The sequence below is a fragment of the Scatophagus argus genome, chromosome 1, assembly GCF_020382885.2.
Source record: "Scatophagus argus isolate fScaArg1 chromosome 1, fScaArg1.pri, whole genome shotgun sequence".
NCBI lineage: Eukaryota > Metazoa > Chordata > Actinopteri > Scatophagidae > Scatophagus > Scatophagus argus.
Genome location: NC_058493.1, coordinates 2,908,446 through 3,196,154, shown reverse-complemented (window position 1 = coordinate 3,196,154; position 287,709 = coordinate 2,908,446). Strand labels below are relative to the sequence as shown.

General features: G+C 40.4%; 16 protein-coding genes and 1 long non-coding RNA gene across 34 annotated transcripts in view; 14 read left to right on the top strand and 3 right to left on the bottom strand.

The window, feature by feature from the left end:
- Positions 1-52,573: 52,573 nt before the first annotated feature.
- Positions 52,574-62,390, bottom strand: ccne1 (cyclin E1). Its single transcript, XM_046394592.1, is given in 13 exon segments — positions 52,574-53,530; positions 53,532-53,699; positions 53,989-54,146; positions 54,269-54,380; positions 55,944-56,078; positions 56,278-56,373; positions 56,532-56,678; positions 58,541-58,676; positions 59,084-59,250; positions 60,784-60,849; positions 61,208-61,295; positions 61,519-61,569; positions 62,136-62,390. Coding segments are annotated over 12 exon segments (1,341 nt in total). The 5' UTR covers positions 61,533-61,569; positions 62,136-62,390; the 3' UTR covers positions 52,574-53,476.
- Positions 61,650-67,649, top strand: zgc:162297 (uncharacterized protein LOC555865 homolog). 2 transcript variants are annotated; one of them, XM_046394807.1, is made up of 6 exons: positions 61,650-61,700; positions 63,508-63,590; positions 63,697-63,877; positions 64,181-64,331; positions 65,191-65,318; positions 67,459-67,649. In XM_046394807.1, the coding sequence occupies exons 2-6, from the start codon at positions 63,525-63,527 to the stop codon at positions 67,647-67,649; spliced, it is 717 nt and encodes a 238-aa protein (XP_046250763.1). In that variant the 5' UTR covers positions 61,650-61,700; positions 63,508-63,524. The 2 variants fall into 2 exon arrangements, with proteins under 2 accessions (XP_046250763.1, XP_046250674.1); XM_046394718.1 differs by lacking the exon at positions 61,650-61,700 and adding an exon at positions 62,567-63,099.
- Positions 67,650-67,744: 95 nt separating this feature from the next.
- si:ch211-260e23.9 (uncharacterized protein LOC555795 homolog) lies at positions 67,745-71,951 on the bottom strand. Of its 2 annotated transcripts, XM_046394997.1 has the most exons (5): positions 71,794-71,951; positions 70,457-70,602; positions 70,176-70,329; positions 69,532-69,714; positions 67,745-68,479 (listed from the first exon to the last, which is right to left on the bottom strand). In XM_046394997.1, exons 2-5 carry the CDS (start codon positions 70,578-70,580, stop codon positions 68,467-68,469), a joined length of 474 nt encoding a protein of 157 aa, XP_046250953.1. In that variant the 5' UTR covers positions 70,581-70,602; positions 71,794-71,951; the 3' UTR covers positions 67,745-68,466. The 2 variants fall into 2 exon arrangements, with proteins under 2 accessions (XP_046250953.1, XP_046250887.1); XM_046394931.1 differs by having other exon boundaries at positions 67,745-69,714.
- An 835-nt stretch (positions 71,952-72,786) lies between these two features.
- LOC124062368 (protein C19orf12 homolog) lies at positions 72,787-74,731 on the top strand. Of its 2 annotated transcripts, none has more exons than XM_046395128.1 (3): positions 72,787-72,918; positions 73,369-73,543; positions 74,162-74,731. In XM_046395128.1, the coding sequence occupies exons 2-3, from the start codon at positions 73,384-73,386 to the stop codon at positions 74,425-74,427; spliced, it is 426 nt and encodes a 141-aa protein (XP_046251084.1). In that variant the 5' UTR covers positions 72,787-72,918; positions 73,369-73,383; the 3' UTR covers positions 74,428-74,731. The 2 variants fall into 2 exon arrangements, with proteins under 2 accessions (XP_046251084.1, XP_046251158.1); XM_046395202.1 differs by having other exon boundaries at positions 72,828-72,918; positions 73,377-73,543.
- Positions 74,732-77,399: 2,668 nt separating this feature from the next.
- LOC124062011 (protein C19orf12 homolog) lies at positions 77,400-78,864 on the top strand. The gene is made up of 3 exons (XM_046394461.1): positions 77,400-77,516; positions 77,686-77,846; positions 78,389-78,864. The coding sequence occupies exons 2-3, from the start codon at positions 77,693-77,695 to the stop codon at positions 78,628-78,630; spliced, it is 396 nt and encodes a 131-aa protein (XP_046250417.1). The 5' UTR covers positions 77,400-77,516; positions 77,686-77,692; the 3' UTR covers positions 78,631-78,864.
- Positions 78,865-80,099: 1,235 nt separating this feature from the next.
- Positions 80,100-103,196, bottom strand: LOC124061894 (AP-2 complex subunit alpha-2). 2 transcript variants are annotated; one of them, XM_046394258.1, is made up of 23 exons: positions 102,795-103,196; positions 100,403-100,471; positions 97,714-97,856; positions 97,366-97,559; positions 96,447-96,576; positions 96,015-96,116; positions 95,777-95,885; positions 94,005-94,155; positions 93,348-93,516; positions 91,047-91,184; positions 90,779-90,961; positions 89,788-89,885; positions 88,066-88,297; positions 87,139-87,303; positions 86,633-86,722; positions 85,341-85,483; positions 84,344-84,426; positions 84,067-84,156; positions 83,627-83,750; positions 83,290-83,406; positions 82,472-82,541; positions 81,472-81,606; positions 80,100-81,380 (listed from the first exon to the last, which is right to left on the bottom strand). In XM_046394258.1, exons 1-23 carry the CDS (start codon positions 102,859-102,861, stop codon positions 81,303-81,305), a joined length of 2,880 nt encoding a protein of 959 aa, XP_046250214.1. In that variant the 5' UTR covers positions 102,862-103,196; the 3' UTR covers positions 80,100-81,302. The 2 variants fall into 2 exon arrangements, with proteins under 2 accessions (XP_046250214.1, XP_046250292.1); XM_046394336.1 differs by lacking the exon at positions 86,633-86,722 and having other exon boundaries at positions 102,795-103,195.
- Positions 103,197-109,130: 5,934 nt separating this feature from the next.
- On the top strand, positions 109,131-116,188 carry LOC124061827 (tryptophan 5-hydroxylase 1-like). The gene is made up of 11 exons (XM_046394131.1): positions 109,131-109,329; positions 111,707-111,853; positions 111,940-112,123; positions 112,291-112,391; positions 112,559-112,626; positions 112,828-113,024; positions 113,380-113,515; positions 113,820-113,946; positions 114,568-114,663; positions 114,997-115,130; positions 115,846-116,188. The coding sequence occupies exons 1-11, from the start codon at positions 109,234-109,236 to the stop codon at positions 116,006-116,008; spliced, it is 1,449 nt and encodes a 482-aa protein (XP_046250087.1). The 5' UTR covers positions 109,131-109,233; the 3' UTR covers positions 116,009-116,188.
- An 8,367-nt stretch (positions 116,189-124,555) lies between these two features.
- LOC124061754 (CD81 antigen-like) lies at positions 124,556-146,019 on the top strand. The gene is made up of 8 exons (XM_046394010.1): positions 124,556-124,770; positions 133,077-133,191; positions 140,379-140,476; positions 140,590-140,664; positions 141,472-141,591; positions 142,006-142,104; positions 143,965-144,048; positions 144,913-146,019. Exons 1-8 carry the CDS (start codon positions 124,705-124,707, stop codon positions 144,973-144,975), a joined length of 720 nt encoding a protein of 239 aa, XP_046249966.1. The 5' UTR covers positions 124,556-124,704; the 3' UTR covers positions 144,976-146,019.
- A 9,937-nt stretch (positions 146,020-155,956) lies between these two features.
- LOC124061655 (plakophilin-3-like) lies at positions 155,957-183,518 on the top strand. 2 transcript variants are annotated; one of them, XM_046393803.1, is made up of 14 exons: positions 155,957-156,071; positions 156,348-156,698; positions 164,233-164,321; positions 166,230-166,852; positions 167,244-167,367; positions 167,480-167,684; positions 167,795-167,954; positions 168,535-168,643; positions 171,077-171,241; positions 175,675-175,854; positions 175,987-176,140; positions 176,262-176,457; positions 177,154-177,241; positions 182,268-183,518. In XM_046393803.1, exons 2-14 carry the CDS (start codon positions 156,494-156,496, stop codon positions 182,307-182,309), a joined length of 2,340 nt encoding a protein of 779 aa, XP_046249759.1. In that variant the 5' UTR covers positions 155,957-156,071; positions 156,348-156,493; the 3' UTR covers positions 182,310-183,518. The 2 variants fall into 2 exon arrangements, with proteins under 2 accessions (XP_046249759.1, XP_046249844.1); XM_046393888.1 differs by lacking the exon at positions 155,957-156,071 and having other exon boundaries at positions 156,320-156,698.
- Positions 183,519-186,993: 3,475 nt separating this feature from the next.
- vps35 (VPS35 retromer complex component) lies at positions 186,994-206,210 on the top strand. Of its 2 annotated transcripts, XM_046393664.1 has the most exons (18): positions 186,994-187,140; positions 188,256-188,354; positions 189,398-189,494; positions 189,916-190,039; positions 191,458-191,640; positions 192,178-192,397; positions 193,607-193,690; positions 194,288-194,397; positions 195,860-195,956; positions 199,333-199,481; positions 200,244-200,451; positions 201,408-201,563; positions 201,679-201,801; positions 201,885-202,064; positions 203,391-203,630; positions 204,237-204,380; positions 204,689-204,879; positions 205,389-206,210. In XM_046393664.1, the coding sequence occupies exons 1-17, from the start codon at positions 187,138-187,140 to the stop codon at positions 204,866-204,868; spliced, it is 2,397 nt and encodes a 798-aa protein (XP_046249620.1). In that variant the 5' UTR covers positions 186,994-187,137; the 3' UTR covers positions 204,869-204,879; positions 205,389-206,210. The 2 variants fall into 2 exon arrangements, with proteins under 2 accessions (XP_046249620.1, XP_046249528.1); XM_046393572.1 differs by having other exon boundaries at positions 204,689-206,210.
- Positions 206,211-207,526: 1,316 nt separating this feature from the next.
- Positions 207,527-210,590, top strand: si:dkey-22i16.9. The gene is made up of 2 exons (XM_046393447.1): positions 207,527-208,665; positions 208,765-210,590. The coding sequence occupies exons 1-2, from the start codon at positions 207,937-207,939 to the stop codon at positions 208,948-208,950; spliced, it is 915 nt and encodes a 304-aa protein (XP_046249403.1). The 5' UTR covers positions 207,527-207,936; the 3' UTR covers positions 208,951-210,590.
- Positions 210,591-212,225: 1,635 nt separating this feature from the next.
- On the top strand, positions 212,226-214,725 carry LOC124061479. Its single transcript, XR_006843763.1, has 2 exons — positions 212,226-212,666; positions 212,755-214,725. It is a non-coding gene; the product is annotated as an uncharacterized LOC124061479 (long non-coding RNA).
- Positions 214,726-220,248: 5,523 nt separating this feature from the next.
- Positions 220,249-226,965, top strand: c1h16orf87 (chromosome 1 C16orf87 homolog). Of its 5 annotated transcripts, none has more exons than XM_046393159.1 (5): positions 220,249-220,358; positions 220,451-220,576; positions 223,091-223,190; positions 223,680-223,756; positions 224,491-224,645. In XM_046393159.1, the coding sequence occupies exons 1-5, from the start codon at positions 220,272-220,274 to the stop codon at positions 224,503-224,505; spliced, it is 405 nt and encodes a 134-aa protein (XP_046249115.1). In that variant the 5' UTR covers positions 220,249-220,271; the 3' UTR covers positions 224,506-224,645. The 5 variants fall into 5 exon arrangements, with proteins under 5 accessions (XP_046249115.1, XP_046249195.1, XP_046248875.1 ...); XM_046393239.1 differs by having other exon boundaries at positions 223,680-223,808; positions 224,491-224,625; XM_046392919.1 differs by lacking the exon at positions 223,680-223,756 and adding an exon at positions 225,654-226,961 and having other exon boundaries at positions 220,255-220,358; positions 224,491-224,670.
- Positions 226,966-231,354: 4,389 nt separating this feature from the next.
- On the top strand, positions 231,355-241,207 carry gpt2 (glutamic pyruvate transaminase (alanine aminotransferase) 2). The gene is made up of 11 exons (XM_046392802.1): positions 231,355-231,838; positions 232,749-232,838; positions 233,136-233,244; positions 233,993-234,126; positions 234,468-234,711; positions 234,907-234,986; positions 237,009-237,145; positions 238,301-238,475; positions 238,927-239,082; positions 239,273-239,385; positions 240,295-241,207. The coding sequence occupies exons 1-11, from the start codon at positions 231,545-231,547 to the stop codon at positions 240,449-240,451; spliced, it is 1,689 nt and encodes a 562-aa protein (XP_046248758.1). The 5' UTR covers positions 231,355-231,544; the 3' UTR covers positions 240,452-241,207.
- A 4,400-nt stretch (positions 241,208-245,607) lies between these two features.
- On the top strand, positions 245,608-254,619 carry mtfmt (mitochondrial methionyl-tRNA formyltransferase). Its single transcript, XM_046392674.1, has 9 exons — positions 245,608-245,997; positions 246,537-246,734; positions 248,152-248,274; positions 248,355-248,457; positions 248,546-248,621; positions 248,702-248,793; positions 248,882-248,960; positions 251,724-251,797; positions 254,271-254,619. The coding sequence occupies exons 1-9, from the start codon at positions 245,786-245,788 to the stop codon at positions 254,424-254,426; spliced, it is 1,113 nt and encodes a 370-aa protein (XP_046248630.1). The 5' UTR covers positions 245,608-245,785; the 3' UTR covers positions 254,427-254,619.
- Positions 254,620-257,526: 2,907 nt separating this feature from the next.
- On the top strand, positions 257,527-280,788 carry celf1 (cugbp, Elav-like family member 1). 7 transcript variants are annotated; one of them, XM_046392227.1, is made up of 15 exons: positions 257,528-257,742; positions 261,564-261,689; positions 266,456-266,643; positions 266,794-266,876; positions 268,467-268,515; positions 268,691-268,825; positions 269,546-269,625; positions 269,869-270,030; positions 270,152-270,221; positions 270,486-270,608; positions 270,818-270,931; positions 271,179-271,364; positions 272,708-272,851; positions 275,646-275,818; positions 279,955-280,788. In XM_046392227.1, exons 2-14 carry the CDS (start codon positions 261,586-261,588, stop codon positions 275,771-275,773), a joined length of 1,566 nt encoding a protein of 521 aa, XP_046248183.1. In that variant the 5' UTR covers positions 257,528-257,742; positions 261,564-261,585; the 3' UTR covers positions 275,774-275,818; positions 279,955-280,788. The 7 variants fall into 7 exon arrangements, with proteins under 7 accessions (XP_046248260.1, XP_046248183.1, XP_046248101.1 ...); XM_046392304.1 differs by having other exon boundaries at positions 257,527-257,742; positions 268,694-268,825; positions 275,646-280,788; XM_046392145.1 differs by having other exon boundaries at positions 261,567-261,689; positions 275,646-280,788.
- A 5,302-nt stretch (positions 280,789-286,090) lies between these two features.
- Positions 286,091-287,709, top strand: part of LOC124060633 (toll interacting protein) — a 9,076-nt gene continuing 7,457 nt past the window's right edge. The window contains exons 1-2 of one of the 2 annotated variants that reach the window (XM_046391860.1): positions 286,103-286,231; positions 287,346-287,396. In XM_046391860.1, coding sequence (XP_046247816.1) covers positions 286,199-286,231; positions 287,346-287,396 — 84 coding nt within the window. In that variant the 5' untranslated portion in view covers positions 286,103-286,198. Of the gene's footprint in view, positions 286,232-287,345; positions 287,397-287,709 lie in introns of both variants that reach the window. The other variant, XM_046391943.1, reaches the window with a different exon arrangement.

The following is a 287,709-nucleotide window of genomic DNA, read 5'->3' as shown; positions in this document are numbered from 1 at the left end:
GTATGGCAAAAATACCCAGATGTCATACTGATTTGTAAAAAAATTTCCATTTTCCAATTTCCAATTGCATTAGACCAGTCTACCTCGAGGATCCTTTAGAAAATGGGTAAGTGAAAGCATAGCTGCTTAGCATGCTAACTTCTGTAGATATCTGTGCAACGCTTTACATAAAAGTCTTTGACATGATGTCAAAACCGTTATCTCTTCTCATTCTGTAGGTAGTTTTTAAATAAAGTTTTAAAGTTTTCATTTTTTTCAAGTTTTAAATAAACTTGAAGGAATAGGCTTCAGTCAACTACCCAATGGTGATCATTATATTGATTATAAAAAGTATATTTTGTGTAATGGATACTCACTTCAGCTGAGTACTTGTTGAATTACATCAGAATTCTGTACAAAATTACATTTCTGACATTTATATATAAAACATATATGAATTTATACTAAAATATATATAGTAAAAACAATATATGCTAAAATATCCATTACCCACTTCTTATATACTCTATCTCATTTGAGGTAAGTTTGTCTCCACCTCTTTTGGAAAGTTGGTTTGGCAAGGAGAATTTATCTACAAGAGGGGCTTTTTTAACATGAAAATGAAATTGGACGTTGTTTTGCAGTTGAGTAAAATCTTTCAAGATGTGACCATTAACACCTGCTCATTTAACACATGTAAATGAGTTTTTGCTTTTCGTACAAAAATTCACTCTCTTTTCTCATTCTTTCATATGATGTCAAAGGCACCAGCATTGTAAAATGTTAGATTTGCATTTTCTTTAAGATGATGAGCCAAACCTACAACATGCCCAAGTCATACAAGAGGTGATGGCGATTGAAAGTAAAGATTTAGATAAGAACACTGTGTTCGGGAGAAGAAGCAGAACCTTGTTTTTTTGTTTTGTTTTCCAGTCTCATGTCCAAAATGAAACACCAAATATGAGAAAAACCTTCAATTTTCAAATTCAACTGGACCTTGTAAGTCCATTGCACAACTCCCAAAAACCAGCAAAGGTGCTGTTTTCAGGTGCACTCATATGTAGCGCTCCCCTGGTAAGAATTAGTGATGTGTCGTTTGGGAACGATTCGTTCAATATGAACTAATCTTTTATATGACTCAGGAGTAATAAGTCCTCTCAGTGAGTGATTTGTTCATTTTCATGCAGTACCTTCTCTCACCACATGGCAGGCAGCTGCATAAGCTCAATCAGCAGGACAGGAAACAGAAATGATTAGGTCACGACTCACTCAACTGTGCGTCCGTCCTCTGGTCCTCGTTCTGTTGTCACGTGACATCCAGGCCGCTCAGGCTGTGTGGCGACCAGCAAGCACTACAGCTCATTCACGGATGGTTCTTTCGTTCATTTGTCACGTGACAGGCACCTCGGGCTGCACGGTTTCGTTCTTGTTCACGTTCATCGTTCACAGCTCAGGCTGTGTGGTGAGCAGTACGTTCGTTCTCGGATCGGTCTCGTTCAATTGTCATGTGACAGGTGCCTAGTCACTGTCGCGCTGTTAAACAACAATGGCAGGGAGGATGCAGGACACAAGTCACTTTCAGTAAAAAGAGTCGAACTTGCCACTATTAGTAAGAATGTTCTCCTGAGAATGTTGGTGTGTAACTGTAACTGCTTCTGAATGATGAAAGGTATAAGAGCAGAAGAGGAAATCTGAAGGGGTAAAGCCACTCAAAAATCAAGGTTCGCTACAGTAGTGAGTCATATGATCAGCCTGTAAAAGAAACGCAGTGGACACAGCCTGTAAAAGGACTGACCATGGCATGAAAACTGCCAAAGACAGAGAGAGAGAGAATTGAGACATTAGCTCTTGTTTAATTAAATTGGACTTAGGGAAACTTCAGAGGCTGCGATGAAAGCCTCACAAGTTCACACAGAGGAAACTTCCTAAACCTGGTGGAACTGATAAGTGTTCAACAACTCAAAATGGAAAACTATGTGAAAGTAGAAGACCTCCGTGGTCAGGGTTACAATGGGGCAAGGGGCTCTTACCCAAAAGGAAAATGACAAAGCCCTGTAATCTCTGTGCCAGGCCCAATGATTTCATTTTTTGAAGGTAGCTGAAAACCTTTACACCTTTACCACCAACTGTCCAATACCAGCCAATCATCCATTACCTATTACTGCTGGCTCTGCAGGGCCGTGGGGCAGGGGGGGCTGGAACCTATTCCAGCTGGGTGAGAGGTGGGTTACATTAAATACTCTCCATCAGCAAAATCTGGACTTGGAAGCCGTTTACAATATTGTTGATGGTGCCCTGAGAAAAAAGAAGCAACTACGGACTGAAGAAGAATCTAAAGCAATGTTCTAAAATCCCACCACACAAGCTGAGACACTTAGGTGACCAATGTTATCGCTGGTGAGGAAAGACTCTGAAAAGTGCTGGCAAATTATATAAGCATAACGTCCAACAGTTGACCACCAGCCACAGTCCTTTATGGACTATTACAGAGGAAAACAGTACTTTACCTTTCAGGATACACAAATTCAGGAGCTCTAGACATGATCTTAAGGCAAAGTGGAGGCAGAAAATGCTGTCATTACTGTGCTGTTTGACTGAGCCATCAAAGTAGAAGGACAACTCAGATGTCTAAGCACAGAATGCTGCTCATATCTTCAGTGAGTTTTATCGATTTGAAGAGGAGGAGGACAGACCAAACAACTCACTCTCCGTATATATGCCCAAATAAGAGTGGAATGAAATGCTGGGAATTTTCAAAGGTCATGTAGCTTATTTCCAACACTCTTTAAGTGCCAAAAAAACATGCCATTATCCCATAGGTTAAATGTTTCCACACCCTGTGTGGATCATTCACTGTCTAAACTTAAGTTGGTAAAAACACACTCCAGAACCTATGTTATCTCTTCTTGCCACTTGCCACTCATTATAAAAGAGGAGGCCATCAAAATCTTCCAAGACTGAAAGATTGTAGTTTAAATATCCACGTGCAGACAAAACCACAGAGAAAATGGCATTAAAAGCAGGTCAGCAAGATCAGGGTGAGATGTTCATGTCATGCATAATTTTTTCACATTTCTGTTTACAACACACATCATATAATCACCATACCTGACTTTCATCCTCATACACACAAGCATGAGCATGTGTGAATGCATTTGTGTGTTTGGTAATCCAGATTTCTTGGAGTGCTAACATCATGAGGATGTATGATAATACTGTTTTTTAAGTTGAGCCACTGCCCCTCCAAATGTCTGTACGTGTCCCTGATAGGCACAGTTGGACATTATAAAACATGCAGCAGGAGTCGACCTCTAATAATGTTAAATGATGTAACCAATGGGAAAATATATTATTGGATTCACTATAAGTAGTGACCATAAGAAAAGTCTATAAGCATATAAAACATAAGTTTTAAAATCCAGAAGTGATGCTCTGGAGTCACCTACAAACTTTATAGCCGGTAAATCAAAAATAGTCCTTCTGTATAACTCAAGACCATCTCAGCAACGGGACAGATATACACTGACAAACATGAAAAACAAAGAGCACTTTGTCTGAATGACAAAAAGCAATCACTTTAACAAAGAGATGAAGCCAGTAATGTTGTGTATTCCATGTCTGAAAATGGCTTTAGAGTGGAGTTGCATGAACACATACGGAGCCCTTGTACTCGTCGCTGCCGTGTGACTCCATGCTGAACTTGAGTGGATGCAATGGTTGGTAAACAGTACTCATATTCACAGGTTTATTCTGTGTTGGCTGGCTGAGCATGTGTGATGCAGATTTTCCTTGCATGGTATGCACGAGGATAAGTTACAGGGCTCTGTGCGCTCAAAGAACTGGAATTATAACTCATAGCTAGTGTGTCCTCTTCTTACGTCCCTGCGTTTATTGTAATTAGTAATTGCTTGTGACACTTTCAGGGGAATCAAAGTATATATTTAAGAAAGATGGCAGAGTCAAAGCTCCTCAGGCACTGTTAAGGAAATAACATAATCCTTTATTTAATCAGGCCCAGACACTTACACACATACACACACACAAAAAAATGCACTAGCATTTATCCTTCAAGGAGTATAGGCAGGCTGATTTAATGACAGCAAAATATTGAAATAAAAAGGTGACATTGAGTGTCTTGAGATTCTGTTGTACTTCAGATCTATTAGATAAGAATTCAAATGTTGTTCTCTTGTATTTTCATGTCTTTGTTCCTGGCTGCATAATTAATTTACTGAAGGATCAAAGCAGAATACAAACAATTCTCTGTGATCTTAAACAAGCATGTTTTTAACAAAAGCCTTCTCAAAACTAAAAGTCAACGATGTCTTTACTGTGAACAGGCAGGCCGCAAGATACAAACTCACTGTTTTTGTGTCGTGGAGGGGTTTGTGTGTGTGTGTGTGTGTGTGTGTGTGTGTGTGTGTTTGGGGGGGGTTGGTTGCCTTGGAAACACTTCAGTCCAGATAATTATTACTGTAACTGTCTCTGCACACCCCACCTATAATAGAAATGGATCATAAATTATAATCACTGAGTGGCAGCCTTCTGTTAGGGCTGCCTACTCGCTGCTGCCACCCACTGGGAAGCAGAGGAAATGCAGGACACGACATGAAGCTGTGTGGAGCTGCCGTTAACTCCTGTATCTCATTCCACTGCCCTCGTCTTAACTGACACAGAAAAAAAATCCTACTTTTTCCCTCTATTTTTAGTAAATCATTTTCACTGTGAATGTCAAACCCAGATGACAATAACAATCATTTAGAAACATTAATGGCAGAATGGAAATATGGCATCATGCTGAATCTGTTTAAATATTTACAAAGGCCTATTCCCATGGCCCATTCCTAAGTAATCAAAAAACAATTAAATATTCTTCCCGGTTGAAAGTCGCTTTTTTGTTTGTTTGTTTTTAAAACAAAATAATTCAGTGCCTTATAAAGAAGTAGTCTGGGGTTGAACAGAAATTGCAAAGTGAGCGCCCTACTTTTTCTCTCCCCCTTTGTGAGAACTGGGAAGGAACAACCAAAAAATGAAAAAAAGGGGAAAAATTAATAAACAAACCCAAAAAAAAAAAAAATTAAAGTAGCATTAAGAATATAAACTAGCAGCCAAAGGAAATAAGATAATTGCCTGGGTGTGTATTTATCATGTCCTTTGTTTGCAGTCGTATTCCACAAAAATTATGAGTTTCTGACCTTTGAGTTTGATAGCTGTAACATACAGGCTTGTGTGGCAAAAGACACTGGCACTTTTTTTCACTCCCTTTTCTCTATCCCCCCTCTGCATTTGTAACTTGAAACCATTCTTCACATTCATTAGTTGTTAAACAGCTGATTTAAAATCAGTTTTTTCCTCTGAAGTGTTTTCTGATAGGAGACAGGTCTGCAGCAGAGGTCTTCACCACACCGCCAATTACTGGCAAGACGTAACCGCCTTAAATCAGCTTCCATCTATAAACATAACTTCATCCTCAGCGGTCAGGTTACTGTAAAAACAGCAGGTTTAAAAGCCAAACCTCAACAGAAATTCAGGTTTCATAGCTGGTGTCAACTCTGCTCACGTCTTCCGTTTTAAAATGAGATGCCACAGCATTTTACTTCCTGCAGCCACACATGGTGAGCAACAAAGTTTCAGGCTGTTCAAATGACCTCAGCATTATGATTGTAACTCTGCAGAAAGCTTGGCAATAAAACCTTTTAATCATCAATTGTTGTTTCTGCTGAAATCCCAGTCCATTTCTTATCAAAGGACAGACCGTGTCACACACACTCAAACACACACACACACACACACACACACACACACACAATCATACACACCGAATCTCTTTCAAAATATAGAAAGAGGAAACATCTTCTATCCAGTCACTGAACAACTTTAAATTATACCATCTCACAACTTCATTTCAAAAGAGAAGATGTGGCTGTTTCAGGAGGAAGGACCTTTGAAAAGTTGATGGCACCTCATGTTAGCAGTTTACGGCCAGGGGTTTTGCTCACTGCACAACGCAAATCACAGGTGGGTTTCCTCATTAGACGCTATTGACAGGCCACATAAAACAGAATCTGTCGCTCCTCCAAAAGGCTCGGCAGCCAGCATCGCACGGGCCCCTTTTGGTCTCCCCTCTTCCACTCCCTCCCCTCCACCTCGTCTCGTCTCTCTTCTTTTCTCCACCATGCATATTTCAGATCAGGGATGGATGTCAGGCGGTGCGTGGGAATTATTAATCTCAGGTTCTGTACTTGTGGTGAGCTGTTTAAGGATTCATACTAACAAAGGGCAGTGGAGTCACGCAACAGGGCTGACAAGGCCTGTCTTTCTATCTCCATACATCCACCTGTCTACTGCCTCTCCGTCTCCAGAAGCACACACACACACACACTCACATGCACCCTTTTTTTTTTGTCTTTTCCTCTCTCACTCCTTGCCTCTGTCTCTCTCTCCAGCTGACCTTTGGAGCCGCTTAGGTTCACAAAACACCTCCAAACAGCTCCTCTCTAATGGCCCTCTACTCAAACAATCGGTAGAACGACCTGACGAAGATGATTGATCTCTGACAAGCGGCTCGATGCATTCCTATGAGTCATTAGATCAGCCAGGATGGGGAGAGAGAGAGAGAGAAACAGAGAGACAGAAAGAGAGAGAGAGACCTATTGGAGAATTGGTACAGCTGTGTGTACAACCAGACCAGGCATTTATCTAATGTCAAGACGTGCAGACAACCTTTAGTCTGAGTTTGATGTCGGAGGAGCTTTGGAATGACAACAGCATTCACATCCACACTGGCATGCACAAGCTCAGGCCTGTGCACACACATACACAATTGTTTCTCACAAAATTAAAGCCACTCATATAATGTACAAATGAAATGGATCTGTAAGAAGAGGAAAGACATAACACACTCACACATACACATGAGCAGCCGGCACTAAAACAGTATCAGCAGAGCAGCTCTGTGCCGTGGAAAAGAAAAATGTCTTCTTTAAAGATCCTCTTGTTGTGTTGTCGCACTGGGAGATAAGGACGGATTAGGCTGAGAGACGCTCTGAGCTGAGACACGCAAACATGCTGTTGAACATGGAAGAGAAGCACCAGAAACTCTCTCATCAACACACATACACACACACACACGCACGCACACACAGGGCTGTACTGTACAGATGCATTCTCTTAGATGGGTGAGCACCAAAAGGTAAAATTAAGTCTCAAATAATTCTATGGATGTGAAATACAGGATTGTGTGCTTGGAGTTTTATTTGGAGGCTTCGTCTGCTCAGAATCAATCAGTTAAAGCATGCGTAACCAACAAGGATTTGAAGAGCTGACTTTAGGTTAGTCTGGCAAATTGATCTTCGCATAGATCCATAGGTTTGGAACTGCGTAAAGATCTACAATGAAGTCTTCATTGAAATTTTAAATAATCATGAAGGCAGGAAATCGAGACCCATGGGCAAAAATATCTAAAATTATCCTTCAAAGCAGATTCAATAAAACTTGGACAAAAAGGTCAATAGTCAATAGACAGCAAAGGTCAATAGACATTAATAAAAATTCATTAGAAACATCAGCTGCACTGCCCTCTTCTTCATCTGTGCTTGCCTGTTCCCATTTGACAGCATATAAACAGTTCATCACTTTTAAGAACATTTTCACATGTCATCGAACACCTTTCTCATTTGATGAGATTTGGACATGGTCAGAGGAACCATCGTTACATGGTCAGAGAAACTTCCGTTACGGAAGGCGATCTTAAAACATTATGCAAGTTAACTTACAGACATACATCAGTGTTTACTTTGGGTTTAACATGGGTCATAAACACTGCCCTCCTGGGTTAAAGTCCTGCATTTGTCACCCTTCATCATCTGACATTCACATCTAAAATGATGTAGCAAAAAATGTGCTGCGATAACACCTGAAATCTTTTCCTTCATGGCAGGGGAGCTCAATGGTGTTTAACAGTGAAGTAATATTTGCATCAGGAGCAATGGATGTAGCTTCAGGAAAATGATCTAGATACAATAGTCCTGTTCCTGTAAAATCCAGTGATAGCAACCAACTAAAAGGGAGAAGCTGCAAATGTTTTGTCCACTGCTCTTTGATAATAAACATTAGCATCAGAGCTGACCAAATCTGTGTATTTGCCAACCCAGACGTCAGAATAGACTCAGTCACCTGCACTACCAAATCACTTTTCACACCCTCACATTTTTACTTGTGGTGGATTGCTTGAACTGTGCATACTGACTGCCTTAAGGGAGAACAGCACTGCAACACTGGCAGGCTGAGGAGGACGAAACCAAGTAAAGATCACATGTCGATCCACTTTATTTTAGAAGATACAAATTCATTAAAGTATGCCCAGACTGAGCCCAGGAATGATCCTTGGGGAGACCTTTACATTGAACATGAGGTTTTAGAGAATGGTTCAATATTGATGTTGCCAGTGCTGGACCATAGTCCCCTTAGTGGTAGCTGTGGCCCTGGCTACAGCAAATCATACAGTAGAAGCCAGTCGTACATAAATTAATGTTCCTCATGTAGTAATTGATCATTTGGATGTCATGTTTTCTCTTTATTTGTATCATATTTCACAGCCAACTCTAGACTTCAAAGTTCACAGTTCATATGTGGTTCCGCTCCTGACGTCATTAAACAGAGAGCTAAATCACAACAATGGAAACCATTTCTGCTGAGAAACATGTGTGAGCTAAGGAGAAACATGCATATGGACATGGATAAAACGTGTACACACGCTTCAGTCTGCCCTAAATGTTGTGTAAAAGGGTCATCAAAGGCAGAAATACGTGGAGAGGAAAGGAAAATAAATGATAGAAGTATGTTAAAGAGCAAAGATGATAATTCCCTCCATCTTGCCATTAGCAACAAGTTAATCTGGAGGGACATGGTGTATTGTGGTTCTTGGTCTTGATCCAGCCACTTTCCCCCTCATCTTTTCCACAGATGACCGCTAAACACACTTTCTTAGACCGGTCACAGACGTGACAAAAAGGGACAGCTGAAAACACCAGGAATGGAGTGAAAATCTGAAATATGTCTGATCCAGGCCGGGTGAATGATTAGTGGCGAGGTTCTCAGGGATAATGATATGATGGTGATGATAATGTGTGCATGTGTTTGTGATTCCTAACAATTCCCTACTCACCCCACCCACACACACACACACACACACACACACACACCCACACACACACACACACACACACCACACACACACACCCACACACTATATCCAGAGAAAACACACCCCACAACTGCCAAGTCAGCTCAAAGACAACACCATTCTTTCCTTATACTCTACAAACATGAATAGACACACCAAAACAGTCGCATGCAATACACACACCTCATGCTTGGTCGCCATTGGAATAAAGCAAAGGAGCTTAGGGTCGAAGGTCAGTTAATCATGTTGAGGCTCATTTTCTGGTGGTTTGTGTTTCAGCTTGATCTGTGATACGTGGCCCATCCAAACCACTATGGCTATAGCCAGAATATATGATCATGCCAGACAACTTCCTGCTATCATCGCTGTCATCAGGATCTATAATCGACAGCACATGTGGTGGGAAAACATATTAACGAAAGTTGCCAGCGGACAAAAACAGCTGGGACAGGGATGAATGAGCAACAAATAAGAAGCTGGACTGAAATAAATACAGCGGAGCACGTGATTGATCCAAATAGACTGTAAACGAGACAAGAAAAGACTGGACATGGATGGATGGATGGATGGATGGATGGATGGATGGATGGATGGATGGATAGATAGATAGATAGATAGATAGATAGATAGATAGATAGATAGATAGATAGATAGATAGATAGATAGATAGATAGATGCAGAGAGGATATCTCAAGGAGAGCAGGCTGAAAACAGCAGAAGACAGAGGGGAAGGAAGGATAAATGAGGGTGAATAGAAGGAGTGAATAATGGAGAGAATGGGAGAAAAATTAGGTGGAAAAAATAGAAGGGGAGGCCAGATTGAGAGGAGGAGTAATGGGAGAAAAGAGAGAAAAGGAAAATGGGAGAAAAGCAGATCTTTTGTTTCTCTTTGTATCAGATTAGGATGTAATTCACACTTCCTTGATGGCGCATGTCTCTTGAGCAAGACCCAGACAAAAGTAAATGGAACTTACGTGATGGCACAGCAAAATTAATCTGGGAGAAATTATTGGGTACTAGAAACCTGGTGAAGGACTGACTACTTGCAGGCCAAGCTGCTGAACTGCTGACGTTAACAAGGGAAGCACTTGTTAGTCAATATCAAGGACTGTAGCACGTTTGCCACAACATGTGAAAATAGTTGTGTGTACTTCTTTCTATTTTCTATCTTTAAAAAGCTAGCTAAATTGCTAATTGGCAATTGATGAAGTGTCAAAAAATGGCAATATGGCTATCTCAATCTTGACATAATTCCTGACTCAACTTAAAAGGAACAACACACAGTTTGTATCTGATGCCACTTACTGACAAATATTCCAAATTTGTAGCACTGCAAAAGTAGCTAATTTGGGGGCTTTTTAATAGAGGTTGTAGTTAAGCATTTCTTTGTGATGGTTTAGGTTAAAGTTAGGGGCTTATTTCAATAAGTGTGTGTGTGTGTGTGTGTGTTTGTACGAGGTGAGGTAAGGGGTTGTTAAGAGGTGAAAAGGGATGGCCCGCACAGCCTTTAACACACAAACCCCTACACACACACACACACACACACACACACACACACACACACACACACACAGACTACTTCCACCACAACCGCAATTCAGTCCAGTGCCAAGGCAGCACAGATGCAAACTCCCCCCTGACCGGGTGGCTGCCAAGCCGCCGCTTCCGAAGCCTCTCCACCAGCTGGAGACTCTCTGATGAGGCCAACACATCCATTTCCCTGGTAACCGACGAGCCCAGTCACACACATAGGCATACACACACTTGCATATAAACATGTATATGCACCCCTGTGAATATGTACTGTATATGCCACACAGGCGTGGTGTCCCGTCGATGCCTTCCCCCCTCCGTGCAAAATCCTCCTATCCCTCCTCCTTGCCCTGTTTGCTGCCAGGCCTATTATCACACGGGATGCATTGCAGGGCCACAACACAACAGCTACACACATTTACACCCAGTTACACAGACATATGCAGCAAACAGCTCACTATTCTGATTAACCAGGCCCAAGATGTCACCTTCGCTTTTGTATGACAGCACTGAGATGCACCTAAGAAAATCTCACTAAATATGAGACATAAATAAAACATTCAAGATGCATATAAAAAATGTTGCCTAAAATATGTAAAATCGAGATCAGGGACCTGAGTGAAGATGTCCAAATGCAAATCCAAAAATCGAAGATAAAGCTCTTGCATCTTGTTCCAGTACATCACACGTGTTTACATGTCTTTCAGTCAATGTTTTTCTTGAGAATACACCATTCTTGAATGCCATTCATTCCGGTTTCCAATAACACTGGCCAAATACGTCACCCATACAACTTGTTGGATGTCATTACTTCAACACCATGCACCGTCTGGCATTCGCTAACTGTACATCACCCGACTCTCACAAGCAAAATAAATATTTCTTTCTCTCAGTGTCCTGTCGTCAGTCTGAATATGTTTCAGTGTTGGCCTCATCACATCTGCCTATCATGTCCAAACCGCCATGCGCAGCATTATTCAAATATAACAATTATTATGAGTAGTGTAAGGAGTAGCCGACTTCCCCAAATTAACTTAACTATTTCTATGATGACAATAAGCATGCACTTGTTTCATTTTTCAACTTCAGGTGGGCCTGTCTTGTTTTAACAGAATTCAGAGTTTGGCTTTCTGCGTCTCTTGGAGCAAACATTTTGCCATCCTTTCCATCAGTAACAAGACTTTTAAGAAAAACACACAAATCATGCTGCAAACTCAGGGGGTATCTTGTCCCAGATATTAATGTTTCCTTTTTTTTTAATAATTTTAGTTTTGGTTCCAAACTAATGAATTGTTCTTTTGTCAAAATACACAGATCCATAGTAGTGGTGCAAGCATTTTGAATCAGAATTGTAAAAGAATAGCAAGTGCAGATGCACATTTACAGATGTCGACTCTTACTGCATAGAAAAACAATAGCTTTTTGTGGGGCGCGGTGGAATGTGGGTACACCAAAACGTCTTTCTATATAAATAGTCTAGTCTGACTATAAATCTTGCACTTTGACTGTAATCAACAGCCAGTTTGGGTCAGTTTGAGTCTCATCCATCCATGGAGTAATCTGACAGCAGACGAGAAGACAAAAATGCAGACAAAAAATAAACATGCTTTTAATTGAGGACAGAGGGACAATGGAAAGAGAAAAGAGGCAGAAAGGAAAGGGGAATGGTATTTATCAACACAAGGGGAGGAGGCTGCTAATCGCTTCAAAGAGTCAAGGTCAGAGAAACTGCACCTGTTTGTGTCAGGCTGACAACAAATGGCAAGGAATAGCATAGCATCGAATGGCATGGCATACAATGGCACAGAATGAGACCAGAGAAAGGGGAAGGAAAGGAGGAACGTGGCTGCTGGAATGGGATCAGTGGCTGAGCTTTAACCTTAGGGCTCTCCATGTTGGAAAAGGAGAGGGCCCTTAGCCTCCTCTGTTGCGTTTACACACAAAGAGCCAAAAGGGGTCTGAGGCTTCCACCACCTCCCTCACCCTCCCTCGCATACAGCGACTCCACTCGCAGACTGAGAGACAAGGAAGGTTCGGCGATGTTCATGTCGACAGAGCCCTGCGAAATCCTTTTGATGTCCCTCTTCTTTTTGAGGGGACCGCAGAAAGGCTGGAGGACTTTTGGATGTGGTGCCAAGAACAACAAGCGAGGAGGCAGCTGTGTGCAAGAGGAGACGGATCGGCCCAGGAATCAAAGATGGCTGGCGAAGAAAGGAAAACAGCGTATCAAAGGAGGGGTCCCACGTAATTGGAGTCAGTCAGTGTCTTTAAATAAATTGACTTGGGCGGAGGCCATCAAAAGAACATACACACAGGCAAAACGTCTGCCATGAGCAAAAGTGTTTATCAAAAACTTTCACTTGAGTCATGAAATTCATTATCTTTACAGTTGGACTTTGAAAGCTGCTTTGCATGAACAGTCGAGGGCGGTATGTGTAATGTGAAAGGTCCCACTCATAGCAAATGACTCCACATAGAATTGTCATCCAGCATCCAGGAGTTTATGAAAGTGTTAAGTTTTTGGTTCACTCTTACAGCTGTCACTAGCATCAGACCCAGTAAAGAGAACCCAACTGCCAGGATAAATATTGGCACTGTGCCTTTCTGGAAATCACAAATATGTTTAAATGTTGCACTTGATATGTTTAAACCAAAGCTTTCAATTTTCAACATTATGTTGTGATAACACTGTGTTTAAGGCTTTGATAGGTTTAGGAGAGATTTTTATAGAGTTAGCAAAATATAGTGTTTTGGCTTTAAATACCTGAATTTGTTTCCATAATCACAGATGGAAAATGCCCCCATGTCTTATTAAAAATATCTCTCTTTTTTTGCCATCATCTCGCTAAAAATACTGCCACAAAGATGGCTGCAAAATGTTGGTAGAAGGGGTCGCAAACAGTGGTCTCTCACCTGGCAGCCGTCTCACATCGGTTTCTCCTTTTTAAAGCTCATAAAGCTCCATCTTGCTCCAGTAAATCTCAAGTATGGCGTATATCATATACGTTTTTAATCAACATTTTTACAACACTGGCCAAATACATCATCCTTACAACTTGTTGGATGCCATTACTAACGCAATGCCACGCCAACGCCATATAGCCAGTAACTTTGGCTGGTGTACGTAATCTGGCATTTCATAAGCAAAATAATAACAACGATTATGAGTGGCATAATGAGGATTAAATAAATATATATAACACATAATTACTGACACAAAGATGGCTGCAAAATATTGCTTGGAGTCTCAAACAGTGGCCTCTTACTCGCCATGTGGCCTGGGTTTTTGTTTTGTTTTGTTTTTTTCATCTAGAGTTTGAGTGATTCAGTGTTATAGATTGTGGATTTTAAAGACGTTTTTAAAGAAGAATTTAATTATTTTGAATGACACTGTATTTTGGCATCATGTTTACTGCTGAAACAATTTGCTAACTGACTGATTACCTGAGTCAAAATGAGTTTGATGATATCACTTTGGTAAATTAATGGGTTTTTGGTATTATTTACTGATAGTATATACTATTTCCCAGTGAAATAGTAAAATAGTGAAATGGTAAATGAATATTGATAGATTAATCAGCAGTGAAAATAATCATTAGCTCCAGCTCTAATTATAGATGAGTCATATCATCCTTTGCTTATGTTTTATGAATTACAATGTACTCACAGTGTGCTTATGTTTTGCTTCTAGTGAAATATAATGCCTTAAGAACAATACTTCAAGCACAGTGTGTAAACTCAGTACCTCCCCTTCCTCTTTATCCTGATCGGCACAGTTAAGTGATCATGAAGTGAACTTTATGCTACAAATACACAGTTTTTTTATGTTCCACACTCCATTACAGCTGGGGGGAAACAGCCTCTTAAGAGATATCCAGACATTTCCCGAGGCTTTGTGCCCCTAGGGCCTCCCCTCTCTTTGCCCGTAGCAGGAAGAAATCAGCAGCTAAAGCAACAGCATCTCCTTTCCCTGCGGCTACTCTAACCATACACATGTACTGCTAATGCCTGGAAATCACATTTTCCCATCACTTTAAAAGCATGCCCTTTTCCACCAGTTTAAGACAAGTAAAGTGATAAAAAGGATAATGCAGGAGAAAGATGTTTTGCTGAGACATTTTTAAAGGAAGTGTCTTAGAGAAAAGAAATGCAGTTGTTACTCTTTAGAAAACCACAGAGAAATGATCACAAGAATGATGGGGTGGTTTTACATTTATATCAAATATGTTTCAAAATAAATAGATATTGAATTTAATATAAACATTTACATAAATAAACATATGTACATGAAATGAATGTGTTGCAGGAGAAGACATACCCCATTTAAGTTAATAGCTTAATTGTTGACTGATAATAATAAAATCAGCCCGGAATAATTTTAGCATTTTAAAAAATCATTCAAAAAAGTTAGAGATTTGAACTGTTTTTAACCCAATATAATAGCTGGAGTCAACTCTTATGAATTATTACTATGATCTTTTGAACCTTATCACCAAATAAAACCCTTATTACAGGATATGGATTTACTACTGTATATGATCTTTCAACTCATCACACAGTCTTTCACTTCTTCACCCAGAGGCCTTTGGGTTTTTCCGAGATGTGGCAGCAGCACCTCCAAATTGGCTGGCCGCTCCTTTTAACGTGACTAGCAGTTTTCTAGGGGAAAAGGGGGCCCATAGGGGCCCTATTGGACGGTTCTGCAAAAGACACACACAATTCTTTTCTTTTCTTTTTTTTTTTTTTGTTACTCAGTACTATTTTTGAAATTGTGGATGACAATCAAGAAGCGCAGAATAATTTAAAAATAATGTAAATATTTGAATATATGGCTGTTTACAACCAGTGAACCTCCTCACAGGTCCTAAGATGCAGCTGTGACTCATTGTAGGTGATTTTTTTTACCACCATCACCTTAAAGTGATTATTCCTGCAATATCTGTCCAGGGCAGGTAGATCTGGTAATACTAAGGCCATTAAAGCTACTTCAGTAATGTGAGGGAATGACCATCAGTGTTGTTCTATTTAAAGGACTTTTGTTTTTAACAAAAAAAAACAAAAACAATGTTATTTTTCTTAGCACAACTTGAAAATATCCCACTTGCTTCCAAATCACTTTTACATTTTTGTTGCTGTCAAGAAAGTTTTTTGCTACCAAGAAAATAAAATACCAAGAAATAAAAAATATTATAGACCACTGCAGCAGCAGAGTTAAAAAGTTAAGGTTGTTATGAATCTAACTCCATGTTCAGTCAATTATAAAGACAAACTGAGAATCAAAAATTTTGATATAAGAATTAATTGCATGAAATCACTTTACCAAATATTGTTGCTGAGAAAACGTAAGAAAAATATGTCCATCACAGAGTGCATAAATTCAACTCCAAAGAAATTTTACTGTTATGTGCAGCATAAATAACAAAACAAAATTTAAGATCCAAATAAAATGGACCAAAATGGACTTTGGATTAAATCATTGCAGAGCAACCTGGTGGATAAACACGAGTGTGGTTCACTGAAATTAGGCTACAGTTCTGCATAGTAGCGTCACACTATTGTCTCTTGCTCTTATTAGACTTATTAGACAGCGAGCAAAGTTGCCACACAGGTTAAGTGGCATGTTACAAAGGCATTTTTCAGTCGCAGTGGTATGGTAAAGGAGCTGAGGGGTTGAAGGTGTGGATGTGTGAAAGATGATTCTGAGTATGCAATATTTTTGAGACGGGAGACAAAGAGGTGTGGAAAGGGGAAAACAGGTGATTTTTCAGGCGGTGGGGGGGAGATGAAGAAAGGCTTGTTGAAGAGGGCATAACAGGGGAAAGGATGAAAGTAAGAAGGAGACAGGAGAGGAGAGGGGACAAGACATCCGCCCTACAGCCGCGTGTTATGATCAGCTGTCAACTGCACACCTCCTCGTCTCGTTTCCACTGATCTAAACTGCCTTCTGTTTTACTTACTTGTTGTCTGCTTGACGTTTTCTCTCACCTCCTCTGCTCTCTCTTTCTGTTCTCTGCTCTTGTTACACTGCATTCCATCCTCATATCGGCTTGTCTGAGATCAGTTCGTTCACATTGTGAATTGCTTCACAAGCGGCGTAGAGTTGCAGTGACAGAGTAATGTTGTTTGATGGTGCCTCATTTAGAAAGATTTTTTTTTGTGATTCAGTCACCAGATACTGAAAATTGGTGGTGTTACGCTCAGTGTTTACAGTTTGTGTGTCTGGCACAACACAAATGTGATCAATTCTATTTTTGCTCCGATGCAAAATACGGAAAGCTGTCACAATCCCAACATGTTGTGGTGTTAAGACATTTACTTTCAGCAGTTTCTCCACTCGCTCATCACATAAGTAACTCCTGACTGATTTACAAGTGAAGAGAATTGGGCAATAAAAAAAAAAACTGCTTTAGCACTTTTTGTGCTTACAAAGCCAGATGAAGAATGGAACGGAGAGAGTATACAAAAGTGATAATGAGTCCCCTTTTCAGTGATGAGAAACTCATTTGAAACTGCCCAGATTTCTCCTACAAAGAGACACGACACCAAGGCTGCATGTTCACGCTGTCTCCTCAGAATGTGCTTTCACAGCCTCAAAATCGTTCCCACAGAGAAAAACAGTGACTTTCTCCTCTTTCTCTCTCTCTCTCTGGGTAATTCTCACTGCTGTGTCTGTCCACCAGCGTACGTCTCCAACTGAATTGTCTTCAATCGTCTCCTGGACGCCTTCATGGAGGATCTCTCAGAATTACAAACAAACACAAATACAGATGTGTGTCTGTTCGTGCAACAGTCAGCAGAGTCAGGGTGTCGGTTTTGATGGATTTTCATAAAGAAATCATATTTGAAATGAAATCTGTCGAGGGCTGCTCGTGGTAAACACTGTCATGTCAGGGAGACAGCTAAGCCCTACAAGGCTTTTCCGCCTAAAGGCTCCACTTAAAGCAAATTATCATTTACCTTTCGACGCGTGCCAGATCATTAGGCAGGGACATTAAAACCAGCCACCACAGCACCAGAGGGGGCTCGAGTGAACCGCTGCCCAGTACATAGCTGTATGGGAGTATGCGTTTGTGTGTGTGTGTGTGTGTGTTTGTGGGACTACGTAAAAGCGTGTGTGGGCACATGCAGAAGTGCTTGTGTGAGTATTTTCAAGAAAGTGTGTGTGTGGACAGGTATTCCTGTAGTTGTGGGGACAAAAATCTGTTTACACAGTCACATTGTGAAGACCTGTCTTACTTATGGGGACAAAATACAAGTCCCCACAACATAAATCATTAAATATTATGGTGAAGACTTGCTTTAAGGTTAGGCTGAGGTTAGGGTTTGGTTAAGGTCAGGGTTAGGATTAGGCAAGTAATGTTTATTGTTATGGTTAGGGGGTGGTTAAGTCTCCAGGAAGTAGATGTAAATCTATGTAATGTCCCCAAAGGTGATGGAAACAGGACTGTGTGTGTGTGAGTGTGTGTGTGTGTGTGTGTGTGTGTGTGTTTGTGTGTGCTCAGTGACATCAAAGGGGCCAGCAGCCCTGGGTTTTGCCATGCGCCCAGAATCATTTGACACAAGCAGATGCATCATTAAAACACTGCCACACTCGCTGGCCAGGGGAGAGACCGGGCAAGTCTCTCATAGTCGCACACATTAGCATTTTTTTTTTTTTGCCCCCATTCTTTCAAAAGGCTCCCAAATTCCACAAAGATACGAAAATGCAGAAAGGTTGGCGCATCCAAGGCGGGCCTTTTCTTTTCCATTTTCATATTTTCCCAATGACTTTCCAGAAGAGCCGTGTGAGTTTCGACAAGCGTGTGTGATTTTGGAGGGGAGTGACGTGTCAGTAGGGAATCGGCTGGGCATGTCAAACGTGTGTGTGTGTGTGTGTGTGTGTGTGTGTGTGTGTGTATGTTGACACATATTCCATAAATCATTAAATATTAGGGTGAAGACTTGCTTGGTTGAGGTTAGGGTTAGGATTAGGCAAGTAATGCTTATTGTTATCATTAGGTGGTAGTTAAGCTTCCAGGAAATGGATGCAACACTATGTAATGTCCCCAAAAGTGATGTAAACAACACTGTGTGTGTGTGTGTGTGTGAGAGAGAGAGAGAGAGAGAGAGAGAGAGAGAGAGAGAGAGAGAGAGAGAGAGAGAGAGAGACAGAGACAGTGCCTGCCCTAGCCATGGCAACCCAGCCCTTCTCATTAAATCAGCTAGAGCAGCTCGTGTCTGGGGTCGACGCTGGCCACATAATGCACACACACACTCGCAGACAAACACACAGGCTTGCACACACAGAGAGACAGCGGGGCCGACACTGGGCCAACGGCAGGCCTGTGATGTGCGGCCAGAGGATAGATGTGGACAGACCTCACCTTCTTCTGCTCTGCTGCTGCTGCTGCTGGGGAACACACAACAGATGGCTGAAGCACAACCGCCTTTCTCCTTACCCTGTCTCACTTTCTTCTCTTCCCCTTCCCCCCTGCTCTCAAATTCATCCTTCCTCCCCAATCCATCCATTCTTCCACTCTCACGCGCCTTTCCCTATCACTCCTGCCTCACACAAGGAGTAGCCTCACTCTCATGGCAACACGAGAGTGACACAAAGTCTGACTTCAACCTAAAAAAGGCAAAAGTGTTCAGACACATTCAAACTAAACATTAGGATTAACAAGCAATGTTAACAAACAGTGTGGCTTTTTTTTTTTTTTTTTACGGGAGTATATTGTTAAAGTTTCAGAAACAAATTGCTGGATTTTCTGTTACTGACTGTCAGGGCTCTCATTATACCTCACACTGTATAAAAACCAAACTCAAGTCAAAGTCACAAAACTTGCCCTCTGCCACTGCATTAGTGTATGTTAACCAACCAGCTGTACATCTGGCTCTATGAAACATAACACCAGAGACTGTGGCAGATTTTTTTAAATGAAGGATATGGTGTAGATTAAATAATAATAAAAGGTGATACAAATGTCTTATGCCACTGAGGAGATTCTGGTTGAATTAAAAAAACAAGAATATCTGTCAAAAATACACACAAACGAAAACTGTTTCAAGAAGTGACACACGACATCTTAGAGTCAACATTTTGCTGTTCCAGTCTCTGCAATTTCCAGAGAGGAAGAGGATGTTTGGTCTTGGGTCTCATGTCTGCTGTCTAAGGAACTATAAATACACACCTAGACACTTCCAGGTGAAAGGATGGGGCAATGCAAACACACAAACACAGCTAGCCAGACAGAAAGAGTATAGGAGAGTGAGTGAGGGAGGGAGGGGTAAAGCAGCCAAATAAAAATCTATTGAGCTTAACAATGGTGTTATAAAAACGTACAGAGGTAGTGTTTAACAATGTGGTAGGAAGAGACGGGGGTAAATACCTCTGGGAACGATGGGGCTTGGCTCAGCTTCAAAGCCCTGGCAAGCACACAGCATTGTCTTTAAATTCACACCATTGTCTCCTTTAAATGCACGCACACACACACACACACATACACACAGCACTTCTATACATCTAAAATGATGATGTAGAGGGATATTTTGGGGGCTAAAACCCCTTTTGTTTTGCAACTGTGAGTCAGAGATGCTGCTGAAAAGCAGGGGGATAAGAATATGAAGAGCATGGTTGATATAATACATATGTAAGATACTGGAGAAAGAATTGTGGAATTAGTGCAGAACTACTGTTCTGTGTTAAGGGAGCAGTTCTACACATTCCCTCTCTTGCTGAGAGAGAAAAAAAAAATATTAGTAAGAGTTGAGTGAGAAATTGGCTGAAACAAGTCTAAGGTGATGTTCTTTTTACAAGTACAAGCACCATGCGAGTGAAATATGTCAGTATCCCTATTCATGACAAAGGCCCGTCAGGGTAGCTGACTGAAGCTTATTCATTCAAGTTTATAAAAAACTTGTAAACACTTTCCTTAACAACTTCTGATCAGCTCTTTTTTTCTGATCAACTCAATTTTAGACTGAAATCAACAACTTCCCCTTAGTCCAGTTCAGGTTTAAGTCTTACCCATTCCAAATAGAGATACAGTTAATAGAGAGATGAAGTCCTTCCCCTTCCAGTATCCCCCATAGGACCTTATTTTGGCAAAAATATGTATGGTAGTTAATGGCAAGTGATGCAGTTTTTTTTAATCCCTTTTAAATTGCTTTATGAATTACACATATGATGTTTGTCGATTTGAAAGTTCATTTTGCAAGTCAAGAAAAACACAGTTTGTCATAAAAACAGTAATAGTATCATTTAGTGTTGCTCAGTGTACAACATCTGTCATTCCTCAAAATATGCATCATTCACACCAATATGGCCATTAGCCTGTCACAGAAAAACTGTTAAAAGCAAGCATGCAGGATTGAAGGTTTCAGCGAGTGTGAAGACACCGTTGTTGGGTGTATTGTCTGTCCAGGTGGGTAGTTTCACAGTCTGATACGTCAACACTTTCAACAAACTGTAGCTTCCTTGAGCTGCAAAACTATTTTTTAACTTGATAAATATTGTGTGATTCATGGGGGAATTGAGATAAGATTAACAAATGTTTTTCTGTTAACATTAACTAATACTAAATTTTTGTTTTCTGAAATAGGTCCTGTGGTGGTCCACCTGAAGGGGAGGAACTTCAACTTTCTGTGGTGTACTCGAACATGATATCTGCCTATTGAAAATGAAGCTAAAGCCAGTGGACAGTTAGCTTAACTCAGCAGAGGGAAACATTAAGCTTGACTTTGTCAAAAATAAGCTAGGCTAACTGTTTCCCCTGCTTCTAGTCTTTATGCTGAGCTACGGTAAGTATCTATCTATCTATCTATCTATCTATCTATCTCCAGGTGCTTCATATTTAACAGTTATGTCAGTGTTATCAGTTTTCTCGTCTGTCTGGTGAGGGCATGAGCATATATCCCAAAATGTCAAATCATTTCTTCAAAAAAAAGAAAAAAAATCACCCTCCACTGGAGTTTACAGTATGACATTATTCAGGTCCACTTTTGAGGAAAAAAAAAAAACCTCCACAGATGTCCTGCTTAGCACCTGAAAAATCACATCCAGCTCGTACAGTAAGTAGTTACTAATGAAAGAGGATTACATTCTAACATCTGCAGCACCCTCACGTCTGTGATCAGCTGACTTAACCACCAACTTTGCAGAGATGAGCTTCCAGCTTAAATAGAATTGATAAGTGCACAAATATCCCCTGTACAAAAAGACATTTGGCAGTAAATAAGATACATGAATATTTTCTGTCAGCCATTCTGCAAACCATACAGAAAATGCTCACAATATACTTACCAAGACTGACGAGGTGTTGCCACGAATCCTTCAATAGTATCAGCAATAAAGTGCAGATTTATGGCAAATGTTTTCATCGTTTCGCCTCTATCAGTGCCCCTGCTTCAAAATTAATTATTGATTAATCACTTTGCTTTTAAAGCAAAAATGCAGAGCAGCAATATCAAACTATCACAAAAAAATGATTATGCCCCCAAATCGCATTTATCTGGCCCATTCATTACTATTGTATTGACAAGGACCAAGTTGCTAATCGCCAAACCAAAAGAAATAGGAGCTGTCAGCATTTCTGTTGATCGTGCTAAACCTGATATATACAACAGGATGTAAGTTAATGGATTGATCAGAGCGGGAGGCAGCGACGGTGAGGCTAACTATGCAGAGGAAGGTGCATATGCATAATCATCAGTTTGTTTTAGTCTTAAGCCTACAGTGAAACAGCACTGAGACATGATGACACAGATACTGTGTATGTGTGGGCATGTGCATGTGTGCCTACAAAGCAAAACTGCAGCTCAATTGCCAGTGCAGGCGGCCAGCAGTAAAAGGTCAAGGCAAAGTTTAGATGGCATGTACCAGGGGCCTTAAGATATTCATAGCCAGCATTTTAGCCCGGAACATAATGAGATGGAACTGGTAAATATTTGCTGATGGCCTGAAAAATTCCAACCATGCTGGGAACCTATTTTGAATACAAAAGATGTCGGGGGAGGATGATAAGTGAGGATGTGGGTTGGGAGGGGGGCACCTGATAGCTAATTAGTACATTTGCCCAAATAATTAGAATGAGCGCTCATGGCTGATATCACACAGGAGAGTGGTGTGTGTAGCATTCTGAATGGGGGAATCTGCATTTCATAGGCTGCTGGCCTCTTATAATCCCGCCCCTGGGGGCTTTTAATGGACATATTTACCTTTGCTGCATATTGGTTATCTGTGATTAAGATTGACAGGTTGGTGCACCAATGAGAGCACACTTAAACTAACACCAAGGCTTCTCCAGCAAAAGAAATCCGCAACCTGAATCTGCACCAGAGTTCCTTCAGTTGCTAGAAGGGGAACCAGGCTGTTCAGTGGAAGTGAATTGTGTGAGGGGGGGATAAAGCTCCATTTGATTCTCCACCCCACCTCTCTCCAAGGCTGAAAGAGAGAGGTCCTTATGTCTTTTAACAGCGTCTGGACACACACACATTACGCTATGCAAATAGATACTCTGTCTCATTATCCTGTCCTTTAAGGAAAAGCCGAACATGGCTGTTTGTGGTGCCCCTATTATTATTACCCCATCACTTATAATTCAAATATGGACAGTTGGGAAATAGAGGAAGACAGAGACGTGAGGATGGAGGAAAGTGAAAAGAGGATTTAAGAGAATAAAAAGAATCAGAGGCACTTCATTTGCCAGCTGCACAGGATAAATGTGCAGGGGTTTGTGCTGGTGGTATTAACGGGTCCATATCAAGGCCTGACAGCTTTGGAGTGTATGCAGACATATGTTAGAAGAACACATTATAAAAAGGCTGCGGAAGAGCTATTCTCTTGCACTGTCTATAGGGGGGTTCGAGGTCAGAGGTCAGGGTAGTGATTCAGTTTCTGGCTCAAAGACAGAATAGATGCTAGGTTTGAGCTAGTATTGGGAATAGTTTTTAATGGGTGAGCACTAAGACTGTCAATAACAACAAATCTCACATTGCACATTTCACATTGAAGTAGGAGTTTACCTCTGAATTATCTATCTACTGCTGTTTATAACACTGTGGACTTCACTCATCGATTTGACTCTACACTTACTGCGTGGAAAAAGAGTGTGACACTGGAGTACAGGAAAGGAACAAAAAAGAATTTCCCCTCAGGGATAAATAAAGGAATTCTGAAAGGAACACTCTTGTTTGTTGCAGCCCTTAGGTTGTGACTAATTTACTCTGAAGTTCTGCCGTTGGTAGGCACCTGAACTTCAGTATTTTATGAAAAATGGAAAGAAAGGCTGTCTAAACACTCTCCAAAGCTGATACTCACATTCCTATATTTTATGAAAATAAAATGTAAATACATATATAAGAAGAAAAGAATGTGATCTTGACACTCTTGCATTTGACTGACCTATGTGACTTTCCAAAAGTTACTGCATACTCGGCAGATTAATCGGTTTACCAGCAGAACTCAGCTCCCATAGTGACCAAATGCTGCACAGCACAGCCTCCACCAGTCAATGTCTCAACTGGAATTAGAAACTTTAAAAATAATATTAATATTATATATATATGATATATTAATAATAATATTAGTATATCAGCCTTTGAAAATCCACTGTTGAGCAACCTCTACTTCATACAAAGGCTGTGGCATGTTCTCTGGCCTCCTGACCCCTTGGGCTCTTGAGCCTGTGCCTGCTTAACTGCTCCACTAATCCAGAGGTCTGCCCGACTGGCGTGTGCATCAGTAAATCTTAAAAACAATTAAAAACAATCTTAAATACAATGTGAGAAGTAAGGGGATTTCATAATTCATGCTGCTGCTGCAATCTCTGGACAAAACGTACCAGAAGACTAAAGTTGTTCTGAGTGCAAAAAGCAGTCCTACTACTTAGAAGCTAACTGATCTATATACTGTGTATTACTGGGTGTTTGGCAGTTATTTTGTTCATCCATTTACATGGAAAATCCTGAAGCGTGAAGCAGAGGAAGACAGATAATATAAATGGTGGGTCATTGGAGGAGAGTAACAGAGAAAACTAGAGATGTGAGGTGAGAAGATGAGAAGGAGAGAAGTCAGGAAGTGGTGGTGCATTTAGAGGACTAAGTGGGAGTGCTCTATGAAAGGGTTCTTATTGGATTACTGTAACAGTACAGTTAAGTTTTTTTTAAAAAAAAATCTTCTGTAAATCTAGCTTTCAAAATTGCCACTTTGTACAAGTCATCAAGCACAATGTCTTCCACCTCCTCTCATCTGGCCAAGACAGGAGCAAAAGAAGAAGAAGAGGAGAAGGAGGAGAAGGGTATGGGGTGGGGGGGGTGTCTACATAACTGAAATAGAAATCTGAATTGGAAGCAAGGATACAGATCAAAATGTAATCCTGCTTATGGCTCGGTCAAGCTGAGGAGAGAGAGAGAGAGGGGGGGTGGAAGAGAGATTATGTGATACTGTGATACCTTACGCTATCTTTACAATTAGTTTCCTACAGGTGCAGCACACTCCAAAATCACATTGAGCAACTTCTCTAACAGGGTCAAGGAAAAGATGATTTAAGCCTCTACTATATTTACGTGCACGGCTACAACAGCGTACTGCAATTTGTCTCTGTCTCGCTGTGTTTTAGCAACATCTGGCGCCCAGAGATTTAGGTTAGACAGGTAATTAGTGGCACATATTTGTCCTAAAGACAGGTGTATTTTCATTTAAGAAACACTCCATCACTTCTGCGGACGGGAGCCTGTTTGTTCCACTCCATCTGAAGGATGTGCACAAGCGCTGCAGCAATACAACAGGCACACAGGTCTTCAGCTTTATTTTTTTTTTAGATGTTTTTAGATTTTGAATGAGTGTGATGATGGCAGAAACACTTCAAAAGTAATATCCCCCTGGGTCATTTGTGACATGCCACCCATGCCCTGCCAGAGGCCTACTTTCATTACACAATTCTTGCATGATTGCAAGGTTTGGCACAGACTATGCCGAAATGTTTTCCTGCTTAAGTATGAAGCAGCACTCTATGTTAACAACTTTACACAGGATTAAATATCTAATATCAACGTCCCATCAAAAATCTTCCCTAAAACATTTCCTTTCTCTCTCCTTGCATCACCCTTCGCTCTTTTTCCCAGGCAGCCACACTCATCTCCATGTTAGGTTGAGGGATGTAAAATAATATATTATATTTTAATGCACCTAAATATGTTTTTATAATATCGCTAAAAATTGGTTGTACTAAAAACGGACTTTCTGGCATATCTATTCTCTCCCTTCTCCTCTCCAGGCATTTTCCTGTCTTTGTGATTATTGCAGCTCAGCAGTCTGCTCCGCTCTCGTCGTCAGTCCATTCTCTTCAGGATTCTCAGCTCTTTAACTTTCTTCTTCCCTTCTCCAGATGAAGCTGTATGGTCTTTTAAAATGGAAATGCACTTCATCATGGTCACTTGGCTCATGGTTCTAATAAATCAAGGGCCGTCCACCATTGCTGCTCCTCTCTGGAAAACAAACTGCCCCTGGATGGATCTCCTCAGCTGTTCCTAATGGAGGTCACATTCACAGAGACACATTTATCCACACGCCTGTAGAAAAAAAAAAAAAAAAAAAAAGCATGCACAAATACACTCAGATGATGCCTGGCTGAAAGCAATCTGAGCATAAAGTAGAGGAAGAGTAATTTTAATTATCCCACCATGAGAAAATCATTTTACATGTGGTACATTGCACTGAAAAACACTCTATTACTTTAATGTTAATGTGGAAAAAATGGTTTGATTAAGTAGCACTAATTGAAGCCTCTATTATTAATGGTATATATACTGTACAGTACAACTAGTGGCACATTATCATTGCGCTCTGCGTATTCTATACGACAGTCATGAAGTATACCTGCATGTGAGCATGCAAGTGCAGATACTCCACGTATGCCCCACGCAAACATGTATGAAACACACATGTGCACTGCTCTCATGCAGCTACTTTTTGTTACAGTTGCTTTTTGTGGTTGCCAGTGAGTTCTTTATGTGATTCTTTCAAAGCCTTGAATGCCTTAAATGGATTTTCTTGTGAAACCAGCGAAACATGCCTGTTACAGTTTTTATAAAGCCCAAGATGACAATGAATGATGCTTTTTTTTGTTTGTTTGTTTGTTTTGCTGAAAAAAATTACTTAAACTGTTCATTTGTTGGTTATTGGCCAGGTTGTTGCTGATTAATTTTCTGTCAAATGACAAGTGAACATGGTTTTACCTCTAACTTTAACACATTCCACACTTGAATATTTTTATTTATGTTTTCCATTAAGAATAAACTGTGGCCATCATCTACCCTGTCTCATAACAAAAGAATGGTTAAAATGCTATGGTATAGAGATAACGCTCAACTTGAAGATTTCATTTGTGAGGCAGCACGGTGTTACAGTAACCTATAACCAATTAAACGATCTTTTTTCATAAAATTAATTAGAAAGTGCTCCATCACATTCCTCACCTAGATGCTGATATAGGTCATTATGAGGCATTAAAGGTCATTACAGTAATCTTTATGATATCATGTGTTACAAGTCAGGTTGCTCATGTATCCCATATCTTGTACATACACACACAACTTGCTGATTTAATGCCACTGTCTTCATTATAGAGACATTTTTCTTCTAGTGAAGTCAAACTGCTAAATGTGCTGGCCTGCACAAACCAATACCCTCTGCAGTCACTTTATCCATAGAAATATATTTCTCCACATTTAATTGTAAGTGGGGGGAAAAGAAAACAACGAGATCAATTGTGATTCAACTCATTCCTCTGAATGGAATTATCTGCACACAAAAAGAAATTCAAAATGTCTCTGCTGTACAGGCTCAATCAAAATATTCTGATCCTAGTTACAGAAACTGAATATGTATGAACAGCTCAAATATGCTGAATTTATTTTGAATATTTAATGAGATATAAAATATAAGACTATTTCAGCAACTAATAAAATCAGTCTTGTATGAATGTGCCATAGATTGAAAATGAATGGTGAGAGGGGGGGGAGAGAAGAGCGAAAAGGGGAGGGAGGGTGGAGAGGAGAGGGAGAAAAACAAAGGGTGTCAGAGCTTCATCAACATGCTATAACTGAGTGGCACGGCCATATTTTCCAGCATCAAGCTCAGTCAAAATACCAATGTGCAAATCTGAGCACCTCCTCCCCTCCATCTCTCCATCTCTCCATATTCTTCCACCCCTCCTCCACCTCTCCCTCTCTCTCTCTGTCTCTCTCTCTCTCTCTCTCCCTCTATCTCTCTGTGTGTCCAATCACACGGCAGTCCTTCTCAATAAAACAAATTAACTGATTAGACATTTTAATCTCAGTTGTCTTTGACCTTGTAGAATATATTACTGATGTCTACATCGCTGAGAGCAGATAATGCGGCAGGCAGCTGCTTTTCTTAAAGACAAAACTGCCCTTTTTAAAGAGGAGCCAGACACACAAGCTAACAGGTTGGGGGCAGAAATCACCCTCCTCCTCATCGCCACCCTCCCTCATGCAGTACACACTCCCTACCTCCCTACACACACACACACACAAATACACTCACACTCTTCTCCCCTCCCCTCCCTGCAGGCAGCCAGCGGGGAAGGGGTTAAGGCGGAATGCATTAACAAAAGAAAATTATAGCGTAAACAGTTCATAAAATCTCACAGCCCCTGATGTCGGGGCTAGATCATTAAATTTCTGCAACAATTAGACCTTTTCTCACGGCGGCAAATTGGAGCCGTTGCCATGGCAAATCCGAGCCCTTAAGTCATATATCTTTGATTGCGGAAAGGTCAGGCGCAGACAGCCTAATAACTCAGGGAGCTGTTTGACAGATTTCATCCAAGCATGATCACATAACAGAGCCAAACTATGTCGGCAGTTGTTAAAAGCAAAGGAGGGGTCAGCGGGAAGGTTGGGGTTATGGAATGTTTCTGCTCGGCTGGGCCCAGCCTGATAATGTTCCTGACTGACTTTAAATCCACTGGAATAAAAAAAAAAAAAAAAAGACAGAAAGAAAAAAAAAAGCTCATTTCTTTAACTGTGGATCTGTGGGAGTTGGGTTTTTTTCACTTGACCAAACCTGGATTAGGCTGTAAAGGGGGTGATGTTAGGGATGGGTGATTTAATGCCTATATGATGTGAGAAATGTCTTTTAAAAATAGAATAAAATGGAATTAAGCAGAGAAGAGCAGGAGGAAACAGAAAACCCTGCTGAGCAGAAGTGACTGACAGTGTTTTGAGACACCAGTGATGAACCATGATTTATTTCCAGTTCAAACACATATGTTTAGGGAATTGAGATAGATGTGAGCTCTTGGTATGGCGTGGGATCGAGCAGCAGGATGCAGTTGAAATCCCTGTCATCGACTAGTTTAACGACCCTGAAACACATAACTTTGAATAACAATCAGTTTCTCCTGACTCCGTTAAGACTACATGTCTGATACTGTTGGGTTGTTTAGACACCCCCCACCCCTCTCTCTTTCTGCCATCCCTCCTCTTTCCTTCTGTCTCTGTAGGCAGTGCTGGCATTTCAGCTGTCTATCCCAAAAGGCCCCAGCTGAGAAACAAGTGCTAATACCACCCCCTGCTGGAGGATTGAGGCTAGTATCCTATGCTCTGCCCCAGGCAACGAAGACATAGGAGCTTAGTTGGTGAACAAATGAATATGAACACCTTAAAATACAACAGAATCTCAAACAATGCAAAGTCTCTGAACTTCAACTCTTACACAAAAAACTGAGCATTATAAGCTTGACAAAACTTTAATTGCTGTGTTAGATTGCTTTCAGACTGCTGTTATTTTGTTCACTCTTTTTACTGGATATGTGCTGTACAACACCAGAAAAGCAAGGGAAGTGGACCTACCATAGCTGAATTCACCCATTATGTAGCCCTGAGGCAAAAATAAATTGTTTGCCCCCACTGATGCCCCATTTCTCACGCTCTCAGTGTATTGTATATGTGCCCCATCCCCACTGAATACAAGTGCAAACTGCAGACTCCACAGGGCCACATTATATTTTACATAGAGACTGTCACAGGTTTTAATATGTCAACTTTTTGTTCATTTACCACCTTTTTCTAAGAATTTCAATGCCAGAGCAATGTCAACAGAAATATTTTATTTTCAAAAGCTATAAAACAAGTGTTTAATTCTGAGCCCATTACAAGACAAGGTCTGAGGATGAGATAATGATGTCACACTATTTTTATACTATTTTTTTTTATTTTTGTGGTGCATATCACTGCTTTAGTCCTTAGACATGTATCAAGTAAACATTTTCTGGCAAACAACGCTGTATACTGTTACAGCAATAGAGCAAAACAAACAAAAATGAAATGTTTGCATGAATGGGCAATAATTCCTACAGAAACACTCCAAAATCTTATGGAAAGTCATCCCAGAAAAGATGTTATGGCCGCAAAGCTGTCTATGCTATGTATGTAGCTATGTACTTAGAATGCAATGCCATTAAAGTTCCTGTCAATGTAGTGGTCAGGTGTCCCAATACCATAATTTTGTCCATATAGTGTATATAGTACTAGTGCAGTTTTGGTTCAGTTCCAGTTATTTCACTGCCAGAATTTTTTGAAAGAACAGGATGATCCATACAAATAGCAAGAGCTCAGTGATTTAATGGCAGAATGGGACTGTTTACTGAATCATAAGGCAGAAGAATCTACTGTCACAGCAGTGAATGCACAGCAACTGGGAAGGACCTAAATGCAGGCAGTCCAGACAGAGAGGAAGAGTTCATGACAAAATAAAGGCGGAATTTTACGACAGAAAGGGGGAAAAAACAGAAAGGCAGTTTTAACAGGTAAAGTTATGCAGACAGGCAGGTACACTTCACAGGTGAAAGGGTTTCGCGTAACAGAGACTCAAAAGCAATGGCACCAGGCATTCGGGCAACTGCCTGCAGAAAAGGAGCTGGTGAATATGCTAACAGGTGAAAGATGGAAATAGAGAATGAGTGTTTCAATCAATGAGTGTACAATCAAGGACCTCGAGGTCTTGGGCCCGGTCTCTTGGTTGTCCTCTTGGTTTTCCTCCTGGTCATTTTCCTGGTTGTCCTCCAGAACTGTTCTTCCCATGGGACCAGCCTCCTGGTCATCCCCCTGAACAGACTCAAGCTTCTCAATTTCAGATATATGCATTTGTCTTTGTTGTACTTGTTTGAATTTGATCTGTTGTTTTCCTGTTACCTGATCTGGATATTGATGTGCTGCCTGTTTGTCACCTGCCTACCTTTCAGATCTGGAGCAATGATTCAGTCATTCAGTCATTAGAGAGTTGAGCCGCCTACTTTTTAACAGCACATGACAGGGCTACAGTCCAGTACCTGTCACCTAGTCTGCAAATAAACACATTCAAAGTAAAGCTTTGATCTTATTCTTTAATTTCAGATCTAATGCTTTGGAGGTTGGCGCCAGTGCACCAAAAAAAAAAGGTGTTACTGTCCAAACGCTTACAGATTACACTGTATACACCAAATTAACATCAGAACTAGTGCCATTCACAAGCTTGTTCAGAATAGGCTTATCACTTGCACTCCAGTATTGCTGCTCACAGCATTCTAGGTATAATCAACCTGTAGAAATTGAAATTCAAGTTTTTCATGATTTATGTTTTTCATCCAGACATAACTGAATGTGTATCATTACTACTGATATAATTCATGAATTCATCCTGAAGCTACCAGCTATCCCAAGTTGCAGCTGGTTGCCAGGGCGTTATAAAGGATAGACTGGCATTATTCACTAGATTAAGTTAAGCACTGCCAAGGGTTATCAAGATGTTACTATTAAAATTCTAATTAACTGACACCTTGTTAGGTATAACCAGTTTTGCAGGGTGTGCAAATGTGTAACAATTTTCCAAAGCCAATTGATACTCCCTTCGTTAAGTACTTGTTAAACATACTTTCCCCCTAACACTTCCAAGCAGAATCATTGTTGGCTCTGTTGTTGCAAAGACAACCGCTTTCAATTTTCCTCAGAGTCTAGCAACTACCAATAACACAGGACACACTGCATTTGTTTCTAAATTTCTGTGAAGAAACGATCAACATCACTTTAGAAATAAGAGAGAGAAGAAAGAAGCATGTTCACTGAAGAGGTAAAGTGAAATTGTCAGAATTTCATATGGAGTAATAACAGAGCTTGAGCATTGCTTGATGCAAACAAGTAACAAGCTAAAGCAGGGATGGCGCTGGGGTGGAGAGGAAGTATAAGAAAACATTAGGCGAAGAGTGAGTTTATTCATTCATTCAGTCTGTAATGGAGACATGAATGCAGATACCTGCCTTTAGTTTCCTGGGAGATTTTGTACCTGGTGGAAGACAGAATAGAAGAGAAACCCTAAGGCTTATGGGGAGTCAGTCTAATCACAGATGGTGTTGTTATTCTATAGCCATTACATTTTGCAATCAGCATTTACTTCATGATTATAAGTTAAAGTTGTGCAGCAGTTTGTTGCTAGTACAGGGACAAACAGAACAAGCATAAGGATCCATATCTGTCAGCACAAGGCCTCCCCTCTTCTTTCCCTCAGTGGAGACTGGAAGAGAAAAGACCACTGGGATTTGTAGGACAAAGGGGTGGGGAGATGCTGGAGGCTAATGGTGGGGGGGGGGGCTCAGCCATGACACAGATGTCTCTCTGGCAATGGAGTCTTTAATATCCTCTCCTTGAGTCCCACCATGAGTAAAAGATCTCCTAGAGCGCCTCATAGCTTCTCCATGGAATTCTGGTCCCACAGTGGATACCCGGGCCTCCACCCCCGGCACAGACAGCACTGCTGTGTCTACACACGGTCTGCTGGGTTCTCATGCTACAATGTATGTGTAGAATTCATGGCTCTTTAGATTAACTACAGAGCATTTCACTGAGTATTCTTACATTTACCCTACATACTATTTCAAGTCTGATGGCTTAACAAATCTAATACACCAGGGTCAGCCTGTGGCATAAACTAAGCAATCACCTCCTATCCTTGTGTCCCCACTCAAAAAGCTTGCTGTTGTTGCCTTCTGGTTGCTTTTCTCAATCCAAATCCAATCCCCAAAAGAATAAGACTGGTCCAGTAAACAGTTTTAAATGGCATCTGATACTGACATGACTACCAAGGCAACCGTGTGCTTTAGAAACTGGCTGTCCCTGTATGAGTTTTAAACTCTTAAGCCCTACAGTACATAGAAAACAAATGACATTAATAACGAGTGTTCAGCTAGTAACTGTTGCTTTAGCATTGTTCTGTAGCCAGTGTAGTAATATCCTTTATACAGTCGTGTTTGACAAAGAGGTGAACCCCACCCCAACCCTGCTTGTGAATTGTGAGCCTTTAGAGGATGCTTCCACAATTGCAAAGCTATCCTTTATAGAACCTTTAAGTATACTGGTTGGACATCAGAACATCCATCCATCCATTTTCTATACCGCTTATCCATCAGGGGGAGCTGGAGCCTATCCCAGCTGACTACGGGCGAGAGGCGGGGTTCACCCTGGACTGGTCGCCAGTCAATCACAGGGCCAACACACAAAGACAGACAACCACACACTCTCACATTCACACCCAGAGGCAATTTAGAGTAGCCAACTAACCTAATGTGCATGTTCTTGGTATTGTGGGAGGAAGTACCCGGAGAAAACCCACACAGGCACATGCAAACTCCACATAGAAGGGCCCAGACCGGGATTCGAACCTGGAACCCTCTTGCTATGAGGCGACAGTGCTAACCACCGCACCACCGTGCCGCCCGACATCAGAACATGATCATGTGAATCAGTTTGGCTTTGACAAATATTGTTTTTCAAGATAATAAGACATGATGTGTCTTTCATCTAGTTTCAAGAAATGGAATGCTTTTTGTTTTAGTTATACTGTTTGTACTGAACTGTTAAATGTAAGCCTTTCCACAGTAGAAACTGATATGACATGTGGAATGATTTTGTTGTGTCACTGATATTATATAATCAGATAGTACATTTTCACTTATCACTTATTTTGGCACTTTTCTGTCAAGTTTGTGACAAGCTTGTGAAAATAAACAACACTAAGTTTTGAATTAAGAACCAGGGCCCCAAGAATGCTTTAACCATTAGTATGCACAGTTTCTCAGTCATATAAAAAGTTTGAAAGAGTGTTTGTCTATTGGTTGAACTGATTCATCACAAACATTTAAGGGCATCACAACCAGATTGCACTCCTCCGGTTACTCAAACAAGTTATATTTAAGATTTCAGATGACCCACTCAACCGCAAGGGCTTTGATAGTGATGGATGCAAGCAAGATACTAAGAGGGAGGTAAACTGGACTGAGAGGGGAGTACCCTTCAGGTGGTGCTCCAGCCTCCAATGCATCACTCAGTAATAATACTCAACTAGCTTGCTGAACAAAATCAGAGAGTCAGTTAGGGATTTAAGACACATGGTCAGTGTTTTACAGTAGGGAGAAAGGTTAGCTTAAAGTGGAAGAGTGAGCAAATGCAAGTGCATGTTGCTCCCATGTACTCTGAAACAGCAAGAATCACCGACAAGCAGATCATCACATACTTCAACGAGAGAGGAATGTGTCAGTGTGCATTTGTGTGTGTGTGTCTGAGAGGGAGAGAGAGAGAGAGGTAAAGAAAGAGAGGGAGTGTGGAATTTTCCTTGAGTGTGGGGAGGACTACTGTATAGAAGAATAGAATGGGATAATGTGAGAGTATGAGAAGGAGCAGAGAACCTGTGTGGCTGTGTGCATATTGCTCCTCCACAGGCAGCCAGGCAGCTCTCCTCGATGAATGTTGCCTGAGGTTTGCCGGGCCTCCTGCTGCTCCCCAGCACTCCAGGCGTCGGTGAGCAGGGAGGTAATTCGCTGACACTGTGTCGCTTGTGATAATTGGGGAATGTCAGTGCGCTCTCTCACCTGTCTCTGCGCAGGTGCTGGGATGTCATCGCCCACCGGAGAAGAACAGCTCCTCTTCCTCATCTTCCTCCTCCTCTTTTATTTCTCACCAACCAAACAGCTGCTGTTTATGTGATTGAGAGAGGAACAGGGTAGAAAAAAAGCTCATTTGAAACCGGGTTTAGTAATTCATTATCTCTACCATCCTCTATCTGTGACTGGTGGGAATTGCAACAACAAAATTTAAGGTTGATTTATAGTTGTGTGTAAAAGGGAGACATCATAACTAGACACCATAGCTAGTTTGCTTTTCAAATATGTAACTACACTTGGAGGCTACGTCAGCCACAGAGCTACTTTGTGGGGACAGCAAAAACTGCGACAGGCTGCAAATGTTGTCTCCCCCAGGTTTCTGATGCCAATAGAGAATTGTGAGAGTGAAGAAAACATTAGCAAATTAAAGGAAGGCACAGTGGTCTTCTCCTTTTCAGCAACACTCATCTAGCATCTGCAATGTGCTCTGCAGAACTTCTCCCTGACAGAACTGCTGCTCTCTGTTACAATCAATGAAAGAAATTAAACAGGGCCACTGCACATAATGGTCTCGTATTCTCCAGGGGTGGGTACTAGCTAGGAGCTACACTATATATACTAAACAGTGGGACACACCTCTTTATTACTGAATTCAGGTGTGGTGTGGGGCTGTTTTTTCAGGGGTTAAGGGGCCTCTTACTTCCAGTGAAGGGAAATCGTAATGCTTCAGCATACCAAGACATTTTGGGCAATGTTATGCTTCCAACTTTGTGGCAACAGTTTGGGGAAGGACCTTTTCTATTCCAGCATGACTGTGTCCCAGTGCACAAAACAACGTCCATAAAGACATGGCTGGAGTTTGGTGTGGAAGAACTTGACTGGCCCACACAGAGTCCTGACCTCAATCCCATCAAACACCTTTGGGATGAATTGGAATGGAGATTGTGAGCCAGGCCTTTTGATCCAACATCAGTGTCTGACCTCACAAATGCTCTACTGCATGAATGGGCAGAAATTCCCACAGAAATACTCCAAAATCTTGTGGAAAGCCTTCCCAGAAGAGTGGAAGCTGTTAGAACTGCTTTGCTGTCTATGTATTTAGAGTGCAATGTCATTAAAGTCCCTCTTGGTGTAACGGTCAGGTGTCCCAATACTTTTGTTGATATAGCGTATTTTTTCAGGAGTAGTAGTGGTGGTGGTGGTTATTTCAAAATGATAACTTTGCAAAACAAGTAAGGTGACAGAAAAATAACAAATTTTTCAAAATAATACCACTGGGAAACAATCACTACAGATGTCAAATAAGTCTGGTTTATTTAGATTTATTTCTGGCTTTTGCAGCTTCAGCCAACATTTCTGTCTGTTATGATAACACTGCATTCACCAAAGTAACCCACTTCATCACCACTTCAGTCAGACAATCAAGCAAATTGTAATTAAGCCAACAGTTTAGCCAAATCACTAAATAATCCACTATATTTGGAAATAAAACTCAAATCGAGCACACCCAAACATGGAAAAAGAACAGCAAGTACTATAGGTCTAAGCTGAAAGCAAGCAATATAATCATGTAATAATCATGTTAATCCTAATGTAAGCAATCATAACCAAATTGTACTTTGAACCACACATAAAACAGCAAAAAAAATTAGGGTCATGTTATTGGCCAAGAGGTAGCTAGCATCAGTGCAGGAGCAAGAGAGAAAGAAGGTGATTCCACAATAGAGAAAGTCTAGATGTGAGTGAGAGCACATGCATGTCTTGATATAAATAAAGCAGCTGTAGGGAAGGCCTGTTAACTGGACCTTTCCAGGGGCCTAGTCATTTTTATGTGCAGGCCTGTTGTTACCTGTGAGTATGAGTAACACCTGCTATGTCATGGCTTGATGAGACGTTTTTGCACAAACACTCACACCAGTCCAGAGCTACAGGGTTAATTTGATCTGTCAGGGAAAAGACAAAAGTTGGGAGAAAAAAAAAACAAATGTCAGGTTAGGCAAGAAATGAAACAGGAGGTGAGGGGGCCACTCGCAAAACGAGGCAGAAGGAGCAATCGCCAAACCACTTGGGAGTAATGGTCTGTGAGGCTAATATTTCCTCTGTCTCAGCTGAACCCTGAAGGAGAGAGAGGGGAGGGGGGATCTCACTTGTTGTTGGTGTGATGTTGGGGGGAGGGAAAGGCAGGTGTGGGTCACCTGTAATGGCAGAGTGCTACACTGTGGCCATTCCACACTCATTACACCATTTACAATTACTGCTACCTATCACACCCCACCCCCCACAAACTCCCCAAGAGGCCAGTCTCAACCATTAGCACCATGACTCAAATGAAGTGGATAATTGTGTCTCTCTGTGGCATATCATGAGACAAGAGAGGAGGAGGGAGACGAGAGAGGGACCAAATGAGTGAGAGGGGGAGAAAGAAATGTTGAGACAAAGAGCTGAACAAAATCAAAAGAAATAAAAGGGAGACGTGTTGTTATTACGGCCCCGTAGACTTTGGCAGCCGGTAGCTTTTATACAGCACTGTATAATATAATGTATGCGCACTACTCTGATATAAGTCAGACTGTCATGACTACTGTCGTCCTATGAAACACGGCAACAATTACAGCTGTAAATGAATGACAATGATCTTGAAATGAAAATGCTGGTTTTATAATAACACAACTTTTCCTTGCTTTACCAATGCCATTGACATGTAGTTCACTGCCGATAGCCTAGTGTTGTGTTTTTTTCCTACGGCGGGAGCAAAGATATGGAAGTTCATAGCATGAAGCCTGGGTTTCGTTCTGGGACCCTGAAGCCCCTTCTGTTGACCTTGTTCATCTTGTTCAGCACCAAATGATGATGATGCTTCGTCACGCCTTTGTGCGTCTCATCCAGATGTGCATGGTGCCCTTTAGCGTCTTTGGCCAATGCCTAAAAGAACACCACTATGGTGTAGACACAAAACTAGGTTTAGTAAGGAATACATAGATGATGTGTTTAAAAAAAACACACACACAGCACTCAGGAGAATTCAGGCCCCCAATCTGACAAGCATGCTAACACTAAATAGAAACTGGCCTGGCGTCGGAAGGTGAGAAAGCAGGTAGAATTTCAGCCTTTCTCATACAACTCAGTGCAGCAGAGGCTGTCTGAAAGTAAGCCCCTTTTCCTCATTTGTATGGCTTTTTATGACATGTTTTGCATCACACCTTTGAGTGTTGCCCTTAACATTTTTGCTTTCAGTTCCTTAGAACTCATTAGCAAAGCTAAGATCAGTTTTGAATAATTTCATATGACTGATGTGACATTGTTTAGAAATCAGCCGTCTTTGGTCCAAAACCCATTCGCTCTCAAGTAAAACAGTTGTTTGACTGTATTTGTATTCTTCGCATCAAACAAGCTATTAGCTCCTTAAATTCAAACAAAGATTAGAAAATGCTGCAAAGAAAAGGAAAACGAAAGAGTTGCTATCACATTTGCTGAACGCGTCATTGCAAAACCACAACAGACACTGAAGATCCACTGGATCCAATGGGCTGGCAGAAGGTCCCTCAAGTGCCACAGAGGAAAGGTGGCACACTTACCATTGACCTGAAGCGTCTTGTCTCTGAAGATCTCCATGTCTCTTCAGGGTCTTAGTGTTAAGGACTGATGTGGATCACAAGAGCCGCTTCTAGGTCTTGATGGGCTAATGACAGTTTCCAGCTCCAAAGGGGATGCCTACCACTGTGCATTCAAAATGGAACACTTCTTATATTTTGCACATAGGGTAGGAAAGAAGAATTCATGAATAGAAAGTGAACAAAAATAGAGATTCATCTCATGGCGTCTCTTGAATACTAAATATAAGATGAAGGCCAATGATTTTAGAGCAAGCCCAGACAGACTTGTCAAACTTTGTGCCATTACTATCCTTTGTCTTAGCACAGTTGTCATGTACAGCCTGTACCCATATGAAATATTAATTTTGCATAATAACTTTCAAAGGGGAATAAAGCACATAGTTAATTATTAATAGCATGTGTATTCAAGGCATCTCTCTTTTTTCAGTCACACCAAAATATTCCCTGACAGTTGCCACTCGAAGGAAGAGAATCCCCATAATGCTGTGCTAAAGCAGAAACGACAATCACTAAACACTGATGCAAGTTCCACGAAACATCTAACCTACATTTCACAGGTATCAGTGGGAGATTCACCAGCGCTCTGCATGTTCTTGTCTATTTCCTAAGCTGAGGAAGAAGTCCCACCTTGTCTTCACATTTTTATAGACTGCTACACTGGCACTGGCATTTTGGCACAAGACTAGAAGATACATATGAAATGAGCATGGTCGTGGAACTAACAACACCTCTTGACAGCTTCTAGCTTTACATGGGTCAATTCACATAATGTCCTTAAGTACGGTGCAAGAGTTCTTTACTTAAAGCAAAGCAAAGCAAGTTTAAAAGTCTTTTGGGGCAGTGGAACATACACTTAAAGATAAAAGTATTGGAGCTAAGTTACGTCCAGCTAAGGGAAATCTTAATGCTTCAGCATACCAAGACACTTTGGACAATGCTATGCATCCAGGTTTGTGGCAACAGTTTGGGGCAGACCCTTTTCTGTTCCAGCATAACTGTGCCCCAGTGCACAAAGCAAAGTCCATAAAGACATGGCTGGAGTTTGGTGTGGAAGAACTTGACTGGCCCACACAGAGTCCTGACCTCAACCCCATCAAACACCTTTCAGATGAACTGGAATGGAGACTGCAATCCAGGCCTTTTGATCCAACATCAGTGTCTGACCTCACAAATGCTCTACTGCATGAATGGGCAGAAATTCCCACAGAAACACTCCAAAATCTTGTCGAAAAGCTTCCCAGAAGAGTGGAAGCTGTTAGAGCTGCTTTGCTGTCTATATATTTAGAGTGCATTGTCATTAAAGTCCCTCTTGGTGTAGTGGTCAGGTGTCCTAATACTTATGTCAATGTAAGTCACTCCCAAAGTGATCCCTCTATCTGTTTTGGTCTCCATCAACTCATGTAGCTCTGTAGTAGCTAAGTCCTTTGTATACTATACTATGCTCAGTTGCTAACTTATCTCTCTCCTGTTTGATGCTGGGCAGGTAGTGTACAGTGGGTTTATTGGAGCTTTTTCACTGCTTAAGAGAACACTAAGGGTGAACCAAAACGAAAGATATGCAGGTCGTAAAGGAAAAACAATGACATGAAAGATTGGAAAACTAGAAGCAACTCCATCATCTTTTGATCCATTTTTACTATGAAAGTACGCTGTTAATGGCAGCAGTTTAAGCACCTGTCTCTTAAAACAAAAACTGCTTTTGAGATTTTGTGATTTAATATACAATAAAAGACAGACTGCACAGAGTTAAGATATTTTTTTGGTTACAGTGTGTGTGTGTGTGTGTGTGTGTGTGTGTGTGTGTGTGTATAGACTCCAAGGCCAAGGTCAGTTAATTTGCGGTGGCTACGTCATAAAGCCATCAGGCGTCAGTAGGGGAGGAAATCAAGCAAGGCACTCTTATGAGGGGAAATGCTATCTGCTAGACAATGGATATCTCATTTACTGCATTTTTGTCCCATTTCAACACACTTTGTCCAGAGCCTGTTAATATGCACGTTATCCAACTGCGCTGAGGGGGCGTATGGAACCGACAGTGGGGGTGGTGGTGGTGGGTTCAGGGAGGGCGGCTGAGGCGAGACGGACCATTTCAGTGTCAATTTACAGCAATTTCTGCCGTCAAAAACGAGAGGGAAAAAGTGAGAGTACTTCCCATTTTCTTTCCAGATCTTTTAGTTTAATTCAATTGGACCTCTCAATACCTTATTTATGACACACAGGAAGCATTCACCCTATTGCATTATGGGGAGGGGGGTGAGATAAAGACGCTGATTCTTTAAAGCTCTTCAGCACAAAGGGGAATAAAAGCAGATAAAATGAGGAGTGTGTTTTTCATTGTGTTCTGTTCTGTAAGGGAGGAGAGGATTAAGTCGCTTCACAATGCTGTCTGTCTGTGTTCAGGAGACGAAACACAAGCTAACACATTTAACTAAAGCTAGACTAGGGCTATATTTGACTTAATTCCAAGGTCTCAAAGTAACATCACGCCAAACTTACACCTAAAAGTTATGAGGCCCTTTCATCAGTGGACTTTTTAACTCTTTAGCTGAGTACATACAAGAATATTAAATCAAAGCCTCCTCCCCATTTGTTCTTTCCTTTTAGGTTATGTAAAGGTCATGCTTTGGTAAACAAGAAACAAATCCAAGTGATTTCAGGATTCTGATTAGAGTGAATCCCTTAAAACGTAGAGCGGAATCACTCTAAGACAAAATAAACGACTCAAACCTGCCACACATGAATGATGGGTCAGATATGACCAAACAGTTCCATGTCCAGTGATAGCCAGTCGGCGTGCCTCTTCTTTTCCAGGCATCTCAACCAACGTGTCACTAATGTGTTGGACTGAGTGGGGCATCACATATCATCTCTCTCATGTTATATGTGATTAGATGAGACTTCACTCACATTTGAACATATTTGCTGTTAATTATTCAATTTTTCTGAGATTCATTATGATTGCTCATGCCGGTCTTCCAGGATCACAACCTCTGCGCGCTCCATACACAGGCCTTCCACTTAGCAAAGCACAGAGGGAGGTTGCCAGATAAAACATAATAAGATGACACATTCCCTTACTGACTAGCACCGCCATGATGGCTCCAGGCGCTACCTTTGTATACATCACAGCGATGACTAAAATCAAGCATTGTAACACAACACCCCTGATTTCATGCAATGTGGTGGATTATGGATATGAATTGAATGCTCAGTTCTTTTTTTTTTGTGTTCCAATTTCCAAATTAGGATTTTCTTCCTTCATAATGACACAAAGCACTCTCTTAGTCAAATCAATGGCAGCTATTTATATGAGCAATCCCTCACCCAGCACTGAACTGCCAGAAAAGAGGGATGGCTTTTAAAGTAATGCCGCAAAACAAAAGGATTCACTAAATGAATGAAAAATGTCTCCTCTGTATTTCTGAGTGTCCATCTCTGAGCGCAGATCGCTCTGCTGGCCTGGAAGAGGAAACAGAACAGCTGTTAAAGACAGCTCGTTTGGAAAATAACCCATACCGCCATGTTCACTGCCATTTAAGCTTAGAATAAAATGTTCAAATAACCACCCCTCCCCTTCCAGTAGCAGCAGCAGCAGCAGCTCATTCCTCTCTGTCTTGCATTTCAACAGAACGGGGCATGAATGCCTGACAAGTAGGCTATCATCCAAGAGATCATTAAGCACAAGGGTTGAAGTGCCATCTTCAGTGCCATGGCAACAGGGTTGAGAGATGAGATAAAAACAATGCAAGGCAGGAGGCAGGAGGCGGGGCGGGTGCTCAACGATCGCCCTGATCGATGGATCTCTCTTTCTCTCCCCCTTTAGAGGCCAGGCACAGGAAGGGAAGGCTGGAACGGGGAGGACAGCGAAAGAGAGTGGGGGGGGGGAGAAAGGCCAAGCAGCTTTAGGGCTTCATAGGTGCACTAACAGTGGGAACTGCCTCTCTTCAAAGCGCGGATCGTTTTCCTCACAAGGGTCTAATTGAGGATGTCAAACAGTGCATTTGCACGGGAATGATTATTTTTACTTTGTAGCAAGGCTGAGCCAGAGGCCTCGCATCTTTACCAAAGAACAGCCGTGTGGATGTGTGAGCGCTGCTGAATGAAGTCACAGATTCCGTATCAAACCAATTTGGCTGATTATTTTACAGCTGGTTCTAAAAATGGTTCATGACCTCACAAAGCTGGGCGGTCTCTGAGCTGCGAGCCAAACAGATGAGCCACATTGTACTATAGGTTTGTGAAGCATAAGCACTTCTCGTGAGTATGTGTGTGCGTGCGTGCATGAACACAGTATCTATTTACCTCTTCTCTTTCTAAGTAACATGCGTTCCGAGTATGATAGAGGTGAGCTGAGAGGAGCGAGTGTATTATCTTTCGCAGCTGTCAGCACTGTTTTGTACCGACGCTCCACGGGGCTCCCACTAAATGCCATCAGGTTACGACTGTGGATGTTTGCTTTTTTAATTATAGCAGGAATGCTTTTTGAAGCGTGCGATAAGCGCTCCACGACTCCCTCTCACTCTGGGGTTGCATGCACACACAGCAACACCAGCGTGCGCCCACAGATACACTTTCAGACATGCAAAACGTACACAAACCCAGTTTGGGTAGTTGTCTCTCTCACAACATGTGCTAATCAGTCTGTTGAGAGCAATCTGTCAGGAAATCTTTAGCTTTAAACAACCCACTGTGAATAGGGATGAGGCCCTTTCCATGGGGCAGGGCACTGCAGGGACTTAGCAATAGCTGTCTTTACGCATCCCAGAGTGTCAATAAGGATTATGAGAGCGAGCTTTTATCTCTTCAAACACACAGACCAGTCACTCATTTAAATGGATGAACAATTCAGGTCTGCTCAATAAATAAAAAAAGAATATACTTCCATAAATACATTCAAATCCCAGCACCATTCAAATTCCAGCACCATATGCTTAATTTAAGATCTAATCTCCCTTTTTCTATTTCCGCCAATTCACAGAAGGCAAATCTTTGTACACATAGTTGTTTAAGACCTCAAAGGATAAACACAGACTACCTATTGTTGTTGGCAATGCACCTTTATCCTCAACTTAAGACCCACAGTTCCTTTGAGAGTGCTCCTGGCAGATGCCGTATGCAAAGCAGGTGCACTGAGGGAAACATGGCTGACAAAAGAGACATTATTGCATTTCACAACCTCCCAAAAAGATGCGTGGAATATTAAAGGTGACACAACTGTATTTACACATCATTTCAATAGACCTAAAATAACCTCATTTCTATCTTGCTCTATCAAATAAAAGGAGGTAATAAAATCTGCCAAGAGAAGAACAAATAAAAGCAAATTTTGACATTTTGCTTTTTGACACCTTCCATTTATAGGTCAGAGGAAACACCAGTCGACCTCTCATTGTTTTTAAATGCCATTTTGTAAGGCTGGGAAGCAGGAATTAATTAATGCGTGGGTAGCTGCCACTGTCAAGAGGCAGCACATTAAAATCAATGATTAATAAATTCAAAACACACAACAAACTCAGCTGGGAGATGAAAATAGTATTGTGTGCACCATAGGAAGCAGCCCCAGTGCGGGTCCTCCCACTGAACGAGGCGTCCACTCAGATGGCTAATGGAAAGTAGCTGGTGCCAGCTGTGTGCCTGTGAATAAAATCACTTTAATTAAAGGAATTACAATGGAAAAGGAACCGGGGATGTGTGGAGTAGTATCGACAGGAAACGGCCTCTCATGTGTGACACACACACGTACACACGCACACACACTCACACACAAACACACATTATGAAATCCCATAAAGACTTAAAAGAACAGAGTGCCATTGTGCTCGCATTATTAAATAGGCCTAATCCACACATGCTCCATTGTACTATACAGCTCTAAGATCTATTCCAAATATGTCCGCCTCAGTCTAGATTATAAGGGAATATACAGATACTTTAATCAAGCTGACATGAGGACGGAGCACATTGCCAAGGATTTGTAAAAGTTCTCACAGCCAATCAACGAGCATCAATATAGAAATAAATATAGTTTGATGTGAGCGCTTTCGTCCTGCCTCCATGACGCTGAACAAACCTGACATTTACAGTTACCTTACTGAATCTCCAAGTAATGTGTTTCTGACACTCTTTCTGCCGTAAAGACACATTATTATGTTTCCGTAGGCTGTCTAATGGGATGTTACCTTAAACTAATTTCACTGCCATGGCAAACTGCTGTCTCTAGTTTGACAGCTGCTTGTACTTATTAAGCAACCTTTTATTACGAGCCAAAATAGCCCCACTTCCTACCTTACTTTGCTTATCTTTAGTTCACAACCTTCATTGTCAGAATTTAAAATACTTGCTAGTTCCAGCAGTCTTTCTAGTGGGCAGATTGTTCAGCCAAACTCAATTCTAAAAGCAGGTGTTCTTTAGTAGAACCAGATTTTTCACAGTAAAAACTTTAGCTACACCATCACTAAGACTATTCGCTGGTTCACTTTGATCTACAGGTTCAGTGAGCACACATGTAATTTACCCGCTAACATCATTAGCTAACCTAATGAAGTGCTTGCCACAGATGTACAGGTACTGATTGGTCATTTCCTCTCTGTGGATGCCCTGAAGTCACAGGGCTGAACAGCTTTTAAGCGTTGTGCCACTAGTTTTTAACTTGACACCAGCACTTTTACATCACTTGTTTCCAAGAGGGCGCGGTCATGACACATGCCTGTTCTTCAACAGTTCCACTTAGGACGATATGAACAAAATCTCCAAAGAGTGTTTTTTTGGGTGTTAATTTTTCCAAAAGTAGGGTCAGCTTCTATTAAAAACATATATTCAATTACATAATTTATTTAGAAATAACTTATCAGGAGGGACAACTGTTTGACTGTTGGTTAACCTTCTCTTGTAAACAAGTGCACTCATCGATCGTAAGTTGTATCGTGGTATCCCTAATCACACTGGAGTATGGGAGCTGATTAGATTTATACACATTGTCGTATAAATTTACATGTTAATGAGGAAAGACTAATAACCAGGAAGTTAGCCAGGAAGCTAGTAAGTGGTTTTGGATGTTGCTGACACTGTGTTCAATGCAAACAAACACTAGAGGTTGGTTCTGTGAGCATGTAAGTGAACACAGCAGCGCTTCGAGCTAACGTCAGCATGCCAACACGTTCACAGTAACGATGCTGTCAGGCTGAAGTATTGCGGGTGTAATGTTTAACATGTTCACAACCTTTGGTTCAATGTTTTAGCACAATAACGTTTGCAAAATAGCACTAAACACAAAGTGTTACCCGAAGGTAACAGGATGGAGAACATCATTAATTTTTTAATTTAGGCATTTGGTCATGGAGAATTTGACAAATTGAAATTTGGACCTGATGGAACCAGATGAAGCTTTCAGGCATCACTAAAGTTATTATAATTCATGTATAATACATATGAACATGTGTGTCAGCTGTGGAGCTTATGCAATAGTTGAGATATTTTAGTCTGGACAAAAGTGGCGGACTAACCGCCATTGTTATAAGCTGCTAGCACGGCTAATGACATACTCGACTCCTAGGCTAGTATTATCGCTGCTCCAGGAGAGGTGCACTTGCTGTGTGAGTCAGTCCAAAAATATAAATAATAAGCAAGGAGTAAAACACGGTATTATTTCTGTTCTACGCACAAAAAGTGAGGAGGAGTTCCTACCATTAATTACATCCTGTTATGATGTGCTTTCTTTCGTGTACATCCAGTAGGTCTGTGTAGATTCTCAGTCATCCAGGTCATCTTGCATAGAAGAGCTTAAGTTGGGGCAACTGGACTTCAGTTAAAAAGTGAAGACGTTTCGCCTCTTACCTGAAAGGCTTCTTAAATTCTGGTTAACTGGTCAGGAGTCCCAGGTATTAAACACAGATAGCAGACTGGCCAATAACATCAAGTTCACATGGGAGGATGTCAAAGATAGCAGGCTGCCATTTTTTGACTGTGCAGAACATATTGAGGAGGACAGGAGTCTTAATGTTGAGGTGTACCAGACACCAACACACCCAGACACCACATGCTCTTTGACCCTCACCACCCTCTGGAACACAAACTGGAAGTCATCAGAACTCTCCACCACCTGGCAGACCATGTTCCCATTGGCATAAAGAAGGAGCACACACACATCAAGACTGGTTCATCAAGCTTAGGACCTGCGGGTACCCAAACTGGGCCTTCATCAAATCTTCAAAAGGACAGAGAAATAACAGAATTGCTACCATCACTAAGGAGACAGATAAGAAGGGCAAAAACTGTCCCATATGTGGCCTGAGTGTCTGAAAGACCACTTAGGATCTTCTCCAGACATAACATTCCAGTACGTTTCAAACCCATCAACACCTGGACACATGAGACTAACGAGTCACCTGACGGCTGTGTGCGACAACGACCAATTCAACCCCCTTGCAGTCACATGTTGGCTGGGTGGGTCTGCCACCTAGGTTTAATACCTGGGACTCCTGACCAGCTAATCAGAACTGAAGAAACCTTTTGGATGAGAGGTGAAACGTCTTCACCAAGTCCAGCTGCCCCAACTTAAGCTCTTCTATACATCCAGTAGGGTGACACAAGCAACTCTGCTAGACTGATAGCAGATTAAAATTAAGATTAAATATCCATATTTAGACATTCAGTTTCAGAGTTTTTTGTTTTGTTTTGTTTTTTTGATTAGTTGGTATGATTGATACATGATATACACCAGCTCACGTCAGGACAGACTGGGACTGAGGCCTTGTTCAGGCTGCCAGCTCATGCTACCCTGGTGAAAAGCCACGCCACTAGTATACATTGTTGTTGATGCCTACATTGTTACCAGAGCAACCCATACAAATAGGTTGGTGATGTGTGGACACACAAATACGATCTGACTTGCAAATAACAGTACAGACGGTTTGTCTTAAAGATCTGATTTACAGGCATAGTCTGTAAGATTTAGGGGCAGAAATTGAAAACTGACAGAAATGAGAAGGCCTTCTGTGTTTCAGCTGCCACCATAGGGAAGGGCGAAACAAAGAGTGTCCAGATGGTGGCGAACTGAGCTGGTGCATAACGTGTGTCTTGGTTGGTCTGGTAACAAGTGTAAAGCTCTGCAAAGCTCAGTTCACATTTGGCATTAGAAGACCATCTTTTGCTGGCATTGGTTGACACACTGTGTGTATGCTGCTCTTATTTGTAAGAGGTCAGTATGTTGAGCTGTTGGATTCTGATGAGTTTACATACCGCATGTTAATGTGTGTGAAAAATTCCATTAGGAATGGATCATGTAAATGGCCAGACAAACCTAAAACTTTTCCTCGACTCAATCAACAACAACAACAACAATAATATATGAAAATGCACTGTTTCTGTAGGGATGCTCTCTCATTCAAAAAAGCCTGTCGATCAGCAGTGAAGCCTTATTGTCTGTTCCATTTATAAGTAACAGAAATTTGCCTTTTTACTAAAATACTACTAAAAAACTGTACATTACTACAAAACAAGTCAAAACTCAGTAAACATATCTTGTCATCTGCTGTAAGTCTACATAGTGTTTCCCTTCACTTTCAACAACAAGGGATTGCAGAAACCAAAGACAACCTTTTTTCGTTTTTTAAGGGTCAAAAACTCAGGAGCAATTTCAGTTCGGTTAATTTATATAGTGACAATTCACAACAAAGGTTATGAAATGTAAAGCTGAGTGATTCACACATTCTTCAGGGATGAGCGTGTGTTGGGCCTGCCAAACCAAAAGCATAATTAGTACACAGAAGTTGTTAGCTCTTTGACAAATGTGAAGAAAACCAATCAAAATGGTTGATTTGTGATGCATATTTAAATTCTACACAGTAATTATCCTTTTATGCATTTGTACAGTTGTGTAAAAAAGTCCTTTGTGAGATTGAAATCCATTTTCATTAACTCCGACAGGAAGGTGTTTGGTTAATGGTATGTTAGTCCTGCAGTTAATCAAAGTGGCCACAAGAGGGAGGCAGAACCACATTTAAAACAGGTCCATACATGAACAGTTCCTGAACACACACGTTTCTCACAGTCAAAAGGCACTTCAGGACTTTCTGTATGAACCTGAACAATCATTGACCCTATAGAAAATTAGTCAACTGTAATTCATAAATGATTTGCATACAATATGTTCTGCTACCACACAACATGAGATAAACTTATCCCTTTGACTTTTATAAGAGTCAGTATAGTCATAGCCCTTGTTATAGTCAATAACTCACTCCAGTGGGAATTAGCTCAAGTCAATAAAATATGTAAGAGTAAGAGAAGAGAAACTAAGTCAGCTGGTGACATCAAAGTGTCTGCTCATATACACTGCAGCAACTTGTTTACATGGGCTGGTGGCAAGGCCCTGAGGGAGGTCTGGCCTGGTTCTAACTGTGCTCACAGCTCGAGCAAACGTGTTGTTTGGCATTGACAGTGTCAACATACAGAGAAGAAAGTAACCTCCGTAGACAAACAAGTCCAGATCCACGCTGGTGGTTTAGAAGAAGCTCGCTGTGGTTGCTGGTCTAGTTTCTGTGTGGCTGCACACAGTCGTCAGTGGTCAGCTGCAGAGCATGAAGGTGACTCAGAAAAGCAAGGCTTGCTATGAGAAGCCTGTTTTGAATTAGCCTAACAAACTGAACCATGATTGATCTGTTTCATTAAGCTAACTGAAAGCCAATGTTGTTTATTTCATAACATTGAAACACAGGCATGAGACACCAAGCAGTGATCTCAGAAATCAACAGAGAAGAAAACTGACATGCAAAGGGACTGACTGACTGTTTTGGTTTCTTCAGGACTGATATTGATTATTAGTAATCTAGCAGACTGATAACTAATATTTACAAACAATAAACATACAATGCAGATTAAATTTAGCATAACCATTAATGGAACGTACAGTTTATTTAAGTATCATAATTACTGATTCAGATTATTTGGTGCTGACACATTACGTGTACTCTGACTGTAACACCGGTTCAGGCTGAGTCTGCCTCTCTTTGGTTTACATGGATTCAATGATCCTGGATAACTTGTATCGCAAAGCTGGTTATTAACTCATCATCAAGCTATGAGCAGTTTCAAGGGAGAGAGTTTTTAATGACAAGAGAGCCATGGATGAAGTGCTAAATATGAAATGAGATGAACAGTTCAAAGTGATATTCAACAAAGGTAAAGTATACAATTTAATCACATAGCTGGAGACTAAGGAGTTGTTAAAACACTGTAGTTTCCAAATATTAAAAATAAAGTTTAGTTTAGACTATAAATAAGTGTGGAAATTAGTAGACAATGTGTCTTTAGAATACTTTTGGTTTCATCACGATGTGAACACAAGAAAAGACTGTTTCTGCTGTCAAAGCAGAAACCAGACAAGTGATGAGGTCTGTCTGACCAAAATGTCATATATGAGGAATACTGAATTTCTGTTTTTCCAAGCTTTCTAAAAGCAGAGGGGAACGGCAAAATTATTCTTCTGACCTGTAAAAGTATCTATTGCTCATTATTACTTGTGACATTAAAAGAAATTCCTTATTTTTGTCCCTGTTGGGATCCTGTAGGAGTAATGACTCTTGATTCCAGTAATCTGATTGGTCAGGAGGCACGCTGCCAACATGTTTTAACCTGATCCTCTGAGGTTAACCTGCTCCAGAGCAGGTTGGAAACATACTGTAGATCAACATGTGAAGCAGAAAGGTGAGACAGGAAAACATCATGTTGTATAACAGCATAAGGCACCAAGCATGTTTTCTTCTCCTCCTCCCTTGGAAATTTGACTTTTGTGAGTCTGCAGGATGAAAAGTTGGAGTCAAAAGATTTATGGTCTGACCACCAAGCTGTCACAACTGAGGGATTTCTGGAGCATTCCGGGGTTAACGGTCAGCCCCGACGTGGGTAGATCTGAGACTGAGAATTCCTTCCAGTTGGTTAGTTGTAGATTTTGGGTATGGGAAAGTTGGGATTTGTGCTTTTGTGAAGTTGTCAACTTTATTCTTCTTCTTGCAATAAAAGCTGGATGTGATGGAGTTTGGAGGTGGACTGGGTTCAGTGGGAGTCCTGTAGAAAATGTTATTGATTTCTGGGATGCAATTCTGCCTGTTAAGGAGACTGGTAAGGTCATCTAGTGGTTAACATGATCTTCTACTGACAGTATGGCAGAAATACTGACGCCTGGATTAAGTGATGCATGCACATATATGATAGGAGATAACAGGATTGCATACTATGGATTATCTAAATTAATGTTTCTTGGTTTTGTTTAGTTTTTTAGAAAATTCTTAGTAATGTTATAGTAAGTTTTATAGAATTTTTTTTTTTTTCATTTGTTTGTTTGGTTGTTTATTACAAAGATATAGGAGGGTTTCTCAGAAATAATGACAATAATTTCCTGTTTCAGCAGTAGGTTCAAAGGTTGTTAAAAGAGCTTTCTGGATCAGGCTCCTGAACTACAAAGTCCCTGTACTATAAAGTAAGTTCAGCATACCCAGGATATCTTTCTGTTATCTGGCTCCACTTGCTTACATGTATTCCAATGGTATATTCTTCTTTCAGCTCCAACCCTGGCAGTGTCAAATGAACTCAGAAACATCCATGCATTTTCTATACCGCTTATCCGTCAGGGTCGCGGGGGAGCTGGAGCCTATCCCAGCTGACCACAGGGCCAACACACAAAAACAAACAACCACACACTCACACCTAGGGGCAATTTAGAGTAGCCAATTAACCTAATGTGCATGTTTTTGGTATTGTGGGAGGAAGCCGGAGAACCCGGAGAAAACCCACGCAGGCACAGGGAGAACATGCAAACTCCACATAGAAGGGCCCAGACCAGGATTCGAACCTGGAACCCTCTTGCTATGAGGCGACAGTGCTAACCACTGCACCACCGTGCCGCCCTCAAGTAGATATATGTGCCGAATTTGAAGAAATTTCCTACATGCATTCCTGAGATATTCAGAAGAAAGAGACAGACAGACAAAAACAAAAACATAATAATTCTGGCCATGGCTGTGCAGTGCGGAGGCAAACAAGTACAAGGCCTAAGTGCTTCAGTCAGTCTCTGTCATAGGATTATATTGGTATACCAAGGCAAAAGGTCTTCTTTTCTCCTCATGACCTGTACACCGAGCTTCAGAATCATCTATAAATGTTAATGCCTTTTTTTTTTCCAGAGAATTGACTGTAGGTATTGCTTTCAAGAGTTTAGATTTGGAGCCGGAGTTGGTAAGGTGTGTAGCATAAGTTACCATGGCAATGTGCCTCGCTAAGAAGTGAACCTTTGCTGTAACCATGAAAATGCAGGATTAAACCTGAGGCTAACCTGGCTAATCATGAATCCTGCTTCGTGGTACAGAACTCAGGTTCGCCTTTTGTTTTGTTTTTGGAAATGTTATCTGTTGTGTTGTCTGTTAGTCTTGTCTTTTTTTGTAGTTATACTCCTCTAGATCACCACTGAACCTCACAGGGTTCATATTCAGTATTTCTACAGCTTCATGGTATTCCTTCCTGTACATACAGATGTTTACATGCTCTTTAAGACATGAAAAGACATGAAAATGAACACTTGAGAAGTTAGTTGCACTTCTGTTACAATTGGCTTCCTAAAAATTTGCTCCAAGCAGCAAAAAGTTGTTGTGACTTGCAGGCTTTATGCAGCCACATATAAATTTAAATGTTAGTCCTACACATGTAATCAAGCTCCATCTATCACGGGGCTGCCCTTCTTCTAGCTCATGTTCAAGGAGATTGTGTGAAGCTTTTCCTGATTACACACCCATCGTACTATCACACATTTAAACAATTAAAAAAATAAAATAAATAAAAATGTTTAGCCGCTGTCTCTGCAGTTCCTTGATTGAGCTGAAACCAAATCTTAACACAAAGTTTCCGGATGGGAACGCATTTCAATTCAAGGAGCAGAATTTATGCCATTCATAAAATGTTGATGCACTTAAGGTTTAATTTTGAATGGTTCTATTCATACTGATTTTACCTGGACTAGTTTTGACAGAATGACTTGACAGCTCTGTCCTGTCCTTAAAATACACAGTGCATGCATTTACTGCATTCAGTCTTAGCTGTTTTAACTGTTTCAAATAACTGATCTACTCACTTACTTCAGCTTATTTGCATGTTTCTTTTCCTCAGTGAGGATAGCATGCATTCAAACAGAAAGCATCACACTGACATCTAGTGGAATAAAGCCAGTGTAAATCTGAGTTCCACCAGGAGAAGACATATTAACACTAATGAGATTTTATGAAAACAACTGTCAGAACAGTTTTGCGTGCTGCAATTTCAAACAGGATCATTGCTGCAAACTCATAACACAACCACAACCAGTGGACCCATGTTTAATGGAAAACATGTAGCAGCATTTTATTTTAAAAAGTCAAATAGAAATTTTACATTTTGGTGGTGAAAAAAAAAACCAAAAAACAAACCGCTTGTTGGGATTAAAATAAACGTTAAATACAATCAACATCTTAGCTTCTGAAGCCTGGCTGGTTCACTTGTCCATTTAAGTAGCCAAGCTACTGGTCCCTAAGCAAAACATGGCCATGTTTTGTCTGATAAAATGGCGAAGGTGGAACCAAAAAAAAAAAAAACAAGAGTAACTCACTACTTCATATACACACACATGCACTCGTCCCCTCTATCATGCAAAGCCCACTTTTATAGCAGCACTTAGAGCCAAACGTGACTCTAGGAATAGTTTTTGGGCAAATGAGGCCACTGATTAAAAACAGCAATCACCCCACACACATACGCGCACAAAATTAAGTAGAGACTCCATAAAATGTCTATTCAATTTGGCCTCTGCATACAAAATAAAAAAAAAAAGCAACCACTAAATGTAGATGTGGTTGGTACTTAATGCACGCATTTGGGTGCAATGCTGCACAAAAATCTCCTTGAGCTGTCCCAAACAGTCCTTTGGGTTTTCATCCAAAATGGGGGGTTGGGACAAGGACCATCCAAAGTATCTGCTCACTGTGTGTCAGTGTATCCCTATCCTTAGCCGTCAGTGCGTGCACCCAATGCAGATAAAGCATCTGGTTCCAAGAACTCATCATGACATCAAAAGAAGAAAACACCATTTCCAACGTATCCCCCACTGTCCAAATCCAATAATATATATGTGTACTGCTACTGCAGAGTCACTGTTCAACACTTCAGCGCTTTCAGCTTTTCTTCCACTTGCAGCTACAATGTCAAGGAAAAAAATTAAAAAAAAAAAAAAAAGATTAGGATGTCATCGTGTCAGTTTCAGTGTCTGTTCCACTACTTCGGAAGAGGCCGTTGTGGGGATGGAGTACGCATTCTTGGTCTGATTTTCAGCACTGCTGCATCCACTCGGACCAACTCTTCCGTTTTCTCACTGCTCAGGGGTGGAGTCAGGACACCTGAAGGGACAGGGCAGTTGCCATGACGTTCCAACTCCACGTCCCGGTATGAGTAGGCCTTGTCCTGTACACGGCAGAAATACAGATTAACTATGGTGTCATTAGACGGTAGCGGAAAGACGGTGGGTTTCTCTGTGCTTTCTGAGTCTGAAACATGAAAACGATATACTCCTCAGCTGGCTTAAATGTCTCCATGCGTTTTTAAGCTCACTTTCCAAGTTAGATCGCTGCAAATTTTAGACGGTTGTTTTCAGGGGCAGCTGATAGAATCGGGTCCCTTTCTTTTCTGTCTGTTTTAAACCCAATCACACAGAGAAAAAAAAAAAACATCTCATTTGAGTACTTGGACTCACCAGCCATGTCATGTAGGAGGCATGGGTCTGAATGTTGTGCATGTCATCTGCAGGGATTCCTGTGAATGATTTCATTGGTGACCCACCAACCTCCCGCAGTGCCATTGCAAATGGTACCATCCACCTCACACACTCTTCTACCTCCACCCTCTTCAGAGCTGCATGGAGAGGAGGATCAACAAGGTCATAAGTCAGAGGCACACAGGCAGGGTAACACCAGCAGTATGTAACTTTAGCTCAAAAAGAGTAACTCTCCACGTTAAGGCAGCTTTAGTTTTACCTGACACATTTTCCACCAGCTCCAGGGATGAGAAGTGGAACAGGGCTGAAGCAGCAAGGATGCCATTGGAAAACTCAAGGCATCGCACATCTAGCATACACAGGTCCAACAACTAGAAAGAACAGGGGGAAGTAGCTGTAAAAACACAGCTCAATACAAACAATGCACAGGAGGCTCTCACCAAAAAAGCATGACTTACACTCAGACACTAGTAACACTGCTTAACACAGGTTGTGGGAGACGTTGAACAAAGCAACTTCTCAGTATATGGCGAGCTTGTTCCCTTCCTACGCTGCTCTCTGTTGGACTGTCGCAGTACATAAACCATTAGATGGTTCCCTTATTAGTGTCATTAGACATTAGAAGTATTGACATTAGGATCAAATGCTGACTTTCTCTGAATTAAGCTCTCATAAAGGTGAGGCTGCACCTTACCTTCAAGCTCAACTTTGTCCTTAAAAAAAAAAAAAAAGCTGGCAAACCAGACATAAGAACTTCATGAACACATTCAAAAAATCTTTTTCACTGTCATAAGTAAGGCAGAGTATTAAGTCATCCCTTTATTTTGAAATTTTATTTCAGGCTTGTTGCTTCTTCTGTTGTTAATGGTGCAGAAGTGACTGCTTCAAAGTCCCTGCAGCACAGTAACTCGACTCTCTCTGCATTACATGATGCTGCACTGTCTCATCACTGTTGTATTTATTGTGCAGCTGTAACCTCGGTACAGACTCTTTTCAATAATTAGTTTGGGAGCCTCACTGGTTAATCTAACTAGCCTAGCTAGATGTACAGTATACAATACTATCAATACTATGATAGCAGTATAGTACTGCAATTATGTCCATGTGCTTTTGCACAAGTGGTTGCACAGCAGCTTTGAAGGGTGGAGGCATGGCCAAAACTCTCTATAAAATGCTATTTCCACTCCTTTCATTACAGCGGCAGGTTTGCCTTCATCGTTGTGAATACAGTACAAAGACAAGTGTTGTCATTTGAGGAACCAGAAGGCTGGAGAGAGGAGGTGTAACAAGAGGGATAAAATCAATGTTGCAGTCTCTTGACAGCACGCATTTGATTATCCCCACTTGATATATGGATGATGACAGAGAAATTAATCTCATTCCATGATTGGTCGAACTCTTCTTTTTTGGCTCACTTTCCCAGCTTTTGTTTTTTTAGTTAAGAGTAACAAATTGTACCAGTACTTCCATGTCAAAATGTGTTCCTGCCATGAAAAACGTGTATAGACAGGCAGGTCTGGGATACTGTTTTCTGATGCAGCTTTACTTTGCAATTTATAGAAACTAGAACTACATTTTTACATATAAATATAACCCTGTTATTTTTATTTTTTAAATCAATAAATCAAAACTTGATTCTGATTTAATGGAAAACATTTAAACTGCAGTGCATGTGCTGCATTCACTTTTGTACAACACAGCTGATGTTAGAACTAAAGTAATAATAAAGTACAGAGAACAATGAAATATGACAAGAGACAATGAAACTTAAATTGCTAAAATCACTCACTGAATGGGATATGGAAAAAGAGCACTAGTGTTGGTGAAAAACAAAAGTAGATTCCCTAAACAAACTGTTGTTGTTTATTAATGAAGTACCTAACTGAAAAATCATTTTTCTAGTCAGGAAGACTGAAAAAAACCTCACAACATACCTCTGCGATCTGTGTGAATGTAGCCTGGGGATATCTGGGGATGAGCAGCTCGTCCATCTCTTTCAGGTACGCCACCTGCATGTAAACATTGAGCCAGGAGATGGGAGTCTGTGGGCTGAGACTCCATTTGAGCTCCTGTGGTACAAAAAGAGAAAAGAGATAAATTCAACATGTTCCACAGTTCCACAGTTATGGACAGACATGCTCTAAGATCATGTGATAAGAGAAAAAGAAAAGAATCCATGCTGTCCACCACCATCTACACTGTCAAAAAAATTCAATCGATAGATTTTACAAGAGTACATATTAGTGGAGTCGTGTCTGTGCGTTTTACCTTCATGATAATGATTTCCATACTGAGAATTTCATCTTCAGTGCAGGCTTCGTCTGTAACGTAGGCAAACTGGTGGACCTTGGGAGGATACATCTCCTGGGAGATGCAACATCACAGAAAGCAATTTAATAACGAATCACACCAGCAAACTTATTAGAAAATGCTGTAGAGGTCAGGGGTTACACAACTAAAAAGAACTACAGCCTCCTTAAAACTTGAGGGATTTTCACCCCGTACAGTCCAACCCTTCATACCTCTACTTTAGCAGCGATGAAGAGACAGGTGATGCCTATGAGCTGCAGCGTTGATTTGAACACATTCCTCTGGGTGGCCATGAAGCGATCAAAGTAGTCCTGAGCGAGGTGGTATGTCTCCCTGTGCAGTTTGTACACTTCACTCACCTAAAACAAGAAACAAAAATTGAAGTTAACCAAAGTAACTGCACTGACGTAGCTTTCCATGACCAAACCACCAGTAGTAGGTTTGCTTATGTGAGGAAAATATGGACATTAAATGATGTCAGGAGGCTAACAATAATTATGGAACAACATGCATTTGTCTTGTGGAAAACCTCTGTTGTTATTAACTGGAACAGAACCATCTGTATCTTTTTTGATTAGTGTCATTCCTAATTTAATAACATTTTATTTTAAAAAAAGAAAATGGCAGAGAATGAGACTGGTTTTTCGGTAAACTTCCACACTGCATCTCACGATGCAATCTAGAGCAAAGATTGAAGGGTGTTGAGGGGTAGGGTAGGGTGTTGAATTAGGTACCTTGTCTTATAAATATCACCAACTGCTTTAAACTAGGCTTTCATGTTTTGCTGTTGTTGTTTTTTTTTTTTAACTAACTTATATTGTGTTTATTTCTTGGTTCAAATTGTGGATTTTAAGTCAAATTGGTTCAGTTCAGCTGTAAGGTTAAACCAGGTGGTGCTGCTGGTTCACCTTCAATGTGTGAATGACAGTCATCAGTCTGTTGGCGCTGACAAGACAGGACTTGTGGGAAGTGCTGGACAGTCAAAGGGATGTCAATTTTGGCTAACTTAGCTTTTGAAAGCATGGAACTCATTAACTGGCAACAAAAAACACAAATGAAGTGAAATATGCTACACTGAGCCAATGAGTTTTGGAGCAGCGCAACAGCTTCTTGTCAAGGTTGTCGGATGTTTGCCACACAAAGTGGCTGTGGGTGAGCAGCACACTGAACTGCATCTCCCAGTCAGCACCGATGAAGTGTCAAGTAGTAGTTTTTCATTTGCGTTGGTGGTCACCACTAGCTTTTCTGCGCTGGCCAGCTTTCCTTTTAGTCTATCCTTTTTCTCTGGCGTGCATCACAGTTTGCACCTGCGTGATCTTTGACTGCCAGCCATCCTCAAACATGGCAGCCAAGTTCTTAAGGTGGTGCAGCATAGGGCTCATACTATTATTAAACTGGAGAACAACATAACAGAATTTACATTTGACTTCATGCCTTTCTGAAGACCCCACTGAGCTTTGATTCAAAGCACTTCGTTTTTTACCCCAAACTGCTAGCTAGTAAAGCCATTATCTAAGTGTGTGTGTGTAATTTAGGATATAAAATTCACTCATGCTAATTTATGGGGCTCAATAGTAAATTTGCTCTATCAGAAACATCTTTCAATGTAGAACTATGGTACAAATTCTTAGTAAGCTAGTAAAGCTGTAGTCAACCCAAGAAAATTTTGGTCAACTAAATTCTACCTACTCTTCGACCTATTTTACTTATCTTATTTTATTTTGTGTTACCTTGTTTTATTTTTATTTTATTCTTCTATTATACGTTACTTGTTACGTTCTATGTATGCACCAATCACCAAGACAAATTCCTAGTAATGTGAAACCTCTTCACTTACAATGGCAATAAAGGCTTTCTGATTCTGATTCTATTGAGTGCAAATTGTAAAATATCTAGTTGGAGTTTCACCCCACATCCTCTAACACTACCCAGCTAAATTCCTGTTTTCAAGGATAATTGAGATGTTAGCTTGCACTTCAACTCCTTAACGTCTTCAACAGCTGCCACCTTCTCACAAGTGCCTAACCGTTACTGAGCATGTGCAACAGAGATGAGAAGGAAGAAAGACTGCTCACTCCTTAACTACTTCCATCATCAGCTCCAGAGGAAAAACAACAGTGTTAAATTCTTTATTACCATTTAAACAATAGGACAAGTGAGTCACTAGATTTACTATCCCAAGGTGGCATTTTATTTCTGAGCCCTGCCTCATACTACAGACCTCCATGAGCCAGTCCAGGAGAATTGCCCTCATCTTGGGCTGCAGATGAGGATGGTTCTCCATCATGTGGATGTCCCTGGTGTATGTCTTATCCTTCTCCAACATGTTGTTCCACACCACATCCTTACTGGCCCAGCTGGTAACAAAACAGAAACACTATGGTAACTCAAGTGCCCCCTTGCTGTGCAACACAAACAAAGCTGTAACGATTGTATTTAAACTACAATCTTCCTTGAAGACATACAGAAACCAGACGATAAACCAAAAATGCTGAACGAACACTTCCTTCTAGTTCCTATGGGGGCTTCACAGGGCTCTATTTTAGCTCTAGTTTAGAAGGTAGTGATTAAAGGGGAAGGAGAAAAACTGCAGAATCAACACTTTAAAAGATGATGTGTAAGTTAAATCTAGGCCTTGTTGCCTTGCTTTAACTTGTATGTCTTTAATTTGAAACCCACCAGTGTGTGCTTTGACAGAGCATAGACATCTGCAGGATAGAGAGCCTAATCTGAGATAATCAACCACACAAACAACTCTACTTACCACAATGTGGGAAGAGGGGCACAACGCACAGGGGTTGTAAATATGTTGTTAAAGTTATAGTGTGGGAAGCCTGCATTTATCAGGGCAACAGGTTGGTCCTCTTCTTGATCAGGTGTGGGTATCCACCTGTGTGGACTTGTGCAAGTAGGATCAGGACTCCAGCTCAGCTACAAAGGAAAGAGGGAGAATAAAGAGAGAGAGGTGGTGAGTCAGGTGACTCAGTGACTGGGCCACAGACACAGAATAACAGAAACAAGGGCCTGTTCAGACCTGGATTTAATATTGACCCTGAGTGATCCGATAGCTAGTGGACAGCTCCAAGTCTGTCAGTTCACACCAAGCATTAACATGTGTCATCACATGCACCTCGAGTGACCACTTGTGATCAGATGTCACTTCCATGTTTTATATGCAATTAAACATCTACACCACTGCTGCAAATCAACACTATGTTTCAAAACACAAAGAAACAAACAACTTAATGTGTAACATTTGTCAAATTTATAGAAAGGCACAAATTAGTAATTTTTTGTAGAAAGTATTTCAGGAAAGTTGTAACGTTTCTCCTCACTCAACAACTCACAAAACCTAGTGTTTTGTGAAGGGGAGACTGGGAAGTTCCCCATAGGCATTGGTTACGGTTTACTGTATTTGTAACACATTTAAGTCAATAAAATGTCTTCTTGGATTCACTTAGTGTAAATGGTTAAATCAGTTGAAACCGTGTGTTCAAACAGGTGCTCAATGTTGGCAGGTTAAGACGTTCCTAAGACAAGAAACAACTTAATTAACTTAATATTTTATCATTGCTTTATTGCAAAGTTTATTGAGTTTCTTTTTTGCTCAAGAACTTTCAAAATTTAGAATTTTTTTAAGGGGGTCAGTGGATATTATGGTTACCTTGTCTGGTAAGAGAACCTGAAAATTAGTCAGTGTGTAATCTATTATGTCTGTTTTTGCCTCGCGGAGATGTCAGCTCTGTAGGCCCACAACCACTGACTGTATATTAAGATGAACGATATGAGACAAAGTGAAGACATAGCATCTTGATGTCCCCCTGGTGGCTGGATTCAGTACAGCTCATAAACCCCTCACCCACCATGTTAGCAAAGTGGACATAAAACAAACTAAAAACTCAAGGTACATGTCAATTAAATTTTTCCCAGAGATGGTTTCTGTCACTTTAGGTGGTTCTTGTCAAGCTGATGTATGTTCAACTGCTCACTCTTCTGATGAGTTTGGTTTTAATTAGTTATTTGATGCTATAAAAAGGAGTGGGTGTGAAATGTAATGATTAACATCTGAGCGCAGCTTGCGATTGGGTCAGACATTTGTATGGACAGGAACTCGGTCATTCAGCTCCATCACCTGATCACTACTGCACAGTAATGAACATGAGCTGGGAGTGTTAGTATCTGGGATATTTTGGATTTTGTACTGCAGGGGGAAAGTGCAGATGCTTTGTTCATCTTTACAAATGTCAGGGCCCAGGACACATACACATCCACTGCTAAAAGGGTGTTGTTATATGTGCCCCAAACCACAACCGAATGTGGTTTGTGATTGGATCTTGAATGCATCCCAAAAGCTTCGAACTGTCCACTTGACTCAGGACCACCAGGTTTGAACAGAGCCAGGGAGGGTGCGGGTTTAGACTCGGTTTAGACACATATTTTAACACCAAGTGAGATCAAGCCTACCTCACATTCACGTTGCTTCTTCTTCGTCATCTCTGCTACCTCTTCGTCATCCAGATCTTGTAGGTACTGAATATCAAAGAAAGCAAATGGTTATTTTGTAGACGAATCAGTTCACAAACAGCACACAGTTGGTTCCGACATTTGAATTTCCATTGTTGATGTGAGTTTGCGAGAGCTAGAAACCGAATCTTGCCCTGGCTTGTTTTGCTTTACAGGAATAAAAACAGCATTAATGAAGTCAACAACAGTCAATATCATCTGCGTTCATCAAGTAATACTTAAGTGAGGCACATCACACTGTTAACTGCCAGCAATAATGAAAAGACTATGACATCAGTTTTGATTATTCCATTAGCATTGTTTAACTACATCTGCAGCCTAACTAATGTTGCAGGCTAGTCTGCAAACCTTTCAGACCACTTACAATGGCAACATCTGCCTTCCTCTTTCTCGATCGTACTGTAGTTTCCTTGGGCGCCTCGGGAGCAACAGACCTCGTTTGTGCCTCTTCCCTGTAACAACATCCAACAAAAACGTGGTTCGAAGCCTCCAGAGTCAACACAAACCATTTTAACATACTTGCATAAAAATGTTAATACGGTCAAAATAAAGTGCTATAGCAGCAAGCTAACTACCCGGATGGCTAAAGCTCCATCAACTCAACTTTTCTTTCTGTCGTCACACACTTTGATTGACGAGCTTAAAAGTGCCCTGGATGAAATAAATAAAACTCACCGGTTTTCCCGCATTATACTCAGAGGGATGTGTGTCAGTTTCGGAGTAAACCTGTGAATGAGAAGTGTTTTAAAGCTTTATTTTGGGGGTTAAGAAAACACATTCATACACTCCCAACCCCCACTCTAAACTCCCTCCTTCTGACAAAGCCCAACTCAGTCTGGCGCGGTGAAATGGAAACGGTACGCAATGTTAAAAGTCGTCCAGAAGTACCAAATAATGCAAGCACATTCATGTAGTTAGTCGGCGACAAACACCAGATACTATATTAGCTGGTTACCGTTGTTGTTTTAAGTATTTTTAAGGGAATCTGCCTATTTTTCCTCGCTAACTTTGGACAGCTGGCTTGCCACATAATGGCCGAACGACAAGCAGTCCCAGGACGCCTATTTTCTTAATTCACCTTTTAAGAGTACGAGCAACAGTACCAAGCAGTCATCTAACACAGTCAACATTTAATTTTGAGCATTTCTAAAAAAAAAAACTTTGAATCATTATTAGTTATCCAACTTGTTCCGGTTTAGGCAGCATTTAACTTAGCTTCAAAAGTTGCAGCTGCTGCTAGCTTAAGTTAAGATACTCGATGCAGTGATTTACGTTTCGCTTCATCCACTCACCTCAAGATTATGGCCTTGAAGTTCACTCTTATCCACGTCTAAAAAGAATAAATGAATATTGTGGAGCTATGTAAGCGCCTGTTGATCACACTCGGAGGTGCTCTGTGTGTCTGCGTGTTTCCAGGCCGGGTTGGTTCCTCTGAGCTGGCGCCTTGTAGGAAACAGATGACTTGAAGCATCAACGTCAGGGAGGAGCAGATTTAACTTGGCGCTAAATCCCAAGTTTCACCGCCTCTTTATTGACTAATTTTAACTCCATTCACCATCGTTTCACATCTGAAGCTTGTGTAGAGCACACGTGTCTAATATAATCGGTATATATTGTGCTAAAGAAATGGAAAAAATAAGTTTATAAACGGGAGGCGTGACGGCTGTCGGTGACAGCTGCAGGGGCGGCGCTTCCGAAGAGGAAGTGCTCAGGCACCGCGTGGCTAGTCTGTCAGATGTAAACAAAGCCCTAGTCCTCTCAGATTAAGCCTAAAATAAAACCTATCGCGACACAAGTATTGGGAAGTAATCGAATCTTTTCGGTCTACCAACTCTATATATTGTTATCACTCACTGTCACCTCGGGCGCGTCCATTATTTAGCAAAAAAATGAAGTGAGTTAGCCTGCGGATGCTTCGGCCGGCGTTGCGCGCATTTCCCGCATAGCTGCCAAAACCCACTCCTGACTACAACCCCGCGATCCTTTCTCATAAGCAAACTCGCTGCACTGTTAACTATGTGTTTATTAAACTACCAGCTTAATAACGACTTTCAAGATCACCGTTTCAGATTTGGTTCGATTAAACAAAATTGACCTTTGGCCAGTCACGTGACCCCGATGCTTGGAGAGATAAAAAAAACAAGATACTTTCCTGTACGTGGTTTCGCTATAGAAACTGGAACATGAAGTTTTTGGACCTTTTCGGGCGCCTAAAATCCGTGGTTATTGGAATGATTCATGTCAAAGCCTTACCAGGTAAACTGACTGCATTGACCTTTGTCCTCCAGTGTTCAAATGTAAAGCTTAACGTAAGTAAAACTCCATACAATAGAAATACTCCATTACAGCTGTCCTGCATTGAAAATCTTGTATATAGAAAAAGTAAAAGTGTAGTATTTTAAAACATTTTTTAGCCTAGTTAAAATATCAAAAGTAAAAACACTCAATACAAATTGCCCAGGTGAATGTTATACACTTATATGTTGAATATTTGATTATTTTATTAGTTTTGTAGATGTGTGCAGTTATAGTTGGTAAGTAATTTACTGCAGTGCATTCTGTTTTATGAAGCTGATTGGAAAGTAGGCCGTACTACACTGCAAATCTTGGAGTAATAACTTGTGATATCGCGCTGTACGTAACCAAGTTCTCTGTCTCTCTCAGGCACCCCCTTGGGTTGTATGAAAATGTCCCAAATCACTGAGGAAGCATGCAGGGAGGCAGCTATCTACCGTGATGCAGGGATTGTAAGTTACTTCACATTCTGTAAAGTCCTTACAGATTAGTAGTCTCTCCAAAAAACAAAAAAAAACAAAAGAGTCAGTAACCACAACTTGTAATGTCCTCTCTCAGGATGGTGTGATCATTGAAAACATGCACGATATCCCTTATTCCTTCTCCGTGGGCCCTGAGGTGGTCGCCTGTATGACTGCGGTATGCAGTGCTGTGAGAAGCATCTGTCCATCCCTGCCGCTAGGAGTGCAAATCCTGTCTTCTGCTAACCAGCAGGCACTGGCTGTAGCACTGGCTTCAGGTTGAGTTCTCACATCAGTTACATTGTTGCTCTAATGTATATGAGGAAACAAGGACAGAACAGAAGTCTGCAATCATGTGTTGTCATGGCCGACATGTCAATGGATACCTGATTTCACTGTCTGGTCATCCTTTCTAATGTTATGTATGTTTATCAGTGAGCTGCCAGGTGTTAAGTCTTAAACAAGAAGCTGCTTAATCTGTGAACAAAGGTGTATGTATCAGGCTTATCCATAATGTTTTACATACCCATGTTTGGCGCAGAGGCTACCGTTAGTGGCTCAGTTTTACTGTATGGTCACAGATCTGGATTTCATCAGAGCTGAGGGTTTTGTCTTTTCTCACGTGGCTGATGAGGGCCTCCTGAATGCCTGTGCTGGGGACTTACTGAGATACCGCAAACAGATTGGAGCTGAGCATGTGCAGATCTTCACCGACATCAAAAAGAAGCACAGGTGAGATGACCATTTGTACAGTACTGGGTCACCTGACCATTTACGCCTACAGGGACGTTGGGAGCGTTGCAAATAAGAACAATAAAGCTGGCGTTCATTTTGTTTTCAGTCACTTTCTGTGCATTGTCACTTTCTAGACTTGTCAGTGTGGTAGTGAATTCCCCTTATTACGCAGTGTGTTTTCTCTCATATGCAGCTGAATTTTATTTCTGCTTCCACTCGGTTGTGTTTCCACAGTCAACTTCTTAATATTTTACTTCCCTCTTCTCAGCACCTCACATGTCAGTTGCCAAAGGAAATGAATTATAATTTAATTAATATTAAGGATTTCATACTAATTAAATTCACCTAATAAAAAAAATTAATTCATACAGGATGAATTAAATTTTTTTATCAAGTGACTTTTTCCACAGAGGAATCAACAATGTGGCCGATGTAAGTTAAATGTAAGTTAAATCCTTACATGTGCATACTGTGACTAATCATATGATCACTTGAGAGCTGGAATGAAGAGTTATTCCTGCACATCACCGTACGTTAGAGAGAGATGCTTGTTAAATAGCCTGTTTCTCCTTTTGGTGAAAAAGCAGGCTCTCAGAGTGTTTTTGGTCTCGGTGATTAAGGCCCACTCCAGTATTTTCTAGTGCAATAAGCTCGCTCCCACTTTGTTTTTTCAATAAAGTACTTAAAAAGTTTGTTGTAAATCAAGATGTAGGCACTATGCTGTTCTTGGTCCCACTTTTAGGTGAATTCTAATGTTAATTTCAGTTTGAATTCTATTAACCCTGGTCTCAGCCAGTTTCAGTCCAGGGCTAGTCTCCGTTTTATCCCCTACTGGTTGCATGCTTGTCTTCCTCAGCTCCCATGCCCTGACAGCAGACATGAGCATTGAAGAAACAGCGCGTGCCGCAGAGTTCTTCCTCTCTGATGGAGTCATCATCACAGGAGCAGCCACCGGAGTGCAGGCTGATCCGCAGGAGCTCAGAGGTCCTGCCGCAAACACTTCACGCATCATGCACATTGATTGATTGATTGATTCACCATTGATCTATTCACCTGTAGCATTTTAAAAACCCCAAAGTTTTCAATCAATAATGGAATAAATGGAGGAGTACCACTGCTTTTTTCTATGTACCGGTAGTTAAATTTAAATGACTAACTTGTCTCTCCACCAGAGGGCACTCTCACCTGTGGTGATACATTTAGGGATTTTATGGCACAGTGTTCAGTGTCCCCAGTAGGTCAGGACAGTGCACAGTGAGACCAGCGATCAACAGTCACCCAATATGGCACCCATATGAAGCCTGCCTGTAGGTCTGTGGCTCAGTTTAGGAGTGCTGCATATGCACACTCACTCTCACTCACACCATATACAGTAAAGTGTTACATTAAGTAATGTGAATGCTGTACTCCACTGGGTGGGAAGGGTTTGTTTTTCAGTTTGTAAAAGGAAGAAGCCTCACCACCCAATCAAAGAATTGTTGACTCACTGATAATGATCAAGTACAAGTTGATCAACAAAATGATCAAGTTGATGAACACTGAGCAGTGTGCACTTTACTCACTCCATATCCCCTCTGCAGTTGAAGGGATTGGCTCGTTTCCAGGGGACTGTACTGGACAGTCATTCTCAGGCATTATTTTATGATACACACGTGCGAGCACACACAGTAAGAGTGGCAGTTGTGGGAGTACCTACTTTTACCCAAATGCCATAACAAAGTACAGTTTAAATGGACTTTACTTGTGCTGAGTGCAGTATGTCACTTCCTCTGCAGTGGCTGCACCTTACAGACAAGACAACCACAGGTGTACATGATAACACAACCGAATTCCATCTAACTTCTCCAGTTTCGGGGCTCATTCTGGCTCACTGTCACATTGCAAATAGAACAAAGCTTCATGTTTTTGTTAATCACTGTGCTTTTCCTACTATGACAATTCAGAACAGTGAAAGGCCTATTGACAGTGTAATGAGAACGTTTTCGCCCACGGTAACCACCTCACAGATTGTTATCACCTGATTTTGCATCCCCCCTCACCCCTATGGAGCCTTTCAGCTCACTGTTTTGGTTTTACAGCCCACAACTTCACTTCTATTTCAGTGAAATAGTTCTGATGAAATAGTTGTATGCTATCCTCCCAGCACTAAACAGCAGATAGACAGGTTACCGACTAGACTTAAGTTTTACTATAATATATCGCATATCATCGCATGTAACCGTTGTCAGCTGATATGCCAAAAGTTGCATTTCCAGCTTTTTTATGCCTCTGTGGATGAAAACAGTGCATGTAAGTAAGTAAACAAAACAACAAAACAGAACATTATAGAATTTTAGAACTTTATGTGAAATTCTGCTTAAAGCCAGAAGCTATGATCATAATTTTAGGTTCATTCATCCTAATTTTGTTTTTCTTTTGTTGTCCTGCAGTTTGGCCCATGCCAAACTTGGTGTTACATATCAGTTACAGCAAGCGACTGCAATCACCTGCGCACTTTCACCTTTGATGGTCTGTACTTTCAGTTAAATAAAACACTGAAAGCAGAAGTTTTAATTGTAATGTAGTGTTTTTATATTAGTCTACAAGAATTTTCTTTCATCAGTGACTTAATCAGAGGCTGTGAGGAAACACACCCAGGATTGTGTCTGCTGAGGGTCAGTGGGTCTAAAGTCTGCACCGTGTCTCTCTCCCGAGGTTTCTATTTTAAGCAGAGTCTCCAACACGACATTCTGGACTGTAAACACTTTGAGCTGAACAGACACACCGCCTTGGATTCATGCATGCTAGTGTGCTATCACACACAAGAACAAACACACACATGCTTCTTTACCCCACACGTGCGCTCTGTCTCCCATTAACACAAACATGCAGACACTGATCAGACAGGATGATACTGGAGCTCACATGCCAGTGGGAAGGTCAAGCTCTGCTGTGTCCAAAGTTCACTATGTGTATCATAGCCTCTCTTAGTGTAGCCCCCCCCCAAGCACACACATACACCAACACACACCATCACCTTTGTAACAGATTTTCATTAACATTAGCCCAACAAAAACAAAAGTGAACAGTGTGTTTCTTTTAAACCTGTGTTAAATACATTTCTGCTGTTTCTTTGCTTTTGCAGAGGTTTCCCAGTCTGTGAGAATCCCAGTGCTCATAGGTTCTGGAGTGACCCATGACAACATTGAACGCTACCTTGATGCAAATGGGATGATTATCGGATCACACTTCAAGGAGGGTGGCCACTGGGCCAATGCGGTCGACCCGCAGCAAGTGAAGAGGTTCATGAGAAAGAGACGTGACCTTCTCAAATGAGAGGTTTTCTGTCATCACCCCAGCATCTTACACATTTATTTCTAATGTATAATTACTGTATGCAAGGCCATATTAAAACACAAACAGCCCCCACCTTAAGAAAACAAGATTTATTTGTATTTTTTTTGTACATTTTATAAATACACGCAAATAGAAAACATAGTATTCAACTGTATTTACACTCGTGACTGAGAATGAACAATGTGTGTGTTGTGAAAGAGTGAGTACCTGCTGAAAAGTACAAAATGGTAGACTCAATACAAAACATGAACTGCAATGTTGTAGCTATTCCTTAAGACTTGTTTAGAAACGAAAGGAACATTTACCTTGCAAAACTGGGAAATATCTCATCTGAATACTGTACTGGTCACTGTGGTATGGACTTTTTAATTCACTTGTCATAAGAACACCTAAAGCTAAGGCACATAATATAAAACGTACTGAATACAACCAAGGAATAACCAATCCAAATGTGCCGTAACCCAACTGCACCACAACGTACAGCCAAGTATTCTACAGGTTTGAATTTTTCATATTTGATTCAGTGTCACACACTGTAACAGTAACAACTAGGGCTGCACGATATTGGAATAGAAGCTTTGTCTGTGATATACTGTATATTGCAATTTGAAAAAAATTCAAGTAATTTCACCAGATACAAGCAGTTCACTGTTCACATGCAGATATACAATTACCATTAAGAATTTTCATCATTTGGAAACTAGTCTAGCTTATTCTACCAAAATAAATTTCACTCTCCCTCTCCTACCAAACTTGGTTCAGCCCTCTGCCACCCCTCCAGAAATCACTGTGGTGGTCACATCTGGCCCCTAAAAACAGAGATGGCAATGGCCATAATTAATCATGCCAAAATCAAGGCTACAGAATGATAGTCCACAAACCAAAGGGTGATGTTGCGGTGGCTTTACACCTGACACAGACCATTTGCACAACGATCAGTTCACATTCAGTGTGCTCTGGATCAGTTTGTCAAGCAACCAAAACAGGCTGTGCTTATTTTCAGGTAATCACAGGCAACTAGAGGGGCCCGTTGGGTTGTTTGATAGACTGAAGAACACCCCTTCGCCAGAGCACATGGAGCACATTGGGAACCTCTCAAGCTCAGTGTATCCAAGAACTCTTAAATCAGACTAAGTTATCAGATGGACCTTTCTCATAGATTAGTAATGGAAAATGAGAACCTTTCGTATCAAGCGGCACAAAAGTAGTAGCATGACATGTTTGAGTTAATTTGCCTTAACTGACATCACATGTTCTGCAATGTAACTGCTGCTCATGCACAAATCAAGATGTTGATGCTGAAACAATATATCGTGCAGCCCTAGTAACAACACCTTTAGAAAAACTTAAACACACTTCCAAGCCTCTATAAGGCCTACCCCTACTTAGAACTAATCAATCTCAACAAGTCAAGCAACTGAACTGTACTCATTTGATAATGTACAAAGACTTGAATCTGAAAGTAACTGTGTGTTACTACTGCTCTCCAACCTGAGGGACTGACTGTGTCCTTTATGATGTCAGAAGATCAAGGTTCATTCTTCTCAGTGGTTTCAGACATGTTGGTTACAGTGCAAGTTGCCTATATTAACATCAAAATCAAAACTTGTGTTGCTGTGGTTCATTTTCCATTTTACTGTACAGGAAGTGGTGAATCTCATGCTTTACCCTGGTGGATATGCAAAATTAACTGTGTGAGGTGAAACAAGGGTGGAAAACCCGAGTAATTTACAATCAAGGCACCGTGCTGTTCACTGGGCTATGGTGGAGGCAAGCTGAGAAACACCCTCTCACAAACAGTATCATCCTTCCTGTTCAGTAGTTGTAGAGGCGCTGGCAGGGCCGCTTGAAGTGGCCGTACCGTTTCTCTGCCGGTGAGAATCGTGTCTTGGCCAGGTTCTGCCTGTGGAGGGCACTGCGGCTAAGCTTCTTGCGCTCATTCTGGTTCCTGGCCCTCTGGACAGCCAGCAGCTGGATGTTGCAGGCTAGAGGAATTCCCCATGCAGCCAGACGCCAGGATACGTGCCGCCTCACTGCCACTGGCCTGGACAGATGGTCCAACGAGGTGAGTTAGGGTAGATAAGGGCAATTAACTAGCATGTCTGAAGTGCTGACTGAAACGAGTGAATATCTTAATTCAGGTTCGGGCCGACTTAATGCCCCCTGAGGATGAGCCGGGAGCAGCGGTACCATTGTTAAAATGTAAATACCGGTACATTCTTATTCTTCAATTCAAATATAGGGCTTTTACGGTTTTTATTGTTGTAGCACAACTTTTTACTTGTTGGTTTGAGTAATTAGGTAAATATTGGAATAAATGAAATTTGTTGGCAGTCACCAAATTTATGCCACATCAGCTGTTTAGACTTCACTTGGTGACTCACTCATTTAAGAAATGGATGACAATACTGATGTGCAATGATGTGAATTGGTCAGCAGATTCATTTTAGACTCAAGGTCTAAGACAAATGTGTACATGAGCTGCAGGTGTGGATGGAAAGTAACCTGGAGGTGTCCTCTTCATCTTCATCAGAGGCTGGCTCCTCTTCCTCCTCTGCTCCGCTCATCCTGCATCTCATCTGGTAAATAGACATGCTGGGGTGCTCAATCAGCAGGTTCTCGAGGGGATCTGCCTCAGGAACTGTTAGCGGCCCATTCTCTGTTTAAAGAACAGTTCCAACAGATCAGTTTTCATCCCAGTATGAGCAGCACCTTCACCAAGCCAAGAACACTTGAAATTACAAAAGTGCAAATACCATGTACCTCTAACAGGCTCCGTCTCTCACCTGGGAGATTAACAATGACCCATTCTCCCTCCTCAAACTCCATCAGTTCCTCGTAAGTGTCATCTGCAGCCTCAAAGTCCTCGTCAGTGTTCCCAAGCAGATGAGAAAGGATCTTTCCAAACATCTTTGTCTGCCTCTCTTGCAATCTGTAAATTAATGACACACTGAAGCTCAATTGTAAGAACGCACCGAAGACACAGCAAAGTGAAATCAATCAAACTGATCCATATGAAGGTGAGCACTGTAACCCCTCCACCTGGGGATTTCCCATGCATGCGAATTAACAAGGTAAATGGCTCCCCCTTGCGGCTGTCCTAAAAGACACCCCAAAGTCCTGTCTTCAACAGCTGCTTCCACTGCGTCGGCTCAGAAACCCGAGCAGGCTCAGCTGTGACGTGGCTGTGACGTGGGCTAGTTTTGAACTGAAACAGTTTCGGGAACACGATGGTACAAGAGGCTGAAATTACACTGATTGCTGCGTCGTTATATAATCTGTGATACCGATTTAGAGCTCTCCCATCAGGGATGTAACTTGTATTGGTCACTGCAGTGGATCGGTCTGTAACCCTGTATTATGTATTTATTTATAATGCAGTATTTCACCGTATAATAACCGAGAAGTTTTAATATTAGAAGTAGGCACAAAGTGTCCATAACACGCTGACCTCGGGGTGTTTATCACAGCAGCACAGTACGCGAGGGTTTAAAACGGCTCAGTTTCAACAGATGGCCAAAACAACTGCAGAACACCTTCAGCTGTTTAAAGTATTATCAGAGGTATTGCAAATAACACAGCATAACAATATATCGTGACTAACCTAGTGTATTATGCATATACTACATGTATTTGGTAAATTGAAATGCTGTTGTCGTTTGAGAAGAACACATATCCATAAATAGATCCCCCAGTGCCTGCCTTCCTGCCTGCTTGTCAGTGTCTGGCCAGAATTTCGTTTCAGCAGACACCCCTAACCCCCCCTGCAAAAACAGACACGCTCACTTATATAAATGCAGCAAAACCCTGTTGATGCTATAATCTCAGCAGACATGTTACATGGTGTTACATGGCATCGATCAAAACAGCTGACTGTGCGCTCAGCAAATACTGTTGCTTCATTTCTTGTAAGCACAGCAGGAGAGTTTTTCTTCTTTTTCTGTAGTCCCGTTGGAACAAACATTATAATACAATGCCGACGACATTCGGTCCAAATTACAAGCAAACGCTGCAAAGACACATAGTCAAGAGGTGTGGAGAGAACAAAAGACAAATGAAATCCAGAGCTCCCAAAGAGCCGCTGTACCTCTAAGTGATGCACTGAGGTGAGAGTTTGACTTACCTGACCAAAGAATATTGTGTTTTTGTTCGGGTGTGGCCGGTGCACGGAGGGGATCCAGCTGGGTTGTTGTTCTTCAGAGATTGTTTTGATCTCAAAGTTGTTTATCGGTGAAGAGTCCTCGCTGTGTCCTGAAACGTCATCAAGCCCCGCCCAGTGAGGCGGGGTCAACAAATCCACTTTCTCCTCTGCATATCTGTGACAGTGGAGCAATGCGGACGGAAATATTATCTGGTTGTTTTTTGTTCATATTTGTGCAGTGTTCTGTGATGGTTTCTGTTTCTCAACCTATAATTCAGCGTTGAACCGTGTTCGAGTTTGGCAGTCCTAAGCCCAGCGTTTATTGCTGTAAAAATAGACAGTAACGTCGATATGAAAAGTAGCCCTGTAACCTTTTCAACATGCTCAGTTGGAGCAGCATAAGCACGTCAGGTGGATAAAAGAAAACTTCTTACGTGAAAACTGGTCGATTAGATATTTTATATTATAAATAAATGAATAGATGAACGAGTGGTGTATTAACAAAGTACTCTCGAGCTATTTAATCTATCTAATTATTATTGTTTTTAAAGTATTTCAATCGGAAACTCTACTTTAGTTCAAGATAATCACCTCCTACTCCCAACAGCAACCATCGCTTTCTATTGTGCGCATGCGCAGACTGTTCTTAAGCCTCGGCACAGCCTTTTCGTTGTCAAAATATTACTGAAAAAATAAAACCCTCAAAAGTTAAATTTAGTATTCATGTATCTCTAAATAAAAGTTGGATAAAGCAACACTCTATTACCGCAATGTAAGTCTTGACTCTTCTTTTGTTTGTGCTTATGTTAACTTTTCTGCGTACAATAACTTCAGCTGGAAATGAAGTATTCTGTCAGTGTAGAAGCATAACAGAATTTTATATGTTTCATTTTTTGTCACGTTGTGACAAATTGACATAGGTTGGTTAATATATGTATGTGTTTGTTTCTTGGGGATGAAAATATCTTCTATCTGTTATACACTCTCTGAAGTAAAACAGGAAGTTGGCTGGCAATCCCATCATACAGTGCAAAGATCATCGGGTAAAGCGAAAGCATGTGAAGAGTAAGAACCCCAAGAACTATCACATCGGGCAAAGAGCGGACGGTAATTGTAATAATGAGATAACAGCTGTCACCTTTGATCGAACTCACACTGTGTTCAGTGTAACACAGTTAGTGAAATTACGTTCTAGGCGGTATGCCTACTTAGTTTATAGACAATTTGTAAGTCAGTTTACGTATAGGGACAGTTTGGGCTAAAAGTTCGAAGCTGATAAGCGGAAGTCCTTTGAGCTATAGCAAACGCAGTTAAATGCATTCGTAATTTTAACAAAAATGAATGTATGCTATATGGCTGTGTGTGTGTCAGACCTTGGTGGTTTGTTAGGTATACTGTGAATTTATTCTGTCTCATCTGTGTGAACATTGCTGCAACTGTAGGGCAACATTACAGCTTTTCTCTTACTCTGGACCAAGCCTTAAAGACTGCTCTTTCTTACATGTAAGGTAAGACACTGCAGTAGAGTTGACTGTCCCCTCTGTCCCTTCATGTCAGTGTCTCAGTGCAGGGATGGCTCCACGAATGGATGATGTCATGCGTCTGTGCTGTGAAATATCAGCACACGATCAGATCAAGGTCGCAGTGAAAAACTCAACCAAAGGGGCGATGGTGGCAGGAGGAACTGCCTTTTTAGGTGGGCTACTCGGAGGACCTCCAGGCATTGCTGTCGGTAAGAATAAATACTCACAGCAAAACTTCTGGTTTTGACCTCTGTATTTCTCATTATGACAGCAGCCTGATCAGCTGGTCCAAATGTAACCTACACTGACGGGGATTTGAAAGAGATTTATATTTGTTCTTAATCACTGTTTGGTTATTGAGGAGCAGAAAGGCAATCAACTGTTCAATCATCTGTTGCTTTTCTCCTCTTCTACTTTACATTACAAGATTACAATCATTAAAAAATAACTTGTGACGTTACAGTGTTACCAACCGAGAAGAGTGGCTCATTATGGAGTACTTTTGTGTTAGCAGACATGAAAACCCCTTTGCAGTTCAGTTTCCACTGGGAGATGTGTTCAAGAGGCGATTGCTCTTATCATATTTGGCCTAATAAACAAACAAAATAGACTCACAAAATGTCAAGAAAGGAAATAGACACACACATACACACACACACACACCTCCCATACACACATTTACTCCCCTCGCCTTTGGGTCTTTTCACAGGATTGTTAACAATAAATCAAATATTGCCAGACTTATCCTTTAAAATCACCTGATAATTATTCACTACACTGAACCTGAAACTGACCCTTTACCCACCGCCACTCTCCGTCTCTACCAGGTGGAGCAGTCGGTGGTCTCTTGGGCAGCTGGATGACCAGCGGGCAGTTCAGGCCTCTGCCTCAGATCCTGATGGAGTTGCCACCAGCCCAGCAACAGAAACTCTATAATGACATTGTGGCCGTCTTAGGCAACCTGAACTGGATGGACGCAGCCCAGCTCATTGCCCTCGTGATGGGCAACACCACCCTCCAGCAGCAGGTTACTGCTGCTTTGATTAACTACATCACAAAGGAGCTCAGAGCAGAGGTGCGTTATCAAGACTGAGTTATGATTACACGTGGACATTTGAGGAAGGGTGGGCCTGCCAAACAGAAAATATTTTTTGTAAGAAAGATATCACTCGTCGTCGTAGCAACTTGTGTTACTCAATAATGAATGGATAATGACCTCACTACAAATAATGCTTTGTTTGACAGACTGACATTAGTGTCAATTTTCTTTAAGATGTGTCTGGGGAGTCATTTATTCTGAATTAGAATATCATGTCTGTATCCCACACTCTGTATCAGGGTCTTTTTAATATACCTCTGCTGGTCACTTTCACCCGAAATAAACATTTGAAATTAAAGTTGTCAAGTTGAAGTTCTCAGATTGTCAAAACAATAACACTGATTTCAACCATGATTATTTTGTTAGTATTCAACAGCTACATCTGCTGCTACACTGAATGTCTGGCATTAGCAATGTCAAATTGTGATGACACCTGTATTAGTGAAAAGTCATTAATTATTATAATTCTTACAACATGACTGACCTGAAAGAAGTTAAAGTATAAGTGGTGAATGAAGTATCAGCTGAAGTAAAAAGTGGTGAATGAGTGTCAGTCAACATTCAAGCCATGAATGAGGTTGAAACTTAAAGTGTATTACCTGAAAGAATATCAGCGTCTGCTTTAGTGTAAAATCATGTAGTGCTTAAATTTGTCCAGCAGTGCATATTCATTTTCCCGTGATGATGAAAATGGGTGATGTATAGCAGAAATGGAGACATGCACTCATGCAGCGATCATCCAAAGCAAAAGATTTTCCTGAAAGCTTTACCCACCAGAGGGCAGTACTCAACCAGGACTGAGTGCTTTGGAGTACTCAAGGCAACCCTCTCAGCAGTGACGCCTTACAGTCAACCGTATCCAGGACTCAAGTACAAGGTGGGATTTTCAGAGTTGACCTATACATTACAACACATTATGGAACTCTGATTAATCATGTTTTTTTCCTGTTCAAGAGAAAGATGATTTGTTTTAATGGTAAAAACTATTTTTCAATGTGGATGTAGAAATAACATCCAGCTATTTCTTCCTTCTTGTCTTCTTGATCAATTTATCGAGTCTCTTCCTGTCAGCGGTCGCGATGCTGCTGCTCCAGCAGACCACTCCAAAGAAAATGGCTGATGCCACAACAGTAAACGAGCGAGAGCTGCTGCAACAAGAAACATGATGTAGTTGTTAAAGTGTTAACTAGCAGAATGAGTTATTTCAAACTTTAAGTGAAGTTTAACTAAAAGTTTTTACTCACTTGGACTTGACTTTTCAAGCCTTCTGTGGCTTGCATTCTGGTGGCCCCATTTGGACCCTGGTGTAAAGCCATGGTCCAGCTGAGCACATGCCTTTTTCTCAGGTGAACTTACTTACCTGTGTACTTAGGTGCATCAAGTCATAATTTGAATATTAGCTGATTAGCTGCATTAGCTAATTTTTGGCCACTTAAGACCAAAGGAAACTTTGGTTACCTTATCACCTTATAAACACCCAAAGAAAAGCATTTTTTAAAACAAATTTAATCGCAAATTTGGCATATTCAGCATTTAGCATTTGCTGGGTGTTATGTTCCTAACAACCTAGCTAATCAAAGTCCAAGACTCACTCCCCTCTAAGCTCTCTTCAAGTCTTCCTCAGCTCTTGAAGGAAACATGTGGCTAAAATGCTAATTTGGTCAGAGCTTTTTCTCTGATGACAGCTGCATCACAGAATGCAGGTGTTAATACCACAGTGTGAACTCCAGTGTTTCCAGTTCCAATTAAAACAACCTGTCATGTTTGTCCTTTGTAATGTATGATATTTATTGCATGTATGTTTCTCTCTCTCTCTTTCATCCTCTCTGTCCTGTCTACCTCTTCTTCTCCTCCTTCACCCAGCCGACTATCAGCAGGATGGTTCTCCCTTGTGAGCCGGGTCCTGCTCCTGTTAAAAGGGAGTTTTTCCTTGCCACTGTCTGCTTGCTCGGGGGTTCAGGCTCTGGGTTTCTGTAAAGCACCTAGAGACAATTTTGATTGTAGGCATCAATCGTAAAGAATTTATAAATAATTTACATAAGTGTAGGAGAGAACAGTAATATAATATAAAACACTGTACAAGGGAAAGGAGCAGTTGCACATGGGCTAGTAAATTGCACAGTGGAATAGTGACAAATTACTACACATTAGTTATTGCACATGATTATTATTACTATTATTGCCAGTTACTACAATTATTGTACACACTCACGTGGCTACAAAGCCCCGGCTCTCATGTCATAGCTAGCCTGCTAATCAGGCACCATGCGCGTATCGTTGACAGGCAGCTTGCCGGCTGCATGTAAACGAGGTATGTCGCGCTTTTCACGGTTAATGGACAAAGGCGTTTCTGGAGAACCCCTTCTGTATAAGTTATCATCGCAGCCTTAAGGTTCAAATGCAAAACTTCACAAGTTGCGGGCAGTTGTCCACGAAAAGGAGATAGAAGAGGGGCAGAGGGTGGGTGTGAGCTGAACGCTGAGCTGAGAAACAGACGATAACTGGGCTGTACTCAGAGGCCCACCCTATTTCGTAAAGGCCCGCCTAATCAAATTTTTCAGGCTACGCCACTGCTCCCATCCCCGCCGCGGCTTCCCCCGCCTACAAGGCAGCTTCCCGCAACTTGCAGTCTGCGTTCTTGGGCGCCTAAACACAGCTTTCACCTAAAACAATTGTAGGGGAAACACTATAACTCAGAGAGTTTTAAAAAAAAAAAACAAAAAACAGACTTTTAAGTTTAAGAGAAGTGCAAATGTGTTTAAATAATTATGTCATATAGCTGTTTTTCAACCAACTGTTATGTTAACTGTTAGGAACTTCTTTAGGATAAGACAGAACCATTTAACCATTTGTGTAATACGGGAACATGTATCTAAATTACTACATTATTGTTAGGCTGTGTTGAAATGAAAGTAAATGCGAGGCCAAATGTGATGTCACAGAAAGCCCCCCCCCCCCCCCCCCCCCCCCAAACCAAGTAGCCTTCAGAAGAATCACCGGAACCACTTTTCCATTCATATCAGGCCAGCAAGAACGAATCCCTTTTCCAAAAACCACTTCACACATTCAGGAGAGGACTGAAGGTAAGGCACTTGTGGAGTCTTCTATCGCTTGTCTCGTCTAAAACAGACCAAGAAAGCTGCTGGATTTTTAAGTGGTGACTTGTTAGTTAGTAGAAAACGAAACTCAGGCCGTCTCGAATCGAGCCATCTTTGATTCTTCATCGTCAGTACTTTTATGTCCGTGTCTCAGGACAGGGATGGCTACACGAACGGATGATGTCATGCATCTGTGCTGTGAAATGTCAGCACAGATCAAGCTGACATGGACAAGCTCCATCAATGCAGGGCTGATAACAGGAGGAGCAGTCGTTGTAGGTGGACTCCTCTTTGGACCTGTAGGCATTCTTTTGGGTAAGAACAGTCCTAAATCTTGGACAGAGAGAAGACTGTATTTCTGAAGTACACATTCCACAAACCAATCTCCTCATTAAGTTCAACTCAAACGACCTTCTGTCCTTTCCAAGTATCGTTCAACTTGAAAGTGCATTTTTCCCACGAAAAGAACCAGAACCAACTTTGTTTCAGTTTGTTCATACATTTCTGATTTAACCGACCTGTCTGTGGTAGGCCTACTCAACACCAGGTCCATCTCTACTGAAAGTATCCTAGAAATGTTTAAGAACACATGATATTTAAAAACCAAAAAGAAAGAAAAGGAAAGTTTAACAGTGTTCTTGATTTGATCAAAGATTACATAAACAGCAGGAAACAGTGAATTTGTTGGGGTCTGTTTTAAGAGGTGAATTAACATGTATTTGCCGTGACTATTTCAGGCTTTTATTGTTGGTTTGGGTCTTTTCAAAGGGCTGCTAACAGTTATAAATACAGTATCAAATGGCAGAAGACTGATCCTTAACGATTCCTCATCAACTGATAATTGGTCGCTGTACCAGGTGCAATAGGAGGCGGTGTGGCGGGCTGGCTGACAAGTCCAAACTTCAAGTCCGTGCCTCAGATCCTGATGGAGTCCACACCTGAGCAGAAGAGGCGGCTCTATGAAGATGTTATGGCCGCCTTAGGCAACCTGACCTGGAGGGATGCAGCACATCTCCTTGCCATCGTGATGAACAACCCCACTCTCAAGAATAAGGTCACGGCTGTGGTGATGAACCATATCAAAAATATAAACAAGTAACAAGTCTGTCGCAAACCTAAAAAGAAGACAATTGAGTCACAGAAACCTATCTTTGTCACTCAATAATGTATTGAAAGTGACCGAATTATACAAATAATGTTACATTTCTTAAGACGTGCCAGTTATTTACTCATTCTGGATGAGAGCATAATCTGTACATTCCTACAGTCTGTTGGGGTGTTTTTAATACATATTTGCTTATGAATTTCAGATAAAATAAAAATTGAAAGTTGCTGGGCTTTTGACTAATTTGTTGTTACTTTAAAGCATTGTAACAGTAATCATTTGAGAAGTACACATTTCATTTCATCAAGAATTTCTGTCACAGTGCAAGTTCTCATAATGTATGTATTATATGGACAAATTATTTTTGCCATGCAAAAAAATCTGAGCTCCAAAGTCCACTTATAGTTTCTTGGTGCTTTGATCCAGTTGAAAGCTAACAAAAAAAAACTAGTAGGTGGACTTTTCAGCTTAGATCATTCTGTTACACATACTGCTCCTAAAGGACAGCAGCTTCCTAATTGGCTGTTAAATAACACATGATTTAGTCCTTGTAGTAAAAGCATTGTGCTGGGGCTTTCAGTCAAATATGTTCTATTGTCTATTATTAGGAAGTCCATTACTCACAGGAAAGTTAAAGTGCATTATATAAAAAAAATAATAATAATGGTAGGAAATTGAAATTATGAGATGGTACATACAAATTTTAACCCTTTAGAGGGACACTTGTCCTAGTTGTCTGCCTTCTCTCTCACAGCAGTGTCTCTTTCCAAACTACACTGTATCACCATGCGGAGGAAAATGTGCATCTACTCATGGATAAGAGGCTAGCTGAATATGTTTATTAAGCCAGCTAACATTACGGCTCAGCTGAGGGAGATACCATTAAGGCTTGTGCTTATCAGGATCTAAACGCTAATGACAAGCATGAGCCCCTCGTCCCGGAGTAGACATTTAACATGTTTCCTTCTGCCACACGATACAGTAAGCAAATCGTTCAACGGCTGTCGGGCACCAGTTCTCTTTGGCTTCCCTCCTAGCACTACCTTGACAACACACATGTGGGGTATTGAAGTGTTGACAGTACTGTATCCAAAACAGGCTTTAAGGAATGCCAGTGCTTATTGTCAAGTGGTCATTAACAGCTTTAATTTGTTCTATTCATTGTTAGCAAATTTGAAATCACCCTCCACCCGATGTACATAAAACCACAGAAGGCACACAGCGAAACTGGACTGGTTGGTCTTCTGGCACAAAGCAACGGTCTCCTGGGCCCCAAGAAGTAAACATGTAGTCACAGGACTTAAAAGAAATTCAAGACCATTTGTCTTAAAATAAGGTAAAACCTTATATTCTATAAGAAATAAGTGGGAAAGTGATCATGGGCCCATAGCCACTGTTTAAACATGTTAACAATTTGGCAAAATGATGTCACAGTAAAGCTCATTCATGAAATGTCCAAACCCTTTTACACAATGTAAAGATTTATTCTTCTTTTCTTGCTCATTTCAATCACTTCTTGTAAGAATATTTGACCTTTTCGTACAAATGGTATCACTCACAACATCACGCTCAGATCTGTCTGTTAGACATGAAGCTACGGCCAGGAGACGGCTGGAACCATCTCTTGGCTGGGCACAGTCACTTCCTGGAGTTTCACACCGCTTTAGAGGTGGCTGTCGGAGGATTTCTTTTTTCACTTCAGCCAGTCTTCGTGCTGAGCATCAATATGTCACCAAGGACTACAATAAAAATACATGATATAAAACGGCAAATACAGCATATGTTATTGAAATATAGAAATATTAGCAGTGCTCTGTGAAAAAATGCATTCATGTGAAAGTAGTGTGGCAGTGTGGCAGTGTTTTAGACTCTTGTCTACTTGAAGGCTCTTTCTGTTCTTCACAGAGTAACAAAGGTTTACAGGCACATTTGTGTGGATCAAAAAATGATATCCATTGGCTACCTAGTGTTCCTTATTGATTTTTTTTTCTTTTTTTGCCATTTTAATTGAGTGTCGGAATTCTACGTGTAAAATGTATGCAGAATGTAGCTGAAACATTCGCACGACAGAACAAAGCTTGTAACAGCCAAATACCACAAAGCAAAGCTTAACTTTTTCCTCCTGAGATAACAGTAAGAGTTCTGACATCAAAGTCAAAATTCTCTTGTCTAAATCTATTTCAGCTACTTATGTGATCTACTTTTTTCTTTACTTAACAAGTGCAAAGTGGGTGAGAAGTTCAAGACAGCTTCCCAGTTCTGTGCAACAACAAGAAGAAATGTGTCATAGAAACTCTCAGATCAACTGCATTAACTGAGATCACTGGTAAGCTTACTACTCTAACCTCATCTCACTGTTGCTTCCTAAGCAAGTCTGCAAAGTGTTTGTAAAGCAGTACCCAGCAGCAACAACAGTTCCAGAGCTCCGGGGCTGAAAACACAGCAGAGACGCATTCAGAGCCTCTGGACTGTCTGCAGAGAACAAGGCAGGTTTAAAGCCGTGACGTGTTAGTAAAGCTGCATGTGAAGAATACATTTCAGTTCATTTACATGTAGAGTAAGTAAAAATAAAAAAAAGAACAATTTACACTGTACAATGCATCAATTCCAAACTAAAGTGAGACTAGGAGAGTAAAGCCTGTAAAAATGCTGGTGCTGGGTTGAGTCTAAAACTGTTCAGACAGGAGATCACACAGTCTTTGAGACACTGAGTCTCTGCTGGTCCGGAGGGTGAGACGGTACATCTGGATAGAAAACACACAAACAGTCGGTTACACAGGATAGGTGGTGCTTCAATACAGGGATGAGAGTACAAATGTGTGTGTGTGTGTTTACCTGTGCTTGTGTGTTGGGCTCCAGTCTGAGAAGGCAGCCCACCTGAGTGTTCTTAGTGTGAATGACCCCAGCTCCAACAAAGTTTATGGGATTGGGATCCACCCCGTCGAGCAGAGCTACACCAAAGCCTAAGATCTACCAAAGGGTTCACGGTAGAGAGTTAAAGTCAGTACGTATAAAAAGCAGACTGGCTTTTTAAAAACAAAACAAAACATTAAAGCAAGAAATTGTACCCCAAGTCTCCATGCAGTGGTATTTCATTACCTCGAACACTTGGTTTCTTTCTTGGCATATCAAACATACTGTCTTTGAATTGACACAGCAAAATATTTAGACGTCCAGTCTTGGTTAAAAAAGTGACGTTCAGAGTCATCTTTTAAAGCAAACTTACTCGTGTCTCTGTCTGCACAACTGCAACAAAACTTGTCACTTGAAGTTAGCTGGAGGCCTTGAGTTCAGTCTGAATGTAAACAGCGCTCTCTAGTGGAATCAAGTTGAACAGCAATAGATTCACTGAAGTCATTTGGCTTGACATCTTTAAGGATGCTGCAAGTCAAATGTATATGTTCCCCATGCTGGCTGTGGCCCTGGTGCCCTGGGGCCATCCTTTGTCCATGTGAGGATTAGATGCATGACATTACCTGTGAGTTCTTTCAACAATCAATTATTTTCCCACTGAATTTAAAATGACTGTAGTTTAGTGTAAAATATCAAAAAAGGTCAATACTGCATCACTGTTTTTCAGAAAAGCTTCTACAAATTTTAGACTAAAATATTCTGCTGGGAATGTTTGGAGACACTTTGAATGAAACATAAATAAACATAATGTACCATAAACGTATCACTAATGAAACAAGTATGAAAGTGCAAAAACGGAGCAGTAACAACCAAATACAGTACAATCAACCACTGACTCATTCATGCACATTGGTTCTATGATGTTTTCACACACAGCTGGTCATGTCTACAGTGTCCCTTGAAGAAGTGATTTTTCTTTTACCTTGGCCTTGGTAACATCTGTGTCCATTGGGTGTTTGGCTTTGAAGATTTTCTGAACCTCTTGCTGAGGACTGAGAAGGGAAGCCAGAAAAGAGAATTACTTATCTCCAGGAGTGGGGTTCTGCTACGACAGAATGCTGTCCACTACAACACACACTTAACTTGTGTTAACCTTACACATGATCCTTGCTCGGATGCAGGGAGCCTTTAGAGAGGTTACTCACTTTCAGCTAGTTAGAGTTACTGCCTGTTAGCTGAATGTGTCGTACAATCAGTGTCAAAAAAGTAGCTTCTTGACACACTGGCTGAGTTGGTAGATGAAAAAAATGTGCTGTCCATGCACATTTATTACCAGACAAAATGTATGCATACTGGTTGTGATCTTAGTATTTAAGTATTAAACTATTTAACTATTAAAACCTTTTATTATGGGACTATTGGGGAACAAACATTTCCCCACCAATGCAGTGGATAACCTTGCAAAATATAATCGCCAAATGGAAAATCTGCCTGCATTTGCCTCGGCAGGTTTTAATTCCAGATCTTACGCACCAAGCCAGATTGTCAAGTGATTGGCCTACTGTCTGATAATCCTAACTCAATATTGTGTTTTTAAGAGACTTACAACTGAGAGAATATACAGTTAACATCCAGATCAATGTTGATCCACTGGCTCACAATATCAAACAGTTCATGAAATCCTTCTTTGAAAACTGCAGTTATTTTTGTATTTTCTGACAAACACATGCAAGCACAGCAGCTGCTGTTGACGGGGACCATGGCACAGTGGTGCATTGAGAACATAAAAGAGGGGCTTACGCTCCAAGCTGTTTCCAGCGCTGGAAGAAGTCTTGGGATGTCATCTCTGTGGGCTGAAAAAACTTGTTGAGCATCACAGGGAGTTTGACTGCAATGTTCTGAAGAGTTCCACCGTATCTGTTTGCACACACAGAGTAATGAACGTTCACAGTATAATGAAAGCATAGTTCACCATTGTCACCACACTGGGCCAGTAATGGAAGATTCACTCTCAACTTTGATTGTACTCTATAATCAAATCAGTGAGAAACCATAACCATTTCCAATTCCCTGCAAGTCCTTTCATACATTTCTAAGCTTATATATTTAACGATAAAGTATGCATTCAGACACCAACCTGAACTGGATGTTGAGTTCCGGTGCATCTGTGAAATCTGACACACACTCAATATTGAGGATCTGCTGGACCTGAGCTCCACCTTCAATTATGGGGTCTACTGTCTTAGCGTGGACATTCAGCTGTGGAGACAGTGGTCAAGGACTCCACAGAAAGACCCAAATACTGTACACACTAGCACAACACTACAGCAGCCTTAGAAAGTATTCACCACCATTCACATTTGTTTTGCTGTAGGTTGGTCTCAGTCATTTTGTCTCTTTATAGTTTGAATGGTATAAAGAGACATCAAGCCCTGCAGAAGTGACGTGTAGGGAAGCAGGGAAGACGATGTGGTCGTACTGACTGACATAGTTGATTTAGTTACTTGTGCCTCCTGTAGGCTGGAATTGGACAGCAAGTCATGGATCAAGAAGCTATCAAGCAGTAGAAAAGGATATGAGTCTTGAGCGTGTCGTTGCTGCTCACTGATGAAGAGAAGCTCAGGAACTGAGTCGATGTCTTGTTGCCGTAGAACACATACATGCGACCTGCAGGACAATAGCAGTTTAACACCTCTGACCTCTACATTTCTCACCTTTTCCCCATTCCACACCTTTTTCTTTTCTTTTTTCCCCTCATGCTAGACTGTCATACGCTGCCTTTAAAAAGTTGTTGAAGTTAATGAGGTCTGTAAAAAAAAAAAAAAAAGACAAATGGTATTATAAAGCAGCTCACCCAGGTTCTGTCTGTACTCAGACTTCAGTCCAATCTGCAGTAGCTGGTTTTCGAAGATAACACCATTGTTCTTACAAACAAACCTGGAATTGAAAGCACAGAAGTAAACAAAAACAATTACATGATGGACTATTTTGTAACTACTTATTAACTTACTAATTTATTATAATGCAGTTTGAGTCGTGTTTTAAGAGTATGTACAGCGGACACCACAGGCTATGAACAGCTATTAACAAGTGAGTATCAGTGAGGTTTGCAGGCGGTTATGAGGCCTAAAATCGGATTTTTCAAGCTCTGAGGAGAGTTCTGGTGAAAAGGGCAGAGGAGGAGGAAAGAATAAGCAGCAAGCAGGAATCAGCAAGCAGCAAGCGGTCAGTTTGACAGTAAATATTCAGTGCAGGTTACAGTTAACCATTAAATAAAGGCTGCAAGTTATGCGAGGGTCAGTTCTGAACAAAGAATCGATTTAGGAGAATATGGAATATGCTGTTAGCTTGCTACTAAAGCACCTCAGTAATAACACAAGTGTAAGCCTCCCTTTGTGTGCATCAAGTAGCAGAGTTAACAGGTTTGACCACACTAAAAATGTTGTTGTTAAAAGGCTAAATGCTGCCAAATATGGACAGAATCAGACTATTTTGTGTGTTATGGAAATAATAACTCCTTAGACTCTACAACCCTGGTGTTATTGGAAATGTTTGGATCGCACAAGTCGTAAAAATCCTATGCAGCCAACAGCCCCAGTACTCTGTTAACATTTCAGTCAACTTGTTAACCACTGTTGAATAAAAATGTGTAATGGAACACAGGGGGTTTCAATGGCATTTCCATTATAACAAACACAAAATCCAGTGTTTTCGGAGTTTGGTTAACACATCAAATGTAAGGGAGTGCCACTTTATGTTTTAATGAAAGGTGGATTATTCTACAGGATGTCTAACTAGTTAGAAATGGATGAAACCTCTATTTCTCGACTGATTTCACAGTAAAGTCCCACCTGCCAAAATGTTCCTCAGACACTTCTGTGGATGCAGGGGCAGAGCTGTCAGAAAAGACATCAACCAGCAGACTGGGACCTGCTGGAGGGGTGGAGTGGGTGGAGTTCAGATTGAGCAGGTCTGTGATGGGCTGTGTGGAACCCTGGGAGAGAAACAGCGGCAAACATCAACTTCAACAGAAAGCAACTCCGTACAAGGCATACCAAAATATAAACACAAGTGATTAGTTTTTATGCCCAGAAACACCAATTTAACATGAGGCCACAGTGCCAGGAATCTGTTCAATTCATTGCTTTCTAAAGCATGAACATTACAGTCAAACTGCAATTTGAACTCTCCTCACCTTTCGTGTCAGGACATATAAACTATAATGACATTACAGCTACTGTGTGTTTGGGTACGACCCCCCAGCTGCATCACATTTATACCCATACTGTATATGAAGTTTGACTATATGGAATAAAAGTCAGAAATTATGGAAAGTGAGTCTGAATATACTGATAGAAATCTGAGAATATTGAATTAATACTGATATTAAACATTGAAAACACCGGCCAGTGCTTGTGCCTTCTAGGCTACAGATTTAATTCATTACATTCAAGCTTCATTCCTTTACTTTTCATTTATTCCATATATTCAAACTTTTTTGTTGTGTATATGATAAAATCCTAGCATGTCCTGACCACAGAATACTGTAAGAAAACTCAAATCTGTTCAGTGCTGGTTTAGGTAAAAAAGAAAAAAATAGAGTGATTTGAGAGAACACTGAGCAACAGGACTTTAATCCAGAGTAACATAAAGACTGATTTACATAATAATGCAACAGCGATAACTGTGAGTGTCACACACTACCCCCTGAGAACCTGTGGGATGCACTAGAATAAAGTGAATCCACCCTCCAACACGGAGGCCCCATCGGACCTGTCAGGGGAAGGGACACAGGACCTCTGGGGGTATTTTGTGGTCATCGGCATAAGAGCATTGGAACTTTGGATCCTGTGCATTGAGGGTTGGAGGGTGGATTCAGCTTATTCATCCCACAGGTTCTCAGGTCATTGTTGTGGTTCCTGACCTGTTTTGAAATGTGATGGGGTGCATCGTCCAGCTAGAGGGAGGCTGCTTAAGGTGGGTGGCGTGTCTCAAAGAACATGCACGTGATTGCAAGAACCCAAGATTCTCCATAGAACATTATTATGCATTATAAACATATGATTACTGCTATTCGCTTCAGTGGTTTTAATGGTGTGGCTCATCGGTGTAATTCATTGTACTACGTGTTGTTTCAATATACCATGGTACCAGCAGAGAGCATGACGGGACTAGAAAAGGCAGGGCGAGGTCTGTTGGTAGGGAGAAGCTCTGCCATCAGTGAAGGAGAAGACTGATGGAGAAAGGAATGGAACAGAAAAGACAAGAAAGACAGAGGGGTGAAGACAGGGAAGGGAGAAGAAAGGACAAATGAGGGTAAAGATCAAGCAAATGCGACAAATGGAAGAAAATAAAGGCAAAGGCCAAAAGACTCTGACCAGTAATGAACGACATTCAGCAATACACAGAATATTACACAGAAAGACGGTGCACATGATAACAGTCTGTCATCATGACATCAGTGCGATGCAGGCTTGTTTTAGGGGATAAGGATAAATCTAAACACTTCTTAAATGTGCTGATTTGTATGAGAGCTTTCCTTCAATAGGGTTTGTATAAAAAATCTTAAGTAAAAAATGAAAATTCAAGCTGTACCAACCAGAAGAAGAGATTTCACAGTGACCTACCACAGTCCTAGAGTGTAGTTACCTTTTTTGTGGCTTCTGTGCTCTCGTTGTGCTCGGTGCTGCCGTTGACATTCCGCCGGGCATCGTCAATGTCAGGCAGAGTGCCTGGGCCCTTCTTCTTCTTCAGCTTAGCCAGGATTGAAGACTCTCTCTCTGGGAATGGAGGCATCTCTTCTAAGACTGTGGCCTGCAGATGGACAGAGAGAGCAAGACAATACAGTAAAGCAACACATTTCAAACAAGTCGGAGCTGGAGTTAAGTTGTCTGCTGCTCCAAAAACACCACTTTGGAACATACCACAATTTAACGGTTTCCTTGGTAACAGGTGACAGTATCATGATTGGGTATGAAAGGGACCTCAGAAGTCTCAGTCCTTCCAAAGCAAGAATGGGCAGACACGATTGTATAAAGAATATTTCCACTTGCTGCACTTACCACTGCATTCAGTGTCCATCTTTTTGGAATCAAGGCTGTAAAATACTAAGTGATTCATATGAAAATGTGGACAAAATGTCAGAAAAAATAAGTTAACTTTCAATTCCATCATGTTGCTCATTATTTTTTTGCAAAAGTACAGCTTTGTATGAATAAAAAAGTTGTGTGTGAGCTTATGTGAGTATATGCTGGGAGGCAGTAAGAGGACTTAAAATATTTTTAGCGTCACAAATCCAGACAGAAAAAGAGTAAAAAAAAAGTAGAGTCAATATGGCATGATGGCTTACATAGCTCACTCAGGCCGAATGACACTGACCAAAGAAGTGACTGAAGTAGCAGAACCATAGTTAAAACATGTCACCAAATCAAAGGGCCCACTCTTGGTGATTTCTATCAACCTGAAACCTCAATCTGGCTTAACAATTCTCACTGTGGTCTTTCTCTGTGGAGCTTTAAAAGCCTGAGTGTGTGTGAGAGTGATAGACCGTTTGCTGTTCGTGCATAATTTACTAACCAGTATGTCAGTGCTGGCGATGCAACTAAGCCTCAGGTACTCGACAGCTCTCTGCTGAAGCTCCACGTCAGCGTTGCGGAGCTGACTGTCTGAGCGCAGGACATCTTGGATCGTGGCCTTCACTTCTGGAAACAAGTTAATGAACTTGATGTAGGCAGACAGCAACAGCGCCCGAGTTGGCACAGAGCACAGGTGGAATTTGGAGTGTAGAAGGTTGAACTGGACCAGAGGGCTAAAGGAGAAGACAGCACAAAACAGAAACAGTAAAACCTTCTAACCTTCGGTCCTCTCTAGAGAAAACTAAAACCAGGTTCAGGTACAGACAATTTAATCCAGACTTTCAGACAAGAAAATTTGAGAATTCTGCTCTGTAACTCTGGTTGGCAGAGATGTTCAGAAAAGATCTGGTAATGTGAGACCATCACTTACAGATCTAGTCTTTAACCTCCCATGCTGCTTGCAGATGCATCTGTGTCACCTCTGAACACATTTGATTTTTACAATTTAAAATCTGGATGATTATATCAATACTTTCTGAGCAAGGCCATGCTAGCCAGAGAGACATGTCAGAGTAGCTGACAGTGTTGCCAAGCAATGGTCAACATTCTTGCTGAAGAACAGACAACTCAAGTTGACCGCATTTTACTACCCATTTCTCATCCAGACTCATTTAACCTTCCGCTTTTGTTTTTTCTCACTGTAAGCCATTACTACAGCAAGTTGTCACTGTCGCTCACATCAATCTCCATTTTGTTTACACCTGTTTCCCCATGAGATCACATGAGGGATCACTTGGTGCACTGCCCTCTCTGACACAATAATCTTCATAATAACTTGTAGTTTGTGTCGCTATCCCCAAATTTGCGGTGTGTGTATTTTTTGTGACTGGTGAGATGTATATCTGTTTCTCCTTATGTGTGTGATGCAACCCGATTTCAAAATCAGTTAGCATTTTAAAACTCCAGTAGTCTCTTCCTGAGTTAGTCAATATTTCCCTTGTATATTAAGCAATACTGTCCTTCAGCTCTGCTTCTTTTGCTTGTGTTCTGTGGTAAACAACGCTGTCCCATGTTCAGTTTTAAGGTGTTTTAAGGTTTTGTTCACCCGAATTACAGAAAGATATGTTCTCACTTAACCATGGTCGTATCTAGCCAAGCAGATACTGCTGGTTTGATTAGAATTACTCTCTAAAAGAAAAAAAAAACAGTTCTGCTGAAAGTACAATCTGAGAGTAAAAAGACACCTTTTCTGAAAGAGATATTACTGTTAAATTTTTTGTTTTGCTTATCTTTTTAGTAATGTCATTTCTCATGTTGCAAATTGCTTTCCTGCCTGTACAACATCCATTGCACGTCTGCCCGTCCTGGGTGAGGGATCCCTCCTCTGTTGCTCACCCTGAGGTTTCTTCCATTTTTTCCTGTTAAAGGTTTTTCTGGGAGTTTTTCCTTAGTCGATGTGAGGGTCGAAGGGCAGAGGATGTTGCTGATGTTATGTTAAGCCCTTTGAGACAAACTGCTTGTAAAAATGGGCTATACAAATAAAGTTGACTTGACTTGACTTGACTTAAATTTTCCAATATCACGTTTCAATGATGCAAGCACTGCTAAGCATCTGCGGGACTGAACAGTGCTTGAAGCAAGTGAGATTTTTGTTGTTGGAGGACCTGAGTTGAAATGCAGGTGTCAATGATACAACTTTCAGAAAAGTGAATGCTGTTTTTACCTGGAGCGTGAGTCCCCAGCAATAAGGTTACCAAACTCTCCCAGGATGTAACCCCCCACCTTAACCAGGTTCTCATGGCAAGCGGGAGCCTGTAGTGCCTACAAAGATTGACAAAACACGACAGCATAGGGTTAGGGACAACATGGATGGAAACCATACACTGCTATATAGCTCAAACAACGTCCATTTGGACTTCAAATACTCCAGCAACAAGCACATAGTGCCTCACTGCTTGCCACTGTATACAGTGCTTGAGAAATTCCTGGTGGCTAAGCGCCAAAAGAGTCTGGTTTGATTGCCACTGGTTAAACTTGATTTTCGTCAGCAGATTCAGTTCAGTTTCTACTTGCGACACCTCCACTACATATGACCCTGTTGATCCCTATCAGATAGAATTTCATATCTGCCAATACACAGTCTGATTCAATACTTTTAAAACTGATATTTGTATTTTTCTCTTGCTGTACAGTGCACACTTGAAGTAGGCTAATTTTTCTGAAGTAATTTGACAGCTGAAAAGCTGCGCATTAAGAAATAAATTTATCACGACTGCTAAAACTTTTATATTCTATAATAATAATGACTCATTTGTTCTTTCTGTGGTTCATGTCTTTAAACAGAACACAATGGAGACAGCTGTGTGTGGCAGCTGTTGCATCCAGAGCAAAAAAGCATTAAAAATCGCCTTATTTAATCAATACCTATCCATTTAAAAATGTCTGAAATGACCTAAAACAAAAAGGTTCATGTGAGGGCTGGTGATGATCGGTGAAATGGGCTTGCCATGAGCAACCAATGTGACTGAATACATATATTCCCCCATTGTGTAACTAGTTGTAGCCAATTCCCACTCAGTCCACATCTAGTCCTCTTGGTGCCTTTAGGAAAGCGTTTGCCAGGAAAAGTGGCCTGAGAACACTGATTTGACAGATTCTGAGGGTGCACACTGACAGTCCAACTAATTTGTGATAGCACAGATCTTCATGCCCACCTCAAAGACGGTCTTGGCAGCATAGCCTTGAACATCATCTCGATTTATGACAATCTGGATGACGCGATACCACACCTCCTCGCTGACATAGTCACCGGCGATGCGGATAAGGTTGAGGATGGTATCCACGTACCAGGTGTAGTCCACAGCATATTTTTCTGCCAGGATAGCCACTTTAAGCACCTGAGCAAGAGAGGCAACTGGCTGAGGATAAGAGCTGCACATACAAAGGAAATAAATGGTCTACAGGTCTGTACTGATGACCCACTATCTCCTCTCTGATTGAGTAGTCGGCAGTCTCCAGGTAGCTCAGCATCTCTGCCACAATCTGCTTGGCATTGCTGCGGTCACACATGGCATAGAGCAGATCAACAGCCCGTTGGCGAACACTGACATCTCGCTCCGTCTGTATGGAAAACAAACATGATAGAAATATATGAAATGACAAATATCTCCGGCAGATTTTATCAACTGCGTCAGCTACTTAAATTCCACATTAGATGCTCATACAGACAAACAACATGAAAAAACATGGAATATACCCGACTAGAGGGGAGAGGAAGAGGGGAGAGGTGGAGTGCAGCAGAAACCATGGGAACAACAACTATACCGCATAACCCTGCGTTCTAATACATGCAATACAATGAGTAGTTTTTAAGGATTAAGAAACAGGAACTGACAGATAAATTCTATCCTAGTACAGGAATGCCTGCTTCTTCACTCTGATTGAAGCCTGGCACAGAGATCAGATCTTCAAATGTAAGGTTATGTGCAGCCCCCTCTGATGGTTTTAGTTACAAGTGACAATGACAACAGCAACATTGCTGTTCCCCTTCATACTTGTGTTTGCATGTGCAAGTACTGTATGCATTCTCATTTTTACTTCCACCACAGAGGTGACATTTACAGTCCACTTTATTTTTCTGTTTGCCTGTCTGTCAGCGGATCACTGCTGATCTGATTTTCATGAAACTTGGTGGAAGGGTGTAGCATGAACCAAGAGAGAGCCTATTAAATCTTGCAGCATATCTGAATCATTGGGGTGAATGCACGAATTACTTTTCACCTTTGCAAAATGAGTCATACTTGGCCACAGGATGGCGTCTCCCCCCTTTATCAAGAGAGGAGAGGTGTTCTAGGGAGCCAGACAGTGAGGAGACAGAACGGCAATAACAAGAACAAAGCAGTGAATCAGAGAAATAAATTCAGACGAAGCGCATGTTGGATTATTATTAGAAGAAGAGAATACAGGCACACACTGTGTCTCTGCAGATGCCACCACACACTTCTCTTGGGTCATTAGTGATGATTGAGAGGTGATGCCGAGGCTTCAGCTATGCACAGTCATATTCTAACGTATTCCAATAACATAAAATTCTTTTGGAAACATGTCCAGATATGGTGGTTGCATTCACAGATTTGTGTGTCATAGAAAACTATTTGGCCTTGGTGGTTTGTGCTCTCTGAGTGCCCTTCTAAATATTAATTGTTGTATTTCATGTTCACCACTATTGACTGCTGTCTGCAAGCCAAGCTGCCCTTCAGGGAGTTTAGTTCGCACTCACTCTCTCTGTAGCTTATCATTTTGGCCAAATAACGTAAATTCAGGCTGTTGCAAATTTGAGCATGAACCCTCAGCGTCTATATTTGGGAAATAATTTGAAGTATACTGTTCAAAGACTTTTATGTGGGGAATAACTCAAGGCAAGACACAAGTTTGACCACAGGATCATTTGTGTTTATTCCCTCCGGACAGCCAGTACCTCACTGTACATTAGTTTTAAGTTAGCAAGCAATGACAGCCACCAAGTGTGTGTGTGTTTGTCTGTATTCAGTTCTGTGTTTCAATGAACTCTGCACTCACACACTGCAGTTATTTCCCTTTCCTCTCTGTATGTTCATGGACATTTCCCCTCCAGTCAGCAGGCAGCAATGAAGACAGACCAACTGCAGTATTTGCCTGATTAAAAGTCCTGTTTAAAGTCTGTCACTGTTGAGTTTGTCAATCAAAGTTTGAATTAATACTGAAATAATGTTACACATTGAAAACACAGGAATGTGCTTGTGTCTTTAATGCTATAGATTCAATTCATTATATTCAAGCTTAATTCCTTTAACTTTCATTTATTCCATAGTACAGGATATTGGATCACGGCTTCCTGTGATGGTTGTGGACACAAGTGACAATGACAACAGCAACATTGGTGTTGTTGTCATATGATAAAATCCTGGACTGCCTCTAAGTTCCTCTGACTAAAGGTGTTTTGTAAGCATCCTAAGGCTAAGAATGACATTTAATGCAAACTCAATATTTTTTTTTATTAGAGGCAAAGTAAAGCAGTAGTAGTGAGTAAAGTAAAGCAGTAGTAGTGAGTAAAGTAAATAACAATTTAAGTGGCATTTCAGACACATTTCAGACACATCTACTCACTGGTCAGATGGTTATGAAGCTTAAAAAAAGCTGAAATGTTAAAAAACATGGAAGAGCAACCAACAAGTTCTGAAAGAAATTATCCAAGTTGCACACATCGCTTTCATATTAACCTAAAAAAGCTCATGAAGGACTCACCTTTAGAGCGTTGATCACAGTTTCTATATGCGTCTTTACAGTCTCATGAGAAAACTCAGAGCTGGCCAATGTGCACATGCTCTCCAAAGCCAGATAACGGAGGTTGGTTTCCCTGTGCTGCAGGAACTGGCCTAACTGGTTGCAGGCTCGTACCAACAGCGTGGGCTCACTGAGAGAAAAGATACAACAACTAGATGTCGTGACCAAACACCAACATGCAAAAACCTACAAGTGATACACAACAGAGAAATGTGAACTACTGACAGCCAGGTTTGCTCTGTGGCTTTGATGTAAGGTTTATAGATAAAGCATCACTTAGTCAGAGCTTAGTGTTCTGTTCTTGGCACTTTTACATTACTTTCAATGCACTTTGTGCCTTGAGGCACATCGTGGGGATGTGCATTTCTGCAAAATCGTTTCAAATGGCTCCTGTAGGCTTTTTTTAACTGTTACCCTTCTAAATGTTTTCTTTTAGTTAGACCAGTTTACTTGTCTAAGTTGAACCTTTCTTTTCGGTGTCAGGATATTAGTTCTTAGGAAAAAAAACCTATCCAGTGACCCGATGCTAAAAATAACAACAACAACAACTCTGTAATTGCATCATATTCCAGGAATTCACTGAGCAGCAAAAAGCTTGTCACAATGAATAAGACCAACCTGTCATGGTGGATGATGAGGGAAATGGCTTCAAACAGAACTGCATTCTTTGCATTGGAGTGCTGGACCTTCTTGGACTTGGGTGGCTCCTGGGCTTTATTGAGGATGGTTTCCAGGCACTCTGTCAGACGACTTCGCAGTGCTGCATCCTCTACAACAACAACAGCTACTTTCTTAATGCCTCCTAGCCTTTACTTGAACTACTGTCAACATCATCACTTCCACAAACTATTAGCAGAGTTTCATTATAGATTATTTTTTATAATAGCAGCGAGTCAAATCACTGTGTAACATCACACTACAAGAAGGGTACAGAGTTCAGTGGGAGGCCCATGTTGTTGGGTTTCTGTTGGGTGTCTGAGTAAACACAGGATTTTTGCCATGTGTTTATCCAAAAAGAATGAAATAAACTGATATTATATCCAGGGTCATTTCCACAGGTTTTTGGTATTTTAATTTTTCAACTCTAGAGCCATCTGTTGTAAAAATCATTCGATACAACTTTATTCTATTCTTAAAGCCTAGGTTAGTTTAATGATTGGACTTAGGGGTGCATACACTGGCTCTGTCCAAAGTGAAAAAAGCACATCTTCCAACAGCTCCAAATCTGTCTTACTTACAAGACCTACACTTTAAGTACTGGGACACCTGATCATTACACTAAAAGGGACTTCAATGACATTGCATTCTAAATACATAGACAGCTTTGCCGCTAGAACAGAAGTAAGAAGCCTAGCCCAACCCCTGAAAACCACACCTGTATTAAATAATAAAGAACCCTGTGTCCGAATACGTTTGACAATATAGTGTACCTGCTGCAATCAACACCAGCGACAGCTTTTGTCAGGGACCTGCAAATGTGGCTCTACCAGTATGTAGATGTATATTTAATTAATTTACCAAAAATAGACCAAAAATATTCAGATTTCTTACACTGGTCTTCTAAGTATACTGTGTCAAATGTTTTCTTAGCAAAGCAGCTCTAACAGCTTCCACCCTTCTGGGAAGGTTTTCCACAAGATTTTGAAGTGTTTCTGTAGGATTTTTTGCCCATTCATGCAGTAGAGCATTTGTGAGGTCAGATCAAAAAGCTTGGCTTGCAATTTCCATTCCAGTTCATCTGAAAGGTGTTCACTGTGGTTGAGGTCAGGGTTCTGTGTGGGCCAGTCAAGTTCTTCCACACCAAACTCATACAGTCATGCTGGAATAGAAAAGGGCCTTCAACAAACTGTTGCCACAAAGTTGGAAGCATAGCATTGTCCAAAATGTCTTGGTATGCTGAAGCATGAAGATTTCCCTTCACTGGAAGTAAAGGGCCTGTCTGGATACTTCTGTCCATAGACTATGTTGTTCACTCAACCAGTACATGAACAGACACGCAAAAGGACCCCTTACAAAGGTAGCATTTTACTAAAAGTCAATACCGTTGCTTACAATATCAGCATTTATCCCTGTATGTTTCACAGTTAGGGGAACACAGTTCATAGCTTATCCTTATTAGTTGTTAAATAACAATATTTATATACCTATATATAATGACATTTTTGATAACATTATCAATTTATTTTGATAGGCTACGGCTATTGTCTGAGCCACTCATGTATAAGTGGGTGTGTTTTGAAAGAGGTGCAGATTATTTCTTTTGCCACTAACAAATTCTGATAATGGATGTGGTTTGTAATCTAGTCCAAATGATGAAGTTGAGCTAATCACTTATCACATGATGGGATTGTACTCCTCTACAATGCAAACACATGAACTATACTGCATACCAGGTGGAGGGTAGCACTGTAGCAGGCGCAACAATTTGACAGACAGCCATGGCGCAGCAACAAAGTAGTATGTGTAGTCCTGTAGGTCAATGGATGCAGAAGTCACAATCTGGAGAAGAAACAACGAGGGAGCACATGATTAGACAGTGAAATCAGATTTTATGTTTGATCTCAGTGTGATTTTATGTTGAGCTTAGTGTGATTAAGACATCACGTGAAGTTACAGGAAGACACCCACCCTGCTGAGCCTGGCCACCGCCAGTGAGATGGACGTTTTGAAGTCGTCAGGACTTTTCTGGGCCAGAGTGGTGATAAGGCTGGTGGCTGCTGTTACCACTCCCTGACAACAGACAGACACACATTTATACAAAAAGTAGCTGAGACAATATTTTATCATCTTCATCAGGTGCACACTTAGGAGAGAGTGAAGGCAAACGGGACAAATGCTACGTCCCAAATCCATACCATTTGTCCTACACACCAATCGTCACAATGTCATATCATCATACTGTTTAAGCAGTTAGAATATCAAAAAATCTAAACATTTGACTCTTTTTATACTAACTAAAATGATGCAATATGAGCAATGTTGGACATCAATAAAACCCTAGAACCTGAATCAATTAGAATCAGTATGTAGTATGGAACTGGGACACAGCTGCAGTCTTACCAGATGCTGATCATTAAGCAGATGGACCACTCGTGCTGTCCATTCACCCATGGGCACCAGGTCAGGAGACGTCCTGTTGAGTCGCAGCAGGCATAGTGCTGCACTTTGCTTCACACTGTCCATGGTGTCCCTGATAAAGGCATGCATAATACAACAGCACAGAGTTTCATGCCAAATCACTTGTGTATCAACCTCTCTCTCACACACACGTTACCACACCGGTGCTCCTGCTCTCTCTTTCTCCGAATGGCTCTCCACACGGCTTTGTTTGTCCATTCAGCAAGAGTTATTAATGTTAGTCCAAGCAGTCCTTCACATAATTTCATCTGTTTTAACAAATGATCAAAACTGAATACAAGGCCTGCTTAAGCAGTGAACAATTTAAAAGGTCTGTTCCTCTCTGTCAATGTGTTACATATGAACTATTGCAGCTCTGTGCTCTGTGTCTTGGGCAGCCTCCATAGACTAGCAAATATCAAAACTGTAAAAAACAGCAAGGGCTGACTACTACCAACAATGTGGGAAAACACAGCAAAAAGTAAGGCCCCAAACCCTTACCAAATACCCTTTGGCTGACAGTCAGTCTAGTGTGTCAGGGCCATTACATTGAAAACTGTAACTATATAAGAGGCAATTACAGGCCATAAGCGCAGTGAATATCCATGGTGGAAGAAATGCCAGCAAACTGGGTCTAAAATAATGAAAACCTGATGAATTATTACTTTAAGTGAAGAACTGATATGAACGTGTCACTGCTTTCGCTACAAAAAACAAGAATTCATGCAGGCAGTCTTATTTTTCTTATTTTGTTACCTACTCATCAAATGTAACCAAGAGCTACTTGTGTACAACTTAACTATCTGTTATTTGACACTTAAGGCCAGTTAAAATCTCTATGCATTAAGGTTTATGTACAAACCCTGCCACTAAGATGCGGGGAATTTCAGAAGCAAAAGCTTCAGCCATTTCTCTGCTGCCCACATTAGCAATGCAGTGCAAGGCCAAGTTCATGAAGGTTGGGTTGCGGCTGGCCAGGTCATTCTTAATGGCGTTGTTAATTAGACGGATCAGGTCGCTGTTAGAGTTCACCAGCACCGAGATGAACAGGTAACCCTGAAAAGGGACATGGGAAAAAATGTGTTTTACTGCGATTCTGTCACATAAACAAGAAATGATATACGTCAATTTATTTGCCCACCCCTTCACCCAAACAATGATCTATAAGCTCTCAACTTCTTACAGTGAATGAACATGAGGACAAACTTACAATCTGTTTTTCTGTGTACTTGTTGGAGCTGAGGAGGTTGACAGCCTCCATGTGTCCAAAGTCAATGTCATGGCCCAGAAGAAAGATAAAGAGCAGCTTGCAGACATACTTTTTTTTACTGTAGCCATCTAGAGCCTTGTCTCCTATTCACACACACACACACACACACAAAATGGATCTGAATTTCTACATGAAGTTACATATGCAGAGATTTCAATTATACAACATTGCCCCGCCCTGTGAGTACAGTAGATGTTAAAGAAAGCAGTTATTTTTTGACACACTTTATAAACAAGTGAGTAATTTGTAATTTTTACAGCCAAATACTTCATGGGTGGAATGAACAAATTATTGAACAGGATTTTCGGATTAGAGTTAATGTTGGCACCTCAGGATAATGTTGGTATATCAATTTGTCATGTATTTATGGTTCATGTTTTCCCTTAATAGATAGTTTTGTTTTAGTTTTTTCTTCAATACATCTTACAGATAAGTACAAGAATGGCAATATTATGTCTGACCTCCACCCAGTATCAGTAGAGTCAGCACATCTGCACTACACTGACTCTCATGTTTTACCTTAAGACTCACATTTGCAGCCAAAGACATGAAAAGTGTGTGTCCTGGTCTGTTCAGTTCTAAAATCCAAGCACATCACAGAGCATCAGCCCAACATCTGCTTCAAAAGCAGTTCAAGCTGTCTTTGCTAGCACACAGCACAGCTCCAAATGAGTGCTTCTGTGAAGCCAACAGAGGCAAAAATCCTCCCCTTCTGGTGGGCTACCATGGGATTTTATTTCTAATTATTATACTTCTAATTATATATTTTCAGCCTTCAACAGTTTTGTGACAAACTGCCATTTGCTTCAGGTACAAAATTATATTTTCAAGTGATAAAAATCTTATGTGTAAATAATATTGTCTCCATTGACCACCTTAAACAATTTTTTTGGGAATAAGGTTTCACGACAAGTGATACCAGAAGAGAAGGGACTTTGCCTCGTTAAAGATATAAGTAGTCTGTGTCACACCCTTTGTTTGTATCACATTTACTTTTGCTGTTAGGTCATTTTAGGTCAAGACTCAAGAAGTTTACAGTGTGTCATCCTCTTATCATTTGTTGCTCTGTGTACAAAGATGTGGCTTAAAAAAAGTGATTTGGCAAAATGTTGCTCTCATTGTGATGCTTTTCAACTGATGTTCTGAATTATCAGCACTGACTAATGACAAAATGCCACCGTTTAAAGACCTTACCAGTAATCAGTGAACGTTTTCTTTTCTTTCCTTTAAATCAAGTCTCTAAAGTTACTTAAGTACAGTTTACAAGTGCTTCCATGAAGCTGCACATGGCATAACATATTGAAAATCATTTGTAACTTCAAAGATTAATTTCCAATTATTTGGTCAGGATGACACAGAACCCAGATGCAAACAAAGGAGATAAACTGGAGGGGAAACAAAATCCACTGACATATACTAAGATGGATGACGCATCTCAACTTTCTGCAACTTTCTCAACAAAAGTGAAGCCAAAATATCGTAGATGCAAGTGCTGCCGTCTTCTGATGGTGACATTCAGTTTGAGTTTGCACAGTAGCGATCAAGCAGTGAAGCCGCCCATACACCTGTCTGACCCAATCAGAAGCAGCACTCAGCTGTCAATAATGATGTTTCACTCACTTTTTATAGCAACAAATAACTAATTAAAACCGAACTTATAAGAAAAATGAAGACATACATCAACATGATAAAAACAACCTAAAATGAAATGACTGAAACCATCTCTGGGAACATTTCAGTTGATGTGTATGGGCATGGAGGGGGAGGGGTTTAGGACCTATTCTGGAGCCAGCCACCTGGGGTAATCAAGATGTTTTGGCTTCGCTTTGGAGAGTTCTCATGCCATCTTTAAATACAGTAAATGCCAATGTCCCACAAACATTGCATTGATGGGTCAAATTCTTCTTCTTTCTTTTGATTGCAAATTTGTGGATTTTTGAAAGGATTTGGTCAGCTTTTAATTTCTTCCATTTTATAGACTTCAATTATGTCTAGAACACGCATGTCATCAGAGACTACAGCAGCTACAGCACCATACATACTTTCCCAGCACTGGGTTTGGTGCACCTGGGCCTGACAATTTCTATATCTTTCATACTTACAAAACAATCTCCACCAAAGAAATTGGTCAAACCTTGGAATAATGTGGGAACGGGAGAGCACACAAGATATATGCTACAATGACGATAGGCCAGTATACTGGGCACTATGGGCAGCGACAGCAGGTTCATTCTGGTGTAAACTTATAGTCAGAGAGTATATATAGGCAGAGAGGAACAGGTGGTGATGGCAGGAGCAACAACACCAACATGGAGATTAAGACAGCCAAATTCACAGTGAAGTGTGAACATTTAACAGTATAGACCTGGCAACAGCCACTGAAAAACTATGAAGAAACTGAAAGGGGGTAAAGCAGAGACAGTCAGGAAAGAGTTAGCAAAGCACATCAACAGCAATAGAAGACACTGTGTTATACAAAGTAAAGGATTTTATTCTGATCAAAAAATACACCAAGTGCTACCAATCAGTGTTATATGTTCATATATGTACAAATATGTATATACTATATATATATACATGCTTCCTCATGCCTGAAGTTTAGTCTGGATTGTCAGTACTGTTCACCTACCTTTAAATTTGGAACGGATATTGGCCAGTTCTTTGTTTATCCTCTTAATTTCTGCCTCTTTACTTTTACCTGCAAACAGATCAAGATATATGCATGTTACATAGTGCCGGGATCACTCATCAAGTTGAATAAACCATTGTTTTTCCTTGTTTACTCTGCTTTGCTCTTTTTTTCACTGAGTTTAGAGGAATAAACTTGTTGTGAACACCATAATGAATAAATGTCACTCAGTGCAATGTCATGACTCTTTCAGATGGGGCACATGGCACAAAGACATACTAGCTACACTATAAATACAAAAGCATTGGGGCACCTGACAGGGACTTGACATTGCTTTCTCAATACACAGACAGTTTTGCAGACACAGCAGCTTCCACCCTTCTGGGAAGGCTTTCCACAAGATTTTGAAGTGTTTCTGTAGGATTTTTTGCCCATTCATGCAGTAGAGCATTTGTGAGGTCAGATCAAAAACCTTGGCTTGCAGTCTCCATTCCAGTTCATCTGAAAGGTGTTCACTGTGGTTGAGGTCAGGGTTCTGTGTGGGCCAGTCAAGTTCTTCCACACCAAACTCATCCAACCATGTCTTTATGGACTTTGTTTTGTGCACTGGGGTACAGTCATGCTGGAATAGAAAAGGGCCTTCACTGGAAATAAGGGGCCTAGCGTAACTCCCTGGAGAACAACCCCATAAAGAGGTGTGTCTGAATACCTTTTGAATACATCTCATTTGCACCAAAGAACATTGCATGCAAGGAAGGCAATTACAGATTTCGGCATCAACTGCGTCTCACTATCAGCAGCTCATTACTTTCAGATCTTTATCACATCATTTAAAAAAATAACTCTCATAATATGAATTGTGAAATTCATATATGAATTCTCATAATATGATAATATGAATTGTGAAATTCATATTATGAGAAAACAATCTCTAAATTATGAATGCACGTGTAGAAACTGTGGTGTGCAGATCTGAAGAGAGTGAATCTACCTCCAACAAAACATTTTCAGTGCAGATGCAACAACAGCATTAAGTGATAAACACAGTAAACACCTCTGTTGACTAAACATTGTGGTGTTTCACTGGAACTGCATAGCTACAAAACGTTTGGGCCCTAGTGTACTTGCTGACAGTATACACTGAAACAGCAAAAATTCTGCTCAGAACTTAAAGGGCTGGGACTGGTGGACTGACAAGACAACAATTAGATCAGTGTGAGCATTGTGAGAGGTTGTGACTGGAGCAATGCTGACACAGACATGTCATGCATATTAGTCAATAACATCTATATCTTTTGAAATATCAATAGAAGGAAGGGGGAAAAAAACTAATTTTTCATCTTTCTTCTGTAACTCACTTCCTCAGAAATACCGGGGAAAGATGTTGTTATTACAAGAAGTCAATTTTCCCATACTTGTGAGAGTAAGACCATATAATTACAAGATATTTACATAACAACTATGACAATGTTTTGACCCAACTGCAACATTATAAGGGATGTGAAAGTCAAACAATGAGTACAGTGTGCTTCCCTATATCACCTATTCTCTGACATAGGACTCTTTATAGCCTCAAATTCAGAGAGTCCCATTTTCAGCACAGTACTTGCAAGTAATTCTAAAGTTTTTACTATACATTTGGCCTGATCAAAATAGTACCGTTATTACACCATATTGACATTAACAGCTTACAGTTGGGAAGAAGGAAAAGCAAAGAGGCGAAAGGAAATGTTAGGCAACTTGTCTGTGGTTCCGCCCTGTAGAAATACACTATACGGAGAATACTGTTATATGATGCTTAATGAACGGTATATAATAACTATGTACCATTCTTCCTGAAATGGTCATTTCTTCTAAAGGGTCTCTAGCTGAATGTTTAAGCGCCGGTTTTAAGCCCGCTTTAGGCCACTATTATGTCAATTACACCAGAATGATCAGAATTGTATCCGCGCACCTCTTTATGACGTTGCCTGATATATTCCTCACAGAAAGTCAAGTGACACTGTCAGTTCTAACATTTTGTAAACAGTCTGTAAATGGTGTATGTTTCTGATAGCAAAGTGTTTAAAAACAGTACAGTAGACAAACTTGGATACCCTGCAGAGCTCACAGATAAAAATGCCAGTTTTGCATTATCTCCAGTTAGCGGTGGTCCACGCCCTTCAACATGACGTTAGCATCTGGAAGCTAGCGGCTAATGTAGTGAGTCTAGGCTAGCCAGCTGAGCGGCTGTCCAAGGCCGTTTTAATAGGTTAAAGTTATCACTTTTGTGGTTACACAAAAGTACACTTCACGACCCGTCAGTTCGCAAATACAGGTCAACGTGACACCAGCGAATGAGCTTGTCACTCGCCCCACCAAGAATTGTTATGAATGTCATAAACAAACTTACAATTTCTGATGTCAGAGATGAACACGGCCAGGCCACGCATCCCATCCCCTTTAGACACTGCAGGCATTTTGTTCACCCCTGTTAACGTGGCGTTTCTCTTCTGTGTTTAAAATAAGCTAACTATACAGGCTAACTTTGTTTCAAAGTTTGCTAAGCTAGCAAATCCTGTCTCGTCCAGGGAGCCCCGATGTATGACGGAGACAGGAACCAGACAAGCTGCGGCTGCGTTCAATACGTCTCGAGCTACACCTACAACCGAGAGCCGGGCTGCGTTCCATACATGTTAAGTTTCTTAACAACAACAACTGATTTTCCCTTCAAGTGGATCAGCCTAGAAACGTGAATAACAGCAGCGTACACTACTCCAAAATTTAAACAACGTAAACTCCGACACTCACAGATTAATACAGACTATTGCTCAATGTTGTGGTTGCTAGAGTTTTATTTGTTTTGGATCAGCCAAATAGAACACTGAGTGTTACAGACATAAAATCAGCTGCCGCAATCATGTTGCTGATTTTCACTAGACAAGTATGAACAAATAAATAACAAATATAGCTATAATAAGGTTATACGAATTTCACTAAAATTCATTTTACCTTCAAATACACTGCAATAACTATTTTTGCTTACAGACACTTCAGCATTAAAACTGAAATCTGCATAATTACATTCAGCCCCTTTGGCAAGTGTAAATAAAGCTTTACAGTAAATTTTGAAATTACCCAAAGAAAGGACCTGAGTAGTTTGTTCCTTTTCCTCCGCACACAGCAGCTTGTGATGACAAGCCCATTTCGCTCCCCTGACATACTTAATATTTTCCCTACTGCAATTGCTGCACGTTTTGTTTTTGCACGAGATGTTTTGGCTATGCTTTTGGGAATCATGTCATTCATCTTTATATAAAGGCAATGATTTCTTTTATTGTTAAAAGGGGGGGGGCAGTGGCAAAAGCGTACTCTTTCAGAAGGTTTTCCATAACTCAACACAAAACAAAGGAGTCTGGGAACTTTCAACAAAATCTAACAATTTTCAAGGCCAGTAATATCCACATGGCCGAATGCATTTATAAGTTATTTTGGATTAGTGCTGGCTAAATAAATTAATTGCAACATAAAACACTATATTAGTTGTTACTAACAAAATACATACGTTTCTTGCGGTGGACTTTCTGTTGGACCTATTATAAAACAGCTTTAAAGGCCATTGATTAAGACAGACAAGCACCAAAGCCTTAAAACACAGTCATTTGGTAATTACTGGTTAAAACTTCAGTTGTTCCTTTTGTTTAGCAAATGAAATCTATGTCATTTTACGAACTTTAACTTATGACATCAGTGTCACCAGTGCTCGCCAGTGCTAGTGCTACACTGCGAGGATGGCAAAAAACAAAATGATTTTTTAATGATAAAAGACTGATGAAGCAAGGTTTATATCAGTGCTGCAGAGTGACTCTACCACACAAAATAAGCAACATTAAAATTACACATATAACGCAGAATAAACACAGTACATTCTACGTTACATAGTGATACACTTAGACATACAACTAGCTGAACCAAGTTGGTAACCGATTAAAAATGAGTAATGCTGTGCTGATCCAGTACTTTTATTAACTTTTATCACCATCACCATTCCAGACACATCTAACCCTAAGCTTTGTACGTTCCATTTAATTCAAAAGTGTTTTCCTCACTTCCTGTTTCTGAGTCCCTTCCTTCTCGTCTTCACAATCCCAAGGGCGCATAATTATGCTAGCATTAGTGGTGTTAGCCCATACGGCCCTAACTGCTGACACACTGAATGCTCATGAACCATCTCTATTGGCGACAAATAATTTTATTTTATTTATTATTTCATTCACCACAGAAATCTCTCAATCTCATTTTGAGTTCCCTCTAATCTTGTCTGTGCCATGCAATTGTTCAGACGACATATGATTCTAAAATCCAAATAGTTTGAAAAATGTCCCGATAGACTGAAGGCACATGTCTGTGACATCCTGCTATTGTATGTAGGCAGTCCTCCAGCAGTCATCCATGTGAATTATTTCAGAAGGTTTAACTGCTGAAAGGGCAAGGCCTAATAAAATAAAGCAACAAAAATACATAGTGTGGTGTGGTTGCAAAAAGACCCTGCACAGAGACCATACACCCATAGAACACATTGGACAATACCTCTCAATGCTACACAAAGGCCTGGGCTCTCTAATTTTATTGACACAGATGGATCACAGTGTTTCATTAAGCTGCTCAAAAGAGCAGAGCTGCACCAAGGTCATATTTACCTCTCAGAAATTCCTGGCTGCAGACAACTTACAAGTGAATCTGTGATTTCGTTCTCAGGGGGCTGTTGAAGGTCAGATCCGGCTGTAAACGTTTTTAAATATGCCAGGTCTCATTGAGGGCTCCTACAAACTGTTTCAGACAAAATTAAAGAACCAGATAGAGACTTCCTGTCTCTTGCTGTAATTGCAGCTAGTCATCATGGCTGGATTACTGCATCGCAAAGTGCTCATGTGCTCATGTGGTCATGTGGGCTTAATTTGTCTTTCAGGTAGAGAGAAATAGTAAGGAGGAATTATGTTTATAAGAACTCTGTTTATATGGAAGCAAGTCTACTTGTAAATAAACATGTAATATTTATACTTTGAGCTTGTGTAGGTGTCATTTAAGATCAATGAAGTTATTTTTTTGAGTGGAAATTAACCAATGCAACATGCATACAATTTAAACAACAAAAGCACAGATTTAGAGGGTCAGCCAAGCAAAACCTTCAAAGGACCTGCAAACAGGTATACCAGAGTCCAAGCACACGACACAACACGGAATCTGTGACCAGTAAACCGGTAGAATTTGTGTCGTCTATTCCCTCTTCCAGTGGTATAAAACACGTCATTATGGTGGTTGCTTACAGTCAGCATTAGAAACCCACATTCATTGTGTGAGAGCAATGATAAAGTCTTAGTCATGTCAACAAGTGGAGTCAGGATTCTGCTTGGAATATTTTTACGCAAGTGCATGGCTTTATTTCTCTCTTTGGGCAATCAGATTTTTTATTTAAATTTATTCAAAATTGGTAATATGAATATGTACACACTTAAAACTGCAGTTCCTAAGCACCTCTGACACATGAAGACAAGTCAGTGAAAGCTGACACAAACCCTAAGCTATCCAGTTTCACTCTTTAGTCTATGCTTCAAATGGACAGAATCCCATTATTTTCACCCCTAACGTTGCTATTGATAGTAAGAGCTCGTAAACATGTTGGTTGCTCAAAACAGCAAGATCATTAACACATCATGCAGTTTTTTAATACATTTAGGAATCACCTACAAAAGCTGTTATAGACCTACCCTTGTGATAGTAAATGTGGAGACAGATGAGTGAATGAAGTCATCACACGCATCAGCACATACTATTGGATTTCAGTAATATTGTACAGCACCTGACCTCATCACTGGCGATGTCCTCTGAGATCATTTATCCATTTATACAAGTTGAATACAGTTGTTGTTGTTAGCCTGACTGGATATCCCATCATGCCTTGAGTTGAGTCTGTCAAATTTTCAGAGGCTATGCTCCTGATTTAGATCTTTCTTTAGGCTATAATATTGGCTACTGGATTTGTAATTAACTGCAATAAATTTAAGCTTCTGTGCTTTAATTAGGAACTATGAAACATTAACCTTCTCCAATCAATAACTCGGTACTACACAGATATTAATATAGTAAAATAACTCGTGGCCTGGAGGTTTGAGAAGCAGCTTGGAGGGTCGCCGGTTCAATTGCACCCCAGACTGACAGGAAAATTTGGGTGTGGGGGAGTGCTTGATAATTGCCCCCACCCCCCAATTATTTCAACTCAACTCAACTCAACTTTATTCATAAAGCCCTTTAAAAACAGCTGCAGCTGACACAAAGTGCTGTACATAAAATAAGACATGAAAAGACATATAAAACAAAGAACAATATAAAAACAATAATATACGATAAAACAATGTTAAAATAATATTAAAGCAAAAACAGAAACAGGGTCTCATGCTGGATTAAAAGCCAAGGAAAAAAAATGGGTCTTAAGACGTGTTTTAAAAACGGACAGTGAAGGGGCTTGTCGAATGCATAATGGGAGGTCATTCCACAATTTGGGACCAGCAACAGAAAAGGTCCTATCCCCTCTGAGCTTCCGTTTAGCCCTTGGTAACTCCAGGAGCAACTGTTCAGATGACCTGAGGCACCGGGCAGGAGTGTATGGGCGGAGCAGCTCAGAGAGGTAAGGCGGGGCGAGACCATTTAAGGATTTAAAAACAAATAAAAGAATCTTAAAATGGACTCTAAAGTGCACAGGCAGCCAGTGGAGAGAGGCTAAAATGGGAGTAATGTGCTCCCTCTTACGTGTTCCAGTTAGGAGGCGAGCAGCAGCATTTTGCACTACCTGGAGACGCGCGAGGGAGGACTGGCTGACTCCAAGATAAAGTGCGTTACAGTAATCCAGCCGCGATGTAATGAAGGCGTGGATTACTGTTTCAAAGTGCTTTTGTGCAAGGAAGGGCTTCACCTTTGCCAGCTGCCTAAGGTGAAAGAAGCTGGACTTAACTATTGCACCGATTTGCCGGTCAAGTTTAAAATCACTGTCCATCTTAAAACCCAGGTTTGAAACTGTTTGCTTCCTGTAAGGCAGCAGGGGGCCTAAGTCAACAGGAAGTGGTTCACAAGAGCCACTGGGACTGAACACCATCACTTCTGTTTTATTTTCATTAAATTTTAAAAAGTTCAAAGACATCCAGGCTTTAATGTCTTCAAGACATAACAGAAGTGGTTTCAAGGAAAACCCGTCCTTCTTCTTCAGTGGCACATAGATCTGGGTATCATCAGCGTAACAATGAAAAGAGATACCATGTTTTCTCAGGATGGAACCCAGGGGCAGCAAGTACAGTGAGAAAAGCAGGGGCCCTAAAATTGAACCCTGTGGAACCCCATATAACAGCGGAGCAGAGCGGGACTCAGAACCACCAAGGCTTACGCACATAGTCCTGTTTGCCAGGTAGGACCTGAACCAGTCCAAGGCGGTACCAGAGATGCCTACTAGCTGCAACCGATGCACTAAAATGCTGTGGTCCACGGTATCAAAAGCTGAACTTAAGTCAAGGAGTAGAAGGGTCACATAGTCTCCAGAGTCATTTGCCAAAAGGATATCATTAAAAACTCTTAATAGAGCTGATTCTGTGCTATGTAGTGTTTTAAATCCGGACTGGAATACCTCCAGGACCTCGTGCTCATCCAAAAATGATTTCAATTGAGTATACACAACTTTTTCCAGGATTTTTGGCTGCGGTTCGGTGGATCTGCGAGACCGTGGTAGCGTCTTCAGGAGCCGGAGGTTCACCCCGCGCTGGGAAAGCCGAGGAGGGCAGGAGCGGCGAGGCTGGAGTCCCGCAAACGATCCGGTGACAGGTACAAGGCAGGCACCGATGGGGTCGAGGAAACGCCGGGGCACAACGAAAGGATGGATTAATCCCAGTTCTGTCCGGGAGATGATCGAAGATCCTGCCAGCCAGGCCTTAAGCTTCACCAGCCGACCACCGCGTTTGCCGCGGCGGCGGAGACGCTTCCGCCGAGGAGGTAGAGCCAAGGCCCAACACAGGTGAGTCGGGATCCCCGCCAGAAGCGGGGGCACAGTTTTCTGTCCACCATGCTCAAACGCACCCAATGTCTTGGCATTATGTCTAAGATCTAAAAGGAATTGGCGATCGTACACCAGCAGAGACTTGATCTGTGTAATGGCAAGGGTTAAGAACACCAAAAACACAAGATACCGTAGGAGCAGCAGGCGGCCAGGTACACACACCGGCGCCATAGCCACACCCACCCACTTTGGCTGATGTGCCCTTGAGCAAGGTACTTAACCTCGCCCAATTGCTCCCCGGGTGCCTGACATGCCAACCCACTACTTCTGTGTGTTTCACTGCATGTTGCATGTTGCATGTGTGTGTATTTCAATCAGTGATGGGTTAAATGCAGAGAAAGAATTTTCGGTTTATGTAAAAAACATTCTGACAAAATAAAGTTGGAAGAAGACGATAAAAGTACCTAAAAACATGAAATGTATTGCACTTTGAAAGTAACTTGCCCAATACACCTAAATAAGTAATTATGAATCAGTTATTTTGGCTTCCCTTCTGTGATATGACCCTTCGTAATGCCCCTCCCACTTGAGGGTGCAAGGCTGCTCCCTCTCTCCATGCACACTCCCCTTCTCCACAGCTTCATAAATACTACAGCACTTTGCTTACCATAATAATTTTCAACTACTGAGAGAGGCTGTATTTCTTTCAGAGAACATACAATCATCTAGTTTCAAGTTTTGCTGTAAGAGCAAACAACATCACTGAGCAGTAACAGCAATATATTACATTTCTACTACTTCTCAAGAGACAGGCATGTATGCCAAGAAGGCTAATGAACCTATGCCATGCAGAGGAAGGTCTTTTGACTCACTTAACTCTGCTTATGAGGAGAAGAAGTTCAACAATGCAGTAAGTACCACAAATGATGCTTTTGTTTTGTGTTTCTTTGAAAAACCTCTTAAAAAAAGAATAACGGGTTGATTGAAAAGTTGTATTAAAGCTGACTAAAACAATATTTAAAGTAAAACTGAAATTGCATTTGCCCTGTGATGACCTGGCAACCTGACCAGGGCGTAGCCTGTCTTTCAGACAGTGTCAACTGGGATAGAATCCCGCACCCCCATGGCCTTGCAAAGAATAAGCAGTGATAAATAACAGATGGATTAATTTTCAATTTGAAAGGTGCTCTGTGTAGTTTTTTTCAAACTGAAATAGCTTTTTAGTAGTAGCAGAGTTGCTGAGGCAAATAACTGCTCAGTCGCAGCCATCAAAGGGCTCCCTGAATGCAGCTGAAGGCTCCACAAGACAACCAATGTAAAATATTGCTTACATTCACAAGCCCATGTGGATGGGTTGTTAGCAACAAGTGTAGCCAGGACTCGACAGATCAAGGTTAATGAAGAGAGGAATTTATGAAACTCGGGTTAGTATTAGGATCTGAGTGAATTAGCTGGGTGACTCAGGACTTGCCAGTGAACGTAGAGGACTGAACATGAAGTACAGACTGACAGGTAACTCACTCGTGTATTGGGCAGTTTTGATGGTTTTCTTCCTGCTTATTTATGTTTTTTGGTGTCACAAAGAGCACACAAAGAAATAATTAACTGTAAGTATTATTATTATTATTAGACTGCAAATAGATTGCATATCATGAATTGCACCGATCTTCACGATCATTTGATCATCATGCATGACCACAGTCTTGAAAGACTTCTCTGTTTGAGCTTGGCAAACAGTTTTCATGTAAAGGTTAGAACCCATTTACTCAAGGACCTGAATCTGTTGAGCCAGATTTGCAATCCACTGGGCAGCTTCAAGTGAGAGCTGAACTGTCAAAGCAGTTTGGGAGAACTACAGGGTGCTTCAGATGAACTTTTCTGGTGCTGTCAAAGACATTACCAAGATTTCAACAGAAAGAGGAAAACAGTGGATTTCATTATGTTCTCACCTCTGTGTCATTTGTTTTAAATCTCGGTGCTATGATGCTCTAACAGAACTCAGTGATCTGTCAAGGTTGCTCCAAAAGAGAGACACAGTGCTCTCTGAAGCATTGTCTTGCAGGTCTTTGCAGAAAGACAGTAGGTGAAGTTCATTAAAAAGTAGTTTCTGGGACTAAAAGTACTTTGGGTGGAAACTCGACTAATGATTCAGTTTTTCTGGCAGCAAAAGTAGAGGATTTGATCCATTCGCCAAAAGTCAGGCCATCATCTTTCTAGATGTTATTATTAATGTCACAGTTGGCAACATTAGATGCAGGGGTTTTGATGATATTACAACAAAAGGCTCTACACTGCGAGGAGCTTTGCTAACTCAATGGAATTCAGTTCAATTCAGGTCATTTATATTTCACCAAATCACAACAGAAGTTGTCTCGTTCCAATTAAAGCAGGTTGAAACCAAACACTTTAATTTAATTTTTGGTACAGATAGACCCAACCAAACCCCAATGAGTAAGCACCTGGCAACAGTGCCGAGGGCAAGAGAACAGGGGATACATAGACAAAGATCTGTAACAACATTCATAGCAAGTATTGGAATGATAATGACAGTATTAACAATAATGATTAGTAATAGCAAGGCACCAGCTTAAGCCAGCCCTAACCATAAGCTTTGTCAAAAAGCAAGGGTTTAAGTCTACTCTTGAATGTAGAGAGGATGTCTGCCTCCTGGACTAATATGTGAGTCCAAAGTTACAGATAAGGACTTCATCTGTTTTTGGATTTGCAACACATTTCATTATGCTGTATATGTTTCATCAAACCGCTAAAGGTTTGTCAGATAGCTTGTGTTTTTACTTGCTGTTGGCATGTAAGTATTGTCTAATTGTTAAATATGTTTTGTTACTTAGTTTATGTTTCGAAACTGCCATAATCCAATATTTCTATGCTACCAATAATCAAATGATTATGTGTCGGTAAAATCAGTCGTTGTTAGTGACAAACCCCCAGAGTATAACCAGCTCTGTAGTTATCCTTAGAAATATGGAATGTTGTTTCGAGCTTCAGCAGGTAACTGTTTTCAGTGAAAAAGCTCACAGTGCACTACCTGCCCAGCACCAAACACAGACCTAAAACAGTCTCAGCCTGTTCCTGCTGCACTCATGTTTAAGTCACACTGGAGTACATCTACGGTACCTTTATCCCTGTATCTTTCTGCTTAATAGGTCTGTAAGTCAATGAGCACTGAAAAACATGTTTGTTTGTTTATTTCAGGCCATAGGAAATTACTGATGCATACGCTATGTATACATTTTTAATTTTTTTTTTTTTTTTTACCTTGAATACAGGTTACATTCAATAAAACTGATGAAAAGCAGGATAACAGGAACATCTCCACTGGAAGGCCCACCAGCTCTGGGAAAGATGTGACAACAATCATATTCTCTCTGAAAAATGAAGTTGGAGGTCTCGTCACAGCGCTCAAGCTTTTTCAGGTGGGTCATCTTTGAGTTAATAGCCCAACTGTCGACTCTGTTTGTTGAAATGATCTTCTCTGGATGTTGCGTTTAATTGTGTGCAGGAGAAGCATGTCAACCTTGTTCATATTGAGTCTCGCAAGTCCAAACGAAGGGATTCAGACTTTGAGATCTTTGTTGATTGTGACACCAACCATAAGCAGCTCAGGGAGCTGACTCAGCTCCTAAGGGAGCATGCTGATATCATTGAGATTACGCCAACTGATAACTCCACCAAACCCAATGATGGTAGGCCATACTCTTACTTTGTCTTTCATGTCTATTTTTGACTAAACTGATATATCATCATTTCTTTATTCATGCTTACAGAGATATACTATATAGACAAAAGTATTGGGATAGGACTGTTTCTCAGGGCTAAGCCATTGAACCATTGAACCTGAATTGTATTTCAGAAATTGCTGGTGTGCCCTGGTTCCCTAAGAAGATCTCTGATTTGGATTTCTGTGCGAACAGAGTTTTGATGTACGGTTCTGAATTAGATGCAGATCATCCGGTATGTAAGACAGACAGAGTTGGGCACAGTAAATCAGACACTTTTTTGTTTAAAATACAAGTGTCTTTCTTTGTTGTTTTCTTTATTGTAGTATGTCTCTACTTTTGTAAACTAAGAAAGGATTTGTGGAAATGTAAACTGAGATTGTGTGTGCTCTGTTTTTGCAGGGATTTAAAGACAATATATATCGTAAAAGAAGAAAATATTTTGCTGATTTGGCTATGGGCTACAAACAGTAAGTTCTTTGACCATGACACAATTTTTTTCATTTGCTTGTGAAATTGATTTAAGAAATACACTTCAAAACGAGATGTAATATCTCATTTTGGAGGAGATCAATAATGGCAAAATGTATAATTAAAATAAATAATAAATGGGAAGTTGTACTCTGTATTTTGTATATTGTTCTACTTAATAGGGTAATTCTTTCTCTTAGTGGCAATCCTATTCTTCGCATTGACTTCACAACAGAGGAGGTGCAGACCTGGCGCGTGGTGTTCAGGGAGCTCAACAAGTTGTACCTCAGCCATGCCTGCAAGGAGTATCTGAAGAACTTCCCTCTGCTGATCAAACACTGTAACTACAGGGAAGACAACATCCCGCAGCTGGAGGATGTCTCACACTTCCTCCAGGGTAATTGTTTAAGCCAGCTTTGCTAGTTTTGTGCATCTTAGTAAATAAGATGATCTAAAAAGCAAATGTCATTGCTGAGTGCTTAAGCCAATTCCAGAGTGCCCTCAGCATCAGTTAATCTAATGACAAGTCAATCAAGTCGACTCCACAAAATCTTTAACCTCTTCTTCAACCATCAGAAAACTTAGTGGTTCGTGTAACTTGTGTATAATAAAGAAAATATCTGTTGTTTTCAAGAGTGATAGACAAAACATGAGCATTTGTGTGTTCATAGTTACTATCATCAAAACTCAGAATCTTCAAAATGAGTTGAGGTGCAATGGGGTTATCTGTGTGTGTGTGTGTGTGTGATTAGAGCGCTCAGGCTTCATCATTCGACCAGTAGCTGGGTACCTCTCCCCCAGAGACTTTCTAGCAGGCCTGGCCTTCAGAGTGTTCCACTGCACTCAGTACGTCCGCCACAGCTCCGAGCCTTTGTATACGCCTGAACCGTGAGTATGCACACGTGCACACACACAGAACACTTTCACTTATTTTCTCTAGAGTCCAGACTTTTCATCAGAGAAAACTGGCACCTGTCCTCATTTTCTGGAAGATTTCAAGTTCCAAACTCAAAGTGTTGCTATTTAATGACATGAGAATGACACTGAACAATCAACAACGTTTCTCCTTTAATACAATTCAAATTGTGCTCGTATTCACACAGAAAACAAAATGAATGCTTGAGTCAGGTTATTCATGCAGGTTTGAGTCCTGGATCATTTGTGTTTATCTGATCATGTGTGTCTGACGCAGAGACACATGTCATGAGCTGCTGGGTCATGTTCCTCTGCTTGCTGAGCCCAGCTTTGCCCAGTTCTCTCAAGAGATTGGTTTAGCATCGCTGGGAGCTTCAGATGATGCAATACAGAAACTGGCTACAGTGAGAAAGCACACACGCACACACACACACACACACACACACACACACACACACACACACACACACACGCACGCACACACCGACTGCTCTCTGTGTTTGTTAAACCAAAAAAAAAAAAGTAAGATTTTAAGTTGGACAATTTAAATTAAATTTTTCCACACTGGTCTTACACTGAATTTCTAATTAACTGCGGTAAGCAAGTGGGATGCATTAGTAGGGGAAGTCTATTAGGGGAAGTCTGCAGGAAGCAAGAGTCTTTCTGAAGAAACCCTTATTACAAAGAACATTATTACAAAGTTGAGCTGAGTTGACAAAGGCATCCTTCTATCTGTAGGCTTTTGCAAAGTCTCTGTTTCTTTTTAATATGCAAATGAACAGCACCTTTTGGCTATTTGCTATTAAACTGTTCTGCACAATACAAACCTAAACCACCCTTAAAACCAACACAATAACAGTTATAATATTTAAATTCCAAATAATAATTTGAGAGCAGACAAATTAGTCAGTTTTGAACATCCATACCATGCACACAAACACAAGCACAAATTCTGCAGTGACATCTATTACTTAAGTTCTCATTCTGTGTATGAACTGGATTATTTCAAAACTGTTTTGCTTTAGTGCTACTTCTTCACAGTGGAGTTTGGTCTATGCAAGCAGGAGGGCAAGCTAAAGGCCTATGGAGCTGGACTCCTCTCTTCTGTCAGTGAACTCAAGGTGACGTGATCTGTTGTCTATTATCACTGAGTGCAAGTGTATCTGCTGCTTATACTGTGTATTTCCCCATGAGAAATTGCCTCTAAGTCTCATCCTTTCTCACCTATGCTTTAAAAATGAAAAGATTTCAACAAAATCTAGTAAAAATGTTGCCAGTTTTGAATGACTCAAGATTTTGGATCATAAGTGGGGTTTTTTTCACATTATAGTTCCTTTGTTTCCATAAAACCCACTGGTTGTAAATATAGCACCACATTAAGTAGGGCATTCTCTCAGTATGTAAATGTGTCTAGTGCCTAAAATGTAATGTAATGTCTGTTTTTTTTCTATTAGCATGCTTTGTCTGGCAAGGCCCACATCCTTCCATTTGACCCCATGGTGACCTGTAATCAGGAGTGCAAAATAACTACGTTCCAAGAAGTTTACTTTGTTTCAGAGAGTTTTGAGGAAGCCAAGAACAAAATGAGGTCAGTAGAATTCTGCTTAGTAAATGCGGTCATTTCTTAATTATGTAGCTACAATCCATTCTCTAACCAATTTTTACATCGTCTGTTGTTGAGTTCTAAGTATGCAACTGTGGTTAAATTATCAGATGGCCCAAAGTTCTGTCACAGAAAAATTTTGCAATTGTTCAACATTTTGTGAAATGTTATTTGCTTTCTTTGTAAGAGATGGATGAAAGGATCAATACTACTGTTATGTTCTTGCATAAAGTCTAGAGTCTAGAGATAAGCCTAACCCTTATCTTAACATTAAATCTGTAAGCAGTGGAGAACAGCTAGCCTGGCTCTTTTCAAAACTCCAGGAAGAATCGCATCTGGCTAAACAATCACAGAGAACTCTCAATAAACAACCAATTGCCATTACCAAACCATTTTTTTTATTACTGTTTGTATACAAATTAAAGAGTGAACACTAGAATTGTTTATAGGCATATTTATTTAGTTTTAAGTTCTTATTTTCTTATTTTGTTTTGTTTTTATTTTGCACACTGTCCCAGGCTAGCTGTCCATGGTTTCATCTACTCGATCACTGAAAAAATAGTCTCCATGCTATGACAGTAAGCATTACCAAGCACCTGGACCTTAGCTTAGCTGTCATAATGTTTTCCCCAAAGAGGTATCTCAGTGTGGCTCTTTGTGTTGATATATTTATTGATATAAATCAAATTATTTTCCGTAGGGAATTTGCCAAGACCATTCAGCGTCCATTCACAGTACACTACGACCCCTATACCCACAGTGTGGACGTCCTGAAGGATACTGATAGCATCAATAGTATGGTGAAAGACATTCGGCATGAGCTGGACATTGTAGAGGATGCCTTGAACCGACTTAGAGTCTGAGAGTATTGGGACGGGGGCGGGGGGGCTTGTTGGGTATAAATGAGTGGGACAGTATGAGGGTGGATGGAGTTAGATGGGCTGGTGAGAATGGGTTTCAGGCAAATTAGGATACTGACCATAATGAAGATGGAGGTTAGGCGAAGCTGTGATATTTAGAACTATACAGCACATAGCTTTTCCTTGTTGCATACAGCTGCAGAGTACACTTGGCCTCAAGTTACAATTGATGTGTTAAAGTTGGGACATGAAACAGAAGAAACTTTGCTGAAAGCTTACTGAAATCACCAACTTCCATGTAATTACATAATTGTGCCTGGGAAACTGATTTTTTCAAAAAGCTTCAGTATAGCTGAATGGAGCTTAAAGAAACATTATGGAACTATTTAACCTTAACAGAACAGCTTCGTAATCATTTTGATGGTACACTGACTTGCAACAGGTAGAATGATGCCTTTTTGCATTCCCACTCTGTGCCCCAAATGCTTGTTCTTGCACTGTGCAAAGTGATTTGAGCAGGTATGGTTTCCTGCAAGAAGTGGCCAAGCCGAGCTCCTGTTCCTGGAGAAGAGCCAGCTGGAGAGACAGCTGAAAGGCCCATTTGCTGCACAGCTAACTGAACTAACTGCACTAACTAGCTAACAACAGCCAGCAGCAGTAAACAGATACATTAGCAGTAGTCAACAATCACTTAAGCAACAAGTAGAGCGATCTATCTATTAGGAATCTTCATAAATCATTGAGAGCTGAGGTAGAGCAAAGAGCTAACATCAAATTGAAAATCAATCAAGGGAAGTTGATTGTTGCATAATGTTGCTTTAATACAGAAGTACCTGAAAAATCACTTTTGCTCAAGTAGGTTTAATGGATACACTGTCAATGTAAAATCTCATTGTCAATGTTGCTGTTCTTTAACCCTCACACGCAATTGCAACATGAACATTTGAGTTCCGATGACAGAATGCTCACAATTCATAAACATGGGAATCTTTCCCAATCATACCACCCGTCCCATAAAACATGAATGCACAAACACCAAGTTACATCAAAAAGTAACAAAGGAAAATTCATTTGCATGTCCTTGCAAAACACATCAATAGAATTGGCTACTCCAGGTCATGCAGTGGCTAACACCCTAAACTCTGGAGCTACTCAGTGGCCAGCAGATTAGACCGGGGTTGTGCTGGGTGGCTTCCAGATGTGAATGTGTGTAACTTTGTGAATTTGATCAGTGCACAAAACAGAGGTTTACTCTGAGCGAACTTTGCCTAAATTAAAAAAAACAAAAAAAAAAAACTGAAGGTTTATATAAAAATTAATTGATTGGACACCACTAATGTGATGTGTGGAGTCTCAGATTCTCTGGGTGGCCCTGCCACAAGTACCAAATGCTTAGAACTGTATGCTGTAAGCTGTAAACAATAATCAACGTAACAAGTAATGTGAAAGTGCATAATTCTGTCATTGATTTTGCTGTCATATGTGACAGTAAAAATGTCGGAAAGGTGGAGTGTTAATGTTGTTGTAACTTATGTGATATCATTGTAATAACTGTGTAATAAAGTTCTAACTTTGTCAACACAGTGTGAAGGGCGAAGTCTAACGCTACCAATACACTCTATACTGATGCATCCTGAAAATAAATGTTTCTGATGCCGGCTGCTTATTTGCTTGTGCCTTTCCTCTGTTAATGGAGCACTATGGGATGTCATTGACCAGCATATTCAGACAGCAATAGATTACAATATCTTCTTTAGCTAGATATTGAAACTGGCTTTGTAGAATGGATATCAATAAAAACAGAATTACATTCACCTCGTTTTAACATACATACATTAAACAACCTTTAAGGCTAAATGTCACCCTGTGTGTGAACTATTCACAGCAAACATTAGCTAAAACACTGAGAATGCACACACCAAGTGATAAAGATTTAAGGTTCTAACTGGAGCCACAGACCACCAGGAAACAAGGGTTGCAATCAACACTTCAATTTATTTATCTAGCATGATGTAAATGTTGATTGTCATGTTGATTGTCATCATGATTGCTTTGGTCCTAAACAGAGAAAGAAACAAGTGACGATATATTGCCCAAACAAACCAGAAGTCTAGCCATTAAATTATTTTAAATATTTATAGAGTTAAGTACCATAAATATCATATAATGATTACCTGAGCATGCACTTCATCAATAATATTATTTAACAAAATAGATAAAGATTACTCATTAATCTTCGGTTCATTTCTTAAGCACTATCATTCCAGTCAATCAAAAGAAACTTCTACTTCCACTGAAGATTATTCAAAAGGCACCTGGTGAACTCCCACAAACACTCCATTAAGATGAAGATCTTTGGAGACAAAGAGGATGAGGCCTCAGTCCAGGTTTCTGTTTCTGAACTGGGAGGTAAAATGGTATGTAGCTCCACCAATATACTATACCACCACTTGGTGTCTCCTTGTGAAGGTTATAAGGGAAATATTATGTGTAACTGTAAGGGAAATACATTTTTTCTAACACCAACACTCCCAAAACAGTCTCCTTGAGGCCACAGGGTTAGGGCAAGTGCAGACTACAAGGCTTTGAAAATCTCTAAGCTGTGCTGTTTACACCACAGGATACAACATGTGAGGGTGCACAGACCTGGTATACAAATTACAAGATACACTATATTGCCAAAAGTATTCACCCATCTGCCTTTACACTCATATGAACTTAAGTGACACCCCATTCTTAATCCATAGGGTTTAATATGACGTTGGCCCACCCTTTGCAGCTATAACAACTTCAATTCCTCTGGGAAGGCTTTCCACAAGGTTTGGGAGTGTGTTTATGGGAATTTTTTACCAGAAGCGCATTTGTGAGGTCAGACACTGATGTTGAACAAGAAGGCCTGGCTCGCAGTCTTCGCTCTAATTCATCCCAAGGGTGTTCTGTTGGGTTGAGGTCAGGACTCTGCGCAGGCCAGTCAAGTTCTTACACACTAAACTCGCTCATCCATGTCTTTATTGACCTTCCTTTGTGCACCAGTGCACAGTCATGTAGGAACAGGAAGAGGCCATCCCCAAAGGACCATCCCCAAAAATACTCCCTCCACCAAACTTCATACTTGGCACAATGCAGACAGACAAGTACTGTTCTCCTGGCAACTGCCAAACCTAGACTCGTCCATCAGATTGCCAGATGGAGAAGTGTGATTCGTCACTCCAGAGAACACGCTCTCTGCTCTCGAGTCCAGTGGTGCCGTGCTTTACACCACTGCATCCGACACCTTGCATTCCACTTGGTGATGGCTTGGCTTGGATGCAGCTGCTCGGCTATGGAAACCCATTCCATGAAGCTCTCTATGCACTGTTCTTGAGCTTATCTGAAGTCCACATGGAGTTTGGAGGTCTGTAGCGATTGACTCTGTTGGCAACGTCTGCGCACTATGCACCTCAGCATCTGCTGATCCCGCTCTGTAATTTTACATGGCCTACCACTTTGTGGCTGAGTTGCTGTCGTTCCCAGTCACTTCCACTTTATTATAATACCACTGTCAGTTAACTGTGAAATATTTAGTTGCAAGGAAATTTCATGACTGGACTTGTTGCACAGGTGGCATCCTATCACAGTACTACACTGGAATTCACTGAGCTCCTGATAGTGGCCCATTCTTTCACAAATGTTTGTTGAAGCAGTCTGCATGCATAGGTGCTTGATTTTATACACCTGTGGCCATGGAAGTGATTGGAACTCCTGAATCCAATTATTTGGATGGATGAGTAAATACTTTTGGCAATATAGTGTTACTCTACCTCTACCATATTCTACCTACCCTCAGAAATCGAACACTGGATTTGATTAGTATGTTTATATTTATATTTAAATATAAATCCTGCTCTGGGGTAGTGTGTGTTGTCCTCAAGCTGCAGGCCTCCAGGCCTCCAGGTCTATTTTGTCAGGATGTTCTAAAAACTCTCTGAAGAGTCAGTTGGTCCAGAATGCTGCAGCGAAGGTATTGACATATAGGATAGACTTCAAAATCCTTCTACTGACTTATAAGGCTCTCAATAACAAAGCTCTGTCCTATCTCAAGGACCTCATTGTTCCTTATTGCCCCAGTAGAACACTTTGCTCCCAGAATGCAGGTCTGCTAGTGGTTCCCAGTATCTCTAAAAACAGACTGGGAGGTAGAGCTGTCAGCTACTCTGCTCCACTACTGGAACCAACTCTCTCCATGGGTCAGAGAGGCAGACTCTCTCTCCACTTTTAAGTCCAGGCTAAAAACATTCCTCCATGATAGAGCTTATAGTTAGGCCTGGCTCAGGTAACTGAACCATTTTATAGCTATGCTGCCATAGGCTTAGACTCCTCTCCTCTCCTCTCCTCTCCTCTCCTCTCCTCTCCTCTCCTCTTACACATTTGCTGTTCCTTCTTTATCTGTTATACTGTGTAGTCTGGCCTTGGTGTCTTGCACTCTCTCTGTGTCTTCCCAGATTTCTCCAGAGCTCCATCCACCAGCACCAACCTCCACCTGCATCACCTCCTTCCCTCTGCTTCTACCCTGCCTGCCGTCCCTGCTCATCAACCAGTCTGCTGCTCCTGCTTTCACTTTTCATGGCCCAGCCTGCCCACCAGGAGCTGCCTCCATCAGCTCTCCCCTGACTGTCGGGCTTGTCCCTCCCCTTCCTCCTCATCATTGCCAGGTTTCTGCTGCCTGAGGTATTCACTTAGCAGTTCATCTCTGGTGGCCATGTTTCTGATGTATTCCAGGATCTTTGTTGTTTCACCTTGGACAGTGGCTCTGAAACCCTCCATGCATCATGAGGATCTTCCTTGTCTTGATATCAAAGGCCTCTATCTCCTCCTTTGGCCAACTCCTTTGTATCTGTCCTGAGCATTTGTAAGTATGTGTATGTTGTCTACTGGTAGTTCTACCCTCTTTTTCCATCTGACTTTTTCTGACTCTTTTCCATGTGCCTACTTAGCTTAGCCACTATGATACCTGACAACAGTTTCCAAGTTGTGCAGAGGTAGGTTATTGGCTGGTAGTTGGATGGAATTGCTCCCTTCTGAGGCTCCTTCATGATGAGTACTGTCTTTCCTTGGATTAGCCACTCCATCAGCAGCTGGTTCATTTGTGCTGCTTGGTGCTCATGGAGTGTAGATAGCTTCTTTAGCTAGTAGGCGTGGATCATATCAGGGACTGGGGCTGTCTGGCTTTTCTTGCCTGACAGTCTTCGTTGGATGCCTGCCATTGTAATGATTACTGGGTCTTGTTCTGGCAGACTGCTAAACAGAACCCTATCAATGGTGTCAGTTCTTTCACTGCCAATAATGTGATTAAGGTGTGTGAATATGGTGTATAGAAAGTGTGGAGTCATACTTCTCATAGTACCTACGTTTCCTGAAGGCAATGTGATTGAGGAAGGTTCTGTGTGTGTGTATGTGTGTGTGTGTGTGTGTGTGTGTGTGTGTGTGTGTGTGTGTAAAGATCAATTAATCCCAAAGTTGGCACCTATGTAAAATAACTGAAGTCTAAGATATTTTTTCTAAGATCATGAAGAGAAGAGAAGAGAGAAGGGGAATGAGAAAGGACTTTTACTTGCATTGGAGTATTTTTTCATTTCTGTATTTTTTTCTTAACAATCTGAATACTTTTTTCACCACTGGGTATATGGATGTATCTGTTCATATTCTGATGCATTTTAGATGGATGGAAAGAACAGAAAAATAAACTAAAAATAAGTAAATGAATAAACTGGGGGTTTCTAGCCCTACAATAGGTTTTGCTTCCTGCATGCCTTCATTATTTTCTGTTTCAGAACAGAAGAGAGAAAGGGTCACCAACCAGCATACAAAGATAAGATGGCTGATGGGATCAAATGTGTATTATTTTTTATTTGTATGTAGATGAGTAACAGAGGTATACAACTTTGTACTGGGTCTTTATTTGGTTTTAGCCCTACACCTAAAATTACTTTAACGCAAACGTTTTGGGGGATGTCTAGCTCAGTGTTGAGAGTAGAAAGTTTGTTCATTGTTCAGTAGTATATTTTAAAAGGAACACATGTTTGAGAGAAATTCAGTGAACTTTATCATTATTATTATTTTGAAAAGACTGAATCAGCAATCTGTGAGTGCAAGTTTTTCTTATTTGTGCACAAGAGAGAGGAGGCTCTTACACTGCACAATGAGCAGTCTGAGCTGTCTCTGCCTGACACAGGAATTCCACCTGTCTTTCATAATGGGGGACAAGTAAGTCTTATGTAACTCATGGGAGTAACTTGGGCTTTTCAGAATTCTTGAAAGTAAATCTCCCAAAATGGTAATTCAAAGTAGCACTACATCCAACCTATATAGCTCAAGCTAATATTTTTTCAACTACTGTCAAACTGTCAAACTATAAACTATTTTAGCTTTTAGTGATAATTTTTCCCCATACACCCTTCAGAAAAGAACTGATGTCTTCAATATCATCATTATGCAATATACAGTCTGTCTGTTTTGCTCAGCGTGTTGTTGAGTCCATGCGGACTGAGATTGCAATACTGTAATAATGATCCAGGAACATGAGTTATGATATGTAGAAAAATATGGTTCATCTTTGGTAAATGGGTTTAAAGATGGACAAACATCAGTGGTGGTGTTAGCTGGCTATCACCAGGTGGCAGAGTTGAGCAAAGTAACAATCGAGATGAAGAAGCTACTTAACCTTAACCTGTGGGCTGCAAGAAACGATGTGCCACATATATCTGTGATGCTCCATGTGTTGAGTTGTGTGTTCCAGGGGATATATCTGATGTCTCAGTCCGGGTTATATACTAGCCCAGATTTTAAACCAAGGAAATGTAAGTAGGCCAGCAGCTTATTTAAAACCTTTTGTCAGCTTTTGGTGATAATGACAATTTTAAACAAATGCCAATCTTCCACCCATCCATCCATTTTCTATACCGCCTATCCATCACGGTCACAGGGGAGCTGGAGCCTATCCCAGCTGACTACGGGCGAGAGGCAGGGCACACCCTGAACTGGTTGCCAGCCAATCGCAGGGCTGACATACAAAGACAGACAACCACACACACACACTCACATCTAAGGGCAATGTAGAGTAGCCAGTTAACCTAATGTGCATGTTTTTGGGATTGTGAAAGGAAGCCAGAGTACTCAGAGAGAACTCACACAGGCACAGGGAGAACAGGCAAACTCTATATATAATAAGATTCCTATCCTGTCCAATCCTAAATCCCGCACACTGAAACTTTAATACCACTATGACAATCAAATCAATCAATCAAAACTTTCATTATATTTGTAAAGGCAGAATATATGGAAGAATATATGGAATATATGGTAGAAGTGGTTGGACTTCTACAAGAACCAAAGCCTTTTATGTTTTTTTTTTTATTATTATTATTTAAATATCAGTACAATGATGCTCACAGCTTGATGAAAATGAATTGTCTTGAAATTTTATAGGAAAATGTATAACAGTAATGTTAACAATTGGTGATGGTAATTTTGAGGTGAGAACGAGTGATGAAAACTAAAAAAAAGTCTATGCGCAATTCCTTGCAAGTCCAGTGATTAAATTTTAAACTTTTTTTATGTGTTGAAAATATTTATAAATAATAAAATAAGTTTGTAAATAAGATTTTCAAACAACCACAAAAATATTACAAATTTAATTAAAATTAATTAAAATTAAACAATATAAAACTTGCATTTACAACTGTGCTGCATAAATATATAAAAATGAGAAGAAGAAGAAGAAGAAGAGGTATCACTGACTACCTCACCCACAGGCCACAGTATGTGAGACTGCGTAATTGTGTGTCTGAGGTGGTGGTCTGCAGCAGGTCCTTTGGAGTGTGCAGGCCCCCCTCTGCTATTCACTACGCTGTGGTCTGCTGGGGACCGGGCAGCACGGACCGGGACAGGAAGAGACTGAACAAGCTGGCCCACTGGACTCTGTGGAGCAGGTGGGTGAGAGGAGGATGTTAGCCAAGCTGACATCCATCATGGACAACACCTCTCACCCTCTGCATCAGACAGTGGAGGCTCTGAGCAGCTCCTTCAGCAGCAGACTGCTACACCCTCAGTGTAGGGAGGAGCTACAGCAGGTCCTTCATTCCCACTGCTGTTAGACTGTACAACTCAACAGTCTAGTCCTCTGTTCCTCCCTTATGAGGACTTGTGTATTGTTGTATGTTGTACTGTGTGTACCTGTAAATTATCTCTATATTTTTTGTTCTGTTTTTGCACACTTTTTGTTCTTTCTGTTCTAGTGAATTTCCCCACTGTCAATAAAGTTTATCTTGATTTCTACAGAAATTATTTTATCTATTTTTATTTTGACAGACACTGGCTTGTAGATTTGCAGAACTGAAATGTTCTGAGTAAAAGATTACAGAAGTATAACAGTGGTTTTGGTGGCTACAGCCCTCTCCCAAAATGAAGACTCATGCTAGTAAACCTGTGTTTTATTTTGAAGAAATCCACAGGAAGTTCACTGTGTTGTTCGGACTGGATTATGTTGGGGTGCTCAATTTGAGAGGGAGGGAGGGAGGAGTTGGGTGTTGCCTCGGTCTCCGAGCTGAAGTCAGGATCCTCAGTCGAGTTGAGACACAGCGTCACACACACAGACACAGCGTTACTTGGCCTGCTACTGCCGCTGTCCTCTAAATCTATCTGTCTACCGTTAACGGATCACCATGGGAGTCGAAGGCTGCACCAAATGCATCAAGTACATGCTTTTCTTCTTCAACTTCATCTTCTGGGTAAGCAGGTTTGTTTTTTTTCCCCACATGGTGTGTTCACTTCGGTGCGCAGTGCCGCCTCCTCTCTGTGTTAGCGTTTTTGGTTTGTTTAGGCTGCGAGTCCGTTATGAATGAACGATGGTGGATAAATCAACGACATCCGCGGTACATACATGTCGCTAATTTAGTACATTTGGTGTTATTTTCCCTTACTAACCGCATGGCAGCTGTTCCACCACTAGGGGTGGTTATGGCGAATGGAGGGTAACCAAATAAATTTATAGAAAGGCTCGTGTGGTTAATGGTAATTTACGTAATTACCATGTACATTAGCAAGGCGGTAAGTACATCTTATACAGTAAAACACACATGACGGCGTAGTCACCTCAGGTGTTTGGTCAGCATAAAATAAAACTGTGAAAATGTCGTATTTAGCCCCACAATGACAAGCCTACTCGATAGTTTGAATCTACTGTGACGTCAAACACACGGTTCAACAGTTCGGAATAAAGTTTTATGTTACTGTCAGGAGCTCAAATATGGAGGAGAAGTTTCCAAAGTGTTCGTCTGTAGATGAAGCCATGGCTGGTGCGCTTCAGTGGAGACCGACTGGCTTGGGCTCGGATAATGGCTTTGTTTGGATTACGTCCTCCATCTAGCTTGTGTGTGTGTGTGTGTGTGTGAGTGAGTGAGTGAGTGAGTGTGTGAGTGAGTGAGGAGGGGGACCCATGGTGGTTTCCATAGAATGAGTCAAGGCCCTGCGTTGGGTGATGGATCATGGAAACATTTGTCGGTGTTTTTTTTTTCTCTCTCTCCTTGTGTAAGAGCTTCGGTTTGTTCTCTAATGCTCTTGCGCTGTTCTTTTCTTGGTTGGTAAAAAATTCTTCATGATAGACGAAATCAAAAAAATGAGATGCTATAATTTGTTAGAAAGTGTGTTTTGTAAATAGATTTGTCAATAGAGCGGTGAGTGAAGCTAACCAACGTGACTGGCGTGACCCAGCTGCTGTCAGGAGACCAAACAGTTTTATATAGAACCAGGTTTATAATACAGTGCTGTGGTTCCCAACCAGAGATACGTGTACGCCAGAGGGGTACTTATACTAAGATCCACTAATCTAATTTGATAGTGAAGAGAATAAATAATTAAAATAATTATTTGAAAGTGACGGATACATTTTTGAAATACAGTAATGGAGAAATATTTAGGACATCTAGCTTTTGTAAACTAAACCAAACCAAACCAGACATAAATAGATAATTAACATCCGGTCTGTAATTATTTCTAAGGCATCCACATTTTTTCGACAATATCCAGGATACGTCTTACAATTCTGGTTGGAAAATAGGAGGCTTCTGGCAAACATAAATCGCTGTTTGTGTGGCATCACTAATTAGATCAGTTCTCTCATACGGCACCAGGCTCAGCCACCATCACGGTACAGTTGTAACAGTCATGGTGACTGGTAAGGATGATTTGGGTTTTTTTTGTGTGTTTAAAAAGATGGTGGAATCGGAATCGATGTTGTCTGGGCGTGGCCTGTAACACAACTGTATAATACTTTGTTTTAAAAGATATCATCACAAACAAATGGTGTGTTTCTTTTGGAGACAGTTCCGTCGGATGCTAATATCCACACCGCAAAATGTCTGCCCTCAGGCCAGCAGACGCTGGTTTGACGATCTGTGGCCCTTCACTGTGAGAGAAACCACACAGGAATCTTTGGCTTTGCACTCATGTGTTTGTCCACTCAATGTGCCGTCCCCTCTGACTCCTTTCTTTCAGGAGTCAGAGTTCCCTAGAGCTTAACATAATGTGCTTGATTATGTCAGCACTTTCTGAAAAAACCTGGCACAAGCACAGTCCAAAATGAACAAGGACAAAATGTCTGTGCTTAGAACTTCTCAGCCAATTTCTCAGCAAGTCTAGTTTTCTGCATGTTGAATGAAAAGTCAGTAGCACATATATCCTTCACACTCCTGACAGAAAACGAAAATCCAGAGTTTGTTAGGTCAGTGTCCCTCAGCCACCTCCTGTGCTACTGTGTATGGTCTTCCTCCTCATTATCATCTATCTGAGGACAATTGGACAGAAAAATACAGTTTGATGCTAGCTGCTTGATTGAGAAATTCAGATGTTCTGTCCAGTTCTGCTCATGCAAATTCCATTAATTTGATCACTTGTTGCTGTTCACTGACTGAACCCGTCAAATATCTTTTCTGTTAACGGATAAGGTCAGTAAAGATTTCAGTTACCAGTAATCAAGGAGACTTTAAACCTGCAGTCCACTGTGTTTTAGAGGGAAATATTGTTCTGTATTGTACTATACTTTGTACTTCACTACATTAATGTTCATATACGGATTGTTAATGCAAAATTAAAATCTAAAAAAGTGTATTAAAACTATTATAAATAAATTGTTTTAAATTAATTTATTTGATTGGCAGACATAAATGTTTTAATTTACATTTTTGTAATTCACATTTTTGAGGTTTGGACTATTAGTTGGACAAAAAAAAACTTTGTGAAGCTATTCTTAAACCAGCTATTCTTAAACAGACCAACCATTCAGTCTGTTAATGGAGAAAACAATCAGCAGAAGAAAATTTATCATTTGATCATTTGAAATTAATCAAATTGTAGCCCATTACAGATTAGTTAAATATGAGCTCCACCACAGCCAACTGCAACGATATGAGTCAGAATAATCTTACCTAACGCTATAACAGTCACAGGGGCCATTTTTCTACATCAGTCTGCATTGGTGTATGAATATGTCCAGGTGATTTTTACACTATCTGTTGGTACAGCCCCATTACGCTGATAGTTCTGTAATTGGAATCATTATTAATCATTGGCCCTTCTTTTCAGTTTTCAGTCTTGAAAAGATATTGACTATAGCCAGACTTGAAATCGCCCATGAATTTCTTTATCTGTTGTATTGCATTAAAAATAGCTCTTTTTGGCATGAGCTCCCCATGCACCATGCTGCTGGCTGGAATCAGGTTCCTTATCCAATTGACAGTTGATCAGTTGGTCGATAGGTTTGTTTATGTAGCGCAGTCAACTGCTAGTCAGTTTGGAATGAGAAGTAACAGGACATTATGCAATACGATCTCCAAGATTCTTTTGAAAAATAGATCATGGACACCTTCAGGGTCTATCTTCATCTAAAATTGTGGGGTTGCCCTCCCCTATGCTCAGCCGATCACTTACCTAGATTAGATCACATGCATACACACCCCTACAAACATCAAACTGGCCAGTTATAACGTTAATACTTATTTAGTGTGTCATATACATATTTAATCAACATTTAGGTAAATATAAATATCATTTCAAACTCTGTTTCAGCAGATATCCAACATGAAAGGATTGGGATTGGCTCCTTTTACATATGCACATATATTTTGGAAGTTAAGTGCTGGTGATACTCCTGAAAAATGACTTTAATGTGATTATTAATGCGTCACTCTGGCTCCTCCTTTCTTTTTAACACAAATTCCACTTTAGTCCTTTTAGCTTTATTGGCTGTTCCAAAGAGCTACGTGAAAGGACCTGTCAGAGCAGACAGGATCAATCCATCTGATGAGACGCTTTTTGACTGCAGCGTGTGGTCGAAGAGCAGCTGGCTGTGGACACTGGCTCTTTAAAAGGGAGACCTCCTATTTCCATAAATCACACTGGACATTTAGGGGGGTTAAGAGGCTACACGGCTGGGGGGTGGGGAAGCCTCTCCTTGGTGGTATAGGACTCTTATCGGAACTGCAGACCACTCCCCACCCCACCCCACTCCCCCTCCCACAGCATGCCCTGCATTCTACCACCCCGTACTCTGGGCAACAGCCAGAAATAGACACTCAAGGGGAAGCTGGCGGAGAAACTTGGGTTGGTCTGATATTTAAAGCAATTTCACCGGCATTTCCATGTTGCACTTGCATCATTCAGAAGCATTATATATAAGCACTCAACTTCCCCAGTATTATGAAGTCATGGGTTTCAGTCAGAAGGAGCTTGATACGCCAACGCTGTCTGCCACCAGTGGGCCCGCTCGCTTTGGTGACAGCAAGCTGTAGAGAACATGATGGTGCTGGCCCATGTGTGTGGACATTTTTCTTGGTGTGGAATGTGAGACAGCATACAGTGGCTGAACGAGCAACAGATGGTTGGATAATGTCTTTGGCATCTGAGGCCAAAACTTAGATAACTTGTAGTTTTGATCATGTGATTATATTGTATTAAATAGTACGATCTACACCTGCTCTGTTTGGAAAAGGTCATGATGTATAAATAGAAATGACTTAACTGTTTTTTTCTCTTTTTATTCTCGTTATGATGAATACCTCGCACTTTGGTCTATTGTTAGTTTATTAAATTAGTTAATTTATCGTTTTAGTTTTAAATGGTTCCCAACAAAAATGATTCATAGAAAACAAGGTTAACCCACAACTATTTTAAAACTGTATAAGGGTTTGGCTGATAATTAATAATAAGGATGATAATAAAAAAAATGAATGCTCAGTAATTTCAGCTGTAATTCAAACATGACAAAACAGAAGTAGAAAGTACATCTGTTGGCCACTGCCTTCAGCTGTGGATTTGGTGCACGAGTGAAATTTTATGCCAGCAGGTTGTTGTATATTGAATTGAGTCAAACTTTAAATTATAGCACCCAGTATAATGCTTGTGAATGTGTTTTGTTTTTTGGGGGGTTTCACAAAAATGGAGCTCTATGATGCACAGACAGTACTTGTTTGCAGATTCCATTTATTGTGGATTTTGGTCTTTGAAAGGAATTTGTTGACCATAACAGAAAGATAAAATATCACCAGACATACTTCAGTAGAGTTACATGGTATGGAAAACAAAGTTAAGTCATTATGAAATGATTACAATGTTCTCACAGCTATCATTTCAACACACTGTGTCTTAATGAAACTAAAAGAGAAACGATTTATGTAAGGTAATTTTGTGGTTGAAAAACAAGTCCCGGCTGGTAAAGATTCCTGGGCCATTGTCACATTGCCACAACAACTGCACACATCAGAGATAAAAGCAACCTCCCAGCTCGTTTGTGCTTGTTCAATCCAGCCGGGTTTTGTCAGGTAGTCTGACTGATCAGACTTTTTTCGGACTGAAGCTGGTTAGAGTTCGGTCTGGGCCGCCAAACTTAATCTACATAATGGACTCAGAAAGGTGTGCGTTGTCCTGTCCTAACAGGTGTAAACCAGTGGAAATGTGAGCGAGACGTCTGTACACTTAGATGTTTAATGAAGGCCAAATGAGTGAAAATACATGTTGGGCTGGGGGGGAATGGTCATGGCTGTCAGACAAAATCATTTATGAAGCCATGTGACATCTGATGGTTTGCTCCCTTTTAAAGGCTTTATTTTTTTTTTTTACTTGTTTTATTTGGAAAAGCTTACTAACAACATTAATAATTACTATTTAAAAGTCCCAGTGAGCCGTGCCAGTGAACCAGCATGCACAATAAAAGGTTGTCTGAGGCACTTAAACTAAATGCAGTCGTTTCTTTTGCTGGTAATTTAGCCTATGCTTTTCCTGCTATGATTTGTCAAAATGCTGCGAAATATGTTTTTACAAAATGCATTACTATTATACTATTACACTTGATACTGATAGTTGACTACCGAGCTGCAACAGATCATTATTTTCATTTTCAAATCTTCTTCAGATTATCTGATTTTCTTGATGACTCAATCTTTTGATCTCTGTAATGTCAACAAATATGTAAAAGGCACAGTAATGTTTAGATTGTTGGCTTGTTTTGTCTGACCAACACTTGAAGATGCAATGCAGTTGTGAAAGCAGGTTCCTGCCGCAAAAACCACAGTTATTCACAGTTGAGAAGCTCTAACTAATATATTTCTTAAATTAAACTAAGAAATTAGTGGTGAAATTGTTGTCAGCCCCTGAACTGAGTGATTAATAGTTTCAGCTTGATTAAATTATTTAAATCTGGCCCATAGTTTGACCTTTTTGACTACTCTCTTGAAATATGAGTCTTGACTCTTTGAAATGGTCTGAAACAGTTTAAGATCCGTGGTTGTTCCTTTCCAACAGCTGCCAGTCCCTCTGACTCAGACATCCCAGATACCAGTAATATTGCTCTAAGGCTGTCTTATGGATTCGTGATTAACAAGTTTATTACTTTGTCATAGAAACCACTGGTTCGGTGGTGTTTTTCTGAGTCACACCCCTCTGTGTGTTCCTGAAGCTGGGACCAGGAGCTCAGTTGTTGTTGTTGTTGTAGCTATGCTGCTCCAGCCTCAGTCACATCTCAGGAAGTAGAAAAATCACGGATTTTATCTATACTCTCTATGGGTCCTCCCTTTATTCAGAATTTACTCAAATGGGGAAAATTATAGTCTCTGAAAAATGTGTTTTAATTGGGTTTAAGCTTCATGACTCTCGGTGGCTCGTCTCTTCTGGTAATTCTCATGGTGAGGAGGTGGGGAGTTCACATAAAGTTAGCAAGTCATTCTGTGCACTCTTGCCAGTTATGTTGTTGATCTGGTTGCTTGGCAGCAGCTGGTCTCAGCACTGGAATGGACCTCGCTTCAAGAGAAGGACAAGGACGGAGTAGGAGTGGCTGATCCTGTTTGTTAAAATCTTTTCGAATAAACTGATGTTAGCTACTTTCATTCAGATATTATCTTTGGCCACATTCTTTATTGTGACTGGAGAATTATTAGTAGGAGAATTATAAAATATCCAAACACATGTGGAGCGGAAGGGTGTCTGTTGTGTCCATCAGTGGTTTGTTTCATTGCTGCCATGTGTGATGGTTCTTGTCCCTGTGTGCCTGCTGAGGTATATGGGTTATATTTAGGATTTCTTTGTCCTGGCTCAAACAAACAGACTCAGGAAGGCTTCAGTCAATGTAAACCAGTCTAAAGAACAATACAGTTAAAAAGTTAATCATTGTAGTATGGGCAGGTTTTCCCCTGGGAAATTGGTTAGCCAAGGAAGTAAGGGGATAAAACTGAACAAAGGTTCTTTAGGGTGTTAGCTGCTTTACCCTGCCCTCAAATATACACTCAAAATATCCCTCCTATATAACACTTCAGTTACTCAAAGGAATAGTTTGACATATTTGGAAATATCTTTAGTTGCCTTCTTGCAGTGTGAAATTGGAAGTATGAAGCTACCACTAGCAGCTGGCTAACTTAGCTTAGCATCAACACTGGAAACGGGGAAACAGCTGGTCTAACCCTAGCTCTATCAACAAACATCTTAACATTTTTTTTCTGATATTCATTTGTTTAACAAAAATAGTTAGCTGTTTTATCGGATTATGTAGAGAGGGAGGCTAGCTTTAAACCAAATTTTTTCTTTAAATTACTAGGTTGAATCTCTGCTGCCCAGTTGTTTTTCACCCGATAGTTAAACATCAAGTTGGTCACTGTTTGTGAACAGTTTACAGGAAAATGTATGCTGTGTTAGCAATCTGAGGGGTGTTTTTTAACACAGTGTCGATACAAAATGTCTACACTACACTATTTGCTCTTCCTCTATGCTCTTCACATTCTGCAAAACTACAGTACAGAAGGAACAGAGCACAGAGGGACAGAACTGCAGCCTTTTAGTGCTTTCTACAAGAACCCTGTTGTGAGAATAGCTGATCCTGTCTCAGTTGGTGAATATTGATCAAATGTCCTTAATCTAGTAATGTAGTGGTATTCTGAAGCAAGTGGTGCTTTCCTTTGAGATTGTATATTGTATTAATTACAAGACATGACAGCTTACCACGGCATCTACTGTGATGCTTCTAATGTTCAGTCATGAGCCAAAGAATAGCGTCATTCTTTAAATAAGTGGTATTTGCTGGGTGAAATACAAAGCCTGCTGTTTTTCTCTAAATGTCACAATGTGTTTATGTTGGTAGAAACCTGTCACTTTTTTATAAAATTCAAGAATGTGAAAGTTCAACATTTTTAGAATCATTCTTTGATTCTTGATCATTCTTTCTGTTAAACTTTAAACTACAACCAGCAGCCAGTTAGCTTAGCTTAGCGTGTTTGACATGTAGATTTTTGTATGGATCAAACAATCAAGATATAATGTGTTAAAGAATGATCAATAGATAGAACAGACACTAGTAGGCATATTTTGTTACCATGTGTTATAGCTGTTTTCCCAAGTTTCCAGTATTTGTGCTTATCTAAGTTAGACAGCTGCTGATATTAATTTATCTAATTGAACTGTAGAACTGTATGTGATGTATCCAGCACAATGTGGCACAGTGTACTGAATAAAGTGAAATGTACTGAGCTAATCACATGTTTTGCGTTGTATGTTGCAGCTTGCAGGAGGTGTAATCCTGGGTGTGGCCCTCTGGTTAAGACATGACCCCAAGACCAGTAACCTGCTCGAGCTTGAATTTGATGGAACCCATGCCCCCAGCACCTTCTACATCAGTATGTATCTCATCTGTTGATTTAACTGGCACTTTTTAATTTTGCTGAAATGGAGATGATCTCCTACAAAGCCTACGTATAATGATACAAGAAGGAATTGTGTCATTAGAACACTACAGTCATATTTTGAAACCAGTATTGGCATTTCACTTGACACTGACGGTGAAGTGATATATAATGATCCACATTAAGTATTAAGGGCCAGAGTAAGTAAGTAGTAAGTGGATTTCCTTTAGCTTATGAGGCCCTATGGATTAAGATGAATGTGATATTCATTATTAATAAGTGAAACGTAAAAGGTGACTTTTTTAGTGATGAACTCTCTGTACAGAAAGAGTTGGATGATCAGTGAGACTTTTTTTTGAGAAACATTTTTCCTAAAGACCTTTTATTGAATTTTGGCATGTACATCCAGAAAAATTAGCATAAATTGATAAATAAATATAATTGGCAGTGTTTGTTGCTGGCACATATTAAGCTCAAATTTGCAATTTTGAGTTTTCTGTGTCATAGAAATTGGACAGCCATGATGGACCAGGCATGGAAAAAAACTGTTACTTTCTTTTGCCACATTTATTTAATGATTGGTTATTTAGCTCCACAAAGTTTGGGATCACAAATCAAATCATTTTAAATATTAATCCATCAGAAATTAGAAATGCAAAATGTTAGCAAATTATCTGTCAAATATTTGTGAATCAGTTTTGATTGATTCATTTCTCAGTTTACAGAATCTCAGAAAACAATGAAAGCGCTTGTCGGAATTCCCAGGAGCCCATGTCATGTTGTTTATTAGTTTGTTTTATTGAACCGACAGTTTATGCACTTTGGCACTGACTTATGCAGCATAATGTCTGTTCAAACAGAACTAATCAGTCAGTTTCACGTGATAACCAATATTACAGTGTTTCACTATTTTTTACATTCCTGGGTATAAATTTTTTATTTTGTTTTTTCTTCACACTCACTTAGCTGACGCATTTATTCAAAACGACTTAAAATAAGTGCATTTAAAAGATAAGTGGTCCTGCCAGTCACAAGAGCGCATCCAAATGGCAAACAGGTGGTCCCAGCTCTCACTGGAGAGCTAGCCAGCCATACCCCCGGATAATAGAGTGGCAATTGGGGTGACGAATCAGATGTCAGGCGTGGCCAGTGCCAACCCAAGCCCCCGTTGTTGACACACCCGTTACATGTACAGTACAGGTCGTACAGAGCTGTTCTTCAGTAAGCTGGTTGTGAGAATATTAAAGTGGTGTGGAATATGCTCAGATGAAGTGGGGTGGCCCCATCTCTCCCAGATCACCAGCAACTTGTGACCAGGACTAACAGAGGACACGCAGCTCATCATATGACCGCGACATTCATATTGCCTCAGTCAGTTCCTCCTGAGTGAGCAACCTGAGTCATCTGCTGTGTGAGTAACAAGAAAGATGACAGGAAATGAGAGGAGAAGGCAGAATTGGTTTAATTACATACTTAAGTTCTGAAGAAGTCTATCTACATGTAAAATCCAGCTAAAGAGAGAAGAAGAAGGAGTGTTTGGATCATTATTGTTGCCACCCTCTGAGGCAACATAGCTGTGGTTGTTCATTGAAAAAAAGCCTCACAGTCAGAGAGGAACTACTCGGGGGCTTTCTCTCAAACAGCCTCAATGATTGTATCTTACCCATTACATAAAGCCTCCCTCACATTCCAAGGAAGAAAAACCCTAGTCGGTATAGGAAAAAATTCCTCACTGGCCCTCCCTTCTCCTCTTCAATGACCCCACCCCTCTTTTTCCCTCCTCTGTGAAAGTTTTCCTCTCCTTCACTCCACTCGGTTTCTTTCCACTGTCGCTCCCCTTTAGTTCCCCATCTGGTTGTGGTTAGTGTTCACTGTCTCACTTACCCTTATTTTCCCCCTAGTCCTGCCCTCCCTCTCTCCCTCCCTCTATCTCTGTCTGCCTGTTCTTTCCCTCCCCTCCCCTCCCGTCTTCATCCCCTGCTGCCGGGAACTTTTCAATATGGACTCCTACATCTGTTACTCTCCTTTCTCTCTCCCCACCCGCTCACAGACACAATTACCCAATCGTGACTCGCCTCTCGCCTTTCAACAGAATTAGACACACAGTGAGTCAGTTAATAGACACTTTTCAGTCAGGTCTGTGAGGTCCAAATTTTTGCAACATAAAACTTGGCAGAAATGAACTGAATCACTGCTTAGTGTGAAGTGTGCTCATGATTAATTTTAACTAAACTATGACTTAATTTGAAAAAATAGTGTTGTAATAGTGTTCCTCTTCCTTTTACTACATATTTTAGTTGAGGCCCATTTTTTTTCTTTTGATACTTGCCTTAGTTGTGCTTGTGTGCTGTCCTATCAGCAGGCTGTTCATTCAATAGTAATGTAATTTCTTAATTTAAATAAGTCACAAGACTGGAGCTTGTGAATGTAAGTTCTGAAATGGTTTGTGGTGTGGTAACTCCAAATTTAAATAAGATTTAAATCAAAGGTGACAAATATTGAGTTAATTATAGATCAGTTTGGCTCCGATTAAATGCTTCAACAGTTACCGGCCTAATGTGTAACCGCTGTTATGCAGAGTGGGTATCCAAGCACGACAAACAGAATCTGTTCTTTCTGTTTTCATAGCTAAGAACAACTGAGGTGATTCCCAGAAGAGTTCATATGAAACACCAGCGTTACACACTGTAGTGTTGTACCAGTCCTACAGGAATTGTATAAATATCCCGTGGTTTACAGTAGCGTCTCACAAAAATAGAGTTTGAGTCAGAGGAATATCCCCTCTCGGAGTCCCCACATAGTTTGGAATTTAATAACCTTGTCCTGGAATAGATTGAAACCTTAGATGTACATATTAAAAGCTGATTCTGCCCATGATCTTCAGTTGTGCTGCACATATTCTTTGTTGTAAAAAAAAAAAAAAGGAAGCAAGCTTGTTCCAATGTAAGGTATTGATGGGGAACGAAACAAACCACAGATGTGATTATGATGATCTGAAACTCAACATTTTGAGAAGAATACGCTGGGGTGCCTTTAGATGATGCTGGTCTCTAAAGCTGTATTATACAGTGATAGCATTACATGTGAAGTCAGCTTGTGATTTTTGATAGAGAATTATACATCAAATACTGACACAAAAACATTCTGACTGACAAAAACAATAAACAGCTAGTTTGAAGCCATATAAAGTGCTGTTTTTTTTGTTGTTGTTTTTTCACTATGGCAGCAGACATGTAGCAACATCAACATAAAGTCATGTTTTTTGTCACCTGACAAATGTAAATTTAGAATTCATTCTCATTTCATGCTATTTTGTGTCTTATAATTTGACTATTAGAAACTAGCTTTAGCCACTGAATAGCTAGTTGCTAACGATCATTCGGTGCCAGACTGGTAGCGTACCGTGAGTTTATCGCAGTTTCTTACCTGTAAGCAGCTATCTGCTGAGGTTGAAATACAAAGTTAATACAAGAGGAGTTTCTGGGCATTTAAGTTATTCTGTGTAGCGTTTTACTGTTTAATCTGGAATGTTCACACATGTGCAAGTTGAGAAGCCTTCCTGGAAATTCCATCTTAATGGTCTTTTCCACTGCAGCCATCCCAATATGAAGTCAGAATTTCTGATGTCCTTACATGGCTGGACTGCTGTATTAATAATAAACTACTAAAACATAACAGGCAGCAGGAAGGAAGGCTTTCATTGTCAAATAAACAATGGTTGCATGACTTCACCAAGCAAGAAAACATCATCTGGATAAAATATGCGGAGGTACATTGCGATATCCGCCTTATTATCTTAGGGGAATCTCACCTGTACTCTATGTTACTTACAGCTGTGAGTGGATGGACAAACACAATAGGTTGAATTTCAAGATCAAAGTAGTTAAAGTAGGTTAAAGTAGTTAAGGGCGGCGTGTATGGTTGTCTGTCTTTGTGTGTTGGCCCTGCGATTGCCTGGCGACCAGTCCAGGGTGTACCCCGCCTCTCACACGTAGTCAGCTGGGATAGGCTCCCTTGCTAGTCGACACCAGAAATACTAGTTGGTTATTAAACTAATTCTTATTATTCTATTAATGTACATGTATGAGCCATTTCTAGATCCCAGTGTATGTAGGAGAACACATTTGTCCAACAGATGCCACGTTTGTGCTTTGGATCACTGACAATCAGGGACAAGTGTCGCTGGACAGAGGAACACAAAGAGATTTTTGAGTGCTATACTAGGCAAATGTTGCGTCGTTGTATTGGTGTAATGTTTTCTTACTATTAGAATAGTCAATTTGTCTAAGTTTAAACCTTCCATTTAAATGTCAAGGACATTAGTTGCCAGGAACATCCTGATTCCAGACACTATTCGATCATTCGACCACAACTTTGGTTGAAGCTTACAGGAACACTCCCACCTTAAGAAGCAATACAAATTAAAAAGTAATAGTCGGTTTTATAACTTTAAAAAAAGTCTTTAAACAAATGTAAGGCTAGGTTTGGGAACCATTTCTTCCTACAGCTTAATACTACTTGATAACACAACATAGGGTCTTTGTATTTGCATTTGTCTTTAAATTTGAGATGGTCTTGATACATCTCAATGTTGGCAGTGCTGGCAATGGTGCAGTGTGAAGTCACGTAATTCTTCAGCTCCTCTTCAGACTGTGCACAGGAGATGCAGAAGACCTGATGAGTTGAAGTAGACAGAGAGCAAAATGGAAGAGGATCTGTGCGTAGATTAAATCAAGACAGACAGGAAAAGACATTTAAGTAAATGGAATTATTGAGAGCATAATTTCAAATGGGCAGGCGCATTAAATAGAAAGGACATATGGGTGGTGGCGAGGGAGAGAGAGATCGAGATTGGCAAACAGCATCGGGGGAGGGAATGGGGGTGGGGGATGTGTCAGGCTTTAGAGGTACAATATAGGAGATGGACGGAGCACTTGGTCAGCCTCCAACATATCGATTTATAAATTAGCCTGTGTGTGTGTGCGCGTGCCTGAGAGAGTGGCTCTGTGGGTAGAAAAGAAGTGGGGGGTGGGGTCTACAAAGTATGGGACCAGAATCATTAGTGGTCCAGAATCAAATTATGTCTGAGCTGACAAGCAGGAGTTATGATGCTGGGACTGAACACACAGAGCTGCATTCCCAGCCCACTGGTTCCCACTGACTTCAGCATTTGTACTTCAGGTTTGTTTCTTCCAGTGTGACATACCTTGAAAAACGATTTCGCCAGATAAAATTGAGGTGGGCATTTTATTTGATAAATTGTCAAATATGTATGTGTACAAAAATTTTGAAACAGATGTTTTAAAATGTTATTTCATCGTTTTTTTAAATTCTGTTACAGATTTCTTTTTTTCCTTTTCTTTAAAAAGTTTTTTTTTTTATTCATTGTGGCATGACTTGTCATGATGATGGAGCGGAGTCCACCTTTCAGCCATGTCCTTTCTAACCCAGCTGGCTAGCTGCCTTTCATTGTTCAAGAGTTGTATGTCTTTGTCTGAGGAACATCTTTAGACAATGGTGACTATGTAACCAGGTAGTATAATACTCATAATCAGGTAGTTGCTGCTATTAGCAGTAGTATAAAGTGATAATCCCAACTCACAAGCTGACTCAGCTTACATGTGCAGCCTTGTTACATTACATGACGGGAGGGGCCTCTTACTGTGCATGGGTTTGTGCTCGAGCTGCCAGGACTTCACTAAATATGGTAGTAGTTGTTAAGCTTGAGACATGAAAACTGACATTGTGAAATAAACATTGATGTGATGTTGTGAAATGAAAGGTCTTCAAATGACAATAAAATTAAAAAAGAATTCCAGTGAAATTATAATATTTAATCTGTAAATAAGAATGGTAAGATGACATTTTGTAATTAATTAGAACACTTCTGGGTTCTTCAGTTTCTTTTCTGTTGTTGGGATGCTGTTTGAGAATCACCTGTTACAGAATTGTCACATTTCAGAACTTTTTATCTGAATTAACAGCATTAGCAGTTTACTTCTCACATGTTTCAACACTTTTAACAGCATTAGCACACACTTAAAAGCAGAATTCAGAATTTCTGAAATAAATGATGTCACTCAGGGGTTTTTTTTTTCATGTTTGCTGCAACAAATGGAACCTGACCTACTGTATGGAAAAACACATGTAATGGTCTAAACACAGGAAAAGTCTTGAGCAGTCATGTGTATTTATAGGACTAAAACTTGCAAAAGCAGCAGATTGGTCTTTAAAGGAACAACAAGAAGGAAATGTTTTTCTCACAACCTTAACCAATAGAATGAGTGCCAAACAAATCCAGAAAGAATAATTATTTGTAAGGGTTTTCTTAAACTTTTACTTTGCTCACTTTATTGTCAAATCACAGAACAGCTGTGGTAAAGTCAAGTTCCTCCTCTCCAGCTTGCAGCCTGCCCAGCTCACCCTGCATCAAACCTTTGACCTGAACTTTTCTTAACCTTAGTTTTCTTACTTCCTATTTTCAGCTGTTGTGCTATAAAAGCCAATGCACATCTGGGATTTACAGCCACACAACTCCTGACATTAATAGAACTCAGAGCAAAGCAGAGAAGTGGTGGTTTATTGGAGGATTCACACATGTTTTTCTCTGCATGCTGAACCCCCTCTGTCCTTCATGAAGTCAAATATTAACCTGTATCTGAGGACATAACGCAGGAAACACACGAAGGTCTCCACAGACACTGTGAGATAAGTGTGCTTGAAGAGAAAGGGAGAACACGTGCAGGACCGGTTTTATGTCCTGGATGGAAAAAAATGAAGTGTTGAATTATGAAGCAGGCGCTTGTGTCAGATACACGACACCAACTTTCTGTGAATATAGCTGCAACATGACTCATTTTATTTTACTGGCATCAAAGCAAGATTGCGCCTCCTTCTGTCCATCAAATGTTATTGCATGCACACAGGTGTTAAAAGTGGGTGGGTGGGGATACTGGCAAAGCTTCAAAACCACAATTTTTTAAAAGCCTTTCAGTGGTTTCTATTCTTGCAAATGAAAACTGGGTGTACATTAATTATTTGTCTCTCTGAAGCAGCAGCAGGAGCTGTATGCTGTGCGTCCCTGCCGCACTCCTACCAGACCCTTTATGTCTTACTGTTAATGTACACATGTTACCGTAAATGTTACTGAGTTAATATATACTGTCTGTCTGTCTGTCCAGGTGTCCACATCCTGATCGCTGTTGGCGCGGTGATGATGGTCGTTGGTTTTCTCGGTTGCTATGGTGCCATTCAGGAGTCCCAGTGTCTTCTGGGAACTGTGAGTAACAGTGACACATAACGGCTCGCTGTGGAGTTTTAGAGCTGTTGTAACACAGTTCAGCTGAATCCTGAAATTGAACACTTGTGTTATGTTTCTGTTCTGCCCTGCAGTTCTTTGCCTGCCTGGTCATCTTGTTTGCCTGTGAGGTTGCAGCTGGAATCTGGGGCTTCATGCACAAAGACACTGTAAGACTGCAAACATTCACTAGATGTTGAAATAGGCATAGCACTCTGAGCACAAAGCACAGTAAATATCTCTGCAGGGTATTGAAGGTCCTTCAAGGTACATTTTAAATAAATCTCAAGCTTCAGAAGTCAGAAAAGGCATTTGTTCATGGTGTCACATGTTCTGGTTCATTACGCCTGAATTTCCACTTAAGGCTTCCAGGCCCCCTCACCGAGTGTCCACGGTCATTTTGTTATTTATATGTGAAATGAAGTCTGTTGTTAATAGAAGCCTGATTCCCTTCTTTGTGTCAGAGGTTGTTTTTGTTGTTGTTTTGTTGTCTTCTCTCATGTATGCTTATTACAGAGCCTGAGCATGTGCTTTTTTTCACAGATGATTGAAAAACCCAAAAGCTTATTTAACAATACATAACACTGTGATTTCCACAGTAAAAGTAAATCATATTGATGGTACCTGACTTTTACTATAAGTTATGTTTGTCTATAGTTTATATTATAGTTTATATATATTTCCAGCTACCAGGATGGGAATTAACACCTGGGAAACAGGGTGGGGCTTGAGAATTTCATATTGCACAGAATGTGATCAATGAATGAATAGGATTGTGGAAACACCTTGACATAAGAGGTCTTGATCACAACTTTGTGTGCTTTTCAAAGATCCCTGATGATTTATTTTGTGAGAAAACAGCTGCTGAGCTCTGAGACTGGAATGTTGACTGAGACTGAACTTTCTTCATTGAGTTGTTTTTGAGATGAATGCCCTCTTAATACGTCTTTAATGCCATCTCATCATTCCTGTTTCAGGTGTCGAAGGAGATGATTAACTTCTATGACTCTGTGTACGACAAGGCCATGGCGGAAAGCATCACCGACCAGGACAAGAGAAAGGCTGCCGCCTCAGTGCTCAAGGTCTTCCATGAAACGGTATGAATGTGCATTACAAAATATATCACTTAGCGCTTCGAGACTGTATATGTAGCAACCAAATCATCAGCTTATATCTTCACCCTTTTGCCAGATTCATTAAATGTGATGTGTAACTGATGTGTAACACAGGGCTCTGCGCTCACATTTATTTTTAGGGGCACAGATGAAAATTGAAGGACTTTTTTTTTTTAAAGAAATGACATAAGTGTGTCTGTTTTAAATATGAAACATTTAATATTCAGCATACACTCCTGCGGCAAATTAACTCCGGAATTTTGATGCATTGTGTTTATAAAGCATCCCCAAACAGCATAAAGTCTCCTCATCCTTTTTAGGTTTTAAAGCCTTTGACAGACACTGAAGTACTGTGTAGGGGACAAGGATAATCACAGTGTTGTCTCTGCGTTTCAGCTGAGCTGCTGCGGTAAAGGCCAGGGATCTACTTTCCTGACACGCTTTACAGACGTGCTCGGCCTGACCGACCTCTGCCCCAGCTCTGGAACCTCAGTCGTAAGTGCGATCATTCATCTGAGCAGTTCGACCACCACTTTCTTCGTGCACAAACAGGAAAGGGAATCTGCGTGTCACGAGTAATAGCCTGTTTCCTCTTTGCCCGCTCGGGGTAACGCAGCATGCACAGAATGGAGCTGCTCTGGTGAAGCTGCTCTCCTCTTTCTTCAGATGCTCTTCAAAAAAAAAAGCAGGCTGTTTGTTTGCCTCACGAGTAACAGCAGCTTGGCACTAACCTCAGTCTTGCAGAATGTGCCATTTCCCTTTACCTCCACACTCTGCTGCATAACATGCATTAACATGCACAACAAAAGCCCTTGTGTTTTTCTCAGCAATTGTCACCAGAGGCAGCTGCCGGTAATACAAAGGCGGTCCTGCGTTTGCCTTTGAAACACAAATGTAAAAATAACAATTTGTGGTTTTACTTTGGCAAGTCCCTATCCCTGGCTGAAACTACAGCATCTAACTCCCTGTAAAACCGCAGCGTGTCATTTCCACGTTACAGTTTGTGTACGGCTTAAACAAACATGATGAAACATGTTAATTAGGGGACTTTATAGGTGCTGAGAGATGAATTTATGAGATTTGGACAGCACCGAGCTGCTTTCCTTTGCTTCCACTCTGCAAGCTAACATAATCCACTTCTGGCTCAAGCTCCTTACTTCAAGCACAGAAACACTATATGGCCAAAAGTCAGTGGACACCCCTTCTAATTATTGAGTTCAGCTGTTTCAACTGCACCTGTTGCTAGAAGTTACATACCACTCCATCACATATCCATGAAATCTCCATAGAGAAACATCGAGAGTTTAGAATGGAGCCTAATAAGCTCCCACTTCAAACAAGATTCTGTCATAACATGAAACCATTGCCACAAGTCAGTTTGTGAAACTTGCTGCAACTGCAAGTACCTAGGAGCAAAAACAGGCCAAATCGCCAGCGAGTGCTGAAACACGCAGATCACTTATGATCTGTTACATCACTCATTATAGGGTTCCAAACTGTTTCTACAAGCAGCATCAGTCTTCTGGTCCACCAGCAGTGGCTGACCTCACTAATGGGCACAAATCCCAATAGACACATGGCAAAATCTGGCGGAAAGTCCCAGGATAGTGTCAACCACAAAAAGGGCTCCAGCTCCATTATTAATATTTAAAATGGGATGTTTACAATGTCCAACAAATTGATAAAGGTGTATTGGTCAGGTATCCACTGACTTTTGGCCATATAGTGTATGAGAGTGGTATCAAGCTTCTCATCTTAGTCTCTGCAGAGTGTTTAGATGAGTCACCTGCTTCAAAGCAAAATGTTAATTGAAAGATATATAGGGAACATTATCTGTGTTCAGACTTGTGGCAATGGCAACGGCTCTTCCCATCAGCAGCAGTCACCCCCCCACCCAGCTGGACCATGCACCTCATCACATTTCAAAAACAGCTCAGGAATGTCCACAGCGACAGCCCACAGGCTCGCCACATCAGCTCTATTTGGTCTATAAATTGCTTTGTAAACAATTAGTAAAAGATTAATTTTATTCACTTCACCTGTCAGTGTGGCTGATTGGTGTGTGTATAGCTGAAGTGGGTGCCCGTGCTCAAATGCACATACAGGCATAGACACGCATAGATGAGATGCAGCACAGATTCCAAGTAGCAGGTTTTGGTGTTAATCCTTCTTACATGTGCTCGTCCCAAACCCTGATTCCAGCCCTGAGTGAAGAAGAAGCCAACTGGGTCACTGGGGGACGAGTATCTGAATACTATAAGCCTTGTTCTCAAAATCACCTCACAGGGTAAACAAGATAATATTGGTGCTTTGGAATGGATATAAATTTTATGTTTTGATTGTTCTCATTTGCAGAGTTGCCACAGCAGGATCCAGGATCTGTTTTCAGATAAGATTTACTTGATTGGAATCGTTGCTCTGGTGATTGCAGTTATTATGGTGAGAACATGAAGCTACACATGACAAACATCAAACCTTTCAATGACGTGTATGTGTATGTGTGTGTATTTCCTCTTTGAACTTATCCAAAAGCATACAGAATGTAAATGCCATAGCTTGAGAGTGTTGTGTTCGGTAAGTGTAGTTGAAAGCACAGCTAATGACATTGGACATAGCCAGTGCCAAATACTGTACTCTTTTCTCTTCTTTGGTTGTAATACAAGAAAGTAAAGTTACCAACATTCCAGAAAAAGAGAGTGACCAATAAACATGTCAGTACTGCCTGTTTCAGGTGTGGCTTGTTAAACAGGAATAAACAGCTTATATAACTGTATTTATTGAACTTTTCCGTCTGCCTGAGCTACAGCCTCAACTGCTGGAAGATGTCCATACACTCAGAAGCACTGAAAACTGGCTCACATTTCTTTTCTATTTCTGAACAGCAGAACTTTTTTTTTTTTTTTTGTTTTTATCTTAGTCATCATTTTGACAATTTTAGTTCTTTACTGCTAACTTAAGTAGCTTTGTGTGGCTGTTTGTATTTGGACAGCATACACCAAAACCAAAAATAGATGTTTTTCCTCTTACCTGTAGTGCTGTTTGTCCATCAGAATGTTTTGGTGCAAGCTGCTGAGTTTTTGGACATATGGGCTGTAGAGATGTGGGTCTTCTCTCCAGTATAACTGAGCTGTGCACTTTGCTCGTGGTGCCAAAACGATTAAAACAATACATCTGAGCTCCTACATGAAAGTGCTGTGTGCCATCTAGTTCCATTATTCAGGTGCAGCTGGTGCTTCAGCGAGCGTTTGTGCCGGCAGTGTGGGAATATCAAACCAACACTTGTCTTTGTGTTCGTCCTCCCAGATCTTCGAGATGATCTTCAGCATGGTGCTGTGCTGCGGGATCCGCAACAGTCCGGTGTACTGAAGAGACAGGCTTCTAGCCAGATCCCCATGAAGGAAGGATGACCTTGCAGTCCCTGTCTCATTCTTTTTCTTTCATTTTTATAAGCAGGAAACGTCACATATATTGCTTGCTGGATTTAGTCAGCTCTTTGAAAAGACAATGTAAACCATCCTCCGTTGAGCATTTTAATGACACTGTCAAAGATTTGAAATTTTTTTGTTAGTCACAGATGCTGTTATGCATATTTAACCAGTGCTATCCTAACCTGATATGTAGATATTATATCTCACTGTCACACGAGTTACATTCACCAGTCCTGGTGCTCTAAGTCTTTAGTGATTCTTTAGTTGTTTACTGCTTCTTGCCTATGAACATACGATTATTATTCTTGGTTTTTTGGATGTTTTTTCCACTGTTTTATGTATAAACTGTATATAAATATATATATTAACAGTGCTTTATGACTGCCTCAGCATGGATATTGTATTACAGTAGATCCTTCTCCTGTATTCTTCCTGCACTCTCTGCTTGTTTGTCTTGCCCTAGACTGAACCAGATGATGGTGTAAATGACCAGCACTAGTGTTGGCCTCACCACGCCACATAGAGGTGAACACGCGCAAACGCACTTACATCCTCTATGCTGTGTGATGTCTGCAGGAACTGCCTAAAGAAGGGATCTCAGTTATTCGTAGAAGCTGGAACCAAAGTCAGAGTGACCTGATGTCTGTCATTTTGGCTCTGCTCTGTGAGGTTATTTGTGATTTGTCTTTGGCTGTTTGTCGTTCATCACATGTCCCAAACTAATTGAATGCTGAGTTGCCTAAAACGTTTTGTAACTGTATTATCCTCAGTAGTTGTCAGATTTCCTTAGATAGAAGCTGAATAAAGTTGAATTTAGTGTCGCACTTACTAACCATACTTTGGCATGTTCTAAAAACACACATTTCTCTTACTTGGCTAGTTCGGCATAGCCTAGTTCCAGACTTTTGAATCACTTTTGAAATTTTGTCCATAAGTTTTGACTAGCATGGGAAAAAATAAAATCCGTCCTTTCTCTTATCGAGCAAGTCTAACTATCTTTTTTGTATGACCTCCTCCAGACATTCAATTCAAAGTCAACATAAGGAGTAGCAGGATGTGTGACTTGACTGTGCTTTTGCTGGATAATTATATCACCTTGGGAATCTCTATGAAACTGACAGATAAAGTTAAAAAAGAAAAGCTCTTACACAACTGTGTACTCATTTATGGAGGCTCCACATTAAAATCATGTTTCCCAAATTAGAGGAATTGAAATATGACCTGTAACATTTACATTTAAAGCAAGTAGAATGATTTCTACTGTGACTGTTGTCAGCATTTTCCAACAAACTCACTGACCGTCCATACATCAGCCCATGTCTGCTCAGCTCTGTGGGGAATTGATTGATTGACTGCTGCTTGCTTGCCCGTTAAAGACGTGGTGAAACTCCAGCCTGTAGCCGGTGAAACGGCGGAAACAGCCTTGTTTTGGTGTTCTCAATCTGCAGTGCCTTGTCTGGTTGAGTCTAGTCCTGTGTCATTGTACTGTTACACCCAGGCAAGGAGTAGTTCCAGCACGTAGCTCGTCTTTTGTCCTGTCTCTGAATACCCAGCCGTCATTCAACTCACATATTTTTACGTGTGTCAGTTTATGATGTGTTTAATGGAGAAAGTTAGCTTCACTTCAGAGCTTTCTGCCAGAAAGCCATTTGAGAGAAAGCTTTTTATTTGACTTATTTTTTTGTTGCCATTTGGTTACTCTTAGGCACCGTTGCTTGGTTAGGTTAAGGTCATGGTTTGGATTAAAAACTGACCCATGTGTTGCAAAGAGCTTTCTGGGAGAAATCCTTGAAGGCTAACTTGTGTGCTATGCTAACTCCTATGTGTGTTCAGTTGACCAGTGTTAATGGTTTTGTGTCTGCTCCCAGCATCTGTTTTTTGACTGTCTCGGGCTGATTGCAGTTGTAGCATTTGTGCTAGCATAGGGCAGCACTGTCACAACAGTGTTCACCACAAATCAGTCTTACCTGCCTGCTGAAGTTCAGCCAATCAGAAAGCTCCCACCTGGCAGCTGAAAATGCTGTTTTATTTAGTCCAGTGGGATTTTTACTTTGCTGCATAGGCTTGAAAATATATTGTCCTGAGGTCTTTTCTTACTAGATTCAGCCACCGCTGACACTAACTGCACAGCGCTCTGAGTTTCACGCCTCGTAAACACACACATTAAATCATATCATCTTGTGTAACCCTGCATTTTATCACAGCTCTTGTCAACAAACTAAAGCCTTGTCTTGTTACCATCTCATACATAAACTGAGAAACAGTAAAAATGTCTTGTAATATTTACAGCTCTGATGTATTGTACTAATGAAAATCATGAAGGCTGTAGAAAGACAATGTATGCCTTGTTTTCTCCTTGTATTGTGATATCTTTGTCTGGTACGTCGTCAAAGGAGTCTGGACAGAAAGGGTGGAGGATTTTGTGGCAATGCCAACTGAGAGGAAGCCAAACCTGCAACACATAAGCTCGTTGGTCCCCAGAATAATTAAAAATATATATGATAACACCCAGCAGTCCAGTGTTTCCCAGTGACGAGGACAATAGCCTTGTTTCTCTGCCGGTACTGTGCATGTTGCTGCCTTTTGAATTTGCTAACTGACCCTCAGGAGCCACTGCCACTTGAATCTCAACCCATCTGTAGGCCTTGGTTTGCCCGAATATAAAGGGATTAAATGTATTTTACAAATAAAACTGTCAGGTGGTCTTGTCTTTTTCTTCCCATTCCATTATAATTAAAAGGAACGAAATGTAACTGTCAGTCAAAAACGGCTCGACCAAAAATGTAGTAACAGGTGCAGGCTTCACATAAATATCCAACATGTATCTTGTGGAAATTCCTTCATTCTTTATTTTTGATTTGAGTTTTTATTATTAATTTATTAAATTTAATAGTATTTGGTATTTATCTTTCTAAACTGGAAATTAAAAGACACCATTCATATCAACCGATGGAGCAAATTCATCACTCTAGAAAAATAACCCTCACCAAGAGGAGCAAAATATTTGTCTTTAATGATATCTGGAAGCCCTTCATAACCTCTCAACGTAAACTAAACCCTAGAATCCACAACCACCTTAACACACATGAACACATCATAAATTCATAAAAGGGAGATGGAATTTCTGTATTATGGTGCTTTTTTCTCTTCTTTTTTCTTCATTTTCTAAATACACATTCTTGTCCATTCTCATCACTATGAATATTCTGTTTTTACTTATTTATTTTTCACCATTATATATCACATTTATAAATCACATATGACAACCTTTCAAGATACAAGATACAAGATAGGTTTATTTGTCACATACACAATCATACACGGTACAATGTGCAGTGAAATTCTTTGTGTCCCTGCTACCAAAAAATAGGTAAATAAAAAAATTTTAATTTAAAGGAAAAAAAAATAATAAAATTAAATTTTAAAAAAAGTGAAAATGTGCATTATTTACATGAGTGGTATTTACAACTAGTGCATGTAGTGCAGGTGGGAGTGAGATTGTCCAGATTAACGCTCACTGTTGAGCAGACGGATGGCCTGGGGGAAGAAGCTTCTCCTCATCCTCTCAGTGTTGGTTCTCAGGCAGCGGAACCGACGGCCTGATGGCAACAGGGAGAAGAGTGAGTGTCCGGGGTGATGGGGCTGCCTGAGGATCTTCTCGGCTCTCGACCTGCATCGTTTGATGTAAATGTCCTGCAGGTCGGGTAAGGTTGTTCTGATTGTCTGCTCAGCTGAGCGGACTACCCTCCTAAGGGCCGAGAGGTCCTGCTTTGTGCAGCTGCCCATCCATGTGGTGATGCTCCCACTCAAGATGCTCTCAGTGGTGCAGGTGTAGAAGTTCCTGAGCACCTTGAGGGGGAGCCTGAAGTCTCTGAGGCGTCTGAGGTGGAAGAGACGCTGCCTGGCCTTCTTAACAGTCCTGTTAATGTGCAGTGACCAGGACAGGTCCCGTGTGATAGTCACACCGAGGTATTTAAAACTGTCCACCTTTTCCACCTCAGACCCGCCGATGCATAGTGGACGGATGTCCTTCTGCTGCTTCTTCCTGTAGTCCACAATCAGCTCCTTAGTTTTGCTGACGTTCAGCAGGAGGTTATTCTCCTGGCACCAGCTCTCCAGGTGGGTGACCTCCTTGAGAGCAAGCAGGCAGGGATTTGCAAGAGCAGAATTAGATTAGTGCACCAGGGAGGACAGAATCGTGAGTGTGAACACATCTGAGCATGTGAGAGGAAGTGTATGAGTACATCTGAGCCAGCTCCCCCAATGATCACAGTAGGATGTCAGCATTTCAGATTGACCTGGAAGCGAAGTGTCACAGCTGGGGCAGTGCCGCTTTTAACCACCAGGTGGAGACAAAGACCAGTGTGTAATGTGTATATTACCACGAGGTTTTTAGATCATATTGACTGTCACATAGTTACCAGCTGTATAGCATAGTGACCATGTTATCTTTGTGTTAAATCATTTTCTAGTGTAAACCGGGTGTGTTTTTTTTTTTTTTTTAATCTTCTTTTTTCACTATTAATTTTTGATTTTAACTGAACCATAAACATCTCTGACTGAGGCTCATTGTCACTTCTGAGTGGAATGCTGCCCTCAGAAATGGCCCGATATGTAGTTGGCTGTATATATCTTCAATGATTTCTGAGGAGATTTATTGTTTAAGAGAGATATTATTACTATTCTACTATTCAAGACTATTCAAGAAGTGTTGATACAAGACCTGTAGCCTGCATAATAATCCATTTTCATTTCATTGGAGGGGAGGTAAGTTTTTTATTGTCGCTTTTGTGTGGGTGATTGTAGTGATATTTAGTTTTATATTTACTAACTAGTGATATTTGCTTATTAAGTTTCAATTCAGTTTATTTATATAGCACCAATTCACAACTAAAGTTATCTCATGACACTTTCCAATCAGAGCAAGTATGGACCAAACGCATCCTGTTTTTCCATATAAAATTCCTAGCAAGTTGTTCCACCACGAGCCTTCAAAGCAGCTTCAGTACAACTTCTTATCATAGAGTCTGCATGTGTGCGAAACTCTACTGAACAGCATTCATCCAAAACAGTTTCCTTTCAGTGTTTAGTGGTGGGGAAGAGCTTTACTATCATGTGGCTCCAAAATCTGCTGCAAGTGTTCAGATGGGTTGACATCTGATCACTGAGAAGGTCAAACAGTATGATTCACATCATCAAACAACTGACCTGAAGTCAGTTTGGAAGCGTCTGCATTTATATGATTCTCCTCTCCTTCTCATTAGATATTCCCTTTAATTTGTCATTTTGTCCCCTGACTTGTGGAAAAATGTTTTCCAAAGTATTTGCCACACCCTTAAGAGCTTTAAGTTTTCATGTCCAGTTGGTTAGATTTTAATTATACAGAGTGAGATATATATCTCACATCTAATCAGAATTTTTCAAATCCAAACAATACACAAATAATAAAGTTTTGGAAAACTACATATCATGGCTTAAAACTGGAGGAGTCGCACAGTGGCCGTACACTGCTCCTGATACTGAGCCATCTGAGCCTGTGCCTTGGTAAACAGACTTGACAGAAGAATTAACCTAATGTTTTTCTAGTGTTGAGGGAAACTAAACTACCAAGAGGAGACCCACACAAGTACAGAGAGAGCATGCAAACTCCACGAATGAAGGTCCTGCCTCTTCATACGGTGCAAACCACCAACATAAAAACCGCTGGATCAAGGTAACGTCAGAGATAAAACATCAACAACTGCAGTGTTAATTTCCCACAGAAACCTCAGTAGCACAGTTGCACACACAGTGGGAAAAAGCCCCTCTTATCTGACTTCTCGTGATGCATGTATCTGAGTTATTGTTGTCAGATTTGTGCCACTTTAATGAAATAAGATAAGTACACATTAGCCAGTAATACTGTAACAAATTGTGTCTGTTTCTAGCAGAGTTTAGGGCCTCCTGCCAGCATCCTGCAATTCATCAAGGATAATCTCCACTTCACTTTTAAATCCTCCCTCTGGACACTTGATTCAGGGGATCCTGTGGAACCAGAAGAGAAGCTTTGCCTTTTTCTCACAGTTTTCACCAAAGCAGAAAGCGCTGGCATTGCTAAAGAGTTGCTCTTTTGAGCAGAAATAAAACTTAAATTGAATGTCATGCCAGACATTAAATTATATAAAGTCACAATGGGGTATGCTGTTCTGAGTGTAGCTTTCATTACAAGTGTAGCGTATAGGCTAAAAAAAATGTCTTTCAATCTGTCTATCTATCGATCAATCTCGTGATTTACTCTTGTCACCTGCACTATCGCTGCTCTGCTGTATGTTGAGGTTGTTGTATACTGACACATACTGCCACATATATTTATTTTTATACTTTATTATTTTTTTTGTACTTTATTGTTTACATTTCTGTACTTTATCGTTTACTTTATTGCTGTGTGCACTTTATGGGAAAGCGGAAATCTCGTTGTACCTGTACAATGACAATAAAAGCTTTCTATTCTATATCATACCAGATACTATTTGTATGACCTCATGACTCGGATTGCTTCTCTTCTCCTGAACAGTATGATTATGGATTTAAAATTGAAAATTTTATAACCCAATACATTTCCATAAGTTTTTGAGCAGGTTTAGCACCGCTGGGATGAAGCATACAGAACAAGCTGTTGCTCCAAGGGCTTCACCAGAGGCCCATACGTGTCTGTATGTGAACAGACAGGCCAACAGCAAATGGAATTAAATCTCTTGGCTAATACACTCTTGCTGTCTGACTAATTGGACAAAGATTTCCAAATTCATCATCAGGTTTCCCAGACTTACCTGACCTACAGCTTCTTCCTGTTTTCACTCTAAAGTTAATTCATAGAATAATTCAACATTTTGTTTAACGAATCTAGAGATGGATTGCAGCTAGTCTGGCTTTGACCTCAGGTAAAAAAGGCTACCAGAACCTTAAAGCTCAGCAATATGCACGTTATATCTGGTTTGTCGACTTTCACGAAGAGTTAGGCTATATTTCCCCTGCATTCAGTCTTTATACTAAGCTAAGCTAACGTTCTCCTGGCTAAACGCTCATATGATTGACCATCCAGGTTTACATGTGCAGCATGTGAACAAAAACACAGATGGAGGACTTCTTGTCTGACTCTCATGACCACACTTGGCCTTTTTTTTTTTCTTTTAACCATGGCCAATTGGATCCAGGCTTCTACAATGCATGTGGTGATAGGAATGCTTTTGAAGTTACTTGCCCTAGAAACCATTCTGTGGGCGACTCACTGACAAATACATGTCAAGCGATTCATACAAGTAAATCAGAACCAGGACTCTTTATTCTGCTGTACTCTAAATCTTTATACACACAAAAACACAATCTGACGTGACCAACGATGTACAGCTCCTTTTTGTATTACATGGTAGTATTATATAGTTGTATTTGCAGACATGCAGTATGTGATGGGTGCCGTCTGATGCATAACGTTAATTCTGAGAGTGACATATGAGAGGGCTGGAAATTCTGCTGAAATTTCATGATCAAAAATTTACAATCAAGATACAGTAAAGATGCAGTTTTTAAAAAAATATATATTGTAATATTGCCATTGTGTGCTTTATCTATCATCTGCCTCTTCAGCATCATCAGTAAGCATGCAAAGCTAAAGCTGCACTAATGAATGTTTTTGTATGGCTTTATCACTACACAAAATCTCTTACTCTCACTTTGTGTGATTAATAACTGTTTGTCCCATCAGCAATGAAAGCAAATGAACACTGTTTCAAACACATACAATTCCATTGAGAAAATATCACGTGGAGTGTTTTCATATAACTGTGCTTCTTCTGGCCCACCGGCTCTTTCAGACATCACTGTGCTCTGAAAATCATTATTTCTGATGTGTTGTGCCACACCACGAAGGCTTCATGTTGCTTTGAGCAAAGCAGAGCGTGAAGCCCAGCGTGTCCCTCAACAAGCTCGGAACGAACTTCGGCTGCAACGAGCTGAGCCCAGTGGTGAGGGAAGCTGTCTGAAAGTGACACTGCCTGGCAGAGGATCCCTGATTTAAAGGATCCAGCATCAGCAAGTCAGCATATCAATATCACAGCCAGGAAAAACTCATAATACCCTGTAACAATAAATATCTGCATTAAACTTGAATTTTTCAGAGCTGTGGGTTGCTATCCAAAAGCATCTTTAGGCTAAGATGATCTTAGTCCATAGATTTTCATTGGGGTTAAGATCATCTTAGCCTTAAGTTGGGTTTTTCTTTGGAAATGGAGGTGCTAAGAAACAATATATTGTACAGATTTCACTACTGTTGATGCGCAGAGCAGCCATCTTGTAGTTTCAGTTCGAGGTTGATGAAGTTCCAGCTTTCAGAGTGAGAAATCCTTCAGTTGATCTAATAAAAATACAGCTGGACTTAATTCCTTGGTTTTTTCTTTGGCCAGCCTTTTGTCAACTAAATGAAAACAAAATGATGACAGCTTTACACTGCAGAGCTAAGCATTTAAGTAACCTTCCTCAGTTTATAATGTAAAGTGAGAGGTCATGACCTTTGTGCTTGTGTGTGCGTGCCTCTGTGCATGCATGTGTGTGTGTGTGTTGCATTGCTACAAATTCCAATTTGACAGATTCCTCATTACATCCACACCCAAAATGAGAGTCAGTGGTTTCTTTTTAGGAAAGTGTGAAAGCTTTTGTGGTCTCTTAAACAGGCTGCAGGAATCCCTCTGTGAGCCTCTCAGTAATATGCTGCTCACATATTACTGCTCCACAGAGTCCCAGACCTCCCCCAAGTATTTCTCATGTTAGCATTAGGTGATGAGGTTATTTCCACATTCCTGGACTCTTAAACAACCCCATCAACAGGAAGCCTGTGCTTATTTTGCATTATTCTCTTTTAATCTTTGTAAAATAGCAAGAGATTTGGGAAATAACTGCCTAACTTCATTATTAATATTTGTGCATACTGGGGGGGAAACAGCATTCTTCCAAAACAGATTCCCTCATCTGTTGCTTGATGGTGGTGGAGGTCAAGTATGTCAAACATGTTGCTCCAAAATCTGCTGCAAGTGTTCAGTTGGGTTGAGATCTGGTGACTGTGAATGCCAAAGCATGTGACTCACATCATTTTCATCAAACCACGCACTATTTCTCCTGGGAGGCCTTTGATCGTAGTTGTTTTTTTTAAAAACGTCACTTTGACTGAGCATGTTAGCTAAACTTGTTAACCATCTGACCCTGTCTCCACCCTCCCTCCCTGTCCCTCTGGTTGGCTCCAGTACTCATTTAGGGTGGGATAAGAAGAATTTTTTCAGAATCTTGCGTAACATACAAACCTGTAACATGATATCAAGCTTTACTAATGTTGATGACTGGAGTGGAATATGTTGTAACAATGAACATATCTCGTAGCCATGTTGCTGAAGACTCAGACAGACAGGATTGACATGGAATTTGCTGAGTAGGCGCTTGCTCACCTGAAAATCAACTCCTCGTCCATTTTAGACACTCCAAGAGGTTTCCTCATGCACCGCCATCGGGTCAAAATGTCAACAGTAAGCTGGTTAACTTTTTTCAATCACACTAGATGCATAGCTTGGCAACGTTGGTCTGTCCGTTCACTGTTTAGAACGACTGACACGTCTTGACACATCTAACTATGACATTTGCGCCAGATACCCATGACTTTGGTGATCCTTGATGCACATGCAAGATTCTGGCCATCAACATTATTTCAGTTTTTCCAGTAATGTTTCCGTACTCAGTGAAACCCCCGAACAACAGGCAGACCATCTAAACCTTATCAGTTGACAAACCAGCTCTGACATCACAGCCTGTCTGGACAGGAGTTGGACAAATCCTTTTGGTAACTGGTAGAATATTCAGGTTACTCTGCCAAGTGTCTGTCTAGGGATCACCTGCACTGTGTTTTAGTATAGCTGAATTCAACATTTTGCTGCTCTCATTTACTCATTTTTGTTTCTGTTGTCAGACAAGCAGAAAATAATGAATGATACTGAATGAGTCACTATTTTATACTTACAAAGTTGTGATAAAATCAACATAAGTAAAATAAAGCATTATGAACTTGCAATAAGAGGAAGGGTCCCTCTGCAAAGGCCACACCTGTCCTTGCATTATATAACTTGGATAAGCAAACAGGTACAGTCTTCCACTGAGAACTGCATTCTACATCACACACTACCTCCTGTGCTGCTGAAACCGGATCATGTTATTTGGAGGGAATGTTTTCTTGTCCTTCCTTGGATGTCTTCCAGCTCCTCTGACTGAGCTCAATGTGACGTCATGATATTTCTTGATGGACAGATAGCTTTACATGTGGCTGAAGTAACCGCTAACTGTTGCTAACTGAAGTTATTGTTAGCTGGTTAACTCATTTAACCTGGAGAACTGCTGGGCAAGTGGCGGAGTTTGCGCTACCAGAACAGGAGCTGTGGACCACTGAGAGGATGAGGTTTTCAGGTCCAGAGCAGCGAAACTCAATGAACAGCTGTGCCAGAATGGGCACCAGAACCAGAAATGGACAAGTGGCCAATGGAACTGGGCTCAGGAGCCTCTATGGACATCACAACAGAGACAAAGAGATCTAAGAAGAAGTTGGACGCAGCTAACATGAGGAAAAGAGAGGGTGACTGAGCATGGCTTTTAGCTGTTTGCAAGAGCTTTGTGAAATAAAACCCTAAAGACTAACTAACTAATCATGAAATCATGAAAACTACCAATTCTAATATTGCTTTAATGACATTGTCTTCGAGGTGTCTGTCTTAGTGCATTTGCTGATCATACCACTGGGAGTCACCAAAGTCATACATCCTATATGGAAGTTATGGGTAGAATGTGAGACTTTGGTGACTCCTTCAGCCTTATGCCAACATCACAGCCTCATGAACATGTCAGCAATCAGAAATTAGAAATAGCCCTCACACAGATGAAGACAGACAGTGTTGTGTCATTAGCCCATGCAGCTTTACAGCAGACTTTCACCAAGTATGTGGCAGATAAAGGGCCATTCAGCATAAAGTAAGTGACTGACCAGTAACTCTGTATGCAGTCCTGTTAGCATGAGCTCTGTGTTTTGCTTGTAGTAAGTCTACACACCTTGACCCTCCCTCCAGGGCCTGTTACACAATTTGCAAACCACAATAGGATTGACAACCAATATCATTGTTTTTTAAAACTTAATCCGAATGCATTACGTTGACTTCAAAAACTATTTGCTGTTGGAAATGAATTGCACATAAGCATAATGTCTCGGAGACAGGGTCGACAGTGATTGGGTGGATTGGTTGCCCCCAGCTCTGCAGGTCCCGCCTACAGGCTGTGGGGCTGCTGACTGCGGACACTTGATCGCAGACACTTAGTGGACGAGCCGCGCCCGTCGCTGTTGCTCCTGCTCTTCTTTCTTCACGCCGGACAAGCCGTTCATTTAACCCGCTGCGAGGATGAGCGTTGCGGTGGCGGAGGGCTGTTTTCTGTCCGCTCTGCAGCCCAACACCTCCTGCACCGCATATGTGCTTCCCTCGGACGGCCCGTCTCCGGACCCGGTGGCTAAAGCCAGGAGGGTCCGGGAGCAGGTCCGGATGCGCCTGGCTGAGAACAAGTCCTCCTCCCTGCCCAGACTGGACGACTCGCTGCTCGGAGCAACAGGTGAGCCACATTAAAAATGGGACAGCCCATTTACAGGTGGTGGTTATTAAACTGTAAATAAAATAACGGAGTTTTTTGCTTTTTACTCCCACCCACCTAAGCATGAAAAACACTTAAAGTAGCCCACAGAATTCCTTGAAATAGAACAAAAATGTAATGTTAAGAAAGTAAGGCCTTGTTTAGTGGAAACAGCTCTGATCAGTTTTTAAACAATACAGAAATCACGAGTTTTTCACAGACAAAATGACAAAAAAAAACTTTTAAAACAATATTTTGGCTTTGATTTGGGTTTTAAGTTCAGCTTCACCCCTGGAATGAATGCTTTCAGCTGCGTGGATGCAGTTTTAACCATTTGGGCAAAGTGGACCAAACTGCAACCAGATTATCACCTGTTAAATTTGCTGAGTTCAAAGTGTTTTACTCATCCAGCAGGTACACAGCAGTAGAATTCTTAGGAATTGTGATGTTTGGAAGTCTAAAGTTCATTCGCCTTTTTGCTCTGTTTTAGTCTCTACCATTTCCTGTGAGCTCTGAAATGCTTCACTCAGTTTCAGCAGCTTGTTTCTGACCGTGTCTTGTCTGTTGGGTGCTGAGCAGGTAGTGTACCTTGGGTTTGTCAGAGCCTTTGAGCTGAACACAGCTGCCTGCTGCTACTGGAAATGAGAATTGTGTTTGTCACTATGAGCAACCCTTTGACACTGATATTGTGAAGAGGCTATAAAATATTGATTAGTGCAGCATTAAAGCTTTTTTCCAGTGAGAAAACAAAACTGTTACCCAGAAAGCAAGGAAGCTAATCTAATAATTTGATCTTCTAAGTTCATCTTCACTGTTAACTCATTTATGCAGATGTCAGAAACATGACTTAACAGGTCTGTAACGGGTCTGCTTCTAAGATGGCTGGTAGTCACTCACCAAGCAGTTCATTAAACATTAAACTCAGATTTGCGTATGCAGTGATCTAACTCCCCTGTCCTCGTGTAACTGAAGAATGTTTGAACACACTGGTGAAGGTGGTAGTGTTTTTTTGCTCCATACTGGCATAAGGAAAAACAAATACCTGCAGCCCTTTGAGCAGTTCCTGTCTTTTATGTCAGTTCCCAAAAATAAATTGTGTAAGAACCCCTCTTGTTATTTACTGAGGTTGTACAGGATGCAAAAAATTCCACGGCTCATTAAAGGTTTTAGGGCTGCTAGCCAGCCAGATTCTGGGAAAAGTAATGCTTCTGCTGCTTCAGTTGCCACCATTGTTGTTGTTGTAGCTTTTTTGATAAATTTGATAAGATGTAGATGTGATTCAGTTAAGCTAATGGGACAATTTACCAGTAATTATTTTGTTCTTACCAATAAGAATGTTGAAGAATGTTGCATACCAAACTGAATGTCATGTATGAAAGTGTCCAGACTGAATGGTTACAGCTCTATTACCCATGCAGTCAAAATCTCAACACAAAACAACAGATGTGAACCTGAACTGTTATGCAACCAAGATGGGAAGTCTGTTAGACAGACGGCACGCAGGAAACTGATGATGTGGAATTTCGAAATTCCTTTTCATCATTACTTTTTGTACGGTCTTACGGTCATTTGACTCAGCTAGATAAAAGCTGTTGTTCAGTACTGTGTTGGTTTTGTGTCAGATCTGGGAACAGCTGTAACATAATGTAAGTGGTGCAGCAAGAGAACTGTAATATGTTAAAACACATTATTGGAGTCTAGTTCATCCAAAGGCGGTTCAGAAGATTGACATCACAGGACTGTCAGAGCCAGACCATTAAGTCAGTTCTCATGAATGTTCGTTGTTGTATTCCTCCATGATTACTATGTGGCCCGGCTTTGGAGACATTAATTCTAACCACACACAGTTAAAGATGAGAAGTGTGGTCTAGACTTGCTCAACTGCAAAGTGTCATGAGATATTGTACTTTTATACTTTTATTGTGATTTGGTGCTATATAAATAAATTGAACTGATAGTTTTGGACTGGAGATGACAAATTTATAAATGTACACAAATGAACAAAATGTGAATTTTTGGCTGATGTTTTACCTTAGAAATCCACAGACATGTGTCTGTCCTTGTGTGTTGTTCATCTCACACACAGATGTGGATTTGCTCGCTTTCATGTGAGAACCTGCATGTGTGTTATTTCCTGGTCATTTCCTGTTGTTTTTCCTCTCTATGGAAACATTAATTCATGACATCACAGATTCCGGTCAGGATAGGCTGGAGTTATGAATGTTCACATGTTGAACACCAACTTCTTTTCCGTTAACGAAGAAGTGTGATCCAAAAGTGATTATTAAGCATACAGGTCACCTCATGGTCATGCAGATCAGTCAGCTGAGGAGGTTCAGATGATCCACATCTGGATCATAGCAGGCCAGAGCATGACCCTGTGTCAGGCTTTTCACAGCGTATAGTACAGGAGAGGAAGGAGAAAGGTCTCCTTCTTACAACTGCTGCTCCTTCTTCTATTTGATAAGACAGCAGCCAGGAACCTAGTCTGACCCACGAGGGAGTCAGGATGTTTTCTGGAGGCTGCTCGTAAGCCTGTGTGAGATAATCTTCCTTTCTGGCTAACTGCATGTCTACAAGCTAACACAGATCACTTTGCGTTTTACTGAATCTCTGTTTTTGGTGTTAAATGACAACACTAGTGTGTTTTAAGCTCATTAGCTAAAAAAAAAAAAAAAATGTGAAAATTACATTTCAGTCTGGAGAACTGACAGCTGACAAGCAGAGAACGGCAGTTTTAAACTTAAAAGCACAGTAGCAGAATGATGGTGATGTGAAGTGATCTGTGGTAAATAGTCTAGTACATGAAAGACCACTGATATGGTTCGAATGTTTAGTTAAGTTTATGGTGAAATGGCTTTTATTTTCATATAACCTAGATAAGTGTAATGCTGTCATGAGCTCAGAGGTGGTGTATTACCTGTTGTAGCCTAAGCTTGGAATTTGCTTTGTGTGACACTTTAAGTTGTGTGGACCAGAGGAAACTGAAGGAGAGGGCGAGCAGCATGACACAAAGTTAGACAGACATGAGTGAACAGGGGTGTCCACTCCAGTCTATAAATTGCAGTGTAGGTGTAAAATGTTGAAAGAGAAATATAAGCCAGCTGATCCTAAACTCATTGACCACCTTGTGTGCTGAACATTCCTTTCCAATCTCCTCTTCATAACATGTTATCAGAGTCTATTTTAGACTGCTCTGTACTTTGGCCAATGGAGTAAGACCTGGTGTCATACTGGGGGTCTGGTATTATTTGCCTGACCGTAAAACATCAGAGAAAATTGATTAAATTTGACAGTTGGGAAAAGAATATTTTTCATTGGGTCTAAGCAGATTTGTAGATTTTATCATCTTGATACCTAATATAAAGCATGTTGGATATACTATCAAAAACTGAGAGATTTGTCTTTTAATCTTGATTTTTTTTTCTGTAAACGTTCTGGTGCTATTGAAAAACATTTAACGTTTATTTCACTACCTGACGCGATAAAAACTACCAAGTTCAAAAGGGTGTGAAAACATCTGATCCATTTTTATCTACAGTCACTGTGGAAAACAGATTTGCACTTAAGGAAGATAAGAAGCAAAGAGCATATGACATGAGCTTGGATTGCAATCATCCTAACCGCCAAGGTTAATGTCAAGCTTTCAGTCTAACATAATGTTAGTTTTCTATTTTCATGACTGACTAATCGTTCCAGTCATTTTTCAAGCAAAAGTGTCAAACAAGAAAGAAACAATCTCAAGACTTCACTTTGGACTCTGGGAAATTGTGATGAGAATTTTTCACTGTTTTTTGACATTTTACAGACTTAATGATTAACAGATAAATTGAGAAAATAATCTTATGATTAATCTGTAATAATTACTGCTAGTTGGAGTCCTGGGTTCATAGCATCACATAAGGCTGCCATCTCTTGGGCTTGATTTTTGATGGTTTAGGTGACCTGCTTAGGCCTAAACAAGTATCCTCCCTGAAAAGTTCAAAAGATCTTATCCTTAAAAGTATTAAGTTTATTAGTTAAAATGAACTACATTGTGTTGTGGGGTGTAATTAAATAAGTATAGGATATTAAGACTAAGAGTTAAGACCAGTGTTAGGGCTAAGGTTGTTTGGCTCGTTAGTAAAAGAAGAGTTTGTGACAAAGATTGGAGCTTGGCAGGGTACCATAACCCAATAATGGTATGTGGTGAAGGAGAGGAGGTACACTCATAAACCACTGAAAGGCTTCTTGTTTTGCAGAAACCAAGGAGAAAACAGTCTCATTGTGGAAGGTGGCCTCATTCACAGTCATAAAACTTAGAAAGGACGTGATTAAAAACATGATTAAACTTCAGATATTCTCATGGCATGTGAGTACGTTTTTTGTTTTTTTTGTTTTTTGTTCATACACAGTAAGTATTATACTACTTAATCATTTGACTATGTGTCTCAGTTGTGTCTCAGTTGTTGTATGGTGAATATGTGCTCAGTAGACAGCTACAAGGCACTATCCAGCACTACACCACATACCCTGATAGAAAGGTCTATTTGCTACGCCACGGTGGTCCAAAAAATGTATAGCTGGAGACACTCCAACTCAGATAGATCTGAAACAACACACTGGTGATGAACAACACGTCTGATATCTGACATGGTTGGACATTGGAAAAACATTCTAGTTTTTCTTCACATTTGAAGGCGGATAAAAAGGCAACCATCATACAGAGAGAGAGGAGAGGAGATAATGGAATCATCTGGATAGTTTAACATCTGGTTAGATTATTACGGCTGGTCATTCACTATGTGGAATCTAAAATGTTTTGTTCTGTTACTTTGGTATAGCAAATAGCTATAAATAGTATGGGATCAGGGGCCCATAGTACCCATGAATCATTGTTATTGCTGTGGAGTACACCAAACCAAAAGTCAGAGTGGTATTAAATTAATACTTGCACTTGCAGTTAAAAGCAAAACTCTGCACCATAGTTACAGATTATGCAGAAATTGACTCAGAAATTAGGAATCAGTCAAAGTGTAGATTACGAAGTGTGATCTAAGTGTAATCCAACATATGCTGTGATTTAACTTAATGATGGCTATTTCTTTCATTGTTTCTTGGGAGTGGCAGTTAACTACTGCTGTACAGGCTTTATTCACAGTGTTGCTCTCAGTGTTTACGCCAATGAACCATTTTGTTAACCAGCTCATCTTATTTTGAAAACTGATAATTCAACTAGGAAATTTTCCTGTCAATCCAAACCTTAGAAGTGTTCTCACATCAAGCCGTGTGAATTGTAAGACTTTTAAGACTATTTTTTTTTTGGACATCCAAGGTTCTGAAGGTAAATGTTATGATTAGTGCAATGTTAAAGGTATGTTAAATCCTGCCTTGTCTGCCTTTAGGCATCGCTGGAAATGGTTATTTAACTCATGGCCGCACACAATAGCATAAAGAAGACTCTTCCTACCTTTAAATGGAAGTTTTTTAAGATTAGTTTTTACCTTTATTGGAAAGGGACAGTGTAGTGGCAGGGTGAGAGCAGAGGGTTGCTAGCTGGAATCGAACTGATGATGGTTGTGATTGCATAGCCATGCATGTGCTAACCATTCAGCTACCAAGGCACCCCATTTAATGGAAGTTTGACCCAATAGTTGGTGGAGCGGTCCTTTAAATCATTTACTAATACGAAGGTCAGAGGTTCAAACCCCAGCCCATGCAGCCTCTATGTCACAGTGTCCTTGGGCAAGGTGCTGAATCCCAAATTGCTCCTGATAGCTCTTCTGTCAGTGCGTGAGTGTATGCGTGAATGGTTCTCATTCCTGAAGAGATCCCTTGTAGGTAGACTATGCAACCTGTGTGTGAATGATGTGAATGGGTGAATGCTGACTTGTGTGGTAAAGCACTATGAGCCGTTGGTAAAGTGCTTTCAGTATGGTACCGTTGGGGACTGTACATAACCCATAAGAAATGTATTTTGCATCTCCCCCACAAACAGCACTCTTAAAAGCAGGCAGATTTGTTCGTGGGGATTTGGGGGAACCCCGTTCACTTTTCCAACAGCTGCAGTATTTATTAACAGTCACAATGCCTGTCACCTACTGCAGGCTACTTTACTGCCAAGCTGACAACATACAAACTGCTGAAGTTCTCCTCTGCTTAATTTGTATTCACGGCCACTCTTCTGCTACTCTCTCTCTCTCTCTCGCTCGCTCAACTGCACACTCACTGTGCACACACACACACATTTCGTGTCCCGTCTCCTCAGTTTGTGGTTGTTTATGACCACAAGGAGACAAGCTTTGTTTGACAAAAGGCTGCAAGACTAAAGACTGCTGAAAAAACAGTAGAGTTGAGGAATACCGTATCAGAGACAACTCCATTTGTTCTGACTGACCAATCAGTGGTCTCCTGTGTTTTAAAGGGACAGTTTACCCAAAATGAAAATTCAGCCATTATCTACTCACCCTCATACCAATGGAAAGTCAGGTGACGTTTCTTAGTCCAAAAGTCATTTCTAGAGCTTCACAGCAAAACGTTGTTGCACCATTCTCCAAAAGAACTGAAGAAGCTGGGGATTTTTTTTTTAATTTTATTTATTATTTATTTTTTTTTATTTAGAAAATAACCACATAATACAAGTCTAGATGCCCCAATATCCCAAACTTGATTTGAAGATACATTTTTTCCATTCCATGTGCACAAGTTTAAGCTTATGCACCAACTTCAGACAACTCTGTTTTGTCGTGAAGATCCAGAAAAAATTTTTGGACTAAGAGACTAAACTGAGCATTCCATTGGTACAGAAAGAGTAGACAAACGCTGAATTTTCCTTTTTGGGGTGAACTGGATCTTTAACTCCAGCGAAACTGAAACTGAACCAAAATGAACCATACTACTTAGTGGTTTAAGACTAGTAAAGTGTTGTACATATGCAGCCTTAATACACTGCTTGTTCTCCTTGCTGTGGTGGTCGTGTATGAGTATACCTTCCCTGACCTCTGACCTGGTGAGGCTTATGCTCAGGCATGCAGCTCAGCTCCCCTCCCATCACCATCTCCTCCCGCCTTCCTTCCGTCCTGCTGGACTGTATGGTGTGTTGTTTTTCCTCCAAGACAGCTACTGCAGGCACCGCTCCCCCTTCCTCTCTCTGCTCAAGACAAAGCAGCTCACTAATATTGTGCTTTACAGTATGAATTACTCTTGAGTCTTACTGCATGTGGTTACAGTTTGCAATCTGTTTAAGGCTCCATGTTTTCATGTTTGTGTGCAGGTTATTTCCATCGGTGAGGTGAAGTGATTATGTCTGTGCTGCAGTAGTTCTGATCAGTCACTGTTTTACAATGGTGACTTTCAATCTGTCAGACTGAAAATATCTCGATATCTACGTGATGGACTGGCACAAAGTTTTGTACAGGTTCCCAGACAGTGTAGCCTAATAATCCTCACACTTTTTCCTCTTGCCCTTAAGTGGAGAATTTTTGCTTGGCATACTGATCAACATTAATAATTTATGCATCTTCTTTTTTTTGTCTAGACTACAACCCTCCTGAGACAAAGAGCTTTACCCACACCCATGGTTTCAGTTCCAGGTCTATGATACACACGCCCAGCCGCATCATGGCCGTGAGTACCACCTGCTAGCACTGCATTGCACTGCAATACATGCAATAAAAAATATTTGAAAGGGTACATATTTGTAGAATATTAGAACATATTTGTTAAGTGTAGCTTAGGTCAGAGACAGGAAACACAACATCTTAAATCTTATACATTTACATTGTCCTGACAGGTGATTGGCGGAATTCCACCAACAATATTTCTTCTTTGTGGAATTTACTCTTGTAGTCCACAGATGAAGGACAGTAGCAGTAAACTCAGTAATAATTATATGTTCTCACAAGTTGATTGCTGAGATCTGGTCTATAGTCATGAGTTCAGGAAGTCCCCCTCAATGATCCCTGCCTGATGATTTGGATTTGAAGTTAAGATACGATTTCCGTTATTGTCCCACAATGGGGAAATTCACATTGTTACAGCAGCAAAGTGGATAATGAAAAACTGAGGTAGGCATCAATAATAAACAATTTACTTTTTTTAAGTGTAGCAAAAAAAGAAGAGCTAGCAATATAGATATAAGCAGAGAATATTAACATAATATAAAACACTATTTACAAGAGAAAGCAACAAAAGCACAAAGCAACAGATAACAACACAATAGCAGCAGTTCTACATGGACTAATAAATTGCACATTTTATTTATTCTGTTAGCTGTTAAACAATGTATTGCTTCTGTAAATTTTAGTGCCAGTTAGGAAGGTCTGTTTAAGAGCATTCTAATACCTGGAAAACAATTCTGGTGCAGAAATTGTGAATTTAAGATATGAAACATGCAAACTGGTATGTTTTTGTAGTCAAATATTGAATGCTTGGTTATATTGTGAGAGATTTTTCTGGTTATATATTTAGTATTTTTAAATCAGTCAGCTCTTCAAACTTTAGAATGCATTTTATTTTAGGCCTTTTTCGTTTAAAACTAATTCACTGAGCAGTTCCATGCATTTTCTTAAATGAAAAAAGGAAATGCAGAGGACATGATGATTGCTATGGCTGAGCTGGCTGAGATACCCTATGTAGACAAAAGCATTGGGATGGGGTTGTTTTTCAGGGGTTGGGCTTGCCCTCTTACTTCCAGTGAAGGGAAATCTTAATGCTACAGCATGCCAAGACAACTTTGTGGCAACAGTTTCTATTCCAGCATGACTGGGCCCCAGTGCACAAAGCAAAACAAAAGCTCAAATTAGTTGGAAGTGAAAACAAATGGTTTTAAATTGTGATTGTACACACTTTCTGTTTTACCTTCAAATGAAGTGGTTTGGATAATCTGCACAGGCTGTTATTTTATATACAATTCGAAGTGAACTTTGAAGACAAGGCCAAGGCCAATTTTAATAAATTAGCATTTAACTTGAACTTTACTGATCTAATACAGTTAAGATCAAGAGTTGGGCAGGGCTCATTGTTCCTCGCTTGACTGGAGACCCCTGTCTCAAGCGCACACACACACACAGAAACATGCACACACACACACACACACACACACACACACACACACACACACACACACTTGAAAGCAATGAATCAGTATTGTTTATGAATAATGTTTCCTCTCTCGTCTAATTGTCCAGATGGTGAACAACAATGTTGACCAGGTTAAGAACAATGTAAAAACGAAAGAAAACTATAAACAGGGCGTGTGTCTGTTGTTTTAACAAGTTTAAACAATGCAAAGGCAGCAGACAGCTTCCTGCAGCTTGCAGTAAGCAGGATTTAAGCAATGAGAAATGGAAGAGTTTACCTTAGTCTGACTAGTTTCAAACACTGCTGTTGTAAAGCTGTTACCAAAAGAAGGTTCTGAAGAGCTTTTTGCTGTACTGAGGAAAATGTGCAATTACATATTCGAAAATTAGAAAAATAAGTGTATTGTCCTGCTACAGTGTGTCTGCTAAAGGTTTATTAACCACCACTCTGCAGGTGCCCACAGTGCCCCTTCACTCCTCTGGTTTCTCCTCTCGCTCTGCTGTGGAAACCGCTTCCAAGTTGAGGCATAAAGGAACCAGCATGGTCCAGAGCAGCTTCCACACCTCCCAGACACACAGCAGAAGCAGACGCTCTAAGTCACTGTGCCAGGCAGACCAGGAGGCAGTCCCTCTTAGTGTGCCGATCCCTTCAGAAAAAGCCTCCTTCCCAATCAGCGTGCCCCCCCCTGGAAACCTAAGGCGCAGCCTCAGTGGCACACTGGCCCAGGATAGAGGCTACTGGCAGCAGGCAGAGGAGCTGCCCTATCAGTACACCTACAAAGGTCCTTCCCACCGCACCATCAGCCGTATTACCAACCGACAGCAGCACTACCAGCAGCAGGGCTCTGCCTTTGTTCAGGAGGGCTGGATGGGGACGGGCAGGGGTGTCCCCATGGCAGGGGACGCCTGGGCGACACAGTGGCAACAGCATTTGTCAAGGGCCAACCATGTCATGGGTACAGCGCAGAACCAAGCCCCCATACACCGGGCCGCCTCGCTACACAGCGTGAGGAGTGTTGGGAAAGGAGTGGATATCTTGGATGGAGCTTCGATACACAGCAACGACCCACTGGGAGAGTGAGACATGTCATTGATTTATTTGCCTGGTTAAAACATGTGGCCCCCCACTGGCTTGGATCAGCTTTATCTGTAGCTTTGTCAGATTTAAGGATTACTTGTAGAGTGTATGTTGCATATAAGAGTGTTATCAGACAGTGTTACAGAAGATGCAAATATTGAAGGAGTGTGACTGTACAACTCAACAACAAAAGTGTGATAGAAATCTTATTGGGATATTTCAGATTTTTTATAAATGAAATGATTCATTGACAAATGGCAAAAATGATCAAGAGATTAATTAATGATGAAAATAATAACAATTAGTTGCGACCATGATCTGATTAGAGCCTCACTGCACACTGAGGATCATAGCCACTGTTAATAAACTGTTGTGTGTGTGTGTGTGTAGCATGCAGGGTCTGGACATGGCTACAGCTGTGAGATATCTGTCTGAGTTAGACACTACCTTGCAAATTCTGGGAGCTGCTTACATACAACACCAGTGTTACCACAGCAACAATGCCAAAAACGAGGTAACAGCAGCGTGCACTGAGTCGTGTTTGGTTCTCTTTGCCACATTCTTCTCCATATCTGTGTATTTACAGTCTATGGTGTGTATCCCCTCTGCTCCTTTCTCTTTCTCAGGTCCGTGTTCTGCATGGCATTCCAGCTCTGGTTCTGCTTTTCTCTAGCGACAACCGAGCAGTGCAGCGTTACGCCACCGGCGCCACACGCAACCTCATCTACGAAAGCGGTGACAACAAGGTGGCGCTCGTAGATGCTGGTGGAGTGTTGCATCTTGTCAAAATTCTTAGCGAACCTGATGAGGAACTTCGAAAGACCATCACAGGTAGTCTTGGCTTTTACTTTCATACTGGTTTGAGCCCCTAACCCTATCGTCCATGTTTTGCAGTCTTCAGTTATTTAGACAACAAAATAAAAAAGCTGTTGCGGCTGCAGGTGTCCTGTGGAATCTGTCCTCCAGAGACAACCTGAAGGAGAAGCTGTCCAAAGAAGCTTTATCTGAGCTGACGGAGAAAATCCTGATTCCTCTGTGCAACAACATCCCACTAAGCCCATCTGAGAGGGACATCTTCTACAACACCACCGGCTGCCTCAGGTCACTCCACAGAAGACCCTGCATAACACATTACCATGCATGTTAATGTCCTATGCGTGAGACAGTGTCATCATACTGAAATTTCAATTTGTGCACACCAGCCCTAACCCTAGGGCACAGATTGACGGGAGTATTGGACAAATTAAAATGTTCAGATGAAATGTCAGAGGATCACCAAAGTTATTACAGCTCATTCTGAGGGAATGAATTTCTTTAACAATAACAATGTAGAATTTGATCACAAATCCCCAACATATAAACATAATTCTTCATTTTCTTTGCATGGAACAGAAGTTAAATTTGGATTGCGCCTTGTAAATCATGTCTGAGTATCTGAGGAGTTTTGTTTTCTTTACAGGGATACAATACATGTAAGAGCACTAAGCTCCAAACACTACAGTATTTTGCTAATTATTTGTAACTGAAGGGACTTCAGAGAGCTTCAAAAACTGCAAAAATCTCACAAAGATCAAAGATTCATTTTAGTAAGGCAGCTTTAGCATGATATGCTCTGACAGCCTAGTCTGGGTTTAAATGTCTCTATCAATGCATGTGTGTGTGTGTGTGTGTGTGTTCAAAGAAACTTGAGCTCAGTGAACGAGAGGACGAGGCAGAAAATGAGAGATATGCGAGGCCTGGTGGACTCTCTGGTGTCCTACATTCAGCAAGAGGAGAAGGCAGATGACAAGGTAACTCTGACTTGCACTGTAATAACCTGTGACATTTTTATACACTGCAAATAACAATGATTTGAAAAGCTCTATGGTCATTATGGCTACAGCACACCACACTGGCAGGCCCGTTGAATTGTCAGTAGCTGCATTCACTAACCACCAGAGCTGGATATAATCAGACCAAAAAGTTAAGATTACACAAAATGAAAGACTCTACAGCATGACAACATATTTAAGTTAAGGAATAAGGTTTTTGAGGGTTTTATGTATATAAAATGTATTTTTTTCCCCCTTACTCTTGCATCAACTCCCATGACACAAGAGTAAACCCTTCTCTACTTCTGTCTAGTTTAGGTTGCCTGTCATCAAGTTACTTTAATTGGCCACAACTGATATGACATACAGCAGGAACAGGAAGCAATGATCAGAAGATTTTTGGACGTGCTCCTCATAGACGGGGCTGTAATGGGGCTGTTTTCAGGGCTTGGGCTCAGCACCTTCCTGTCAGTGAAGAGAAATCTTAATGCTTCAGCATACCAAGACATTTTGGACAATGCTATGCTTCAACTTTGTGGCAACAGTTTGGGGAAGACCCTTTTCTATGCCAGGATGAATGTGCCCCAGTGCACAAAGCAAAGTTCATAAAGACATGATTGGATGTTCTTGGTGTGGAGGAGCTTGACTGGCCCACACAGAGTCCTGACCTCAGCCCCTTCAAAAACCTTTAGGATGAACTGGTGACTGTGAGCCAGGCCAACATCAGTGCCTGATCTCAGTATTGCTCTACTGCATGAATGGGCAAAAATTCCCACAGAAACATTTTTGTGAAAAGAAGAGTGGAAGCTGTCTATGTATTTAGAATGCAGTGTCATTAAAGTCCCTGCTGGTGAAATGGTCAGTTGTCCCAATACATGTGTCCAAATAGTGTAGCTCTATATAATCAGAGAGAGAATCCATGTATTTTGCAAGCCTCTGTGTGTGAACTCAGAGTCAGTCACACCAGAGTCTTAATTTTCACTTGGATCTGCAGAGGAATGCAAGCATCATAGAGACTGGCTCTCTTAAATGAGAGCAATGCTGTAGTGCTAGCAGTTAAGAAAGGATCAGAATTTGATTTGCACTATTTTGGATGACACTGTCCATTAAAACATACTGGGATCACCCAAGTGTGGTACTTGGGTGATCTTTGTATGATCAGCTCAGGACATCCCTAATTTCTCACAGGAGATGTGAATCTTTCAAAACTGATAAATACATAGTCAAATGTTATTGGGTCAGTAATTAAGTGACTGTAGTTTTTATCAAATGTTACTCAAACAAGAAGAAATTTGTTGTTGTTGTATTTGTTTGGGGCTACATTCAGAGGCAGATTAATACACATTTGGTGCTCTCGTGAGATTAGATTCATCACACTCACAGCAACAAAGGGTATTGAGTCTAAATAAACTACAGTATGTGTTGTGAATTAATCGCTAAGTAATGACAGCTTGTTGCCCAGTTCAGTAGTTTATCTCTCAGTATTTCATACTTTGGCTGGCTTGTTACGAGGCTTGTTATAAGGACAAGGCAGTCCTCCTTACATTCTTCTTCACTCATTGTGGTTTTGCACTCTGCCACAGGCATTCCCTTAGGCTAGGAGCACTGTCAACAAGCTACAGACTAAAATGACTTTGCATACACTTGGATAAACCTTTAACCAAGATGATTGATAAATGTTTTGTTAAACATCTACACAAAGCTGTCCTGTACCTGACTGGATGGACATGCTGTGGGTCGCTTCCTCTTCTTGTTCATCCTTGTTTATAGTTCTTCTTCTGGCAGAAAAACATCAAATCACAAGTATCAGTGATTATTCACTAAAAGATGTATGAACGATTTTCTCAAGTACAAGTAAACAGATTTTCTCAAGTACAAGTAAATAGATCAAACCAGATCTGCTTTTGGCTGTCTCTGAGTATTCTTACATTGACATGTATAGAAACAAAAAAAAATCTGATGCTTTTATGACTCTGTTGGTCAGTTCTCTGTGTTGGTGCAGACTGAAATGTTTTAAATGTTGATATTTTGTGCAGACATTGTTCTGGCAATGAATACTAATCCTCAGCCATTTACACAAGCTGTTTCCTGTGATCGGATCTCTGTATTGCCGTTGATCAAACAGATAATATCCTTCCACTCTGGTGACATCACCTTTCACATCTGGTGAAAAGGAGATTAAATCTTAATATCCCAGTATGCCATGCATATGTCAATATTAAAGATTACTTATAAGGTTGTGCTGGTTCATTACAAACCAATAGTAAAAGCAGGAAGAAGTTTCATTATTAACCTGTGAAACGGTAAAGCATTCACTCGAGTCAGGTATTTCTTACCGCTTACAATGCAGATTATCCACTTCTGCACTCCCCCTGTCACACCCACATCTGTCTCTTCTCCATTTATGTTTAGGGTTTGGAGAATTCATTGTGTGTGATGAGGAATCTGTCCTACCAGCTGTACACTGAGCTTCCTCCCTCAGTTCGGCTCCGTCTGGAGGGCCCAACAAGAGCCTCTACTTTCAAAGACAGTGAACCCATTGGCTGCTTTACAATGTATAGCAAAAAGGACACTGAGGTAAGACTAATCAAGCTCGTAAAATTACACACCTGACACCAGTCATTTAATCAATACTCTATATCCAGCTAGCTGCTGAATTCTAGGATACTTGCACTAATTTAAAAGCTGGACTAATCACATTAAAACATTTCATCCATCCATCCATTTTCTATACCGCTTATCCATCAGGGTAGCAGGGGGCTCGCCCATAGTCAGCTGGGATAGCCAGCTGACTATGGGTGGGAGGTGGGACACAGCCTGGACTGGTATCCAGTCAATAGCAGACAACCACACACTCACACCTAGGGGCAATGTAGAGTAGCCAATTAACCTAATATGTATGTTTTGGGGACTGTGGGAGGAAGCCGGAGAAAACCCACGCAGGCACAGGGAGAACATGCAAACTCCATACAGAAGGGACCGGAACCAGACTCGAATCCTCTGTGAGGCAGCGATGCTAACCACCGCACCATTGTGCCGCCCCAGCATTTCATATTGGGTCAAATGATGATGTGTATTGTAATAAGAGGAGAGATCACTGAAAGTGAGAAAACCCACAGAGAATTATAGCCAGATTCTCGGTTTTTATTTTTGCCTCATCAGATTTTTTGTCATCAGCAGCAGACTGCGCTTTTCAAAGTGCACATCAGATAAATTTTTGTTGAAGATGGCTTCTTTCATTTTAGGTAGTTCTTCAAATGTCTATTTTTCTGATTGATTGTTTGTTTGTTTGGTTTTGATTAGTTCTTTGATGCTGTAAAAAGTAGGTGAAATGTAAAATGTAAGTACATCTTTATATGGCACTTTTTAAAACAGAGAGTTACTAAGTGCCTCACACAAGAAAAACCCAGGAAATGATATATAGTAATAAGAATAAGAACAAAGAACAAAAAAAAGAAAAACACAAAAAAGAATTAGTAAATTAAAACAACAAACAATACAATAAAACAACATACAATTAAAAAGAGAACATCTTTGGAATAGAGTTTTATAAAAAAGATTGTCTGTAGAGGTGCTTTTTTTTCCAAAGCTTTTTAAAATTGTTCATAGAGTCAGCAGGAATGGGAAAGTGTGTACCAGAGAGTTGGGGCTAGCACAGCAAAGGCACGATCACCTGCTGTCTTGAGGTTGGAATGTAGAATGGATAAGAGCCCAAGATTTGATGAGCAGAGTGGTTGAGAAGCAGAATACAGTAGCAACAGGTCAGAACTATAATGAGGGGCGAGGTTATGTAGAGCCTTTACATAATCAATAAGATTTGGTGGTTAACAGGGGTGATGTGAGACCAATGACTAGTTCTTGTTAATAGACCTGGCAGCTGCATTTTGAACCAACTGTAGATGATTTAGAGCAGTTTGAGTAAGAAGTGTAAAGGGAGTTGCAGTAACGACAAAAAATGAAGGTTTGGATCAAAAGGCTGAGATCTGATGATGAACATTTCTGATTTTGGAAATGTTTCTTAATTGAAGAAACATAATTGAAAAAACAGGACTGTACAAGCTTAATGACCTGAAGGTGGAAGGTCATGGAATGATCAAAGAAGATGCCAGGGTTTTTTGCAGTAGGTTTGATATTATGTTGAAGTGGTCCAAGAAATTGATTGACAGCAGTGACAAAATAATTAGGTCCAATTACAAGTGTGTTGGTTTTATCACGATTTCGGTGGAGAAAGTTTAGTCACATCCATCCATCTTTGATGGTGGCCAGACATCATGGAGAGTGGACAGTTGATTTAGGTAATTTGGTTTAGCAGAGAAATAAATTTGTGTGTCATCAGCATAGCAGTGATATGACACATTCCGGAACCTGCTGAACAGCTGACCCAGAGGGAGCATGTATGAAGAAAACGGGATAGAAGACTGACCCCTGTTATTAACACACACACTGAAGTATCTGTTTTCCAAGAAAGACTGAAACCATTTCAAGGCTTTACCAGAAATGACAACCCGGTTTTGCAGCCTGTCTAATAAAATGGCATGATCGATGGTGTCAAAAGCAGCAGTCAAGTCAAGGAGGATGAGGCTGGGGATGAGGATGATTGCTGCAGTTGGGCAAAGTCGGCTTTGGGTGGAAAGCAGCACGCAAGATGTGATCCAAACCCACAAGGAAGGAAGGAAAATACCTTGTGATTTTTGAAGTCGTTAAGATAAAAGATACATGATCAGAGCTGTGAGCCAACAGCATCAGGGCAGTTGGGCAAGGCTCAGCTTCCTTATGCAGACTACATATGACACCATTCCCAATCCCTCAAACCTGCACATCTAGTACAGCACACAGGTGGTCTGTCAACTCTGCAATTCCAGGAGCTCAAGCTTGCAGCACATCCTCTCCAGCTGCAGGGCAGCATTGACACAGTGCTGGTTACAGATAGCACCACGACCAGATTTTGCAAAGACTATCGAAAACACTGGAGCATCGCAGACTAGAAACCAACAGGGCCAATCAGACAGGGAAAACTTTGATCTAAGGGTAGACTGCACGAGACAGCTAGGAGACATTCCCTGCTACCCTTAAATGTTCCAGGATTAAAGAAGCAAAACACCAGCGAAGGGTGGCTCCTAGCTGATGACTCCGCAGTTAGCCCAGTAGTACTGCTGGAGGTGCGCCAGGCAGAAACAGCCAGCAGGTGGACCCAGTAATGCTGTTGCAACAAACATTATGTGTTAAAACTCCTAGTACAGAGCTAAGGGTTAATCTTTTAACTAAAAATTTTAATAGACATTATCAGGATGGCCATTCAGTGATATTAAAGCAGAATAGTCAGAAAAGAGTTTCTATAATCAGAAACTTGTTGGATATTATGTCAGCCTTCAAGCTCGCCTGCAGTACCACACCCATCACATCGCTGTCAGTGATGTATAAAGCTGCCATGCTCTCATTCACTCTGTGCACTGACGTGTGCTTGTTGCTATTTCTGCAGCCTAGACAAGGGCTGTCTGCTGGTCTCTGCTAGTTGTTATCTTTTCTGCATGTCACTATCATTGTTCTTTGTGCTCCTGGTCATTTATAGCCAGATGACCAATCTTGAGAAGCACCACCATTTGTCCAGCGCTCTCACCCGATTTTGTTCGGTACCCTTCTTATTCAGTTTGGGAATCTTGCAGCCAACATTAATACTATCCATTCATTTATTATCCTGTTCTGGGTTGCAGGCTCAATAACTCAATGCTCATTGTTTACATGTCTGGAGACCAACTCATTTTGCCACTGGGGAGCTGCCTGTAACATATACAGGCTACACGTATCTAGATCATGTTACGGCCCTCTTGTATAAATGATAAAGATCAGTGATTAACTTCAGACAACAATATTCACGCACGCATCTCACCTCACATCACGTACAGTTTGTCACATGCACCATCATTACCAGCTATATAGAATTTTTCAACATGGCACTGTGATGTCCTTATTTGGAAAGGTCAAGCTTGAGGTCAAGCCGTTGACATCATGCAGGTCAGCCTTCTTTTGGGTATCTCAGATGATAAGCTGATAGAAACCTTAGAAGTGGCCACAGGTCCACAGGGAGGCTCAGCTTCCAATACAACACACACAACCAGCAGATCACATTACTCATTTCAATAGCTGTGTAGTCAACATCAGTCCCACTGTTATTCGTATGTTCTCATGAAGCCCTTAAAGTGAGGAGAAAATGACCCATTTAACCATATATGACACATGAAATGTGAAATGTGAAACAGCCTTACTTAGAGCAGATCATCTGGTTACATGCTTGGTGAACAGGGGCCTAAGAATAGTGATTTGTCCCTCTGTCTGTTCATCCATCTAACACTTTGGTCTCCAGAAAGATATATGGACAACTCCTGCCGGGAGACTTGGCATGGAAACTCAGGACTCCCAGGGCCATACATAATGGTTCTGTTTGGACTTTTTCACTGGATCTACCTTTGGTCCACGATAAAACATCTTGAACCCAATGGACAAACTGAGTGTTTGCTAAATCCCTCCCCCTAACAGCTGTTGTCCATTCATAGCTTAGCAACGGTATCTAGGCACTGCAGGCCTGGTAAGCTTTGTATTACCACACATACTGAAGCATTGTGCATGGGGCTGTGCTAAGAGTGATTTAAAGAGTTTGGATGGTTGTGTCTTTTGAAGCCAAATTCAAAAGCAAGAGTATAAGGAATGGATTAAACAGTGAGGTTATCTGTATATCTGCTAATGTTAAAAGTGAAACCTATGTCATATTAACATTTTCATTACTCAAAGTTAAATTTGAAATGTCAAAATGTCATTTTCACTTTTGAAAATTTAAAATTCTTAATAAATCTGCCTGTTGGACAGATTTTATTTCAGAGGGGATGGCCTTTATGAAGTGATATAAAGCTGATAAGAGAAAAATAGAGTACACTTGCTATTGGGCTACAACAGAATGTATGGTATGTTATTATACAACAATTTTTCCTCCTTCTCTCTCACTTCCTCCATAACAGCGTAATCAGAATCTGTCCATACTGTCTGAGGTGTCCCGACAGCCGAAGGGGGCTGAATGGCTTTGGCATCCTAATGTGGTGGTGCTGTACAAGCAAGTTCTGCAAAACAGCGACAGCAACTCCACCAGTCGTGAGGCTGCCATAGGAGCTCTGCAAAATATCACTGCAGGAGATGCCAGGGTAAGAACTCACACAGCATAGCAATTTATTTTTTGGTTGCTTTGGAATTGGATTCTTTAGAAAAAAAAAAACAGCAAGAACAAACAAACAAGCAGTAATGATGTGAATGTGATCTCTGCCCCTCTCTGGCAGTGGTCGTCAGTGCTGAGTAGTGTGGTGATGGAGCAGGAGAGGATGCTGCCCATCCTGCTGGATCTGTTAGACACAAACAGTGATGTAGAGCTGCGGTCTCTGACCGGTCTGCTGAGAAATCTGTCCAGACACGCCTCCAACAAAGATCGCATGGGTAAGATGCAAACTAGAATTGCTTTTGTTCCAATCTCCTTGTTCCAGTCTCCTTGAAAGTTCAGAGCATTAATCTAAAATCTGTCCTGTAAGACAACTATCTTTACTCATTGTCCTTACAGCTACAAACATGGTAAAAGTTCTGGTGTCAAAGCTGCCCAGTGATGGCCTTCAGAAAACGCCATCCAGCGAGGTTGTGGTGAATATCTGTGGAGCCCTCAACCACCTGGTCACATGCAGTTCCTTGGCCGCCCGTGACATCTCGTACTTCAACGGCCTGCCGAAACTGGTGGGCATCAAGACATCACATGATAACAGGTAGAACTCACTTCTGCTTTCATCCTTTAATATCAGTTAGTGCAATGAACCACTCACCAAAAAAGTTAAATCAAGGTAACATAGTTGTCATTTTCCAACCCAATTCTATGCATACATAAAATTTTCTACATATACATACATACATACATACATACATACATATAAAAAGATAGATAGATGGATGGATACGGTACACTTTGTAGACACAGGAATGATGTTGACTGTCTTAAAGCATGTGAAGATACTCTTCAACAAGAGTGATATGTTAAAATGTTGGTAATTACATCAATTAGCTCATTGGCACATGCTTTAGTACATATCACCAAGTGATGTTATCAGGTCCGAAAGTTTTATTCACTATTACTACTACCACATCTGCAGTCATCACCGTGTTAAATCTATGAAAACTGCAACAATACTTTCTCTTCATGCTCCTTATAACCAGTTCACATTCTTTACGTCCTACAATCTCTGCCAAAGCTGTGACCTCCATGTGTCTGCTGTTTCCTGTTTATAACTTAACATATTTTGAAGTATTTGTTCATCTATTAACCACACAAAAATATAAACTTTTGCTAATTTGCAGGTCATTTTAGAGTGCTTATCATAGGGTTTCTCCCTTCTGTTTATGCTGTGGTATTTCCTCCTTGTTAGGCCTCCTTGTTTCTAACTATCTGTCACTGTGTCTTGGTTTAGCCCTGGGAGTTTTAAAGCTGCCAGATCAGCCTCAACTGTCCTCTGCAACATGTTCCAGTACAACAAACTACACAAGGACTACAAACTGGTGAGAATGACAGCTGCTGATACCGAGTACACTATATGAAATCATTCAAATATTGGATATATAATAATAATGAAGTATGTATCATAATACATAGCAGTAAACATATAATTTTTGTTATGGGAGAGGCACATGGTTAAGCAGGAACAAGCAATCTTGATTCAGGCCAAAAGACCAAACCATTAAACCTGCAACTAACTTTTAATAAGGGTTTGTTTTTTGTTTTTGTTTTTTTCTTTTGATTGGCAGTAAGAATGGTGGAGCCAGTATGACTGATAAAACCCGCAGAATTGGAATTAATAGCACTTATTTGTGTATTACACTCCAAGGGAAATCTTTGGCTCTTAACCTGCAAAATCCTCCAGCTTGTTACTCTGTCGCAATGAGAAATATGTCACATTACTGAAGATCTGCTCTGATCATCGGTTTCACTGTAACTGAAATAAAGCAAGAAAGCTATACTGAGTGAAATTAAGCTAGTGAGGTAGCCACAGATACACACAGCTAAAGCTTAAATGAAAGTAACTGATTTTTCTGTAATACTATGAAAAATATAGGTTTTAGTGAATAAAATGACTGTCATTTAAACTGATGGAGAGAAAAACCCTACAAAGCTCCTGCTAACAAGCTTAGCAGCATTAATCACAGTCCCAGATTTTGGCTGGAACTTAAACTCAGATTAATTAACCACATATTTAAATGTATTCAATTGTAAATTAATCGTCTATATTGATTTCTACACAGATATGTGATATGCATAATAGTTTTGACTGTTGTGTTATGCCTGTGGACATTAAATCTGCACTGAACGATTTAAAGCTGTTACACATACATAATCTGCACTGTTAACTTGATATCTTCCATGGCACCGTGAGCAAATGAAGACATGAGCCTGAGGTCAAAATGGAGAGCATAATGTGTGGGTGTGGAATGACATTGTGCTTTAAACTTTTGTCTCCACCAGATGTTTTGTAGTTTACTTCTGCACACATCTGTTTTTTTTATCCCACATGACCTCCACTCCTCTTTTCCTATTGGTCCTTCCCAACCCCACCCCACCCCTTTCCTCTGCTCTGGAAGCATGTATCTTGTTAGCCTCTGGCCATGCCTTATCTGAGAATATTTGGCTCAGCAAATGCAAATATTTTCTCTGTAGCTGATAGCAATTAGATTGCAGAGTTACTAAAGTTCCTCGCTGTTGTGGGATGGCTCGTAATCTGTCATGTAACACATTGGGAAATCAGTGGTGATGCAGTTCTCACTCCAAATATTCTGTTTAGTCCTTTTATTCATGACTTTTATTTCTGCTAAGAATGCACACTGGAAAAGCATCAGCAGGATTCAGAGAAAGCAGTGACCCACACTGCATTAACAACTGACAACAAAGAATCTGGTCGAATTCGTTGATCTGACATTAATCGAGGCAGGATATGAAAATAAGGTGTTTTAGAACCGACAGGAAGCTTTTCATGTTTCATGTCATTTTAATCACAAGTTTTGAAACTTTATTAGCACAACAAGCTATAAACACACAACACAATTGCCAGGATAAACATTTGCACTGTGTGATTGTGCAAACCAGGGATTATGGTGAAAATTAGCATCTGATATGTTGAAACTTTGCTTTTAGCTTTATGCTCTGACAATATTGTGCTTAGGTGTGTTTAGGCACAAAAACCCACTTTATTAGGGGTAGGAAAATGTCTGTTTTGCCTTGAAATAGGTGGTTTTGTTACCCCAGAGCAGAGCTGGAAACTCTCCTGATGTCTCCTTGAAAATATCTGCTTTGGTTGCCAAAACGACGACTACAAAATGTCCCAGCCCTTGCTAAAACAACCCAGTTAGTCAGTCAGTTGAATTGATCTCAAACTGTTGTCTTCTTGCATGACAGCCGTCACGACAGGTCTGAAATATGACACAGACAGAATGTCACCTTATAAAGTTTATATGTATACTGTATAGCATGCAGTGAAACAACAGTTAGCATCTTTAGCTTCTGTAATGTGACAATCAGATTGTTCAGATTGATCTGAGAAAAGATAAGAAAAAATGCAGAATTTGGTCTGAGAAAAGATTTTTATTTGACTGTTTTTTAGCATACATCCAGAGAAAAAAGGGGCTGACAGTTAACACACAGGTTGAATAGAAATGCTTATTTTATTTCAGTGGGTCTGCTGAAAACAGCCAAGTGCAAACTGAAGCACTACAGATGCAGCCAAAACTGAGCTTTAATACTCAGTAGAGCCGGGAGGAACTGTAGGGTTGCTGATGATTCTCTGTGGTATCATTACTACTTATTTATCCCAGTCTCTAGAATAACATATTTAAAAATGTTACAGTGTAATGTTATTTGTCCACAATTTGCTGATTGATTAACAATTCATAGTTTATCATATGAGCTGTTTATGACAAAATAAAACCACAGGCATTGCTGAATCAATTTTTGCACAACATCATCTCTGAAACTGGGAGTGAACTCAAAAATCTGACAATATGTGAAACCACGACCAAGAACAAGTTGGTTTTCCCAAGTGGAGTTATGGAGTTGATAAAGATCTAAAGTGAGTGGCTAACAGGATTACAGCAACCTGGGCACGAACAAGAGAAGCAGCTCCTTTTCTAGGACCAATCTGCTGTGGAATGCCACACTGATTATGTGAGATAACGTGTTATTCCTCTAATGCCAGCTGTAGGGGTTTGTGGCAACAACTCAGTAAAGAAATCACTGCACTACAGTTACATAATTTTAGACTTGTAACAATCCTGAATTCCTTTATTTTTGTCAAACCTAGCGACAGCACTATTTCTCCCTGAACTCTTGCGAGGATCCCTGGTTTTCCTGCTGAATACTCTGCTTATGTGGATCACAGCTGGTATCTGGCATGGGTTTTGTAACGTTTTAGTTTCTGAGAGACCAATCTCAGCAGGAATGCGGAGAATCCAACTGAGATGTTTTGGGTTTGTCTCTTTTGTGCCTTCTGGGACGAATAAAAGAAGAGTTTGGTTAGGTGGACTTGGCAATTCTTGAACAGGGTTATGTTCCTGACACAGCAAACAAAAGCCATGTGTTTAACTGACTGCAGGGTGGCCTTGGTGAAGTTATTATATTTGATACACTTCCTGTTGTGTATCTGTCCTCAACCCTCATGCTCAGTTCACACAAATCTCTGGGCTGCCTTCACAAGTCACAGCACAAGCAAACTGGTTTAAAGCAAAATATCTGCAGAACTGAGCAGCAGCAGGCAACCCTTTTCAGTGAGAACACTGTACACGTCACTGTACCTGCTGAGCACCAAACAGCACACACACAAAGCAGTGAGGAGCTGCTGATCGTGGAGTATGAGGTGGGTAGTGGAGTGGAGTATAAAGCAGCAAGAGAGCCTGATATTTCCCTCAGGAGCTGGTTTAGCAAATATTTGCCATGTGACCAAAAACATGACTTGCTAAAAGGTTCACTCAGACAACTTAATAAGGTAGCCTACTACCATCAGCAATGATGGTTTCAGTATTTTATTACTGATTCAATTAAAAGAACAAAACTAAAAAAAAAGCAGAAGGACTGCTGGTTGGTAGAAATGCAGCCAGATAAACCAAAGCACGATACATTAAACAGAAGAAGGTTACCAAAAGCAGTTAATATACAAAAAGACTTACTTGTATGTTAAGTAATTTATATATTATATATTTATATTTATAAAAGCAAATGGATGTATTGTGTCGAAATGTCCCCAGTAATTTGTCAATCCAGCCTTTTTTTTACATGATGGCTAACCACAAAATAACCTAAGACCTTACCTCAACCTTGGAAGGCAATATTCCTGGTTAGATTCAGACATCTCTATCTATATGTGTGTGTGTGTGTGTGTGTGTGTGTGTGAAATTATTTTCCACACTGGATATATAGCCCAATCATGACATATCAGATAGAGAAATATGTGTTGTTTCACATTTAGCAATTTGAAACAAAAAATGATACTAGAGACAGCCCTGTGGTGAGAAAACATGATCCTTACCTAATGCTCAAACCTCTAAAAAAATTGATTTGAAAAGCTCAACAACAGTGTCTCTCCAGAAATTATGACCCAATTACTCCAGATAACCCACTGATGCTGTTGTGAGCAGTTTCACACAGGAAGTTTTTTTTTTTCTATCACAGCACAGAATGAAGCGTACATCTCCTCAGCTATAACTAGTGTCAGTTCAGACAAGGAAGACGTCGTTAATGTTCAGATCCTGCTCTGTCATGAGCACATGAGAAGATGTTTCCTTCTGCACGGTGATGCAGTGTTGTACAGCTGAGAGAAAATGGTTCCTACGTGAAACTGCTCACAACAAGGTCTGGGGATTCTCTCGAGTAACTGGGTCATTAATTTCTGGAAGGAAACATTGCTGTTTAGTTTTTCAGATTTTTTTATTTTATTTTATTTAGTTAGTTAGTTAGTTATTGGCACTTTGAGCACCACAGGCAAAGTGCCATGTAGTTCAATTATACTGGAGAGAAGGCAGCCACTCTCTAGCTAATATCTCCAAAACCCAGCAACTCACAGCAATACAATTTCGATATAATACAGATATAATGGATTAATGGCACTACAGGTGAGAGGAAAACTATGTATTTTCAATTTTGGGGTGAATTCTCCTTTTAAGCAACAAAAGAATGAGAACAGCAATATCCTCTGGTTGCTATGTAATGCCCTGTAGGTGATTTAAAATAATTTTAAACTGGATTCTAAAACAAAGTCAATGATAGTGTAATGAAGTTAAATCTGAATAACGTGACAGCAGAGTTTTAAACAAGCTGCAGGTGGTTAAAGACTCAAATATGCAGGTAACAAGAGCATTACAATCAATCCAACATCCTTACGTGTTATAGCTTCCTGAACAGACGGAGCGCGTCACAGATGATTGCTTTCATGACAAGCTCATTGTAAATATGTATGTCAATCACTACATCATGTTCTTGGGAACATGTTTTTGCTGTTTTTCACATTGTTTGCCAGTATTTGTATTGTGTCTTTATGATTTTCAGAAAGGATTTGCCAGACGAGACTTCACAGACGTCACCATCTAGGCTGCAGCGTGTTACATGAGTCAGTCGGAGCTGTTGACCTCAGGATCCAGTGGCTGGGAGGAAGAGAAGAACAACAACAGAAGGATTAAATGAGCAGATTATCTAACCGTAAGGGAAAAATGAATTGGAGGCAAAGGAATGATGGACTTCAAGTTTGTCCTCTTTCCTCTGCTTGTGTGTTTAACTTGGCTCAGCTTGTAGCAGATCCATAGTGGACTTCACTCCCAAAGCTACCAAACGTTCCTTGTGTGTATTAGGGTCTGACTGATTTCACTGACACTGCTTCCAGTTATTCTGGACTCAGGACTGGACTTTCCTGATGCTAATAGCTGATACATGATGCCCGTGGTAGATAGATAAGTAGTTTGGTCCAGAGAATCAGGCCAGTGAAGCAGCTACAGTTTGTCAGAGCTGTGGACCGACAGCCTCCTTCCCCCCTGCTTTTAGCCTGATGGCCTGATTTCTGCCTGTAATGGTGCAGACCGTCACTGCACAGGAGGAAGAGAACCAGACAAAGAGAAAAGCTGAGTGCATTAAATGGAGAAAAGCCCTGCGGCCAAATGCTGCAAAATGACAGACATTTTCATAAGTCATGTTTAAAAAAATATCTGCCCCTCAGCTTGTGTTTACATCACAGCTACCCTTCCTGAGCTGATTCTCTGTGTTAAAAACTGGTAAATGGCACTTAACCATGCTGTGTAGAAAAGCAGAGGCTGTATTTGCATGGGAATAATGTAGAAAATAAAGAGCTGTGTACTCCTTTCTGTCAGGGGGAATATCTCTAATCACTCAGAGCTACTAGAGCTTCATAATGATGAACATTAATGCAGTCAGACCTCTGAGGGAACACCAGATGCCTAACAAACAAAATTATATGCATTAATACTTACACCTGTATCCTTAATTATGGAAGTGCAACTGACTAATTCTTAAAACTGGGAGACACTTGCTGTCACTGTTTTTTTTTTTAAGTTGTTTTTGTTTGTAGTAATAAAACTAAATGTTTTATTGTACGTGTGTGTGGTCTGTTGTGAACAAGACATCCAGGACTGACGTTAGATTCCCAGCTTGAACTATGTGCCAGTCTGGTCCTGACTCTGGTGATTATTGCCAGTTTGAGGAAAACAAATATTTTTTGAACATAGACCTAAATGGTTCATTTTGTATTTTTTCAACTTAATCTTAATAAATAGGCTTCGTTCAGCTGTCTGCGTGTGTCTCCTACGGATGCATCATTGTTTCACACAGCTGACATAAAGATGGACAACATGTCTCCACTTCCTCTCACTGCATAAAGGGGAAGTCAAAATATCCCAAAATAAGCACTGCTATCCTGGCAAGTCTTTGAAAAGTCCTTGACTCTAATGTCATAGGTGTGGAAAGCCTCTGATCAGATCCACATTTTTACACTTCACTATACTTTGTGTTTAGTGCTGATTAGCAAACATAAGTATACTCACATGAACATGATTAACCTCACCTGTTAAATATCAGCAGGATCTAAGATATATCTTATCTTATAGCACTGTCACTGTGAGCATGTTTACATGCTGATGTTAGCACTTAGCTCAAAGCATCATTTTACCAAGTACAGCCTCTGAGAGTGGCTGTTCAAAATGTTGTTCCCGCAAAAAAAGTATTTTTTTTTTTTTTGAAACATTAACCATAAAGGAGAGGAAACAGGAAGCAGTTAGTAACAGCTCCAGGTTTAATTTAAGTACAGACAGAAGAAATTCATGTACCTGTCATGTAAATGAAATTGCAGCATTTAACTGTCTGTTTGATAAAAGAAGGAAAACAGAAGACAACATGACAAAACCACAATATGAGACCTTACCAAACATCACATTATTGGCCAGTTCAGCTTCTGAACACAGACTGGAGCTGTGCTAAATGTGGAGTTTAGAATAAATAAAAAATGTGGATCCTAGGGGGTGAGTACCCTAATGAAACTAAATCACACAAATCAACCAAAGCAGGGCGTTTAGTCTGTCCTCACAAAGTGTTGTCTTGTACTCTCAACTCGGGTGAACTACAACCTTGAAAAATGTAGTGTATGTGCAGGGGAATAGGATCAGTGGGAGCAGAAAATGGTGTGTTATTTAAGAAAAAACTAATCCTTCTTTATTCTTTCTAGTCAATCTAGTCAAACAGCCAGTCAAAGTCAAAGCATTGTGATAATAAACTGTGGAGAGGCCAGCAGGACAGACAGTGATGGGTGAACAGAATTAGAGTATGGAGGAGTTAAAGAGAGAAATGAGGGGATTTCTCAGGAAGGACGTGTGGGAGAGAGCGCTGCACCCTACAGACCTGGAGTTTATCTGACAGAGGAGAGGGAGGAAGGGAGGGGTTCACCCTGACCGGAGAATAAAAGGCCTCGATCTACACTGGAGTGAGTGAGGGTCTTTGACATTCAGATCACCCCTCTGAAACAGAACTGAGTAACTCTAAAAGTTCCCAGATTCCCGTATGCTGCTGATTATTTTCACAAACTTGCACGTCCATTGTCTCCCACTCAGATTTCCCACTGAGCTTGTTTTAAATGTGCGGTTCCCTTTTCTTATGCCCATAAATTTTGTCCTATAGCGCCATTTTGTATAGACCACACATGGTAGCAAGGCCTGCTGGTTGCATGCTGCTGTTACTCTGCACTCACGAGGCTGTAATCCATCACAGCCCGTAGACAGAGCTACAGAGCTGTGTTACAGCTTGTTCTGCCCACACCAAACTGCTTTATACATCTAATCCCCAACATTTCAATGGAAAAACTGTACTTTTCACTCTACTGCATTTATGTGAGCTGCAGATACAACAGTAGCTCTTAGATAAATATAGTCTTCTATTCCAAATTTCTGATCTTGGGTCATCTTCAGTAAGTGGTAGTTTGATGTGAACGTAATTCTATATTTGTTTAGAATTATTTTTAGAAGCAGTAAATCAGCTATCGGTTTTGCACGTGTCAACAAGTTATATGATGACCAACAGTAAGTGTTAGGCGCCGGGTGATTCCCCTTAAATCATAGAGCAGCTTGTGGATTCTTCCCTCCCCCTCCAACCTCACAAACCTCAACCACAGACTGAGCATTTCTGACACAATCACAGACTTTTTTCAAAATGGATTTCTGTACAGGATGGCCACATGGATGATCATTATTGATCTTCCCTGCCCTCTTGTGGCAGCACTACCGACCCTACAGCCCAGGATGTTTCATCAGGTTGTCTTAGGATGAGAGGTAGATGATGAGATATTTCACTAGGCCTGTTGAAGAAAGCATGCAGACAGTGAATATTCGAGTCAGAGAGTTTGAAAACATGTTTTTCTGACTTTGAAACTACTTTCAAAGTAGCTGTAAATATGTGTTGATTTTGAATGTTTGTGATAAACTAAAGGGTGAAGTGTTCCTTTATGTGGCAACGCTACAAACAGATGATGATCTTACAGAATATGATGGATAGCAGTAGATTAAACTCGCTAACAGCATATAAAGTAGTCAAAATGAGCTCAAGCTCAACCAGAGCTCAAGTTCAAGCTAAACTACACCAATAAAATGCCATAGATACATTATTCAATTTACAAAAGCAGATTGGGAAATGTTTGACTGGTGTGGTTTGGATTTCTTCTACACTGCAGCAGAGGTCTGAGATTTGCACCCCCAAGAACCTGAAGGTAAAGACTGTCTCCACCCTGTCCCCATCTGCTCAGTGTCTCCTAAAGTCTATGATTATTTCCTTAGCTTTTTTGTTTTGTTGTTGAGGAACAGGTCATTTGCAGAACACTATGCAGACAGCTTCAGGATCTCATATCTATTAGCAGTCTCATCTGCTGTATGAATCAGAATCAGAATTCCTTTATTTATCCGTGAAGGGAACATCTTAAATGAAATGAATGAGTCCAACCACAATGGCGTCATCTGCAAACTTGATAATGGTGTCGGAAGGGTAAACTGTAATTTCACAGTTTGTGGACAGTTCGTGAGAAACTCCTTGATCCAAGCGCATATGATGGGGGGTGGATTTAATAATCATTTTTCATGTAAAACATTTCATGGCTTCAGCTTCTCAAATCTGAGGATTTGCTGCTTTTCAAGAATTCATGGAGAGATAATAAATAGCAGAATACTTCATATTTGCAGCCCTATACAAGATAGTAAAGAAAGATAACTCCTGCTTTCACATAAATGAATGAGTTATAATGATGTATAATACATGTGTAATATCAAGTGAAACAGTCACAGGTGACTCTCCATCCGAATTTTATATGTAACAAAATAATTTTACTGTGCGGTTTTAATACTTTCACTAAGACGAAGAGCCCAAGACCAATTAATAACGTTGCAGTTTCAAAGTCCTCGAAATAAGACATTTAACATGACTGTAAACATTTCTGCGCGTTTCAACTGCGCGTATGAACTGTGATAACCTCTGTTTTGTTTTTAATAATCACTGGTTGCCGCTTATATTGTGACATTTAACTTTGCGTAGTGCTCAGCTGAGCTCTGCCTGTTGGGCAGTAAGAACTTGAAAGTTAAATAAAATGAAAACTGAGAGATAAAAATGACGAGAAAGCTCCAAGGCACTCTTTTAAACAATTAAAATACCTTCATTATCACAGTATATCCACGGGAGACCTTCAAACAAAGGGGGAAAAAGAAAAATAACTTTAAGTGCACCCTAACGTTGCCCAAACCCATATCCTGCAAGTGATGGAGCACTGACCACGCCTGTTCTCTGATGTGCAAGCTGAGCGCAGACCGTGAAGGCAGCATTAATGTGAGTCACATGACAGGCCAGGCTCTCCGACTGATCTGATACACATCTAATAATAATCATGGTAAGCACTTTTCCAGATAGAATATTATTCCATGGCTTTGCATATTTCCTTCGGATACCCGCTTGTGTTCATTCTCGGTCAATGAAACAACTAATCTAAAGTGTTAGCCGTAAAATTAGACTTGTGTGTGAGTGGTGCTATGGCCTAACGCTTCTGAGGCAATGTCACACAGCAGCTAGCTAGGCTAACAAGCTACCAACTGGTTGAAAAACCGAGTGACTTGGTGTTGTACTTAAATTGTTTTATTCTGTAAGACACTTATCATGCCCTAATATTGTGTGGTATGTGTTTGGTCAAATGAGCCAGTAAACACAAACACCGATATTTCTGGGGCAAACAGGTGACGCTGTGGCAACTAACGCTAGCTGCTGTTAGCGCACTCTTCCGCTTTGCTGTGTCATATTTTTCTAAGCTATATGTTATGGCCTGAACTCATTCCAGCGGTAACAAACAGGAATTGTGTCAGCTGGTTGGCAGCTGCATCATGTCTAAACTATGTCAGAGTGGCAGAACACATATTTCTGTACATAACGCTGCATAAAGGCAGATATCTGACGTGCAGATATGCCTGCGCCACCCGCAAACATTTAGCTAAGTTCCGTGTGATCGCGCTCTTATGGGAATTGCAACTGAGTAGCTAAGTTGAGGGACACATTTTGGACAGCCAGGTTTCCAGGTACAGAGCCTCTATATATGTTTTACACGGAGTATTGTCACTGACAGTACGAGCACTTGAAGTATTTGGTTGAGGTGATGGCGATTAAACTTTAAAACTGATTGCAACATCCCTTAAAACGCTAAATAAATTCACTAAATTCAATAAAATGGCAAATGTTGCAGGTCTTCATTGTCTTACATACCCGTAAGACCAGTGAGTTAAGTATAACATGAAGCTTATTTTATTGCCTCATGAAAGAACCAGATAATTTCACGTTGACTAAGTCTACCCACCCTTTTGTGTCCCATTAGAGCTATGAAATCAGTAATCTTCAATTTCGAGTGATGTAGTAATACATTTGTTGACCTTCTTGATTTATTCAGCAAGATTATGTCAATAATTGTAGGTGATCATGCAGTTACTTGAATAAGTTGTTTCCACTCTCCTGGTGTTGCAGCCTACCACACAGCAGTCTCCCCAGGATGAGCAGGAGAAGCTTCTCGATGAGGCTGTGCAGGCTGTCAAGGTCCAGTCATTCCAGATGAAGCGATGCCTGGTAGGACAATTCCTGTCTGTCAGAATATCATGATGGTTGTGATAACTATACCCCAAGCCTCTATGCTGAGGGAAATCAGTGGCATCTCCTGCGCACATTTTCACATATCAAATTTCTTTAGAAAAATGGATTCCTTGTCATACATGAAATGACATTAATGCTCAGTGAGAAAATCCATCCATCCATTTTCTATGCCAGCTTCATCCTGCAGGGAGCTGGAGCCTGTCACTGGACAGTCAGTCGCAAGGCTGGGCAACACACTCACTCCTAGCAGAGTAGTCAATTAATCACCTAATGTGCATGTTTTGGGGATTGTGGAGAAAACCCACCCAGGCACAGGGAGAACATGCAAACTCCACATAGAAGGGCCCAGACCGGGATTCGAACCTGGAACCCTTTTGCTATGAGGCGACAGTGCTGACCACTGCACCACCATGTCCCAGGCCAGCAGCGAGATTATTTTCTTCTAAGTGACTTGTTGAAACTGTTCTTAACCCCAAAATGCAATGTATTGCAATTGCAGTGTATATTTTCATTCACTTGACTCAGATTTTTACAAATGGCAGCCAAACAACCCCCACACAGCCCTGTTTTCAGCTTTGTGACGATGCGTTTTCCAGCTAATCCAAGAGACTTTTAAATGGTTTATTTAGCTTAAGAAGTCGGAGAATTTTCTAAACACATGAAAGAACACTTCATCCCTCACTTTGTCAGAAAAGATCAAAAGTACCAGATTTGGAGTTACACGATACAAACTAGCTGAGCTGAGCCCAGCTGTACCCTGCTGTGGAAACAATAAATTCTCTACTGGCAAAACCTTGTCCACTTGTTCATTTGTCATACATACATGTCAGCATTTTCAAAATGTAAAATTTTCACATTTCACAAAGGGTTGCATTACATTTAAATTACTGTGTAACATGTTATGTATGTGATGTAATCGGTGTAAAGTCATTTTCCTAATTTTTTTGAAATACTGAAAAGTTTGGGGTGTGGTTATTTTTCGTTTTCATTCCTGTATTATTCTGTTTTGCGCTCTGCAGGACAAGAACAAGCTGATGGATGCTCTGAAGCATGCGTCTAACATGCTGGGTGAGCTGAGGACGTCCATGCTTTCTCCAAAGAGCTATTATGAGCTCTGTATCCTTTAGAGCTGTTGATTATTCATGTTGGAGAAGGCTGATACAAGGCAATCATTCTTGCCTGTCTCAGACTGCTTAACTCTGTTGACATTTCAATGGTGGATGGCAGTTTTGTGTTTAATCATATGTAAACCTATTTAACTGTTTAATAACAGTATAGTGCTGGTCTGGCTCATAGAAAACATGTTTTTTTTTGTTTTTGTTTTTTTTTTTGCTTGTTGGCTTATTGATTACTTTGGATGACTGAATACGGTGTATTGAGCTGAGTGCTGCGAAAATCTGGGTGGCCTGTGTACTCCTGTGCCTGTACATGTCCTGTGTAGATACTGGCTGCTGTACTGTTAACATGCTGCAAATAATTATTTCTGTTTGTGTATGACTCATAGTGGTATTGCGCTGGTCCCTAACAGTCTTCTCAGATATGGCTATCTCTGATGAACTCCACTACCTAGAAGTTTATCTGACTGATGAGTTTGCCAAGGGACGCAAAGTGGCAGATCTCTATGAGCTGGTCCAGTATGCAGGCAACATCATCCCTAGACTGTGAGTATCACCTGAACTAGTTCAGTGTCTTAAGATATATAAAAATAGACACACCACTTTATGGGGTTGTTTTTCATGGGTTGGGCTCGGCCCCTTACTTCCAGTGAAGGGAAATCTTAATGCTTCAGCATACCGAGACATTTTGGACAATGCTGTGCTTCCAACTTTGTGGCAACAGTTTGGGAAAGGTCCTTTTCTATTCCAGCATGACTGTGCCCCAGTGCACAAAGCAAAGCTCAAAGACATGATTGGATGAGTTTGGTGTGGAGGAACTTGACTGACCCACACAGAGTCCTGACCTCAACCCCATCCAACACCTTTGGGATGAAGTGGAACAGAGATTGTGAGCCAGGCCTTTTGGTCCAACATCAGTGTCTGACCACACAAATGCTCTACTGCATGAGTGGGCAAAAATTCCCACATAAACAGAGGAGTGGAAACTGTTATAGCTGCAAAGTTAAATTCGGTCAGGTGCCCCATTATTGTTATATAGTCTCTTTTTTGCATTTGTAAGTATGTAATATTTGTAATATTATTTATATTGACCAAAACAAACATATTATCTGTTCCTGTAGTTTCACATCAGTGCATCTCATTGTTATGGTTTGCTTTTATACTGAATGCAGTAGTGCATATAAAAAGCATCATGTTGCTACAGATTAGTCTACCATGTCATTTTGGAATTAACTTCTTTAAACGGTGAATGGCTGCATTTATGCTGCGCTTCCTTCCAACGCACTTTACCTCACACACATACACTAATAGTAGTTGGCTACCATGCAAGATCCTGACCGTCTATTGGATTGGACCCGTGGGGTTGCATCGACTAATATTTTGGTATTTGCTGTGAGCATGAGGATGATGGACAGTTTTGAAGGCACTGGTGAAGTGTAAGGACATGACTCTCACAGTGCTGCCCTGCTACTCCAGGCGTGTGTTTGCCCTGTGATGATCCTCCTCCTTAGAACTGTTCTGTATCAATTTCCCATTCAGTCCCCTCTGGAGAGCCCGGAGCTCTTCTGTCTCTTGGAATGGATGTCCTTTTCTTCCTCTTGAGGATACTTTTGTGTGTCTGTAGTTTGCTATTTGGAAAATGACAGGCCTTTTTGTTTTGGTGTCACAGATGGCTTTTATATTGGAGCTGTATGCCTCTTTCAGCTCCTCCTTAGAATTGCTGCAGTAAGTGAGTGGTGTCCACCAGTTCTGCTTCAGTCTCATGAAATGCAACATGCCTTTTTGCCACCAGTAATCACACAGACCCTTCCCTTATCTGTGTTCTTTGTGTATGCACTGAGGAGGCCCAAAGCACTATCAGTACTTGTGAATTCTCTTCCTGTGCTGATCTTTGTTTGTGTTGAATACTTTAAAGTGTTGTTGTTTTCAGATCAAGCCTCTTTGCTTTGCCCCTCTCTCCACAGCTATCTGCTAATCACAGTGGGAGTAGTGTACGTTCGCTCCTTCCCCCAGTCTCGTAAGGACATTCTGAAGGACCTGGTTGAGATGTGTCGTGGTGTCCAGCACCCACTCAGAGGGCTCTTCCTCAGAAACTACCTGTTGCAGTGCACCCGCAATATACTGCCAGACGATGGAGAGCAGTCAGAGTAAGCATGTCAAGTCTGTTCTGAGTTGCAGATTAGTGCATGGCCATGTTATTAATGATGAAAATAGTAATAACTATACAACCCTGATCTCCAGAAGTTTGGATGCTTTGTAAAATTAAATGAAAACAGAGTTTGAAGTGTTCCTGAGCACATGCTGTGATATCTTTTACACAGTCGTGTTTGTCAAAGTGATGAACCTCACTCCATCCCTGCATGTGAACGACTGAGCTTTTCCAAGATGCTGCTTTCATACCCAATCGTGTTTTTTGGAGCAGCACACAATTTTCCCAGTCTTTTGCTGCTCCCGTCCCAACTTATTTGAAACGTGTTGCTGGCATCAAATTCACAATAAGCATATGTTTACAAAAATCAATTAAGTTATTGAGGTCAACTGATGCATGACAGTATTTCATCCGTACCTACAGGTACAATGCCTTGTTTGTGAGACGTGCATGTCATAAATGTCTTGCTGTGTTTTTAACTTTGATTATTTTGAGAAGCATCCCTGTTTGTGAACGTGTGGCCGTCTCTCCACAGGGGCTCAGAGGAAATGACTGGTGATATCAACGACTCCATTGACTTTGTCCTTCTGAACTTTGCCGAAATGAACAAGTTATGGGTTCGAATGCAGCATCAGGGTCACAGCCGAGACCGAGAGAAGAGAGAGAAAGAACGACAGGAGCTCAGGATTCTGGTGGGCACCAACCTAGTTCGCCTCAGCCAGCTGGAAGGTGTCAATGTGGAAAAGTACAAACAGGTGTGTGTTTGTGTCTGTGTTTTCCGGTTCCTGCTTCTACTCTGTTCCAACATCTTTGTGGCTTACATAAAGGCAAAGCTTGCTTCACAAAGGAAAGTGATTGAAAAGGGCAGTTAAGTCTGCTGGACAGAGTCAGACTCAGCAGAGAGGCTGAGCTGAATGTGCTGGCAGGAGGTGCATTTCAGTAGCCAACAGTTCTTAGGTCATTTGACGGGAATCATGATTTTGACACCAAATCCTAATAAAGAAGGAGCCCGTGAGCCGTGTTACACGAAGACACCGTGCACATGTCCACATCAGTCACATTACATTCAGTATAGGCAGGTTTAAGCCCACACATTTAAAATTACAGATTACCACTCTATCATTCATTATTGTATTAGAAATACTAAGAATTGTCAGTCAGTTTTTTTGCGGAGACCACGCCAAATTCGACCGTTTGTTTCATCAGAGTTGAGGAGCAGAACTAATAATGTTAATCATAGTCATAGAGTCCCATGCTGTCAGCTATTTTCCCAAAACAGAATAGCAGACAAATGTCCTTCCTCTATGCTGCTAGCAGTATGTTAGTGTAAACGTACAAGCAAGGCTGGAGGTGTGAGAGAGTTTTTATCTTGTGAATGGAGTCCTGCACCGCTCCAGTTTGCAAACCTGCACTGCGCCACACACAATATATGAAATGATCTTTAAACCAAGAGCTGACGAGGGGAATGATCAAGCTAAGAGATAAATAAAACGCAACTGTATGCACGTTGAGAAGACAGAAGCACCCTCCATGTTGTCAGTGGATTATGTTGTGACAAAGTTGTTGGCAGAAGTGTTTTCTCACCCTGTCTGACTGATCGCCAAAACCAGTCTGCCTTGAGCGCAGGCACGACACTTTCTCTCTTTCACTTAACCACACACCCTCTCTAAAAGCCACTCTAATCTTGTTCCGCAATTACATGCATTGGTTCTGATTCAAAAACAGATCAGGAATACACACATACAAGCCAAACTAAAACTACACACTGCTGAGAAAGTTAAGCTCCTTTGATACTGTCACTTTAAGATAAACCAGTACAGTCACTGCAGTGCAGTGTGAACATTGTCGTCGGGTGTGTGCAAAGCTGATATGACATGCCCGGTGTCAGACATACTGTGCAGTCATTTAGCTGCTTTGGTAAATTCCCTTTGTGTGTTGAAACAGCTTTTCCTTTCTTTCCACAGGTTGTTCTTCCTGGAGTGCTGGAGCAGGTTGTGAACTGCAGAGACTCGCTGGCTCAGGAGTATCTAATGGAGTGTATCATTCAGGTTAGACACCTGAGACACACTGACTGTGTTGGAGCCAAAGCAGTTCATTGAATGAAAATTCAATTGTTATTTACTCACCCCCATGATAATTGAAAGTCGGGTGAAGTTTCTTAGTCCAGAAAGTCTGGAGCTTCACAGCAAAACATTGCAATGTTCTCCTGAACAATTGAAGCAGATGGAGGCATGTTTTAAAAGGTTAAAAAACCACTGAAGAAAATGAAGATTTCTCCATATAGATGAAGTGTAATGCAAGTCTCCACAAGCCCAGAGATCCAAAATTGATTTGAAAAAAAGTTTATTTATATGCCAGCATCGCATCACATTTTAGTCAATTTGTGCCATCACTGCAAAGATTTTTGTTTTTACGTTAGCGGAAGAAATGTCGAAGTACTCAAAATTTTGCAATATTGCAGTTTTAAATATGGATTTGAAGACAAATTCTCAGTGCCTATAAAATGGTCTTCCAGCCAGCCCTCAAATCCTGAACAGTGCCGGACTGAATTTAGCAAAGCTTAAATAAATAGATAAATAAATACAAAATAGTAAAGTATAATCATAGCCCAACCCACCTGATCTAAACTTGTCTTGTTTTGTAAGGTTTTCCCTGATGAGTTCCACCTTCAGACCCTGAATCCTTTCCTGCGTTCTTGCGCTGAGCTCCATCAACACGTCAATGTCAAGAACATCATCATTGCTCTCATTGACAGGTACGCTTAGAATAGAATAGAATGCATTTATTGTCACTATACACATGTACAATGAGATTAAAAGCCAACTCCACAGTGCAAACAGTAAAGTAAGAATAAACAAAACAGTATAAAAATAGATATGTTGCTATTTACAGTGTTATATGTATTGCACATTATGAATGGGATATTGCACATAGAGAGGTATAGCACAGGAGGTCAAAGACTGGTGCTTGAGGTGAATGGACTATGGAATCAGAGCATATGAGAATTCAAGGTGGTTATTGCATTTGGGAAGAAGCTGTTTTTGAATCTATTAGTCCTCTTCCTGATGCACCTGTAGCGCCTCCCTGAGGGCAACAGGTTAAACAGGTTAGAGCCAGGGTGGGAACTGTCCTTGCTGATGGTTTTGGCTCGGCTGAGGCAGCGGGAGGTGTAAATGTCCATCAGGGAGGGGAGAGGGCAGCCGATGATCTTCTGTGCTGCCTTTACAACTCTCTCTCTCCCTGTCTGCCACAGTGCAGCTCCCGTACCATACTGTGATACATTATGTCTGCAGGCTTTCGATGGATGAGTGGTAGAAGGTCCGCAGCAGGTTGGAGTTTAGATTGTGCTTCCTGAGGACTTTCAGGAGGTGTAGCTGCTGCTGAGCCTTCTTGATAACTGCCATGATGTTCTCTGTCCAGGAGATGTCACTGGAGATGAGGACGCCGAGAAACCTGAAAGTGTCTCTCCACACACACGCCGTTGATGTAAAGGGGGGCTGGGTCGGTGCTGTGCTTCCTGAAGTCAATGATGATCTCTTTAGTGTTCTTGGTGTTCAGAAAGAGGTTATTCTCTGAACACCAGGTTGTCAGCTTCAGAATCTCCTTCTCTGTATGCTGCCTCATCACCCTTTGAGATGAGACTGACCACTGTAGTGTCATCAGCAAACTTGACGATAAGATTGTTGTTGTGGGTCGGACTGCAGTCGTGGGTGTAGAGGCAGTACAGGAGGGGGCTCAGCACACCGCCCTGTGGTGAGCCGATGCTCAGTGTGCGGGTGGAGGAGAGGTGGTGGCCAAGCCTCACAGCCTGGGGTCGATTTATAAGATTGAAAACGCTTTGATATATGTTAATATTTTTTCCCCTGACATTTTAGTGTACAGACAGTGTCATTGTTTGCAGCTTTTGATAAAATCAATTTAAACTATACTCATAGTAAAACAATTCAGTATAAGCACCATGCAACAAATACTAAGTGAAACACTGTTGTGTTCAGTCAGGCATTAGTAAGTAGTTTGTGATGCTGTTGTGATGATTAAAATCTGCAGTGAAGTGCTCACCTTCAGTAGTTTTTAGCATTTTAAAGAGAAACTTAATACTCTAGCATAGATTTTCTCTGTGAAAATAACCTCTGATTTAACTCTGTGAAATGGGAACAGGAACAATAGATGATATGATAAAATGACTGTTGAGTAAGGGTTCTTGCCTTGCTTTTCAGACTTGCGCTTTTTGCTCATCGAGAAGACGGCCCTGGCATTCCAGCTGAGATCAAACTGTTTGACATCTTCTCTCAGCAAGTGGCTACTGTCATTCAGGTAAGTTGCGTTCGGTGAAACAACATGTATGTTAAACTGTAATACATGGAATTTCTAGTACATGGAGGTGTTTAAATGTTATGGGGTTGTTACACAAGGTTTTGTGACATCACGAGTGACCATGGCTGTCCATGAGTGTGACGCCATGTGGGAAGGATCAGTTCTTATGCCTCATTGTTTTGATGTATATTGTACTGTAGCACACACCAGAGGGAGGGAGCCTTTTTGATTGCTTTGTAAACAGCAGCAGGTGTGGCAGGTTGAACTTCTGAGCTGGCGTAAGAAGAACAACCCCATTTCCAAAAAAAAGTTGGAATGCTGTGTGACATGTAAATAAAAATAGAATGAAATGATTTGCAAATCTCATAAGCCCATATTTTATTCACAGTAGAAAACAGAAAACATATCAAAAGTTGAGAGTGAGGCATTTTACTATTTCATGAAAAATATCATTCATTCATCTGTCATATTGAATTTGATGGCACTTCCTGGAAAGTTGGGACAGGCCCATGTTACACCACGGTGTAGCGCCCCCTCTTCTTTTAACAACAGTCCATTACTGTCTGTGAACTGAGGAGACCGGTAGCTGGAGTTTTCAGAGAGGAATGTTGACCTGTTCTCACCTGATACAGTATTCTAACTGCTCAACAGTCCTTGGTCTTTGTCATATTTTTCGTTTTAAGATGCGCCAAATGTTTTCAGTTGGTGAAAGGTCTGGACTGCAGGCAGACCAGTTCAGCACCCGGACTCTTTTTCTCCAAACCATGCTGTCATAGATGCAGTGTGCGGTTTAGCGTTGTCCTACTGAAATATGCAAGGCCTTCCCTGCCTGAAAAGCCAGCTCCAGTGTTGTCTGGATGGGAGCATATGCTGCTCGAAAACATGTACAGTGGTATGAAAAAAGTATCTGAACCTTTTGGAATTTCTCACATTTCTGCATAAAATCACCATCAAATGTGATCTGATCTTTGTCAAAATCACACAAATGAAAAAACAGTGTCTGCTTTAAATAAAACCACCCAAACATTTATAGGTTTTCATATTTTAATGAGAATAGCATGCAAACAATAACAGTAGGGGGAGGAATAAGTAACTGAACCATCACATTTAATATTTTGTGGCCCCCCCTTTGGCAGCAATAACTTCAACCAGACGCTTTCTGTAGCTGCAGATCAGTCTGGCACATCGATCAGGGCTAATCTTGGCCCATTCTTCTTTACAAAACTGTTGTAGTTCAGTCAGATTCCTTGGATGTCTGGCATGAATCGCTGTCTTGAGGTCATGCCACAGCATCTCAATGGGGTTCAAGTCTGGACTTTGACTTGGCCACTCTAGAATGTGTATTTTGTTCTTCTGAAACCATTCTGAAGTTGATTTACTTTTGTGTTTTGGATCATTGTCTTGTTGCAGCATCCATCCTCTTTTTAACTTCAACTGTCTGACAGACGGCCTCAGGTTTTCCTGCAAAACATCCTGATAAACTTTTGAATTCATTTTTCCATTGATGATTGCAAGTTGTCCAGGCCCTGAGGCAGCAAAACAGCCCCAAACCATGATGCACCCTCCACCATGCTTCACGGTGGGGATGAGGTGTTGATGTTGGTGAGCCGTTCCATTTGTCCTCCACACATGACGTTGTGTATTCCTCCCAAACAATTCAACTTTGGTTTCATCAGTCCACAAAATATTTTGCCAAAACTTCAGTGGAGTGTCCAAGTGCCTTTTTGCGAACATTAAACGAGCATCAATGTTTTTCTTAGAAAGCAGTGGCTTCCTCCGTGGAGTCCTCCCATGAATACCATTCTTGGCCAGTGTTTTACATATAGTTGATGTGTGCACAGAGATATTGGACTGTGCCAGTGATTCCTTCAAGTCTTTAGCAGACACTCTCGGGTTCTTTTTTACCTCTCTGAGTAGTCTGCGCTGAACTCTTGGCGTCATCTTTGGTGGACGGCCACTCCTTGGGAGAGAAGCAACAGTTCCAAACTCTCTCCATTTGTAGACAACTTCTCTGACTGTCGATGGATGAACATCCAGACTTTTAGAGCTGGTTTTGTATCCTTTCCCTGCTTTATACAGATCAACAATTCTTGATCGCAGGTCTTCAGACTCTTTTGAGGGAACCATGGTGCACATCAGACAATGCTTCTCAAGACAATTCTTACCAGGTGTGTTTTTTATAGTGGGCAGGGCAGCTTTAAGCAACTCATCAGTGATTGGGCACACACCTGACTTCAATAGTTTGGTAAAAATTGGTTTCAATTGCCCTTTAAGTCTCCTTAGGCAGAGGGTTCAGTTACTTATTCCTCCCCCTTCTGTTATTGTTTGCATGCTATTCTCCTTAAAATATGAAAACCTATAAATGATTGGGTGGTTTTAGTTAAAGCAGACACTGTTTTTTCATCTGTGTGATTTTGACAAAGATCAGATCACATTTGATGGTGATTTTATGTAGGAATGTTAGGATTTCCAAAAGGTTCAGATACTTTTTCATACCACTGTATATAACTTTCAGCATTGATGCTGTCTTTCCAGATGGGCAAGCTGCTTACTTCCATAGGCACTGATGCACCCCATACCCCGTCACAGATGCAGACTTTTGAACTGAGCGCGAATAATAAGTCCCTCTGCTTTTTAAGAGACACGATGTCCATGGTTTCCAAAAAATACTTCAAATTTGGATTCGTCTGACCACAGAAAAATTTTCCGCTTTGCCACAGTCTTTGCATTTTTGGATAGCACGGCCATCTGTGTTGTGATGTGACTGCATACCTTCACCTCAGCTTAAAGTTTAGAGGAGCTGCTAAATACAACTGGCCATGACAAATTAGTACACAGAAAATAACATAAAACAGCACATTTCTCAATTTTAGAAAGTCCAGCAGTATTGAAGGCTGCATTGAAAGTGCCTAGTTGTGATGTTGATGCTGCTTAGTAGGGATTTGCAAATCATTGCATTCTGTTTTTATTTACATTTCACACAGCGTCCAGGTGTTTTTTGGAATTGGGGTTGTACATCCTGTTCTGCGCTATTAACCCTGAGGGATTTTTTAGATCAGTTCTTTTATCATAATTTAAGTGACCACGGAGGGAGATTAGCTGAGCGGAAAATGCATGTAATTATATCTGATTTAATTAGCATTTTTAAGCATGGAAAAATCAATGATAAACTAGTGAATGTTGTTAAAGGGACAGTTTTAGGTTAGAGGGGAGATCTAATGAGATTTCATCTTGGATGAACATAAAGTTTCTAATGGTGCCAGTTCAAAAAAAAAAAAAAAATCAACTTTACGTGTGAATGGACTCCTCCCAAGCTGTGGTGACTTCAAGCTTCAAACACTTTACTCATGTTTTCATTCTGTGATTCTGCCTTCAGTCTCGCCAGGACATGCCATCAGAGGACGTGGTCTCTCTTCAGGTCTCCCTCATCAATTTGGCCATGAAATGCTACCCTGATCGTGTGGACTATGTGGATAAGGTCCTGGAGGGCACTGTGGAGATATTCAACAAGCTCAACTTAGAACAGTAAGTCTTGAAAGTCCTGATAAGCTGAAGTTTAATTGCTCACAGGTCACTGCCAGTATTCATCTGTGTGTTCAGGGGAGAGAGTGGGGCAGTCCCTAGAGATGTGACAATTATTCAGTTTTTCAGCCATCCCTCCAAACTGTCAGGGCTAAGAAATGTCAAGCGGTTGGGTTGCAGTTTGCAAGCCTGTGGTTACTTTAAAACTAAAAGTACCCCTCAGTTTTGAGTAGGTGGGGGATTTCAAAACAAAACACTACTAGAAAAAAAGACAAGATGCAGATTCGGTCTTGAATGGAAGAAAAGCACAAAAACAATTTATCTTGCTAACAGTGAGTAAAAAGAGGTTGAACCCAGAACAGAAACAAAGATGTGTTCAGACAGTCAACATAACCTAAAACAAAGGATCTCACTAATACCTTACATGTCTGTCCTAACACAAATAAAAGTTAATAAAGAACATATGACAAGAACAGTGTGTGCAGCAAGATTCCCTGACTTTGTTTGGCAATGTTAGATTTGTCCACGAACATCTGTCAGAAGTACAGAGGATGAACCATTATGAAAAACCCTGAACACATGCCTTTCACGTGAATGCGCACAAACTTCATTAAGTTGACAATGAACCAACTGACAAACATTGTATTCGCCATCATAGTACATTGCATACTTTCATTTTTCTCATACTCCTGTTGCATTATGTAGATCTTTTTAATACATACGATGCCTTTTTAAATATACTTTTTCCTTTCCTGCCTCCCTTAGCATAGCGACCAGCAGTGCAGTGTCAAAGGAACTCACCCGACTACTGAAGATTCCAGTGGACACCTACAACAACATCCTGACGGTGCTGCAGCTCAAGCACTTCCCTCCGCTCTTCGAGTACTTCGACTACGAGTCGCGCAAGAGCATGAGTTGTTACGTGCTGAGCAACACACTGGACTACAACACCACCATTGTGGCACAGGAACAGGTTAGATTCCTAGCTACCACTTCAGCGCAGGGATTGATTTATTTACTTATTTGCAATGAAAGCAGTAGTTGTGATTTACGTCAATCCTTAACAATTTTCTATAAATGCACACAGAAATAAATAAATAACAATAAGGCAAATATTGTATTTTTTACTCCACTACATTTATTACATAACACCAATACCGATAATCAGAAAATGTTTAATATCTGCCTTGTTTGATTATTGGTTCATCCCTATTGCAAAACGAACTCCACATTCTTCATTCTTTCTGACAGCTGTTCCACAAGTTTGCCCCTTTGACAGATAAACATCATATTTTCCACATCCTTACCCTTGTTTTTTTTAATATAAAAGTGCCGAGCTCTGTCTAATTTCAGTCAACAATCATCTGAATACTGACATTATTTTGTGTGTTCATATGTATCAGCAGAACTGTATTATTGTGTACCTCCTGACAGTAGGTAATGTATGGAACTGTGAGAAATGAAAGCAGTATATATAGTGAGTTCTAATTAAAGACATCTTTAGTTTTATGTTATATTGCGCTGATCTTAGACGTGCTATGCAATTGACAACTCAGTCAGATTTGCATATTTTCGTATTTTAAAATAGCATCAGATCTGACCCTTTGATAACAGAGCAGCAATGCTAGATGGACATATCATACACTGGACATAGAATACAGTCCCAAGTAAAACAAAAAAACATTAAGAAGCTTTCAAAAGTGTACAGAGAAATGACATTTAAAGCTTAAACTTAAAATTGTAAAAAGAAGAAGAATTTCTGATGTGAAGTGAGATTGTCTCTCATCATGTTGCCCTCAGTAACTCCACTTTGCAGTGGACATGGTTTTGTGATGTGCGTCGCAGACACACTTACTCAGCAAAGAACAGTAAGTAAATTCGAAGAAAAATGCATCAAGTCTAAACATTCTCCCTCCCTGTTGTCTCTAGGTGGACTCCATCTTGAACTTGGTGTCCACGCTGATACAGGACCAGCCAGACCAACCAGCTGATGACCCTGATCCTGAAGACTTTGCTGAGGAGCAGAGCCTTGTTGGTCGTTTCATCCATCTGCTCCACTCTGAAGATCCTGATCAGCAGTACCTCGTGGGTCCTTCCCTCGTCATTATAGAAACTAGTACAGTAGAAATTAGTATTTTTCCCACAGCCACAGAGTCTTTCCTGTTATCTCTCTGAAGTTAACATTCTGATTTGTGGTCAGATTCTGAACACAGCCCGGAAACACTTTGGTGCGGGTGGAAACCAAAGGATTCGCTACACACTCCCTCCTCTGGTGTTTGCTGCCTACCAGCTGGCCTTCAGATACAAGGAAAACTCCTCACTGGTATGCGACATCCTTTTTCACATGCTGCATTTGTAGTATTGTCTGTCCTGTTATTAAATTACCCTATATTTGTCTCCCATCAGGATGACAAGTGGGAAAAGAAGTGTCAGAAGATCTTTTCCTTCGCTCACCAGACCATCAGTGCACTTATCAAGGCCGAGCTTGCTGAGCTGCCTCTTCGACTGTTCCTGCAGGGGGCGTTGGCTGCAGGCGAGATTGGCTTTGAGAACCATGAGACTGTAGCTTATGAGTTCATGTCACAGGTAGGAGGTTTCATAATGAGAGCAGTGAGAGCTGCACATCTGTGGTCCAAACCAAATTAGCCCAGGTGTAGAAGTGGCCAATTAAGATAATAAACATCTGCCTTTAACAGTTTCATTTTGAGGGTTAGTAGTCATTTCAGTTTTTGTGCTGGCCTCATGGAGTCATATCAATAGTTACATTAGACTCAGGGGAAGGAACAGGTGCTGTTGCTCTAGGATACACTTAGAAATGCTTTATATACAGCAGATAGTAACAGTATGTGAGATTTAAAATGTTTTCTTCTTTAATTCACTGTACAAATTTAAAAGACTGAGATGGTCAGACTAGCTAATGCACATTTTTTTTTCTTGTATGAGGGAAACATAAATGTGCATTTGTTCTAGACATACACGATAATCGGTATTGGCCATCAGTTATTGACTGATAATATTCTGATATGATAAGCTGATAAGTTGATGTGGGCATTAAACTTTTTTTGTCAGGTTAGGGGGTCTTTGACATGAAAAAGTGTGGGAACCACTGGTCTAAAGGATGTTAACTTTTCTCACAAACTGCAGAAAACAGAAATTGACATTCCCTGACATAAACCACCACGTTCTCATCAGATGCTCACAAACACTGGTTAAACAGTAACTTAACAAAACAGCAACCTCAGACTATTCAGTCCGCCACAACATGATAAAAAAATGTGGCCCACTGTTGCAGCTGCAGCTTTTATCCAGCTTGTTGTAAAACAGGTGTGTGTGGCTGTCCAGAGAGCAGCACAGTGTACACAGTGTACTAGACACATATGTGTTTATTTATGTGGATATGTCCCTCCACCAGAAACATTTCGAAATGCACAGTGGTGTGCAGATTTTACATATTATTTAGTTAGTTTACTTAGTTCCGCATATATCATATAGCATCGGCAATAGACCAGAGGAAGTCAAAGGAAACTTGAAATTTAAGGTAGTGTTTTGTCCTGCGTGTGTCTGCATAGAATAGCAGTGAATTGGTTTAGCTTTGGTTACATTAAGAAGATTACATGTATGATGAACGACAGTAATGTGTTATCTGTTCAAGTGGATGTGCTAACACTTAAATTCTGACCTTTAATTTACACATTCTGGGCAAAAGTGAATTTGTGGTGTTAATTGATAGAAAAGTAGTGCTGAACCCCTTGATTGCAGTAGTATTGAAAACTGGGTGATCAACCATGACCAAATAACTACAGCTGATAACAAGCCAGACCTCTTGCTATCTCTTTTTTACATCCTCTGCCACATTGCCAACCTCAACTTCCCCATTTCTTCTTTTGCTTCTGCTTACTGTCCCCTCACCAGGCCTTCTCTCTGTATGAGGATGAGATCAGCGACTCCAAAGCCCAGCTGGCAGCCATCACACTGATCATAGGAACCTTTGAGCGGATGCGATGCTTCAGTGAGGAAAACCATGAGCCGCTGAGGACTCAGTGTGCGCTGGCTGCCTCCAAGCTGCTGAAAAAACCCGACCAGTGCAGAGCCGTCAGTATCTGCGCCCATCTCTTTTGGTCAGGTCGCAGCACTGACAAAAACGGTGAAGAGGTGTGTTTGACTTGCTTTTCTCTTGGGTTTTTTCACACTGACTCAAACATACTTTTATTTTGAAATATCTTTACATCAGATAAGTGATCTAAATGTGCTGAGAACGTAACACCATGTTACTTACTCTGGTTAATTTAATGACGTACAGTCGTGACCTGCAGTTTTCAGTTTTAAAAACAGCTCACTCAACATTTTCAGTTGAGATGACCAACTTAATACACTAAATTTAAATACTTTTTTTAAATTTATTGTTAAGTATTTGAGGGCATTTTTGCTTTTTATTAGATAGAAGACAATACAGAGGTGACATGAAATGAAAGTAGGAAGTTGGTGGATGACACGCTACAGAAGTCCCACAGACATTATTATAACATGATCAATGTCTTCAGTCCCTGAGCTGTCAGGAGAGGCCAAATGTTTTCTAATGGAACATGAAGATAAAAGAAGGAAACGGTTTGTTTCTTAATTATAGACTTAATTTTAGAACCGACATTTATCTTGTCATATTAAATGTATTATTTATCGAGTAGGTTTGCATTGTGCTGACACATTTTCGGTACAACCCGTTACCACAGTTGTTGCTAACTGCTAATGTTGCGCCTTCAGATCCGTGACGGTAAGCGGGTGATGGAGTGTCTAAAGAAAGCTCTGAAGATTGCCAACCAGTGCATGGACCCATCGCTGCAAGTGCAGCTGTTCATTGAAATCCTCAACAGATATGTCTGCTTCTATGAGAGGGAAAATGACGCGGTAAGATGCTGTGTTCCTCGTTGGTTAAGACACTGTTCGAGCTGTGCTGTGAGCAGCTTGTCTGGGCGGTAAAGACGTTGGACAGGGAAAGTATCTCTGGTACTTAGATGTATCTTCATAGACAAAATCTCTTGTAAACAAAGAAACGTAAACTTGTTCTCACCAAAACACATTGTGTGTGTTATTGAGCCTTTCAAATGCATTTCCTCCCTCATAAAGATTTTTAACTCTTTCTTACTAAACGCTGTTCATTTAAGCTCTGTAAATATCCTAACTCTTACTCTGTGCCTCCTCCTTCACCTGTCCAGGTGACTGTCCAAGTATTAAACCAGCTGATCCAAAAGATCAGAGAAGATCTCCCCAACCTGGAGGCGAGTGAGGAAACGGAGCAGATCAACAAACACTTCCACAACACACTGGAACATCTTCGCCTGCAGAGAGAATCTCCTGAGTCTGAGGGCCCTGCATATGAGGGCCTGGTCCTTTAAAACTATTGCAGGTTGGAAGGATTTGGAAGCCCATCCATAGATGTTTCACAATATTATGAATATAACTGCACACACACGAGAACACACAAAACTCCCATCTTGTAGGCCAGGAATAAAAATAAATGTCAAGGAGAGCTAAAAGAACTCACTCATTTATTTTGTTATTGCTCGTTTTCTGCATCACTTCCTCCTTACTGACCCTCGTGAGCAGGTCTGTTTTCTGCAGCAGGTTGGAGGGGTTTGATTCAAGTGTGTGCTAGCAACACTGCACGAGTCTTAGGCACCATTCCTTTATGAATTCCTACTTGACCAATTTGTCTTTAACCGGTATCATTTATTGTCAAGAGTAGACTGTCGTCGTAGGTGTATCCACTGAGCCATCAACCCCTCGCTTGTTCATTTTTCCATACTGAGAAGCGAATGTATTAGCTGAGTGTATAAAGGCTACTGAATCTAGTCGTGGTGTTACATACGAGCTAGTTTCCACCCCTGAATAATCAATAACTCTGCTGTTCTTTAGGATGGGACCACCCAAACTGAAGGCCTGACAAATGGAAGCACATGCAAACTATGGCCCCACAGGAATGATGATGTTCCCATTAAAAACTAATGAATGTTTAAGATAGAGCGTTTTATCTTATCACACTTTGACTGTGGGAACTTAAGTCAGTGTAGTCAGTAATTGGGCTGCAAAAATTGACAAATAATGTTACGAATCTTAACAGCAAAAATTCGGTTCTCGTATTTTGAGCAGTGCTTTTTAGTAACATCAGATTTGTCTCCACATTTCATGTATTACTTTATTTTGGATTTCATAACTGCAGCATGTTTGCATGCTTTAGTGTGCTTGTACCATACGGCCTTGTTTTCAGTTTACTAAACATGGATCCCACCAACTGCAGTGTCTGACTTTGTAATGATTCTTGTCCAACAAAATCCTGTTACTTGGTGACACTGTCCTTTTGGATTAATCTGTTATGGAGGTGGTGCAGCGATTCCTCAGGATTGTATGCTAGTTGACAAGTTGCCATACTGAGTACGTAATGATGTACAAATTTGCGTGTAAGACTTTGGAATTGTTTGCGTCTGACAGTGTCTGCTGATCTCCCTTTCTTAGTTACTGTTCTTGTTGATTTGTGGGGGGGGCAGTATTGACCATTTTCTTTCCCCTTTTGAATCTGTATGTAAACCCACTTGTAAATCAGATGAAGAAAAAAAGCAGATTAAATAGCAATTATCATTGTCATTTGCTGAAATAAAATGAAAATTAACAGTACATATTTGCATTTTGTTAATTTTACACACAGCATATGCGTATAATAAAAGCCTATCATTATTAATACATTGAGTGACTGTCATATATTCTTAAGGGAACCCTTTAACAGATCTTGGAACCTACTGGTCTACTGGGTGAGTGATGTCCCAGCCTCAGCTGGTCACAGAGGATCTTGTGGAGGATGTGGTGACCGAGCCGTCTGAGTTGGTGGTGTAAGATGGTGGCCTCCATGTGCTAATGTGTGTGCTATAGGGCCATTTGCAGTGACATGCACAACCTCATGGTGCCCGATAACTCCTTTTCAAATCTTGTGATTACTCTGAGCTTTTACATTAAGATTTCCCAGAAGAATTTTGTCTTTCTTAGGGACTTCAGGGATTGTATCATCCAGCTGCCAGAAGAATCCTTTACTTTGTCTTGAGATGATTGTGTGCTGCAGAAGCATTAAGGAGGGTGGCATCTGGCTTTCCATCTAAAGGAATGCACAAAGGAGTCTTCCACTGACACCAGTGGGTGTTTCTGTTGAATTGGGCAGGAGGCACTGCTTTACTGCTTGTCCCACATCATGAAAATGTTTGCCTTCCGTAAGTATAGCCACAGTTCTGAGTCTATACATCAGCCCCACTTAGTGGACTTAAACGTGGGTGTCTCCATGTGTGGAAAAAAACACAGCAGAAGTTCCCTCTTGAATGCCTCTATGGTTAGATGAAACATGGTTAAGACGATGTTTCTTTCAGTGGAGAAAATCTACAGTGCTATATGGGCTTCCCTATATTATAGTAAAGTAGTTTTTCTTAATTTGTTTTTTATACCAGGTATGCCCCTCAGGCAACCTGAGTATGCCAAGGTCAGCCCTGCTTCTCACCCCAAGTCACCTGGGACAATCTTCAGAGATAATGGATGGATGGATGGATGGATGGAGATTACACCAACGCCGCGCTGACTGACAGGCTTCATTCCAATGTATGAGAGGGCAGCGTTTTGAGAGAGGTGCTGACATCCACTGATGGAAAAAATAATGTTGGTGCTATGCGTGGGCATTGCTCATTATTACTGACATACTCTGACTTGTTCTACTACCGCACCGTGTGCTGCACACACGGCAGAATTGACAGTAAAGTTGACTTGGACTGACTGAAGCATCACTGGTAAAGGTGACAACGTAGAGATATATTATTCATGTATGAAGTTATCCATTTCAACATACATGAACACTCTCAACACGTTTTATGGAAGAAATGGCATAACTTCATCCATCCATTTTCTATACCGCTTATCCGTCAGGGTCGCGGGGGAGCTGGAGCCTATCCCAGCTGACTACGGGCGAGAGGCGGGGTTCACCCTGGACTGGTCGCCAGTCAATCACAGGGCTGACACACAAAGATAGACAACCACACACTCTCACACTCACACCTAGGGAAGTACCCGGAGAAAAACTCACAGAACATTTCAAGAACCCAGTCACTATAAAATTTCAGCCACCCAGACCCCGCACACAAAAAACCCAAACAAAAAAAAACCCCAAAAATTATTTCTGGCCTAAAACGACGTGATCTCATCCTAATCTTCAAGAACTAGATGCATGTCACCATAACTCTCGACATTTGATGTTCACCTGAGAAAACGCGCAAGAGGGAGCTCTTTATCAACTTTTGACTGACGGGACCGTGTGCAGGAATACTGGGAGAGATAAACCCTGCGTGGATTGCGGTGTTGTGCTCCCTCTCAGCTGCATGCTGGGTCATCGAACCATCGACGCTGGTTCATAGGAACGCGCCGCCATACACCGGCCATGGCGCGGCTGTCGGACTTTATACATATCATTCTTAGCATTATTATCTTCAGCGGCGTTGTGGGAGAGTATGCAAACGTGGGAGGCTCCGTAAAGATAACGGCACACGAGACCTGTCGCGCGGGTGAGATTTTAAGCCTGAACCGTTTGTCTAAGACAGATGCCCGTTCACACGATCAGACCGTCGCAAGACTCATTAAAGACGCTTGGCAGGCAGATGAAGTTTACGCAGGGAGGATCGTTCACAATTCAACGTCGTCTGTCATCTTAAACGATGTCAATTACAACGACGGTGGACATTATGTGTTCACTTGCGGCGAGCGTGATGTTTCCCATCCGTTCCACCTTGAAGTTGTGGTGCCCTTTGACAGAACTGTAACCGAGGGCGCAGCGTCCACGCTTCCGTGCCATGCTTCCACTGTGGGCGAATCCGTGAAGCGTGTTAGGTGGGAGAAGCACGGAGACCTTGTGCTCGAGCAGGATCTCTCCTCCCGGGAGGTCAGATACGGGACGGGATTTGAGGGAAAGGCATCAGTCTCACCGGACTGGCACTCGAGGGGGGATTTGTCGCTGACTTTGAAGGGGGTCTACCCGGCGGATGAGGGTGATTATGTCTGCTACAGCGAACATGAAGACGGGAAAAGAAGAACGAGGGGAGACCCAGCTACTGTGAGGCTGAGAATCAACAGAAGCGACATGAGTCACATGACCTGCTCACCGACTCCGTGTGTAAGTGGAACCTAACCTGTTCCTAAAGATCACATGCAGTACACCTGTCCTTTATGTTAACATTAACTAAGTCCAGTTTCCTTTTTGGGCTCTACACAGGAAGCCACGGAGGACAAGCCATCAGCTGGACACAGCGTCTGTTCCGTCGCCATTGTGCTGCTTGTGCTCGCGCTTGCCGGAAACATCGGGTTTATTTTGTGGCTGAAAGGCTGCAGACGCCGAGGCCAAGGCCCTCCGAGGAGCCCGGCTGCTCGTCAGGTTAATGGGAGCGCTACGGGGCATTAACTTCAATTGGCTTTAAATTATATAAGTTCAATTAAATTAACACGAACTATCTGTTATTATATGGGAACAGTCTCTCCCCTTCATACCAAAGCCAGTGAGAAGTAAAAAAAAAAAACTAAACCAAAAAAAACCCCAAAACATTAGAAAAACAAATGTAGCGTTCATAAACAGAAAACTTGTGATTTTAATATTAAAAGAATATTATACTGTATGCAAATTATTAAACTAAAGCTGAATTATTATCTTAAAAATTAGGCCAAATAAAACAAAAGACATCAGTTAAAAATCTCACTGGAATAACTCCTGAAGAACACATTTTTACAGGCCTACATTTTGATTAACACAATTTTTTAGGTCGTTTTATGAGAAACACAAGACTATGGGGAAAGAGGGAGTAAATATTAATTGTGTCTGAATATTTTTGTTAATATTACTTTTCCTACAGTGCACATTGGGAAAGCATATTTAACAAACCTCATGAGATCTGGTGAAATGCTGTTAAGTTAACAGCATTTCAGTGAGGTTAACAGTGTTAACTGTTTTAACAGTGTTAACCTCACTGATATTCTGTATTCATATTGCATAATTAATCTTACCAGTTTCCCTAATGGTCAATTGTTACCTCACTCTTCTGTGCTTCTTCTTCTTATGTTACTATTATATATATATATATAATAACAATACTATTATTGTTATTATTATTATTATTAAGTACTACTGGTTGTACTATACCACTTAATCTGGAAAATACAGCTTGATCTTAATTTTTGGGAATGTAGAATCCTCACTAGGATATGTTGTCATAAAGTAGCTTTTCTCGTTCATTGTTACCCATGAAACATGCTAAGTCTTTGACAATCTCAGGGACATGAAAGCTCAAGAACATTTTAACCATTCCCAAAAATTAAGAGCAGGATTTTCTTGATATATATGTGGCGTTGCACTTTGTAGACGGTGCCTGCCTGCGCGCTGTGCACACAGGGCAAAGTGTCCTTATCAGAGATGTAGCAGATTGTTTACATTAGGCCACTACGACGAGACAGAGGTGTTTTGTTTGTGAATTACTGATTCCAATCCTTCAATCTGTTTCGAATTGTACCTTAGTATTATCTTGTTATATTTCTGTTTAAACAATGAAGTGCAATCACTAATAAAAACAAACGCTATTGAAACCACAATGAATTCGTGATTTGAAAAGCAGTTTATTTGTCTTGGCTCGAAACATGAAATGTTTTTTTTCCTCATCGTTTCACCCTCAGCTGTTGGTCTTTGTTGAAAATTATTTAGGCCTCGAACTTCTGAAATCCACTGGGTTTACTTAATGCAAATGCAGGGGATGTCCGCCTAAAAACAACGCAGACAGCAGCGAAAACGGGTCTCTTAACGGAAGTGAACACCACAGCACTTTCATATGCTGCCACAAAAGCAAAGCTAATCAGGGCGTAAATTCCGTTGCTTCCTTGACAAGTTGTTTTGTGGACTATACTTAGCGGCAGGTTACTCTGAGTCTGCTATAAGCTCTTATATACCCCATCGTGTAAAGTAACATCTGAGCATCTTAATGTTACAGCTGGCCGGAGGTGACTATTTAGTGATTCATTTGTAATTTGCAGACGTATTCTCCGGACTCTGACGGATAAGCGGTATAGAAAATGGATGGATGGACTAATGTAATCAACGCACATTTTATTACCGCAAAAAAAAAAAAAACCAAACAAACTGCGCAACAAATGATTAGAATCTCGTAAGGGCCGCGGGCGTACGCACGCACGTCAGCGGCCTCGGTTACAAGGCCTCTTCTTCCTCAATATGGCCTGCAATGTGGTGAATATACAGTCCCAAGGAAAAAGACTACATGAAGGCCGCTGAAAAAAAGGCATATTTAAACCATTTATAAATCATGTGAGGTAACACTATGTGGCAAGAACAAATGCAGCTCTGCATTTGCCACTTCTCTGACACCATTCTCCTGGTCAAAACCTTTTTGTACTTTAAGTTGGGTTAAAGAAGATTATTGAAAGTAAAACTGTACTTGAACTCAGGCTCTGAGGAATTCTAAATATGAGTGTTAAAGTCAATAGAAATAATCATACTCAACAATAATTTAAAAATTACCTATAGAGAACAGTAGACTTTCAGCTGTAGATAGGGATGTACACATCTGATTACCAAAGCTAAATAGAGTAGGAACTGAGTAGGAATGAGATGCTTTCATAAATTGTCTAAAAAAAAACTGTAACCCCACAAGCCCTCTTTTTAGATTTGGTACCATGTGAGAATAAAAATGTACACAATGACGCTTCATTTAGACCTTTGCTACCAGTTTCATCAATTCTCAGTCAGAAGAATACAACCCAGGAGGCCCAGGAGATTTTGTAACCACATGAAGAATTTTCAGTGAGGGTTCTGACATTAAGGAGTGCCATTTATAAAGGCCTTTCAACGGTGGCACAGTTAGACAGTGGAGTGGAGCGTGTGTGTGGGTGGGTGGTGTGTGTGGGTGGTTCAACTCAGAAGGCACACAGTTGAGAGTGCCTGTCAGATGGAGACATTGTTCGGGGGCGGCTACCATGACATGAGTAGCATATGCATAATATTTTTCTGAAAATGTCACATAGAAAAAAATGAACATAAAACATAGATTTCTGAAGATCCTCTGTTTAGAATCATTTTTCTGGTACACTTTTCCAGTTTGACACAACCTTAAATTCATTTCACTAAATTTTACTGACTTGAATATACCACGGGAATAAAACTGAAACCAAATAAATGTATTTGTAACTAATTAACACAGTTGAATAGAGAAAATACCAGGTGTTAATTCTTAATAGTGTTTGTTCCCCTTTGCACATTGCTTATTTTTATTAACTTATTTGAACATCTTCCAGTAACACCAAGTAAACCTTTCCCTCATGATAAAATTTGCCAGCACAGGTACTAACCCGACCCTTCACAGCGACAAAGAATATTAGTTCCGCTTGAAATCGGACAGGTTCTCCTAGACAAACATTTTTAATTAGAATTAGGTTCCTAAACATACAACCAAAAACATTAGTTATTCTTATTTTTCTAAACAAGACTATTTACTTAAATCTAAACGATGTATGAACTTAATAGGATTAAAACTGACTGCAGTTTTGAACCCGACAAAGAAATAACCTGAGATTCCAGCGGAAAAAGTGCAAATAGTTGCTTTAGTTAATTTTCCTTTAATTTAGTTCCCACCGCCCTTTGGAAGAGTACATCTAGATGTCTATTCAAGACAAAGACTCGGAGACAATGACGACAGCTGCTCCGCACTGTCAACAGGAAGAAGACGCACAAGAGTGAAAACAGTTATCATAAAGTCTAATTTCTCCTGTTACACCATCCACAGAACTAACGCAACACTACAACCGCTTTAAGAACCATTTTCAATACAGAAACAGGTCAGTCAGGCCGCATTTCTGTAGCGCACACACGGTAGCTTTAACCACTGTTGGAACACAGAAACATACGTCATATGCGTAACTACGTCAGCCATGTTGATTCAGCTTTCAGGCAAAGCAATTACGCTAACAGAGGTGAGCGCCTCAACGGCAACAACGAAACTTAGCTATAACGGTTTGTGTGACATGAGGTGTCATGTCACACAAACCGTTATAACCTCACTGGCTCTACATAACACACAGTTCATCTCTACTGCAACGAACTCAGTGCTAACCAGCTAGCTTTAGGTGAGTAACTCTCCAGGATAATCCACTTCATTGGAAAGAAACGTCCACAGCTTGTCCTAATGATAACTTCTCTCTTGACCCTCTTCAGCCGAGCAGGTTTCTCTCTCTGGGAAAACCGAAAGCTGCACTCAAATTTCGCTTCTTGGAAATCTTAAGTGTCAGATTCCGACTCAGACAGGACTCAGACGCGGAGCAGGTATGAATAAACGCAGACTCTAATAATATCAACCTGGACTTCCCTAAGGCAGAGTGAAATTAACACAAAGGCTATGAAATTACTCCCAAAGAGTGTCTCCTTTATTAAGAGACACTCCGAAACATGAAACATTAATTATCTCAAGGGAGATAAAAACAAAAGGCTATGAAAATTACTAAACAAAAGAGCTACTACTCTAAAGAACTAGAAATCACTCCAAAAGGAGGCAAAAATAAGACTAGGGAAAATAACAAAAGAACATCTAATCTAATAATCTAACTGTGAAAATATATGATCTAAAGGTAACCAAAAATCATTCCTACGGAGGAAAAAGAAACAAAAGACTACTTAGAAATCCTAAACAAAGGCAAACCTACACTATGAAAGTTACAGCGAAAAATCACTCTGACAGAGGAAAAAAAAACAGGAACAGAAATTGAGGCAAGGACAAGACTGTGGCAAAGGCTGGAGTGATCGCACGAAGACAACACACTGGCACGAGACTACATAAGATAGCCTGCGTTACATTACTAATTCTATAATTAATTATTTAGACTAATACCAGTACAATTTTCAGGAGAATACTACACAATATTATATATCTGCACTGCAGACTTCAGACACAACATGGACGGCTGCATCCTGCAGAAGTTCTCTGATGACTGATGTGGAGTACAGGGGACTGACCGGGACTTTGTGGACTGGTGTCAGCAGAATCACCTCCTCGTCAACGCAGGGAAGACCAAGGAGATGGTGGTGGACTTCTGCAGACGCCAGCCTACTACCACCCCTGTGTCGGGGGACATTCAGGGAGCGGACATTGAGCAAGTGGACTCTTACAAGTACCTGGATGTTCACCTAAATCACAAACTGGACTGGAGCATCACAGAGAGGGAGAGGAAGAAGCTGGACAAGATCATCAATTAGTCCAGCTCGGTCCTGGGCTGTCCTCTGGACTCAGTACAGGAGGCGGGGGACAACAGGGTCCTGGCTAAACTAACATCTATGCTGGACCATGAGTCTCACCCCCTGCAGGACACACTGTCTGCTCTGGAGAGCAGCTTCAGAGACTGATTCACCCTCGCTGTGTGATGGAGAGATTCCACAGCTCTTTCCTTCCTGCTGCTGTCGGGCTCTACAGTGAGCATTGTTAGCTCTGTCATCCATCTGCAGTCACCATGTGCAATAATTACTGTTAGTCACTAATTGTACATAGGAACTTTTTATATATGCAGAGCTTTGTAGTTGAGCTCTAGATAGGTAGATGCTATTTTATGTTAATTTTTATATTTCTAATCATTTTTATTCTTATTATCTTAAATATTTTTGATCCTGTAACTCTTATTCCAGTGCTGTTTTTGTACCCTGCTGTTGTAACACTACAGTTTCCCTTTTGTGGGACAAATAAGGGTTTTCTTATCTCAGTACATACATGCAGCTCAGGAGGGGAGAGATTGTATCAAGGTGCTTCAAACGTCTGAGCAGTGTGGTGTGTTGCTGGTCTGGCTCTGGCGCACGACAGGCCACACCTTGACGCTACACACTGATCTAATGATTCTTGCTAAAAGGAAAAACATAGAAGTGTAGCCAACATCCGTCAGGAAAAACCAAATCAACCTCCCCCTCACCAAGGTCCTGATGAACTGACCATGAGAAGAGCAGGGCACGTTGCACATGTAAATAGATGTTTTCAGAGCTGTTACAGTGGCATTCGTTCTAACTGTTCAGTGAGCGTTTGCACAGTGGAAGCGACTGGAACACTGACTCAGTCCCACATTTGCTATATATACATGCTAATATTGTGTCTGTTTTTATGATTAATGATGTAAGGGCGCCTATGAATAAAATGCAGTATTATTTTTATTATTAGTGTGGTTTTAGTTCTTTAAGTGATTGAAAACAGGTTTGTCTGGAGTTCAGGAGAACAGTCATATTGTGCATATCTGTTCCTCAGCGTATAAGTGCAACTTGAGTGTGAGTCATCCTCCTGCAGAGCTGACTGAAGTGACTTTCTCCCCTATGAGAGAGAGCTTCCCCACCCTGCTCTCTCTCTCTGTCCCACACACACACACACACACACACACACACTAGTTTACTTTTGGTAATTTACTGGAATCTCTAGCCATTTCTAGCTTTCAGATGGAGAGAGAACGTAGGGTGTATTTGTTTATGATGCCCACCCTCTCCACCACATCCCCACACATACACACACTGTGTTTTTTCTGAATTTGTTTCAGAAATATTCACCAGTCAGATAAGACAATCATTTGTTAGTGTCACAGTGGGGAAGCTGCATTGTTACAGCAGCACGGGGAGAGCAAATAAAGACAGATAAATAAAGTAAACAATGGGCAACGCAGCTCAATATTTACACAAAATGTTATAGTAAAACATGTTGGGCTACAACAGCCACCATAATCATAACAAACTCACATTAATGTCACTTTGGTTTCTACAACCACACCTGAAGGTACTGATGATGACACACAAACCAAGTGCAGGTCAGCATACACTGTATGAGAACTGTCAGGACCTTTTGTGAGTGAAGCGTTATGAAAATTCTGGTAATAATAATAAAAATGATAATCTGGCAAACCAAGCGATTGACCAGTTTCACTCCAAAAAGCAAGAGAAGAAGTGCAGAGACAGACTCAAGCAGTGCCATCCTGCCTCGTCTTCCAGGAGCTCTGTTGTGGCTGCAGCGTATGGGATGTGAGCTCTCTCCCTGCCTCTGTCAGTCTGTCAGGCGTTGTAGCACACCTTCTTTTGTGAAGACGAGCAGGGTCGATAGAAACTGGTCCACTATCGAAGACTCCAGCACCGCTTAATAGCTGAAGTTGGACTTTAAAACAACAGGCATTTCATTTCAGTTCTTTGTTTCGTGTGAGCACAGTTCTTGGAAAAACATAATAAAAACAATTCTGAAACCCAGACTGTGTTATCACAGAGCACAGGAAAGAGCATAGTTCAGAGCAGGTGTGGTTCACATGAAGTGAAAACAGCACCAACTACTCTGAAATGGGCTGTGTCTGTGTCTGAGATATACTCACCTCTCAAACACTCCATCTGATGGGACATGAGCACCCAGACTAAGAAATATGATGATTTTCCTCATAACTATAGAAATACCTATATTTTTAGATTTATACTTATCTAGTTTTTAATCCTATTTTATATCTTTCACTTCTTTCTTGGTCGAGAAAACTGCAAGTGCAATGTCTGTACAAAAAAGAATTTCCCCTCAGGGATAAATGAAGGAATTCTGATTCTGATTCTGATAAACAATGTTGTTCTGTAGTTCGGGTTTGTATTTTGAATCCTTCAAAGTTTATAAAAATAGGTTTCAGAAATGAGAGATTACAAACTAATTTGCTTTCACCTCTAACAAACTGACCATTAGGCATTTATGAACAGCCTTGCCAATGTCATTGCATTAGCCAGTGTTTATCTCTGCACAACTTTGCACAATATAGATGATACAACAGCCAAAAAACCAAAACAAAAACATCCAAAACATTGTCATCATATTAAACAGAAGTTCTATAACAATATTGAACATGTTCAGGAAGGCTTGGATTTGGTGTGTTATTTCTTATTTTTTCTTCATTTTTACAGTAAAGACCTAAAATGTGGAAAACAAAAGCCTGAGCCAAATCCTCGACAAGAACAATGTAACATCACTGCAGTCATAATAAGTTACAGTAGTTTTACTTTTGATATTTAAGCACATTTGAAACTTTACCTGTACTTTACGTAAAGTGAAAATGTAAAGGGAGGACTTCTACTTTTACTGGACTAACGTTTTACTATGAGTATTGTTACTTTTACTCACATTCAGGTCCACCACTGCTGACACCTGGCCTGTTGTAGCAGGTTGTGGCATACTTGGCATCTTTTTTTTTTCCAGTTAAATGGTAAGCTTAAAGGGATAGTTCAGGTTTTTTTAAGTGAGGTTGTATGAAGTATGTATGCTGTGTTACCTGCAGAGCAATACACTGCTGGGACGGGGACAGCAACAAACATATTTTAGTCAGCTAAAAGAAGTCCCACCTCAAAAGAATACACCCCTAACCATAGAACTCCCATATGCCTGCGCCTAAAGTGCATCTGTGCCTGCTGCACACTGTGTTACTCTGGTTAGTGCCAAAAGAAACAACTACTTTAAGAGCAGGTTAAGAGCTGAAAATATTCCAAATACAGCGTACAGTTACAGTTCTACAAACTGGGAGAGTACTGCAGGTACACTGACTAGGTATAAATACAGCTTCACTTCAAATACCAAAATCCAATCGATTAAGCATGTTTTATATTACAGTATGAAATCTGAGCCTTTTCTGATGTTTCAAAGTTGTTTAAGAAAAATTAATCATTTACAGATGTTGTTTACACTTAAAAGAAGTTTGAATAACATTATTTTGTAACTATCAGTATGAAGCTGGCTAACAGGAGGCTTGAAAACTGTTCTTATCTTGTTATTATGTACAAAATACAACCTGTTCTCTTTTTGACTATGGTCCTCTCTGTTACATTCTATACATCTTTACACTTGAACATTTCTAATGACACCACCCATAGTTATTTTACACCTCACTCTCTAGTGTTAACAATAGCTATCTGAACCAGGGAGTTAATGGACCCAAATGCAACACACAGGACAAAGTCAGTAAGGAGCAAAAAACCTTTATTAATCAGATAAGGGAAGCGTTTCTGAGGCAGTAAAACATCCACCAGGGAGTGGGGCAGCTCAGAGGAGTCTACTGAAAGGATCAATAACAAAACAAGGGTTAGTAGAGACAGGAGGATCCTGACGTCTTCTTTTCTGATAGAAATACCGTGTTGTTTACACTTTGTAAACATCCACCGGTAACCGTGATCATTTCCAGGGCCTTGCAGTTGGTCAACAGTGAAATCTAAGTCCAAGTGATACCTTCTCCAGTAAAGCATCCTGGCTCTCAATATCCAGTTTAAATGTCTCTCGGAAATGATGGTTCCTTGCAATGCCAGGCTTTTCAGAATGCACCTGCAGCTCATTCCCAGCCTAAAATAAATCTCTGTCATACTGTCCCTGTCCATCGTGTTAGCCCCTCTCACGCCTCTACCTTAGAGAAGGTGCGCTCGATTTACTTACCCAGCTGTCCAGGAATTACATTAATATTGTTAATTAGTATTTCATGTGCACCTAATACTTATTTTGTGACCACGAATTAATATGTTGTGTGCACGTTATACCTATTTCGTGGCCACGATTTAATTTTAGTTTTTTGACCATGTCACCAGAGGGGCTCCGTACACCTTGCCACTTCCACCTCTGCTTTACTGGCTCTGACCAACACCAACACATTGTACAAGTAAGGTAACTACAGTACAGGTTCACAGAGAGAGGTCTCTGGGAGAATATTACAGAATGAGAAATTCAAATAGTTGCCCTTTTGAAACTAAGTGAAATTATGATTTGATGGATAATATTAGTGAAGGACTTTAAAGGATGCTTCCCTAATTTTGTTTATTAAAAGATACTTATAGCATAGAGTCCAAATGTTTTTCCAAGCGAGGTAATTTTTAGTAGACAAAAAACATATCCTACCCACAGGAGTGTCTGCTGGATCAGGAAACTGTGACACAGATGCTTGTGCAGTGGTATCTTTTAATAACATAATGACCCCAGCATCCTCTGACTACAGCATAACAGGTAGACCATACTTGGTGAGAAACAGAAGTCCATTGTTGTTAAAGAACTGTGTCACCAAAGTCATTTGTAAACCATTTCTCATAAAATAAAGATTTATTCTAGTGCAATATATTTCTATTATTCCAAATAAAATTGTGAGGTGAGAAGTTGTGCTTTTAAATGAGAAATGAAAATTAGCCAATTTAGGGGATCTTACTAATTTTGTAATTGTAAACTAAGATAAATTTAAATCCATCTAATTTGGAAAATACATAATTGGGTATAAAGTTCCAGATTGACATGGGGTTACTTAAACACTGTTTAATCCAATTGATTTTGAATATTTTGTGAAGGGTAGAATGTTAATAATGATGTATTTCTTGATATAGTGAGTTCTGTTTTTCCAGGTGAAGTTGTAGAGCATGTTATTGATTCTCTTGCAGGTCTTTTTATTGAAAAGAAATGATTAAGCTTTTTTTTTAGTTATATCTATTATTGGATCAAAGTTAAGTTACATCTAGAATTGTTGTTCTTGACAATTTTAATACCTAAATATGTAATTCATTCTTTTATGGGTCTATTACAGATATATATATATATATAAATACAGAAATTTCACAGTCTTTAACAGTCCAATTTAAAAAAAAAAAGTTACATTTATGACTTCCTCGAGAGATACAGAATCATCACATATTTCTTTATGATTTAATTCAACTTTGGTGACATTAATTGTATTAAGGAAGCTGCAGACAGACTCTTCACAATATTTTGTGTTATACAGGTTGCTACAGAAAAGTGTGGCAGTTTTTAAGATAGGATTCAGATAGCGTTAGCAGCTAACGCTAGGTTGGCAGACAGGCAAGTTATTCTTCTCCATCGATGCCGTTTTTAAAACTCGATAAAGGTCCGTTGAGTTAATGCCGTTCGAAGTCTGTTACACAATTATATAAGTAACTGGATTCCCCTTTGACTGTCACGTATGGTTTTAAAATGTGGTGACAGCACTCACTAAAAATTATGTAATCAGGCTACCACATTACGTTGTCCCCTGCCACTTCAAAACGTCATTCCGATTATGTTCCCGTTTAGAAAAAATCTGGAAGAAACCAACACGGGGATTAAGAAGGGGTACTTTCTGAACCAGTATCAGTATTGCTGTACTCATAGAGGGGCAGATATAGGCAATAGCACAGCGCAGTAGGAGTAAGTAAAAATTAAAAAAAGACCTAAAAAGACATTTTGATGTTTGGGGCTAGAAAAAAAACAAAAAAACAGGGCTAATAACGCTCTTGGCACCATGTAAGAATTTGAATGAACACATGTTGCCCCCTGGAGGTGGAATGTGCGTAATATTATGATGACGCCACTAGATGGCAGCATCAAATAACTTGAATACCTGTGTGACACTGTGACAGTACAGTTTCTTCGCCTACAATGATATTTTAATAAATATTTGACTAAAAAATATTTTAGCAGATTTCGTTTTCGTATTCGTATGGGAACACATGGAATTTGGAGCTGATTATGGAAAGTATATCATTACTATTCAAAAATGCTATGAAATATAGTTTGCTTAAAAAACGCCCTATATTATTAAAATTTGTGTAACTGGGAAACAAAGAACAAAATCATAAATGTGCAACACAGATAATGACTGAGTGGTACCATGGAACTATCCACAAATTCTTTCGACCCCACTTTTGTAGAGGACAAATCTTTTCTTTTTTCCCAGGCAACCTGAATGCAACACACCAGCAGAAGGAGTTTCCGTGCGCATGCTCGAGGATTTCACATTCAGAATACTGTAATGTCTGTGAGCCTTTTTAAGGTGTGTTGTCATTTAGCTATATGGGTGTATGTTTCTTGCATCGATGCGTTAATGTATGCTGGTTTAAATCAGTTGCCGTCCATGTGTTGTAGAGAAAAGTTGTAACGCGAGCTACCGTAGAGCTATCGGTGTGTTGCTGGAGGAAACCGACTATGTCGGCAAATAAAACAAAGAAAGTCAAAATGGCTACTAAATCGTGTCCTGAATGCGACCAACAGGTGAGAAAACATGTTTTTCATGCATTTTTGAACGGTGTTACTGATTGCCTAGTTTATGTAAATTTCACAATGTTATGGATAGCAGTCATTCCACAGCCACAGCCAGTTCTGAATACAGAAACAGGATCCAGTGGCAGCCCCTATGCACACGTATAAACACACCAAATCCCAGTCAAAGGTTGACCAAGTTAGCCACTAGTTTTCTGTTCAGAAAGTAAGTTCTCATGTTCTCTGAATTGTTAATCTAGTTACACATACTCAGGCCTGTTTCGTCAGGTATCATGTGACAATTTCGCATTTAAGACATGTAATAAATAAATGATTCTATTTGAAGTAAATTGCATTATTTACTGTACTTTATTCCGAAGAATCGATACGGTAGAGGAACGCAACCTGGTGAACTAGTTTGAAAGTGAAAATGTCACAGAGCAAGTTCTGTTTTGTGGGTTTGCGACCCGAATCAAAAGCTGGTGTATATTTCAGTAAAATTGAGGCTATACATTCATTTTACAGCAAGTCCCCACAAGCATCGGACATTAAATGTCCAAATTTATGGAGGTAATTTGTCGTTATCGTTACCTCTTGGCGTGTGCTACTGTCAGGGCTGTCCTTGCATTGTCACAGAATATTTACTTCTCATTCTCAAACCAGAAAGTGTTTTACAATGTCGTTTTTTTTAACTTTGCACTGAATGCTACAATGTTAACTGTTTTCACATTTTAAAGGGCACTTTACAAATCATAGTCTGCACCTTTTTATTCTCATGTCTTAAGTCATACTTTAAGACATGAAAATAAAAAAGTTGTATAGACTAAAGCCTTTTGTAGCTCTGGAGGAAGCTGCACAAAATCTGATCTTTTGCCTGAGATGATGTCATTTGAGGCAACGTTTGTTGATGCATGCAAAAATAAGAACAGGATGTGCATTCAAAAGAATAAATACACAGAAAACAAGTACAAACAACTGTCCACAGTACAGAAGGACTATTTACACTAGAGTTCCACAGGTTATGGTTAATTATTGCACAGATTTTGTTTCAGGGACTAAGTAGTAAATACTAACCCTGTGGGTATTGGGATGCCAGGATTTGTCAAGGGAGAAGACTGCATGGAATAAAAATTACGACAGCTCTGTTTCCACTGTATCCATTTTGATCTGGAGTGTGACAGTCTTATGGGATTGCAATGCAAAATTGGTGCTGTACTCTTTCCAGTAAGCTGGCATACAGTAGTTGCACGTATTCTTAGTAGGATTTCTTCTTTTAGAGAGGGTGTATTTACTTCTGTCTCACCCTGTAACATTTCCTAATCTCACAGTTATGTTGTGACTCTGAGTTAAGTTTTTTACACTGTACCATGTTCTACCAGTAGCTTGATCAGATGACAACTGGTAGAATAAGAGAAGGGCAAAATCTGGTGTATGGTTGGTGGTAGTGTCTATATTGTCAAATACATGTTAAATGTTTATCAACAATTTTCATAGTGTTTCCAATCATGTTTTTAACTAAAATGTACTTAACTAGCACTTCACATGACATGCTATAAGCGAGGGGAAAAAATGTAATGAATGCAAGAGCAATACTCTGTTCATATCTTACAAACAGAGCTGGACATTTTATTCTAATCATCTTTTAACTGCCCTTGCGCTTTCATTTGCTCCCACCTGCGGGTTGTCTCTAGCTATTCTTCTTGCTTCCTGCTTCACCCGTATCTCACTAGGCATAGCTTTTTGAGGGCAAAGCCTATTTGAAATGGAACATTACTTACATGCCATAACTCCAGATTCTGCGAGTATAGGCGCAGCCTTCGTAGCTGTGGGCCCCACTGATTTCTCTCATTAGCTGATAAAAAAATGTTTTGGGGAAGTTGATAGTCTGGTCTCAGCTCAACTTGCACAAGGTGAGGTTGAGGCAGGATCCACATAGCAAATGAGGGTAGACTGAAGCCGTTTTCTCACATATGGCACGCAATTATTGATGTCAGGTGCCTTCTCCTGTACCGGTTTAGGTGTGGGCTGGTGCCTGAGTAGAGCCTACAGAAAGAGGAGGACTCACCTGTAATGTTACTGATTTTGTGTTGATATCCATATTGCATGTATCTGGACATATGAACAGTATCAACGAATGAGTGGAAAGCAACATACAGACAGAAAGGACATTATACTGACGATGTACTAAGGAGCTGCCAGGGTAAAGTCTGGTTAATCTGACTCAGATATTTGCTTTCACACATACAGCTTGTCAGGGTAACATCTGGAAAAGTTCAGAGAAGCAGTACATACAGTATGAATGACCAAAACACACACTGTGAGAATCACGCTTTTAAATGATCCCCTTTTCTTAGCATCACATGACACCAGCTCCACTTGTGTGTAAGATATTGCATAATTTAAATAGGCCACAATCCTGAGAACACATTTGTGCTTGAAGAGGAATGTACTTTGCTCATTCTTGCCCCACAAATGACAAAGCCTTTACAGTAATTAAATCTTGTGTGTTTTACGGTTTCTCTCTAGATTCCAGTTGCGTGCAAGTCCTGCACATGTGGCTACGTGTTTATTAGCAGAAAACTTCTAAATGCCAAATTAAATGAGCGGTCTTCTCCAGCTCTAGCAGGTAAGAATCATCTTGCATAAAGCTAATGAACTGCTTCTGACAGTGTAGTTTGACCTTGTGCAAAATACTTGCAAAGTAATGTTCATTCTATTCTACTGTTCGTTCTCGGTATACACACAGCATACACACAGTGCTTAATGCCCGTACACAAATTTACATAAAAAAGCAGAAGGAACTTCAGCTATTATTGTTTCTTCACAGCAGGACCCGTACCATTGTTGATCTGCAGTGTATGTTCACAATGGAAGAAAACAATGGACTAAAGGAACATTAAAATTCAGATAAATTTTGAATTTGTTGTACAACCAAGCCTGACTGTTTAAAAAATCCATTTTGATAGCCAAAGTGTAATATTTATCAGGACTGTGATAGAGTCTGGTGATATGAATAAAAATCATGATATGGGGATTATGATTCAGTGTGCTGTGATACTGTAAGCACAGTGATATATAGTTTCACAAGCCTGTGTTCTTTGTGTGTACACTGTAGCTATTTCCATGACTTCCTCCTGCCTCAGTTGTTGTTACGTTGGAGTCAAATGGCTGGAGACAGCTCTTCATCTCATGGTCAGGGGTTAAACACAACACCTCTCAAAATGAACCACAGCTACAAATCCTTGTATGTTAACAAAACATATTTGTGATACTCAAATGTTCCTTCAATATATTTATAAACCCCTAATATTTTTATTTGACTATTAGTTATCTATTTATTTTATGCTTATTTATTACCTGTGTTATTTTTAGTTTCTGATTAATTATGTCTTTATAATTTGTGTCTGTATTTTTAGTTACACCAGTTGTGCACAACAATGCCATGTTTTGGTAAATGTTGAATACTTTCATCTGATGATACTGATCTATTGAAATATAATGAATATTAGTCTAGCAGGGGCTCAGGCATAATAATCACACGCTGCCTACAGTCGGACTCAGAGGAGTTTATTATTTTATTTTGCCCTTACCAGTTGGTAGGGCAAAATAACCCATTACCCATCGGCCCCCATTTTGAGTCCACATGTCCAAACTGTTCTAGTGCTTGGAGCAGGTAACAGTTTTCCTTTGATTAAAGAAATCATTCTTACAACAACCTGCACAGCTGTGTCCATCTCATCCACACTTAGCACCACTTTTGTGGCTCTGACACAGCAAGTTGACCTCATTCTTAATTTTGCCTACAATTTTTGCCTTGGCTTGGCTGTTTTTCAGACCAAAGACGTCAATTTGGAACCAGTTTTAATATACAAATTACGCTGATATGTTTTTTTTTTTTTTTTTATTCTCCACATTTTCTGCTCCAGACAAGCTGGACTTAAAGAGGAGGAGAACAGAGCGCATTCGCAGAGAGAGGATCGACTCTTCTTTAACCAGTGACATGGAGAACAGGAGAAGATCGCGGGCCAACAGCCAGTCAGATCCCATCCGGAGGGGAAGGGGGAGACCCAAAACAGTGGGGCTGAAGAAACAAGAGGAGGAGAAAGGTAAAATAAGCGATCTTTCAGTTTCAGGTCTCTTGTAATGTGTATTGAATGGAACACACATCAAAACGACAGTAATTTAATGTCTTTTTGTTTGAGACAAGAGGTGAGACCAACTCACCCGTCTTGTTCATTTGACTCTCATGTCAGTAGCGGATCCTGTTTTCAGACAGGTTATTTAACAATGTTTTACTTTCACTTTATCATTGAAGGCCATGTCCACACACTTCATGTGCAACAACAGTAACAGCAAAGCTTCCTGTTTTTTCCACTATGAAAGCTGCCATTTCCTCTTAATGCAGCTGACACTTAACATGTTTGCTGACTGTTTTGTGTTTTACCGGTCTTTGTATTCACCTGTAGCTTTGCCTGTATGTCTTCAGACTTTAGCAGTGAAATACCTCTTGGTTTGTGTAATCCCGACTGCTGAATCATCGTATCAGCTTCAGAGGAGCTTCTGGAGTTTATTTTTGTGCAGGATGAGAACTGTAGATTTTGTCCACCATCACTTACTTTGGAAGCACTGATTGTGCATAAACATGGATGAGATGAGAGCTCCCCAAAAGTGAGGCCAAAACATCTTTATCACCCCCTGGTGGCTGGCTGCAGTACAGGTCATAAACTCCTCCCCCCATAGAGGGGACATGGACCCAACTAAGACTCAACCAAGGTGGCATCTGTGCGAGCTGTTAGTCTATGTATTTCATGATGCTATAGTACCTGGACTCACATAAGTCACTTCTGTAACATTGAATACTCCTGATCAGGCCCTCTTTAAATCCACATGAGCACACAGGTAAATGCCAGGTATGGTTCGAAGGCCCAGGTTGTGCAGTTTCATGTGACATGTGTGCCATGTCATTGTTCCAGTGTAAATCAACAGAGAAGAAGGGGTGTGAATTTCAGTGCACTTTGCATCCATTGTTAAATAATGTATTTCTAAAATGGTATTTCTGTCATGGACTGTGTTTTTATTGTGTTCACAGAGAAACAAGAGAAGGAAGTGGACATCTATGCAAGTCTTTCTGATGAGAAGGCCTTTGTGTTTTCTGTGGCCTTGGCTGAAATCAACCGCAAAATCCTGGGCCAAAGACTCATCTTATAGATTAAAGCCCGATTAAAAGAGAACCTGTCGAATAGCAAGAGGATGACCAAAGAAGGCAGAACTGTCTGGAGCTGAACTTGGACCTGGATGTGTGTCACTTGGCTCATGGGGTGATTTTCTGAAAAGCGAAGAATCTTCAGCCTGAAGTAGAATTGAGGAAAGCACAGCTCTTCAGCACCTTCAGTTTTACAACCGCCACAGTCATGCAAACACATGTTTCTGGAGTAAAGGCAGGATGATGCGTGGTGTGCTGCAGGGAAGAGAGGTACTGAGGACATTTCACACCTGTTACATGGATGCATACTCCTGTGTATAAACCATACTGTGTCTTAAGGCCTCCAGGTTTAAATGGATTTAATTGAGGAGAGTGAAACACTAAAGGTTGTCATCTTATTTAAAATAAATGAACTGTGTTATCAAGTGCATATCTTCAGCTGACCTTAGATTCATGTTAATAGAAGGTGTTGGTATCTGGGCAACTGAAGATGATGAGCCTTTGTTATTGAGACTGAAGCTTATCAAGAATAGATAGTCTAAAATAGAATAAAGTTTTCTTTTTTTTTGTTTAGATTGCCATTCTTCAGTGGTCTGTAAGTAGGGTTGAGGACATAGAGTGTCCTTGTTCAAGCTTTTCTAGAATCACACTTAAGTGAGTTTTGGCTGAGGTAATAAGTTTTCTTTTAAAATTGTATTTTATCTGTCCAACTTTTTATTCAGTGAGAAATTATTGCTGTTAAATTGATGTTCTATTTGATGAACTGCAGCAGAATCACATGTATCACTGTATTGTGATAATTTCACAATATACTCTATATATTATAATTCTAGCAGCATTTATTCATGTTTATTGTTGTATAGAAATTTTATGTAAAGATACTATCCACCAAAAATGTTACAGACTGTCATTCATTCGATTTTAAAAATCATTCCACTTGCCACCAGAAGGCTTCTGTTGCATCACAATAATAAAACCAATTTAAAAAAAGGTTCTGTTGTTGAACATTTCACACAAATGTCGGCACTGGTCACTTATCTCAGACTCTCTTGATTCCCAGCTCATAAAATTTCTCATCAACCAAACACTTATGTTAACAGAATGAACTTGACTCACAGTTGGAATATTTCATGATTAATAGTATGTGGAACGTCAACTGACTGAACAGCTGGTCCAGTGAGCTCTTGCTGATCTAATGTTTCGATTGGAGATCAAACGATATGGGTTTTTTTTCAGGACCAGTACTGATTATTAGTATTCAGGGAGACCAAACAAGTGATGTTTGGAACCAATATACATTTGCAGTAAAAATAAATCTTACTGTCAAAATTTAGAAGAACCAGTGATGGAATGTAACTGATGACAATTTAATCAAGTATTACACTTAAGTGCCTCTTCATCAACATCTCCTGTCATGAGCTAATTTTAAACTGGATGTTATTTTTTTTCATACAGCTGAACTTCAGTTTGTCAAGAAAACACACATTTCAGCCATTTATCCATTACTTTGACCTATTTCAACAATATATCCACTGTTCACCTCTTTCACATTTTTATAAATATTTTTATATAACCATTTCAACATTTTATTCATTGATTTAAGCTAACAGTTTTAGCTGTTTATAAGTTACTTTTGGTACCTTCAACCATTTTGAACAGTTTGCCTACTTTTAGCTTTTTTTTTTAGCTATTTGAACTTTTTATTCAGGATTTTGAAATAACAACTTCAACCATTCACCAACTACATTTTCCTATCTATTTAACCATTTAAGCATTGCTGTTAAAAGCTGGGGATAAATGAATGAAATACAATAGGTAATTAGCTACACATTAGACGGTACTTTTAACGAAATGGCTCACTAATATAAAAATAATAACAAAGATAACAAGGATCACAAGATCTTTAACACGTCACTGGAGGCATGCCACGTGCCTCACTCTCTCTGTGTGTGTGTGTGTGTGTGTGTGTGTGGCCTGCCAGTAACCAATGGACATATGGCAGTTCTTTTAAAGAAAAAAGACACATTCAGATGAGAGACTAGGGGCAGTCCATAATGACCTCCGTCTTGTTTTTTTCTGTACAGTGTTAAGCTAAAGTAACGGATAATATAAACCAGCCGTCTGTATGTTGTATCAAATTACTTATGTAGGCAATGGTCCCCTGCTTTTATTTATTTATTTACTTTTAATGTCAAACCCACAATGGAGAATACAGCTTCTCTTGTGAAAGGGCTTTGTGATTTTAAAAAAATAAATAAATATATAATCAATAATAATAATGATGATGATATTGAAAATGACATTCCTCTGTGTGCCTTTTGACCATATCCTTAGAATCTGTAAATGATCTCCATAACATTTTAACACAGTATATTTGTGTATGAGTGTCAGTGCCAGGAGAAAGAGAGAAAGATGGAGAAGGAGAAAGGGAGAACATACAGGAAGAGCCAGGAGAGAAAACAACAAATTGACTTATAGTGAATAGTGGCAAGCAGAAACAGTAACTATTCATACTCCCATACTAACCTATTGGCATTAAGCAGCCTATATTACATTTACTTTTTGACACATATTATTTTACACCACATTTTTTCAAATTAAAGGACAAGGAGAAGAACAAGGAGAGTCTCTAGGGGATGAGAGGGAACCAACTAGTGAAAGAAATGAAGAGACACAGGGAGTGCAACATACAGACCACCAAGCCAAAGCAGCAGGGACAGAAGAGATCTGTTCAGACTTAGGGGATAAGGACACTGCTCCTAAACACTTAAAGCTGTCTCATTACCCTCATACTCAGTTTGACGCACAAAAAAGAGCCTTTCAAGAACAGGTTCAAAGGTTTCAGATGGCTGGAATACTCAGCTAGACAAAATGCTGCTTTCTGCTTTCCTTGTGGGGTATTTGGCAAAAATGTCAGAAAGGATGCACTGGTTAGTGATGGAGTTAATAACTGGCAAAAGGAACTTAGCAAGTTTCAAAAACATGAAACAACACAGACACATAAGGACAGTGTGGTTGTAGAGCAGATAGAGGCAACAAGCGCCAGTGAAATTAGTGAAACAAAGGAATATCTACAGTGTATTGTAGCAGTAATCTGCTTCTTGGGGAAGCAAGGCATAGCATTCAAAGCATTCACCACATACCTCTCATCCGATAGCCAAAATGAGATGATAGAGTGCTGTTCACAAGAACTAACAGAATAGAACAGAAGTATGCCATTGTGGCTGATGAGGCCAGGTATGGAAAGACAGAACACTTGGCACTGTGTGTTAGATACGTGTCTGTGGAGAGTGCCGTCAAAGAAAGGTTCCTAGCCCTTACAGAAGTGTCACAGTTTGACTCTACTTTGATAACAGCTGCAATTGAAAATCAGTTGCTAAAGAAAGGAATTGATCAGTTGAAATGTGGCACAGACCTATGATGGGGCAGCTGTCATGAGTGGGGATGTTGGTGGTGTACAAGCCCTTTTTTCTTAAAAAAAGCGCTCTGAGGCAATTTATGTGCATTGCTACGCACATGAGTTAAATCTTGTTTTACGCCACACAAGTTCTTCAACATGCTGGAAGGTCTCCATTCTTTCTTTAGTGTCTCCCTTGTAAACCACCATAAGTTTGTAGACACTCAAAAGAAGTTAGTGCTGCAGCCATGAGAACTTGTGCAGGTGTCAACTACATGCTGGGCAGGCCAGCTTCAGTCAGTGACTGCAGTGATTGATAATTTCCCTGCTATCATTAAGTGCTTCTCCACAATCAAGACACCTACAGCAACTGGATTGAGAGCAAAACTCAAACAATTCTCCTCAGTGTATTTGCTGATGGATTTCCACACTCTCCTGTCTGTAACAGCAGGTTTAGGAGACCATTGGCATTGCCCAAGCAGTCACATACAAAAATGCGGTGACTGACACCATGAAGCAGAAATGCAGTGATACCACTGCTGCAGATCTTTACTCCAGAACAACAGCTATGTGTGAGGCAAACCAGATAGCAGTCTCAGAATCATCCTCAGCACAGAGGCGGAAGACAAAGAGAATGGATGAATATGTTGTTCAGTAAACATGATTTTGATTTACATGTTACATTATTATGTAACTTTAAGTTTGTTTTTCTTATTGTAAATATTGTACTTCCAATTCTAATTCTGTATTTATACTGTGTATTTGCACCTTATGCCAAAGTAAACTCCTTGTATGTGTAAACATACGTGGCAATAAAACTGATTCTGAAGCAGAATTAAGAAGGAGAAAATAGATGTTCAGCACTAACAAACACGCTGGCCAACAAATACACACTGCATCAGTATATAAACCGTCCAGCCAATTCTGACATATAACATCTGTAGCCAAGCATTTCACCAGAGTTCTGATTTACAGTTTGGCAGGTATACCTCATCACTTAAGTTGGAAGAATGATTACAAACAAAACAAGCATGTCACACGGTTTCACCAACTTGGCAGTGACAAAACACACATTCCTGGCAGTGGTGTTGAGCCTCTGCAGGAGGAAATAGGTGTACATTTAGTCCCTGAATATTTCACAGGTTAGAATTCAGGCTGTTATCATGTTCATTTTTTTCAAAACTGAGTCATTATTTGAAATAATTGATGTTGATGCATTTTACAGGTGGCCACATACACTATGTCACTTGTTAATTTGTTGATGTTCATTTGTTGTTTGTGTGACGATGAAGCCACAATACTGTCTTTAGGTGTACTGTCATCATACTCCACAGTTTATATCTGTTCAACAACCTGTCTGTTCAAGCAGTGGTGGTGGTCAGTGGTCATTGCCAGTGTAGTAATTATTATGGATATTGTACACATTATCAGACACTGGGCCCCCTCCCCAATGTATACCATGCATTCATATAAAAAATATAAATAATAAAATTGCTATGTTATGACACACAACCATGCACCACAGTACACAGTATGAAATAATTATTAGCAAATATAATGATAGTCATACCTAAACTTAACAAGGTGCCATATACTTGATGATGCTAAAGATCGGGTATTTTGATTATAAGGCCTTAAAAAACAGTAACATTGTCTGTAAATGTAATGTTTTATATATTAGGCCCATATGTATGATATGTATTTTAGATTTTTTTTCTGTCTCAGTTCAGACAAGGAAATAAAAATAGAAGAATTTTGAACCATCAGACACGGATGTTTCAGTATGTTCTTTGTTCTTCATCTTCGTTGTCAGTTGTTGTGTCTCTACACAGACCTGACTTCCTTTGTGCTTTGGTGGGAATCATATCCTGTGTACGTCTGTAGTTCGCATTTTTCAAGCAACGATGAAATGAGTAATATGTAGTAGTCTTATACATTTAGCTCTTTATCCTTTAACTAATTTATTTCCAAGTTAAGATTGGACACGATTTTATTAAAATCGATACCCTATTCCATAAAAAGTATCTGTGGTATCTCTAATTATTTTATCTAATGTATTATCTATAGCCTACAGATGACGCTGAGGAGTTTCTAGTTAGCTTTGAAGCTGTATATAATTGCGTCTCGTATTAATTATTAGCGCAGATGCTGTGGTCAATAAAGTTTTCTTGAAAAAGAAAAAAAAAAGATGGAGGTCAAATAAAATGGTAGGAATGTGATTTCTCACAGTCTCACAGAGGACCGAGGCGGACGGTGAGCCCGCGGAAAGCGCGCCTTGCCCATCTGCGTGTGCCTCAGTGTAAGTGCCGTACAAACGCCATAGTGTAAATATCAACCAGCCATCTCGATTGATGAGCCACCGAGCTGAAGCTGAGGAAAGATGCATCGTCTTAAACACTTAGTACACCGGTCTCCTCATGTTCCCCTCCGGACGGACTCGCTTTGTTCACATCTATGGCAGCAAGCTCGATCTAAAACGCAGGGGCCTACAGAGCAGTGCGGGCTGAAACGGTTCAGCACGGCAGAGGCCACTGTGGAAACGGGAGATCCAGTGAGGATGCGAGAGAAGACCCTGACCATGGCGACCTTAAACCCGCAAGTGAAAGCGGTAGAATATGCCGTGAGAGGACCTATTGTTATCAAAGCGGGGGACATCGAGAGAAGACTTCAGCAGGTTAGTGGGTATGGCTGCTAAGAGTTACCCCACTGGTCACAGAGATTCGTTGTTTATGTGTGCTGTAACTTCATTAGCCTAAACTAGCTAGCAGATAACGCTTGGTAACGCTGATGCACCTGCTCTGTGTGATCATCATGGAAGGAGTTTGATGAGAGTTAAAGGCCATTCGCGGTTTAAGTGTATATGTCATTAACCGCCTACATTCCGTGTTAAATAAAACATTATAAGAGTGCAATAAGTTACATTTCACACACGACTGTTCACATGCGCTACAGATGTGTTGCATCATCCCGTGAAGGTCTCCGGAGGGCAGGGCGGCAGGAGCGGCTTCAAGCCAGTCTAAATATGAGCAATGAGCATATTTTATTCTGAACCAAAATATTTAAAATCAAGCCTACTTATTCAAGCAAAAAAATAAACATTTCATTTTTTGGTGCTTGAGTAAAAATGTTGCCTGTTTAATAACATCTGTATGCGTATCAAAATGCCATGTATTGATCAGTTTAATGGTCTTAAATAACTGCTATATACTATTTAAGTTACTCCTTACTGTGCTTGGAGCTGCACATAAATGGCGATGCCAGAAGGAAAGGAGGAGATAAAGAGAGAGCTAACAAAGGCTTTAGACTTAAGTAATAAAGCAGCGACCAGCTTTCTTTAGTCTGCTCCAAAGGCTTCTTCCAGGAAGAAAAGGTGTACAATATCCAGAAGGTAATGCTGATATGATTTTGGGAAGGGCCATTCACTGGATCTACTTTGGAGTCCAACGAATCCTGTGCACAGGCCTGCACACAGTTTAAACAGTCCAGTTTGGTCAGTCCTGTCCACTTTCACACAATGTGCAGTTATGTGCCTAAATTAGCAAGATGATGTATTACGGTGATATTTTTCTCTTGTCTCTGTCTAGGGTGTGAAGCAGCCTTTCACTGAGGTCATCAAAGCCAACATTGGTGATGCTCATGCCATGGGCCAGCAGCCAATCACTTTTGTCCGTCAGGTGAGCATTGGACAGGCGCTGAAGTTTGCAGGAACAGACCTACATTCACAGTATGAGCTCCTAACTGCCAAACAATAATTTTGTTTGGGGAATGTTGCACAGATGTTGTCTGTAGGAGAATCTTTGCTTTAAAGAAAACTTACCTCAGAGTTTTTCAGGAAAGTTTTCTTAATGTTCCAGGAATCAGATTGTTTTTTTGGGTAAGATATGGTTCACAGAACTTCCCACATATGTTCTGGGAATGTTCTTTTTTTTTCCATCTTGTCATTGGTGTGTCTAAATTGTGCCTCACTGCAGGTGGTGGCTCTGTGTTGTTTCCCCGAACTGCTGGACAGTCCGGCTTTTCCCGATGATGCCAAGCAACGAGCCCGACGCATCCTCCAGGACTGTGGAGGACAAAGCCTTGGTGTGTGTGTGGTTCTTCTTACTGTGAGCCAGACCGTGTGTGTGGATAAGTGTGTGCATGTGAGCAGCGACACCTGAGATGATACCAGAATACATAGAGGCAAATTTACCAAGAGGCTTTATAACATGAGCTATGAAAACGATTTGACATGATCAGCTAAGTGATTTCAATGAAGTTTATGAGGTAAAATATTGAAAACATTGTCTTTGTGCTGTTTTCAGTTGGGCACATGTCAGAAGGGATTAGGCACATTAACACATCCCGTTTTAACTCTGGTCTCAAACAGGTGAAATGTTGGAGAGTGAGAGCAAGCTGAAGCAGTTTGTTTCATTCTGTTAGCACAAGTATCTGTGAAAACAATACCCTGCATATGTAATGCTTTTCATCCAGATATTTAGAATAACTATTACTGTAACTATTTTGCAGCAGTTATGAGCATATTTTAGTTTAATTTTCTAGTGTTCATTATGTTAGGATGGAGATTAATTTGCCCAAGTGTGCTGAAGAGGCTATTGAGTATTAATCATTGCCATGTTAAATGTAGCAGTTACCCATGATATCGATCTTCTCCTACTCACCAGCCACACGCAGCATAGTTCTGCTCAGCGGGGGGAAAACGTCTAAAAACATTTTATCCTTGAGCGTTTCAGTTAGACGTAAACCTGATGTTACTGCACTGAGATAAAAGCAGCATCATCTCTGTATTAAAACTGTTTGGCGTGTGCTGTATGTTGTGATCTTGATTCAGGCTCGTACAGTGCCAGCCAGGGCGTGGAGTGTGTCCGACGGGACGTTGCTGACTACGTCACACGTAGAGACCAGGGTGTACCTTCTGACTGGAACAACATCTACCTCACCACGGGGGCCAGTGATGGCATCATGGTATGAGCAGCGTGTTTGGGCTGGTGGGAGGGAGGAGGCGGTGGGGTGCTGACAAAGAAGTAACTGGAACGCATCGTTTTGAATTCGAGTTTCCTCTTGCACACACACTCCCTTCATCTTGACTCCGTGTTTTGTCATGAAAGTGAAATATTCGGGGTGTTGAACTATTTTATGCAGTACTGATTTCAGTGTGGTGTGATTTCTTTAGGAGAGGGTTTAGTTTTTGGAGCGTGGAAGAAAGCTGTTAAAATAATTCTGATTGGGTTAGCAATATGTACATCTGATAATGAGGAGCAGCTTTTACAAACAGATGAATCACAGGTCATATCTCTTGTTTCTAGAGCATCCTTAAGCTGCTAGTGTCGGGTGAGGGCAGATCCAGGACGGGCGTGATGATTCCCATCCCCCAGTACCCACTGTACTCTGCAACCATCTCGGAGTTAGAGGCCGTGCACATTCACTACTACCTGGATGAGGCCAATTGCTGGGCGCTGGATATTGAAGAACTGCAGCGAGCTTACCGGACGGCCAAGCAGCACTGCCAGCCCAGAGTCCTCTGCATCATCAACCCTGGAAACCCCACCGGTAGGATGATATTCATTTTCATTAGCTGAGGCGACTTGGTCATGCTGTCTATTAAAACTTGTCCTGAAGAGTAAGAGCCACGAATGTGTTTACTGTGTTTCTGATAAGAGAAGGTCTTCTTTAAGTGTTTCAATTCAGTAATATTAATTAATCCAGTGTATATAACAGTAACTCATCCCCTCCTATGTTTCCCAGGTCAGGTGCAGAGTAAGAAGTGCATAGAGGAAGTGCTGAACTTTGCCTATGAGGAAAATCTGTTTGTCATGGCTGATGAGGTAACATCTGCTGCCGGCACATACGTACTACCACTACCACCTCCTCAGAAATAAATATTTAAACTTTAAACTACATTTTTAAAGGGATAGCGGGATATTTAAAGGGATAGCGGGATAGAGATTATCCCCCCACCCCCCATACAATGCAGTTGAATATGAATCATAACATTGAAAATCTATTGTTAAAAATTCAGTGGCCTCCTGACCACTCCTGCGAGTAACCTAATCATTTCACTCTGACCTCATTGTTGACAGTTTCATTCCTAGAACTACTTTCCACTGAGGAAATAATCCCTGTGAAAAACAGTGAGAGTCATCCAGAGCAACCTTAGAGATGCTTCATAAAGTAGCATTACAATACGACTCACTTCAGTAAATCAGGTTTATTTAAAGAAAGTCTAAGTTGAAAAGACCTGAGTTGCCTTGGTAACTTGATCCTTTGGGACTACGTCAGGTATCGAATGTGTCAGACAGTGTTTTCTCCCGAAGGGTTTCTCCTCGCTGCTGCGATATGAACATGAGTCAGCGTGTCCAAATCCCATTTAAACCTCTGCTGCCCTGACTTGAAATCTGAGCTCCTATCTTTTTTAGTCTGAGGTATCTGCGCGGTATTTTAGTCAACACGTGGTTCTAAATGTACTGCGGTTATGATAAAGCTAGTAAACAACTTTGACCTGTGGCTGTAATAAGAAGCATTTTCACTCTTTGCTACCTATTTAAGTGTATTTAAATCACATGAAAGAGTCTAGAATTTGTCTAGTAGAAATACAAGAGATAGTCAGTTTAATGGCATGGTGAATGAGAGACTGCACTGAAGCTGTTCTGTCACTTATACAAAACAAGCAGCAAAGCCCAGCTGATAGCTGATGCTGGTAATTATCTGCTAATATTTTCTTACCCCACTCAGAGATATTCAAGTATGATGACTGTGGTTATTAACTTTCTTTGTTAACTCAAGCTTTTTGCTTCAGGCTGTGTGTGTGGTCACATAAAAAAGGACGTTTGGTGTGTCATCTGACTCTTCTTCTGCATAAAACTGATAAAAATTGCTTGCTACCTATTTCAGTCAAGAGGATCAGGTTTTTACAAAAGTGTTGGGACACCTCACCATTATGCCAACAGGGACTTTAATGATGTTGCATTTTAAATACAAAGACAACTTTGCAGCTGTAACAGCTTCCACTCTTCTGGGAAGGCTTTCAATAAGATTTTGAGACTGATGTTGGATCAAAAAGCCTGACTCACAATGTTTCTGGTTCATCCCAAAGGTGTTGGATGGGGTTGAGGTCAGGACTCTGTGTGGGTCAGTCAAGTTCATCCACACCAAACTCATCCAGCCATGTCTTTATGGACTTTGTGCACTGGGGCACAGTCATGCTGGAATAGAAAAGGTCCTTTCCTAAACTGTTGCCACAAAGTTGGAAGCATAGCATTGTCCAAAATGTCTTGGTATGCTGAAGCATTAAGATCTCCCTTCACTGGAAAAAAAGCTGACAGAATAAATCCAAATTGTTGCAGAGAAAACCCTGTAATGTTATGAGAACTTGGATGTTCATTTCAAGAAAAAAAAGTTATTTTTTTTTTACTTATCTAATCTTTATTTAATCATGTAGTCTAATTGAGAGTAAGAAACAAGAAGACATAACACAAATATTAGTGAATTCAAAAAACAGAAGAGTCCTAAATCTCTTCAGACAGTAAATCTTTAAGTAGTTATTGTAGTTTCTATTTTTAATGTTCAGATGAAAGGTATAATAGCAAACACTATTAAGGTGTTAAGTCATATTATGTCCACAATTAATTCTTAATTATTAATGGAGATAATATTAGGGATGGATAATTAACAATGGCCATAATATGTCCATATTATTATTAATTCTTAATGAATTCATCATTGGATGTCTGTATTAGTCTTCACGCAGGCTACAACTGCAGCTCGTGGATGTTATTTCAGCACAATGAATGTGTGATTGTGATTGGACGGGTCACAGTTTGTGATCAACGTGGCTGGTATTTTTCCAGGTCTACCAGGACAACGTGTACTCTTCAGACTGTCACTTCCACTCCTTTAAGAAGGTCCTCTATGAGATGGGCCCTGAGTACTTCAACAATGTGGAGCTGGCCTCCTTCCACTCCACCTCCAAAGGCTACACTGGAGAGTGAGTATCCTCTGCAATGAACACACACACACACACACACACAGCAGCTTTTCTCTTTGCAGGTAAAGAATGAGCATTTGAATGAGTGACACTGTATTTCCTTTTGCTCTATAGCAAGTTCTCCAGAAATATACAGTGTTTTTATGCACAAAATCCTTTAACCTGGCAACTCAGGATATATAATTCTTATTGTATTTCTCAGCTCTCCGCTCAGCTGGTTCTACCTGTAACAGTAGCACAGTTCATAGAGCAGTAGAGCAGAGAAGAGGGACGTTCTTAACATTCTTCTTCTTCCTTAATAATGCAACCTATTAATGTCTCTGTTGTTATTCAAGACTCCAATCTGCATATTCCCAAGTACAAAGTAACAAAATGAAATTTGTTTCTGAGAGGAACCAGTTCCACGTGTTGGAAAACTTTCTCACAGATTTCAATGAGAAGACTGATACCACTCTCATGTCTATAAGATAAATATCTAGTTACAGTCAGGAGACAGGCGCAGTAACTTCCTTTGAGTTTTGTCATTACTGTGAGGCTTCCAGGCAGTTGGTGAGGATTCCAGGAAGTCATTCCCTCCGGACCAGTTCAGCATATAACGTCTTAAAAAAAAAAACAGGAAACTGTTGTTATTGTGTGTTGGATTTTGTACGGATAAAAGAACAGTGTAGGAGATAACTCTTTTTTTCAGTGAGCTTTAGAGGTACTGGCAGGTAGATTATTTTTCCTAAGGACAGAGCCAGGCTAGCTTGCCCTCTGTTTGCAGTTTTGTCGCATATCTCTCCATCTTAGATGAAAGTCCATCCTACTATCCATGGAATGATAGTAACGTTCTTTCTCTTATACAGGGCAGACATATTGGACTGACTGGTGCACTTTCAGCAAAGATTTTTTTCACAGAAATATGACTTTTAATGTTGTGCCTTTTTTTTTTTTTTTTTTACCAGTCTGCGACTTTGTCTAGTATCTCTTTAACTGGGAACTCAAAAGGCTCCCAAAAAATGAATCGCCTCCTCCAGCTATGGATTCTTACTTTGACTATGTAAACTGCTCATCCAGGGTAACTTGGACCGTAATGATGTGTTTCACAGACAGTTTCACACGACTCGTGCAGATTGCCTTTTATTTTGACTGTGTCTTGTTTCGTCTCCCAATCAGGTGTGGTTTCCGCGGAGGCTACATGGAGGTGTTAAACATGGACCCACAGGTGAACGCCCAGCTAGTCAAACTGCTGTCTGTCCGCCTCTGCCCTCCCGTCTCTGGTCAGGCTGCGATGGACGTCATTGTAAATCCCCCCAAAGAGCACGAGCCCTCCTACGCTCAGTTTACAAAGGTGTGTGTGTGCCTGGCTTTTGTTTGTTCCGATGTTATGAGCACAGCAACCGTTGAGACATGTTGAAACAATTCTGTTTTTGACCAAAGGCAGAAGCACTGTGACTCACCTCTGCCTGAGTCTATAATTCCCAAGTTGCAATAGACATCTGAACAATGGGGTACCATGGATCACACCATCACCTCCTACAAAACAAGTCTGTGTTGCTGTCATGGTCAGGTGGCCCAGTACTTTTGTCTATAGAGTGTAGATCTATTCATTAAGCATTAAATCCACAGTCAATAAGATGTCATTCTGAAGTGATTACACCTCCCCAGGAAGGAATTCCTGTTGCCAGGGATGTGTTGAGGTGACCATTTGGTGGGAACTTAAGTTTAATACCATACCAATGTGCAGTAATTTACTAGATTATTTTCTTACTCTTGTGTATCATGTGTTATGTTGTGCCCAGGAGAAGCGCTCAGTCCTGGATGCCCTGGCTCACAAGGCAAGGCTGACAGAGCAAATCCTGAACTCTGTGCCTGGGATCAAGTGCAATCCAGTCCAAGGAGCCATGTATGCCTTCCCTCAGATCTTCATCCCAGCACGAGCAATTCAGGAAGCCCAGGTCTGTTACCGCATGTGGACATGGCACAGACATAGGTTGTTTTGTGGCTGGAATGTTTGCCAGGGGCCTGTCACACAGTAATAAGCAGAAATAGATCTGTGTCAAAACATCTCTAAAACTGATCAGATCAACAGCACTGCCTGACAGCTGCTCACCTAAATGTATCATTCCTGTTTGTGTGTATGTGCAGTCCCTGTCCATGGCTCCTGATATGCTGTACTGCCTCAAACTGCTGGAGGAAACTGGTATCTGCGTGGTCCCAGGAAGTGGATTTGGCCAGAGAGAGGGAACCTATCACTTCAGGTTACCATGAATATTTCCTTCTTTCCTTATAATAAGATTAAGACAGATCATTTTCAAAGACTCAGACCACCCGTCTGTCTGGATTTCAAACTCTGAATGATGAACGAGCAGTTATTTTTATTTTTTATTACTATGATTTTTCTGTCTGTGTTGTATTCGGGCCTAAATTTCAACTTTTTACACAGGATATGTCCTACTCGCTAGTTTACGCCGAGCTGTGGTTGGTTTACTCACAGTTTGTTAAACCTGCTGTGCGGGACTTTTTTATATAAATGAACATCCGTTAGGTTCAAGCCCTTGTCAGATGAGTTCTTACAGTGCTGATTAATCCTATCACTGCCAGATAATGGACAGATAACAGATAGATAATGGATCCACATAGTCAAAATGACACATCTGGGCTCGATAACGTTCAGCGCTTTCAGTCAGTCATCACTTGATCTTCCGTTACAGGCTGAAAGCCAAATGGCCAAGCCAGCGGAGACGGATAACATGTGATGACTCATCACCTCATTAGCTACCAGTGTTAGCATGTTGTTATGATGTCAGAGAACATTTGCCAGCTCATCATGACAAGGAGCTGCAGATATGCGCCCGTTAAGGTTTGTGGAAGGAGGAGACTTCTGAGAGCTGCTGGCGTTTGCTGAGTCCACGTTCAAATTACTGTGGCGGTGAACAACAGCTACTGGAGTGCAGTGTAGCGTTATGAGCAAAGCAGATGGGCTACAACTGACAGTGGAGTTTAAGATGTGCCGCTGTCACCAACCCTTACAATCCATTAATGAAATGATTATGGAAATGACTCAGAAATGCCCATCCCCAGCGGACTCCAGCTTGTGCCTGCCAGGAGAGTAAAGTGATGAAGTGAAACAGTGGTGTATATAAACAAACTGTGTATTTGTTTCTTAGAATGACCATCCTTCCAAGCCCAGAGAAGCTGAAAGTCCTCCTGGAGAAACTAAAAGAATTTCATCTCAGATTCCTTGAAGAGTACTCGCAACCAGAAGCTCAAGTCACCGGAACCAGCAAAGACCAACACAGAGAAATGTCAAATCAACCAGACTGATACCCCCCTCCCCCCACAGACTTATTCAGAATATGCTATTTATTTGACAGCTTGTGTAATATTGATATTGCTTTGAGTTTACTCTTGTATTTAAGGACTTGTGTTACAGAAATGCGTGCCTTTAACTGAAATGATATTTAAAAAAAGCAAAGGACCCTCTTCCTGTCTAGACATGTGGCCCTGATTAAGAAATAAGACAGCATAGCAACATAGGAAACCACTGAATAGTTCCTTCATGCTCCCATTGATCTGTGCTCTGCAGCTCAGAGATGAACTACCACAGAACAGCTGTTGCTTCTGAACACATCCTGTTCATGCTTCGCACATCACCTTGTTACACACGTACGAGGAGTTGTATGCCCCTAGAACCATGTCTGTACCTTGTTTTAATACTGCCTTATATGACATTCAAATCACAAAAATATGCATATTGTGTTACTGGTATCTAGCCATGGATAGTTTCAATTGTTTTTGTTTATGGTTATTACAAAAATTACAACCAAACAGGTTATTTAGCCTTTCAGAATGACCCATATGACTTAAAAAAATGGTAACATGACATGATATCAAAGGTGGTGTGAGTGTTTTTTTGATCAGCTGCCTCAAATTAAACTACTTAATGTTAAGAAACGATTTTGATCCCAGTTGACTGTTGGTGGAGCTAGAGTATGAAACCAGAACCATATCCTGGCAATGTGGAAAAGCCTTTGAAAACAGTCACATGAATCAATAAAAGAAATCCATTTTTAAAAATCACAGGCTTTTCTTGGTGGTTTCTTAGGTGGGTGTGGTTACACTGTGGGAATCTGGACCCCTGGCTTTTTTGTGCTAGCGAAGACACTCGTCTGGTAAAAATATGTGATGAAGGATGACCCTTTATGTTATCATTTTCTCTGTTTAATTAAAACAGGTAATGAACTGTCAAAAGAAGAGATTCATCCAGCTCAGGCACAAAAGCTAGACTTTTTAATTTCATTTACTGTGCACTATGCTCGTTGCAACCCTGCTTTAATGGTTCAGGAACCGGATTAAACACGTAATCATAGATGTTATTTCAGAAATAAACATTAAATATTTATTTTAGCTAAATAATAGATTGTGCCTTGTGAGAGAATTGAAAGAGATGCAATTCTGTAATTACAGTAACAGGGTTGCAAATATGTATTGTCAGTTTTCCCTCAGAAATAGATGCTAGCTGATAACAGGACTGGTCACAGTGACACCTTCAGTCAAGCCTGGAAAACTAAAATATACAAGAGAGGACTTTGGTCTATTCTATGCTGAAGAGTTTGGTATTTTAAATGATATTTTGAAATCAATATTTTTCTAGAACTATGTCTACATTTGTCCCGAGACAGGTATAATTTACACCAAATGTCTGCACTGCAAATGTTTTTGCACTACGTTTTTCTGGGAAGAAGAGAGTTTGGTAAGAAACCATGATGGCTCTGCAGAAGCTTGGGCATATCTGATGTAGTGATAAAATAGTGGACAAAGATGAAAGATTTCTCATCGTTCCTGAGCCCATGTAGTGTTAATGTGAACACCTGAGCCTTTCAAGGATGCCCCTTTCATACCCCGTCATGACACTATCACTTACCTTACCACTGAACCTGTTTACCTGTGGAACGTTCCAAACAGCTGTTTTTGGAGCAGTATACACAAGTTTCCCAGCTAATTTCTCATGTATAAAGTATGCACAAAAAACAAACATCCACATAAAAAGAGGCAGGGGAGTGTTATTGTTGGATTTTTTGATTTTGGTACCTTGAAAGTTCTTGAAAAGTACTTGATTTTTACTCTTAAAAGACTGTACACACTGTATGTAGTTTTATTGTTATTTATTATTGTAATTATACAATCTGAAAATATTTCTACATGCACAGACAGTGCTATGTTTATATCAGAATTACCTGACCAATTATATAAAATGGCTTCTTTCCCTGTCCGCCCTTGCTGCTGCATTTCCCCAAGTGAGTTGCTACCAGTTTTGTGCTCCTCCCAGGCTCCCTCAAGCTTCCAAGCTTAAGTAGTGAATCTGTTGACGTCAGAACACGTGTTACTGTCGTGTGTCACTTGTCGAAATACCAGGGACGAAATGCGCCCTCTGCACTCACTCTTCTCTTCTCTCCTTGAAGAAAGAGCCTGACTTAATCTGAAGGCACAAACTCCCCAAGTCGTCTGCAGGTTGGCATGGTTCCTGCAGCACATTGCCAGTGTCCTCCTGGGATGTCACTTGTCAGGCCTCCAGCAAACCCACCCTCCTCAAGGCATTGGTGAAGTGGGCTTGCGTCACTTCTAATTTAAGAAGCATCCTTCCCCTAAAGGCTTCAAACAACTTGAACTCTGTAAACTAAGAATATAATTACAGTGGCTTGCAAATGTATTCATACCCCTGGAGCTTTACCACATTTTGTCACATTCACAAACATAAATACATTTTATTGGCATTTTATGTGAAAGACCAACACAAAGTGGCACACAATTGTGAAGTACAAGAAAAATTATACATGATTTCCAAATAAAAAAAAACTGAAAAGTGCGGTGTGCAAAAGCATTCAGCCCCCAGAGTCAATACTTCGTGGAGCCACGTTTCGCTGCAATTACAGCTGCGAGTCTTTTGGGGTTGGTCTCTACCAACTTTGCACATCAACAGACTGAAATTTTTGCCCATTCTCCTTTGCAACAGCTCAAGCTCAGTCAGATTAAATGGAGAGTGTTTGTGAGCAGCAGTTTTCACATCTTGCCACAGATTTTCAATTGGATTTAGGTGTGCTCTTTGACTGGGCAATTCTAACACATGAATGTGTTTTCTTTTAAACCATTCCATTGTAGCTCTGTCTTTATGTTTAGGCTCGTTGTCCTGCTGGAAGGTGAACCTCTGTCCCAGTCTCAAGCCTTTTGCAGACATCAACAGATTGCCCTGTATTTGGCTCCATACTTCTTCCCATCAACTCTGACCAGCTTCCATGTCCCTGCTGAAGAAAAGCACCCCCACAGCATGATGCTTCCACCACCACGTTTGACAGTGGGGATGGTGTGTTCAGAGTGATGTGCAGTGTTAGGTTTCCACCACACATAGCGTGCTCTCCTTGTTCAGCCTGTAAGTTTAGGTGGAAGGCCATGTCTTGGTAGGTTTGTAATTGTGCCCTTTCCAGATGATGTATTGAACAGTACTCCATGAGATGGTCAAAGCTTGGGAAATCTATTTATAACCTCACCCGGCTTTAAACTTCTACACAACTTTATCCCTGACCTGTCTGGTGTGTTCCTCGGACTTCATAATGCCCCCCCAACATTCACTTAACAAACTTCTGTGGCTTTCACAGAATAGCTGTATTTATACTGAGATTAGATCACACACAGGTGGACTCCATTTAATCATTACGTCAACATTCAATCATTCAGCAATCATCAGGCACCTTCTGATGACAGCTGGTTGCGCTCAGGGAAAAGGGGCCTGAGTACTTTGGCACGCTGCACTTTTCAGGTTTTTTAATTTGTAAAAAAATTGGAAATTACGTAGAATTTTCCTTCTACTTCACAATTGTGTGACACTTTGTGTTGGTGTCGTGTAGGCTCAGAGCGGAGGCTCAAAGCCACACCACAATAATTTCTAAGTTTTAACTGTGTCAAATTGTTCCCTCGAAGTCCAGTAGAATCATCAACAGCAGACAGGATTCTGAGCAGCAAAGACTTCAATGCCGGCAAAAAAGGGAAAAACCATTCACAAAGCACACTAGGTACACATGAAGGGTCTCTCACAGAATGACTGGTGGCTTCACATTATATACCTTAGGGTTTGGACCTTTCCACGCCTGTTGTCCATCCCTTTTGCCAACTTTGTTTTTAATCACACCAATAGGTTTCTCTTTTTGTCCTGGATTGGGTGGTGACTTTTTACACCATTAGGTAGGCCTGCCCTAGGTTTTCTGGGGACTTTCCACTGGCCTTATTTTGCACCTGTTTATTTATTATTTTATTATTATTTTTTATGTGCTTCTTAGCACAGTTTACACTGGCCTTATCTTTGCACTTGTTTATTTATTATTTTATTATTTTTTTTATGTGCTTCTTAGCACAGTTTACACCATTAGTTCTCCTCTCTGAGCTGCCTTCCAATTTCAGTATAACTTTCAGCTGGCACAATTATACCACATTTGCCTTTCACATAAAATGCCAATAAAATGTATTGATGTTTGTGGTTTGATGTGACAAAATGTGGAAAAGTTCCAGGGGTATGAGTCCTTTTGCAAGCCACTGTATAATGTTGTGGTGTGAGCTTCAGGAAACATTTATTCAGTCACACATTAAAGGTGGGGTGAGTAGCTCAAGAGAAAGATAGCTGATTGTTGAGTTTCATTCCCAGTTTGTACTACTACTAACAGTGGAGTTTAAATTATGTTGCTAATCCTGATCCCTACATGTGTTTTTCCTCAATAATATTGTGGTGCAGCTACTACACTATGGAAATTAATTAACATTCAAATCCCTACGCACTGGAGGACATCTGTACGACCTTTGTGCAGTCATATCTCGTGATTCTGTCTCATTCTGTGACCTCTGCTAGGGTAAATCGAGGTACTTTTTGATAACATCCAGCTTTCGCTGGCGTTGCGCAATCCTGTGCAAGACGCTCAAGCAGCTGCTTGGCCACTGGGCTGCTGCCATTTCTTGTTTTTTTGATTTTGGAAAATGATCATAAATATACCGTCACATCTGCAACTTCTGTTCCTTGGTCAAACCCATCTGCTCAGGGGGCAGCCGTGGCCTAGAGGTTGGAGAAGCGGCTTGTGATCGGAGGGTCACCGGTTCGATTCCCCCACCGGACGGGCAGGAAAAATTTGGGTGTGGTGGAGTGATTAATGCGAAAAATACTCCCCCCCTCCATTAGCCGGCTGATGTGCCCTTGAGCAAGGCACTTAACCCCCCCAATATGCTCCCCGGGCGCTTGATGCTGCCCACTGCTCCTGTGTGTGTTTCACTGCATGTAATTTGCTGGGTGTTGCATGTGTGTGTTCAACTAAGGATGGGTCAAATGCAGAAGACGAATTCAGTGTGTGTATGTAAAAATATATATACTGCCAATAAAGTTGATTCTTCTTCTTCTTCTTCTTCTTCTCCACGCGGCTGCATCCAGTTGGCGGCAGTAAACTGCTTTGCCGATGGCTGATAGCCGTACACGAAGAAGACGGGGACGGAAGTTAAAAGGAAAACATGGCGGCGCCTTATGCCGACACATTTAGGGCAAATCTAACGTTACTTCGGTCACAGAAATGAAGCCATTGTCAGCACTGACACTTTTTACACGTTATTTTGAGCGGAAGCGACAACATGTGGGCGAACTGCAAGAAAGCAGGAGCTCCTCTGAGAGTCCTCAACCACCTTCAGTCCTGCTGTGTACACACCGTGAGGAGGAAGGGAGCTGAAGGGGGTCAGCGGCGGCTCTGCAGGCGCATGTCATCCTCAGGACCCCCGTGGAGGCTCTTGTTCTTTGGGTCCGATCAGTTCGCTTTAGAGTCACTAAAACTCCTCTCATCCAGCAGGTGCGAGTCCCACACAAGAGTACATTACGTACACATAGATTACACGGCACGACGTGCTCCGTTATGATTAAACATGAAAGCGTGAAATTAGACTGAGCTGAACCTTAGAGCGTCAGAACACCCAGACCTGAGGTTATTTTTCTTTCTTTTCAATGCAGAAACAAAAGGGCAAAGTGAACTTCTGTAGCAATAAGGCTAGTTACTTATAAGGGCATCACTCTGTGGTCTGCTTCACTGTAACTTTATTGAGAATGCACTGTTTTTTCCATACTGGGAACCTGTAGAATTTACTTATTAGTTGATCATGTTTGTCCAATTCTGAATCCAAATGTGACCTAATTATATCCTAACAGATACACCCAAACCCTCAAGTCCTGATCTTCATTTTGATACTCATAGGATGGCTATAGTGTGGTCACAGACAGCTCTAAAACTGGTGACAGAAAAATGTATTGTTCAATATTTATCTTGGGCTTCATCATCTTGAATCAGAGAAGTGAGTGCATGATAACCAAACTCCTGTTCTGTTCTGTTTGTAGGAGCTGCGGTGATGGGATAGTGGAGTCTCTTGAGGTTGTTACTTTGTCCAGTGACGTCCCAGTAAAGAAATTTGCTCAAGAGAACCACCTTCCGGTCCACCCCTGGCCCCCCGACAATGTGGATGGACAGTTTGATGTTGGGGTGGTGGTGTCTTTTGGCTGTTTACTCCACGAGAGACTGATCAACAAGTTCCCATAGTGAGCACACTTTTTTTTGTCAGTGATGTTTTAAATCCTCCCCTGCCCCGCAGATTAGAACAGCAAATAAATAGAAACTACTGATACCAATTTTGAATACCAATATTTGGCTTCCAAAAAAAATATTATTCTATAAAATTTTACAAAGATAGGATAAGTACCATAAGGACCTAAATAATCATAATAAAAGAAACACCTCCAAGAAAATAACCAAGAGTAAGCCTTAACTAAATAAGTGAGCCCTCTAGGATTGTTGCTAAACCAGAGTTTCTGTTATCTGGTAATTGTCGGATTATTACTGAAAAAATCTGAAGTCGGACAAAATATTCATCTTGAGTGAAAAAGTGCGCATGTAATGGGGAGGACTGAGCAGTGCAGAGGGACGGATCTGCTGCTGAGGTCCTCAGAGCTCTGGAAGAGAGAGCTGCTGGCGGAGCTGGAGCTTCTGGGAGAATAGAAAACAATGAATGATGGTGAATGGTTTTCGCTCCTGATGAGCAGGTGGCAGAGTGGTAGAGTGTCTGATAACTATGAGGTCAATTAGATGTTGATCTGAACACAGACACACACATCCTCAGTGGCTGAAGTTGCTCACTAACTTACAGCTAATGTAGAGTAAGCTATTCGGACTGTTTGTGGTGAATAAACACAAATTATCCCACAGTTAAACTTGCCAAATTACTTGTTTTAAATGCAGATAACTTTTGAATGAAATTGCTCACATTTGTCCCAGACCTTGAAATCTTTCAGGACATGTTGTGAACTAGCACAGATTTTGTTAAACACTGTTATAAACACTGACAGGATGTGACCTGGGAGCTGGTTAACATTGTCCCATAATATTGGTCCTGGATGTTTTCTAAAAAAGAAATTGAGACAGGTTTTAACAACCAGAATGGCAAGGTGACTAGACCATCTGGTTGGATGAGAGTGAAAATCTTATAGACAGCTTTATAAACAAATCTGCAAACATTTTTTACAATATTCTCAATTTATGAAACAGTAAGGCAGATGACTCCCTAAAGCTAGAAAATAGAGCAACTCTAACATAACGCTTCATGATGCTTGCACAGTTTTCCTGTTCAACTGTCAGTTCTTTACAGCTGGTCTGATGATCTAACTGCTCATACGTCTGGCCGAATGATAAGAAGGGGTATACTTGTACTTATAAAAAGATAAAAAAAAAAAACAAGTTAACCACAATTTATGACATTAAGCATAAAACACAAAGTTTGGTTTAATAAATGGTATGATTGTCTCCTCAGGAGGTAAGCTGAAGATGACTGCCTGAAACTTAATACCATAACTATCCAATGTCATGTCAGTCAGCAGTGTTCAGTGTATATACATTATCTCCATAGCAACACAACAACTTGTGTGTGTGTCTGTCTGTGTGTGTGTGTGTGTGCGCGAGCAGTGGGATTTTGAATGTTCATCCCAGCCTGCTGCCAAGGTGGCGAGGTCCAGCACCCATCTTCCACACCATCATGAATGGTGACACTGTGACAGGAGTCACCATCATGCAGATTCGCCCTCACAGGTATACATGGGGAAAACTTGTCAGTGTTCATTCCGTTTTTTCCCTTCAATAAGCAGATTAAACATGTCTTCATATCCCAGATTTGATGTGGGCCCCATTCTGAACCAGGAGCTCCATCACGTCCCAGAGAAATGTACAGCTGATGAGCTTGGAACTGCCCTAGCCACGAAAGGAGCACATCTGGTGAGTTGTTGGAACGTGAAAATGGTTACCTTATCTTCTTGCTAACAGGATGGTAACATGGTGGCTGTATTTGTATGCTGGATTGCAGCTGATTGATACATTGATGACACTGACTGAGAGACTGGCACATAAGAAGGAGCAAAGTCAGACAGATGCAACATTTGGTACGTGGTTCTGAACTATATAGACACAGTCATACAAAACATAAAATAAAGAATTCTCATAACTAATTTCCTTACAACAGCCCCAAAAATCAGCAAGTCCATGAGCTGGATTGTGTGGGAGGACCAAACCTGTGACCATATCGATCGTCTGAATCGTGCCATCGGATCCCGGGTAATGATGACTGATCTGGACTGATGTTCAGTTTGAACAATGGAAGGTCATTGAATATTGTTGTAATGATCCTCATCTCTGTCATCAGATGCCTTTGAGGACCATATGGATGGACAAAACAATAAAACTCCTAGATTTTGTAGGAAGATGTAACATTTCATTATCAGGTGGGTTTGTTAAAGTTAGATTTTTATTGGACTGAATATATTTACTGCACATGCACACTCTTTTATACATTGATCAGGTTTTGGAGTAGTTGATATGTTTGTGAGTGACTAGTATACTGTGACATATTGGAGAGTAGCTTTGCCATGTTTTATGTGGATATCCATTCAGGGTTGATGGTAAATGCAGTCAATTGAAACAATAAATGTTTCAGTGTGTGCTGTCAGAAAGTTGGAGCTGTGCAGGCAGTAGCGATGAGTGGGTTAGCCCATGACTCATGGTACAGGTGCTTGTTTTGATGCTTCGACAGTCTGTAGCAATTTGTAACAAGTTGTCTGTCTATTTATCCTAGTTCTTCCACATACAGTTGGTGGGGGAGAAGTGGAGAAAGAAAGTAGTAGGATTAGCACCTTAAGCCTTGTCTCAGTCCCATGTCCTGACAGTTGGGCTAATATAATTCCTAAAATTGACGAATTGTGTGTTGGGTTGGGTTTGGATGATAGTGAATATTTTTCTAGGTCGGGGAGTGCAGATTGGCTCTCTTAACACCCATGCCCACGGCCCACAACCTAGCTGCTGAGTGCTAATTTTAGTGACACAGCATTGCCACGCAAGTGAATTCCTGAGCTTTGGGCATTTCTTTTTCACATGTAGCTATAACGTTACCTTCAGGGCATGTCTGCCAGATAAATTCACTTCCAGCAACAACACACATAACATACCAGCAAGGAGCTACCTAATGGTAGCTGAGCCAGCACTGCAGTATAAAGTACAAAAAGCAACTTGACAAAAGTCAGTTAACAAGATCCAACAGTTACTCTTGTAGTTATAGTTAGTCCAGCAACTTTAGCCCGATATCTCCCCAGACTAGCCACATTAGCCGGGGAACATGCTAATGCCTAGTTCAGCAGGCTAAGCTACAAAATAAACAGCAATATATATATATAATATATATCTATATCTATATATCTATATATATATATATATATATATATATATATATATATATATATAGATATATAGATATATATATATAGATATATAGATATATAGATATATATATATATATATATATATATATAGATATATAGATATATATATATAGATTAAAGATTTTAAGATTAAAGTGACATATTTTGTCATTGGAGGGAACTCACTCCAACGAAATTTGTTCTCTGCATTTAACCCACCCAAGTGACGTGCACACACACACAGCAAACCCGGGGCAGTGGGCGACCGCGTGCAGCGCCCGGGGAGCAGTGGGGGTTAGGTACCTTGCTCAAGGGTACCTCAGCCATGGACACCGGGACGGGGAATCGAACCAGCAATCCACCGGTTACGGGTCCGACACCCTAACCGCTGATCCATATATATATATATAGATATATATATATAGATATATAAATAAAAGAGTTTAATAGCTCGGGGGCTACCACTAAAATGTTTGGAAAAACAAACTTAATCAGACATTAAACGCGGCTAAAGCTAAAGCTAGCCAGAACTACTATAAAATGATATAAGTAACCGACATTTGTTTTGTTATCTAAATCTGTTGTACCTTGTTAAAGTAAAGTAATAATAAATAATAAAATATATCAGATAAAGTTGGGTGTACAGCTAATTTTTAATTTTTTTGTAGCTCTCTGCAGTTGCAGAACATTTTATTTTGAGGGAAGTTTAATATATATTATAGGTCCTAGGAAGAAAATACGAATCTGCAAAAATTGGTATTGGCAGGCCACAGTTATTTCACAAAATTGGAAAATCAGAATTTGCCAATAAAATTGCAATCAGTGCACCTCTAGTGTAAATTCTCATTACAATTTCCCATAGCCCAAACTGATGTCTTGGGATTGTTTCTTTTGTTTAACTAACAGACCAAACCAAAAGACTCTTCATTTGATATCATTAATAACAAAGAAAAGCAGCACAAATCCTCATATTTAAGAGGCAGGAGCCAGCAAATGTCTGACATTTTAAATTGAAAAATGACTGAAACAATTAATTGATTATCAAAATAGTTCATAATAGTAAGTTAATAATTTTCTTTTGACTGAATAATGATTGATCAAATAATCATGACACCTCTAGTTGTTCTTGCCTCTAGTAACAAGAGCAATTGGCGAACTTGGTCCCTGCTGACGATCTCTTTTTGCGTCGTGTAATGCAGCCACAGCCTTGGCCTCCATTCTTTTCCATTCTTCAGCTGTACTTTTTGGCCGAAATTACTGTGCCTCAGTGTCCGAGTCAGCCAAAACGCTGTTAAAGGGATCCCCGTTCATAACATCCTCAGCATTTTGCAGTGTTGGAAACATATCCTGTTTTGAGCAGAGAGATGAAGGGAATATTTTGTAAGTAAGATTTGTTTCTGAGTAGTGGCATACACTCCGGCTACCCTGAAGTGGAGACTAAATCCAAGCCTTTACTGTCATCATGAGAGGAACAGACTTTTCAGCAGCAGAACTCAGTTTTACCGATTGGACGTAAAATATGGCAAATTTTCCCTTTAACAACATAGCCAGGTTTCTGATCACTGTCATCTGTGTGTGCAGGTGTGTCCCTAAATGCAGTAATCAGTCAATAAACAAATGATGCAATGATAGACAGTCATTAAATTGTCCAGAATATTGCTTTTTCTGTGTTGAGGAACATTTGAATGTGAATATTTTCAGTCAGTCCACATAGCATTGAGATCTGACATGCATGTGTATGTGCTGTTGCCCTATGCCACTCACCTCCCTATATCACTCTCATATTGTTTGCAGATCACAGGAAGAAACCAGTCCCTGGCTCAGTGAGCTATCAGAAGCATTCCAGCACTCTGGCTGTCTGTTGTAAGGTCTGTCCAACTCACGTGTCCTTCTTTACTCCACATTACCACCACACCAACACATTTTTCTTTGAACAGAGCCAAGTGATGCATAAAATTGTAGTCATTTGAATCTTAATGGTATCCTATAAATTGATCTGAAACGAAAAATTCAGATCATCTGTGCAAATGTGCCATCACGTCACTCAGATAATATGTAATAAATAAGATGTAATTCCTGACATATCAGTAATTCCTTTTGTGATTAAAATATAAATGTAAAATGCAAAGTGAGCAAACAAAGAAAAATCTAAATCAAATCAGTATTTAGTGTTACTACCCTATGCCTTCTACACTTGCACAAAGGCAGGGATTTTGAAGGATTATAGTTAGGTGTGTCATCAACCAATTATACCAAACAGGTGCTAATGATCATCAGTTTCACATGTAGGTTGAAACACAGTCATTAACTGAAACAGATACAGCTGTGTAGGAGGCTTAAAACTGTGAGGTTGTGGAAGACAGCTTCATGTCACAGGTCATACACCACAGCAAGACTGAGCACAGTGACAGGACACAAGGTGGTTACACTGTATCACCAAGGTCTCTCCCAGACAAACATTTCAAAGCAGACTGGGGTTTCAAGATGTGCTGTTAAAGAAGTACAAAGAAACGGGCAACATTGAGGATTGTAGACACAGGCCAAGGAAACTTAGTGCAGCAGATGAAAAACACATCAAGCTTATTTCCCTTTGAAATCGGAAGATGTCCGGCAGTGCCCTCAGCTCAGAGCTGGCAGAAACCAGTGGGACCCAGGTACACTAATCTACTGTCTGGAGAAGTCTGGCCAGAAGTCGTCTTCATGGAAGAGTTGCAGGATTAATGGTGTCCTCAAAGCTGAGAAATACAGGATACTAAGAGGTGTAGGACTGGCACCAAATTTATTCTGCAGCAGGACAATGACCCCAAACATACATAAGGAAGAACAAGAAGTGATGGTATGGCCCCCGCAGAGCCCTGATCTCAACATTGTTGAGTCTGTCTGGGATTACATGAAGAGACAGAAGGATTTGAGGAAGTCTACATTCACAGAAGATCTGTGGGTAGTTCTCCAAGATGTTTGGAACAACTTTCCAGGCGAGTTCCTTCAAAAACTGTGTGCAAGTGTACCTAGAAGAACTGATGCTGTTTTGAAGGCAAAGGGTGGTCACTCCAAATATTGATTTGATTTTAGAATCCTCTTCTGTTCATTCACTGCATTTTGTTAATTGATGAAAAATAAACTATTAGCACTTCCATTTTTGAAAATGTTCTTAGTTTACAGAATTTTTTCTATATCTATAGTTGTGTCTATAGCTATATATCTAAAGCGTTTCTGCAGAAAGTGTTCTGTTGCATTGGTAGCAGCTTTTTACCAAATGATAAAAACAAATCGAAACAGAGTAGTGATTATGACATGGCTGCTCTACTGATATTATGCTGAATTTATCAGTACAGCAGGTTAACATTGAGGGCGTGTGGAGTTTGTATGAACAGCAAAGTAAGAAACAAGCAAATTAGAAGAAGAACTAGAAAAATTGGACAGTATAGTCAAGATCACCAAAACCATGGAATGTGTGAATCAACACAGTACAGACAGAGGGAAGGTTTTATGGCAACCAAGTTTTTGAGGTTGTTACACAAGGATATTATTAATGTAGTATGATATGGCCAATCCAGTTAATTTTCTCACCACACTGAAGTAACAATTAACTTTAAGGTGATTAAACATCAAAGGAGAGGTGGTAGGTGTGTGTTTCCTTTAAGCATGACCTAACAGTAACACCCAGTGTGGGAACAGTGATTGAGCAAGTCAGAGAGAGACGAGCTGACGATACTCAAAACACACAAACATAACTTAGGAACAACATTTTGTCTCCACGCACCCTGTCCCTTCAGACTCAGAGAAAGTTAACACTACATTAGTTTAATTTATCTTAACTAAATTTGGTAGCTTACACAATTAGCTAGGAGGCAGATTCCTGGCAAGCAACAGTAACTAGCACACTGAAACATAACTTACAGTATATGCATGTATAGCTAATATTTGCTAAATCTCTTTGGCTGGGTGAAGTACAGATTGCTAATCTTAGCCAGGTAGCTTTTGTAGCATCACTTCTGCTCATCTTATTTTTCTTTATGCTTCCTTTCCAAGTGTGGATAAAAGTTTTATGCGATCATATCTATCCCATTTTTCCTGAAATCAAATCCAGAGCCCTTTTGTCTGAGACTGAGACAAGACTGAATAAAAATGCAGCCGATTACAAGACAAAACGCTGAGGCCTTGAGACTGGTCTCAAATATTAGAACACTAGATAAAAAGCCTCTCTTAAAACACCTGTTTCATAGTTTAGATGTCATGACAATAGCTCTGCATTCATTTCCCCTTCTCTTCTAGATTTATGTCATTCTGATACTTTTTTGTGGCTCAAACATTTGTTTTGATCTGTATTCCCTGTTCCAGGATGGCTGGGTGGGATTCAAGACAGTGCTCCTGAAGAAAAGGCTGACAGCAGCTGACTTCTATAATGGCTACCTGCATCAGACAGCTGATGGACGGTTTCTCAGTAGAAAAAGAGGAAGTGAAGAACATAAGACAAGAGAGAACTTAGTGTTGTGACACAATGACGATAAGTTTCCTCGCTGATGTGAACATTGCAGACATTAAATCAGCTAATGGAACTTACTGCAGTGAACTTGTCTGTTTTAAGACAATTGCATATACAGTACAATTGCTGTGTTACCATATTTATACTGTATACTTGCAATAAAGGAATGTACTAGTGACTTAAAAATACAAGGAACAATCATAAGAACTGTTTGTTTCTATTTATTGATTTCTTCAAATATTTCCCTCAAGAGACCTTGCAAGCTTTCCAAAATACGAATTTTGATTATTTTGTGAGATTTGATCAACCATGTGCCTTAAATGTCGATGGTAGCATACTGTGTTTTCAGTGATAAAGTTACCATAACAGTGGCAGAGGTGCCTTGGAACGATCTCCTGAATGTCCCACTCAGGCATTTAAATTTGCTGTGTCTCTGTCCTGTGTGGCAGTCGGGTCACATGACATTTATCATCCGTTGAAAGTAAAGGCAGCCATTCTGTTGATATGGAAGGCTAAATAATCTGACTGCTGGCCAAAATCTTCATGGTTGTTTTTCAAATAACTTTATCTACTCAGTACCAGTAGTTGTGCTGTGTCTCCTTTATGGTTAAGTATTACTGGATTGTGCTCGGCTTTAAGATTTTGTTAATCTACTTTATAAATGGTCTGTACAAACAGAAAATTAATACCTGACATTAATTATACAAAACATTCATATAAAATTTGATTGATTGTAAAATGAAAGTTTATTAGATGTCTAGATACAGCTGACAGCATTCTAATGAGGTTGCGTTATGTTTTTAAATAAATTCCTTTAGTGTGTGGGATTTATTGGAATCTTGCAGTGCGATCGTGGGTCAATAAACTCCTTCCGTGATGCACAGCTTAGATCTTGGCTGTCTATGACAAAGCATGGTGATGTCATATAAGGTGCTGCCATCCTGGTGTCAGACATGTGTATAAATCTCTTTCTTGACTGATATGTGTTACCCCTCACCTTAACCTGAGTCCACTGTCTCCCAAAACAAACAAACCAACCTTACCTAACCCCAACCAGTCATTTTTACAATGCTTAAAATGAACTTAGACTATAACCTAACCTCAATGGTGGAGGTGAACAATGGGTTAAACACTGTTTGATGGGCAGAGAAGATGGGATGTATGCATTCCTCAGGGTGAAGCATTAGTGGATAGAGACAGTGATGCTGCCCTGCTGTCAAATTCATTTGCAGTTCTGGTGGACCTGACAGACAGAATGGCTTCACCTTCATCTGGATCAAGAAGTGGGATCCCTTTCCTGCTCTCTCAATGGTTCTCTCGTATCTGTCGTACTCACACAGAAAACAACAATAACTTTGGAAGTAGACGCACCAGTGGTCACTGGTGCTAACCACACTGACCACTTTCTAATCAGTGTGCCCTCTAATCTCAGTTTGTACTCCAAGAACTGCAGAAATTCTGAATTCCTGCTAACCAAATACTGTAGATCCATGGAATTAACAAGGAGAAAAACATACTGATGTCCTGGTGCCAGAATCCAAGACACTGTTGAAGATGTCCGCTCATTCTGGTTCTCCACTCCACCACCCATATGATCAATGTAGCCTACATGTAGTGCAGTCATTGAACATATAGGAACAAACAACATGAATCTTACCCAATCAATCAAAATTGAAATAAATCTCAATCTTCAACAGGATCTCAAAATCCTCAGTGAGACAACTGAAAATCTGGGTAAGCCGTCTGTCTCCTCTAGTCCAAGAGGTGTCCGCATAATGTATTTACTGCCACCGGATATGACTTTATCAGCCACTGTGACTCGTTTTGGGCAAAGGAGAGCTCTTCAAAAGTGATAACCTCCTCTCGAATTGGAGGGACGCAAAGGGTCTGGATACTAGACTACACAGAAGTAACCTATCCAGGGACTGACTACTCTCACATACTGCTCCTCGTTCATAACAACTGGCCAAGGGGGTGGACAAGGAGTGTGTAATAAAAGTATCTTCCACTTTTTGTTGTGTTGATTACACATTAGAAGTTTGGTGAGTTTAATGTGTTGTTCTGCCAGTCCCCTAGCGACAGATTTTTTAAATCTACTAAATTAATTTAACTTTGCTCAGGCTCCGATACAGGCTACACTTACTTGCATACGGGATCTGGTTTTAGCTTTTCAAGCTGAAAGAATCATGTCAGCCTTGGCTAAATAAATATTGCTTTTGCTGATTAAAACTTGTTTGGTGGCAGAGGGTAAATGTATTGCTACAGAATGTTTTGCTGGCCTCAAATGGATAAGGGATCTCATGAAAAGCTTGCAATTGAGGATAAAAAAAAAATGCTCCAGTTAGGTATATCTAAGTTTTATTTAGCACAAGCATAACGCAAACCATTTCTTTTAAAGGTCCAATGTGTAGAATTCATGAGAATTTGGGGTCAAGAATGGAATGTAATAATCATAATTATGTTTATCTTTTTTTTTTTTTTCTTTTTAGTGTACACTCACCTAAAACTAACCCTGTTGTGTTTTCGTTACCATAGAATAAGCCTTTTCCACAGGAGTGTTCACTGGAACGAATAAACCAAACATTGGCCTTTTGCATTTTTGAAAATGTCCCACACTATTTCAGTATCAGTACGTCCATAAAAACTGCATCTACTTTTAACGTGTTATATTTCTCAACTTACGTTTTATGTTGGTTAAATTATTAGTCAAGAAACAAATTGTTTATTTTTGCGTTATCACGCTGCTCTAAATGTATTAAATTTTAGCTTTCACATATCAGCCAGTGCATCTTTTGTTACTTGTTACCCGTCAAACTGCGCCCATGAATAACAGAAAATTACATGTAAACCATATCAAGAGCGTAGAAAATTAAGAAATGATTGTCCATACGGTCCCTTTCTATGGACCGTACCACGTTACACTCTAACCAAGGGAACTACATTCACTTTCACTACCTTATCAAAGAGCACTAAATACCAAGAGTCGTTCATGAAGAAAAGTTTTTTCATTTGAAAATAAAATTATACATACTGCCATTTAAATCTTTCCTGAATCAAATGTCACATAAACGGTTGGCTCTCACCAGTGTCCCCCAGCCCACACCCCCTTGCAGCTGTCGAGTGGTAACGGTTCGGCAGGAGAGACTGCCATTTTACACAGTGACTGCTAGCTAAATCTCTAAAGTGACAGACCACAACTAATTCACCTATGTAGTCGTTAGCTTGTTTACAAAAGTACTGTATAAGTAACGTTATATTGAAAGCAATCACCTAAAACGACATTTTGTTTTAAGCACAAGACAAATCAACAGTGGCGTAGAAAAACGGGTAAGTTGGTCATTTTAAGTTATCAAACGCTATTCCAGCTAGCTAACATCATCATAACATATCTAAGGTGCTGTAGCTTTCTAAGTACTTATTAGCTTTGTCATTAAGCTAGCCCAAGTGGTTGTCAGGGCTTTATGTCGAATCTGACGTTACTTTTATGGTATGGACGGCAGTTTGACAATATGATTCATGTGTTGACAGTAATGTGTTGATGAAATTACGTCATGTTAGAGTTGGTTTGGTTTACGTAAACAAGCTATGATGTATGTTTTGTGTGCCGTTAACTAGTAACAGTATGGTGCTTTGCTACGCTTTCGAAAGGTTTGTAGTTAACGCTATATCCATATATATATACACATATACATAGAGAGAGAGAGAGAGAGAGAGATCCGAAAAGAGGACATGCACGTGATGTCACTGAACGCGGAAGTCACCGCTGTTACTCCGCCCTCAGTAAGGATCTGTCATCATATGCTGCGGTCCTATACCTATAGTACCATACTGCTTAGTATGCCGTCAAACGATTTGGTCCATGGTATGTTAAAGTATGCAGTATGCATTAAAAAAAACAACAACAGCAAAAACAAAACACCAGGATGTCCCTCTGCATGCAGTTGCGTTTTACAGTTTGCAAGTCAGCAGGCTTTTCTGGCTATGGTGACCCAAAATTCTCTGCTCAATGGAAGATACATCATCTCACATGAACTAAGAGAGTTCACAGATAAATGACACTGGCTGCATACCAAATCCCTTATTTTGTGTTTTCACTTACTATTTTTTTTCTTTTAAACTATGGACAGGCATGAATGTATGAGCATGAAGGTCAATGTTTAGGGTGCAATGTTGTGATGAAAAAGGAAGTTCCATTTTTATGCATGCTGCATGCAACAGTATGTACTTTGTAAGGGCAGCTTCAGTACGTACTTAGAGTAGAAATAAGAAGTATTTTGAAATGCAAGCTGCAGAAACCTTGTTGAAATAATGAAAATTTGGTAGCTGAGAGAGCTAAGAAACACAAGTACCTTAAGAAAACATTCACTAAATACAGTTAGATACACAAAAGTGCTGCAAATTCACGAAACAGAACCAAATACACGAATGTTGTGCAAATTCACAGAAACACAACCAAATAGAGGAACACACTGCAAAATACACAAAATAACAACGGAAGTTGAAGTTAAAGAGTACATTGTGTTAAGTGCTGACCACAGCGTGGACACAGTTGTTGTTACCATGGTTTGTGACTCATTAACTTATTGAAGTTGAGTCCATTCTTTGCTTTTCTGTTATTTTGTTTTGTACAGTCTCTCTGCTGTGTTTGTGCACAGTCTGATCTGTGGCAGCATACAGTACAAAATTCAAAGATAAAGTTTGTAAAGCATTTTAGAAATTGATAATTAAGGTACCGGTAAATATAATTGAAAGTGAAAATAAATAATGGAATTGTCAATCATAGATAATAATCAACTTGATCATATATAATAGACAGACTGTAGTACATAAAAGTGAAATGTGTAAAGATGGACCTAACGTTCAAAACGGAGGGAAATTAATGTATTTACAGCAAAATGTGGACATAAGAATGGATGCTTCTTGTTGAATACTTTATTTTGCTGCTTCTAAATATGAAAGGTCAGAATCCTTTTGTGTCAAAATAGAAGTGCTATTTCACAAAAGTAAACTAAACAAGAAGGTTAAGTTTAGATTTAAGTTTTTATCATCGAAACAGTACAATTCTATGTCAGAATACTTGCTGAAGAAGAGAAATTAGTCAGTATAGACTCTGCTCAGACCAATGAGGTCATTGTTTCAAGAATGTGCCCTCTTCAATCATTTCTATGTGATCACAATATCAGAACAGTGAGGTTGCTGCTGGGTCAGCTACTGCAACAGTGCAGTCCAACACCATTTGATAATACTCTGCTGTTGACCTATCAAGGTAGTACAACCTCGAATGTCCTGTAGCATTGTGCTAATTCTGATGTTTGTCACACAAATGATAGGACAGAGGAAATTATCTCTGTGAAACTGTTCTTCCTGGATTTTACTTTCTGGTGGGAACCAATTGCATCGTACTCACACTAACACAGCTTATTATTATTGGTGTTAGTTATTTTAACTTTTTTTAAAAACGTGTAAAATTCTCTGCAGTTATTTGGAAGGTATATCCAAATATGGTATATAGTTATTTGGAAGGTATATCGCTATAGCTGGAGGAACACTACATGATGATCTGCATTTGTTTGGTATTGAGCATAAATGGCAATAAATGTCACATGACCCTGTGACTCTAAACCTTGTCCACTGTCCTAGACTCCATATATATATCTGTATATGGAGTCCTTAAAAATGAAATATTAGCCAGTTTTCCTCCCATTATTGCAGCTCTATCACATGAGTGACGTCAGTTGTTATTATGGTGCGATCGAAACGTGCAGCAGAGGTCAGTCAGTGTAGCATTTCCTTTACTTCATATAAAATTTGATATGGAGTTGTTGAGTTGAGGTTTAGGCCTGTTTTTTCTACAACATAAATTAGGACAGCATGGAGTTCCTAAAATGGCCAGTGGCAGTGAGACACTGGTCCTTTCTTCAAACTGAAAAACAGCAGTAAATGTTTTAGACTGTAGGGCCAATAGGGGACGACTGCATGCTCTTGAGGGTCATGTACCCATTCCATAGCAGTTTGTCGTCATGCGATCACTAGTATCCATGTCCTGTTTGGGTGGGGGTGTTGGGCATGTGCATGTATCTTGTTACTTGGTCAGCTGCACTGTCACTTTGATCCAACACCCCTCAAGCAACAGCAAAAATTAGTACTGGTGATCATTTCAGGGTCTCAGAACATGTCAGGTCTTGGTAGTGTGTAACAGGGCTTCTCAAAGTTTTGATGACTGCGCACCTGTATACGGAGCCAGCATGTGATTGAAGGCCACATAGGGAAATCCTTGAACTTGTCTTGGGATATTTCAGTGTTGTCTTTAATATTTATTTAACATTTAACACTGAATTACTTGAGCACCGAATTCACCTGTTCAGGCACATCATTTTAGACGTCCCATGAGGTCAAAGTCAGAGTTGATCCTGAAACCTTTTCCTCAGCATTACAATTCTTGGTTTGAGATTTCTTTTTCCACATTAAAAAAGTGATTTGGGCCTGTATAGATAAATGTATGAGTTCAAATTATATTACAATGCAGTTTCAACCACAAAAATCTTCAGCTGAGAAATGCAGAAACAAATGTGAAATCAAAGTTTCTTTTCCTGCCTGGAATGCATGGAATGCTGCTAATGGCAGTCATTTACTAGTTTGGGGTCAGTTACTTGTGTAGATACTTGGTGGATGGGGCGTGAGAAAATAGAGTTTGAAGTTTTTTGGTTATTTGCTACTTGAGTAGGCTCCTCTCTTTAGTTTTAGCTTTTATTTTGATGCCAGTTTTTTCATTTTGGTTGCATCTCATGGTCTACTGTGATCCTTTTAGCTTGGCTGTTATAGAGCACAACTTTCTCACTACATTAAGATGTTCAGTATCACTTTGGTCATCTGCTTTTGCTTTCATTCCTAATCTTTGTGGTACCACAAATGGATGATCTTAGTAGTAGTTCTTTATCAATCTTTGGTGTCACTGTGTGTTCCTGTTTTTGAAGGACTCATTACCACTGGTTTGTGTTCCACTGAGTTTGGGCTACTGATTCATGTGTTGAGAGTCTCTGTTAAGTGTGTAAATATTTTTGTGTGTATTTTTGTTGTGTATTTAATTGTCCATGTTTTTTGTGTGTCTGGTCTTGGTGTGTTGTGGGTCCCGTGTCTGCGTGTGCTAGTAGAAGTAGTGCAAGGCCCTGGATGGATAGCCTGGACCCCGAAACCCTGTATGTGTCTCCAGAGCAGACTGGACAGCCCACACTCCCCCACCCTAATTCTGAAGTCTCCAACTTGGCTCTAGGGGGGTAAGGAGCCTTCGCCTACTCTGTTCTCAGATGCTTGAGGGACAGCAGGGGGTTATAGAAAATCCATCAACATCCAGTAACCCACTGCACACCATGCAGCCATTTATCTATCTTCCACCATCGATTAGTCAGTCCAGACATTAAAAAATCTAAACAAAAGAGTGAATGCTTAAAGTACAGTGTGTTTAAACACAACAATAAACAAAAATATATATGCACTGATGGTACTATTATTATTATTATTATCGTTGTTCTTGGTAGTAGTAGTAGTATTATGTTACTGATTAATACTGAGTCATGCTTAGGGTGCGACACCCTATTCAGCGCCTAAAGTGAGTAGATTTTCCATTTGCTGAGTACATTTTGCAAAGCTCTGTCACACTGGTGGATATATGTTTGTACTAAAGTGGTCAAATGTCTCTACTGCCTTTTGGTGTCACTAACAGGCACAATGTTTCTGCATGCTGTGTATGTGTTGAGTTTGATACATTTATACAAGGAAAGGGAGGCTTTGTGGTGCATTCAAGTGTGCTTTGTAAACTCAGAAATCAGTGCTCAGATGGCCACACAGGTTGTTTCAAAATATATATATATTTTTTTAAATACATAGGTCACAACTGTCAGCTCTCTCAGTACAGTATTTTATATGAATTAGATGCTAAAATCATCAGAACATCTCACTCATTTCCAAATAGGTGGATTTTAAAAATTGTCGAATGTGCTGTGCAGCAAGTTCCCGTGTACCTCTGTGTTTTTTACTGCAACATTTTCAGTAATTAAATTACAAAATCATACCCAATAAAATGTACATTTTGGTCAGTAAAAATATGCTTGACACATGGATTTTTCATCTACCAGTCAACTTGGCCAGTGAGTCAAAAAGTTAATGTTGGACACGGGTCATACTGCTTTGTCATGGTCAAAGCTCAGTCAGGTGAGAACACAAAGAATACTGTGTGTGTCACAGTCAGTCACACAGCTGGAATCAGCAGATCACACTTTTACCGGTGATGGTAGGTTTGGTGCACTGAAGAAAAACATCCATAAACCTGCTTTGATGTTCATCACAAAGGCAGTCCACATACTTCAGATCACGTACATCCATGGTTATGTGTGAACATCAACTGCCCTTAGCTTTTTCCATAGCACACATTTGCAAAAATATAAGTGAAATAACCCCTTTTCACCAGAAAGCTAAAACTTGGTTGATGATGCATACAAAACATTTATATGACGCTTACTTTTGAATCTCCTCTCACTGCATGCACACCCTTGAATTTTTGCTGTTCTTCAAAAAAATTAGTCATTATGACTCATTCAATAGACCATTTTTTTTCTATCTTAGTTATCCAAGACCCTCCTTTTGAAGCAATAGGCCCTGTTTTTCAGTCTGACCTTGATTTACAGCTTTCGTACTTGTTATTTTGTTAGCTTTGTCATTTTTGTTGAAAGTATAATAACGGAAGGAGCTCTGGGTCTGAAAATTGAAAGCGTATTGGGTTCTTTCTAATGGCCTGCTGGGGTGACTCCACTGGTTTCAAAAAGCCGTTTGATTGTATGCAAGTATATGAGAAAATGACCCTACCTCTCATTATCCCAGTAAACGGTTTCCTAATAAGTTTGTCGACTCAGTCAAAAGTCTCAGGTCTTCTTCAGCACAGCGTGGTCTTCATTTTGTAAATTATGGTCCCATTTAGAAGAAAATAGACTATAAAGCAGGGTATTCATTCAGACGTGGCTATCTTGTAAATGACAAGTTGCCACGTCTCCTTGGGATCTCAGTTATTTCAAATCAGGACAGAGGTGTAGCAATTCATCCAAATATGATCACTTTGAGTTCAGAAAATCATGTATAAACCTCAATACTTCAAAATGGTAATCCGCAAGTCAGTGGGTGACATCATGGCTGTGTCTGTTATTTGTTATACAGGTTATGGTTATTTCACAGATATGTGTGTGTAATTATGCTTCCCTGAGAATAATTTGAGTGCATGTTGCACAGTTAGTACCTACAAATGTGTGTAACAAAAATGAATCTATTCACATGGAAATAAAAAGCAGTCAGGACTTATGTTGAGTCTAGCCAACAACTACAGTCCAGTACATACATCCCATAGTTTACCTCATTTCATAGGTGTGGGTGTGGTTGTGTGTGTGCATGCATTTGAGTTTGTGTGTGCATTGTGGGGTGCACAAAGAGCAAAGCCAGTGTCATTCGACATTGGCTCCCTTCTGTTTTTACACACACAACTCACACACAAGCGAGTGCAGCCTGTAGGACAACAGGGTAAACACAGCCCCCCTCAGGCCGGAACCTAATTGTTAGCCCCTGGTGTGGCTAGTCCAGGGATTAGCTACTGGCTGGGGAATACTATTCACTCCCTCTTTCATTCCCTCTGCCCACTGGGCCTTATCACCATCAATCTGACACCCTGTTTATCTGACGCTGCAGCCAGATCTGCTGGCCTAGGAGAAATGTTCACAAAGGCCATGGATCATCAGCACTTTGATTGTGGGACCCCAAACTGCCATTACTCTCTTCTGTCCCCAGTGATCCCAGCAGCCCTCTGTCTCCTCGATCTCCATGCAGTGGTTAGTCCCAGTCCCAGAACCTGGAAAGCCAACCTGAAGGCTTGTCACTTTGTGTCTGTCATTTGTGCTTCTCTTCCCTCTTAAACAAAAGTGGTTCCTCAGCCAGCTTTTGTATGCTGTATTTGTGTTCCAGTGGATGGGATCTCCATGTGGATTGGTTTGTTGCTGCACACTGTTTTTTTCTGCCTTTTGTGCAACCTTGGCTGCCTTATTATACCTAACACCAGGGACTTGACAACAAGAGTACAATCTGGAGTTTACTGCAACCATCTGATCACTTTCAGTTTAGCTTCATTGTCTTAGAGAAGAAAAAAGAAGAAGAAAGAAAAAGAAACAGAATTTGCCATCATGGCTTCTTTTAAACTGGATTTTCTCCCTGAGATGATGGTGGACCATTGTTCTTTGAATTCTAGTCCTGTGTAAGTAACTCCCTTTGGACGGACAGCTTTGTATGTAGTATATGATTTTCTAGGCTTGTCCTGTGTGATTTAGTATCATTTGTGGGTGTGAATGTGATGTATTTTATATTTTTGTCATGCTCATCCATGTTGTTGTTTACATTCAGTGTGAAGTGTGGTTGATTCTCAAAATTAATTCATCATTAGCGAAAGACTAAAAGATGAAGGGTTCAGCGTTCTGTTGAACCCACTCTAGACACTGTTTGTCTCCAAAGGTGCGTTCCACTTTTCACACTTTTCAGTGGAATATTGAATGTGTTGATATCAAAACTATTTTTATGTAATATCAGTATTGCTTACTCTTGCCAACATTCAAGTTTAATCTCTGTCCACTCAAGTGTCAGCATGAAATCCACTAAATATGTAGTCAGCACTCCATTGTACTAAGAGAAGTTGTGGTACCCTCCTTAAAGGTTGTTTTTTGATAGATTTTCTTTCCAATTTACACTCTTTTCTTGGAATATAATTTGTGCAAGAAATTACAATGCTAGATATGCTGCAATAACAAACTAAAATTAACAATGAAGGCCTCTCCCACTTTATTCAACCGTATTATCAGTTTTTTCATTCCCCAAATAATCTTTTGGGTAACTTTCCTTTGCAAACACCAAATGTCATCCCTAAAGTAATATCGCAGCATGTTATTGTTCATATCATTATTGAGGCCTTTGATCACAGTCGTTGTGATACTTGATCTTGTTATCGAGCATAGTGTATTGTTTGTTGTACATACTGAATTGTCCCCTGGTACAGCTCTACTGTAAAGCCTGTACTTCACCTCAGTTTCAATGGCCCGATGGAGCCTTGAATTGCGTTACCGGTACATACTTTTAACACTGAAAATATATTAAAATATTCCGAGATAAAGTTTATAACTGTTTTTAACCTGTTAGATATAACAAAGAATTTTCTTTCTGGCTTTCTCTTTCTTTGTGTATACACACACATGGACACAGACACATGCATATATATATATAGGTATACACATATAACCTGAAAGAGTTTCATATTATAACAGTGAGAAAGTATTTTGATATATTTGACCAACGAATACATTTTCAGTCACTATAAATGTACAGATTGACAGTGTCATTTCAAAATATATTAACATAGATGATTATAAAAGGTGTATGAGCCTGTGCCCCACAGACAGAGTGTGTGTGCGCCCTTACTCTTCTTTTGTTCTATATGTAAATGTGCACACACACACACACACACATAAAGTACACATAATTAACTCAACTCTGCAAAAGCTTTACTTTATTTGTTGTGTATTTTCCTCTATAATTTGCCTAAAATAGGATTTGTGTCTCTTTTTTTTTCTTACTTTAAAGAGATATTTTATTAGATATTTTCTAATCTAAGAAATTTGTATTGCTGAGCAATTATTTCACCACACTTTGGTTCTTCTTAAAACAAACAGCAACTGATGTCTTGCGTTACTTCACTTTTTGGACAGCATTTTCATTGACAGTAGTCAAATAATCTTGTTTGATTAGATGACATGCCTGGAATTTAAATATAATATCAGTTCACTGTCTATTCCTCCTTCTTCCCCTGTTTTTTTTTTTTATTATTATTATTATTTTTTTTTAAATTAGCTAACTCGCAAATTTTAGCTAGCATGCTTTGGTTGAATTGTTGCAGTTCTGCGTATTTATAGTTAACATATTTGTTTCTAATATCCATCTAATGTTCTCCTGTTTGCCTTTGTAGTGGGAAGAAGATGAATGGGTCTTTAGACCACCCCGACCAACCAGATGTTGATGCCATTAAGATGTTTGTGGGCCAGATTCCACGGTCCTGGTCTGAGGAACAGCTTCGTGAGCTATTTGAACCATATGGAGCAGTCTACGAGATCAATGTTCTTCGAGATCGCAGCCAGAATCCACCACAGAGCAAAGGTCAGTCTGTAAGACTGTAATAAAAACTGTAAGACACGTAATGAGAATAATTTTGTAGCCACAAAGAAACTACCCATAGCATAGCTTCTATATATCCTATGTATTATCTGGTATGAATGTGACACAGGTGTCTTTTTCATTCCCTGGCAGGCTGCTGTTTTATAACATACTATACTCGCAAATCAGCCTTGGAAGCACAGAATGCTCTGCACAACATGAAGATTCTGCCAGGGGTAAGTCATAGTCTCCATCCGGTTTATATGGAAACACTTGACGTCCTCTCTGCAGCTTCAGCATTATTTGATCTTCTTCTTCCTTCTCCTCATTATTATTAATTCACTTCAGTTCAATTCAATTTATTTATATAACACCAAATCACAACAGAAGTTGTCTCATGACACTTTCCAATTAGAGCAGGTGTAGACCTGAGTGCTTGCTTGGTCTAGACCTGAAAAAATTAAATAAAATTAACTAAAAGAGTTTGGTCTAGACCTGCTCCAATTGGAAAGTGTCAAGAGATAGTCTTCGTGGTCTGTGATGTGTCCTTAATATGGTCACTTCAGGTTGACCTTCAGTGAAAGCTTCATCGGACATCACCAGAAAGGTGCAAATTGAAGACTTAATGACTGTCAGTCCCACATCAGATCACACAGAAATGCTGAGGTGGAACATTGTTTTCTATTTGGACCTGTTTTTCCCTCTAGTGAACTGAAATTTCAATAGTTTCATGTTCTGCAAACCAGTAGAAACTCTGGAGCAGCTCACTCCCTCATTTTAACAGCTGTGAGAGTTTATTCACATTTCACAACCTTAGATGTATACTATGTTTATATATCAAGCCTGGTCTTACTTGTGGGTGGATTTCCTCTAGAAACACTAATTCATAGTTTATTTCCTGAGTCAATCCTCTAAACGCTGTTTCTTCTTCTAATTACTATATTTTTGTTTTTCTAAGTTTTAGCCTATAGTCTACAAAAAATAGTGAAAGGGACAGTAACATTTGATGCAGCAGAGCAAGGATGTGTTTTCCAGATTTTGGTTGGGAATCATTGTCTAATGATCTGGATAGTATGGCCTATTCTGTGCTTGTGAACCAGTCCTTTGAAATGCATCAACACCGAGTTTAGTTCAATATGTTGAAGCTGTGAGATACTCTTGTGTTTCCAAGTACTGAAATTTAGTTAATTTTTTTCTAGTTGTGAGGGAATTCTGGACTTTTTCCTCAAAGCAGCAGTTTATAACTCTGTAATCACCCAATCTGACACAGTGACCATCTTAACAGACAAAAATGTTGTGTTGTCTGAACCCAGCATTGCAATCATGGTAGAACTATTCTTCATTGTATAATTTGCTTTGTTTGTTGTTTTGAGCGTTGCATTGTCTATACTTTTTGTGAGGAATTTGTCATTCAGTTCACATAAGGTCAGTCACTTCCTTTACTCTTAAGGAGGAGTCTTTTATGACAGACGTGTTTTTGCTGACTGTTTCTTGAATTATTGTCTATATGGACTGAGACATGATTAATGAGTTATTTAACAGAAAGGAAGTGTCCATAAAACTCCAAAACTTGTGCGGTCTGATATCTAACATCTAACGATGTGTATGTAGGTCTGTGTATTTCTGTATGCAAGTAGCGTAGAGAGAATCTTTTGAACAGTGTCCCACAGGCCTTCTTCATATCATGATAGTCTCTGCTATACTCCAGCCATGATGCTCACTTCTGAAACTAGTAGTACTGATAATATTACCAAAATACATCTCCAACTCCCATGTGCATATTTCATCTTTATGAATACTAATATAGTATCCCTTGCATTGCTCAGATGCACCACCCAATCCAGATGAAGCCCGCTGACAGTGAGAAAAACAATGGTAAGCATTTTCTGGCGCTCTATCTGAAATAATGTCCTAAATCTACCTGATGTTTTTCGCTAACATAGGTTGCAAAAGAGCCATCATTAAACATATGTGCATGCTGAATGTTACACTGCAGCATTTACCTTGACACAGAGCAGGTGTCTTTGATATTGTGTTGTGTTGAATACAGCAGTGGAGGACAGGAAGCTGTTTATTGGAATGATCTCTAAGAAATGTAACGAGAACGACATCCGACTGATGTTCTCACCATACGGACAGATAGAGGAATGCCGGATACTTCGAGGCCCCGACGGACTCAGCCGTGGTGAGCCATATTCTGCTCTTTAACACAAACACACACACACACACACACACACACACACACACGCAAACAAACACATACACTGACAGACAATGGATTAAATAGTGAAATTGATTTGTAATTAATTGGTAACTGAAATTCTTTTCTGGTCTGCATTTCATTTTTTAGAAGTATGTTCATTAATCAGAGGAACTTAAGTATTAAGTATTATTAAGTTTTTACTAGGAGGACCATGAAATTTCACTGCCAGTATGTAATTTAAATGTGTAGTAGTAATGAATGTAGCAACATGTAAAGGACTTGTAAATCACACACATCTTGAATATACAGTATATGCATAAATGGTAAATAAACAAGGTAGTCTCTTTTTCACAGAGAGTCATGTTTGAGAAATAAGTGAAGTGCAAATAATGTTAATAAAATGAAAAGTATGAAAAAAAAATAACAACCATAAAACCAACCAAAAAATGACCATAAATGACACTTTGCAGGCAGGTACATTGTCTTTGGCCTCCTTGAGAATGAAGTGCTTCATGGTCAGATCCTCTGCTTTGTGTTTATCTGGACTGTCAACTTTAGGTGTTCTCCCTTTAACTGCCATGATGCCCATGTAAGAAACAGTGTGGTGTCCGTACGTATGTACGACACTGAGATGTTGACATTGTGGAATTTTCTTTTGAGGAGTCTGTATGAGTCGTGATACATTGTATTTCTCACTTTCAGGTTGTGCATTTGTGACATTCACAGCTAGACAAATGGCCCAGTCCGCAATCAAGTCCATGCATCAATCCCAGACCATGGAGGTGAACTTCTACTCCGCACTAAAACAATATGTGAAGCTGTAAAATTGACCTTGATCCCAGACTGGGTGGATTATATTGTGGTCACAATTGAATTATTACAAAGACAAACATGTTAGCATCATCTGAAGCTGCAGAGCTTTTTTAGAGTAATTTTAGTTATTACACTTGCACATTATTTGCAGGTCGAATAATGTTCTAATCCTGAATTATATGAGTACAAGGATTTCCGGTTTCTCTTTTTAGGGGTGTTCATCGCCCATCGTTGTGAAGTTTGCAGACACTCAGAAGGACAAGGAGCAGAAGCGAATGGCCCAACAGCTACAGCAGCAGATGCAGCAGCTCAGTGCTGCTTCTATGTGGGGAAATCTTACTGGGCTCAACAGCCTGGGGCCACAATACCTAGCAGTGAGTGTGTGTTCATGCAAAATGTAATGATTAATCTATTGACAAAGCAATTTCACCAGTGTAAACTGTGCTGTTAATTCCACTTCAGGATGTTGTTTTTCATCTCTCGTCCTGGCTTTAGCTCTACTTACAGTTGCTGCAGCAGTCAGCCTCAACGGGGAATGCGCTCAACAACCTGCACCCTGTTTCAGGTATTCACACATGCAATGCATAAAATAAATATTATTTAAGTTAAAGATTCCCTCCACACATGTATTAGGGCATAACCACCCCTTCAAGCAATAAAAAAATCAGAAAATATGAATATGAAAATAAGTTTATTTCACAAAACATTTAGCATGTTTTTAAGTTTTCAATGTCCTGCCTCACATATATTGTTTTTATGTAAAATAATGGTCAGAAGAAGTGGTGGGCGAAGTCTTAAACTTAAGTGTCTGTGTCTGTCTGTCTGTCAGGTCTTAATGCCATGCAGAACCTAGCTGCTCTAGCAGCAGCAGCAACTGCCACACAGGCCACTGCCACAGGCTCCAGTGCCATGACAACATCTAGCAGTCCATTAAGTGCACTAACAAGCTCAGGTAAAAAAAAAAAAAAAAAGAGAGAGAAAGTAGAGAAAGAGAAATACATCAGTGCTAGTGACATAGTTCCCTCGTCCACATGAACCTTTTTCAAAAATGTCAGTTTTTGCAAAGTCCAAATGTTGACTTTGCTGTTCTTACTGTAACACAGATTTGTCTGATATTATCCATTTGTGTTATAACATTGATAGTAACTCTTCCCCAAACAGGCTCCTCCCCCACCTCCAGCAGCAACTCATCGGTAAACCCCATGGCTTCCTTGGGGGCCCTGCAGTCTCTGGCTGCTGGTTCTGGAGCTGGCCTCAACATGGGATCTCTGGCAGGTACGAAACCCTCACCTCTACCTGTGCTCCTTGTCAGAGTGAACATTTTCACTGACTAGATTATCCTGAGGCAAAATGCTTGACATAAAGCTTTGTCCTGAAGAGCTGGCGGATGTAATGCGATTAAATCTCAGTTATTGTGTAATATCTGTCTAACATGCAAGCTGAACTGTTATGCTGAAAACAACTAACAGTAATCGTTTTGAATGATTAGGACTTGCCTTCAGTCTCATGTCACTTTTTGCAGGCATGGCAGCACTGAATGGCAGCCTCAGCTCTGGAGGCCTGTCTAACGGCTCAGGAAACACCATGGAGGCACTGAGCCAGGCCTACTCAGGCATTCAGCAGTACGCTGCTGCCGCCCTCCCCAGCCTATACACCCAGAGCCTGCTGTCCCAGCAAAGCGTCTCAGCAGCAGGCAGCCAAAAGGAAGGTGGGTTGTGTTGGCTGGGAGTAGAAATGACTTGTGGGGTGGTAAATACTACACATGAAATGATTTGAGACATTAAACTGGAAAGAAAGATCTTTTTTGCTTAAACTTACTAATGTAAAGTAAAATATTGATTGCACAGTGTAATGACCACAGAAAAGTGACACCATCCTTGCCTAAATTCGTTCCCTATAAGCCTTTGTTTCACTATACTGTTCTGTCTGCCACTGAGCAGAATTTCTCAAGGAAAAATGAAAGCTTGTTCATCTGTTATTGTGCAACCAAAACATGGACAGGGTTCATTTTCTCTGGTCGAGGGCTCAAAACTGACTTTGAGTTGATTCCTAGGGTTGTTGATTTGGACTGTAGCCAGACTGCTAGCGGTAGCCATAATGCTAATGCCACTGCCAACTAATGCTAGCAGGGAGAACCCATATCAGAAACTACCAAACAGAAACATAAGAAACAAACATCTGAGTCCATTTCTGTGTTTTTTTGTGACAGTGGCGCCAACAATAACGCCACTTGTAAAATGCTGTGAGGGGAAAAATGTTGAAAAGTTGTCCGTTTCCACTTAAAAGGGCTCTAAAGAGAGCAGGTTTTTGCAGTTAAACCACTGTATGAGCATGCTTTAAACTATTTCTTCCTTTACTCCAGCTCAGCCTATTTGGATTCCAGCTGACCAAATAGGAACTAAAATGTTAGTTAGATGCTTAGTGTTACCCTAATAGTTTTGAGTGATGAGAACTTTCCACAGTATTTTGTTACATGGTTTAAAGTACTGTTGTGGGCAGGCTGGTAGAGATGTGTGTGCGTGCTGTGTCTTTATCTCACCTTCTGCTAAGGATTCTGTCTTGTTTTAAATCTGCTGCGTCAGCCAGCGACAGTCGCAGCACCGGTAAGACTCCCCCGCCTTCTCTCTGACATGGCCTCCAATAATCATTTGAACAGCTCCACTTTAAAACAAGTTCAAGTCCATAACAGAAGGCTTGTCCTTGTTTGTGTGTTAATGTTTAATCTCTTTTTTTGTTTTTTCATAGTTCATGTCTTACAATGCCATGGAGCCCCCCCAGGGTTCATATGATCATGAAAGATATAAATGTAAACCTGTTTGGTTTGCCAAGCTGCTGGTTTGGTTTGTTTTCTCAGTTTAGTACTCATCAGTGCTTATTTTAATGCCGCATGAGCCCTGGGTGGGTCCATATGATACAGCTGTTGGTGCATATGTTGAGAATATAATTTGAACATGACCATATTTTCAAAAATATTTAGTTGGTTATAAATTGTTGAAATATCACTGTGTTTAATGTTTGTATGGTTGTTAAAAGGGACTCTCTATTTGGCAGGTCCAGAAGGTGCCAACTTGTTCATCTACCACCTGCCGCAGGAGTTTGGAGACCAGGACCTGCTCCAGATGTTTATGCCCTTTGGAAATGTCATCTCTGCTAAAGTGTTTATTGACAAACAGACAAACCTCAGCAAATGTTTTGGTGAGTTCATAAAAACTACTGCATTGAAGCCTTCTTATGACCAGTAAAGTATTTAAATGAGTCCACTTGTGATCCTATGATTGAAATTACTGTCAGAAGGTTTAAAGTTTCATTTTCATAGCAGAGCCACAAACCAGCACGTACAACCCTGAAAATTTCATATTTTCTTAAAATTGGCTTTACCTGTTTTACCTTTTGGTGCCAAGCAAAGTGCATGATGCATAGGTGGGCGGAGAAGTTCAGCGGCACAAAAGTTTAAGACCACTTGAAAAATGGCAAAAATTTGGCATGGTTGGATCTTAACAAGGTTCCAAGTAGAGCTTCAATATGCAACAAGAAGAAATTGTGTGAGACAAAACATTTTTTGAGCATGCAATTTATTGAAAACAACACTTAAACTGAAACAGGCTGTTTTATAGCTGATCCAAAGTTTAGGATCATATCTCCCGTGCACTGCATATAACCCATAAACCCCCCAAAACAGAAATCAAAGTTCCAAACATGAACTCAGTAATGAGTAGCTCCACCGTTACTGTTGATCACATGAAGTGAAGTGAGTGGGAACATTTCTCCAAGTGGTGAAGACAGCCGCACGAAGGACATCTGCTGCCTGGAACTGTTGTCCGTTTTTGTAAACTTCCCTTGCCATCCATCCCCAAAGGTTTTCAACTGGCTTTAGATCAGGGGAATAGGCAGGATGGTCCAAAAGAGTGATTTTATTCTCCTGGAAGAAGTCCCTTGTCCTGCAGGCATTGTGTACTGTAGCGTTGTCCTGTTGAAAAACCCAGTCGTTACCACACAGACGAGGGCCCTCAGTCATGAGGGATGCCCTCTGCAGCATCTGGACATAGCCAGATGCCGTTTGACACCCCTGCACCTTCCTGAAGCTCCATTGTTTCACTGAAGGAAAAAGCACCTCAGACCATTATGGTGCCCCCTCCACTGTGGTGCATGGAAAACATCTTAGGTGGGGTCTGCTTGTCATGCCAATAACGTTGGAAACCATCAGGACCATCAAGGTTAAATTTTTTTCTCATCAGAGAATACAACTTTTTTCCACCTTTCAGTGTCCCATGTTTGGTGCTCTCTTGCAAAGTCCTGAAGCCCTTCAGTCTCAGGTGCTGTCTGATGGTTTTGGGGCTGCAGTCGGCACCAGTAATGGCCTTGGGTCAAGGATCGTCCAGTGTCTTGATGGACGGCCAATTGGATCCTCCGGCTCAGTGGTGGTGAAATTTTTTTTGGGTCTTCCACTTGACTTTTTTGTTCCATAACGCTCAGGATCATTTCATAATATCCAAATGACTGTCTTACTGCGTCAACAACCCAACCCCATTCAGCAAAGTAAAGTTTTTTTGCCTTTGCCATCAGCAGGTCATGACAGTGTGACTACCTGACAGAACATGACAATGTATTCACATTTTTGCACAGATTTGGCCTTTTAAAGGCATGTGGTCTTAAACTTTTGATCAGCTGTAAAACAGCCTGTTTCAGTTGTTGCTTTCAATAAATTGCATGTTTTGTCTCACTGCCCTTTCTTCTTGTTGCATGTTGAGGCTCTACTTGAAACCTTGTTAAGATCCAATCATGCAAAGGGAGGGGAGATCGAGCTATTTAACCTCTAGTGTGTTGTCAGCTTGGGGGTGGTCTTGAGGGTCATTGACACTTTGTACCATCATATGAGTCGTTAAGGTCACATGAGCCAAGGTATGACTTGTCCCACTCCCATCATGTGAGTCGTTAGGATCACATGAGGGATGGTGCAAATGTAACTGAGTACATTTATTTAAGTATTGAATTTATTTAAGTACTGTACTGTGCATTTTAAGCACTTACAGCACTTGGAATTTTCTTGAGTATTCCCACTTCCACTTCATGACATTTTACAGAGAAGTGTTTTACTTTCTACTCCATGGCACTTGTTTGATAGATTTAGTTACTTTACAGCTATTAATATCCTTCACACTATGTAGAAATATGTTTCCCCTCTTTTATTTCAGTAAATGTTCAAACAACCTGTGCTTGTACTTTAATATTTTAACTAAATTTTGCTGCTGATACTCATGGACTTACAGCTGTATTAAAGGTTTCAGATCTGTTCTAAAACAATAGTCAGTTGCTTAGATGTATTCTCCAACAGTGTCTGATTGATGTAATCATCTGCCCTGTGGACATGCATGTATAAGGATCCTCTCCTGTCTTGCTTTCAGTGTAAAGGATGGGTGACAGAATCCTGCGTCCTCATTCTCTCTCTAGTTTGTTACAAAGTACATCAGAAGCTAATATGAGACTTCATCAGAGAGACAAACCAAGTGGGTGTCATGCAATCGTTGACAGTCTTATTGCGTTGAGTGGTGGAAAAGGAAATTTTACACAAAAAAATGTCAATTAGACGTTTGACATTTGAGACATAGCATTGATTAACTCAAATTGCTAAAGCCATATAATGTATTTGTGCCAGCTGAAATTTAAAATGTATTTTTGCACAGAAAGAAGACTGGATTTTGTTCCCATCACTTTTACTGAAATGACTTTAAGAAGGCTCCGATGGGCATGTGTGGACAGGAGGATTTAGAACAGCAAGTTTAACATTTCAATGTACATGTAGATTCTCAAAAAAAAGTCAACCTATCCTTTAATGCAGTAGTTGGTGATGAGTTAAACGTTTGTGGAATTTGTCCATTATCTTGGTCATTGTTTGACAGAATTTCAAGCTCTTGTACATAACGTGGGGATTGGCTTTATTAATTCTTGTTGTCTTTTGTTGCCTTTCTGAGTATTTGTTTTCCTTCTTCAGGTTTTGTGAGCTATGACAACCCCGTCTCATCACAGGCAGCCATCCAGTCAATGAATGGTTTCCAGATCGGTATGAAGAGGCTGAAGGTGCAGCTGAAGCGCTCAAAGAATGACAGCAAGCCGTACTGAGGGTGCTGAGGCACCGCAGACTTAGTTAGGCAGGGTGGAGTTATGGTAAGTGGAGTATGAATAAGCAACTAAGACTGGTCCTCTCAGAAACTTGTCTGTGCATTACAGGGTAATGTCTGCTGCGCTGCCTCACCTGGTCATTACATGTCCAGGTAAAGAGACACATGAAGCTACATGCAAGATTTTTCACGCTAGACTGGATTCTTCTTGTGTTATGTTGTGGTTTACGCACTTTGTTTTTCCTTTTCACAAATAAGAGAAACAGGTGTATTTTCATTTAAGTTGAAATGTTTGCTGTGGTATATTATACACATATGAGTTGATTGTTAGGATGTGTTGCACATTGCACAGTCAGGTGCCAAATCCATCTGTTTTTATTTCCTGTTCACCTTCCCCTGCACCACCCAGACCAGGCATAAATCACTCAGCAGCTGGAAAAGACAGAGCCACTTTTGATTTGGAAACAGAAATCATTACTGCTCGTACATTTTTCACAAACCAAAATGTGTGACTTTCCCTAATAATATTTTGTCTGTACTATCTCTCAAAATGGAGACAATGTATGTGATATCCACCTAAATTAATTGTAAGGTTTAAGGTAAGATGAAGGAGGAGCTCCACCAAAACCTTCACATGGCATTTAGAATATTCTTTGTCCTTATTCTGCGTTCGCGAAACATTTCCTGTTGACAGAGGGAGTGAAGAGCTGTTGTTAATGACACACATGCTTAAATCTGACTTATTGTTTGGGTGTAGCAGCGTTTGCATGACTCACATTTGCCAGGTTCCCTCAGGTGGGTGGCTGTGCATTCGGGTCGTTTTGTAAACAAACACTGGCTAGAACTGATTTTACATGAGTATTTGCATGCAGAGCATTGCTTTTATTGTATTTTTCTTTATCTGGAGGTTAGTAAGACACGTTTTTAATGCAGTTAAAATTGCATGTAGTGAAGTAGTTCTGACTTTTCCCAAGGACTAAAACACAGCATGTTTTGGCGGTGCTCCTCCTGTGCTTCTGCACTTTGAGTGACAGGTCGGGCTGATGTGGCTGCGAAGACCAACTGTCAGCTGTAGCGAGCAATACTGTGAAATTTGGCAATAAAAACTAACATCACAGACTTGTTCCACTCATCTTAAAATCAAAGAGTCTGTCTAATGCAGATGTAATTCTTTGTATAAATACATTCTTTGGTTTTAGTTAGTTTCTACCTTGAATCCAAGTGTTTTGTAAGAAATCATCAACATCCCTCAGCTATTGTCCTGCTAGCTAGCGGCTAGCTAATCTATAGAGGGCTACACTACTCTGTCTCTCACTGAATATCTTTTGTGATTGGAGAATTCATATAAATGTCAAATTGCTCAAGTAAAACCTGTAGGTTGCTTGCAAGAATGTTTTTTTTTTTTATAGAACTAGGAAGTGAGACAATTGTTGAGATGTATATTTAAACTATTATGCCTTTTCTATTTTTATATAGGTTTTATACTTCCCCTGTGTGTCGGGGAACTATTTATTGCCTAAATTATTTATCTGAATTGAAATTATTTTGAAAAACAAAATGTAAAGTCCAACAACTCCATTTGATCTCGTGGTGTGTGTCCTCTCCTTGCCTGTTAAGCATTGTTTCCTTTTGGAGATGTAAACTGCGTGTCATGTGGCATGGACTCTGTGTGCGTGTGTGTGTGTGTGTGTCAGTGCTGCTACAGACTTCATAGACCTCCTCTGTGTTAAACATGCCTTCCTCTGAATAAATCGCTCATTTTCCAAAACTACAGGGAGCATAGTTTATTCTAAAAGTCCATCTCAGTTGTTGGTCCTGTCTTTTCTGTCTGATTCCAGGTCCAAGTCCAAATATTGAGTCAGACATAAAACCATATGTGATAAGAGCATGATGCCCAGAGAATCTCTCACTGCTACACTCATGTCAAAGCAGTTGACATGAAGGTCACCATGCTTGGTGTAATATTGTCACTTTTACTTCATGTTCTGTTAGTGCTGGAAGTTTTTTGGTATATTGTATACCAATGCTTTCTTGCTATTGCACAAAAAATTCTGATAATGTATCAGGGACAGTCATTGCTGATCCAGCTTTGTTGTGATTTGACAGTGACCGCTGTTGGATTCTGTGTCTGTTTTTAATAGTGGTAGGGTTATGGCTGACTTGTGAATCATTATTCAAGTGAACTGGACTACTGACAAACTACTGCAGGATTAGAATATTATTATTTATTAGAATAATGAACTCTACTGTCTGTGGTTGTCAGCAGGCAGCATAATGTCAATCACTGTCAATCAGATAAATAGGTGTTATATTGATGCATTTACTGTTAAGCTGCTATCTTTGTTATGTGTTGAAGTGAAATATTACAACTGTAAGCGAAACAAGGAAAATGGCTGGCTTTACCACTGCTATTTACAAGGTATCAGCCATTTGAGGGCTTTTTATGAACTCAGTGAGGATCACCTAAATTCACTCTCAGTTTTTATCTCAATGTGGTTTGAGCATCACATCTTTATAGGAACCTACTGCTTGTTTTGCTCACATCAGACATGAGAAGTTACAGATCCTGTTATGTCTCTTTGTGTTAGGCCTTGTTTAAACATGTCTTAAATAGAAAGAGACTTATTTTAAGGGCCCAAGTAAAAAAAAAAAAAACATTCAATGAAGAGCCCAAAAGTAACAGTATGTTGGTCGCTCAACACTTTCTAAATTCTTTGTTGTTTTTCCGTGGCTCTCAGCCCCAAGCCAAAGGTTCATACTGAAGATGTAAACATTAGTTCAGTAATTTCCTGCCACAGTGTTAGCAACTCAAAGAGGAGGAAATAGTGCATTTGATGGGGACTGTTTTCAGCAGTGGATTAATACATATTTTTCAGGGTTGTACGTGTCTGTGTATGTTGTGTGTGTGTGTGCATACACATGCATGTATACACATACCATATGAATTTTCACATGGAATTTGATAGGAACATCCATGTTTAAATGGAAGGACAATAGTATAGTAAAAGTAATATCTATTAACTACAAATCATGTATACTTTTCATTTCTACTGACCATTTTCAGTACATTTAAGATGTATTTTACTCTCTGTTGCAGGCAGCTATTGGTTTCCATTCATTTCTTTTATGGTGTGAATATCAAACGAGAAGCTATAGAACAAATGGTCTAAGCCATCAGAGTGAACAGCAAGTCTGTAGTAGTCTTGGTCAGGGCTGCAGTGAAGCAATGCAGACTATATACCTGACAGAGTTAATCATTTCAGTCAGTTTTCAGGCAAAAATGTTCAATGTTTGCTGATTCCTTTTTCTTAAATGTCAGGATTTTCTGCTTTTCTTTGTCATTTATGATACTAAATGAAGACTCTTTGGGTTTTGGACTGTTTGTTGGACAAAAGAAAAAATGTGAAGAATACATTTAGTTTTCTGAGAAATTGTGATGAGAAATCTTCACATATTTTTTCTGACATTTTACAAAATACTTGATTGTAGGCTAATCAAGTAATACATTAATTGATTTATTGTGAAAATAATCATCTGATTAGTCAGTAGTGAAAATATTCGCCCGTTGCGGCACTAACTTACTAAGCTACAGCAGTGTAGATGTGACAGAAATCAATCACTCAATCGAATCTGTCACTCACTGAAATGAACGGAAACTGTTGATTGCCTTCAATGGTAGCAAAATCTCATCTAGAATTCTAAAGCACAACAACATTATTTGCACAAAGGTCAGCTGTGATGTTATATAATTTATGATAAATGGGATAAAACATGCAGAACTACTGGTATGGTACATTTTACAAATCTATTGACATTCAGTCATTTGAAGTAGCATGCAGTATGGAATGTTCATTTATAATTGATTAGGGCAAAACACACTCCAGTCTTTATATATGATTAGCTGTTTTTAGATTTCCAGGACTCTGGAGGCCTGGTCTGACCCATCACTGATCCTGTGCTGCCATTTTATTTAGGCTGTCATATGTGTGTGTCGCTGCTGTTGTTGTCATCCACCTCAGTTCCTGTCCTCACTCTGTCCCTGACACTTACTGTTCAGACTGTAATCTAGCCTACACAGTGATGATCATTCTTGGTTTCTTTTCTCTGTCCTGTCTGTGTTCCATTGCTGTTTAACCTAGTTTGTCTCCCTGTTGTGTTTTTCTTTTTGTTTTTGTTTTCTAGATCTCTTCCTGTTTGCCCTAGCATGTTGATGTGGCGTCACAGTTCATCGTCCAGTCCTTGTCTTCTGCGCTTCTCTGATGCTTCCAAATTCATCTTTGAACTTGTGTTTGACATTGAATACTAGGAGGTTTTTTTTTTTGTTTTGTTTTTTTTTTAACCCCCATATGTTGTCTGTGCTGCCAACAGGGGGCACTAGAAAGACTGCCACTGAACATATTTCAAGATTCCATCAGAATTATTACAAGCCAAAAGAGAATCTATTTTTCTAGAACTTGCATAACCACTGGATTTTTGCAAAATCAGCTCACAATGAGTCTGGCCTTTAACTTTCTTTATATCTCCTGTGTTGTGGAGCAGTCCTCCCAGTGCCCCTACCCTCTGGTTTTGTTGTGTTTTTTTTGTGTGAAAGCAGCTAATCTCTCTCTAGGTGATGTTGTGTGTGAGTGTTGGTGTGTGTCTCCTTAGTTAGAAAACCTTTTCAAGCAAGTTAGTGACCATGTGTTGTTGGACATTTGTGATTTAATGCTAGGCTAGCATTAAAGGGATCATCCTTGGGATTTCCCATTTGAGTGATGTTTTGAGAGGGTAACATGTAAAAAAAAAAAATATATATCAGTTTTTACTTTAAGCCTGTCGGCTCACCACCGCAAGCTCATGATGCTGTTCTGCTCTCTTTTTGTGTGGCGAATCAGACACAAAGACTTATGTCACAGTATATTTAGTATGCATGTTTTTTTTTATATCTGCACTGAAATTCTTGGCAAAATGTGATCTAGTTTCTGTTAAGTTAAAAATGATGAATAAAGTGGTGCCAAATGTTTTGCACAATCAGTATTTTCCACCTTTATTGGACTTGATTTACTAGTTGTGGAAGCAGAGGTTGGTCAGTATGACAGGTGGCATCATGACCCAGACTTGATGTCAGCTTGATTGGTTGCAACATTCTTTATTTTTGTGTGGAACTATATAGACCCAGGGTACTCACAGAACAATATGAAACACAAGTAGAGGTGTGCATACTGACTGTGTTATTGGATATAATCCAGAGACCTGACATACCACCCCCATTTAGTCGGTCTGTTTCCCTGACCAGTGGACCGACATTGTGGCTTGTACCCTGTGTGATCTCATCATTCACTCATGACCTCATCCTAGCTATGTTAATTTGGTACACATTGAAACAGTTACAAAATTTTAAATCATTCATCTCTTACAACTGCATTACATCAAAGTGGTAACATATATAATCCGTCCCTCATCCCCTCTGGAGTGTGTATGTGTCTTCCCCAAGCTGGGGTCCTCTGCCAGAGGCCTGGGAGTTTGAGGGTTCTGCACAGTACCTTACCTGTTCCTAGCACAGCACTCTTCTGGACAGAGGTCACTGATGTTGTACTTGGAATGTGCTGGAGCCATTCTTCCAGTTTAGGAGGTCACAGCCCCAGTGCCCTGATTACCACTGGCACCACTGTTGCTTTACTCACCACATCATTTCTAGCTTCTCTTTTAGCATACTTGGTATTTTTTGAGGAATATATATATATATGTGTGTGTGTGTGTGTTGTGTATGTGTGTACATATACATACAGTGCTGTGCAAACGTTTTAGGCAGGTGTGAAAAAATGCTGTATACTAAGAATGCTGAAAACGTTAAAAATAACTTTATTTTTATCAGTTTACAAAATGCAAAGTAAGCGAACAAAAGAGAAATCTAAATCAAATCAATATTTGGTGTGACCACCCTTCAAAACAGCATCAATTCTTACACTTCCTTTAAAAACCATGTACACTTATACACGGTTTTTTGAAGGAACTCAGCTGGTAGGTTGTTCCAAACATCTTGGAGAACTAACCAGAGAGATCAGGGCTGAGCTGAGGGCACTGCCGGACATCTTCCGATTTCAAAGGGAAATAAGCTTGATGTGTTTCTCATCTGCTGCGATAAGTTTCCTTGGCCAACCACTGCATCTACGATCCTCAATGTTGCCCGTTTCTTTGTACTTCTTCAAAAGAACTTTAACAGCACATCTTGAAACCCCAGTCTGCTTTGAAATGTTTGTCTGGGAAAGACCTTGGTGATACAGTGTAACCACCTTGTGTCCTGTCACTGTGCTCAGTCTTGCTGTGGTGTATGACCTGTGACATGAAGCTGTCTTCCACAACCTCACAGTTTTAAGCCTCCTACACAGCTGTATCTGTTTCAGTTAATGACTGTGTTTCAACCTACATGTGAAACTGATGATCATTAGCACCTGTTTGGTATAATTGGTTGATGACACACCTGACTATAATCCTACAAAATCCCTGACTTCGTGCAAGTGTAGAAGGCATAGGGCAGTAACACTAAATACTGATTTGATTTAGATTTTTCTTTGTTTGCTCACTTTGCATTTTGTAAATTGATAAAAATAAATAATTATTTATATTTTTGACAGCATTCTTAGTTTACAGCATTTTTTCACACCTGCCTAAAACTTTTGCACAGTACTGTATATATGTGTGTATGTATGCACTTGATCCTCACACAGCTGTGATCAAACCTGTTAAAGATGAACACACTACAAACCCCCAGCTTTAGCTTAACTGACATTTTGAGAGTGTCCAATCTAAAACTTTTTCATTAATGCATTAATCACTAGTCCAGATAGTCCCCCTGACCTGCACTTTATCCTCCCACTGATTTTTGACCTTTAGCTGTGTTGGAAAAAGACAACTATACGCTGTATGGACAAACTTTAGCTTTATGTTTTGAGTGATCATATAATTGTTTATTTTCTGTTACAGTAGAGGGTCCTAATTAGATACTGATCCAACTGGCTATATAGTCAGCTCATATAATGTATCCTCTACAGTTAGAGTGATTAACACTGGTTTTCCTCAGATGAAAGCTAGAGGTCAAAAAAGGCAGGTTTATAAAAATGACTGGGTGGGACCGTAATCTACATTTATATCATTTTAATCTAGTAACTTAAACAAAGTGAACATGCTATTTTCAGCACTTTGTGCTTCTCGATTGCTCCTCTTAAGTTTCAGTGTTGCATTTCTGTCACTGCAGGTGCGTTAATGTCCCAGCCAAACCATATTTTGTTGTATTAAAGCATATTGCAGGAACAAAACCTCAACAGGGAGATGGGACCAAACTAGGAAAAAAAAGGCATCATACTAAAATGTGAACAATACGCTTGTTAAACAGAGAGAATTAGAAATAAAGCCCTGGCTTCATTTAAAAGCCTTGTGACCTCTGCATTACAGGTAAATAAAGACTTCTGTCACTATTTGAGGAAACAGGGTACTGTAGTATTTCTTGTAATTTTTCTGACTTGAGTTGAAGATCTATGCTTTCACTTTGTGCTTATAAAGTTTAAATACCACATTACAGTTGTTAGATTGCAATGCATTCTAGTAGTTATCTGCACCACTCTCTTGTAAAGAATTCAGAAGCAGATGATCTGAACCATTGACAGTATATAAAGTTGGATGAACATGATTCCCAAAAGTGAAGCCAAAACATCTTGATCTCTTGGCAGAATCTCTGCAGTACAGGTCATAAACCCTTGTCTCTTAGTGTTAGCAGATGGGACACGGGCCAGACAGGCGTATGGGTGGGAACTCAAAACTCTAGCTTGTCCATCTGATCACTACTGTACAGACTCTGGCTCTGAATAACATCGCCGGCACAAGATGGCGGTGCACATGTCCAGGATATTTTGGCTTGACTTTTGTACAGTGAGAGAAAGTGTTGTCCATCGTTTTATATGTCAGTACTTGGAGCAATTAAAGCGTACCTAATTAGTGATAACTAAGTTAAAACAGGAAGAACCACACATGTGGCCCTTAATTTTATCATTAAGGATACATTGCTAATGCAAGGTAATGTGTTCTTCTTTTCATAAATTAAATTAAACTGAAAACGTATCCAAAAGTTGAATTAATGATGGATTTGCATGATGACGTGACAAGTCTGTGGTCTCTGCTGTGAAGCTCCACCCCAGCAAAGAGTACTACAAAGAGTATTCAGAGATGCAGTGGAGGTTCTTATCATGCAACAGGATTAGATATTTCTTCTTTCTGCAATCTGGGTGACAGTGTTCATTAATGGGTCAACTTGTTTTCAGTTTTGTTACAAAACAACCATCCTCCTGCACACTTAAAGAGTTTAAAGGTGAAAACTCTGACCAAACTCTCTGCTCGTAAGGACAGAGTATGAAGCCTTGTGAAGTATTTCTGTGAAGTTGCCTTTTGCATTGCACTGAAATAAAAGCATTTGTTGTTGAGTATTACATTGTTGTGGTTATCATGTGAGACCTCACTGAACTGCTACAAGTTAACCTCCTGTTCATTTTTTCCTCTTTGGGGTGGGATCTGTGTCTCCAGAGCTGATTTTAAGCTGTTTTTAAGCTTTCTGCACTATATGAAGCTGCAGTGCAGTCCAGCTTCCATTTCTGTGAGCAAAATGTGATCCCCGTTGCTTGGTTGGTTGTTTGGTTTCTGCATAAATAAAATGTTTGACACATCTTCATATTTCCATGTGTTTTTTGTCTGAACTCCAGCAGGATGCTTTATATTGTATTTCTGGAAGATGTTTTCAACACACATTAATCCAAACTACCCAAAAATTAATGAAGACTGTGTGAAAAGGGTTCAGAACTTTAAATTTCTGTAAACCCTTACATCTGACAACATCAGCTGGTCTGCTAACACCACAACTATTGTTAAAAAGGTGCAGCAGTGTATGCATTTCCTGAGTCTGATGAAAGAGAACAATATAAATACAAAACTGCTGGTGAACTTCTACAGCTCCTCCATGGAGAGTATCCTGTCATCACAGCATCACAGTGTGGTTTGCCACCTGCACAGCAGCAGGAGAAGCAGTGGAGAAGATACTACCACCACATGCTACCTTTCCAGAGCTCTCAACATCTCAAGTGACTTTTCACACCCAGGATGCCATCTGTTTGACCTGCTGCCCTCTGGACATCACTAAAGGTAACTCAAAGTACAGATAAACAGACTCAAGACCAGTTTCTTTCTTTAAGCAATCAGCACTCAGAACCAACTCAAACATGCAAAATAAACACTTGTTATCGTCTTATGTGCAATCAGCACGACTGATTTATTTATTTATTTTTTTTTTATAAATGACAGCTAGTTATCTTAAACTGTGTTCACTATTTACTGTGTGAGTTACTTTGGTGTATTAGTTATCTTATTATGTTGGTCATTGTAGTGTGCTTCAGTGTATTTTTATTCATGGCACCGTTTGAAGTGGCTTTCTAATTTTGTTGTGTTTTGCACAGTACAATGACAATAAAGACTTTCCCTTTCCCCTATTTGTAATTACATTTTATAGATGATAAAATAGAAGAGGACTGGCGTTTGGCTGGGACTAGAAGAGCCCTGGCCCTCACAGAAATTTGATAAAGGATTAGGATCAAACCTTATTTTGACTGTTTGCTACATACATTAGATAGATTAGATAGTCATTCAGTCAGTTTGTGCTCTTTAAAACAATTAGCTGTTCATATATGTTTCAGTCAATTTCTACTGAGCTGTTAAATCACAGTTAACTTCCGGCAGCAACGTAGTAAAAATGGCGGTTCAAGCTGTCAGAATTATGCATAAGGCCATCTCTTTTGTAATGGTTGCGTTAGTAAAAGTTTCTCTGAGGACCAGAGCTGGAGGGCTAGGGATAACATTTGAACCTGGGGTGGGTTGGGTGCCCTTGGACACTGACCATGCACAATAGCGATGAGTTTTATTTTGTTTTATTTTTTTGTAAATAAAGACCCAAATTATCAATCAGACTTCGTACCTTTCACCAACAAGTGCCTTTATATTGGAAGATGATTTACTTTTTTACAATTTACAATTTCAGCACCGCCACAACATAGAGTTCAGTTTACGTAGCAGTATGGCAGGGAAATAGCAGACGGACAATTGTGGTTTTGATATAATAATTATCAAAATATATTGAAATATATGTAGTCATGATGATTTTTTAATTATTCTTCTTCTTCTTATTATTATTATTATGGGATATATTTTAGATTATTATTAAATGTAAAAACGCGCTTTCTACCGATAATAAAGATTTCTAAAAAAAAAAAAAAAAAAAAAAAAACATTAATAAGGAAAAAAAAAAAAGGAAAAATCACTTCCGGGTCGAGTCCAATCCCATTCCAGAAGTCGAAGCTTGTTAGTTAATTTGCTAAAAACGTCTGTGATCAGAGAAGAAGAAACTAACAACATGGCGACAACTATCAGCACCCAGCGGGGACAGGTATAAACCGGACTCTCTGTCAATTCAGTTTGTGGTTTATATATTGTGTTGTTGCTACAGGTATACGGCTAGGCGGAACTAACTCGTCTGTGGTTTGTCAACAAAGCTAACTTTAGCCATTAAACAGCAATCTATAGTTATACTCACGCTGTGACCTGCTGACCGTGAAGGAGAAATAGTCATTCACGGTAAATTTCGATCTAATGTTATGTTGGAATAGCTAAGTTACGAGTCTCTGGGTTTAACTGCTACAGCAGCTCATACACGGATTAATCTGTCAAGGAAGTGTACAGTGTCTGACGCAGAGAGTTGGCCCTTCTTGGAGTAGTCATCAAACTAAGACTAAGACCGTTATGTTACCCGTCCTTTAATTTCAGGGCTAGTCCCCTCTGTTCCCGGATGTGGGTAATGCAAGACAATAACTGTACTCAGGTAAAGTTACAGCTACTCTCTAAAAACAAGTCCTTTAGTACAAAGTAGCCATCAAAAGTAGACTTGGTAATAGTGATTAATTTAATAAGTAAAAGGATAAAAATGTGCTTCCCTACCTCATTTATTGTATGTATACACAACTGATCTTATCTTTTCATTTTGTCCTAGGAGAGATACATGTGTCACTTAGCAATTATTGTTTGGGACAGGTGATTGCTAACATTACTCCCGTCACCAGTATTTTTTTTCTAACTGACACACATCAGATTCCCACAAAAAGCTGAAGGGAAGCTGATTTGTTTGATTTATAATGACAGTTAAATTGACTGGACACACTGGATGTGTGCCATTCACAGAAAATCTCCTGCATCTTGTTTGAGTCAGCAGCAACAGTAAGGACAGTGAGCACAGGATCTGCTTTGGATCTGTCCCGTAGGTCCTGCAGGCTGCTGCTGCTTCATCCCTGAGTGTTCTGAGCCTAAACTCCCTTACTGGTATTGTAATGTAACAGAGTAAAATTTACAGCCTCAGAGCAAAGGTAGAATATCGTGCTGCATATGACAAGTCACACAGTACATGGCGTGCATGTAGCTATTTCAAGTAACAGTAAGATTATTTTTATAGTGAGTGGAGTGGTATGTGAGTGGAGTTGTCTCCAGTACTTTTCTCCATCACCTTTCAGCACAGACATTGGTCCACGGTGATGACTGCAGAGAGCGCAAAAGCCTCAGAGGTTTGTGTGGCTCGAGGCACAGAGGTGCACACAGCTGCAACATCACATAATCATGTACACCAACCAGTCATGTTTTTTTTCTTCCTTTACTTATATTTAACAATCAGCCACAATATTAACACCACTAACAGGGGAAATTTGTAACATTGATGGTCTGTTTACAGTGCAATGTTCTGCCGGGAAAACTTGATTTCTGCTAATCACGTGGTTCTTCTGACAAAGTCTCTCATTCAGTGATCTTGTTGTATGTAGTGTTCATCACAGCTGTCGCATGTGCTGTCTTTAGTTTGTACAAGCTGAGAACTTAAAGTGT

Excerpts from the sequence above, each read along its gene's own strand:
- LOC124062368 (XM_046395128.1), top strand. The coding sequence starts at position 73,384 with ATGGCTCCACGAATGGATGATGTCATGCGTCTGTGCTGTGAAATATCA. Across the intron at positions 73,544-74,161 it reads ACCTCCAGGCATTGCTGTCG|GTGGAGCAGTCGGTGGTCTC; the intron begins GTAAGAATAAAT and ends CGTCTCTACCAG.
- zgc:162297 (XM_046394718.1), top strand. The coding sequence starts at position 63,027 with ATGAAGTTTTTGGACCTTTTCGGGCGCCTAAAATCCGTGGTTATTGGA. Across the intron at positions 63,591-63,696 it reads TCTACCGTGATGCAGGGATT|GATGGTGTGATCATTGAAAA; the intron begins GTAAGTTACTTC and ends GTCCTCTCTCAG. Across the intron at positions 65,319-67,458 it reads TGATCCGCAGGAGCTCAGAG|AGGTTTCCCAGTCTGTGAGA; the intron begins GTCCTGCCGCAA and ends TTGCTTTTGCAG.
- si:dkey-22i16.9 (XM_046393447.1), top strand. The coding sequence starts at position 207,937 with ATGGCGCGGCTGTCGGACTTTATACATATCATTCTTAGCATTATTATC. Across the intron at positions 208,666-208,764 it reads CCTGCTCACCGACTCCGTGT|GAAGCCACGGAGGACAAGCC; the intron begins GTAAGTGGAACC and ends GGCTCTACACAG.
- mtfmt (XM_046392674.1), top strand. The coding sequence starts at position 245,786 with ATGTGGGCGAACTGCAAGAAAGCAGGAGCTCCTCTGAGAGTCCTCAAC. Across the intron at positions 246,735-248,151 it reads CTGATCAACAAGTTCCCATA|TGGGATTTTGAATGTTCATC; the intron begins GTGAGCACACTT and ends GTGCGCGAGCAG. Across the intron at positions 248,794-248,881 it reads ATCGTGCCATCGGATCCCGG|ATGCCTTTGAGGACCATATG; the intron begins GTAATGATGACT and ends CTCTGTCATCAG.
- LOC124062011 (XM_046394461.1), top strand. The coding sequence starts at position 77,693 with ATGGCTACACGAACGGATGATGTCATGCATCTGTGCTGTGAAATGTCA. Across the intron at positions 77,847-78,388 it reads ACCTGTAGGCATTCTTTTGG|GTGCAATAGGAGGCGGTGTG; the intron begins GTAAGAACAGTC and ends TCGCTGTACCAG.
- gpt2 (XM_046392802.1), top strand. The coding sequence starts at position 231,545 with ATGCATCGTCTTAAACACTTAGTACACCGGTCTCCTCATGTTCCCCTC. Across the intron at positions 231,839-232,748 it reads TCGAGAGAAGACTTCAGCAG|GGTGTGAAGCAGCCTTTCAC; the intron begins GTTAGTGGGTAT and ends GTCTCTGTCTAG. Across the intron at positions 234,987-237,008 it reads TGTTTGTCATGGCTGATGAG|GTCTACCAGGACAACGTGTA; the intron begins GTAACATCTGCT and ends GTATTTTTCCAG.
- LOC124061827 (XM_046394131.1), top strand. The coding sequence starts at position 109,234 with ATGTATGCCAAGAAGGCTAATGAACCTATGCCATGCAGAGGAAGGTCT. Across the intron at positions 111,854-111,939 it reads CAGCGCTCAAGCTTTTTCAG|GAGAAGCATGTCAACCTTGT; the intron begins GTGGGTCATCTT and ends AATTGTGTGCAG. Across the intron at positions 112,392-112,558 it reads AATTAGATGCAGATCATCCG|GGATTTAAAGACAATATATA; the intron begins GTATGTAAGACA and ends CTGTTTTTGCAG.
- c1h16orf87 (XM_046392919.1), top strand. The coding sequence starts at position 220,272 with ATGCAACACACCAGCAGAAGGAGTTTCCGTGCGCATGCTCGAGGATTT. Across the intron at positions 220,359-220,450 it reads TGTCTGTGAGCCTTTTTAAG|AGAAAAGTTGTAACGCGAGC; the intron begins GTGTGTTGTCAT and ends CATGTGTTGTAG. Across the intron at positions 224,671-225,653 it reads GAAACAAGAGGAGGAGAAAG|AGAAACAAGAGAAGGAAGTG; the intron begins GTAAAATAAGCG and ends TTGTGTTCACAG.
- celf1 (XM_046392145.1), top strand. The coding sequence starts at position 261,586 with ATGGATAGCCTGGACCCCGAAACCCTGTATGTGTCTCCAGAGCAGACT. Across the intron at positions 270,222-270,485 it reads CAACCTGCACCCTGTTTCAG|GTCTTAATGCCATGCAGAAC; the intron begins GTATTCACACAT and ends TCTGTCTGTCAG. Across the intron at positions 270,609-270,817 it reads AAGTGCACTAACAAGCTCAG|GCTCCTCCCCCACCTCCAGC; the intron begins GTAAAAAAAAAA and ends TTCCCCAAACAG.
- LOC124061894 (XM_046394258.1), bottom strand. The coding sequence starts at position 102,861 with ATGCCTGCAGTGTCTAAAGGGGATGGGATGCGTGGCCTGGCCGTGTTC. Across the intron at positions 93,517-94,004 it reads CTCATCATCCACCATGACAG|TGAGCCCACGCTGTTGGTAC; the intron begins GTTGGTCTTATT and ends CTTTTCTCTCAG. Across the intron at positions 81,607-82,471 it reads CAGATGTTACCAAGGCCAAG|ATCTTAGGCTTTGGTGTAGC; the intron begins GTAAAAGAAAAA and ends ACCCTTTGGTAG.
- si:ch211-260e23.9 (XM_046394931.1), bottom strand. The coding sequence starts at position 70,580 with ATGTTTGGAAAGATCCTTTCTCATCTGCTTGGGAACACTGACGAGGAC. Across the intron at positions 70,330-70,456 it reads GGTCATTGTTAATCTCCCAG|AGAATGGGCCGCTAACAGTT; the intron begins GTGAGAGACGGA and ends TTCTTTAAACAG. Across the intron at positions 69,715-70,175 it reads GATGAAGAGGACACCTCCAG|GCCAGTGGCAGTGAGGCGGC; the intron begins GTTACTTTCCAT and ends CCATCTGTCCAG.
- vps35 (XM_046393664.1), top strand. Across the intron at positions 190,040-191,457 it reads GGCAACATCATCCCTAGACT|CTATCTGCTAATCACAGTGG; the intron begins GTGAGTATCACC and ends CTCTCTCCACAG. Across the intron at positions 195,957-199,332 it reads AAGTGGCTACTGTCATTCAG|TCTCGCCAGGACATGCCATC; the intron begins GTAAGTTGCGTT and ends TTCTGCCTTCAG.
- LOC124061655 (XM_046393803.1), top strand. The coding sequence starts at position 156,494 with ATGAGCGTTGCGGTGGCGGAGGGCTGTTTTCTGTCCGCTCTGCAGCCC. Across the intron at positions 167,685-167,794 it reads ACTTCGAAAGACCATCACAG|GTGTCCTGTGGAATCTGTCC; the intron begins GTAGTCTTGGCT and ends TTGCGGCTGCAG. Across the intron at positions 171,242-175,674 it reads ATAGCAAAAAGGACACTGAG|CGTAATCAGAATCTGTCCAT; the intron begins GTAAGACTAATC and ends CCTCCATAACAG.
- LOC124061754 (XM_046394010.1), top strand. The coding sequence starts at position 124,705 with ATGGGAGTCGAAGGCTGCACCAAATGCATCAAGTACATGCTTTTCTTC. Across the intron at positions 124,771-133,076 it reads TCTTCAACTTCATCTTCTGG|CTTGCAGGAGGTGTAATCCT; the intron begins GTAAGCAGGTTT and ends TGTATGTTGCAG. Across the intron at positions 144,049-144,912 it reads TGGTGATTGCAGTTATTATG|ATCTTCGAGATGATCTTCAG; the intron begins GTGAGAACATGA and ends TCGTCCTCCCAG.